This window comes from Phyllostomus discolor, chromosome 14 (assembly GCF_004126475.2).
Source record: "Phyllostomus discolor isolate MPI-MPIP mPhyDis1 chromosome 14, mPhyDis1.pri.v3, whole genome shotgun sequence".
NCBI classification, from domain to species: domain Eukaryota; kingdom Metazoa; phylum Chordata; class Mammalia; order Chiroptera; family Phyllostomidae; genus Phyllostomus; species Phyllostomus discolor.
The window spans coordinates 24191225-24470806 of record NC_040916.2 but is presented as its reverse complement, the minus strand read 5'-3'; the positions used below and the strand labels follow the sequence as shown (position 1 = coordinate 24470806).

At 56.6% G+C, this 279582-nt stretch overlaps 5 protein-coding genes across 7 annotated transcripts; 2 read left to right on the top strand and 3 right to left on the bottom strand.

Annotated features, from left to right (window-relative positions):
- The first annotated feature begins 123526 nt into the window (after positions 1 to 123526).
- ATP1B1 (ATPase Na+/K+ transporting subunit beta 1) lies at positions 123527 to 141302 on the top strand. The gene is made up of 6 exons (XM_028530816.2): positions 123527 to 124124; positions 128129 to 128257; positions 135940 to 136095; positions 137523 to 137707; positions 139386 to 139466; positions 139869 to 141302. The coding sequence occupies exons 1-6, from the start codon at positions 124028 to 124030 to the stop codon at positions 140130 to 140132; spliced, it is 912 nt and encodes a 303-aa protein (XP_028386617.1). The 5' UTR covers positions 123527 to 124027; the 3' UTR covers positions 140133 to 141302.
- Positions 140662 to 219963, bottom strand: NME7 (NME/NM23 family member 7). 2 transcript variants are annotated; one of them, XM_028530815.2, is made up of 12 exons: positions 219816 to 219963; positions 199938 to 200045; positions 199093 to 199259; positions 198217 to 198327; positions 195614 to 195664; positions 193923 to 194130; positions 191452 to 191557; positions 181781 to 181845; positions 178937 to 179005; positions 176552 to 176653; positions 165347 to 165454; positions 140776 to 141410 (listed from the first exon to the last, which is right to left on the bottom strand). In XM_028530815.2, exons 1-12 carry the CDS (start codon positions 219816 to 219818, stop codon positions 141378 to 141380), a joined length of 1131 nt encoding a protein of 376 aa, XP_028386616.1. In that variant the 5' UTR covers positions 219819 to 219963; the 3' UTR covers positions 140776 to 141377. The 2 variants fall into 2 exon arrangements, with proteins under 2 accessions (XP_035871394.1, XP_028386616.1); XM_036015501.1 differs by lacking the exon at positions 165347 to 165454 and having other exon boundaries at positions 140662 to 141410; positions 219816 to 219883.
- Positions 219964 to 220084: 121 nt separating this feature from the next.
- Positions 220085 to 233858, top strand: BLZF1 (basic leucine zipper nuclear factor 1). The gene is made up of 7 exons (XM_028531023.2): positions 220085 to 220454; positions 221619 to 221694; positions 225045 to 225484; positions 226750 to 226949; positions 228282 to 228410; positions 230603 to 230822; positions 233634 to 233858. Exons 2-7 carry the CDS (start codon positions 221664 to 221666, stop codon positions 233817 to 233819), a joined length of 1206 nt encoding a protein of 401 aa, XP_028386824.1. The 5' UTR covers positions 220085 to 220454; positions 221619 to 221663; the 3' UTR covers positions 233820 to 233858.
- A 4501-nt stretch (positions 233859 to 238359) lies between these two features.
- CCDC181 (coiled-coil domain containing 181) lies at positions 238360 to 254185 on the bottom strand. Of its 2 annotated transcripts, none has more exons than XM_028530971.2 (6): positions 253954 to 254185; positions 247552 to 247691; positions 245272 to 246234; positions 242400 to 242546; positions 240498 to 240652; positions 238360 to 238709 (listed from the first exon to the last, which is right to left on the bottom strand). In XM_028530971.2, the coding sequence occupies exons 2-6, from the start codon at positions 247666 to 247668 to the stop codon at positions 238547 to 238549; spliced, it is 1545 nt and encodes a 514-aa protein (XP_028386772.1). In that variant the 5' UTR covers positions 247669 to 247691; positions 253954 to 254185; the 3' UTR covers positions 238360 to 238546. The 2 variants fall into 2 exon arrangements, with proteins under 2 accessions (XP_028386772.1, XP_028386774.1); XM_028530973.2 differs by having other exon boundaries at positions 240498 to 240649.
- Positions 254186 to 256856: 2671 nt separating this feature from the next.
- On the bottom strand, positions 256857 to 275471 carry SLC19A2 (solute carrier family 19 member 2). The gene is made up of 6 exons (XM_028530848.2): positions 275092 to 275471; positions 268022 to 268642; positions 262628 to 262850; positions 261605 to 261797; positions 260891 to 261032; positions 256857 to 259011 (listed from the first exon to the last, which is right to left on the bottom strand). The coding sequence occupies exons 1-6, from the start codon at positions 275293 to 275295 to the stop codon at positions 258883 to 258885; spliced, it is 1512 nt and encodes a 503-aa protein (XP_028386649.1). The 5' UTR covers positions 275296 to 275471; the 3' UTR covers positions 256857 to 258882.
- Positions 275472 to 279582: the final 4111 nt, after the last annotated feature.

Genomic DNA, 279582 nt, shown 5'->3' with positions numbered 1-279582 from the left:
TGCAAACGGAGCTGCTCTGGCTATAGGCACATGCGAGTCACTGGGTATGAAACAATGTATCCGGTTAGGAGGCCCAGGCTGGACTCTTTATGAAACTGCCATTTTTTTTTCCAAGTGGCTGCAGCACTTCATGCTCCCATCGGCTGTGTTCCCGTTCCTCCAGTCCCTGGGAACGCGTGACGTGGGCGGCTTTTACACGCTGTAACCGTTCTAACAGATGTGCGGTGGGAGCCGGCTGCGGCTCCGGTTCATAATTCCCGCGTGACTAATGACAGGGAACATCTTTCGTGGGCTTATTGCCATCCACTCGTCTTCTGTGGTGAAATTCTGTTTGAGTCTTTTCCCCGTGCTTTTTATTTTCCTGATTATTGCGCTTTGAGATGTCTTCATATGCTCTGAATGCGAGACCGTTATCCGGTATTTTATTTGCGAATGTTTTCTCTCAGACTGTGGTTTGTCTTTTTATTGTCTTAGTAATGTCTTTTACAGAGTAAAAGTCTTTTATCTTTATGAAGTCCAAGTTATAATAATAACTTTTATGAGTTGTGTGTGTGGTAGTCTGCTCTAAGAAATCTTTGCCTAACTCAAGGTCACAAAGATTTTCTCTTATTTCCTCCTGGAGGATTTACAGATTAATTTTGCAGTTAGGCCTATAATGTATGCTGAGTTAATTTTTGTGTATGCTATGAGATGTGGACCTAAATTCATTTTTAAGCATTGGGTAACCTGTTGTTCGAGCACAATTTTTAAAAAAGACTGCCCCCTTTCCACTGAATTCCTGTTTCACTCTGATCACAAATCAGCCGACCGTGTACAGGTGGGTTTATTTCTGGGTTCTATTTCACTGGTCCCTTTGTCTTTATGTCTTTGCCACTTTGTCTCAATGATTGCAGCTTTGTCATAAGTCTTAAAATCAAGTTGTATAAGACATCTCTTCCAAAGCTGTATTGGCCACTCTCGGTCCTTTGAAATTTCATGTACATTCCAGAGTCCGTTGACAATTTCTGTAAAAGTGCCTCTGGGGTCATTGGTGTCCTATGGAATGTATACATCGACTTGAAGAGAACTGGCATTTTTTTAAATCAACTTTGTCAACCACAAAAGACTGAAAATGTTAACAAACTCTAATTTTCATAAACAATCCAGGGAAGCTTCAGGGGCTGGAAGCTTCGGGGAGGCACTGAACTTACAGCCTGAGAGGATACATAGAACGGAAGTGAAATAGAGCCCTGGCCGGGTGGCCCAGTGGGTTGGAGCACCGTCCCGTACACCAAAACGTTGTGGGTTTGATTCCTGGTCAGGGCACGCATGGGAGGCAGCTGATCAATGTTTCTCTCTCATATCTATGTTTCTCTCTCTCTCTCTGCCTTCCCCTCTCTCTAAAATCAACAAACATATCCTTGGGTGAGGATTAAAAACAAGTAAAATAGAAAAGAAATTAAGTCAGGATTGGACAGCCTGCTGGCTTCAGGTGGCAACCTACGTGAACCCTACGTGAACCACTCCCCAAAGGGACCCTCGTCTGGTGACAGCAGAAGCAGGAGAACCCCCCTCTCCTCAAAAGGCTGGATTTCTCCCTCGTCCCCACATTACAATGGAAGGCGGTGGGCGTGCAGCCCACACAGAGAGAACAGAGCGATGATGTTCGCTCCAGCTGAGAAGGAGGTGAATCTTCCCCCGGGGCCGGCAGCGTCCCCGCCGCGTGAGTGACGGTCTGCATAGAAGTTGGACCCCTAGTGGATAGAAGAGGCATAAAACCCGAGCCGTAAACTAAAAGGCAGGCTGTAAACGCCGAGGAGAGCCACCCTGGAGGACAATCAATGTCACTTTCTCTGGATTCACGAAGCCACCTGGGGCGACGCTCCGATTCTTCTGCAGCTCATGCTTCGTACTCTCTGCAAGGCCCGTGCAAAACACGCCCACTGGGGAGACCCTGCGCAGGGGTGGCCCCCCCAGAATTCTCCCCCATGCCTCTGCAAAGATCAGCGACCGTCGCCCGACTCCCCCTGAAGCACAGTGCTCGCTGCTGAGAGACCGCAGGATCGGCAGCCGCTCGGGGTCATCGGTCGCTGGTGCCGTGGCCTCCTTCGTGTCCCGCACGCCCAGCGCTGTCCTGTGCACCTCACACGTATGACCCGATGCATCGTTTCACCGGCCGATGACGTGCAGGGAGCCCATGCTCGCCGTGCAGCGGCCCTGCCCTGAAGGGAGCTGCAGGAAGGAGGCGCCGGGGACACAGAAGACGAGGAGTGGTGGTCGCCTGTGTGAACGCCGTGATTCAGGACGCGGTGGGGGGGAGCTCGGGGTTGTGGAGGAGGAGCACCTCATTCGGAGGGGGAGGGGAATGGGGGAGAAGTCGGGGAGGGAGAGCCCCCTGAAGAAGGTGTCACGTGACGGCCGAGTCTGGAACCTGAGCCAGTGGGTGGCGAGGGGCCGAGGGGGACCACGGTGCAGGCAGAGGGACAGCAGGAAGTGACGCAGGGAGACGGGAGCGGTCTCGGATGCTCGGAAGCCGTCCCCGGCTCAGACAGATGGAGCAGGAGGTGAGGCTGGGATGCAGGCAGGCCGGGCGCAGGGGCGGAGCCTCCTTCTAGACTGTGTAGATGAGGGGAGGCCCCTGAAGAATTCATGTTGGGGGAACGAGGGTCCGGTTCGCACCTTCTGTAGCTCGCCCTAGGGCGGGCATGACTGGGAATGGGCTGCCAGGTAGGACACCCGTGCGAGTAAAACCCAAGCCGGACAAGCGGCCGTGTCGTCCGTGTGATAAACGACTGAGTGACTTCCCGTGGTGCCCTTGAAGAGCCGGCCGTGGGGAATCCACGGTGCCCAGAACGGTTCCCTTTTTTAAATCCTCGTTAAGCTTCGAAGTGGCCTCCCGTGCTGTCTGCCGGGAGGGAGTCCCGGAGGCCCCTTTCTGGTTGAAGGCCAGACAGACCGGCCAGGAGTCGGACCGGGTCTCTGAGCCCCGTGTGGGCCGTGCACCAGCCGCGAGCCATGGGAACCAGCCTGCGGTCCCCCCGCCGCAGGCCAAGGGGTCAGCGCAGCCGGTGCTTCCGCGCTGTTCGAGCTCAGAGGCCCCGCGGAGCGGTTTCAGCCCTGTTCCGCGTCTCAGTCTCCAAGGGAGTCGGAGGCAGGTGTCTGAGCACCTTCGGACAACGCCCCTCTCAGGGCCCGTGGTGTGAATGCGTGTGATGATGAAGCCTCACCCACCTGCAATGCAGACTCCCTAGACTTAAGCACACACACGGTGCTCACACTCACTGGCACGTACCACACTCCTGCGTGTGCCAGGGCACCGACCTGACCACCCAGGGACCCTCGGGGCCAGCATCGCGAGTCATGTCTAACTTCTTTATTTTTTTAAGATTTTATTTATTTATTTTTAGAGAGGGAAGGGAGGGAGAAAGAGAGAGAGAAAGAAACATCAGTGTGCGGTTGCTGGGGGCCGTGGCCTGCAACCCAGGCATGTGCCCTGACTGGGAATTGAACCTGCGATGCTTTGGTTCACAGCCTACACTCAATCCACTGAGCTACGCCAGCCAGGGCTCAAGTGTAACTTCTTAAACTTAATACATTTTTAAAAACTTCTTTCCTTATCCTTGAAAGATGCTCTGATGGCATCTACAATTTGAAAAAAAAGGTAAAAACTGCCTCGAGGCTTTTGTCAAGGAAAAAATTCAAATTTTTTAAACTAAAATGTTAATACTTCCTGTGTGAGCCATGGCAGTTTCTGGAAACGCTCTGTCGGGATGGACAGCCAGTGGCCGTGCCCTTAGACTAGCCGCGTCTCCGCAGAGCACCTGACTTTCGTCGCCGCAGGCTTCGTGGCAGGTGGTGAGCCAGGACGCCCTTCGCTCTGCTGACGCCGGGGAAGGGTGCGGGGACTCACCGAAGCCAGCAGACGACCCCCCTCTGTGGCCCACCAGCCCCCGGTTCGTGGTCCGGGTGGGTCTCGCCTGGAGTCCAACCGTCCGCACTGGCTCATTTGCGCCCCTGGGTCCTTACGTCGGGGGCTCAGCTCGGCTGAGCAGACCCGTCGTCTCCCGCCCAAATCCTGCAGACGGGCGACCAAACGGCTAGCAGCGACGCTGCCCTGGGATCCGAGAGAGGATGCCGTGGCCGTAACCTGGTGTCCGCGTCCACCTTATCGAGGGGACGTCGGTCATTCTGTCACCAGCTTCCCGGGCTGTCCGTCTGTTTAAAACAAAGGCAGGGTCATTTTCTTCTCCGAGTTTCAGCCACCCCTGTAAGGAGCTTTCCTTGAGCAGCGTGAATGTATGTGGGCTCACAAGGGCGGAAACACACACAGGCACACACACACACGCACCACACACACACACACACACACACACTCTCCATGAGACAAGAGAACAGACTCTACGTGAGGAACCGCTGGCGGGAAACCAGGTCTCATGGCCCGGGCACTGCCGGTCACGAGACTGCCGGGGGCTGGCAGAGGGTCAAGGGGAAGTGTCCGTCCGTCTGTCTGGCGGAGAGACTGCCTTGCGCAAACATCAAAGCGCTGCCTCCGAGGGGGGCCGTTCCTCGGCTGTGTCCGCAGGATGGAAGCCCGTTGGCCTCATTCAAAGGCCCCACAAAAGGCCTGGCGCGTTGGGAACTTGGCAGGAGCCGCTGGGGCTGCGGCGTGCGGCCCCTTCCAGCTCTCTCAACCGGCTCGACGCCTCCCTGTCTCCAGGCTCAGACGGGCCGCTGGCGGTGGTGGCGTCAGGCCCCCGGGATGGGCACGGACAGCAGCGGCTCTAGGCTGAGGCTGGGGCTGGGGGTGGGGCGGCGAGGCAGCGGTCTGCAGCTGAAACGCAGCGGAGACCGAGGCAGACGAGCTGGCTGTAGCTGGAAAGTCCCTCCAGCTCTCAGCGCTGCGCTCGGTGGTCTCTCTCGGGGGCGGGGGGCGGGGGGGGCCTGTCCCGGACCCCGGGGTCCATATCAGCCAGTTGGGTGCAGGATGAAGCGATTAGGATGCTATTTACATTAATTTACATTTACCTTCTCTTTCGGGTGTCATTTATGATACCCAGTGTATCAGTATGCGTGCATGTATTACAAATGCAGGTGCGCACGGATCGGGGGAAACCCAAACCGTTTCTGTGTGTGGGGGTGCACAGTCAAATCAGCTCGCGGATCCCCGGGGCCGTTGCTCGGGATAACGCGTGCATGTCCCGCAGAGCGCCACGCTCTGCCTCCGGAAGAGTTCTGTGGGTTCCGGAGTCCAGGCCTTGGTTACTGTCTTCCATTGTCACCAATCATCTCTGCAGACATACCACCTCCGTCTGTAGGTGTTCCACCGTCGGCCGCCGTTTTCCTAGGGCTTAGCTCTTCAAGTATTTAATTTGTAAAAATGTAGAGGAAGAGTCTATTTCTCCAAGGCTCTTTGTTTTGACCTTCACCCCAGGATACATGCTTCCTGTGTTTTGAGAGAGAGAGGAAGGGAGAGAAGGAGGGAGGCGAGGAGGCAAGACAGAAGGGGGAGAGAGAGAGAGAGAGAGAGAGAGAGAGAGAGAGAGAGAGAGAGAAACACCAGTGTGAGAGAGGAACATCGGTCCCGTTGCCTCCCGCGTGCGCCGTGACTGGGGGCTGGACCTTTCTGGGGCACAGGACGACTCCAGACGCTGAGCCGCCTCGCCTGGCCAGGGCACCCGAGACCCTTCGCCGGTCTCAGTGCCAGGAGTCTGTAGGGAGGGGCAGTGAAGAGTGATGGGGTATCTCAAGATGCGGTGTTTCTCTCTGCAACTTGGAAGGGCTTTATCTGTCTGTGTGTGCTGTCCGTTCAACCTCAAGAAAGAGACGAGAACGCGTGTGTGTTTGTGAGGCACTCAGGCCGTCCTCGCGGTGAAAGTGTGAACAGAGTGAACAGTGCAAGACAAGCACAATACCGCCCCCCCCCCCAAAGCATAAACTCGGACGTTCCCACGAGCAGGTGCCGCGGTGGGCGGGCGTGCAGCCCAGGACAACGGGGCTTCCTCCGGTTTTGAGGATGAGTCAGGCACGTTGAGGCTTCCGTGGGATTCACTTCTGTCTACCAGAGGCCCGCGTGGCTGCGAGCGGGGTCCTGGTTCGCCCTCCCCCAGAGGCCCACCTGGGCTGCCAGTTCGGGGAGGAGAGTCCCGTGGCCGAAAGATACCCCGATCGATGCCCTTGTGTAGCATTGGAAAGGAGCGTGGAGACAAAACGCTCGGAAAAGCTACCGTGGGAATAGAGCGGTAAGACTATACGTCATGCTTCTCTCGGTGTTTTTGAATCATAGTTTACCCTAGTGGCCTCTCTAACCAAATATAAAAGGCAGGAACAGCTGAGATCTCTGGGGGTGACACGTGGCTGGTCATCAGCCGCGTGTGGACCCCCCCAGCAGAGGGAAGACGCCCCTCACAGCAGGCAGGTCGCGGCCCGCACCCTGCGTACACCTGGATTTGAAGGTGTTGTGAGTGACACTTGTGCTTTTGGGGGTCCTCGAGTCCCTCGTTCTTGCTGTTTTCTGAGGTTTCTCTGGGAGCGAAGGGAGCGGATGGTTTTAGAAGTAGGGTGAGTTCCCACCTTCCGTCTGCAGTAACTGGGCTGAGCAGCAGCAGCCAGTGGGAGGGCTGATCCACGGTCTCTGAGACCCAGGGTGCACCCTGGTTCAGCCACCGTGTGAACCCCACAGCCGGCACCGCCCCTCGGTGTGTCCCCCACCGCCTCCCCCAGTGCTTGGGGGAGGCCCTGGGAGCTCTCTGGGGCACGGGCTCCAGCTCTGGTTCGGCAGTGCACACCCCCAACTCAGCGCGTCCAAAGAGGAACTTCCGGCCTTGCCCACCCCTCCCCCAACCTGCCGCACCCGCGACCTTCGTTGTTTCAGCGTCCACCACTCGTCCTTCCGGCGGAGTGGGCCCGGGGTCCTCTCGACTCCGCTTGGTCTCTCCCACTTAAATAATCCATCGGGAGCCGCGTGGACTCAGCTGTCAAAACACCCCGACTCTGGCCGCCTCTCACCCCCGGCCCAGGCACCGCCCGTCCGAGCGGCCATCGCCGATCGGTCTCCGGGAGCTGCGGGGCTCGCGGCTCCTGCCTCTGCTGCTTCCGTGGTCCCAGCGGAGCCGCGGCCGTGACACCCAGCAAATCAGACCCTGTCTGTCACTCCCTCCTCAGCGTCTGTGCTGGCTCGCTTTTCTCTCGGGGAGGGAGGCGAGAGAACAGACCGTCTCCCCTGGGCCCTGGGTGGCCCGCTGTCCGTCGCCATGCCGACCCTTCCCGTCCTCCGCCCTCGGCTGCCCCTGCTCCAGCCGCCCTCACCTCCTGCTCTCCTCCAGAGGCAGCACACGTGCGCCCGCGTGGGCTGGGACCTTCTCTCCTGGACACCTGGGTGGCCCCCTCCTCACCGCACCTGCTCGGTAACCCCCGGCTCAGCCGCCTTAGTCCTCCGGCCCTGCACCGCCCTCACCTGCCCGGTCATTTTCCTGTGCACGGTGGCACGACCTTTCCGTGTGCGTGTGCTCACTGACTTCCTGCTTGTGTGCGTGCGTCGTGCACCGTCTGCTGGGATGATGACACTTCGCAGGACCTCCCCGGCCCGCGTGCCTCTCACGGTCCTTGATTCAGCCAGTCAGCGTTTCTTAAAAATGGAGGAAAGTTTAAATTACAGCCGACGTACCGTATTGTATTAGTTTCAGGTGTCCAACGTCGCGATCAGACGTTCACGTACCTCACAAAGTGACCGCGAGGTAAGGCCACGCCCCCCTGGCACCAGGCGCAGCTCTCACAGTGGTGCTGTGTCCCCTGTGCTGTGCCTTCCAGCCCCGTGGCTGGCCTCCTAACTGGCATTCGTGCTTCCCGATCTCTCCCCCTTTTCACCCACGCCCCACCCCCTCCCGTCTGGCAGCCGTCAGAATATCCTCTGTCTGAGAGTTAATTCTGCTTTGTTTGCACGTGCATTTTACCCTTTAGACTCCACGTGTAAGTGAAATCATACGGCATCTGCCTTCTTCTGTCGGACCCCTTCCACTGAGTGTTGTGCCGTCCGGGTGGGTCCCTTCGTGCTGCTGTGGATGGCACGATTCACTCTTTTTCACGGCTGAGTCACGTTCCGCTGAGTCATGTGTGTGCACCGCCTCTGTCCCTCACCTGGCGGCGGTGGCCACTGGGTTGTCGTCCTGTCTCGGCTGATGCACGTAACGCCGCAGGGCACACACAGGGGGGCGCCTGTCTTTTCCAGTTAGTGTTTTGGGTGTCTCCGGGTAAATACCCAGAAGTGGGATCTCTGGGTCACGTGTTGTGTTTTTAAATGCTTTTTTCCTTGGGCACTTTACGAACATGACCTGTGTCCACAGTCACTGTGCACGAGTCTCACTGGGTCACAGACGTCACTTCCCTTCCCTGAACCTAGGCGCTTGGCCACCGTGGGGCCTACTGGAAGGTCTCAGTCCTGCCGTTCCTGCCCCCACCCCCGCCCCCGTGATGCCCCGAGTCCTTGCCTGTTCCTGTGCTTCATGGACACGGGCGAAGAGCACGTGTCTCCTGCTCCCTTTGTGAAGCGACGCCCTGCGTGGTGGTGAGACAGGCAGTCTGAAGTCTGACTCCTGGGCTCCCGCAGGAATGCCTGCGGCAGGGTGGAGGTGACGGAGGCTGGGACGGCGGGAGAGGGTCACAGAGACAGGTGTGCGTGTGTGTGTGTGTGTGTGTGTGGTATCAGGTAGGTTAGGGGGTGCATTTACTCGCTCAGAGCCCGAGGGGTCCCCTGCCTGTGCATTGCTGAGAAATAAGGCATGTTGCTCAGTGAACCTGCCCGAGCACATCCTGATGAATTTTCCAAGAGGCATCGAGGTGTTTTTCTGCTAACAGCAACAGACCATGACCTTGAAACGAGGGCAGAAGAGAAGGTTATGGCTTGTTTACTTTAGGAAATGGAAATTCATCCTGGCAAAGAAAGCAAGGCTATTTGTAACAGGGGAGGGTTCTGGAGCCCTCACAGTGGCCTCTTGGCAGAAGGGAGAGGGCACCTGAACGGTCTGACCTCTTCTGTTGGCATGGCAACAGAGGAAAGTGCCCTCAGGCTGGGTGCAGAGCCGGCTGCTGGCAGCTCGGACAGGAAGCTTCCTCCCCACAGCGCCGAGCTCCGCAGGGTGGCCCCTGGAGACCCGGGCCCCTGCCCCGTGTGTCCTGGGCACAGCACACCAGCGCCAGCGGTCACCCTCAGGAGTCCGCTCCTCGTTCCCTCGTGCTCACCTTTGGCCTTCCTCGCCCAGGGCTGCCGGAACCAAGGGCCACAGACTGGGCGGCTTCGACAGCAGAAGTTCAATGTCTCCGAGTTCTGGAGTCGGCAGCCCACGAGGGCCCTCACTCAACCACGCTGGCAGCCTGGTCTGGGGCGTCCCGTCTCCGGAACTGGGGGACCTACATTCCTGCTGTTGATAAGCCCCCGGTCTGTGTCGTTTTGTTACAGCGGCCAGAACGGACCGGGACACACACTGTCTTCCTGCCTGAACGTCCGGTCCATGTCCAGCAAGGACAGGAGCCCCTGTCCCGAGGTTGGTTCATGGTCTCTTTGGGGTGTGAGCCTTCCCCTCAGAACACGAACCTAGGAACGGCAGCAATCATATAGGTGGAGTCCCCTGGCGGCGGCAATGCTTACGTACAGCTGTGGATGCATTGCCACAACCACGGTCCGGTTAACGGAGCCGGGATCCGGCTGGACTGCAGCCCCCTGCGGAAGCTCAGTGCCTCCTTGTGGGACAGACTGCCGCCCTGAGCCCCCCGGGGCCGGTCAGAGATCCCGGCAGGGCAGGCCCAGACTCTCCGGCCAGCGCAGGGGTGCAGGGGGGCTGCAGGGACGAGGTGGCAGCAAGCCCAGCCCAGGCACCTTACCCACTGGCCGGCCCGCCCCACTGTGAGGACTGCTTTGAGTCGAAGGTTGAAGATGCCGGCAAATGGGCAAACATGGTATTTGGGGGGAGTTAACATGATCGATCATCATTAACCATCAGTTCCTTGGAACACATTCATTTATTAAGCTTGTCAAGCAGTCAGCTGTTAAAGCGTGAAGGAATGAAACACGTGAGGGTCCAGAGGGGTGTTCATACGGGTGTGGCCATGGTTCTGCTGGTTTGCGAGGCAGCTGGGACGTCGGCGTTTATGTTCAGGCCGCTGCGAACGCGGGCAGCGAGGCTCGTGGTGCACGGCGCGCGGGGCGTGAGCCAGCAGCTCCAAGAAGCAGCGCTGAGGGGCCAGGGTTGGGAAGTCAGTGGTCAGTGTCACCGCGGATGGCCTGGGGGTGGTGGACAAGCCGGGGGTGTCTAGGACACCCTGCCTGCGTGCAGGTGGCTGGGATCCTTCTCAACCGAGCCAGGGGCTGAGCTCCCCATCCCTGGAAGCATCCAAGCAGGCCCCGAGTTCCCACTAAGAGCAGGAAGTTCGAGGAGATGAGAAGTAAGGCCTCTTCCAAACCTGAGACTCGAAGACACGATGAGATGTCCGACAGCGTGCTCGCGGCGTCTGCAGGCCCCAGCGGGCAGCTGAGTTTGCAGAGCTCCGGGAAGAGGGCCCACGGGGGACGGTGGGCGCGCCGTGGTGTGGGGGGACGGCAACGGAGCTCTTCTCTCACGCGGGCTGGGCTGCTCCCAAGCCCCGATCGCTCTTTGGTTTAAAGCAGCGATGACCTTCTCGGCTGGGCCAGCGCAGGCTGCAGCTGTGGGGCGCGGCTGCTGTGAGAATCAGATTACCGAAAAGGTCAGCGCTGTTAATACGCGGTCGGGAACGGGGGGAGATGCCAGGCAGACAGTCTGCGAGCCTCGGGGGCCTCGAGTCCAAAGCTTGGCGGCGGCCCCTGTGTTGGACCGTTGCTGTTATTTGCTCCAAGGTGGACAGATCCGGCTCATAAAGTCCTGCAGAAACTGACCAATAGGTGCTCACCTAACCCCCCTGGCTCTCTCTTTTTAATCCTCACCCCAGGGTGTGTTCATTGATTTTAGAGAAAGAGGAAGTTGTGGGGGAGAGAGAGCACCACATTGATTCGCTTGCCTTCTGTATGCACCCCAAATCCCACAACCTAGGTATGTGCCCCGACCAGGAATCGAACCCGCAACCTTTTGGTGCACGGGATGACGCTCCCACTGCCTGAGCCACCTGGCCAGGGCTCGCCCCCCTGCTCTTGGGTGGAGCACATTTCCGGAGACTTCCCAGCCAGATGGAAACTGCTTGGCGATAGGTCCCCTGTCTCTCTGTATGCAGATTAGTTACCTGGGGACATGTGTGGGGCCTTGAGCCAGGATCAATTTACCAGTTTCAGGCTGACACACGGGGATGTTGTTTGAGATAAGGGCCCCCCGAAGGGTGCCGGGGCTCAGGACAAAGGCGTCAAGGGGAAGGCCGGCGATCCCAGTGCGTCCCAGCCAGGCCTCTGCCCCTCTGCGCGTGACCCAGACCAGTCACGCCGCCGCTAGCTTTTCTGTTGTTTAGTGTGGAAATTGCTTTCTCTTTGATGTAACTTGAGAGAAAATGATACTGTATAATTGCTTCATAATTAATATTCAGGATTGGTTTTCATGTAGTGAAACCCATTAACCATCACGTTGACACCAGTTCTTAATGAGAGAGAGAGCTATTTTCGAACAAGAGATAAGCGATGGTTTTCAAAATTGATGCATGCGGGCTGTTACATCAAGAGACTGAATATAGTCTCAGGTCGCTTGGTGCGGGGGCTAGCCTCTGGCCGGGGGCCTGGCCTCGGAGGAGCTGCCTTTGCCTGCCGAGTGGCTTGCTAAACGCTTGCACCTCTCTAGGTCTCCGTTTTCTTGTTTCAAAACGAGGGTGTCAGGCTGGGTGACTTCCAAGGCCCTTTTCAAGGTCAGGGTTCCGTGAACCCGAAGGAGGAAGTGAGCACAGAATGTATCTCAAGGACTGGCGGGTCGTGGTGAACGAAATCCCCACCATCTGCATCACTTATGGCTGTGAGGTTTGGACCAGGCCCAGGCTGCCACCTCTAACCACGTCATACCGGAGAAAAGCAACTCATTGCAGTACGATTTCGGGGCTATTTGTTTATCAAGCAGATTAGCTGTGGATTAGCAGACAGTGGGTGCTTCAGGAACTGGCGCTCAGGACCAGCCTGTGCCCATGCAGGAATCGGGTCCCGGGTTACAATGTTGCCGGGGGAAAGCAAGCCAGTGACAAACTCCCCGGGCTCCCCAGTGTGGCCCAGAGTGGCCTTGGTTCTCAGCTTATTTGAAAATGAAAAAAAAAAAAAAAAAACAAGCAAAACCACATCAGTTATCCTGCAAATTATTGCTTTGGAAGAGAGAAGGCAACAGTGGGTCAGTAACATGGTAAGATCAAGGAACCTCACTCGGTTGGTATTAGTAACAAAGCAGAGACGGAGAGAAGAAAGTTATGAACCGTTACTATAAAGGGAAGTCCATTCCTCACCTTCACGCCTATTTGCTAGACTATTGGACTCTTTCCCGGAGATGTGGCCTCGGTCCGTTTCTCAAATCTGTACGGAGTGGCGTTTCCCGACAGGACACTCTCTCCTCTGGACTGAATGAAAGAAGCCCTAAGAGAACGCTCAGTCAGGCCCTGGAGGATCCGAGCCCACCCCCATCACTGTGTCTCCTGAAACCGTCACAGCTCTCCCTGTACGTGGCTACTTAATATCGTTTACGCGAAAGGCACGCACTGTGTTGGAGCGTCATCAGGGTACACTTGCTGGCCTGCTCTGTTGCAGGCGGCACCACCCTTGGGACGTAACAGGCGCTCAGCAAACATTTGGAGAATGAAAAATGAAGATAGTGACCACTCCCAGCTGTAGGCCATTCATCCATGAAGAGAAATGCTATCGCCTCTAAAATTATGACGCGCTTGAGTGAGAAGACGTAATTTGAACTATCGAAATTTAGCAACACAAAACCTTTAGGAATGCTCTTTGGTGCATTTGCCTCTATTACTAATGCAAATGAGTCCATTTTATCTCTTTAAAAATACACTTAGGCTAATGCAGGCGAAATGTCACCCACCGGTCCACCAGCCTTAGCCACGCACGGGCCTGTGACTGGAACATTCTCCGGACAGCTGAGGATCCGAGAGACACCGAAAACCACCGTGCAAATTCCCGGCCTCGTCTGTGCGCAGCGGAAGCTCTATAAATAGCCCTCACAGATAGAATACCTCTTTGAGGCTGGGGCCAAAGTCAGCGGGTCACCTAAACCGACTTTCTGCGTGCGGAACTGGGCAGCTGGCAGGCCCGGGCCGGGCCCCAGCACTCGGGAATGTCCCGAAGCTGCATTGTACCAGTGAGTCCCGGTCAGGAATGGGGAGGCTTCCCAGAGGGCAGGCTCCCGCCCACTGTGCCGTGGTCATGGACACGTGCCGGACGGAGAAAGGGGACCCGGCAGAGTGCATGGGAAGGCCAGGGAGGGCTCTTCAGCAAATGTAAACGGGGAGCTCGGTGTCAGCCCTTCCAAAGCGTGTGCCCGAGGACAGCGCTAAACGCCCCCCTGCCACGTGCGTGCGGATGCAGGAGCCTCGGCACTTGCTTGCGCTGGTGTCACCCCGTGGACTCGGGGGACCAGGCGGCAGTTCTGGGCTCAGGGGGCTGTGCTACTACACAAGGGAAACCTCGGGCCGAGGGGACCACGTCTTCTGTCATGTGCAGCTGGCTGTCCTGACCGTTGTCCCGGGGAGAAACCCCGTCTCCATCTCCCGGGGTGTTTGCTCTACAGATGAATGTCCTGGAAACGCGAGAGGCCCCTGAGACAATGTCCCCACAGGTGGATCCTCTGCTCCAGCGACAAAGACAAATGTACGTGTACATGGATGAGCGCGGGGAGGAGAGGAACTCGGTAGCGGTTGGCGACATGGAAGGCAAACTCGCAGCCGGGCCATGACATTGGTAGGGAGGGCTGTACCCGGCAGGTCTGCTGGGGAGGACTTTCAGGAGAAGGTCACGCTTTTAGGAGAAGGCGGGCGAGGGAAGAAGCCCGTGAGCTCCATTGTCCGCTGTCCCCCTGGGGAGGGCCGCGCAGCCGTGACACATGGCACCTGCCTGGCACAGGCCGGTGCCGTGCGAGCATTGGTGCTGTCAGTGCCCGGGCACTCACGACCATCCCCCGGGTTACCTGGGAGGGCGGGCGCAACTCTCAGGGCCCCGGGAGGCGGCGCTGCCGAGCTGCTGTCTCCTCTGTGGGCTCCAGGAGGAAAGTGTTTGTCTCATTTTGTTTGTCCCAGGCCGCGGTTGCCACGGCAACGTAGAAACCACAGAATCTGTGATGGATGACGAGGTGTCAGCAGCGTCCCATCAGAGGGCACTTCCCGATACAGACTGTGAGGCGAGGCACCGGGAGGTCAAGAGCAAGTGGCAGCTGGCTGCCGTGGACGCTCCTTTTCCCCGACGCCCCTCCCCACGGGCCCCTTGCCTCCCACGGGTGTCATCGCCTGTCCTTCGCCCATCCCCGAGACGAGCCAGTGGCTGTCAGGTTGTTCCCCTATCCCTTAGACATGCTCGAGGGCCTCGAAGGTGCCAGGGACCCTCAGGGAGCCAGCGCCTGGTGCACTGACAACTATACAAGGGTCAGCACGGCCCAACTATACTGCGGGCCTGTGACAGGAACCCTCATGGGTGCTGGAGGGGTTGGCTGTTGGGAGGGAGTCAGAAGGGCTCCACGTTCGATGTGACCCTGCGTCTTGAACGGGGGTCGTGAGGGTTGATTGCTAGGAGGAGAGGCACCAGGGCCCCTGCGGTGGGCAAGACTCGCTGGGGGGCAGCGAGCAGCGGGTGGGAGGGTGTGGAGGGTGCAGGGGCCCTCGAGGGAGGAGGCTGTGGGATTGGCGGCTGGGAAGTCGCTCTCACCGGTGCCTGCAGAGGGACCGTGTCGTCGGTTGCTGTGGAAGAACGAGCCTTTCTTGTTCGGCGACGGTGAACTCTCAAGGAGCGAGTCAGCGTCTCTGTCGGAGCGATGCACATATGTGTGTGCACATGCACAAACTATGCACATGTGTACACATGCACACGTGTGCACACGTGTATGTGCGTACCTATAAACCTGCCCACGGTCCCGCTCCCCAGACGCGGTACGGAGTCAGTAGACAGTTTTCATTGCCTCAGAAAAATAAATGGATTCCAGGGAAAAGATGTTTCATTTTTAAAGTTTGTTAGGGTTCTCTTTCTCAGTTTAAAAGTGAACTTTTTTATTATAGGAAGCTAGAAAAAGCAGAACGTTAACAGCAGAACAGAGAGAAATAAACACGTTCCCATCTTCCAAAGACGCACTGTTCGTGCTGTGATCCCTTCCTCCAGCCGCTCTTCCCTGCGTGCACGTTTTACCTGTTGGTTGGTTTCAAACCTGCGTGTGAGTCTGGGGGATCTCAGGCTGTGATCTTGGGCTGCGGAGCAGGAAGGAAACGGGTTCCCAGGACCTCAGCTCCAGGACGGCCGTGCGGCTCGCCCCACGGTGCTCGGGGCTCTGCCGGGAGCGGTCGGGTGCGGCCCTGAGTGCCCGCAGAGCAGGAGCCGCGGCACGCGGACGGCCCAGCCCTGGCAGACACCGCCACTCCCTGCCCGCCCTCCTCTGCGTGGCGCCATGGCTCCGAAGGCTCTCCTCCGAGGGGCCCTGGAGCTCTCCTGTCCAAACACTAGTGCTCGCTGGTTGGAGCCGTGAGGACGCAGTTCGGGCTGGCTTCTTCCCTCCTGGTTTCTGGGTCCTGCCTCTGGCAGCCCATGCTGCCCCAAACCCCAACCCCCCACCCCCAGCCACCCCGAGAACAGGAAACAGAGGCGGCTCCACCAGAGCCCTCCACCCCAGCAGGCTCCTTCCTGCCTGCCGCTCGGGTGGGAAGACGCGAGGGCGAGGGGAGCAGGCCCCTCCGGGCTGAACGCACCAGGTGTCGCCGCTGGTCTCAGAAAAACGCAGTCGCTGCCCCTCCTTCCCCAGCGCAGCAGCCGGCCGCCCCAGCGCGGAGAGCACGCGGGGAGCCGGGCACAGCCAGAGTGACTTCCGCGGTCGGGATCTCGGGCACCCCGCGTTCACGGCGGCGGTGGCTCCTGCTCTCTCCCGGGGCCGACCGTGAGTCACGCTTCCTTCCTTGGGCCACGCAGCGTCTCCAGGGGCATCTTTAGAGAGACGTTGCTTCGCCTTAAGGAACTGTAGACCCTGTAAACCCCGCACTGAAATGGGCTAAACGTCAGCCACACTAGATCACCTGGAAGAGTTATTAGTGAACGATCGCGCCGTGGTCTCATCGGCCGGATCCCCCTGCACCTGCTCGGTGACGTCGCCCGAGGCTGGCTGGGCGGCGTGGAGGGGCCCTCCCAGCACCTCCCGGGCAGCCCCGGCCTGTCACGGCAGGGGCTCTCAGAAGCCAGGCGCGGCCTCACGGCGTGAGGGGAAACGGTGCAAAAGCTTCCTTCTCTTACCGTCCCGTTCTGCGCCTCACACGGCCTGGGAAGTCAAGGTTATTCCCACAGTAACCGGTAGTTCCTTGGACGTCCGAATCCGTCCAGGCAGCCACATTTCTCCAGCCGCCGTCCCCGGGGCTTGGAAGCTGGGCAGTTTCTTGAACTCTGGTTAAACATTAGGGAGCACGTGCCTCTTGGAATGGGCGAGCCATGAACTGTCCAGCGGAGTTCAGGAGAAGGAACCTTGGACTTGGGGCCACAGAAGAGGAGTTCGGGCCATGTTTATTGCCTTGACCTTGAGTAAGCACCGCTGCTCCGGTTTTCTGTGTCGTTTGGAATTCTGCTTCATTGTAGTCGGCAAAATGAAGCAGGCTCTCCCTGTTTTCCCCCCTGGGGCCCGGCAATGTGGGTTCACCCCACTTCTGTGCTGTGCACAGATGCGTGTTATGGAGACGTCGGGAGACGTCATGTTTGTCTCCCTCACGAAGCTGTGATTTGATGCCCGTGGCCGGCTGGGATCCGGCTCACGGCCTGGCTCCCCCGGCCTGTCCAGCTGCCACACGGAGGCCACCAGAAACCCTCCGTGAGGGTGCCCGGGGCTCCACCTGGGTTCCCTAAACCTCGAAGCTCTGCGTGACTCTGTCTAAGGTGTGGTCCTTATTTGTGTAGCACTGTTTCGTTGGTCAGGGGGGCGCATTTCGTGGGAGTCAGGGAACCCAGGGCAAGGGAACGAGGAGCCGTCCGCAGTGACTAGCTGGGCAGAGTGGGGGGCGGTGCCGTGGGGAAGGTGGGGTGGCGGGGCCGGCAGGAGACTTCAAAGTCTTACTCCGCGTCAATGTTCAGCATTAGAAACGCAGGTGATTTTCGTGTTGATATGACTTAGTGTGTTTTTTTTTTCAAATTAGAAAAACGCGTGCATGGCGCACCTGTCAGCTCCTCGGTGCTCACCTGGGGGCCGTGGGCCCATAGCAGGTGGGGCTGAAACCAGAGCTCGTTCCGCTGTTGATTACGTTGTCACAGATTAAGAACGGTAGAACTTTTCTGCCTTTCATATTGCACCTTTATCTCTCTGTCCACTAGTTACTGCATTCCCACAACTCCCCTGGTGTTATTAGTTACTACTAACTGTATTCACTGAAAAGGGCGCCCGAGCCCCGAGAGACCCAGTGCATTGCCCGAGGTTCCACAGGCAGCAGACGAGACCTGACCTCTCAGAGAGGCCTGGCTGGAGCCCTTGGGGAGAGTGGACGCTGCAGACGCCCCCAGAACCAGCCTTCTGTGCCCGCTGTCCTTGGCGGGGCCGGGGCTCCCGGGAAAGCTGCTCCCTGCGGACAGACGGCCGCTGGTGATGCGTGCGTCCTTCACTGAGTCCCAGACCTGGCTGAGGGAACACCGAATTTGGAGTCAGACAACCTCCTGGTTTGAACCTGGGCCCTGGCTCTAACCAAGCTGTGTGACCTTGAGGAAGGTCACTTCGCCGTCCCAAAGGTCAGGAGGTGGCCGAGGCGGGAGCGGCATTCACCTCGCTTTCAGGAACCCCGTGAGTCCCCAGTGTGGGGACAGTGGCCTCGTGCGTGGCAAGACGCCCCATGAGTGGCGCGTGTGTTACTGGCTTCCAAGCTGTGGAGGGCTGGTGGGCGGAGGCAAGGCTCCCCGGGCCCCAGGGAAACCAGAAGACCTCGGAGGAAAGGGAAAAATCACTCTCGAGGGGCGGAAGGAATGTTCCCACTCCGTGGGCCGCCTTGGTCTGCGACAACAGGGCCCCAGGGAACTCTAGTATCTGTTTGTTTTTCCCTCCCGGGACAGTGACGTCTGCCCCCCGCGTGCCGCCGGCTGTGACGACGACTCGGTCTGTGCAGCCAGCGACCCAGCAGAGGAATCCCGCTCCCTGGGCCCTTTGCCTGCGGCTGCACAGCGGCCCACGACGCCCTATAAACACCTCTGTCCTTGGTCTCTGAGAGAGAATCACAAAAACATGGAGCTTTCTGTAACTTCGGTAAAACTGTTTTCACTGCAGAAAAACAATTAGCTGTTACGAATGGATGCAGGGGCCTGACATTCCTCCGTGGGTCAGGGGAAGTGTGGGCTAGCGAGCGCTTGAACTTCTGCTGTGTGTCGGTCGGCACCTCAAGATGCCTCCACCGGCCCTCGCGGCGGTCACGCCGTCCCCATGTCTGCACGGGAAGGACCGCGGGGCACCGAGTTGTGGGAGGTGCCGTGCATGGTCCCTGGAGGCGGTCCCTGGAGGCGGTCGGAGCAGAGGAAGAACGGACCGGACCGCGGAGAATGGCAGCCTGCCCAGGACCACCAGACCTCCCCCAGGCCTGTGCTCCTGCATCGGGGGTTTAAGCGTCAGCGTCCTTGGCGTGTAGCGCTGTGTTCGGTTCCGGTGCACCATTCGGTGATCCGACATTCTGTGCGTGATGGTGGGGTCGCCCCCCTGGGGCCAGTGACCATCTGTCACCGCACAGTTATCCCCGTGTGACTCGCTACAGTCCCTTCACCTTTCCCCGCCCCCCCACCCCCCCACGCCCCGCCCTTCTGGCGGCCGTCGGTTTAATCTCTGGTGCGACGAATCTGGTTTGGTTTTGTTTATTCACTTTTTTTTTTGGAGTCCGTGTAGAAGTGAGATCATAGGGTGTTTGTATTTCTCCGATTTACTTCCCTTGGCCTAACTCCCTCTCGGTCCACCCCTGTCGTTGGGAATGGCGAGATGTTGCTCCGTTGCTCACTGAGCTTTCTCACCGAGTTATGGTCGTGTGTGTGTGTGTGTGTGTGTGCGTGCGCGTGCGTGTGTGTGTCACATCCTGTTTGTTCATCGCTCAGTCACTACCTGGGCCACCTCCGTATCTCGGCTGCTGTAAGCAAGGCAGCGATGGGCACGGAGGTGCGTGCATCTTCTCAAGTGAGTGGTTTTGTCTTCTGCGGGTGAGCACCCGGAAGCGGAGCTGCTGGGCCACGTGGCAGATCTCCCTCTGATTCGGGGGCGGGGGAGATTGCACACTGCTGCCCGCAGTGGCTGCACCGGTCTGCGCTCCCACCAGCACGGCGCTGGGGGCCCCCTCTCTGCCCCCTCCTCACCAGCACGCCTTATTTGCCCACTTTCCAACACTTGTTCCTTGTCAGCCTTCTGATGGCGGCCGCCTGACAGGCGCGAGGGGCTGTCTCATTGTGGTTTTAATGTGCGTTTCCCTGACGATCTGTGACACGGAGCATCTTCTCATACGTCTGTTGGCCGTCCGCATGTCCTCTTGGCAGAAAGGCCTGTTCAGGGCCCCCGCCCACTTTTGGACTGGACTATTCTGTGGCCTCTGATGGTCACAGGCTTGGAGCCGCAGCTGGCCGGACTTGCCGACTCGCTGAAGAACCCCAAAAATCACTTCCTCTTCCGAGGGTCTGCTTCCCATCCCGACACCTATGGTCACCATCCGCTCCCTCCCCGACTCAGGGACCGCCGAGCTGTGGGAGAGGAAAGACACACACACACCCCAGGGACACACCCCCCCCCCCCGGGACACACGCACGCACACCCCAGGGATACACGCACGCACACCCCAGGGACACACACACACCCCAGGGATACACACATGTACACCCCAGGGACACCCCCCCCCCCAGGGACACACGCACGCACACCCCAGGGATACACGCACACCCCAGGGACACACACACACACACACCCCAGGGACACACACACATTGGGGACAGCAGAGGTTTCCAAAACACAGAGCACAGATGGGCTCTGTGGCACCCGGGGAGGCCAACAGCACCGTGCCCCCCACAGCACCCCGTAGCAGTGCTCCTTGGTCTGGAAATGGGGCTCCTTGGTCAGGCTGTCCATCGAGGTGTCCGCCCAATGGGCACCCCTCTCTTTACCCCCGCCCCAGGCCTGTTTCCCAGGGAGACTCTTCATTTCCTCCTCCTGTCATGCCTTGGCCTTGTCCCCGGGAGGTGTCACTTTCTGCAAGCCCAAGGCCAGAGGGGCGCTGTTGTGCTCATGAAAAAAAGGGAACCACGCGCCCCTGTAGATTTTTTCTGTTTCTAGTGTATGTGTCTCCCGGACCCCTTGTGGAGCTGTTACCTGTTCCCAGAAATGAACTAAGTCTCTACAACAGTGAAATCAGAGAAAACCAATTCACTACTTGCATTTCTTCTCTCGATTTCCTTACTGCCGGTGACTAGAGCATATCCATACTGAACTTAGCCATGAAACTGAGTGCAGCTCAGATGAGAAACCGTGGTCCCGGAGAGAAGCCACTGACCCCGGGAAGAGGAACAAGAAAGAAGCAAAGAAAAGGCTTCTCTGTGAAATTCTGTGTTGTAGGGACTAGAGTGGATTTGCACAGAACCAACCGCCTCACCTTACAGAGCAGATTTCTGCTCGGAAGGAGTGAATTAGGACAGGTGGAGAAAACCGCCTGGCACCTCGCAGGGCGGACACACGGAAGGTTCCCCCCCTCACGTCTGTCCTCATCTGTGAGGGCTCTCAGCGCTTTTGAGCATCTTGGCTGTGGTGCTTACAGGGGATCTCGGTGACTTCGAGGTTCCTTCCACAGTGAGACTACTCACCGTTGCTGCCTCCCAGCGTTTCGTGTCCCAGGACGCTGTCCTGCACGGTGGGAAAGGGACCTGGGCCCGATGAAGTCCCCCGTGCATGGGGAACCACCGTTCGTACCCGGAGATTAGGGTCTTCCGTTGTGTCCCCACAGCACGCCCCACGTTCCCTCTGGTCACACCCGTTGCTGTTGTCACGCGTCCCTTAGAGCCTGCGGTCCCCGTGAATGATAACACGCCCCAGGAGAAGTTTGGGTCTGGGGGCCCATTGGGATCTGTCTTTGTCATCCCCGTGTCCCTCACGGCCTGGACAATGCCCGACCCCCGGCGCACAGTGGTCAAACGCATCCTGGCCCGGGGAGACAAACATGGCTGATTGTCATCACCCCCCTTGGTTGTGTCCTCTGAAGTCCCCACAGACCCGAGCTACTGGCCGCTGGCCCGCAGCTGCGGAGGGAAGCAGGTTCGGGGTCGGCGTCCCTCGAGCCTCTGCTCACAGCACGGTCGCCCAGCGATCATCCTGCACCCTTGCTTTCGGGGTGCTTCCTGTTAGAGGCCCCTCTTTAAACCCGTGCTGTTGACTGGTTCCCACGGGGCTCACGGCCAACAGCGCCGTCACTCCCGTCTGCGTGAAGCCCGCCCCCACGGGCGTGCTGTCTGCGGGGCGTCACCGTCGTCTCGTGGTCGGGGACGTGGGACGGCACTTTCCCACTGTCCCAAGTGCCTGGGGAGCCATTTAAACAGGGGAGTCACCAGCAGAAACACACAAAAATGCGAAGAACTTGGCACTCTGGGGGCTGTAAAAAGGACACATTCACAGTGCGAAATCTGACACCCGTGTGTGGCCTCAGGTGACCTGAGCAGGGAATGTGCATGTCGGTGACTCGGTTTCCCTCTCTGCCCTCCATGTGCTCGGGAACGACCACAAGAGCAGCGTGAGGGTGGGCTTTGGAGTTGCGGACGCCGCTGAGCACACAGGGGAACCAGAAAACACAGACGCCGTCAGTAGTGGAGAGTCACTGTGCTTGGCAGGCCTTCGGGGTCCCGCCCCATCGCTACGCTGTGTGCGAGGCAGGTGTGGTTAAGGAGCAGAACGTTTCACCCTCCTTCCTTCCTTCATTCATTCCCACCGGACGGTGCGCGGTCCGGGACCGCTGGAGACGCGGGCTCTGAGGTCAGCCGGCCTGGCGTCAAACCCGGTCTCGGCCGTTTACACCTTCGCGCTATGTCCTCGACGTCTCTAAGCCTCGGTTTTCTTGCCTGTTAAATGGGAACATTAACAAAACCTCCCTAAAGGGCTTGCTGCGGAGACTGAGAAACTGGTAGAGGATTTAATGCCCAGTGCGGTGGCTACAGCTGAGAACACTGTGCGGCATAACTGAAATGTGCGAAGGGTGGAACCTGAGTGTTCTCACCAAGGGGGAAAAAAAGGTGATGGATATGTTAATTAGCTCAAGGGGGGCATCCTTTCATGGTGTGTATGGAAACCACACTGCTACATTCTATGCTTTACTATGTTATAACTGTGTCAATGACACCCCAGTAAAGCAGCCGGAAAAGATGGAATAATGGGGACAAAGGGGGAGACGCTTAGCGCCGTGCCAGGTACCTGCCGAGTGCTCGGCCACCGGTCCCCCACCTGCCAGGGCGTCTCCGAGCTTCTGTGCTGACCAGGCAGCCTCTTAAAGGCCGCACCAAGGAGCTGGAAGCCTCACAGAATTTGTATTCTTCCTGGGTCTCTCTGCCTCTGGATTTTGTGTTCTCCTTGGGCTAGAAACGTAGATAGGAGATTTTTTTTCTTATCTACCTTTGCCAAGAGCCGAAATGTCCCTGTCTCCACGGTCTGCCCCAAGCGGAAGCTGCTGGCGTGGCCGCTGCCCCTGTGTTACCCCCACACCTGCCCGAGCTGGGCCCGGAATCTCAAGTGTCGGGGCTGAAACTACAGGGCAGAGCCCTCCTGGGACGGCCGGAACCGGTCTGACCCAGCGCGCTCCTGCCCTGGCCGACGACGCCAGCCTTGTGAGCAGGGGGAGGGCGGGTGAGCCGGGCCCAGGGCTGAGAAGGTGGGGGTCATAGAGTGATGGTTGGACCGAGCATCACAGCAGCGTAGAGGTCGGCTTCTGGAACCTTCCTTAGACACCGTCAAGTTCAACGTCCCCAGCCTGCTGGACAGGTCGCCTGTAAGGCCTTGTCTTGGTTTGTCTGCCTGGTTTCCTCAGCTGGGTCCCCCTGGGACCGATGTCTGGCGTTAACTGGGCCGCACGACAGGGAGGACCAGGTTTTGCCTCATGGAGTTTGACGGGACAAAGAAGCACAGAGTCGGACTACGCAGAGCGGGCCCTGTGAAGGGGAGGGGAGTGAGTGGGGGGGGGTCGTGTTGCTTCTCACGTCCGAGTGTCAGCCTGGGCCGTGTCCGTGCCGGGAGAGGGTGTCCCCTCCGTCGCTCCACTGAGCACCTGCTGGGAACCTGCTCCGGAGCCTGTGTCCACCTGTCCCCGCTCCCTCTGGCCTGTTTACGGAGCATTTAAGGAAGCCGTGTTGAGTTGGACACGCCTTTTCCAGGTTATGTGACGAGTTAAGGTGAAGAGTTGAGGCCTTTGCTGGAACGCAGCACGATTTGGGACTCGACCTCTCGGAGCCCGAGTTCACCTGCAAAATGAACCGAGGACTAAGATGACCTCCAAACCTGCGTCAGCACGGGTGTTTCACCAACAGGCCCGTGGCTCCACGGTTGGCTGGACGTCAGAAACGCGAGATGGGCCGCCCGCTCCGTCCCTGTGGCGTTCCCCAGGCCCGTCTCCCTGCTGCTGCCCGGCGCACCCAGCCCCACCCCCAGCCCGCACATGGCCGCCAGGACCCTCCCCCTTAAACTCGGCTCGGAGCGTCCGACCCGCTCGAACACACACCTGCAGACGCCCCGCTGCCCGCAGGACACACTCTGACCCCCGAGGCCCAGCCTTCCGCAGGCCGGTGTCCCACCGTGCGGCCTCACCCCCCCACCCACCCAGGGCCTTGCCCAGACCGTGGCCTTCGCCCTTTTGCGCTGGCTGGGCCCCGGTTCACGTTTCGGCTCCCACACAAACCGTACCCCCCCTCCCCCCCTCGCTAATCCCCTCCCCTCCTGATCGGTCAGACTGCCCCGGGTCCTGCAGGACCCACTCCAGCCTCGGGGCTTTCAGGCTTCTCGTGTCTGCAGAGAAAGAACCTCTCCTTTCTCCCGTGACGGGTGTTTGTAAACAAACGTTCAGCACTCCTCCCAGAGTCGCACCGAAGTGACTTGGACGTGTTTATTCAGTTCAGCCGGCTCGTGAGATCTTGAAGTCAGCAACCGTGTCCTTTTTTTTTCATCCTGACCCGAGGGTGTGTTTGTTGGTTTTAGAGAGATGGGAAGGGAGGGCGAGAGGGAGGGAGAGACACCTCCATGTGAAAGGGAGACCTTGAACGGTTGCCTCTCGTACGTGCCCTGACTGGGGCCCGAACCTGCCATCCCGAGACCACGGACCTTCCCTCCCTGCGTCGCCAGCAGCTCCAGAATGAAGCTGTGTCCATCGGTGAGCGGTAGCTGCTTTTCAAAGGTGGATTCCGCTGATTTTCTCTGAGTCCCTTCAGGGCCGAAACGAGGCAGTGGGAGGCAGAGGTCCTGCAAACTGGGCGCCGTCCCCGCTCAGGCCAGCGGAGCCCCTGCCCCCCACCCCCAGAGCTGAGGGGGCCAGGACGCCGGGCCAGGGCCTCCCCACGCTCAGGACAGGCACGGAGTGGGTGGCAGGCCGTGGCAACCAGGCCTGTCCCGGTCAAGCGTGAAGCCCCAGAGGCCTCGCCAGCCTCCCCGAAAATTCCTGCTGGACCGGTTCTCGCGGCCGCACCTGGTCCCCTCCCCGAGGGAGGAATGAGCTCGGGGATTAAGGCCGGCTCTTCGAAACCTCCTCCCTCCGGCCTGACTGGGGACCGTTTGTGCCACGGGGTTTCTGGCCATGAGCTTGGCCTTCGGCGTCTGGCGGCCCCGGCCCGCAGTGCGCCTGCTGGTGGGGAAGGGGGACTCCCCTGGGAAGACTCCGCCAGAGCCCCCCCGGGAAGCAGCAGCCGAATGCCTCTTGTCCGACCCCCACAGCTGTGACCGGGTCAGGGAGCACGAGACACTGTGCCCTCCGACTGTGTTTCTGCCCTTGTCAGGACGACGGGGAGATGGGGTATCTGGGGAGGTGGCGAAGGAGGTTAGGGACAAGATCAGTGGGAGATTCGGGAGGATGGCTGCAGGGGTCCTACAGCGGTGCCTCTGGGTCGGTGGGAAATCACCCCCGAAACACTCCCGCACACAGGCACGCTGGTGACACAACTCCCACTAAAGCCATCACACCCTCGGGCATGGCCTGTGGGATTAGTCTCAGCTTTCCAGCTGGCAGTTACCTGAGCTGCAGAGAAAATGCCAGCGCACTCTCCTTCCAGAACCCCCAGCCCGGGCCCCGACGGGTGCTGCTCACGGCCTCACTCACTCCCCGGTGCCCGTGAGCCACCAGGGAGCCGGGCTCCCCGAGCCGCTGGGATCTGGGGGCCTTTGTGAACGTGAAAGCCGAGTCCCGGAGAGGACGAGTGTGAGTCCCCAGGGGCCCCGGGCCAGTGCTAGAGAGCTCAGATATCCCAGCCCAGCCGAACCTGCCCTTTCTCCACCACACCTCCGTCCCACCGGTGTGCTGGGCCCCGTCGGGGACTCTGTGCTCTCCCTCCCCGCCCCCCCCCCCCCATGCCACAGCAGTTTTCCAGGGGCTGGCCACCTGAAATCTGTCCCCCCCCCCCCCCCCGAGTCCCTGCTCGGGCGGTCGTGGGCTCGGTGGCAACCGTGAGAGGCAGGCGCAGAGCGCGGAAAGCAGGGGAGGAGCAGAGCTGGGCGTCTGGCGGCAGCGGGCAGGCGCGTGAGTGAGCGGGGGGGGAACCCCGGGAGGAAGTGGTGGGCACCGCTGGGCAGCTCCCAGGCGTCCTCCTTCCAGTCCCGCCCCCCGGGTGTTGCAGCCTCAAACAGCATCAGGGACAGCTCCCCGCAGGCCCCGGAGCTTCCCGATTTCTGGAGAACCCACGGCCGCCTTCCCTGACCTTTGCCCCCCAGCCCCAGCCTCCAGTCCCTGCGTTCGGTCCCGCCCACCTTCACGCACGCGGAACGCAGGGCGCCGTCTGACTCCCGAGTCCGCCGGAGGGGGCTGCGCTCGCTCCGCAGGTCGCTCCTCCGCGGTCGGTGACCCCTGTGGCCTTCCGAGGCGCTGCGCGAGAGGGCGGGGCCTGCTCCAGGTGAGGCTGGATCCGCCCCGTCGCTCCACCTGCTGCTCTCAGAAAGGGCCGGGCTTCTCTGCCAAGGTCAGAGTCATGTCTCCCCGAAGCTCGGCTCGACGCTGAAGCGATTTGCACAGAGAAAGGGAAGGCCCCGGGTGCAGCTGCGAGTCACGGGTGCAGAGACCGGGGCGCCGGAGCACGGCCGTGTCGGGCAGGCGCTGGCCGACTCTCGTGGGCCGTGGGCGCCTTGGCGATCTGGAAAACCTTCCGCCTCTCTTCTCAGAATAATGTTTTAAAGGCACGAAATAAAATGTAATTTATTGCAAAGGAAAGCAACCCAGATATTACCAAGAAAAGCAACTCAAAACACTAAAAATCGAATGGCGTTGAGTGAGTATTGTAGATTGTGTACTAAATTAAGAAGTCACAACTTTGGGCTGTACATCAGCAACTTACATCAGTAAGGGCCACAGTTTCAGAGTGGTGATGCGTCTGCACACGGTTTTGATATAACTCTTCAACCGATGTGACGGGGTGGGTGGGCTTTCTGGTGGTGCCTTGCGCCGTGCTTCCTGTGATTGTGACAGAACAAAGCGCTAATCTCGGGGAGAAGTTGGCAACAATAATGATGTCATTGTTTTCCCATTCAAGTGCGTGGACCAAGGTTAAGAACTCCTCATCTAGATGAGTGGGAGGCCCGTTCTCACCCTCCAGTGTGCGTGGGAGGCAGGAATCTGGAGGCTGAGATAAGCCTCAGAACCCCCGACCCTAAAATAGAGGCACGCTGGCAGCCCGAGATCTGTAATAGGTGTGAGCCGTGCTCGTGAGGGAAAAAACACTCAGGCGTAGTACACGCGATGGCTGCAGTTTCTCTCATGGAGGGGGCAGCCCAAGGACTGAACAGAGGCCACATTGCGGTGCCGGCGCTGTCGGGGGTGGGTGGGTCTGGGGCGGGACGGCCCCTCTTTACCGAAAGGTGGGAGGAGAGCCCCCCACACGTCTTCCTGCGAAAGGGGGGAGGATGAGAACTCCCCATCATCGTCGTCCGGCGCATTCGTGGGCAAAGTCTTCCGAAACAATGATGGGAGGAGTGAAACGTGACACAATGATTCTTCAGTCTTCCCTCGGGAAGACGTGCCCCTGTTCACTGTGGCCATTCTTGGTGACCTCCGTCCCCCCCCCCCCCCCCGGCACGGTGTGAGCCCCCGGGGGAACGGGCCCTCCAGGTGAGGGAGGGAAAACGCAGTGTCTCCCGCGTGGTCCGGAGGGTGTGCTTGTGAAACCTCAGTTCCTCTGAACCACAGAAAATAGCTTGAATATTTAAACGTGGCATTTGTTCTCGGGAAACAGAATGTTCAGCTCCCGTGGTTGCCACAGCAACTGCCTGGCCTAAAAATACGGCATCTGCTGGGAGGAGACAAAGCGTGTGCCCCGCGGGCACAGGAGAGCGGAGGGGGCCGGCTGGCGGGGGCTGGCCGCCAGCACGAGGGCGGGGGGTTCATCCTGCGGAACAGTGCACCCGGGAGGACACCTGTGCCCTCTGCCCCCCACCCACCCCAGCGGTCCCTCCCCTCGCTCCTGCCTCGCTGCACGGCCCCCCCTAAAACGTCAGAGCCACACTGAGCAGAGGCACGCTGAGGGCCCTCCTGGTGAAGTCAGAGAGAGAGAGAGAGAGAGAGGGAGAGAGGGAGAGAGGGGGGAGAGAGAGAAAGAGAGAGGAAGAGACAGAGAGAGAGAGAGGGAGAGACACAGAGTCGGGGGGAGAGCTTGGAGTCCCTGCTGAGCCTTCGCCAGAGCCAGGCCTCTTCTCATTGCTCCTGTCCCCCATCGCGGCCTGGCCCTCAGGGTTTTTCCTTCTACGTGAGTGGGCTGCCCCCCTGCTCCCCATGCCTCGGCTGGGACGGCCCCTTCACTGCCTCCAGCACGCCCCCGAGCCCTGCCGGCCTCTGAGTGGGACTCACGCTGGCCCTGCACTTGGAGCTGTGGGCCTCCCCCGCCGGTGGCCGTGAAGGACACCCCTCCTGCGGCGCCTGCAGCCACGTGCCCCCACTGGCCACCTCTCCCTTCTCCGCAGCGCTGATTCAGGGCAGGCTGGCGGTGCGCACAGTTTTGGGGTGCGTTTGTTTCATCCAGATTTTAGGCTCTGGGGAGCCAGGATCTTAGCAGGTGTCTCCTCTGTCCCCCAGGGGTGCCCAAGGCCCAGCTGGAGACAAAGTCTGCTCCAGCGAGGGGGCCGGGTTGGGTGACAGGCAGCCTCTGCCTCCGAGGAGAGGCTGGGCCCGGGGCCCGCGGGTGCACCTGCAGCCACACTCCCTCCACCCGGTGCAGTCCCAGGAGTGGCTCCAGGCGACTTTGCACAAGGCTCGGGGGCAAGTGCCCAAGCCCCTCGCGTCTGCAGGTTGTCCCCAACCGCCCCCGGCTCCCCTGCCTGTCCGGAGGGCAACACGCAGAAAGAAGGGGGGCTCGTCAGAGGATCGCGCTCCAAGTACAGGGGCATTTCAGAGCGCCGTCACCCCCCGTGGCAGCAGGAAGACGAGGGACTGGGAGCCACAAGAGCAGATCTCAGGCCCCAGCCTCGCCCGGACTCCCCGGGGCGCACGCCGAGAGCCCTTCGTTCTGGGAGAGGCTGTGTGAGCCGAAACTGCGTCGTGTGCTACTGCCGCTTCAGGGCCGAGCCTTCCGTGGCCGTGGAATGACCGTGGCTGCTCGGAAGGACGCCGGTGACAAAATGAACCTCCCCGTGGATGAGGGACCGACGCTTGGACACCTGTGTCCTCGTTTGGATCACCCCGTTTCCTCCCCATGGGGATCAATCCCAGTGACAGACGAGTTACGGCGCCCTCAGAAAGTCAGCCCGTGGTACGGATTGTGGGTGGCAGCCGGTGTGAACCCCATCCAGCCACCACGCACCCAGCTGCATCCCTCCCAGCCCCCAAACCTAGGTAGGCGCAGTCCCACTTCCTCCAGGCGCGGTCTCATTTTCTGTGTTTTCTGAAACCCTGTGACATTCACAGGGCTGTTTGCACGGGTCAGTGGTGGCCCCGGGCGGCCACAGGTCACTGCTTTGCCATCCAGCCCTCCCCCCTCGGGGGGTAACACGCATGCAGTGACGCTTTCTGTTTGCGTAGCCTCTCCCGGAGGTGCACGTGGCCCCCTGACACCCTTCACGCCTCCCTGCAGGGCCCCCCCACCCCCACAGCTCCCACCCCTCCTCCCCCTGCAGCTCGGTGAGTTTCCCATGGAGCCGGGCGAAGGCCTCGCCTCGGAAAGGCCTCCCAGGGGCAGCGTCAGGGGCCCCGCTGAGCCACAAAAGCCTGTCACGTGTGAGCCTGCCAGCGAGGGCGACCCCGCCCCCAGCGCAAACTCTACGCCCGCAATGCCGCCCTGGGGTCACCGTCTTGTGGGTGCTCTGCACCCTGGTTGCACGTCGAGCTCCTTGGAACGTTCCTGAGCTGCGCCGGGCCAGGTGGGCTGGGGCCCACGTGCCCCTTCGGGAAAAGGGGTGCCACCGCGCTCCTCTCCCGGCTGTCTTGCAGCTCCAGGAGACGAGGGATTCGCTTCGAACTCCCTACCCGTGCGGCCGAGAATAGCCCGGGTTCCGTCCCCCAGAGCCTGGTTCACACGTGGATCTCCAGGAGAATTTGAATGAACATTTCTCTGTGTTAGTTCTCATAACACCCCAGGGATATGGGCCGACTGGAAGAAGCCTGCTAAATCCAGACGCGGTGAACATTTTATTCTCCCGTTTACCTTCTAGTGGCTCGATAAGCATTCCGTGCAAGGTGTCCATGCCCCGGAACCGGCCTGGTACCGCTGACAGCATAGTAACTAGCACTGACATCCAGGGAGTGCGGGTGAGGCTGGGCAGGGGCGGTGCCGTCCAGCTCGGCCATGTGAGGGTCCCCCAGAGCGCGCGAGCTTGGGGACAAGGCTTGTGTTCCCCGCTCACGCCCAGCCTTGGGTGGCAACTCGGCTCTGTCGTCTACCGCCTGTGCGCTTTTGAACCGGATGTACAACCCCCCTGGGCCTCAGTGTCTCCCCCTGTAAAATGGGGTGATCACAGTCCCTCTCTCACAGGGCTGCAGCTACAAGGCATCCTGGGCACGCAGCGCACTTGCCCGGTGCCCGGGCGCCGGAAGTTCTCGGTAAATGTTGCGAATCAGCGGTGATGCATCGGAGCCTAGTTATTTTGGCTCTGTCTGACTCATCCCACAAACACTTGTTCGCATTGTGACTGGCCCCGCGGGCTCGGCACCGGGCGGTATGAGATAGGAGATGAGTAACCCGTGGCTGTAGCTTCTGAGCAGATCCGTGTCTTGCGTGGTCGGCGAGGGGGCTGGTACTCCCGGAGGCAGCTGCGGCACCCAGCCCGAAAGCCGAGACAGGGGTGGTGCGGGGCGCTCCGGGGACAGTCCGGGCTGGGGCCTCAGAAGAGCCGCCTGGAAGAGTCGGTGTCCAGGATACACCGTGCAGGGTGGACCAGGGTCAGCTGGACGCAGAGGCGTGGGGGTGCCGAGAGGGACGAGGGGAGGCGTGCTTGCATGGAGAGACTAGCGAAGCAGAGGCGGAGAGGCGTGCGAGCTGGGGAGGGGTTTCTGTGCTTTTCCCTCTGCAGGGGTCCCGGGGCGGGGCCGGGAGGGAGCGGGAGAGGAGGACGCAGGTGTAGGTGGAGTGGGGGCCAGGGCCAGACCCCTGGGGAGGAGCCCGGGCTGCGTCCTCCATGCGTCTGGAAGGTCTGAGAGGCGATCACTTGGTTAAATGTGCGTTTTGGGCCAACGATCTGCTCACAAACCGGAGGATCCGCTCCAGGGGAGGAGACTAGAAAGCCACTTCCCGACCGGCCATGAAGGCTCACCCCTTCAGGAGCCGCTTCAGGACCCAAGAGGACACACACGCTCGCACACACACACACACACACACACGCACAGACCCACCGCCCACGAAGCCCGCCGCACACCAGCCGCTATCTCATCAAGGCAGCCAGAGAGCACAGACAATGCTCTGTGAGAAGCACAATTACCCTGACAGTTGGCTTTCCACAACAATAACGGGGCCGGTCGTATTTCAAGCCTGAGAGCAACGGCTCATCTGGGACCCGGTGCCCAGGGAGCAAGCACGCCCCCAGTACTGGCTCATCTGGGACCCGGTGCCCAGGGAGCAAGCAGGCCCCAGCACTGGCTCATCTGGGACCCGGTGCCCAGGGAGCAAGCACGCCCCCAGCACTGGCTCATCTGGGACCCGGTGCCCAGGGAGCAAGCACGCCCCCCAGCACTGGCTCATCTGGGACCCGGTGCCCAGGGAGCAAGCACGCCCCCAGCACTGGCTCATCTGGGACCCGGTGCCCAGGGCGCAACCAGGCCCCCCAGCACTGAGGGCGGAGCAAAGCCTCGGCCTCCCTCCGCCTCCTCGCCTCCTGGTCTCAGATTATCCCCCACCGGGCGTACATACGCGTGAAAATATAGGCTAACAAGTTCTTCAGGATAAAGAGATACTTTATCTCTCAGAAGTGTAGGAGGTACCTAAGTGTAGGAAACACACGAGGGAATAAAGAGGAATGCAAAAGGGAAATATGTGGGTGGCTGTAATAAGCGTTGGCTACATGAAATGTGTATGATGGATGCGTATAACTAAGGGCCGTGTCTTATGAAACGTATGTAACTAAAACAACATCAATAACATCGAGGGGAAAAGGTTAGAGATAAAGCATTCTAAGGTCTTTGAATTCTCAGAGAACTGGTAAAATGGCTAATTTATATTCGTATAAATATATATTGTAGTCTCTATGGTAACCACCAAAAGAATAGCAAAAAAAAATTGTGTAACTAGCAACATTGAGGAGAGAAAATTAGAATAAAAATGTTTGATTAATCCAGATGAAAGCAAAAAACTCATAAAGCAGGAAGTGAATAATTAAACATAGAAATGCATATTAAAGAAAGAAATTTTACCCTAGATGATACTAAACGTACACAGATTTTTTAAATTGAGGTTTAATTGACAGATAACATTATATTAGTTGCAGGTGTATAACCAAGATTTGATATTTGAACACATTGCAAAATAATCACCCCAGCAAGTGTGTTAACATCCGTCACCATTGCTACAACATCTTTTCTTGTGTGAGACTTTGAAGATCTACTCTCCTCACAACCTTCACACAGGCAGCACGGCACCGTGAACCACGGCTCGAGTGTGCAGTAGTGCATCCTCCCGGCGTGTTTATCTGATCGCTGACCGCTCCCCCGGGTCACTGGCTCCCAGAGACACTGCGACCCACTCACAGGACGGCGCCTCCCCTCCCGCGCAGCGCTCCCCAGCCCATCACCACAGGCTGTCCGCCCAGTTCCTTTGACCCCGTGCCCCATATCCAGCTCCCAACAAAACGTTACAAGCCAAAGCAAACACCAATAAACAGTCTGAAGAACTGAATAACCATCCGAGTCAGATATGGTAGGAATGTTGGAATCGTCAGACCAGCAATTTTAAAGAACTATGACTGAAATGCTAAAGGCATCTGTGGAAAAAGTCAACAACGTGCAAAAGCGGTAAGCACCAGGATGGAAATTCTAAGAAAGAATAAAAAATATTAGTGATCAAAAACACTGTAACAGAAATGATTGATTCCTTTGATGGGCTCACGAGCAGACCAGACACGGCTAAGAATCACTGAGCTTAAGGATATGACCGTAGAAATTTCCAAAACTGAAAAGCGAAGAGACCAAAAGACTGGAAAACACAACAGAACATCCAAGAACTGAGACGACCACACGAGGCATAATAGACATATGGTGGGAATACCAGCTGGAGGAGAAAGAGACGAAGGAGCAAGGTTTGCAACACAATGACGGAGAGTTTCCCCCAAGTTCATGGCAGACGCCACAGCGCAGACCCGGAGAGCGCACAGGGCATCAGGCACGGTAAACGCCAAGACAACTTCCCCTTGGTACCTCACGTATAGACTCCAGAAAGCCAAAGACAACAAACAAAACAGCATTCTGAAAGAAGCAAGGTGAAAGGGAAATGCACCCCCCTAAGGAAGAAGCGGGGCTCCTTCGTCCTCCGGGAGAGCAGACAGGGGCAGAGAGAGGCGCGGAGACACGCACGCCATTTGAAATCAAGAGCAAGAAGAACGCTCCTAGGACGTGGCCTGAAAAGGTTAGATGAAAAGCAGAGTGGGGTCCATAATTGTCTCTCAGTAAACATGCATGGGAGTAACGGGTGAGTCATTCACATGACTTCTATATGGACACATTCCAGTCTCCTGCAATGACTTCGGACATGGGGACAGCGGCGGGTGAAGGAGACACCCCAGCAAACTGCCAACCCGAGGTGCCCAGCAGGCTGTCGGTCGGAGGCAAGAGGAGGGGTCGCTCAGCATCTGGGGCCCTGGCCGGGGGTCAGGGGAGAGGGTATTTAAAGAGGGCAGTTAGCCCGTGCACTTGACTTCATTTTGCAGCGCCCACCAGCTTAGGAGTCGAAGTGGGGTGCAGGCGTGCTGATGCCGTTGACCCAGATGTGGAGGCGTTTGAGGCGGGAAACTCAGTAGCTCTGGGTGGGGCTCCTCGAGGGTCGGGAGAAGAGTAGTGGACGCGACTGATTGCTGGGGCCGGGCCTGGCAGGGGGGCAGGTGGAGAGATAACGAGAGAGAGAGAGAGAGAGAGAGAGAGAGAGAGAGAGAGAGAGGCAGGCGGGGAGAGGGGGAGAGGGACAGTGAGATGGAGGGGGACCCCGGGGGCCTGGAGCCCGACCGGGGCGCAGACGGCGGTGCTGGGGAAGAAGGGGGGATCGAGGAATGAGCAACGGTTGTCAGGAGGAGGAGCGAGAGCCTGCGTCTCGGAGGAGAGCAGCAGGCAGTAGCTGCTGCTGCAGCCGGGCGCGTCCGGCAGAGAGTAACCCTGAGAGGGGGCCTGTCTTGTCAGAGTCACCATGGACACACGAGACTCCAAGGGCCCGGGAACAGACGCTGCCCGAGTGGGCCAGGTCGGAGAGTGGCCCTGTGGTGGGGGGGCATCACGGAGGGGCCCCAGGGAGGGGAGGGGTGCTCCTGGTGACATCCAGGGAGGAGGGAGATGGGGTCGGGGTGAAAGAACGGGGAAGCGAGGTTGTGGGGGGTTGCACGAGGGACTTTGTGTTTAGGGGGCTAGGGCGGTAGCATCCCGTGATCACGGGCGTCCATGGCTTTTCCTCCTGAGCCCGTGCTCTACCACCTACGGCCCCCACATCCTGTCCCCCCAACCCACCTCCCCTGCCCTTGGGTGCGGCCCTCTGACTGAGTTCTAGCCGGAGGGACCCAGTGGGAGCAATGCCTGCACTTCCCGATCTGACCGGCGAAAATCTCCCACGGGGTCCTCCAGGTCTCCCCGTCCTCACTCCACCACCCGAAGCAGAGGATCCACCTGAGGATCCTAGGGCCCTGGGGGCGGGGGTGGGGGGTCACAGACACCGTCTTAAAGGGCAAGAGAGTGAGTACTTCAGGCTCTGCGGGCCAAGAAACGACACCAAGAGCACTGTGTGTGTGCAGTTTCTTTAGAACTATTTAAAGCACAGCCACTGCACCCCGGCCCTGACCCAGGGAGTCGGGGAGGGCCCGGGTTGGGGGGGGGGCCTGGGTCTCCGAGGGGCGCTGTGGGGCAGAGTGCTCGGACTTCCCCTGAGTGGGGAATGAGCTCGCGTGACGCCGAGCCCCGGGAACGCAGGTGCTGCTCCTGGGGGCGGTTCCACCCCACTGGGGGGCAGGGGGGCGGGAGGAGAGGCGTGGGCGGGGCCAGAGGAAGGTGCGCAGGGAAATGAGGCTGAATCCGCGCTGCGAGCCAGACACCACGCCGAGCGCAGTCCGTGCACCGTCACATTTACTGGCACAAGGTAAGAGGAAGGCACTGCTATCCACGCGTTTTACACATGAGGAGGAAAGCAGAGGCGAAGGGAGCCGTCCCAGTCGGGGCGTCACGGGGCGGACTCGGACTCGCACCCCTCGGTGGTGGCTCGGGCGTGGCGCCGGCTCTCTCTCACGCTCACACCGCGCGGCCTCCCGGGACGCCGCGGGCTGTGGGCGAATGCGCTGCGTTGGACCGAGCTCTGCTTACTTAATTATTCATGCACTCATTCGTAACTCACGCCTCGTCCAGACCCACGAATGACGCAGATGTTTGCTCTTTGGAAGAGCGTGGAGAGACCGACCCCACGCTCCGGCTAGGGAACTGATGTGTGGCGGTGAGCCCCGGGGAAACGCCTCCCGCACCTCGTTACTGCCAGAGCCCATCGGAGAGCCCTCCGAGCGGGGCAGTCCCACGCACTAGGGCTCGCAGGCCTCTCTCCGCGTCCTCTCGCCCTCGTCCTGGGCGCCGTTACAGCCATCCGGTCCTCTGGTTTCACACCCAAAGCAGCATGTTCGAGCTGAGGGAGGGGCTCCTACAAACTGTCCTGCTAGGACCTCATAGGCGACGGACCGTTAACACAAGGACCACGAAAATACAAACGTGCACTGTGTCCCTCCCCCCGAACACCGGGACCAGCGGCCCCGGGAGCTCCGGCCGCTCCTGCGGCGGTCGCTGCACGGTGAAGACGGTGCAACGATGGATGTTCACAGTGAAACCTGATCGGGAAGAAGGTGTGAGAACATCTATACCTACTCTGGGGCTGGACAAAGACATATCTTCTCAAATAGCCCATCGTATAGTATCAATTTAAAACGAGCACCGTGCTTTTTATAAAGATGCTGATTGCCTGGAAAACTCATGTGTGTGGTAGTTTTCACCCCTTCAGCCACGGAGGGAATAAGATCTTACTGGGAGGAGCAGATGGTTACTTGCCGGCCAGTGACCACTGCTGAACTATGGGACGTGTCCTTCGTGTCTGAGGACTATCGTCAGCACCAGACCAGGGCCGAGGGAGGAGGGATTTTAATGTCATACATAAACTTCGCAAACCCAACAATTCTGATTATTCCTTCTTCCAAAATAAACGTGGCCTCCGGCTCCTCGCCACCTTCGATAAACACAGTCTTTGGGAAATTGTGGCAAGAAAGTGCTTTTCAGGCTTGCTGACTTAGGCCGTTATTACACGTGGGACCACGGCATGGGGGAAAGACGAGAATTCATGACTCCACACAAAGCAGCCCTTCAAGTCCCCCTGCTCTGTGTGCAAACCCCCGGGACACATGGACTGTGTATCCGTGACCACCCCGTCCCTTGGCTTACGGTGACAGTGCCAATGGGGAAGAGAAGGAATGGCCTAATGGGTATGCTTTCAACAGGGAACTTTTAAAAACTGAAATTATGGAGACCACGGCGCCGACCACCTTTATTATGCGAACATCCGCAGGGAGCAGCATGAAGAGTCGAGGTTGTGTAGAGTAGAATCACCGAAAAGACGGTCCAGGGTGGCTTTTCTCAGCCAGGGGTTGGGGAGCCGCTGCTCGCTCCGTGCCTCAGTCTCCTCATCTGTACAAGGGGCGGAGGAGGCACAAACGCCAGCTCCGACGTGCTCCAGGTCCCCCACTGCTCCCCAGCACCCTCACATCCTGATTACTGTAGAAACAGGGACCCCTTCTCATTAACCGCCTAGGAACTCGTGAGTTCTAAAAGAAATTCAGTATCTATCTGTGATTTATTTATGGTCCTGGGTTTGCACTCAGCTCCTGTCAATCAAATCGTGAAACCCTGGAGTCTCAGAAGCCCCTCATAGTATTTAATCCCCTGTCTGGTGAGACGAGGGGCCTGGGGTTCTGGAACTTGCCCGAGGTCACGCCTGGTGGCCCCTTTGGGGCACGGAGCCTGGTTCCCCCACCCCCAGTCCTCTGCCCCCACCACCCCCCGTTCTGTGGTGCGGCTCACTCACGACATGTTTGCGTCCAAAGGGTAGGAAACGCCGGAAGTCCACGAGCTTCAGGAGTCAGCCTGGGAGGCAGGGAAGCCAGCTGGTTTGTGACAAGCAGAAGTTCCTTGAGGAACAAAGTAATCAGGCATTGTTTCAGAGATTAAGTGCCTGTGCGGATAAGGATCTGGCCTCCTCTGCCAGCCCAGAGCTCCGTGAAATCTAAGTCTCATGTGTAAATGTGTTTTTGTTGAGGTTTTTCCGTTGAGACGGAGGGAGCGCCAGCTGATTTAGACGGAACGGGAACTGACCTCGGCTGACCCCGAGCTTCTGCCCAGGGCACAGAACAAAGCCGCAATCCAACTCCAGTCTCGGTTCAGAAAGGGCGGCGGGGAGGGCCGGAGGGGAGGGTGGCGGCCGAGAAAGAGGAACAGCCGGAGCACACTCCTGTTCCTGACCCTGGCCGGGGGTCAGGCTGCCCCGGGCCGGGCCAGGGGAGAGGTGTTCTTGCAGACGGCCCAGCCCGGCTGCCGCTGGCTGCGGAGACGCAAGCGTCTGCTCGCCCTCTAGTCCGCTCGCCGGGGTCCGACTTGAGGAAGAGCAGCTCAGTGACGCTTCTGACCCCTTCTCTGGCTTCAAGGTCAACAGCCTTCTTGCTCGTGAGGAAAGGACGCCTTGAGTCGGAAAGTCTGTGGCTCTTTCCCAAGGAGGCAGGTTCTGCCAAAGCGGTTTCGTGTCCAAGGGGCCCGAAGGTCACACGCAGAGGTCACCTAGAGCCGAGGACAGCCACTGTGTGGACAGGGGCCGGAGGGGGCAGCCTCCGCGAGACCGTGGCAACAACACAAGCCGGATGCCAAGCCTGGGGACACCCTGATTATCCGACAGGAACTCGGCTGGCGTTGGGACGGACCCATGATGCTGCGTCCACGAAGGGTCAGGAAGGGCTGTTTTACGTTCTGACTGTGTACCGCAAAACTCTAGGCTCTGCCCTCGCCCTTCCCTGGGGACAGCAGCAGGGACAGAGGGTCGGCTGAATGGATCAAGGCTTCGACCTAATGTGTCATAACATCCCCTGTTTCATGTGGGATTCAGACTATCATGTGAAGGGCAAACACAAGCAATCCGGGCCAGGCTCCCTGAGGGGCTGCCGCCATCGGGCTCTGAGGTTAGTCGATCCGCTGAAAGCACCACTTGTCCGCCCCCACCCCCCGCGCCCCCACGCTGCACAGGGAGCTGAAAGGTGGCCCCTGCAGGAAGCAGGAAGTGGGCGGTGCAGACCTTGAGGCCCCCCTGCCCACGGGTGGGGGGTGGCTGCAGAGGAGAAGGAAACCTCGGAAGTTCTGCCCGGGGAGCAGAGGAAGCAGCTTCTGCAGACGCAGGGAATAGTCGTCTCCTCCCCCAGCCTCCAAGCCAGCACCTGTGTGCGCTTGAACTTGTCACATAGTGATAATATCAATAGCTCGTGTGACTGAGCCCTTCCTGTGGGCACAGTGCTTACAGAAAGGCGCGGAGGCAAGTGGTTCAGTTACAGATGTGTGCTGAGCGCAGGTGTGGAGCCAGGAATTGTGCCCTGCGGGGGCCGGGGCGGCCCTGCCCGGGGGAAGCTCGCCGTCCAGTGACCAGGTGTGCAGGCGGGAGCGAGGCCTGAGCCGGGGCCTCCGCAGACCCGCTCTCTGCCGGGACAGACTCCGCAGGGGCAGACCGCGTCTGCAGGGCGCCTGCCGCCTCCCAGGCAAGGGGCGTCGGGGGGAGGACGGACCTTTGATGAGCTCTCCGCAGTCACGGCCCCGTTTAACCTCGATGATGAGCCTCAGAGGCAGGCCCAGCTGTGTCACTGGGACTGCGTCTCGGGGAGCTCCAGCCGTGTGCCTAAGGCCTCCCCGCTGCCCGTCCCCCGGCCAGAGCTGAGGCGTCACACCGCGTGTGTGTGGCAGTGGGGGCAGGAGAGACGGTGGGAAGACCCTCCGACGCCAGCGAGGTCTGCCCTGGGGATTCACGTCGCCGGAAGGTCACCCAGTCCTTCCCACCCAGGCGGTGCCGCATGAGAGTCACACACACACACGAGTTTGGAAGCGTGTTTGCAACCAACCACAGTGGTGACCATTGTGACAACGGTTCACACCGAGTGTCTTTATGCGCCAGCGGGCGTTCCGGCGGAGGGACGCTGTAATGGGTAGGACGCTCATAACTGAGGGGGACGGACAGACAGACGAAGTGTAACTCGGTGGTGTCATTGCTGACTTACGATCGAAGTGCTGATGGAGTCTGGTGCCTCAGTAGTCTGATCTATACAATGGGGGGGGGGGGTCAGAATTCATGCCCGTCCTGAGTGGCAGCTCTGACTCAACTAGAGAATTAGATGAGACAAGGCCGGAGGAGCGGGGAGTTCTGGCCTCCCCAGAAAACCACAGCGGTCGCTCTGAGCCGTGGAAGGAAGGCTCTGCGGGGGAGCCCCTGGAGGCTGGGGAGCCCCTGGAGGTTGGGCATGTGTCTCGTATCTTTGCATCTCCCCCACACCTAACACGCGGCGAAGGCTCCGACCAAGGTCTGTGGGTCCCAGTGGAGGGAACGCAGTGGCCCCGCCTCCGGGGTGAGTCAGCAGCAGTGGCCCCGCCCCCGGGGTGAGTCAGCAGCAGTGGCCCCGCCCCCAGGACGAGTCGGCAGCGCATTCAAACCGTGCGGGCAGGGCTCCTCCCCCCGGGGTGACACTCTGTCGGGGAGCATTGCTTTGGGTGCAGCAGGGCTGTGGCTCTGCGTCCCCCTTTCAAAGGGAAATACGACAACACGACACAGACGGAACTAAGCCCGTGCAGACCCTCTTAGCTGCTTCTCCCACTGCGGAAAGGACGGGCCACGGGAATTACGGTGGGCCCCAAGTGAGGGAGGGATAGCGGGCCTGGAGGGGCAGGGAGCTCTCGGTGTGCGTCACAGCTTTCTTTTTTTATTTTTCCTAGCAGCACAAAGAGGCCGGGTGACTTGGTGGCTTGCTTCAGCTCGGCCATCACATCTGACTCTAACATTTTGATAGAGGACTTAATAGAATCTAGATAACGGCCATGTTTACTTATCTGAAGCGACTCAGGGTTAGGACCTGGGGGAGGCAGGATTCTGAGACAGCGCCCAGGGACCCTCGTCCTCCTGCTGTCCCCTCCTGTGAGTGCGGCGGGGACCTGTGACTACGATGAGAGACCCCTGTCCCGATCACATTGCATTGTAGGGGCAAGGGATCTTGGCGGTTGTGACCCAGGTTGCCATTGGGTTGACCTGGGAGGGGTGACCTTCTCGGGCGAGCCTTTCAAAGCAGAGCGTGGCCTCTGGGTGGCGTTGAGAGCAGACAGGAACCATACCGTGCGCTGCGGGCAGAGCAGGGCAGGGGTCCCTGGCCGATGACCGAGGTCCCTGGCTGACGGGCGGCAAGGAAACGTGGGCCTCCGGCTCTGCCCGGCACAGCGTCCGTTTCGAACCGATGGACAGATGAGGAGCCGCCCAGACGAGACGAAGCCGGAGGACGCCATCACCACCGAATGGGAGGAAACGTTCACGGGTCTTCTTCTGTAAGAAGAAGGATTAAAAAGGTAAAAATACGAATAACAAAGTGGCAGTCAATACATATCTGTCAGCAATTACCTGAAACGCAAGTGGATTAGATGCTTCCGTCAAAAGTCACTCGGGGGCTGACCGGATGACAAGGCAAGACCCCCCCGTGTGCGGGCTGCAGGAGACTCGCCTCCGATGGGAACACGTACCGACTGGAAGCGAAGGGAGGGAAACCATTCATAGAACCGGAAACAAAGGGAAAACAGAAACTGGGGAAGCACCCCCTGCACCAGACAAAATAGACTTCAAGACGAAAGCTGTGACAGGAGACAAAGACGGGCCTGGCAGCTGCCCTTCTCTGCATTTACCCAAAGAAACCCAAAGCACTAAAGCGAAAAGACACAGGTTGGTCCACACGGTCCCTGCAGCGTCAGGTGCAGCAGCCACGATGCGGACGGTGTGTCCTAACTGTCCACTGGAGGCCGGCCGGCAAGGAAGTGGCGCTCGCTCCTACGCAGTGGAGCGGGACTCGGCCACGAAAGGAAGGTGCTCCTGCCGTTGGGATGGAGGGTGCTGTGCTGAGTGAAATGAGTCAGACAGAGAGAGACCAACATCAGCTGATGTCACTTGTGTGTGGACTCTAAAACAACAACATAAACAAATATGCAGACCAGAAACAGACTTCATAGATACAGAGAACATTTTGATGGTTGCCAGGTGGGCATGGGGTTGGAAAATGCTCAAAAATGGGGAAAGGGAAAAGGGAAAAAAAAGAAAGAAAAGAAAACGTGGGCCTCGGTTACGGAATCACGTGGAACTCAGTTCTGCCAGCCACCTGCGTGACCGTGGAGGAGGGTGGCCCAGGTCTCCGAGGTGAGAGCCGGCCTCCGCCCACGCCGGCATCGCAGCCCGCGGCGCCCAGAGCAGAGGATGCGGCCCAGTGGTGCCCGAGCTTCCCGCCCGCCGAGTCGGGGAGGCAGTGAAGGAGGTGGTAATTGTTACGTGGCAGGAGGAATCTGAAGCGGGAGCGACACTGTCGGAGCCTGCGGAGGGCTGCTATTTGCCGAGAAGAACTACAAGCTTGCCATTAGAACTCTCCGCGAGAAGACAGCTTTTAATTATCTGGGGACCCAACGCGTCAAAGTACTTAAACTTCTCTTTCTTTCTTTTCTTTTTTTATTTTTTAGCAGCAATTAAACTTGAATTTTCTTCCTCTGAAAACTCCAAAAGAGCTGAACACATTTTCTTTAGAACTTTCCAAAAATAGAGGTTTTCTTCAGAGCTGCAGCTGGTCTGGGCCGTGTTAACCTGGGAGGAAGAGGAAGCCGGAGGAGAGTTCATAGATCAGAACGGGCTGCGCGCTGCTGAGCCGGGGGGTCCAGAGACATGTGCTCCTTGTTCGGGAGAGCGGGGACATGTGATCCCTGTGGGCAAAGGCAAGGCAGCGGAAGGGGCCCCGTGCCTGGGGACACCCTCCAGGTCATTCCCAAGGGCAGCTGGAGCCGTGCCTGAGAAGTCATCCTTCGTCCCCACCGACTGCAATTCCAACGCACACTCGCACCCTGGACGCACCCCGGACGGTGTTCGTGAGGGTGCACGGCCCCCCTCCGCAGCTTTAAACATGATGGGGGTGAAATCGGGACGATGAGAAGATCCTTTTTCAAACTCGTCCAAGCGTCAGTCAGTTCACCCACCGGGGACCACGTGTCCTCATCTCTAAAGCGAACGGTCGTCCGGTCTCCAAGGTTCTTCTCGTCCCGTGGCTCTGCCCCAGGAGCCCTCCCTCCTGCCATCTGCCCTGTTTGTCACTGTTGTCACACGAGGCTGAGCAGCCGAAGGATTGTCAACGACTGACAGGTGCGAATTCTTTGCAGTATCCCCCAGTCTTGGCCATCGCTGTAAAACCACCCCGGATAAGCTTGGTTTTCCAAGCCTTTTCTTCTCCCCTTCCCAGAGCATTGTCATCATGGACGCGTCTTTAGTTGAGGAGCAACGAAAGGCAACACCACTCCTCTAACAGGGGCTAGCGCTCATAGGAGAGTTCCCGAAACGGTCTTCACCTTGACCTCCGCTTACACGCTCCTTTCACGGTGACTCACAAGTGCGGGCACTGGACCAGTCCCTGTGCCTCGCCTGCGGGCCGCGCTCAGCTCACCCACAACTGAGCGTGTCGTTTTCCGTACCAGCCGGCCCGTCCCCGCCAGGTCTCTGTCTGTGTGTGTCACTCCCTCAGTCACTCAGTCTGTTCCCACTGACACTGGAATCCTCGTTTACTCTTCCTTCTCCCTCACGTCTCTTATCTACACGCACGGAATCCTCCCTACTTGTGTTTTTATTTAAGATCGATAATATTTTATGTCTGCAGACGTGCATCGAAACCATAGCTTTCCAAGTCCCGGGTAGGGGGAGTGGTTCATGCCTTTGTTTCTCATCCTCGCTGCTCCCACTCAGCCTCTCCTGGACCCCTCACTGCACGGCCCCTCTCCCTGCCTCCTTGTCCCCTCTTTCCCCTCTGCAGTTCATCCCACAAAACCCTGCCCGGCCTGGCCCCCTGGAACTTCCCTGCACACTCCACCCCCCACTTTGAACCACCAGTATGCGCCGGTATCATCACCCTCCCGGTAGAACCCAGATTCCTTCCGCTTGTTTTCCCGGGTCCTGGCCGATCGGACTGTGGCTTGGGGCGGAGCTCAGAGACTGGGTTGCTCTCTCGACTCGGAACCCGGGCCGGGGTCTGGCCTCCCTGTGGCCCAGCCCTCTCTGCCGTGAGGGTGGCGTGGTTCCCCCTGGGCCTCGCGGAGACAGCGTGCTGGACCTCTCCCGTGAGACCCCTCAGGGGCTGGCGAGAGGCTGCGCTCCCACCGGTCTTCTGCTCCGTTTCACAAGGTGTCACTTCCCTGCTGGCTCCGCAGGTGCGCCCTGAGCACTCCTTCCTCTGCCCATTGGCTCACTCCGATCCCTCTGCACTCAGAGGGGCACTCCTTTCCTTCTTTTCATATTTCAGTTTGGCTTTCCCATTACAGCCCTGATCTGAGGTCGTTGCCCCTCTATTCTGTGACCCCTTGAATTCCTGCAGTTCAGCACCACTGCCCCCCCCCCCCCCCCGAGTTTAGCGCTGACGACCTGGACCGCTCAGGCTCTCCAGGGCACCTCCACCGCCCAGGGAAGCGGCGGACCTTTGGCGGCAGGGCGCACGCGGCTGGCTCAGGGCCCTGCTCAGGCAGGCCTTCTGCAAACATCGGTGGCTCTCGGCGACAATGACAAGGGTCTCTCAATTATGAAGCATAGTGATTATTAGGTAAATTGGAGACTCTCGCTGTCGACTTGTTGGTGCTCTTGGTGAATGCTTCATTAGCATGTTGGCACCGGCGCCTCCCAGCTGTCTTCACGAGGCCGTTCGGGTTGCTGGCCAGTTTTGGTCGCGGTGTTCTCAGCAGGGGAGCGGGGAGGATCCTTCGGTGCCATTTTTCCCCTGAACTGAGAGAAGCAGAGCCCTTTATGAGGTTTATGGAGAACATGCAGTATAAGAATTGACAGGAAAAAGCAAAACAAATTCCTTTTCTTGGCCCCTATGCCCATGGCGATGCCTCTGTAGTGTGGAGTTTTTTTTCCCTATAGAAAAGCAAATAGTGACCGATCCGCTTTAACCGGACTGCTGGTTGCCCTTGGAGACCAGGAGAGTCTCCACCTTCTATTCAGATGGAGCCTTTTCCCTGGGACATCTAAAAAGAGATCATTTTAGTGTGCTTTGGATGCCGTGTCTGTTTTCTGTTTATTGACTTTTCTCTTCTGATTGAAATAATGCAAAATAAACCTAGAGTAAGTTGATGAAATGGAATAATAAATGGAAAAATGATAAAAATAGGAAAATAGATAAAACAATAAAACTGATGAACCTCTAGCCAAACGGGTCAGGAACCCGAGAGAGAAACCCCCAGACAAGGCCAGCAGTGAGAAAGGAAACGCCACTGTTGTTCCACAGATGTTAGAATGGGGATAGGAAAATATAAACAGGTCTCTGTCAGCAATTCAATAACTTAGATAAAATAGGGGGAAAAGTCTTGAAAAAAGCAAACCTCCCTAGCTCACTCCAGGAAAAAAAAGAGAGAACATGAATAGCTTTTTATCTGTGAAGGAAATGACTTTATAACTAAAAATCCTGCCCCAAAGAGAACTCCAGGCTCAGACAATTTCATGGCATAAATCTACCAAATGTTTATTGAAGAAGTAATGTCCATCTTACACCAACTGTTCCAAACAGTAAGAGGAAACATGCCTCGACTCATTTAAAGTGGCCTGTATTGCCCTACAACCCAAACCAGAAAAACCCACTATGAGAAAACCCCCCCACAGTTTGCCACCCTTCAGAGCACAGACGGAAGCATCCTGTCACCCTTTCTTTCTGACCCCCTCGCCGCCCCCCCCCCAGGGACTCGGTCCCCCACGATCTCCTCTGCCTTGGCCCTCCAGGGGCGGCTCGACAGCTTCCTGCCGGCGTGTTCCGGGGGCGCCTGGCTTGTCCTGCCGTTCTGCGAGTCCCGCTTGGGTGCAGCTGCGGGGCCACTAGGGCTGTGAGCTCCAGGGGACCAGGGAGGGGCCCTTCCTTATTCCCCCACCCCGACTTCTGCAGTCGTCTGTCTCTTCACGGGGCGGCCGTGGTGATCTGTGCAGAACGTCATCAGCCTCTCTCTCTCATTTACCGATTTTCAGAGTCAGGGGCTGGTATCCCCCTTTCCCGCGGTGGCTACCTACCGATGGATTTGCTTTTGCTTTAGCTGATGGCTTTGTGGTTTCCCCCGGGGTTTTATTTATGGTCCGTATCACTGTTAATTCACAAGCTTTAAAAATACAGTCCGAGTGAGTCGATCGGTTGCAATGCTGCTGGCCTGACGCTCGGATGGCCCATCGTGCACGGTGAAAGAGGGACTCAGCTCACCGCTGGGGGATCTTTCTGTCCCAGCCCCATTTTTAATTTGATTGTATTTGTTTGTTTTTGCTTGTTTGTATCTTGAGAGAGAGAGAGCCTTTGCTTCCTGGCAATGCGGGGTTTGTCGCCGTCCTGCTCACGCCCAGCCTCAGACTTGGAGTCAGCCCTTTGTCCCCGACACCCTGGCTCCCTTCAGGGTGGACTGTGACATAGAGGCCACTGTCTGAGCACTGCTGACATCCCCGGCCCTGGGTTTGCCATCGCTTCTAGGGCCGTGGAGTAGACAAAACTGGGGACTGTGCATTTGTCTCGTGTGTTCTGTGTGGCTGTCTGTTTCCGAACGATCGGGAGAAGCTGTAGCTGAGGAGGGACGTGACCCCGCGGAGCAGAGCTGTAGTCGGTGAGCGCAGAAGGACTCATCAGACCGGAAGGTCACCGTTCACAGCCGCTCATGAAATCACTGGTTCTGGCCACGATCGTCTGCAGACGCTAAAGCCTTTGCTGAAGGGGGGGTCAGGGCCCCGGGCAAGGGAAAGATCAGGCCCCGCCCCGCAAACCCGCTGGTGCGCTGCAGCGCGTCTCGGAGGGAGACAGCCAGACCGGACGCACCTGGCTCGCCTGACGTAATGCCGTAAGGAACGCCCCGCCCCACTCAGGACGTACTCTTGCCGAAAGGACGTTAGGCCTGAATTTAATCAAGATTTAGGTCTCGCCTGCAGTCTGCAGGGCAGGAGGAGAACACACAGACACACTCAGGATTTGGTACGGTTTACAGGACGACTAACCGAGCTTATTCAACGTGCAAGGACCCGAGAAACGGAGGGAGGGGCAGGCTCTGCTGCAACTGGGGACAGTCTGGAAGAGCTTGACAGTCAAATGCAACGATTGGACCCCACTTGGGTCCGAGGGAGGAAGGAAGGAAGGAAGGAAGGAAGGAACGAGAGGGAGAAGAAAGAAAGGGAAGGAAGCACGGAGAGAAGATGGAGGGAGGCAGGAAGAATGCTGATGAACCGGGAGGGACGAAAAGGTTAAAACGCCGACACGGCGGCAGAGCTCCCTGTACTTGTCCACTCTGCAGACACTTATCAGACATTACAGTGAGCCGGGCACTTGGCAGAGAGAAGGGAATCTAATGAGGAATATGCGGTGGTGCCACGGTCCTTCCCTTTAAACCATCAGTCTGGTGACACAGACAGACAGACAGATAAGTTCCAAGCATTAGCAATGTCAGTCCCCCCAGAGCAGGCTATGGGGACGTGACATGGGGGTGGGGGGGACTGTTGAGACATGGAAACGGCATGTGCAAAGGCCCTGAGGTGTGAGTGTGCACGGACTGAAAGGAAGATGTTATTGTATAGCTTTTTTTAAAAAAAAAAAAAAAAAAAAGGAAAGCCCTGGCTGGCGTAGCTCAGTGGATTGAGTGTGGGCTGCAAACCAAAGTGTCGCAGGTTTGATTCCCAGTCAGGGTACATGCCTGGGTTGCAGGCCACGGCCCCCAGCAACCGCACATTGATGTTTCTTTCTCTCTCTGTCTCCCTCCCTTCCCTCTCTAAAAATAAATAAATAAAATCTTTAAAGAAAAAGGAAAAAAAAACATAGACCGAAACCTGGGGTGTGGGGAGAGACGGAAATGGCTACGGAAGCGGGAGGCTCAACGTGCCCTGGGCGCCGGGTTTCTCATTTCCAAAACAGAAACCGCCGACGGCAGAAGAAGGGCCTCCCAGCTTCAGCGGACACTTCCCTTCCCTCGCAGTCGCCAACAGGTGCCCCCGGCGCTCGCCCCCCTGTCCGTGAGGGCGGCTGCGTTTCCGACCATCGGGGCCTCCATCGGCAGCGGCCACGCCGTCTGATTCCTCGCTTCTGCTGTAAGGCTTTCTCTGCAAACAGATTTCTCCCCCAACAAGATGTGTAAGTCCCACACAAAGAAATGGATCCCAGTTCCTTGAGGAGAGAGAGGCCTCCCCTGGAAAAAGACCGAGGTGCCCAGAGGGAGGAGTGAGGCTCAGTCTGCCCCCGGCTGGGTCCCGCCCCGTGTGCCAGCGAGGACGCGGTGGGACGGGGGCGGAGCAAGGGAGGCGCCCACGCGCAGTCACTGGACACGCCCACTTCACCCAGAGCCTTCGGCCCCGCAGCGGTCAGCGCTACGGATCCAGAGAACGGAGGGCCGGGCCCACACTGGCCTCCGCCAGCGCACCTCGGCCGGTGGTCAGGGAATGAAGGGCCCTCTGTGGCCTCCCACGCGTCCGCCACGGGAGCCAATCACACGCACAGGAGCAGCGGCGCTTGATCTAAAGCATTCCGTGGGCTGGGCAGCGGCTCCCTGCGCATCGTCCTGCGCAGGCCTCGTGAGGGCCCAGCGAGCTGAGTTAAGATCCCTTCTCCCCGGTCCAGCGGGAAACCGGTTCGGAGCAGGAAGGCGACTCCCGTCAGCCCCTGGCCGGGCAGCGATCCGTCCAGAATGCGGCATCTTCAGATCCCTGCTGGGGCCGGAGAACACTCCACCTGCTGCCGGCAGGGGCAGTTCTTGCCAGCAGGTTTGGGATGCAGATGAAACGTGAGCAGTCCCGGCTCGCTTTTCCCACTCGTCCCGCGTACGTTTACCGTGGTGTTTACCCAGCGGACCCCGCCGCCTCCGCCGGCAGAACGCGAGCCTTCCTGCAGATGCCGGCTGAATATTTCATGAGCCCGGCTCCGGCACCGAAAGGTCACCTGATAAATTATTTCGTCGCCCCGTCTCATTTTCCCTTCCCCAGGACAGAAACGAACATCGCTGTCATCATTTACATTTATTTGCGTGTGTATTATTTATAAGGCCCGGCCGAGTGCTTTTACAGGGATTATCTTGTCTTGCCCTTAACACAGGCTTCTGAGGCAGGCCTGAGACTCTAGATAAGGACGATGAGGCCTCAAGAAAGTTTGGAGACTTGCCCAAGGTTGCAGCGCTGACGAAGAAAGAGGTGGGGCCAGAATTCAAACCTAGACCTTCCGGAGGCCAAACAGTGCTTGGGTTCTTCCCGTCCAAAGTCCCCTCCCCGCACGGACTGCCCCCAGGTGGCAGGGTTCCATGAATAACAAAGGCAGCCGTGAGCCCCACGCAATGTCAAGGTTGCGTCTGAAATTCCTGACTCAGGGCCGTGGGCACAGGACATCATGTACCTTATGTTTCAGCTCAAATGACACCCCAGGGCCCTCCCCGAGGTCCAGGGCAGTGGTGAGCCGCTTCTGAAGGCGTGTGCCCTTCGTCCTCAGAAAGCAGCCACCCGGGGTGCTGCTGCAGCAGTGAGCAAGGGCCCGGCGGGTGCCCCCCACGAGGCTGTCAGCTGGCCCGCCTGGCGATCAGTCGTGAGACCCAGGAAGGGAAAGAGTGAGCCCATGAAAAAGAAAGCCAAGTGGCCCACGGAGGAATCGGGTTCACAAATCGGGCTTTGTTCGCACGCACCGTGCAGCAGTCCGGCACACCTGCCAAGACCGCGTGGGCCTCACGTTTGTGTGCCCGAGAGAAAACAGTTGCCCGGCAACTCTCATGAGGGAGAAGAGAGCGCTGCTCATTTGCACATTCTATCGTGCTGCTTGCCAAGTAGCAGATCGCATTGCCCCAGGACTCAAAGACGGTCCCCGCTCACTGCTGGCCGCGAGGGAGGGAGCCCTGCGGGGGCTGCTTTCACACCCCGACCTCGGCCCCTCTGGCACCCACCTCGGGGACATGGCCCACAGCTCACCAGGTCCTGGAGATTCTGAAAGAGAGAAAGGACGAGATGTCGACATGCTTGTACTATTTCTGGCTGGGTAGATGTTCAGTTCAGTTAAACGTGGGCCCCAGTATTAGACAATCCTATTAAATGTGTTCTTTTCAAAAAATAAAAGTTAAAAATAAACCTTTTTAGCAATCCCACCATCATTTACACAAATAGCTTATTTCAATTTGGCTACTGTTTTTCTCCGCCAAAGGGCACAGAGCAATTACTCAGAGGGATAATTGTGGGGCTCAGAGGGATGGGGGGCCTGAGCTGCGGCAAAGCCTTCCGCCCCCAAATTCGTTCTCTGCTGGAGTCCCAGCCGCCCCCTAATTCCACACTCAGACGCCGAGCCCGACAGGCCTGGCGTCAGGGCAGAGGTAAAGGCTGTATTGGTCAGGCGGCCTCCAGCCTGCGGGCACAGGAGTGTTCTCTGAGGGTCCCGTGAGCCAGTCACTGACTTGCTTCGAGATAAATAAGAAGAGACACGTGTATTGGGAAACTGGGAAGAGGCCCTGGTGTGATGGAGAGCACCTTCTTGGTGCAAGTTGGGAGATCTCAGTTGGAACCTCGGCGGCCAGTGTCACCTTGTGCCAGGCACTGCCCTTCTCTGAGCCCACGGTTCCCGTCTGCCAGGTCGCACTGGTAAAATAGGGATGGCGTGAGGCTGGGGTGAGGGAACATAAGGAGAAGCACATAGTAGGGCTCCATGATCATCCATTGGACCCAAATCTGAGTAGGTCGGTGGCCCAGTTACAGAGATGGAATCCAGGCAACTGACTCATAGAATTACAGTGTCGTACGCAGACCCTTAATGGGGTAGAACTTACGTCCCACTATTATAACCATGACAAGGCATTTATTTGTTTAAAGAAGAGAAATAAGAAGCATATTGCGATTGCTACAAGATACAGATAGATTACTCTGGCAAGCCAAACTATGGAATATACAAAGGAAACCTAGAAGAATGTCAGGATGATTTAGCTGAATTATCACAAAAAAGCAAAACATTGCATGTAAAAGGAGCAAGAATTTCAAGATGGCTTCGGGATACACATCTCATGAAACTGGGTCTTTGGCCAGTACTAACACCCAGGCATGTTTTGCTTTATGTGCTTTTATTAAAAGAAAAGTATGTGATGTGAATCTTGACAACCATTGATCTTTTGTATCTTACTGGAGAGCGTCCTCCTTAAAGGAACAGTGTTGCATCTTGGTGTGCAAATGATAATCCTGATTGAATCTTTTGTGTAAATATGGGTCTTCTAGTCTCCCGCCTGTCCCTCGGCACTCGATGCCACCCCCGTTACTGGCTCTGACAGGCACCAGCCGTCTGCTCGGACAGGCTGCAGAACCAGTGCATCTCAGCCTCTTCGCCTGGAGATCACCATCCTTCAGATCTGAGAGTTCCCAACTGAGATGAGAGAGTGCCAGTAAAGCGCTGAGGACAGCAGTGCCCATAAACGTCAGCGGCTGTCATTGTCCTCCTTGTGGCTGTCACAGAGACCAGGAGGAAGCTGCTCACGCCAGCTGTCAGTCCCTGGAACCCTTGCATGTTGCTCTTCACCCAACTTCCCATGTTTGCAGTCCCCGTCAGGCCCACGGGGGACCGCGGCTTCCTGACTCAGTGGCGTGACACCCCTCCCTTGGAGGGAAACAGGAAAAACACAGAAATCCGAACGCCTTCCTCTTCCTTCCCTCGTGACGTCGGCAAGCTTCCGTACAAGACCGGGTGTTCAGAGGGAACAGATCCACGCCGATTGGGAAGGTCCTTTCTCTGTGTCCTTGCATCTCACCGTCACCGATTGCTACGAATCCAGAAATAAAGAAGCCGCGTGTTTGCTGTAGGGTTTCCATCCGTAAATGTCGCGGGCACCAGGGAAAAGCAGAGAGCAGGGGGGTTCATCAGCCCCGGTTCAGCACCAATGGGATCCTGGCATTAACTACTTACCTAATAGGCTGGGGCTGAGTCCCAATTACTGGCCACTGGTGTGGACAACGGTTTTCGGATTTCACAGAGTCCACCCAGGCTGGCCAAGACTGTGGACACTCACGACAGGCAGTGGGGAAGGACAGAAGGACGTATGGACAGGCAACTCCTAGTGGTTTCCAAGTAGGGAACTAACACAGGAAAGCTCCGGAGGCGCTGAAATCCTGCCTGACCCGGGACTGAGTGGGCACCAGGGACTCCGTCTGCTCTCCCGGCCCCTCGAGAAGTCCTCGCAGCTCCCAGACGCCCCTGAGCAGGGCGACGGAGGGACGCTGGGAGGGGACCCCAAATCCGCTAGTGAACTCTGGGTGGTGGGCAGAGGGGGACCTTGGCCTAGGGGCTTTCTGGACTCTTGGCTGCTCTCAGTGTGGGTTTAGGAAAATCCACTCAGTCTCGGGAACCCCCTCCGGCGACCAGGGCAGGAGGGAGCAGAGAGAAAGAGGGGAGGCGGGGGCTCCACAGAGAAAAGAGAAGGAGGCCTTCGGGGTTGGTGCCCCCCTTCGGAGCCCAGGACCAGGCGGGAGGGTGGCAGAGGAGGCCAGGGTGTTGCTCCTTCCGTCACGGCTCCAAGGAGCTTTCACCAACTGTCTCTGAAGCGGTCTTAGGACCCCTAGGGAAGCAGAGAGGCATCATAGCTGGTCCTCATCCTGAAGGTGAGCGTGACGGATCATGACCTCTGGGGGAACAGACAAAACACACACACGCCCGCCCCCCCCCCACTTTTATACGATGGATTCCAGGGGAGGGGGCTGACGGTGGGGGATGAGCCACGCCCGGTGGGGTGCAGAGGGTGGCGTTGGGTCTGTCTGGGAGAGCGTCCCGAGGAAGGTCATGTTTTGGTCGAGTGTCTCAAGAAGGGAGCGAGAATTCCCAAAAGGACCAGTTGGTTGCAACTGAGAGTAGGAGAAGAAGGGGAACACGTTCAAGTTCAAGGTGGATGCATCTGCCTGCACTAAGGGCGGGGCATGAGAGAACCCTGAGCAGTTCAGTGTCACTGAATAATAAACGGGGGGATCTATGAGATGGGCAATGGCTGGGCGCCATCTGCAGATGCCAGCACCCCACCGCCAGCAGTGAGTGCGCCTTCTCAAGTGCCGGTAGTTAGGACGGAATTTCTCCCGGAGAAGGGGTGGTCTGCGTCTGGCCGGAGTGCCCCAGGTGCCCCCTATGGCCCTCAGGAACATGAGAATGGGGACGGGCCAGAGGCGGAGGGGGGCCCAGGAAGCACGATTTCAGTCAGGTCACGTTTGTCCTCAGTCAGAAACCGAAGGAGAGTTTGTGGTATTGTTCTTTCTCCGCCTGGTATGAGCTGACTTTGGTCTTAAGTCTTGACACTGCCGTAATGAATACTGTGCCCTCTAATTTTCTAAAATTGCAAGGTTAATGTTTACAAAAGACAGATAAACACAGGGATTTAGTCTCTTGTTTTGCTTTTTTATTTTTTCTTCCCTGGGCTTAACCTTTAGGGTGAATAGAAAATTCTTTCTTCGTGCTTCCACCCCCACACGGAAGAGAGCCCTGCGCGGGCGGGTCATCGGGGCTGCGCACCTCTGCCAGCTGCCTGCGCCGCGGCGCTGCACGGTAACCGGCGGGTAACTTCACACGCCGGGTCACGTTTCCCAGTGGCTCCTGGAGACGGAGGATAAAGGAGGCTCAGAGTCCCGAGCAGGGTCTCCAGTTACTGGGAATGAGCAGAGCTGGCGGGGAGAGGGGCGGCCGGAGAAGCGTGGGTCCCGTCCCAACGCAGTGCCGCGGTCCGGGGTCCCGCCTGGACCCTCTCCTCCTCCCCCTTCACCGCCTCCTGCCCCGCCGTCCCCTGCGGTCTCAGCCTCCCGCACCCCCAGCTCCCGGCGCGAACAGACGCGCTGGGCGCCCTGGAGAGGGCGCTGCGGGGCGCAGTGCTGGGCAGCCACGTTGGAGCGCTCCCTCGTGGGTATAAAATGTTCGCCGGTTGAAGCGGTAGCTACAGAATAGGAACAAATTCTCGTGGAATTACCCGTCATTTGAACATGTGACACCCACGGCGGGGCTCCGAGCACAGTCCCTCGTGCTGCACACTCGGTGTCTTCACAGAGCCGCCTCTCCTGGCCCAGACTCCCAGCGGGACCTCGGCTCGGAGGAGAGAACAGGCTCGGAGAGGCGGCTCTCCCCTCCCGCCTCAGGGCTAGGAAGGGGCGGAGCCCGCCGTAAACCCTGGGCGGCTGCCCCCAGGACTGCGCCCCCACCCGGCTCCCCCCACTCAGCACGGCACTGTGAAGCCTCCTAGCAGAAGCCCCTCTGTGAAGTCTCCTCTGTGCTGAAAACGCACCAAATGCTGAAAACGCACCAGATTTCACCAAATGCAAATTATTCAAATGCAAGTCATTCAAGTGGATAAACCCCAGGGTTTGCCGAGCCTTCCAGGACTCTCAGCGAAACCCACCCTCGTGTTTATAACGTGTTCAGGACACACGTGAGAGCTGAGGACATGCAGTCCCGCGTGCGAGGCAGTTACCGTTCCGGTACATACCAGGACTCGGCCCTGAATGCCCGAACTCCTGGACCGCCGTCTACCTGGACCTTGACCTTCCAGCCACTGGTGTTCCCTGAGCCACCGAACCCCTCGTGCTGGCCTCGCACAGTGACTCTGTTCACATGCACGCGGGTGTGCGACGTCACCACAGACATCAACTATTCTCTGCACCCGTTTTTTTGGCAAACAGGAGGAGTATTGGCGCAAGGCCTGCGAGGCCGTGAGGAGCTGGGGGACGGGGTGACAAGGCCAGCGCCCCAGAATCCTCCCTCAGCGCCCTGTGCCCGGTGCCCAGCACGCCCTTCGCCCCACAGAGCCGAGGGTGCAGAGACGAAGGCCACCAGCGTGGCTTCCCCCCGGAAGGGGACTGAACGAACGTTGCCCTGGAAACAGAGCCCAACTCCCCCGTTAAATTCGCTCTCTGCTGATGCATCGCACCTCCCCCGCCTGCGTGCGTGAAACACAGTACAGGGAGAAAACCTCAGGCCTTTGCCCCAAACCTCCTAGGGCACGTAGGAGGGGCGGATTTGGACGGATAGCGTCCTAAGTGATTCGGCGCCCAGATGTGAGTATCTGGTGGGAACACCCCGAGGAATGCTAGTGCGCTCCCCGAGTTTCTCCCTGTAACTGTGGGGGCCCATGGCCCAGGGATGTCTCTCGTCACCCTGCCCAGCGGGGACCTGGGAGCCTCAGAAGGTGTGTGAAAGCCAACGGCAGAGGGGAGAGGAGTGGTGGGGGTGAGGGTGACAAAGGCGGGGGGCTGGGGACATGGGGAGGAGGACAGCGGGTGGTGGGAGCAGCTCAGGGGTCCGGGAGGAAGCAAGAGGCCTAAGAGAAGCTGGCCGGCCAGCTGACAGGATCCGAGGGATTGGCCGCTGGCTGAGCCGAGCCGAGCCGGGTGTCTGGGGTGGGGGGGACCTGCAGAGACGGAGTGGGTGCCTCTGGGTTGAGGCTGCGTCTGCACAGGCAGGGCTGCTCCTCCTTGCTTCGCCGGAGCGTGCTGCAGTCTCCAGAGCAAGACCCAGGCAGGCTGCTGGCTGCGTGTTCTCATGGGGGGCGGGGGGCCTGTCCCAGCCTGGCCTGCAGGCAGTCTCCATGTGGGGGGCGGGGGTGGGGGAGGTGCAGGGGCTGTGAAGCCGCCCGTTCTCTCACAGCGGTGCCCGGGGCGGCCTGCCCCCCCCCCCCAGCTGCATGCTCTCAAAACCAGGTCCTTTCCCCCAGATCGCTCGCGGGCAGAAATGATGCAGTTCTGAGATGCTCGTTCTCCTTAACAGATGAACTGTTAGGATCAGGGAGCGGAAGAGTGTGTGTGTTTCTGCTTTGCACTGTGTTCGCCGCCCCTGCCCCGAGCCCAGCACACAGTAGGTGCTCATCTTCCATTGCTCAGTCAATGCGTGACTGTATCCTAAACGGGTAAGATCGGAAGGCCCGGAAGTCACTCCGCGGGGAAGAAAGGTGCAAGCCTGCGGGGCCGGCGGCACCCACAGCTCCGCCTCACCTGCTGGCGAACGCCTGGCCCGGCACAGCCCACGCCCCGCGCCGGCGCAGCTCAGAGGGTGGACCAGACCTCACCGGGGCGCACAGCGAGGCCTTTTACACCAGCCTCGCCTTCCTTCCTCACACAGCGTCCACGCTTGGCTGCGCTCGTGCGACCGTGGGGACCTTCGGAAGGAGAGTCCGAATAATTTCTCAGGACTTTCTGGTGCACAGACACGTCAGCCAGGGATCACCTGTACTTCCTGAGGCCGGCAAGGTCTGCACCCCGGGCGTCAACAGCCTCTCGCCTCGGGCACAGAAATCGTCTCCACGGCACCCGGCAGCTTCCTGGCAGCTTCCTGGCAGTGCACCGAGTGCTGACCCTGCCAACGCAGGCGCTGGGACGCCGGCACGTGCCCTCCCCGGCGACAGCAGGCGGCCAGAGGCAGGGCAGAGTGACTTCTCCCGTGTCTGCAGGGCAATTAAGAGTCTTATCAGCGCCAGCCAGGAAGCAGCAGACCCTGCCCTCAAGGCCAATTACATAAGCTGCTTGAGTCACATTAGTTTTCACAAAAAGATGGTTTTATCCATGTGTGCTATTCCATGTGTAATATTAAAGTGCCGGAGGAGGGGACGTGTCAAGGAAGGAAGCTTCTAAAGGCTTCCAGAGCATGACCGGGAGTCAGTGCAGGTGGCTGCGTGGAAGCTGTGCCTTCGGCGGTCTCGGGGCGTGGGGCGCGGGGCGTGGGGAGAGGGCTGGCCACGGGGGGTGCAGAAGCACGTGGCTGTTTCCAACCCAGAGCCTCCTTCTAAGGAGACACAGGAAGAAGGCTCTAAACCCAGATGTAAACATCGGTCTGGCCACCGAGCAGTGTGACCTTGGGCACATTCCTTCACCTTCGATAGTCTTGGTTTCCTTACTTTGGAAATGGAGGTAATGACACCGGCCCCCCAGCGCCCGTTCGGGGGAGAACTAAGACTCGGGGAGATGCCAGGCTGGTGCCTGGCTCCTCGGAGGGTCGGGGGTTTGCTGTGCCGGGCACCCTCGGCGAACGGCCCTCCTTCCTGCTCCCTTTGCTCTTCCCGGATCCCGCCCTGTGTTCTCGGCTGCTGGTTTTCACGCAGCTTGCCGGGTCTCACGGGGCCGTGTTCATGGCTGTGGCATCTGTGACGGTAACGAAGGACTCGAGTGGCGTATGGGTTGTATTTCTGTGGCCTGGTCAAAGGGGAGCGCGCAGAGGGGAAAGGGAGAGCACCAGCGAGAGCACCCGGTCCGGAGACAGAAACGGAAACCATGTCTGATGGCGGGCATTTGTCCAGGGCCCTGTCCCGGCTGGGAGCCCCTGGCTGTGGGGACAGGCAGGTGTGGGGATGAGGAAGGACGGCAACTGCAGGGGCACCTGGAGATCTGCTGTCCCTGAGCCCCTGTCCGCGGCCTCTCTCACTTCTGTGCTGCCCCCCACTCTCCCTGCAGACCCCGTCTTCCTCCTGTGGGCCCAGCCTCCTGCCGCCCCAGCCCTGCCTCCCCCACCCCGGCCTGGAGAGCCCTGGGCCCTGGCGAGCCCTGGGCCCTGGCTCCCTGGCCGTTGCGGGTGCTCAGTCTCGTCAGGAGCGACACCCCTCTCCCGGGTCCTCCGGCGCCATTGCAGCCCGAGGTCCCCTCTGCAGACTCCTCTGTCTTGGCTTCTTCCCTCTGCACCCCCTCCAAGGGCTCCCGGTCCAGGTCCCACCCAGCCTCTGCATGCCCGGCTCTCGTTCTGCCTGCCGACCAGTGCGAGCTTCCTGCAACCTCTTTGAACCAAGAAGGCCAGGGAAATCTCCTGTGAGTGACGTTTTGCACACCACGCGGCTCACTCCACCCGCCCCAAAGACTGAAAGCGAACCTTGAACCAGACTCCGTGTGGCTCACCCGGGTATCACACCTGGGCCCCCGCCATCAAGGGGCTTACAAATAATTGTCCGAGAACGCAGGCTCGTCGATGATGTAAAGAAAGCTGGCTACACAAAAGCCCCAGATTGAATGTGGAAATGTTGTAGAACTGTGTTTAGTTGGGAGTAAGAGCACCAGAAGTATTTGACAACAGCACAGTTCCCAACGGGTCATTTTTATGATCAGCCTCTCTCCAAGTGGTGCCGGTGTGACGACGAGTAAGCGGGATTTACTGCCGTGTGGCGTGGCGAGCAGGACAACCAGACGGCCGAGCGAAGAGGGGCCGGCCGGCGGCTCGCCCAGGGCCACCGAACAGGCTGGAGGATGCGGAGAACCGAGGGTCTGAGTCCGGGGGCGGCACAGACATCTCGTCGATGATCGATGGGTCCATAGTTCTTTACTGTCTGTGTGTTTCAATAACAGCGAGTGTTCTGACACACTGAATTGCAGGTAGATCACACACACACACACACACACACACACAACACACGAAAGCATCTTTCTTTAGCCTTTGCACTTTTTTCAATGTACATATTTAAAGTTCAGAATGAGTAGAAACAAACCAAACCGTTAATATTTGGATAATGGCATTTTCTTCTTCTTTTTCTTTCCTGGTTAATCATGTTTTGCAAAATTTTTATTTTTTTCTTATTTTTTATTGTGGACACTGTTAGAGATGCCCCTGTCTCTCCCCCTTTGCCTGCCCGTGCTCGACCCCACCCCCGTCCCCGGGGCCATCAGCACCCGGCTGCCCGCGTCCGCGGGGCCTGCGTGCATGTTCCTCGGCTGATCCCCCTGCCTCCCTCCGTCCAGGCCCCTCCCCTTTGACGGCTGCCAGTCTGTTCCCTGTGTCCGTGCCTCTCCTTCCATTTTGTCCATCAGTTTATTGTGTTATTAGATTCCGCACAGGAGTGAGACCATATGGTATGTGTCTTTCTGCGACTGGCTAATTTCACCTGGCATCATAACGGCACGGGCTGTGATGCAGACCCACGAGGACTCTTGGTGAAGGACCAAAGGAAGCCGGATTGTCCAAAGGCCTGAGCCGGCCGATGAGGAGAGCACGCCGACCTTTCGCACAGGGGACCTTCGGGGACACCCCATCCGTGGGGCCCCTGGCGTCGGGGGGCGGAGTTCCAAAGGGGAAAGGATGCTTCCTCAGGAGAACGGGGACCTCACTGAACCCCTGGCTTGGACGGCTCCGGGTTCCTCCCCTCATGTCCCAGCGCGAAGCCACCGAGATGATGAAAAATAAAGCCAGGCGGCCTCCAGCGCCGTTGCCTCCCTTTCTTCCTTCGTTAAAGCGTCCAGGCTCGCTGACACATCCCCCCACGCTGCGTGCTTATTTTTTTCAGATTCGTAAGGAAGAGCCTAGATCCACTCTGGGTTTTCCTTGGTACTAGTCATAGCCATCCCTGTGATCGCAGTACAAATAAGCACAAAATGCATTGTCTCTCTCTCATGTGTGAGATGGAATCACACGATTAATTGGATTTTCATGCACAAAGGCACGCAGTGTGGGAGGACACGCTCGACTGGGAGGGGCCCTTCGGGGCCGTCGGGTATTTGGAATGACGCAGCGTCCTCTGGGAAGGCTTCACGGCCAGACGATGATGTCGGCGATGCACGGGGTCCAAATACTTGGTTCAAACTCACGTGGCATCAAGTCAAACCTCAGAGAGAAGAGCAAAACAGGGAACAGCTCAGAGCAGAGAGAGGAGAGCTCGGAGGGCTCAGGCCCCAGGCTTCCTCATCTCCCCTCCCCCGCAGCCCTCAGGGCCCCCAAACACAGTCTGAAAAAGCCCGAGGGGTGGATGGGGTCAGTCGATAAACGAACTGGATGAGTTTAAAGGGACAGAAGGGAATGGGAGATGTTCCGGGCCCACAGGGGTGCTTTCCGTGAACAGTGCAGCGTCCTGCCGGGTGACGCCGAACTTCAGGATGCGGGAACATGGGCGACATGGGGCGTCGAGAGGCCTTTCGGGTGTTTGTGAAAGGGGCTTTGAGACGCCCGTGAACCCCTGTGGCACCCACCTCCCGCCCCGAGGCAGGATGCTGGAGGGACCGTGATGCAGGACGGAGTCTGGGGGGTGGGGGGACAACCCAGAGGACTGCTAGGACCTTGACCGCTCAGTCCCTGCTCCTAACGCGATGCCCCGTCCGCTCGGAAATCTGTCGGTCGAAACGGGAGAACAGGTCTTCTTTCAGCCCCCACCTCACCGGGGGACAACCGTCTTCCGATTCACCCCTCCCGGCCCCGCCATTTCCCTAACGATCTTCCCGGTGGCAAATCAGGAGTTCCAGACGGGGGTGGGGGGCGGTTCCCAGGCTGGGTTTAGACGTCGGTAGTGTCCTGTTTGGTGGGCAAAGAATTAAGTCTCTCTTCTGATATCAAAAACCCAGATATCCAGCCTTTGCCCGAGTGTTCCTGAGAGCAAGGCAGAAATCTAAGCGTTGGCCTCACATTGTCGTTGTTAGGAAGGGTCAGCGGGTGAAGAGCAGCAGGCACCCCAGGCCCCCCCCCCCACTGCACCTCAGTCCTGCCAGCTCTGCCTCCTCACCTGAGTGCATGGCCCCTCTCACCCTTGAGGGGCGGGGGCGGCCGGGAATGAGCTCCCATTTGCATAGGTTCCTTTTCTGCTCAAGTCAGACAGAACCAAGGCCTGCCCTGCCACCCGGGACCCCAGCACAGAGTCACGGGCGGGAGTTATCGAAGTTGAAAGAGCTTTGGTGAAACGAGGGAGGGGTGGGTCCCCTGAAATTCGGGGTTTGTCCTGTCACCTGTTTGTTGATGAAGGCAATGAAAATAGAGGTCACATTAACAGGTGGGGGCTGGGTGCTCTTGGCCCCCCCTCCCCGATGACGTGGCTGATTAAAGCGCGACCCGTGATTGGCTGGTGTTGGGGAATTCAAGTTAAATTTCTAGGCGGCATTGTGCTCTTGTAAGAAAATATCGTTTTGTTAAATAGGCGTGGTTCTGTATTTAGGGGGAGAAGCCATTGTGTCTGTTTGCACTTAGAAACGGATTCGACAATTTATTCATAAATATTAAATCTAACTGATGTATATATATATGTGTTTTCTCTAATGTTCTGTGTGGCCAAAAAGTGTTTAAAATGAAGAGTCTAAAAGTGACCACTCGTGGCCGCCTGAGGAGAAACCACGGGCCAGGTGTGGGAAAGGGGACGCCGTGTCCACCGCCACCGAGCAGCACGGGGTCTCGGGCTCCAGCAAACACCAGTCCCTGGAGCTGCCTCCGGCCAAGCCCAGGGGGCGAGTGGGCGGCGGAGTGACCTGTCGTGTTGGAGCCCTGGCTGCAGTCTCCGTGGGTCTCCGTGGGGAGCCGTGGGGACAGTCACCCGGACAGCGCTTCCTGGGCTTCCTTCTCTTTGAGGTGTCTGGGTAGCTGGTAACTCCCCGGGGACGAGGACCCTTCCCTTCACCGCGAGGACGGCACGGTGAGTGGCCAGGACGGCCCACAGGTCCGCCTCCCTCGTGTGCTCCGTGCGTGAGCTCAGACGCAGCCCCTAAACGCTGCGCCTCGTCTTCCTCGGGGGCTGCAAGCGGGTAAGTCTGGTGCTCTGGGCAACGCTGCCTCAGTTTCCCCCACTGCAAAGAGGAGGGAAAATTCCTATGACGGGGCTGACCCCATGGGGTGACGGCGAAGTGAAATGGGGTGACGGCGAAGTGAAACTGAGTTGGTGCGGGTGACATGCTGAGCGCCAAGCCTGGCACCTAGGAAGCGGTCCTGAATATTGTCACAGCTTTACCGAGATGCAGCTCACCTGCCGTACAGGTCGCCTGTTTGAAGTGTACAGTTCAAATGCTGTAATGAGGGCGCATGGAGTCAGGTGGGCACTAGACCTGCTGGGGGCATCGCTTTGTGTGTTATCGAAATCCCTAACCACCGTCCTGTCCACCTGAGGCGGATGTGAAATCATATTGACTGTCAACTGAAGTCGAAAACAAAAAACTAAAAGATGAACTGGTTCCTAGTTCCCCTCCCTGCCTCCTGCCGACGCACCTCGGTCGCCCGGAAGGACCTCCGCGTCCCTGCGGCCAGGCTCTCCCCGTCTCCGTCTCCGTCTCCGGGGCTTTCTCCCCACCCCCTGCACGTACCCACTCCACAGCCATGCCGGGACCTGCGGCCACGTGTCCCTGTGGTTGTGACGCCATGGTTCAGACGCAAGCTCTCTTCCTCCTGGTTCTGTCCTTCAGCTACTCTCACTTTGCCTACTCTTCTCCTTTATCATTGACTTCAGAGAGAGAGGGAAGGAGGGAGGGGGAGAGAGACAAGAAGGGGAGGGGGGCATCTATGTTGTTGTTCCGCTGGCTGACGCATCATCAGTGATTCTTGTGTGCCCCGACCCGGGATCAAACCCACAACCTTGGCGTTTCGGGAAGGCCCTCTAACCGGCAGAGCTACCCGGCCAGGGCTTGCTCCGCCCTCCTCACAGCCCCCACCCCCCGCCCAGTCCTTCTCTCCCTTTCAAAGACCACTCCCGTCTTCCCGACTTATCCGACCCGGACTCCCCATCCCAGCACTCGAGTGGCTGTCTTGCCGAAGCTTCTGCTACCTCGCCTCACTATTTTCCAGTGTTCTCACGTGACAATTACCTAACATTGCATCAACCTGTATCAGTTTGATGTAACCTTCTGCGGCCCACCAGATTTGCCACTTTTCTGTAAATTATTAACAGTGAGAAGTTAAGCATGATTGGGTATCATATGTCAACTACAGCCGGGGGGGGGAAATGCCCAGCTCTCCGGGAATACAGGAAAGGCACCGGAAGGCTGGTGTAACAGGTCCGTGCACCGGGCTGAACAGCGATACCCTGGAAGTTTCCAGCTGGCTCGGGACAGAGGCTGCCGCGCTTCCCACGACAGGTGATGCCATCAGGGAAAAAGCCAGGACGGAGCTCAGTCCAACAGGAAGGGCTAATGACGCCGGTGCCCTGCATCACGCCTCAAATAACTCCGTCACCGAAATGACCAGCAGGCGCTGTAAATAGCAGCAAATCACCGTGATGGCACATGTATGACCGGTGGCCAGGGGGTGCCACTGGATTTAAATTTAAGCCAAAAAAATTGTAGCTGAGCTTGGGGCCAATCCAGGTCATACGGGTCCCTAGATTTATGGGATGGCAGAACCCCCTCTAGGAAAAAGAATGCAAAATTATAACAAAAAGTTAGGCATACTGGTGCATATTTATTGAGAGACAAAATTGTGACAAACTATACATTTTTAAAAGCTGACAAATAGGACAATCCAAAAAAGGGAGTGTTTCTGTTCGTTCGATGCTTGGCCGGCGTTTTCATACGTCTCCATGCGCAGTCCTGGGTCGCCTGCTCTCGTGACCGGGTCCCGTGATGTCATCGTCTGCACAGGAAAAGCGAGCGGCTCATGCCAGCGGGGAGCCCCGAACACCGAGCCTCCTGAGCGACAAGTGCCACCCCCGTCTGCCCGAAGGTGACCCGTCTTTTGGGATGGCGCCGTGCCGAGGACACTGAGGGGGTGGTCTCCGGCTGACGACGTCCTGGAGGCCCACCTCGCCAACCACTCCGGCTGACCCTGAAAACACTGGGTGGACGTGCACCTGGACACCGGTCCAAAATAAGCTTTTGCAACGTGATGGGACTTGGGTGTTAAGTCCAAACAAAAATTCAAAGAGGGAGGAAAGAATGAAGCCGTGTTCGCGTGGCCACCCTTTTCTGTGGCACGTGAGTTATCAGTGCATCTCACCGTCAAGCACCTGGGAGCCACTGACAGCAGGAAGTTCACCGAGTCCCCTTGCTAATGAGGAGACAGCCCAGCTTGGAAGCTGAGGTGAGGGCACTGGGGTCGGGCCTGAGCAGGGTTCCCGCGGCAGGATGTCACCAAAGCCGGCAGGAGCGGAAAGAGCCAGAGAACGGACTTGAGCTGAAGCCCTAGGAGAGGCACAGAGTGAGAAAGCTAATTCCAGAGCAGGTGCGAGAAGGTCAAGAGGAAATCAAGTAGAACTTGGAGGACTGCCCGGAACGGGGCAGGAGCCCCAGGGTGACCTTGGTTCAAGTGCGTTCCAGGAACGCAGCCCCGAGTCACCCTCCACGTCGGGAGCAGCTGGAGGAGCCGCGCCTGTTCCCTCTGAAAACGCAAGCTCAGCAGTGGGGCCCAGCCTCACCGGGGGCGGGGGTGGGGGCTGCCGCCGTGCAGACACGGGAGCAGGTTCCTCCCGCACCGTCGCACGTGGCAAACCGGACCCACGTGTGCCACGTACGAGGAGACAAATTCTGAGCGCTGGAAGCACAGACTTTGCGGGGACTGACTGCCTTTGTCCACCTAAGACAGTTCTTAATTATCAGTACTGTCAGAGAGGAAGCACGCGCCTCTGCAGCCCGGGGAACGCAGGGGGGACCGGCGCTCAGGCTACGGGCAGCCGGAGTCCAGCTCACGGAAGGAATCGACTCAGAACGGGGAGTTGTATGGGGAGACGGGAGGGTCCTTGTTCATGGAGATGCCGCCCCCTCGGGAAAACACGCACGCACACGCATGCACACTGAGCCGAGTTGCCGTCACCATGGTGCCGTGAGGACACAGTGTAATCCCCAGCGTCTCCCAGCTTTCCCTATGGGAGCGGGGCTGCCGTGTTGGCTCTGTGCTCTGAAGTCCGTCCGTCCTGACTTTCTCTGCTTGGGGGAAGCCTCCTTGCTGTCCCCAGCGACTGCCTCGGCTTGCATCACTCGCCCTGCTTGGAAGTGTCCTTGCTCCCAGATGCATCCCTCCACGGTCCTTTGCCTTTGTGAGCGGGTCAGTGCTCACCGTCATGCGACCCACGAGGCTGGCGGGGCTCTGGAACACGGGGGGAGGGGAAGATGCAGGGATCCAAAGCCAGAGGAGGGGCCGTTACGAAGGGTCCTCCTCCACGTTGTTCTGTGGACCCGGCATCCCCTCCACGTCTTCACCGGCTCACCCCCAGTCTCGGGGAACGCTCCCCTTTGCCTTTGGATCCGCGTGAGCTCACCGCCTTCACGCGCTCAGGCTAGCTCGCCTGGCCTCCAGCGCCGTCCCTGGCGGGTGAGTTTTGTTGTGTTACCACCTTCGTATGCAAGGGAGCGTGGAACTGGAGCGCTGGGAGAGCTCCCAGAAATCCTCAGTGATGGGCGGGAAGCCAACGCTTCCAGGGGAGACCTGACTGGCCCCAGGGCCCGGGCTTTGGGGCGCAGCGGAAGCACTCTCGTAGTGGCGTCAACCCGGCTTCCCGGTCACAGGGAACGTGTCCACCCTCAGGTGAGGATGGCCAATGACCGCCGGCCTCCCTGACACCTGCCATTCTGACCCTTCTTCACTGAGGCCCCACGCGGCCCGGCTCCGGCTAGTTCATCCCTCGGAAATGTAGCCGGACACAGTTACACAGGCTTAGCCCTGGCTGGCGTAGCTCAGTGGATTGAGCGCGGGCTGCGAACCAAAGTGTCGCAGGTTCGATTCCCAGTCAGGCCACATGCCTGGGTTTCAGGCCATGACCCCCAGCAACCACACACTGATGTTTCTCTCTCTCTCTTTCTCCCTCCCTTCCCTCTCTGAAAAGAAAGAAAGAAAGAAAATTTTAAAAAAAGAAAATCTTAAAAAAAAAAGTTACACAGGCTTCTCTCCATCAATGACAATCCCTCCTCTGGTTTAGAGACCCTTGTAGGGAGGCACCCATCCAGCGGGGAACCAGTTGGTTCTGCTTTTGATAGTATACTAAGGTCTGTGTGTGTGTGTGCATGTGTGTGTGTGAGATGTGAAGAAGGGAGAGATTTGAACAAAAGATTCCCGTGCACCAAGGCCAAAGTGAAATAAAGCAACAGTCATTCTAATAAGAAGGCATCTTTTCCCCCTCTGCCACCATGTAAATTCAAGATTGGAACAAAACCTCTTTATTTTTAAATCTGAAACAGAACAAAACGGGGGGGGGGGTATCAGAAACATCTCACACCAAATCTGTGCCACACGTGTGTGCCTCTCGTTCTGAGTTCCCAGTCAGCCCTGAATCACCACAGACGGCACAGCTGTCGTCCCACAAACACCGAGTCATCAAGGGACCCAGCGGCCCACCGCCCAGCTGCTGGAGGACGAGGGACCCGCAGCACCGAGCACCGACTGACTGTGTGTTGAACTCCGCCACGTGCACTGCGCCCCTCCTGGGGGCGGGGGGGGGGGGGGGGGGGAGGTGCCGCTGCTGCGCCCTCCTCCGGTGGGCGAGGGAACTGATCACGTGGCTCACAGGGGGCGGGGCCCGCACGGGGCGGCCCTCCTCTGTTCCCTGCAGCGCGCTGCCTGTCCTCAGGGGGCTGTCCATCACCATGTGCACACCGTTGGGTGCTCACTGAGCAGGAGCGCGTGCACCATGAGAGAAGGGGACAAAGGAGGAAAGGACTCTGGCCCCGGGGGAGAGTGTCCCAGCGGCTCAGCGGACGACGCTGGTCCCACGGCGCAGAGGAGAGCGGTCAGGCGGCCTGCGCGGGTCAGCACGGAGACGGGCTGGGCAGGGCGCTCTCCCCCGTCCTCACCTGGAGCCCGGGCAGAACGCTGATGTCATCACGCCTGTGCTTCCACCTTGCACTTGGAAGTGGCTCGTCCCAGCGGTAAACACAGGGGAAGGAGGCAGGAGCCCTGGGTCTGGGTTTCCATCTCTCACTCCCTGCTGGTCGCTGTCGGCCACAGATGCCCTCTCCGTGTCGGGGAAGGGGACGAGACGAGATGACCGGTGCCTGGGTTATTGATGCAGGCAGCGCAGACTTTAGACGGTAGGTGTGAGTGTGTGTGCAAACGTGCACGTGTCCGCGAAAGAGGAGAAGAATGAGAATCCGAAAGGCTTGAAGAGGAAGACAATGACAAGGAGGAAGTGCTTAACAACCTTCGTATCCTGAACTTGAGACGCCGGCTCTTACGTAATCCACGTTTCCAATGCTCAGAGAAAATGGGCCTGCGGACAGCTATTTTCATATTGTAACTCAAGTCCATAAACATCATCCGAATTTTCTTAAGCCCTGGCTGGGCTGCTGAGAGGCAGGTAACGCAACACCTGGGCTTGGACACTTCAGACGGGGGGATCTTGTCTCCAGCCTTGTGGGAACGGAGAGGACTTAAGAATCAGCCACGAGGAATCTGCTTCTCACATCGCGTGCAAAGCTTTCCCATAGGAGGAGGCGGCTCACGGAGACAGCCTAGGTGAAGGGGATTATCCCTCGATCCTGCCGAGAACAGTCCGGAAAGAGGTTCCAGGGCGCCAAGGGTGGAGACGTCAGAGAAGCAGCACGTGTGTTCTCCTTACCCGTCGCCCCCAGAACATTTGTTCATGAGCACCCCTTTGCCTGCCCTGGGAGGGATCGAGTTATTTTACGTGCAATAATAGATGAGAAATAGTGGGCTGAGAAACTTCCGAGTCAGTGACGATATTGGTGAGAACCTTGCAAGGTTCTGAGGGTGCCCCTCACTGCCCCCCCCCCCGCTCCTTCCCCTCCTTTCCCCTCTCTCCTTCTCTCCTTCCGTCCTCCCACCCCATCCCTGACCTGCTCATTCACTGCTGATCCATCATTTTTGGAGGGCGCCGGGCGGGGCCCCAGGCCCTGTGTGGGGCACTGTGGGTGTGAGCCCTGCCTTCCAGGACCCCCCATCCTCATCCTTGACCTCCACTCGGTCCTCGTTGGGTTATGGTTTTTTGTCTTGGCTTCTCTCTTCCCTTCTCCCCACCTGCTGTCTCTTCCTCACACCTGAGCTGTAACAGGTACGGGCACCGGTTCACTGCTGTCTCGTGTAGACAGGCTCCCCCTGCTCCGCAGTTTCACTTACCCGCGAGACACCCCAGGCCCGAAAATATTAAATACAAAACTGCAGCAATAAACCACTGACACGTGGGGATGTCCTCTGTGGCAACTCGTGGGTGAAATCTCGTGAGGATGAGACTCCTCTGTCCACCTCCAACTCCGGACGCCCCGCCCCGTGGTCACTGAGGAGCTTCTGGCACAGGCTGGACGGCGGCCACCTCGTGGGGCTTGGGCACATGTCACAGGGGCTCCAGAGCAGTGATGCGTGCAGTTTCCGTGCGCCCAAGAAAAGCCGGATGGTGTGTGCCTCTTGTCCCAGCCGGTCCCAGCAGCCTGACGTCACCACAGCAGTCTCACATCACTCCCCTCCCCTCATGATGTCACCAGGGCCTGGTGTCATCTTGGAGCTGCACACGGAGGAGGTGATTGCAGTGCAGTCACGTGTTAGAGAGACCCTGTCCTCTGGTGTTTGTCATAGTCTGTGGTTCTAGTTCTGGTTTATTTTTTAAATTTCATTACTTTGATTTTTAAATATATTTTATTGACTATGCTATCACAGTTGTCCCATTTTCCCCCCTTTACTCCCCTCCACTGTGCACCCCCTCCCACCCACATTCTCCCCTCTTTAGGTCATGTCCATGAGTCATACATATAAGTTCTTTGGCTTCTACATTTCCCATACTGTACTTACCCTCCCCCTATTTCCTACCTACCATCTATGCTACTTATTCTCTGTACTTTTTCCCCCTCTCTCCTCCTCCCACTCCCCTGTGATACCCTCCATGTGATCTCCATTTCTGTGGTTCTGTTCCTGTTCTAGTGGTTTGCTTAGTTTACTTTCTTTTTTAGGTGTAGTTATTAATAATTGTGAGTTTGCTGTCATTTTACTGTTCATATTTTTTATCTTCTTTTTCTTAGATGAATCCATTTAACATTTCATATAATAAGGGCTTGGTGATGATGGACTCTTTTAACTTGACCTTATCTGAGAAGCACTTCATCTGCCCTTCCATTCTAAATGAAAGCTTTGCTGGGTAAAGCAGTCTGGGATGTAGGTCCCTGCCTTTCATGACTTGGAATACTTCTTTCTAGCCCCTTCTTGCCTGTAAGGTCTTTTTTGAGAAATCAGCTGACAGTCTTATGGGAACTCCTTTGTAGGTACCTGTCTCCTTTTCTCTTGCTGCTTCTAGGATTCTCTCCTTATCTTTAATCTTGGTTAACTTGATGATGATGTGCCTTGGTGTGTTCCTCCTTGGGCCCAACTTCTTTGGGACTCTCTGAGCTTCCTGGACTTCCCGGAAGTCTCTTTCCTTTGCCAGGTTGGGGAAGTTCTCCTTAATTATCTGTTCAAATAACTTTTCCACTTGTTGCTCTTTCTCTTCTCCTTCTGGTACCCCTATGATTCGGATGTTGGAATGTTTAAAGATGTCCTGGAGGTTCCTAAGCCTCTCCTCCTTTTTTTGAATTCTTATTTCTTCATTCTTTTCTGATTGGATGTTTCTTTCTTCCTTCTGGTCCACACCGTTGATTTGAGTCCCAGTTTCCTTCCCATCACTATTGGTTCCCTGTATATTTTCCTTTATTTCATTTAGTGTAGCCTTCATTTTTTTTCATCTAATTTGCAACCAAATTCAGCCAATTCTGTGAGCATCCTGATTACCAGTGTTTTGAACTGTGCATCTGATAGGTTGGCTATCTCTTCATCGCTTAGTTGTATTTTTTCTGGACCTTTGATCTGTTCTTTCATTTGGGCCAGGTTTTTTTGTTTTTGTTTTTTGTTTTTGTCTTGACGTACCTGTTACGTACGAGGGGCGGAGCCTTAGGTATTCCCCAGGGTGGGGCAACCCAGTTGCGTGATGTGACGCTGTATGTGGGGGAGGGGTCCGAGAGGGAACAATGGTGCTTGCTCCGCTCTCTGCGGGATTTCAGTCACTTCCCCCGCTTCCCACAAGCAAACTGGGCCCTTCTGGTGTTGGTTCCCAGGTGGGTGGCTTGTGTGCATTCTAGGTCCCTGTGGGTCTCTCCAACAGACTCTCCTGTGAGGCTGGGAGTCTCTCCTGCTGCCGCCTCAACCCCCACAGGTGTTTTCAATAAGTGGTTTGAGGCTTTATTTCCCTGAGCTGGGGCCCTGAGCTATGCAGCCCGTCCAGCTCCCCAGTTGTTCCTCCCGGTTTATCTGTGAGCAAATGTGGGACCGCCAGGTCCTCCAGCTGCCGCCTGGCCACAAGTCCTCTCTGCCCGGCTGCCCATCTCCGCCCCTCCTACCAGTCTGGATAAATGTGTCTTCTTTAACTCCTTGTTGTCGGACTTCCATACAGTTCGATTTTCTGTCAGTTCTGGTCATTCTTTGTTTCTAAATTGTTGTTGTCCTCCTTTTGGTTGTGCGAGGAGGCACAGTGTGTCTCCCTGTGCCTCCATCTTGGCCGGAAGTCCTGTAGTTCTGGTTTATAACTCGGTATCATTGGCCTCTTACAGCACCTCACTGATAAGTTAAACTTTATCACAGGAATTTATGTGTTGGAAACAATGAGTATACCCAGGGTTCGGTACTTCCCCCGGTTTCAGGCACCCATGGGGGCCTTGGCCCGTATCCCCCTCGGGTGGGTGGCAGGGGGGGCTGTGGCGTTAGTTTCCCATTGCTGTGGTAACAAACAGCCACCCCCTTAGCGGCCTCAAACAATACGGATGTGCCGTCCACAGTTCTGCAGTCGGAGGTCCGGGGCAGGCCTCCCTGGGCTAGATCGGGGTCGGAGGGAGTGTTCCCTCGCCACGGCTCCCGGAGAATCCATGGCCCTGAGGTTCCCAGCACGTGCTGGGTGCTCATCCTCCCTGACGGCCCCCCGACGGGCACACCATTCAGGAGGCGGGGCTCTGCAGGCTGGGGAGAAACAGGGTGGTCTCACAGGAGGGGCAGGGCTTGCACAGGGCTTGCAGAAAGAAGGGCTGGGTGCAGGCAGCCTGGAGGGTCAGAGGGTGGTCGTCTATTCTGGGCAAACCCTTAAGATCCTCCCCCCGGTGACCTTCGGAGTCCTCGTCCTCTCCGGGGGCCGTGTGACCTTCAGAGTCCTCATCCTCTCCGGGGGCCCATGTTCAGCTCAAGACGGGGTGAGTCAGCCACAGGAGCCTCACCAGCCTCCCTCCCGGCTGCCTCCCCGTCCCCTCCTCCCGCCGGCTCGCAGAGCGTGACACAAAACAGCCTTTCTTTTGTTGGAGCTTGTTTAGAAGCTGTCCCCCCTAATTACAGTAATCTTATCTCCTTTGAATTCGCCCAAATTACCCCTTTCCTTTGTGTCGGTGCCGCTGCTCCGGGACAGGCCTTGTCGGAACGGTTTCTGTGGCCGTGCCGTGTTGTTTTTCCCAAGTGGCATCTGCCCGGGAGACGCGTGTTCCTGCGTGACTGACTCACGCGGTGGGAACGCGGCCACATGCCAGCGTGAACGGGTGGCGGTGGGGGACGCAGGACGGGGGAGGCGTCGGGGAGGACGGGTCTCGGCGTTCCAGGAGCAGCGGGTGGCGGCTTCGTTGCCTCCCGAGGAGCGGAGCCCAGCAGCTGCAGAGGCAGCCACGCCGGACGGTCCCCAGGGTCTGCCACGCGCCGCGTCTCAGGGTGGGTGAGGCCGGCCGGCCGTGTTTCTCAAAGGTGCTTCGGTTGCCTTGGTGATTCTCATCCACGCTCCTTGTCCGCCACACCTGGGAGCCGCCTGGGGTCCTCTCTGCTGTGGCCGTGCCCTCCTCCGGCGAACACGGTGAGCCGGCCCTGACATCTGTGCACCCCCTGCCTTCCGGCTCCGCCGTCTCTCGTGCCCGGCGGCCCCCTCTCCTTCGGGTGTCTCCGGGTGGCGCTGAGGGGTCGGGTGCATTTACGCATTACTCAGTCCAGCCCCTGACAGCCCCCTGTGTGCCCGGCCCTGGGGCCACGAGGCAGAGGAAGTCAGAGCAGCTGGTCCTCAGAGAGCTGACAGTCTTGCAGGGTCGCAGGGTCGTGGTGGGGGGAGCCCAGGACACCATAGCACTGCCACCAGAAGCAAGCGTCAGGGGCCGGGTAAGGCTTCTCCGAGGTGACATGGAGGAGGACACTGCATTTTCATCTTCCTTACAAACTTCCAAAATCTCTGCCTGGCTGGCGTAGCTCAGCGGATTGAGCGCTGCCCTGTGAATCAAAGTGTCACAGGTTCGATTCCCAGTCAGAGTACATGCCTGGGTTGCAGGCCATGACCCCCAGCAACCGCACATTGATGTTTCTCTCTCTCTCCCTCCCTTCCCTCTCTAAAAATAAATAAATAAAATCTTAAAAAAAAACCTTCCAAAATCTCTCAGTGGCTGCTTTGTGATACCCCGACTCCGCTGCCTGGACCCTGAAGCCCTGCATCCCCCCTGGCCCCTCGTGGCATTCCCACCCCAGCCCCTTCCTGCCATCACGAGTCCCCGGTCCTGTGGGGTTGGCTCAGTCCCGTGCTTCCCCTGCACGGCCGGCCCCTCACTCTCGACCCGGCCTTTGCTCCTGTTCTCCGCTCAGAGTGCGCCGTCCCCTGCCATCCCCCACCAGCAACACCCCCAGTGCCCCTGAGACCCGAGTCACCTTCGGGGGCCGGATCCCCCTAACTCTTTAGGAAGCGTTCTCCAGCCACACCGAACACTGTACGGCTTCTCTGAACTCCCATAGCGCTGGTGTTAAAGAAAAAAACCCCCACAAATACTTAAAACCTTGGAAAGCACAGTGCAAACACCAGGCATTGCTGTGTTCTCTCACTGGTGGAAACACTCTGGATGCTCTCACGGACACGCGCTGTGTATTTCTGTAGGCAAGTTCCGTGGTGGCTGTTGAGTACAAGCGGCAACATCTCAGGGTCGTAGAAATGATCCGGATATTGACGGGGGTACAAGTGAAATGTCTGGCTCGTGGCAGGCGGATCTCGATGGAACGATGGTAGTTGGAGGGGTGTTGTTTCTTCTCAGAGAGGACTCCTGTTTTTCCGTGCTCTTGATTGTCCAGGAGACGGGGACGGGCGTGCGTTTCAGGGGTGACAACCGCAGACAAGTTATCTTACGGAGGAGGATCATGAAGGATAAAGCTGGACCTCCCTCAGGGCCCTGCAACCTCCGTCTCAACAACCCGAGGAGAATTACCGTATTGTAATGGGCGGATGACAGCCCGTTTCCTGGGCCACCGTGTCTTGGCGAGAGGGCGGTCGTTTGGCTCGGACATTCCCGTAGAGACTGAGGGGTCATTGTTCACCCCTAGACAATGTGTATCAGAAAGGGAGGCAGCTCGCCGGCCAGGGGAGGCGGCGGTGGAGGCGGCGGCTGCCTTCTCCGGACGGTGGTGACTCTCTGACCTCGGGAGCGTCCTGCGGAGCAGGCTCGGGGGCTGAGCCGCCGCCCCAGGAGGAACACAGGACCGGGGGCACCCAGGGCCACGGGTCACAGCTGCTTCTCGCACTGGGCCCCTCAGCCTCAACTCTGTGTGGGGCCAAGGAATTGTTAGCTGGGCGCTGCCTGGTGAAGGGCAGGATGGTCAGCTGCGTCCTTGGCCTCTACCCATGCGATGCCAAGAATGCCCCCGTCCTGCCCAAGAGACGACAACCACAGTTGTCTCCAGACGTCATGGTGGAGACATGCCCCTCTGTGGGGTGGAGGGCGGGACTGTGGGTAAACTGTCTCCAGTCAGTAATAAACAGTAGGGAAAGGGGAAAAAAACCACAAAGTAACAAACGGAGTCCCAGGGAATACCGTTTCTCAAACCTTAGGGTGGCAACAAAGTGGCCTAGAAACCTTGTTAAAAGACACAGCTGCCTGCACCCCAGACCCAGAGATTCTGATCCCGCATGTTTGGGTGGGCCAAGGCGTTGCATTTCTGACGAGCACCCAGCAACGCCGAGGCTGCCGGTCCAGCGGCCACGCTCCCTGGAGCTTCACTGTAGGAAGTGAAGGATGTGACACTAGAAGGATGGAGGAAGTCGATGACAACTGTCCATTGTCTTCAGCACAATGTGGATGTCGGTAACATCCGGTTAGGGGCCTGTAACATCACCTAAGTGACGTGTGTTGTAAACAGCTAAGGTTATCCACGTTTCTGTGGTGGGAAGATGGCTGAAGAGCCAGGGAGAAGACAGAAATTAAGGCCGTGGTTCGAACAGGGGCCCCGGGGCGACTAGGTGAGCAGGGATGCCGAGCCCCCAAGGATCCCGGGAGCGCTGGGGGCGAGGGTGCCAGCCCGCTGTCAGCGTACCCCTGGGTCCTGTCGGCCAGCCCGGCCAAGGCTGCCAGGGGCGCTGTCACAGCCGGACAGTGGCAGGGTCCCTGCGGAGACCCCAGAGGCTTTTGACCCCTTTCCAGCCCAGCGCAGAACAGCACGCTGTCTCAGTTAAACATGTACGTTTGCCTTCAAGCACAATTCCAACGCAAGCTCCTAGCCTACCGTCCTGTCCCAGCCAAGTCTCTACTACCCGGGGCACTTCCTCCAGGAAATACGGGCACCGCCCCTGCCCCGGAGCAGGGGCTGAACTCTGCCGCCCCACCCCCCGTCATCCAGCCGACCCTTCTATGGCACATGTGTGTGTGTGTGTGTGTGTGAGAGAGAGAGAGAGAGAGAGAGAGAGATTTCACACACACAGACAGCAGGGCAGAATCAGTGATTTCACTGGTCTGGGAATAAATTACTGGCTGTCTACACACAGACACCAAATTCAGATGTGATAGAGCTTAACATAAAACTTCCTTCCTCCTCCTTGCACTGCCTTTATTCTCTTTTTCTTTATGTCTCCCTCGCCCACCCCCACCCCCGCCCTGCCTCTGTGGACCAGCCGCAGGCTCTGGGGCAGATTTTCCCTTCGTCCGGACACCCCTCGCCCCACTGTGCTGACCCGGCGGAGCCCAGAGGTGGGCTCGGTGCCCTTGGGTGTAAGGGCGAGTCCACTAGGCTGCTGCTGGGCCTCGGCGACCCAGCCCGGGGACTCAGACCCGGCGCTGGCCTCTCTCTCCGCCTGCTTACTTCATGCTGGGCCTGCTTGCTGGGGACCTTCCCATCAGGCCAGAGGTGGAGGCTGCGTGGCCATGACCTTGCACGTTGTGGGTGAAGACTGGTCGTCCTCCACCACCCCGGAGGGAGGCTTGGGAAACGGTTTATCTCGAGAGCCTGGGCCTTATCTCCACTTCCCTCAAAAACAAAGTCTGTCATGGAAAATCTTACCCCTTACTCGGGACTTTGGAATCCTGAGGTCACATTTCTAAAAGCTCTCTCTCTCTCTCTGTCTCTCTGTCTCTCTCGTCATAAAATCCATCTGCCAAACATGGTGTCACGCTTCTGGGCCCCGAGTTCTGTCGCAGTTTCGCCTTTGGCCTCCTCCCCCTTGGCGCTGGGAGCTGCAGGAGCGGCACTGCCCTGGGGACACCAGCAGGTCACGTTGGGGCAGGGGGATACAGCCCTCCCCTGCAGGAGGACTGAGCAGGGACTGATGTAATTAAATACCAGCTTCGTGAGACACTCAGCCTGGATCGCTCGCTCGGGCCGCTCCCGTTCCTCGGGGTCAGGCAACTTGAGATTCGTTGGAACCACCTTAAGGTTCACGCGTGTCTGCTTGCGTTCAGAGTTAGGTTCTCTCCCCCTTCGCATCCTTGTTGATTCAATTATTTACATTCTAGATATACACAGAGCCTGGACGGGCTTCCGAAGGCAACGATATCCAGGCAGATCCCGGTATTCTCGAAGGACGACTCTAGGCCCCTCCCTCCCCTAGGCCCCTCCCTCCCCTAGGCTACTCCCTCCCCAGGCCACTCCCCCCACGGCCTGCTGCCCCGCCCCTCTCCGACCCCGTGTGGAATGCAGCCTCACTGTGGTCTCCTGGCTTCTTCCTGCTTCTTTTTTGTAAAGATAAGCCCATCTGTGGGTATTTACATTTTTTCCCTCTTCTTTTTCAGACAAAGGGTAACATACTATATTTATATGCTGTTTGGTACCTTGCTTTTTCCCCCTTAACAATATCTCTTGGTAACCACTCCATATCGGTTCGTAGAGACCTTTCTTACACGTTTTTCCCCAGCTATACAGCATTCCATCGTGGGAACGTACCAGAGCTTACTCAGTTGGCCTAGATTTGGGCATTTAGGCAGTTCCAAAGTTGTGCAATATAAAGAATGCGGCAATACATAGCCTTTTGTGCATATATATGCAGCCATAGACACACACATATATTTAGAGGTACACACTATCTCACAGTGACCCACGTAAGATGTTAACAGCTATATATATATATATATAAAATACACACACGCACACACGCATTCTCTCCATTAAGGGTCGTAACAATTCCGTGCCGTGAAGAATATCTTTTCTCTCATCCGGCTCCAGGAAGCTTAGCAATGGACCCGAAGGCACAGAGCTCAGACAGACGGAGCTCAAGCCCCCCGTCCGACTCCCGTCGACCCCTCACTGCCGTGTTCCCAGCATTCCCAGGTCTCAGTTCGACCCTAGACCCGTCCCTAATGCTCTCAGGGACCAGAGGAAGTGGGGGAGCTTTGACAACCATATGAGGACATTATTCGTGAACAAATATCAAAGTCCTGGTTTAATAATACATTGAGGGTTGCTTGTTGGCTGCAAAAATTATTCGAAATAATGTTATGCATCAAAAACTCCCTGAGTATGTCTACAGTATCCTTCGGTTTACCTGAAATCAAATCACATCAAATTCTTCAAGCTTCTTGCTTGTAAACAATGGACTGGGCTTCAGGATTAGCCTACCTTATTTCGGAGATGCGAGCCCCAAGGGGACCACTTCGGGGCGTCCCTCAGTGGGCCCTGCTTCCTGGCGTTGCCCTCTGTGTGCCCCGCCCCCCACACTCTGTGCCAGAGGCGGCCGGGGGCGCCTGCGGGCTGTGGCGGCAGGGAGAGCAGCCTCCGCTGAGAGATGTGGTTGCAGTGGGTGTCGCAGCTTCCCTGCGCGCCGCACCTTCTCTCTCTCTCGGCCGCGCACTCTGGGAGACCACCCAGCTCCCGTGCTGAGCAGCCGGCTGAGCAGGGCCCCTCCGTGGCGAGGGCCTGAGGCTTCCCGGGGAGCCCGCAGCCGGCGAGGGCCGGGCTCCCCCCAGACCCACGGGGGACGCGCTTGCCCGTTCGTTCGACAGTTACGTGTGGCGTGTGCACGCGGCCCCTCCGGCTGGGCTGTCAAGGACCTAAGACCGGGGTTGGGAAGAAAATACAGACAACTGTGATGGAACAACAATAAAATAATTTAAATAAAAAAAAACGTGTTTGCAGATGGGAATAATACTAAGGAAATAAAATTCTTAAGTCTAAAAACAGAACCTGAGACCAAGGCCAGGAAGGAGGTCAGTGAACTTCCTGCCCCCGCAGAGTTCCCGTTCTAGTGGGGGGGGGGGGGTCGTGTGTAGTTCTTCGAGAGTTCATCCCGTCTCCCTGACGAGATAACAGCATTCCTGAGGCAAGAACACTTGTTTTTAATATTCTGATACGGTTTGGCAGGGTAAGGCTAGTTATCATGTTGCATTTTCCTGTTTTTCCGAATATCTGTGATTTGTACCCACAAGAGATGTCAAGATTCCCAGATGCAGAGTGTGTGTGGGGGGGGGGGGCATGAAATAGTGTGTGGACGGGGCGGGGGGATCTCTGTAGGACCCCCACAGAGACATCCCCTGGGCTGGGCCCATTCCCACTTACCTTGGCCCCTCCCCCTACCAGCAACCGAACCAATAGGATTATGGTGAGAATTCTGGGATGGACTTTTCTTAGGATCCCAGCTCCGCCTCCCTTCTCGTGGTTCCCACCAAGACACCCAGTCTCAGCCTTCCTACAGGCATCTCCCGCCCCCGGTCTGGTCAAGGCCTCAGCGAATCTTGGCCAAGAAGGGCGGGACCCCTGGGCTGGACGCTGCCTGTGGACCAGGGAAATAAGCCAAGTCAATAATACTTAATCTTATCTGTATGACTACGTGTGTTACTTATTTATCCGCGTGTTGCTTCGTCTTACCTGCAAAGTTGGGATAACGTGTCCCAAAAGTTGTTTGAATGACTAAATATTTATGATGCATGAAACGCCCGGAACAGTGCCTGGCAGAGGGAGAGTCCGCGTCGGTGAGCCGTTGCCACTACGGGTAAAAGGCCACCGCCGTGTGCCCGCGCTTTACCGGCGCCGCAGTCGGCTGGCCCGCTGAGCTGCAGTTACGTGGGTTCTCGCGGGTGGACGCCAGCCGCCGAGGGAGGCTTCCCGCACGTTCAGTGGATCCTCTGCCGTGTCTGCGCTCCCCGCACCTCGGATCAGGAGGAGGGGAAAGGCTAAGGCTCAGCTCTGCTTCTTTCAGCACAAGGTTTGGGGGTCTGGACCCTGTGCTCAGCGTCACGGTCAACACCCGGGCCGTCACGGCGACGTCTGTTTCGCTTCTGATCCGGCACCCGCATCCCTCGCATCCTGTTCCCCTCCCCGAGCAGCATTGTGCGGCGCCCGAGCCGATGCTGTGTGTGCGGCTTCGCCTCACCACGCCCGAGCTGAGGGCTTCAGGCTGGAGATGAAAGTACACACGAGGGTGGCAGGTGGCAGGCGGCAGGGAGGCGCAGGGGCGGGGACAGAGGCAGGGAGAGGCTCTGAGGGGACAGGGCGTGACAGGGGCTCTGGGACTCGAAGTGCTGAACAGAACGTCGCAAACCCGGCGGCTCGCAGATGCCAGCCCCCAAGAGCCCTTTCTCGGGAACACGGGGAGCCGATGGGGCGGGAGCAGAAGGGATCCCAGGAAGCACAGATCCGGGGCTCCTGGCCCAGGCAGCTGAAGCCGCCCACGTCCCCCCAAACCCCACCCCCGAACAAATGGAGCCGATCCGTCCTCAGCTGTGCCAGTCGCCTCGGCGTTCCAGACAAGCCCGGGAGCTGGCTGGTGGCCCCTGCTCTCCGAAGGGGGCCCGGAAAGAAGGGGCTTGGGCTGCTCACAGCCCGGCCGTGGGACGAGCTTGGCTTCCAGCCCCACCTGCCTGCCCCCCGCCCCACCTGAGACCCCGCCCGCCTCTGCGGTGGCCTCGAGCCGAGGTGCTGCTTCCCTGGCTCCTCGTGGAGCGGGCCATGGCAGCGGGACTCACGGGGAGGCCTGTGAGGTTCTGGGGAGGGAATAGCACCGACCAGCCATGTGGCTCCCGGGGTCTGGGGGTGGCTTTCAGAGTGTGGCGCCCACTGGAGGGCGTGGCGGGGAGCAAATGGGAGTTTGCTCCGGTGAAGGACAGTGCATCAACGTGACAAAATATTATGTAGCCATTAGGAAGTGTGTTGTCGGAGAGGACTCAGTTTTGTGGGGAAACTTCAAGGAGAAAGTGTTAAGTGGAAAAAAAGCACGATTCCAAGTAGAATGTCCCCAGTAAAGTAAAAATACGTGTGTGCAGAAGGAAAAATACCGAAATGTTCACTGTGGCTACCTCCGGGTGATACCGGCAGTCCTTGCTCCCTTCCAGGCCTGGCCCTTCCTTCAGATTTTCCGTGAGGACCGCACTGAGTCTCGATCAGGGAAGGGCGCTAATGTCGAAGGAAGCGCGGGCGGTAAAAGCCGCGTCGGGGGGTGCCTCCTGCTCCCTCGTGCTCGCCGTCTCCCTCCTCTCCTCCAGCACTCGCCGACTCGCCCCCCGAGTCACCGTCCCCTCGCACGTGGTCTCGGGCCCCGTGGCTTCCTGGATGCTCGTGCTGTTTCCCCAGGATGGGCTCCTGCTGTTTCTCCCGCGCGCACGCAGCCCTGCCCGCACCCCGAAGCTCAGAGCTGGACACACACCAAGTAAACGGCTGCAGGCCGGTCCAGCCGGGCCAGGGTCGGCGTGAGGACAGAGGGCGCAGGAAGGGGCGCTGGGATTGGGGTGCGTCGGGTGCCCCCAGAGGAGGAGAGAGGGATAGATGCACGACTTCTGTGCATTCCGGGCTTGTGTTCCCTGGGAGAGAAGGGAGGGGGTCCTCCGAACCACAGTTTAATTGGAAAGGACTCTCTCTCTCTCTCTCTCTCTCTCACATGCACACACACACACAGTCTGTTTCCCACCGGGGTCCCTAGCACCTAGTGTAGAACTCGGTAGTGCTCAATGAATACCCCTTGGATGAACCAAAAATAAAACCCACCCCCAGTGTCTGGCGTCATCACAGACCCCGGCTCCGGCCAGAGAACCCGGGCAGCCTGGCAGCCGAGTGCCGTCCTTCGTGCTGGGCTGGGAGCACCTGGCCGGCGGGGCTAGCGAGAGGGAGTCGGAACCAGCCCCGGCGACCCGGAGTCCATTAGGCGTGTTTTTTGTTTGGCTTTGGCTGGACTTGGAGTGCCTGGTGTTTTAGAACACTCGGTCCCCCACGCCTCCTGTGGGACGGGCCATGCAGGTGTGCCGCCGAGTCCTCTTCCCCGGGCTCTCCCCTCCCCGAGGCCCCGCCAGCTCACACGGGCGGACTGGCGGGGAGCACCTGCACCTGTGACCTCAGCGGGGGCGGAAGCCATGGGAACGGTGACTCATGTGGTGGAGAAGGGGAGACAGACGCCAGTTACAGTGGCAGACACCTCGTGTGCACGCCCTCTGCACGCCCCCTGGACCATATTCCACCCCGGGGGCTTTACACACGCGTCAGCTAGCTCCCAGGCAGGCCGAGGCCGACACTGCTGGGCCTGTCCGGATCCCCGTGCACACGCTTCTTGGTGCTGCTTCTGCCTTTCCCTCCCCGGCTCCGCTGGGAGCGAGAGCGAGACCGGGCACTCACGCCTCCCGTTCAGAGGTCCCGCATCCGGGCCACGGAGGCTGGTGACTCCCGTTCTCTGTCCCCGCCCCCGGCAATGACTAATCACCCCAGGGGTACTCGTGCCCCCAGCTCCGGTGCAGCCGCAGGCTGGGGCCTCGCCTGGAGCTCAGCTTTGCCGGGCCCCCTCCCCACAGTCCCTGCCGCAGCCGACAGTCTCCTGTTGCCTGTGGAGAAGCCGCAGGGCAGAGCGGCCCGCCCTGGAGCGCACACGGCAAGCTGTAGAACCTGGGTCTGCCATTCAGGTGAGGAGCAAGGTGTCTTCAGTTTGTAAAGCGGCCGGCACGGCGTTGCCGGAAGCCCGTGGTGAGAGACGCACTGTCCTGGGCAGCCTACACGGCCCAACGTGGCCCATCTGCATGACTCCGTGCTGACAGGCACAGCCCTGCGCGGCTTAGCTAGCCGTGTGGGGGTTGTTTCAACGTAGCCGGACCGAATAATCCCATAACCGCTGAGTCAGACACTCACACACACAATACACATTTATGGAGACCTGCTCCCTTCGGGGACACGTTAGGAACAAGACAGGCTTTGCAAAGCGATGCCAAGGAGAGGTTAATGCCTGAGGTGGTGGTGACAAGGACAGCGGTCACCCTTCCACAGGCGCAGGAGTCACCGCTGTGGCGGTGCAAGGGGAGGGTCTCTGCGGGCTGTACGGCAGGTCCGCCCTTCAGGTCCATCGGTCCCCAGGCTTCGATGTCATGCTCTGAGCAAGCCCACCGCCCCCTCCCCTGTGTCCCCCTTAAGGGAGTTGCTTGTTTTCTGTGCCTGGACCCTTATCATCGTGGTGGACACACATGTGTGTTAAATGATGGCCAACGTCCCCAGTGACAAAGGTCCCTTTGGAAGTCACAGCAAGACGGAAAAAACAATGGTTCCTCTGTGTTGACAATTTACTACAGGTGCCTTGAGTAGGGTTTATTTTTCCCCCTAAGAACAATGACACACTTGGGTCCTGCATAGCTGCCTTGTCACTGATGTGTTAAAAAAGAAAACACAATGCCATCTATAATACTAACCCTTTCAAAACCCTGCCCCTGTTTTCTTTCTTGTTTTAAAAGATTCTATTTATTCATTTTTAGACAGAGGGGAAGGGGGTGGCAGAAAGAAAGGGAAACATCACTGTATGGTTGCCTCTTGCACGCCCTCTACTGGGGACCTGGTCCACAACCCAGGCATGTGCCCTGACTGGGAATTGAACCAGCGACCCTTTGGTTCACAGACCGGCGCTCAGTCCACTGAGCCACACCAGCCAGGGCCCTGCCCTTGTTTTCCAGGTGTTTTACTATGACGTATGTATTCTTATTTAAATAGCAATTACTTATAAAGACACACAGTATAATTTCATTTTTAAATGTGTGCTTTCCAATACGGTCAGGTGGATGTCGTCATTTCACAGGTGAGGACACTGGAAGCTCGGCGTCTGGAAGCTGCTTGTCTAAAGCCACACGGTTCTGTGTGCTCACCCTGCGCGAAGCCGGTGGCCGACGGTTCTGTTTGAGGAGATCTGGTTTTTGCATCCACCTTTCTTCCTTTTACGTGTATCCCGGTGGGCACTTTCTCCTGTTGTTCAGTTTCCATTTTATTCTGCCTCAATTAAGAGAAAAATCAAAGAAAACCCACTTTGTTATTACTTTCATTCTCTTAGCATATAATGTCATCTTGAAACTGGGTCAGGAGGACCATAACGTTTTACTGTTTCCAACTCTGTTTCCATCGCTGGACACTTACAGGAAATGGCCCCCTGTTTCTGTCTCGCTGGTCAGTAAGTTATTTTAATAATTATGTTGGCTCTTTTAGCTGAAATAGTTCAAATACGAGGTTGCATCAATACCATGGCCAAAATCTCGGGTCAGCAGTTTAGGCCAATCTCTTTAGTGTCAGTAATGATAATATAACCAATGCCTGCGTATCGCCAGTTGAATACCCCGTTGGAAAGGAGGGCGTGTTTGGAAGCATCCGTCTGTAAGCCCCGTGGGCGCAGCACGCGTGTCTGCCTGTCCTCGGGAGTCTGAGAGCAGTGCCCGGCCCCAGGGGGGCGCCACCTGGAGGGAGCGCAGACCCGGAGCGGGGTCAGACCCGTCACCAGCGCGGTGAGAGCGGGAGGCTGGCCCAGAAAACCGCGGAGCAGCGAGGCAGGCGAGCGGAGGGGACTCGGGCGAGGAAAAGGTTAAGTGCGCTGACCCTCGGAGAGAAGTTCTGCAGCCCGAGGTCACCGCGACACAGCCCTGCCCTTTCCCATGCCTCCCTCCGCCCCCGGCGTCCCCAGAGGCCCTGCTCCGGGATCCTTCCGCGGGACGACGACCGGGAAGGCCCAGCGGAGAGTGGCTCTCTGGTCCGCCCCAGCGTCGGAGCGGCCCTTCCCTGGGGGCCCCGAGGGTCAGTGGTAACCGGACTCTTGTCAGGAGGGAAATGCAAGCTGCTGGCGGAGGTGGGAGTCTAGGTGGCCTGTCTGTCGCAGCCACACCGCGGGCTGTCCCTGGCTGTTTGCAGGGATGGCCAGCCAAGCGTGGAGGGGGCCTGGGGCTTCTCAGTCCTTTCCGGGGTAGATCCTCGAGGGTCATATGGAAACATACGCACTAGCGCTCAAGAAGCCGGGCAAGCTCCCACACGCGCCCACCTGGAGGGACCCGTGAACTTGACCCAGGCGGGAGCTCCCGGTCTAGATCGCCTGCACGGCCCCTTCCAGGTGTGGCCTTCTGTCCGTCTGTGCGCCCACGTGCTGCGTTCAGATCGCAGTGCGCCTCGGCTGGCAGCTGCATTCTTCTTCAAAGTTTTCCCATTGTTTATTGTTCTTGGCACATCCGTTTCTTGGGGCCTTTCCTGCTCATCTGTAGGAGGTTTTCACATTCTCAGTATCTGGGGGGACTTTTCATTTCCCGGCCTCACGTTAGGATGCAGGGACTCCCCTGAGAGAGTTCTTCCCCTGCGGCCGCTGGGCCTGGGGCACACGGGGCATGCGGGGTGGGGGGTGTGGGGAGAGCTACATCTCTGTTCTCCTAAACCTTCACTTGAAATTAGGGTTCCTCCCGCTCTGGAGGGAGGTGACCAGCCTCGTTAAGGTTAGCTGCACCTGTCGGAGCTCAGTGCGGCGGCCGCCTATCCCGGCCCCGCGCCCCCGCAGCGCCCAGCGCCCCGCTCTCGCTGCAGACACGGGGCCTCCCACGAGCCCTGCCGCCGGGGCCTCTGCCTTGGGGGGCCGCACACCCTGAGAACAGCCACCACGTGGGCCACCCCAGCTCTGCCCACGCCCCAGCTCAGCCCTGTCCCACCGCTGTCCTGCACCCAGGCCTGTTCTCCACGCCCCGCCCCCTCCCTGGGCACAGCGCCAGCCCGGCCATCGGAGCGCATGACCCCTTTGTGCTCTGTGCCAGTCAAGTGACCGCCAATGGGCCCGGCCAGCTTCCTCCCGTCTCCTGCTCGGTCTTCCTGTTTGCATTTTGCCTCCGTCACCTCGTTTTGGTCTTTGGGGGTCCTCGTGGTGCTGTCTGGGAGCTGCAGCAGACCTCCGGGTCGGGGAACACAGCGCTCACTGCACACAGCCCTGAGAACAGCCCCGGCAGCAGCCGGATCGTCCAGGAGGGGCCCCAGATGGAGGAGGAGGCCAGCACTGCGCTCTGGCTGTAGCTGGACGTCCAGCAGGCCGCCCTCGGCCCAGACCACCTGATGGACGCTGGGAGGCGGGGAAGGCCTCTCTGGAAGCACTTCTTGACTGGGTTGGCCTTTACCAGGCCTGGGCAGCTCTGGGAGTGTTTGTGCGTCTACCATCGGTACCAGGGGAGGGACGGAGCTGCACCCTTGTCCTCCACCCCCCGACCTTCAGCGCTGGCCACCCGGCACCTCTCCACACTGTCTGCGCGTCACCCTGTGTCCCCGGCCAGTGGAGACACACAGCTCCCGGCAGGGCTGCACCTGCAGCCCAAGGGCGAGAATCCCCAGGCTCAGCGCTCTCGGCCCGATTCAGAAACCAGCACGGGGTCCCCCGGCTTTGACGCTCGGCCACTTCCCTTCACTCCCAGCTTCCTCAGTCCCTGGCAGTGACCACGGAGCCCCACTGGGGCAGACCACTTATCCCTTCATCCACGCCATGCCTGCCGGCCCACCTCAGCCTGGAAGGACCGCCCAGAGGGAGACTCTCCTGTGTCCAAGCCAGGGGTCTGAGGAAGGCCCGAGGTCACTGCTGTGGCGACACGCATGCGGAGGGCTTCAGGGCAGGGTTCCGGGGGGACGCACGTCCTGTCCCCCAGTGCTGTAGAGAGCGGGTCTGCCCCCTACCCCCCCAAGTCCTCAGCCCTTGGCACCGCCCAGCGTTCAGAAGGCTCTGAAATGCAACCAGGAGTCCTCCCTGTGACCTTGACCTTCTTAGAACCGCAGCACCTTCCTGGGCGCTCTGCGGAGGAAGCCACACGGCGAACCAGAAGTCCGAAAAGAGAGATCGGAGGCAGGACGGCCAGCAGCTCCGTGACAGGAGGGACCGTCGTCCAGGGGCAGCACCGGGCAGCCCAGCTGGGGAAGAGAGAGCATCGAGAGGAGCATGACGGCAGTTTTCAAAAGCTCGAGGGCGGCCAGAGGGAGGCGGTCAGGCTTATTCCAGACAGTGTCCAGTCTGGGGGACGGGGACAGCGAGGAATGAGAGCGGCGGGTGCCAGTCACAGCGAGGCTGTGTCCGGCCGGGCCTGGAGGCGCACTTTGCTGGCGACCCGAGAGGCCGTAAACCACGCCGGCCAACGAACCAGTGCCCGTCCCACTGCGGGAGATGTTCAAAGAGACGATCAAGCCTGCCCTGTGGAGAATGTCTCTCTTTTTTTAACGTTTAAAACACTCGTATGGGCCCTGGCTGGCATAGCTCAGTGGATTGAGCACGGGCTGGGAACCAAAGTGTCCCAGGTTCGATTCCCAGCCAGGGTACATTCCTGGGTTGCAGGCCATAACCCCCAGCAACCACACATTGATGTTTCTCTCTCTCTCTCTCTCTCTCTCTCTCTCCCTCCCTTCCCTCTCTAAAAAAATAAATAAATAAAATCTTTAAAAAAAAAAACACTCGTATGGAACATGCTGGGGTGACAGTGGGTAACACAATCATGCAGGTGTCAGGGGCGCGATTCTAGAACACACCATCCGTGCACCGTGCTGTGCGTTCACCGCCCGAGACTCCTCCGTCACCGTCTGTCCCCTTTGCCCTCTCCTACCCCCGCCCCCTCTCCTCTGATAACCTCCATCCTGCTTCTGTGTCTCGGAGGAGGTTTTTCCCTCGGCCTAATCCCTTCAACTTTCCGCCCATCCCCCACCCCCGCCCTCCCCTCTGACAGCTGCCAGTCTGTTCTCTGAGTCTCAGAGTCTGTTTCTTCTCGTCGGTTCATTTATTTTGTTCATCAGAGTCCACGTGTACGACAGATCATAAGCTCTTGTCGTTCTCTGACTGGCTCCTCTCGCCAGCGTAACGTGTGACTTCCGCGTGGAGCAGGGAGCGTAACGGAGAGGACGCCGTCGGAAGTCCCCGCTAACGCTAGCGTCTTATGGTCGTCATGTGACGCTATGGCTGTCGGGCCAGGCCCTGCGAGGAGTTCTGGAGCTACGCAGATGAGCGAGATTTCTGGATCCCTGCATCCGGGCTTCCATCCTTGCCACAAAGAACGGAATTGTGTGCAAGACAGGGCGGAGGAGACCGTTGGGGACAGCGGTTCTGCCCCGGTAGGTCGGCGAGGACCTCACAGCCGAGATGACGCCAGGGTGTTTTCAGGAGCTGTGGTAGAGAGAGGGGGTCCCCATGCACAGCCCCCCCGCCCCCGGGGAGACCGGGAAGGCCCACGTGTGGGCACGTCCACCCACGTGTGCGAAACGCCAGCGTGACAAAAGTCCACCCCCATCACTGGCAAGCTGGGTCCAGCAACAAGACGACCCAAAGAGCAAAAATGGGCAGAGGCGGCATGAAGAGATGTGACCCTGCCGATGACCGAAGAGGACTTTTGTCCCCGTACCTCCCTGTGCGATGGTAACAAGGCCTGTGTCGGGGGCCTGCCTGCTGGCCTGGCCTGGTCTGTTCCATGAAGGCCAAGCCTCCTTTGGGCACAGGCGACATTTTGTCCCTATTTCTCCCACGACCCTTGGGATTCCTAGCACCACCCCCCCCCAGACTTCTGACACCCCCACGGCAGCCCCCTGCCGGGGTTCAGAGAGACAGGGGCCCCCGACCCTGGATGCCCATCTCTTCGGCGCCGTAGTGATGGTCACAGCCGCCTAACGAGCACCCTGCGGTGGCCTTTGCTGTTCCGAGGGATTAGCCAGTCTGTTAGCCTTTGGGAGGACTTGGGGTGTGGGGGGGGGGCCCACAGGTGACTGTTTTCTGCGTGGGCGAGGAGGGGCCCTGCACAGCAAACTAAGAAATTGTATTTATTTATTCATTTTATTTTAATTATTGCTCAAGTACAGTTTTCTGTCTTTTACTCCCATCCCAGCCCACCCCCCCAGCCCTCCCCACCTCCCTCCCACTTCCAACCCCACCCCCACCCCCACAAATTAAGAAATGTAATATGACCACTTAAAGACCTGTGCAAACATTTCACGCTGCAGGAGGAGGGCACTAACAGGGCGAGGGCAGGGCACACAGAGCCGGGGAGGGGCGGGGGCCGCAGGGGAGCCTCCTGGGAGCTATCGGAGTGGGGATGGTTGGCAGGTCACCAGAGGGGGGCAGCGAGCTGGGTGTTTCAGCCAAGAAGAAAGCTCGAGAAAAGGCAGGCGAGGACGGGAGCCCCGGGTGACCGGGAGTGACCAGGAGTGACCAGCACGTGGCGCCGTGGTGGCGGAAGGCCGAAGACAGGTGCCCGGGGCTGACTGGACGTGGAGGGCTCACCCTGTCATTCTAGAAGGAAGCTCGCAAAGGACTCAGAAAACTCGGATACAGCCCCCGGAGGAAATCCCCAGTACACCTGCCTGCCCTGGGGGCGGGTGGGGGCAGGGAGGGAGCCGGCCACACCTCGGGCAGCAGGTGCAGGGACAGCCGGACCCGCCTCGGAGGAGCCCAGCCCACACCCAGGGGCCGCACCTGCGCTCCCCGGGGAGGGAGGGAGGGAGGGAGGGGCTGCCTCCGGTTGCCCTTGCAGGTGCTCCGGCACAAAGGCCTCCTTGTGCGAGGCCCCCAAGGGCCCGCGGCCACCCGCCCTGCTGGGAAATCCAGGCACCCGTGGCCGACGTAGGACCGTTTCCTCACAGCCAGTGCAGTGACAGCCCGCACGCAGAGCGCACGCGCACGGGCGATCACACGCAGGGACACGCGCCTAGACAGCGGCCCGTGGGATCATCTCGGACAAACCCGACGCACTCCCGGCTGGAATCCTGCGTGCGCGCCTGCGGTGCGTGCGTGCGTGCGTGCGTGAAGCGCCCCCGGGGACAGCCTCCGCTCCCGCGCGCTCCCGGCCCCTCACCTGCAAGGGCGTTCGCTGCTTTCCCGAGAAATCTGCCAAAGGGGCGCAAGCCCCTCGGGGCAGGCAGAGTGAGCGCGTGAGAACAGGTCTGGAGAGGGCCTGCGTGGCAGTGCACCCCGATTCTCAGCTGTCCCGAGCCAGCCCGCACAGGGGCCCCCCAGAGCGCGGAGGCAGGAGCGCAGGCAGGGCCCTCAGCCCCGCCCCGCCCACCCACCTGGCCTCGGGCCCCTTGATGGACTTCCTCCTGGAGGCCCCGGTGCCATAACCTGCGCGCCACCCCTCCCACCCCGCTTACCCATCCCGGTCCTCGCGCCCGGCCCAGAAGCTGTCCCAGGCCTCCCCAGGTGCGGCCTGCACAGCTGGCTCTCATCAGGACTCCGCTCCCCAGACCCTGGAGCTCAGCAGCCCCGCCGCTCTGCCTCTGGCTGCCGGCAGCGTGCCCAGGCCACGGAGCCGTGGGCTCGTGGGGCAGAGCGGAGTGCGGGCAGAGGCAGTGGGGGCGGGGAGGAAATGCGCACGGGGGCACGTGCGAGGACGGCGCGGGGGAAGGGAAGGTCATAAAGAGAGTAGGTCTTCAAAGTGCTCATCCCAGCAAGGAAAAATTTTTGTGGCTATTTTTATCTAGACAAAACTAATATTTTTTCATTAAAAACATCAAGATGATGAGAGAATGTGTTTTTCAAGGCTCGGGGACTATTCTAGATTTTTAAAAGACGGCGAATGGAATGAGTAATTCTTGATTCTGTTATGGACTAGAAAAAATTTAAAAATATTATTGGGATGATGGGGGACATTTGAATTTGGTCTGTGCGTCAGATAATATTATGTTTTCAATGTTCGGTTTCCTGAATGAGATTTTTACGTCGTTGTCAACGTAGGACAGTTCCTTGTTCTTAGAAGACACGAGCTAGGTCTGTATGGCGAGTACCTGTTGAGTTCTCTGTGGAAAGAGCTCTTGAAACGTCACCCAGAAATACGTGTGTGAGTGTGCACGCGTGTGGTTGGATAAAACGGCGGGGGCAAATGGTAACAATTGCTGTGTCCAGACACAAAGTTCAGCTCACCAGTGTTCGTTGTGCTGGGCTCACGACTTTTCTGGTGGTTTGCATTGTTACAAACATTAAAACTTGGGGAAAAGACTGACCACTCCAAAGAATAAGCAGAGCGCCCCACGCTGAGTCTTCGCACCCACGTGCCCATGTGTAGGGGGTGCCCCTCCCTGCAGTCCGAAGCCCAGCTTGTAAGTGCCGGCTTCAGACACAGCACAGGGTGGTGAGGCCCCCTTCCCCAAGGCCACGGAGAGTGACACATGATACATAAAGGTCCATGAGGGTCGGATAAGCAGAAACCAGAGAGCCGAAGGTTCAGACACGCGTCTGCAAATGTCCAGACCTCGGTTACTCCCGTGAAAGTATCTCCTTCCAGCCCTGGCTGGCGTAGCTTAGTAGATTGAGCGCGGGCTGTGAACCAAAGTGTCGCAGGTTCGATTCCCAGTCAGGGTACATGCCTGGGTTGCAGGCCATAACCCCCAGCAACTGCATATTGATGTTTCTCTCTCTCTTTCTCCCTCCCTTCCCTCTCTAAAAAAAATGAATAAAGTCTTTAAAAATATATTTAAAAAAAAAGAAAGTATCCCCTTCCCCTTGACCGGCCGGGAAACTTCCAGTGGAGGGTCTGCTCCTGTTTATGCGTTGAGTCAGTCCCCTGCGCTGCGGAGGGAAAGGCGAGTTCAGGAACAGAGCGCCCAGACAAAACGAGAGGCTGTGCGTGCACCGGGGCGGCAGGTTCCAGGTCGACACGCTCCGGCGTCTTCCTCTCGCTCCCCTCTGGTGTCGGGTCAGGAGAGAGCAGAGGAGAGATCAGTGCTGCCGTGAACAGCTGCCCTGGGCGGCCAGGCGGGGGTCCCTGGGGCAGAGCCCGGTGTGGGCTCCCAGGCTCTCCATCCCCCCCTTTCCCACCCGAGTGCCGCCGTCCCCTGCACGTCCCAGCAGCCTGTACACGTGGTCCGCTGTGAGTGCCCACGCATCTCCCTGCGCCTTGAACGCGCTGGGGAGAGCAGAGTGGGGAGGTGGTCCCAGCCAGACCCCAGCGGGGCCGGAGGAGCAGCTGCTCTGTAGATGTGTTGATATTAAAAAAAAAAAATCTGTCCTTGCATGGCCTTGAGGACACAGGGCTGTTGGAGACGTCAGGTTAGCGCCGCCTCCGGCTCACAGGTGAGCCAAACGCAACCCCATTCGGGCTCCCAGGTGTGACCCCTGCTCTCCCTGCTCAGTCACCGCCGGCCGCCTCAGGTTCTTCTTGGGCCGCACAGCTCCCGCTACGGCGCCCCTGCTGACGTCGGCAGAGGAGTTGCAAGAAGTGCAGCCGAACAAGGACTAGGCTCCTCTTCCGAGCAGCCTGCCCGGAAGCACGTGTGGACCCAGCTCCTGAGGAGACGAGTGACCTAGAGACTTCGGTACATCCCCTTTTGTCCATCCCCGGCCGGGAGCTGTGCCCGAGTTGAGCCCACAGTGATCTTCCCAACACGGGTGACTGCATTTCATCTTCGAACATCGAGAAGCGTGTAGGGCAGACCCAGGAGAAGGCCCCATTCTCTCTGATCTCCCCCAGGGACGACGGAGGTGGCCCCGGGGCAGCGGGTCGAGCGTGACTCCGGAGTGACATGGACACACGTTCGTGTGTCCGCTCGGCGTCTTCCTGGTGGCACCTCGCCCGCATGTCCCCAGTCAGCTCACCCTTAGTTTCTCTATTTGTAAAACCGAAGTAATAATGCCCCTCATGCAGAGTCGTTCGTTGATGAGGCATGTTTATTGTGTACGACACACATGACAAGTCAGGGAAATGCAGTGGCTTCGAACAGCAATCGTGGTTCTGGGGGTCAGGAGCGGGACAGCCGCTGAGCCGGGCTACTCTGGCCTGGGGTCCCTGGGGAGGTCGCAGTCCCTGGGTGGCTCGAGCGGGGTCACTTTGAAGGTTTCCTCACTCACCTGGTCGAGGCCTGGGCTGGGAGGACAGGTGGTGGGGGCTGGGGCCACGGGGGTCCCTGGTGTCTCTCTCCGTCCCCAGGGGGTCTTGCCACATGGCCCTCTGGCACGGCCCCTCCTGGATCACTGGATTTCTCACCTGCTGGGTCAGGGCTCCACAGACACGGGTCCTGAGAGACAGGGACAGGTGCCACCGTGTCACCTTTTCCAGTCCTTTCCCCTTCCTTCCTTGGGGCTGTAGCTGAGGGTGGGGTGTCTGGCGGGGCCGATGGCACAGAACCCCGCAGGGCAAGGGATTTCTGAGTCCCCAGAGAGAAGGGCCAGGTGGCTGCGGCCAGAGAGACAGCTCGGGGAGAAGAGGCCTCACGCAGACAGTCGGGGCTGGCACCGGGAGCCTGGGAACAGCATCTAACACAGGCACCTCCTACCACCTCGCTGAGAATAATTCCAGGGCTTCCCCACCACTGTCCCTCCAGGATCTGGAAACCACCCTGGATGTTTGCTGGGTCACTGAGCAGGGACGGAGGACAATCTTGTCACCAGATTCAGTCCTGGCCAGGCCACGGGTGGAGCACTGAGGGGACAGGGCACAGTTCTGTCCTGGGCCCACAGAGCTGTGCGTGGCCTGGACCCTGGGCCCAGGCCGGCAGAGGTGCCCACAGGGTGAAGACCGGCCATGTCCTCCCACACGGTCCGTGAGAACCTGAGTGGGGCCCCCTGCCCCACCCCCCAGCAGCTCCCCACTGCCGCCCGCTGAGACCCGCCCGCGGTTTCCAGGGCCCTGCCTGCATTCAATGCCCACTGTGCCCATCGTCTTGGAGACCAGACGAGCACAGAGCACTTGCCTCCTCTGTCCTACTGCTGTGTGGCCTTCAGTGTCCCTCTGAGTCAGCCTCTTCACGGTCAGTCATTCCAAAATGCCCAGCACACAGGCCACAGGCCCGGGCACTGGGAAGCCAGCAGGGACCCGGACGGGCAAGGTCCCTGGCTTCCCCGAGCTGACCTTCTTGGGGCTCTCATGCAAGGAAAGTTGAGCCCTCACCCCAAAGGGACCTGTCTGGGGGGGGGGGGGATACAGGAAAAGTCAGGTCGTTAATGTGCCCTTTCGCACCTTGTTGACCTGCCAGGGTTCCTGACTCGGGCCGGGTGGGTGGAAGGGAGGTGCTGTCCCCGGTGTTGAGCGATGGCCGGGGTGAGTCGCTGGGGCTGCAAAGCTGGCCCTCCCTGCACCCTGAGAGCTCACCCACATTAGTTATATGTGACGGGAAAAAATTGTTAGGAAACAGAATAAAAATATCCCTCGAATTTCAAAGCTGAAGACGCGGGCAGTGCTGGCTGGTGTAGCTCAGTGGATCAAACACTGGCCTGCGAACCAAAGGGTCACCAGTTCAATTCCCAGTCAGGGCACATGCCTGGGTTGCAGGCCAGGTCCCCAGTAGGGGGCATATGAGAGGCAACTACACACTGATGTTTCTCTCCCTCTCCCCCTGTCTCTCTAAACACAAATAAATAAAATCTTAAAAAAAAAAAAAAAAAAAAACAACCCTGCTGGGGAAAGAAAAGGAAAGAAAGAAGGAAGGAAGGAAGGAAGGAAGGAAGGAAGGAAGGAAGGAAGGAGGGAAGGGAGGAAGGGAGGGAAAGAAAGAAAGGAAGGAAGGAAGGAAGGAAGGAAGGAAGGAAGGAATGAAGAAAGAAAAAGAAAGAGAAAGGAAGAAAGAGGAAGGAAGGAAGAGAGAGAGAGAGAAAGAGAAAGAAAGAAGGAAAGAAGGAAAGAAGGAAGGAAGAAAGGAAGAACGAAAGAAAAAAGAAAGAAGAAAGAAGAAAGAAAGAAAGAAAGAAAGAAAGAAAGAAAGAAAGAAAGAAAGAACGAAAGAAAGAAAGAAAGAAAGAAGGAAGAAAGAAAGAAAGAAAGAAAGAAAGAAGAAGAAAGAAGAAAGAAAGAAAGATAGAAATAATAAAGCAAGAAAGAAAGAAAGAAAGAAAGCAAAGAAAGAATAAGAAATAAAGAAAAAAGAAAGAAAGAAAGAAAGAAAGAAAGAAAGAAGAAAGAAAGAAAGAAAGAAAGAAAGAAAGAAACACAGGCAGTCGGAGGCACAGCCTGAGTGCACTGGGTCCCGGTCAACTGTCCGGGGCACACGGCACGCGTCTCGCCGCACGGAGGACACGGAGGACACGGAGGACACGGAAGGGGCTGGCCAGAGGTCCCACAGCGCAGCCGCAGACAGGCCCGGCCTGCTGTCTATGGCAGCTCAGCCCGGCTGGCCGGAGACCTTCTCACGGGGCCTGCGAAGGCAGCGCGGAGGGAGACGGGCGGGGCAGGACTCGAACGTGGACGTGGCGCCGGACGAGTCACTGACGCGCCACCCAGCGGTGGGAGTGAGTCTGCGCTGCAGGTGGCCAGCGGGGATGAACACTGTTGATACCTTCGCTTAAATACTAACTTCCTCTCGTCGGCAGTGTGGCTTTCGCTCCGTGTTTGGGGCTGGCGTTTGTCCCCACGTCTCGCGTAGCTGGAGGGGGCCTGGAAGGGGCACAGCCCGAGGCCCGGTGCCGACAGCCTCTGGTGGCCAAAGTGAGACGCTGGGGGTCTGGGGGACCCCGTGACCCCGCCCCGAGGGAGTGCGTGAGTGGAGTGGAGGAAGGCGGCCCTGTGCCCGCCACCTGCCTGCGGGGGCGTCTGCTGGGGCCACTTCACATCCCCGCAGCGCTTCGTGGGGCTCCTTCCCGTGCAGGTGGCCCCTCACTCACGATGGCTCCACTTCGGGTTTTTTGACCCACGATGCTGTGGGAGTGACGTGCCTTTCAGTAGGGACCGCACTCAGAATGCCGAGTTCTGGGCCCTCTCCGGGCTGGCGGGTGAGGCTCTGTCCCAAGGTGGGTGGCGGGTGGCGGGTGGCGGGTGGCGGGTGGGCCCCACCCTCGGTCTCCCGTGTCCGGTGGGCCAAGTTCCCTGCGCCTTCTGGGTGCTGTGCGTTTGCATTCCATGGTGTTTACCACACGCCCGTCTGCGTCTCTGCCTCCGGGGAGCAGAGGAGGGAGGCACTTGTCCCAGAGAGGGACCTGGAGGGAGCCGCCGGCTGCCGGGGAACGGGACAGTGTCCCGGTTCGCTCAGGGTCTGGTGACGCTCGGAAGTGAGGGGCGTTGGGTCCAGTTCTGACTTCCTCCGTTGTCACCGTGGGGCGGGTTTGCCAAGGGGCGTCCGTATTTTGTTTCATTCGTGAGGCTCTTTAACATCCTTGCATATAGACACTCAGTCTGTTTTATCGAAAAGGAAACTTTGATTCTAATTGGCTAACGCATGTAACCTCACACCAGTAGTGCGTGAAGGGGCCCAGGTTCAGAGGTCTTCCACTCCGATGACGGTGCACCGGGGGTCACACCTTGGGGTCCGTGCGGACAGCCACCTCCTGAGTTTCCCACGTCACAGGCGGGAGAGGGAAGAGCCCGAGGACACCACCTCTGGGAGCCAGGGGCCCCGCTCCTCCAGCGGACGGCCGTTGTGTCCAGTAGAAAAGAGCCTGCCCGGCAGGCCCGGTTGTCCCGTGGGTGGACCGTGCGGGGTCAGCCGTGCCTTCACTGAGAGAGAGAAGCCCCGCGGTGTGCTCCGGGACGGGGCTGTCCTACAGATTCGGCCCCGGTACCCGCCACGCACGGCACCTCCGCTTACATTTTCTTGGGTCTGGTTTTTGCTCAGACGAGCCCCGACGTGGCTGGCATCGTAGGCACGGTCGGAAGGGCGCAGCCCCCTGGCCGGGCCGCACGGCGGTGGGGATCCTAAGGGACAGCAGGTGTCACACTTCCCGGGACACACAGCGCTTCCGTCAGGGAGAAGAACTACCACCCCATCGCAGACCCTGCTGGGGGTTTCGTGACGGTTCTTTTAGAAAAACTGAAACTCTTCTAATTCCTTGTGAAGAAAGACGCAGAGTTTGCACACGGAGCCACAGGCCGGGAATCCACGGAGTCCCCGAGGCCTGACCAGGAGTTTCCCTCTGCGAGGTTTCTGCTGAGTGAGCCGTTTGGTGGCCAGGTTCTTTCCCACGGGTCGCTCATCATTTATTCACGGAACGTGCTGTTGGCCGGCCGTCTCTCCCGGATTCCTGCTCCCAGGACCTGGCGGGGGCTGGAGCCAGGTGTCCGCCCTGCTGCTCCCGGAAGGGCCGGGAGCCTCCTCCAGGAAGTCTTCCGGTCGGGTGCCTGCTGCTCCCACAGAGGGCCTTCCCCCCACCCACGGGCGATGCAAAGCAGCGCTCGGGTTCCTCATTAGGAAATCGCTTCCTTCGCCCACTCCGGGTCTCTGCAGAGAGGGCGGGGCCGTGTCCTGGCCCCGGCCACAGAAGCTGGTTTCTTCCGGAACATTCCGGGAAATGACCGAGTCACGCAACTACAGAGTTGAGTTCCACAGACGCCCCCCGGTCCCCGAGGAAGCAGCCAGGTGCTTTCGGAGGGTGGCTGGTTCACGGAAACTCGGTCTCCTCTGCCACTCCTCATCTGCGAGACTGAGCCCCCCCCCCCCCACTGGGCGAGTTTTTGCTGTCCCCGCTGGACAGAAGCGGGGTCCTCCGGCAGGTGTCCTCCTGCAGCCATGGCGTCGGCCCTTTTTCAGGGAAGAGAAGTGGAAACCCTGACCCAGGCAGAGCTAGGAGCTGGAGAGGAAGCGGTGAGAGGAGAGGCGTGTCACCCAGGGTTGCAACCCCAAAGCCGGCCGTGGTACCGTTCCTGCTGCCCCGCCTCCAGCTCCAGGACCCCTGTCCCCTCGCCTCTGAGACAGGAGGAGCAGCAGCTGCCCCCGCCCCCCACCTGCTGGTGGCACTTGGCAGGTCAGACAGGAAGCTAGGCTGTGGGCGCAGAGGGAGCTGGGTGGTGGTGGCGGCAGCAGCCCTGGCAGCGGCGGTGTGGGTGGTTGTCAATGCGGCGGGTGACCAGCCAGAAGAGTCCAGCGTTGTGAGGCCGCGGCCCGGGGTGGGGCTCCGCGTCTCTGTGGGATATCGGGAAACCTAGGGATGTGGAGGAGGGCACCTGGGGCAGGTTGGGGGGCCCCCTGGGGTGAAGGCATTGTGCAGGGACAGGACCCCGCCGTGGAGGGGATGTTGCAAAGAAGCAGTCCTGGCACCAGAGTTTCCCAGTCTGGCTGAGCTAAGTCCGTTGGTGAAAGTGAGTAGCGTTACCCCCACAAGCTCACTGCACCCCCCCCCCCCCCAGGCAACAGAACCACCGCACGCACCACCCAGGCGGCAGCCCAAGGCGCACGGCTCTGCAGGTGCAGGGGACGGCCCGCTGCAGTGCAAAGAAGACTGAAAAACTGGAACCCCTCTGAGTTAGGCCCGCGGCCAGGCCCAGGGTTGGGCCCTCCCGGTGGGAGACACCTTCCGGAAGGTCTCCGGCAGCCAGCCCGGCGCCGGGGGCGCTTGGCGTGTTTTACAGACAGAGAAGCAGACCTGACCCGGAGGCTCCACTGCTCTCGGGGAGAAGAGGGCGTGGGGAAGTCGAGAGACCGCCGAGGGTGGTTCTCCTCCACCAACGAAGCAGTCCCACGGGCCCCGGCGCCGACACACGGTAGCAGCCCGCAGAACAGAGGTGGCTATTCCAGCAATGTTGCGGTGGAATCATTTACTGGGGGGACTACTCAGACTTGAACCTCATTATTAGTCAGTGTACACGCATTTTGTAGGCGGAAGAAGGATCTAACGTTCATAAGAAGAAAGAGAAGGAAGCAGCAGCAGCAGCAGCAGCGACCAGCCAGGTGGAGGTGTGAGGAGCCTTTCCCTGCTCTCGGGGCTGCGTGGCCGTGTGGAGATGGGGCCCCACACTCTGGGCCGTGTCTCCCGGGGGGCCGGCAGCTCCAAACGGCTTCAACCCACAGAGCAGTTGGCGTGCAAGGCTGCGTCACGAAGGACGTGACGGCGTCACTGTTTTCCGCTGGGACACTCACTTTCAGAGCCCTGAGGCTGCCCCAAAGCCTCCACGCCTGACAGTCCACATGGACGTGCCCAGTGGACGGTCCTTGCTGAGCGTGGCCCTCCAGCCGTCCCCACAGGTCAGCGACGTCCTCCCGGACCCGTGACACCCTAACTGACACCAGGTGAAGCAGAAAACCCCCCTGAATCCCCCAATCCCCTGACCCACAGAAGTTACAGAACATACCAACAGGATTGGTGTTTTAAGCCGTTAAATGTGGGGGGTCGTTTGTTACTTGGCCAAAGATAAACACAACAGGTGAGAAGGGACTCCTAAGCCCCGGCCCCGGGCCGGCCTCAGAACAGGAGCGGAGCAGGTGTGGAGCTGCGGACCGCCCTCTAGGTGGTCGTGGCACCCGTGGAAAGGCAAAGGCGACCTGGGAAGTTTCCTGGTCACACCTGCAATGGCCCACCATCCGGAAGAAGATACGAGAAAAAAAGCAAAACAAGAAAAAGCCATTATCAGAGAAAATTATAAAAGCAAACAAAGATGTTGAGGACTACTAGATATGAAACAAATGCAGATCAGGTGACAAAGTGGTACCTCTCTCCCTTCAAATTTGCAAAGATTTTAAAAATGGCACTGGTCCCCGGCCTGAAGGCACTCAGGTGGCCTTTCTGGAGAACTTGTCTGTGACCTCAAAGTCCTCAGTGCCCCTCCCTGGAGGCTCCCGGCTTCCAGGAATGCACCAGACGACAAGGGCTCGGCACTCTCGTCTCAGCACCATCCTCATCATCACAATGAGAAATTGTAGACAGGAAAACACTCAGCAGTAGGGTCGTTGCTAATTTTCCAATAATCAGAAGCGAGGGAGTTATCAGATCACAGTTTCCGAGTTTTCCAGTGACCCGGGAATGCGTTTATGATGGAATTAAAGCGGGGGGGGGGGGGGAGTAAGCGTGCACAGGAAGCACAGCCCGACTCTGCCAGGTGGAAGGGTGGGCACACGGACGCCAAGGCGGGACAGGAGCCCACCGAACGGGGCCCGGGGTTCTCTGGGCGAAGGGTTTAGGGAAGTGTCGTTTCCTTCTTTCTCCTTGTCTGAGTTTTTCGAATTTTCCAGCACAAAACCGTATTTATTTTAGAATCAGAAGAACACTCTTCTTTCAAGTAGGTAATTTTTAAAAAATTCCAAAGCAGTACCTCCGGCACAGCGGAACACGGGGACTTTTGGGGGCCCAGAGGCCATGTAGGGGCCAGGGCTGGCCCTCCGGGGGGGGGGGGGGGCTGCAGGCTGAGTTTCATGGGCGCCTCCTGCCTTCTAGGCCGGGCCCGTGGTCCCCCGAGCTCCCGGCTCAGGCCTCTGCCCTGACTGACGGGAATCAAACCGGCGATTCTGTGGTTCGCAGGCCAGGGCTCAACCTGCTGAGCTACACTGGCCTGTCCGTATTATTGCTTAGAATTGCATGTGGGTCTACAATTATTTCAGAATAAAAAGGGGAATTAACAACATTTTAATGTCATCTCACATAAAAAAACTAAATATTTTTATTTAGGGGGAAAAGATCGCAAGATCTGGCCCAGGTGCGGCTGAACAGGCTGGGGCACAGCAGCAGTTGTAGCTCCGGTTTGGGGCGCCCTGGCCAGTTCGCCCCAGTCTTCACCGCTCCCCATTGTCCCCCAGTCACCCGGGCTCTGGATTTTCCAGCGTGCCCCGCTCATCGCCCTACATCCGTGAGAGCCCCCCGCCGCCCGGCCCCTGCAGGCAGGTGAAGTTTCCGCTTGCTTCTGTGGACTTGGACGTGGGCACCGGGGGAGCAGGGGGGCGGCGGGGCACAGTCAGGCTGAACGGTCCGCTCCCAGAGGCATCTCATCTCCTTAAGTCTGGCGTCTGAAAACTGTGCACCTGAGACACGATGCCCCTCGGTGTAAACCCTCGAAAGTCACACAGGCCCGAGTGAGAACCACAGTTTTCCACTTGACCTTGAGCGAATGCCTTGACTTTTCGCACCAGGGACAGTAGGAACACACGACTTACCTGTGATTCAAACACCTGCCACCACGGCACCACCGCCATGTCCCCATCCCCCCAAACACCAGGACGCCTGGTGTTCTCTCTCTCTCTCTCTCTCTCTCTCTCTCTCTCTCTCTCTCTCTCTCCCCCTCCCCCCTCCCTCCCTGCCCTCGGCTCCTCCACAGCAGCCAACCGCTCGGGCTAATAAAAGGGGGCTGGTTCCCACTGGGGACTTTGACACGGATTCACCGTTCGCTGGGTGCTTGTCCACGAGGCTCATCCCCTTTCCGGCCCGTCTCGCCGCCGTCCTCACGAAAACCCTGCAGACAGGCACTCCGCTGTTCTGTGCCCGTCCCTCAGGGGCCGGTGTTGAGGCGCACGGTTGTTCGGTTATCTTTGCTGCCCCGGGTTCTCAGGGCTCCGCGCTGAACCAGGGGTTCCAGCACCTCCGGCTGCCGCAGGCCCGGCAGAGCTCGGAAGAGGCGCTCCTCCCAGACCCTCCCCGGGGGCTTGCCCACACCTTTCGAGTGGTCCTTGCAAAGGTGAGGCCGAGAGGGATGGCAGGTCAACTCGGTTTACAGCCCTGGGCGGGGCCGTGCGCCCTCCGCCTCCGAGTCGCCCTCCTCCCTGACGCGAGGCATCTCCCGGGCGAGCTGCCTGCCTGCGTGGCGCCTGGAGGTTTGCAGGTGCCGAGCCCCGAGGGCAGAGGGGCTGTTTCCCCGTCGCAGCCTCCCTGGCGGCTCTTGCGCAACGCCACAATCTTTCGTTGGCACCGACCGATATTGGCAACGAGAGGGGGACAGAAAACACACCAAACAGGCTGAGCGAAAGATTAGCTCTCCCCCTGAGGCCGGGCGGGGCTGGCTGTGGCCGGAGGCGAGGAGACGCAGGGACAACAGGACACTCCCAGCTCCCGACGGGGCCTGGGAGCTTCCCGGGGTGTGAAACCAGAGCCCGGCTCCGGCTGCCTTCTCCGTGGCCCGGACTCCCCAGCGCGGCCAGGCGGGCTCGATGCCTGGCTCCCCACGCCGCCGCTGCGTGAACTTGGATAAAGTCCTCCCCTCTCTCGCTGAGCCTGTTTTCTCGTTCAGTCAAATGCAGGCGGGAACCACTGTGCTGCCTTCCCTACAGGGTCCCTGAAGGGGGAATCACGGAGGCGGCACCAACAACAGGGCCTCACACAGAGGAAGCGCTCATGAGTGTCCACAGAATTGTACGAGACTTGAGATAGGCCAGGACAAAATAATAGCCACTGGAATTAGTATAAATGGGGAGGTTTGTAGTGTGCCTGGACAACAGTGTGGGGGTGACAGCTTGGCTATTATCGGCAAAGGAGTGGAGGGAAAGAGGGTCAGCCTTTTTTTAAAAAAAGATTTTATTTATTTATTTTTAGAGAGGGAAGGGAGGGAGAAAGAGAGAGAGAGAGAAACATCAATGTGCGGTTGCTGGAGGCCGTGGCCTAAAACCCAGGCATGTGCCCTGACCGGAAATCAAACCTGAGACACTTTGGTTCCCAGCCTGCGCTCAATCCACTGAGCTATGACAGCCAGGGCCTTATTTTTTTATTTTTAGAGAGGGAAGGGAGGGAGATAGAGAGAGAGAGAGAAACATCAATGTGCAGTTGCTGGGGGCCGTGGCCTGCAACCTAGGCATGTGCCCTGACTGGGAATCGAACCTGCGATGCTTTGGTTCATAGCCCGAGCTCAATCCACTGAGCTATGCCAGCCAGGGATAGGGTCAGGCCTTCAAAGAGTGTTCTGGGGTGGGGGGGGGGGGCTCCCTGCCCACAAAACTGTATTTTTTTAAGAGATTTCCTTTTGATACTGAAAAATGAAACCCTGTCTTCCTTTTCTATTATAATTGCAGTAATGTTCTTTGTTCAATTTTGATACGTTTAACTGTTTTCTTTACATAATAATATCCTGACTTTTCCGCTTTCTGCCTTTGTGACTCCGGCCAACCTCATTTACCTCCATAAGTATGAGTTTTCTCCTCCAGTCAGCTCTAGAATCACCTGCGATGACGGACAATAAGCGTCATACTGTGTGCGATTCCACCTATATAACATTCTAGAAAAGGTAAAATTACGGAGACAAAGAAGTTCAGGGATTGCCAGGGTTTGGGGTGAAGGAGAGCAAAGTAGGGGTGAACAGGCGGAGCACGGAGGATTTGTAGGGCAGTCAGAATGCTCTGGGGTACTGTGTGATGAGTGCCTGCCGTTACACAGGTGTCCAACCTAGGGAACGTGCTAACCAAGAGTGAGCCCTAGTGTAAACTGTGGACTTTTGGTTATTACCGAATTCAGGGTTTGCCCCTTGGGGTGTTCTATTAAAAAATGAGACTTGGTTATCACCAAAGGTAGTTTCATCCACTTTCGGCAAGTGAAGGAGACAGAGGTTTCACACCCAAAGCTCCCTCTGGGAAGGGAGGCTCAGCCATTGCTTGGATACATTCTCTGGTCAATTACATGCTCATTTCTTCTGTGCACAATTGGCTACTTTCCTCTAGTTGCTTCCGCTCAGCTCCTCCCGTTCCAGCTGCGTCTGCAAAGTACTGGGCTACTTTTTAACATTTAGCAAGAACTGCCCAGGCCTTGAGACCCTTGTCCTATCTAAGGAGGAGGTCATTTTGGTGTGTCAACTCAGGTTCATCCACTGTAACAAATGTTGCCCTGGTTGGGGGGGGGGGGGGGTTGGTGGTGGGGGAAGCTGTGCCAAGTGTGTACGGTGGGGGCCGTTGGAGATCACTGTACCGTCCTCTGAATTTTGCTGTGAACATCCAAGTGCTCTAATAAAAAAATGTGTTTTTAGAAAACTCATGCTCTTGGCTGTTGGGGTGCAGAGAAAAACAGCCACTCACAGATTTCTGGGCACGACTTTTCTTCCCCACCGTGTGATGGTGTCCTTATATCCAGAGCCTTAGAGTGAGAACGCCCTCGGGCCAGGCAGCTCCACTTTAGAAATCTCCTGTAAGGAAATAATGGAGAGCATACACAGACACTGCGTTGCAAAGGTGTCCGCGGCGTCAACACATCATTTGTAACAGATAAAAGTCCGGAGCAACTCCGAGTCTACTGCAGTGCGTTAGCGGAATAATAAAGGTGCGTGAGTGTGTGTTCGAACGGCAGCTGTCAGAACAGCGTTGTCATTAGTGTTTGTCCACAGAGAAAGCTGTTCACAGCGTATTATTGGGAGAGAGCAGGTTAGAGAAAATATGCAGGAGCCCACATAACTAGTGTTATTACCTAGTGCTTTTAATATTATTATTTAATATTTTAATATTTAGCGTTATTATGCAGACAGCCTTGTGCGGACATGGGGCGGGGGCAAGGCAATGCTGTAACTCTCTCCGGTGGTGGGGTAACGGGTAACTTTTTAAACTTCATGATAGTCACATGCGCCTTTTACAAAAGATACACATTATTTTTATTTTCAAGGTCTTTACAATGAGTCGGTAATGGGAGAGGAGCGAGGTCAGTAGGGCTCTGATGAGGGTGGGGTGCCCGTGGGTTCTGAGGGGCTCCTCACAGCTGTGCGTTTCCCAGCGTGCTGGCGGGGGGGCGCTCTGCAGGGGGAGTGAAGACCCGGGAGTCGCTGTGGGCTTGTGTTCCTGGTTTGGAAGTTCGCGTTGGTTTAACTTTCGGATGTGCCCGCAGCAGAAGACACCCAAATCGTCACGGTCTCGTCCTCCCCTGGTCCGGTCGGTGGTCTCGGCCGTGTGCCCGAAGCGCTCCGTCTGTGCTGTGTCCCCGCTTTCCCGGTTCACGGGGTGCAGCCACTTACATTCCTGCCGCCCTGGGGAGGGCCCTGAGGGGGAGCCCACGTGCTTAGAGGATTGGGCTGGTTCCGAGGAACGAACACGAGCAGTCAGGTTCCGTCTGCCTCCACAGGCTCTGATCGGGGCCCAGAGCGACCTTGGCGTCCACGGGAATCCCGTGAGCGAAAACACCTGGAGGAGCGCGCCGTTCTGCAGAGCGCGGCCTCACGTGAGCTCCAGCGGCGGGGCCCCGTGGCCGGGCGCTGTCCCCGCCCGCGGAGGGTGAAAGTGCAGCTCAGAGAGGGTGCTGCCCGGATCATGCCGGGCTTCAGTGGCGAGGCTGGGATTAGAACCCCTGTCTCCCCGAGGTGCCCAGACGGTCTAGTAAGCAGAGCAGACAGGCAGACAGGGGCGTGTGACGAAAAGACCACCACAGTAGGAGCCAGGAAACAGCCTTCTTCAGAGTTGGCCTTGTCACACTTAGTCAGTCACATGGCCCTGGGCAGGCCCCCACCCTTTCGGGGACTCTGCCTCTTGCCAGTAAGGCGAGGAGGCTCCCCCGGAAAGCGCCTGAGGTTCCTGCAGGTGAAACACCCTACGGCATCTGCGACGCTCTCAAGCTCCCCCTCCCCGTCCTTGCAGGCTTGGGCCTGGCAGGCGTGCCTGCTCCACTGTGCAGCCCCTGTCCACGCTTCCCTTTGCGCACCGTCCTGGGAGCTCCGAGTGTGCAAGGTCAGGTGTCCCTGGAGCGGGCCACGCCGGGGCTGCAGCATTCCCCTGGGGCTGCCTCTCGTCTGTGCGTTTGCTTGCGTCTGCCTGGCTGGGCTGGCCGGCACCCGCGTGTTGTGCACGGAACACCGCTGAACACGCTTCACAGAGCGAATAGTTCAGTCTTCTCACACACACGCCTGTGGACGTGCGAAGCCAGGAAGAGGGATCTCCTCCGGCAGCCCGGGGAAGGGGCCGCCGGGTCCTGACCCAGCCGGGAGTGGGGAGAGGGTTCTGCTACGTTCGGCCACCCCCGGTGCGGCCCGAGAGACAGGCGGACCCAGAGACCCGGGCGGTGTTGCCGGCCCATCCTCAGCGCCAGCCCACGTCATTGGCCTAACGGGCGGCCTCCTCACCGAAGTCAGTACAGCAGACGTGTGTACGTGTGAGTCTGAGCAGGCCCTGGTTCCTGCAGGGCTCGGCCTCCGGGAGCCCACGGTCCCGGGGTTGAGTGTCGGGCCCTCACACCAAACTGAGTTCAGGGTGAGGGTCTTCTCTCCCAAAACCCTTCTATGTTATGGAAAACCCTCGTGGACTTACACTCTTACTTTAATCATATAGCACGCAAAAAAATAAAAATAAGCAGTTCTTTTCAGATAGGATATCGTTAGAATAGTTCACTTCCTAGGTGGGTTTTTAAAGTAAAAGATGTTACTAAGAAAAAAACCAGGCCCTGGCTGGCGTAGCTCAGTGGATTGAGCTCGGGCTGCGAACCAAAGTGTCGCAGGTTTGATTCCCAGTCAGGGCACAGGCCTGGGTTGCAGGCCACGGCCCCCAGCAACCGCACATTGATGTTTCTCTCTCTCTCTCTCTCTTTCTCCCTCCATTCCCTCTCTAAAAATAAATAAATAAAATCTTAAAAAAAAAAAGAAAATGACCTAAAATTTCCTTACCCAGAAATCTCACTATAAGGTTTACATTTCCAGTAATCACCTAACGAAGCGGGGATCTTGAACTCTTTTTTTTTTTTTAGATTTTATTTATTTATTTTTAGAAAGGAGAAGGGAGAGGGGGAGAGAAACATCAGTGTGTGGTTGCCTCTTGCGCGCCCCCCTACTGGGGACCCTGACCGCAACCCAGGCATGTGCCCAGACAGGGAATCAAACTGGCGACCCTTTGGTTTGCGGACTGGCGCTCAATCCACTGAGCCACACCAGCCAGGGCTTGAACTCTCCTCTGGTTGGCTGAGGCTGGAGCTCAGGACCGCCGCGGTACGGGCAAGCCCCATGTTGTTGTGACCAGGGGTCCAGCCCTGGCTGAGAAGCCGAGAGGCATGTGTACGCAACAGATAAGATCAGCTCCTGGGCAGATTGTGACTCTGGCTGGCAAGTATGCAACAATGACTGAGCTTAATGTTTAAACAAATATTTGCTTTAAAGGAGGTGAAAGGCGGGAGTGTGTGTGCATTTCTGCTACAGCGCAGGTATGGAGCGAGCCCACCTTGGAGCACCTGACCTACAGACAAAGCATGTCCTTCGCGCCGGGGCAATGTGCGCTAATAATTATTCAGGTGTTTTTTGGGTGAGCTTCCTGTACTACGTGGCTGACTAAATGTACTTGTACCTACAAAATCCGGAACATTTAAGCTGCAGGGAATCCACCGAGTCAGCTAGTATCATTCCTCTCATTCTGTAAAAACCGAGGTCCAGATATTTTTGTGTCCGTGTCCTGCTCAAGGTCAACAACATCGGACACCCGAGGTGCTGCTGGAATCCAGGGCTCCTGGCTCTCAGGACAGTTAATGCTCCACTACCCCAGGGTCCTGCTCGGAGTCCGCACTTTGCCCTTGAGATGTTCACGTGAGAGTTAGAGCCCAAGTCTGTGAAGGCCAATGTCCACAAACAATACATCGACCGGCCAGTCTCACCTCCTTTTCCGCTTTTCCTCACCGTTTACTTTGCTTCTTCTGACAGCCCTTTTCAGGGAAGGGGCAGGCGGGCGGGCAGGCTGGTCGGTGGGGTTGTTGGTTAAAGAGCCGCTGCACCTGAATTCGAAAACCAGGGAGTAACCGGAGCCGTCTTTGTCCTGGAGGTTGAAAAAGCATTTCCAGTGTCGCAGGTTCGACTCCCAGTCAGGGTACATGCCTGGGTTGCAGGCCATGACCCCCAGCAGCCGCACATGGATGTTTCTCTCTCTTTCTCTTTCTCCCTTCCTTCCCTCTCTAAAGATAAATAAATAAAATCTTAAAAAAAAAAAAAAAAGAAAAGAAAAAGCATTCCCAAAGAAGGGCGGCATTATTACTGACTCAGTCGAAACACCAGTTATGTGGGAAAGAGGGGTGCATGTATCATTATACACACACGTATAGAGTTATAGATGCATGCAAAGAAAAAGTAAATACATAATCAGATGTACATACACACGCAAGTTCCGGCAGAAGTTAAGGCCTGCGGGAGTGTGGTTGGTCGGGTAATAACATGGGTGTAATAATTTATAGTTTTAATTTGAACAGTTTACCTAAAATGCCACGCGGTGTGCTTGAGTGTGATAGTGTTCTGTTGCAGAGTGACATGCTTCTGACTTTGTCATAAAAGACTTTGTAATAAAAAAGGGAAGTTATTTGTGCCAGACCCCTCCCCTACCCCCGTATAGAATCCCTTCTTGCCTTCTGCATATTTGAGTATTGCTTCAAAAGGTGCGTTTTTCAAGTGGCTGCGTGGCTGGTGAGAGTTGACGAGACAGACGTACTTGTTGGAGAGAAACAGCACACACCCCCCGGCCCTGAGCTGCCCTCCCCCACCCCCACCGCCCTCCCCCGCAGTCCAGGGCCTCGGGAAAGGAACGCATTCCCTGAGTCAGAAGCTTCAGTGTTTCCATTCCCACACCAGGGGTTCTTACTATTGTTTGTTTGGGGTCCTTACTATTTTTCTCTTTCTTTTTTAATCCTCACCCAAGCATACATTTATTGGTTTTCTTTAGAGAGTTTGGTGCAGGGTGCGACACCGCAGCCCGCCGAGCCGCCGGGCCAGGGCGCTGGCTGGCTTTCCCTGTGCGCCTTAAGGGCCTGGGGTGGAACCCGGGACTGGGGTTACTCCGTCAGCATCTCATTCCCAAAGCAGCGGGGGCCGTTACCCAGAGGGCACATCGTGCGTGGAAATAGAGTCTCCCGAGGTGCTCCGTTTGTAAGACATTTTCCACGCTGGATTCCAGGGGCAGACATATTTTTGGCGAGTGCACAGCGGGGGGCTGAGAGCCGGGGCTGTGCCAGCTCTTTGGACTCCAGCAGCCTGGGGTGGAGGTGGGGGTGGGGGTGGAATCGGCTGGAAGGAGAGACGCAAGAGCAGGCAGCCCTGAGCCCACACGAGGCCGGGCAGACACCCCCTAGGCAGCTGGGCACCCAGCCCCCAGCCTGCCCGCCCCCCACTCCAAGGCACAGAGCGCTGCATCCAGGGTTCACGCTGCAGACACCTGCTGGGGCAGGGGCAGCGAGGACTCAGGTACGGAGTCACCGAGTTCCCCCACAAGCAACTCCCCGAGGCCCAGGGAACCTGAAGGGGGCGGCCCTGGGGGCATGACCCAGGGACGCTGGAGCCAGCCGGGTCCCACTGCTTGGCCTCGGGGGGTGGGGGGGCTGCGAGCCACCCAGCACGCGAGCCACCCAGCACGCAAGCCCAGGTGTCGCCGTGCAGTTGAACAGGATCGCCGTCACATGCACGCGTCTACCGGAGACGCCGGTGACCGGGATGAAACCAGACCGAAACCAGAGCGCCCTGGGCTTCAGGATGACTCAGCGTCCCCATCACAGCGCTGCTGCCTCTGCTCCCCGCAGCCTGCAGCCTCCGACGCAGGCAGGGCACAGGCGCCCAGGCACCCATCCCCCATCCCCCATCCCCCAGCACACCCCAGCCGAACTGCCCGAGGGCCACCGGCTCCCTCACCGCCTCCAGCCGCGAGCCCAGCCTGTCCAGCCGCAGGCGTGCTGCCCCGGTTTGCAGCTGCAGGGCCAAGGGACAGTAAGTAGCGTCTGCTCAGGGCCGGCGGGGTGCTGCCCCTGGGCTCACCGTGCTGAACAGGACAGCTTGTGCCGGGTTGGGAAGCTCGCCGTCTAAGGGAGGAGACGCAGGAGCAGCAGGGTGCGGGGAGGACCTCAAGGGTCCTGCCACCCGACAGAGCTCAGCGGAGGCTCCGGTTCAGCGGCCCCGGGAGGGGCAGTGTGACCCCGAGGACGGGGAAGAGCGGAGAGCCGCATGGAGGGCAGATGCAAGACCGTGTCTGCAAACTCCACCTCCTTCGAGGGCCTGGCACACCAGTTCACAAATCTCAGGGTGCCCGGGAAGTGCCGAGTGCAGTCATGGGGTCACGGAGGAGCATGGCAGACCTCCTGAAGGGAGCAAAGACTGAGGCGCCGTGGGAGGGACCCCGGGGGAGAGCCCCTGCGTGTGCACTGGCTGCTCATGCCCGTGACACGGGAAGCAGGGCCCGTGCAGTCCGAGCCGCCGGCCAGCCCCGTCCGGGCCCGGACGCTGGTTGTGAGGGACGGGAATGGAAGACGGTTTTCCTTCTGGGAAACGGAGGGGGAGGTGTGTCTCAGGGCCGGGAAGACTGAGGAGGGAGTTTGCAAAGATTTGAGGGAGCTATGCCGTCGTATGAATACTTCCGGAGTAAGAAGAAAATGGTGTTTTGTGTCTTTTTCATTGGAAGATACGCGGGCCAACTAGAGTGGTAGCCTTGACATGCTGCTTTAAGGTGCAGTGTAGCCCTGGCCCGTGGCTCAGTTGGTTGGGGCATTGTCCCGTACACTGAAAGGTTGCAGGTTCGATCCCCAGTTGGGATGCATATGGGAGGCAACCATTTGATATCTGTCTCTCTCTCTCTCAATAAGCATATCTTTGGGTGAGGACTTTTTTTAATAAAATAGAGTTGAGTAATTGATGTGAAGCTGTGTGGTTTTGAGGTAAATTTTTCCTGAGTTTATAGGAACGTGTAAGAGAATTTTAGGGCCGCACATAAATGAAAGGGCTTTAATGTGTGTACGTACTGAAGTCCAGAAAGCTTCAATATACGTGTGTGTGTGTTGTGTGTGTGTTGTGTCTGTGCATATGTGTATGTACATAACATTTAAAATCAACCGCAGCTTAAAGTGTTTGGAGGCCATGGACTGAGTTTGCCCCCAGGCAAACCCCTTTGGAAGGGATCGCTGAGCTCCGCTCGACTAACGCAGCACAATCCCACCTGCAGGCCGGGCTGACACTGCCCTTCCAGGCTTAGCTTTAACAGGTAGAATGTCACTCTTTGACCCAAAAGGTAAAACCCTGAACAACGTTTTCTACACGCAGAGCCACCCCCCGTGACACCCAGAAAGCGCCGTGAACATCAGCAGGAGCCCCCGTGCGGCCTGCGCGCTGTGACCGGCGGGGAACCTGCCGGGTGGGGACAGGCAGGAGGCCTGTGGGCGTGGGGACCGGGACCTCGGGGGGGGTGGGCAGGGAAACCGAGAGAACCGTCCTCGGGCCAGGGCGCCGGGGGCGAGCACAGCCGGGGTCCTTCTTCCTGGGGCCCACGGACGGGGGGTAAGAGGGGCCGTGCCTCTGGGGGGAGATGGGACGCCCACCGTCAGGCGGATAGAGGGGTCCTGGGGTGCAGAGTCTGGGGGGCTGGCGAGCCGCAGGGACACACGTGAGGCGCCTGATGCGGAGCTGGGGACGCGAAGGCCCCCAGGGAACCGTTTCCCTCCTCCACGCTGCGCTTCACGCACCTTCGTTGTGCCCTGGGGGTCGGAGGCCTGTCTGTACATCAGCCTGTAAACTTTCCCTGCACTCAACCACCCCGACTGCTGAGCCCTCAACCCCAGGGTGGGGCGGGGGGACGGGGGGGCGGGCACCACCTCGATGGCTGGAGGCAGGTCAGAAGCTCGTCCTTCCTGGCTGGAGCTGGAGGTCCTTCGTTTGCTCCTAAAGACCCCTGAGGACCTGCGGCCCTGGGCGCCTTGTCCCCCAGGTTGCCATGGGGACGGGCGGCTGGGTGACCTGGTGACCTGGGTGCCCTGCAGACGTTGGCCCTTCTTAAACAGAGAGACTAGATCCTGTTTCCCAGAGGCCACAAGGGAAGTGAGGCGGCGGCGAGAGGGCGCAGAAGGTCTGTGGGCGTGAGGCGTGGGGCGCTGGGTTCGCGACCTCTCGTTCAGAAAAGGAGGAGACACAAGTGGCTGCCGGGCCCTCGGGCCCCGTCCGGTGCTGGCGTCACTCACAGGACGGACTTTACACCGCGACCGGTGGGTCTGGGACTCACCCACTTTGTGGTCCCAGGCCACAGCCTTGGAGTGACCCTGAGTCACGTCGCACGTCTCACGGAGCAGATGCGGGTCTCGGGGGGACCGGTCAACGGGCATTCCCTCCCGCGGCCCCAGGGACACTCGGGCGGGCTCTGCGGGCGGACCCCCTGCGCGCAGGCGGGCCTCTCCTCCGCCTGAGGCTCTCAGCACAGCCAAGCCCCCCCCCCCCCCAGTGCCGCCTGGGATGGCCCGGTGGTTCTCCGCTGCGAGGACTTCGGACATTGCCCCGGCGTCTCCGTGCAAGAACGGCCTGTGTTTCGTGTCAGCAGTTGTCGAGCCAAACTGCCCTTGACGTCCCTGCCGTCACCGGCCGGCCCTGGTGACACTGAGCAGAGCCAGGTGACCGGGCGACGCAGCCCAGCCCTGACCCGCAGCTCGGGTTCCAGGAGGCCGAGCAGCCACCGGCCCGTCCAGTCTGCCATCTGTCACCGGTGTGCTGCGCCGCCGCCGCGGGTCACTGACTTCCTCACTCCGGGCCACCTGCGACCTGTGCCCGGCGGGACAGCCCGTCCTTCCCGCCCTCCTCCCCGCCCTGCCCCTGCCCCTGCCCTACCGTCCTTCTCCTCCTCCTCTTCCCCCCCCCCCCCCCCCCCCCCCCCCCCCCCCCCCCCCCGCTCTCTTCCAGGGAAGACGAGGAGTCTGCAAAGTGCTTTGGGCTCCTTAGAGATAGAGGGCCTATAAATAGAAGCTGTTATCACTGTTACCATGGAAACACTCGTGGAGACCGGTGCCTCATTCCTGCCTTTGCGGGCGCTGCCGACTGGAGGCCCTGCAGCCCCCAGCGGCTCCCCGCGGCACTGCAGCCCAGCGGGTGGGGGGCGGGGCGGGGGGCGCCGGGCAGAGCTGCTCCGCGCTCCCCTCGTCTTCGTGTCGGTTTTCCAACACTGCGCCTCCGTGGGCTGAGGCAGAAGGCGGGATGAGACTGGCCAGGGTCCAGGGTTCCTTGGAGGATGCAAATTGTGACCTGGAGGGTGTGCCGCCCCCCACCCCGTCCAGGGCCAGTCGGATGTCACCAGGCCCAGGCCCTGGAGAGGTCCACCCTCCCCGAGACAATCGCCCCCCTCCGTTGGCTCCGGTCCCGACTCCTCGGCTCCGGAACCAGGGGCGGAGGAGAGTTGGGCTGAGGAGGACCAGCGTCTGCCCCTTTCTGCCGCCCGTGGCCTTCTGGGAAGCAGGGGTTTGGTTTGGTTTGTTTGTCCCGATGGTCTCTGCAGGGCCTAGGACGGTGCCTGGCGCAGGGCACAGGCTGGACAGAGGCCTGTGCAAAAAAAAAAAAAAAAAAGCAAATGGCAGCCACTTTTGGTGACACAGCAAAACGTGGTGCTGAGTAAGGCACATGCTGCTGTCCAGCGCTGGCTGGGACTCAGGCCCCTCCCCCGCCCCTGGCAGGCTTGCCTGCCTCTCCCTGCAACCCCCCCCCCCCAAGGCCATGTTGCCACTTCACAACTAGCTTCACGGGTGGGCTGGGGGACCTGGCTCCGTGCCCGAACGCCTGGGCGTCCTACCTGCTGGGGGATCCTCTCTCCAAGGGGCTGGGAGAGGCGCTGTGGGGAGGGAGGGTGTGGGAGCAGCGGGCAGCCCTCCCCCTGTGCTTTCGGGCGACAGTGCTAGGGTCTCAGGGGCGAGTTGCCCAGGCCTCAGGTGAGCGCGCCCGCCGGGGAGGCGGGAGTGGCTGTCGGAGTCGCAGCTCCAAGGTCCACGTGGGTGCCCTGACATGTGCTCCTGGAGCCTCGTCCCCCAGGACAGCGCTGTCCCCCAGGTTTGGGGCGACGGTTAAATAAGTACACGAAGCCCTCGTAAGGGGGCTCAGGCCAGTCCGTGAGTCACGTGTCTCTCCGTCCCAGCTGCTGACAGTCGGCACGAAGAGACAGTCCGTTGGGGACAGCACACTTACTAGCTTATCCCGAGGGCCTGGGGGGAGTTCAGTGGCCCTGCCTTTGCGCAGGGGGCGGGGCCCGAGGGGAGAGAGGGGCTCAGGCCTGCACAGCGACCCCGGCGGGCCCGGCTCCGGGATTGGCAGGGTCCGGTGCAGAATGAACACGTCGGGCCACGTGTTAAGGAACGATTAAAAATTCCAGAGGGGGGTTAGGGTTAGGGGGGCAGAGGGGAACGGGGCTCACGATTCCCAGGCTTGTGGAGGGGTTCCCACCGGCGATGTAGGGGGACCGGCCGTTCCAGTGTCACCGAAACGCTGCCTGTGTCATCACCTCGGGTTTAAGACAATCGGGGGACGCGGGAACGTTCTCTACGAAAGGCTTGAACACCCGGAGCTCCAGTTCCGGCCCAGCCAGCCCCGAGCCTCGGTGGAGGTCACCCCAGGGGGAGACAGGGTCAGGAACAAGCCCGCCCTCACCGGGGTGAGCACTGATTGCACAGGATCGGCCCGAGGTTCAGCTTGTCCTGGGTCCTTGCTCACAGGGGTGAGGGGTGAGGTCCCATGACAAAGCATATCAGGAACGTTGGCTGTTTATCCAACTGCTTCTTAATGAACCTCCACTGCAGTGAGGCGGGGCACCCGGGCACGTCCGGGAGGCAGAAAAGACACGTTCTCCAGCCAGAAACGGGGCTGGACTGGATGAGGCTAAAAGCCCCTTCCGGTTCTCGTGCTTTAGGATTCCTTGGCAAGGGCGGCGCCTACTTTAAGCAGCCTCCATCTAGTGCACCAGCAGAACTGAGCTCCGGCCTCGCATCTGCTGGGGCTGTGATGTGGTCTCCACCTCGATACTTACTGAGCCCTTCAGACACCGGAAATATTGTCTTTTTTAAAAAAAAATCTGGTAGTAAAACTAAGTCACAGAGAAGACAGTAGGTTTTCCTGGAGTGGAACGGCAAGGCTGTGGCAGAGCCCTGCCCCCCTGGGTAATTCTGGCTCCATTCTCTGTGCCCCCCCCCGCTGCCTCCCCACTCAGTCCCCTGGCACAGAGCGCAGCTGACGGGAGTCACCCGCCCCCGCTGGTTGCCGGGGTGGAACCGAAGACTCTTCACGTCGGTGCGCGGAGGCCGGTTTTGACACACAAACTTCCAAAACCAGCCCAACCTCGTTCCGGTTCCGGCTCCACCACTCACTAGTTGTGAGTGATCCAAGCCAATCGCTTAGTCTTTTGAAACCTTCGCTTGCTCGAAAGTTGGGATACTAATTCCCATTCAGGGGGTTCAGGGTCGGGAGCGTCTAGCCAGCGCGTCACGGTCCCTCCCCGCGTGTCGCACCCAGGCTGTCCCCTCCCTCTTCCTTCCGTGCCTTCTGCGGAGCCTGCCGTGGATGCAGCGCGTGGCTGCCCAGAAGACCGTGGCCCGAGGGAGGGTGCACCCCCGCAGGCAGAGCGGGGGACCCCAGGAGGGGCGCCCCGAAGACAGGCAGTGAGCTGGTTGAGTCTAAACATTGACTTCCTTTTCGATGCTTTCAACTTCGAATGTGCAAAACCCCAACGAGGGTCTCCTCCGGCTGCCCTCGGTGTGTCAGAGCCGTCACTGGGCCGTGCGCCCTGCAGCTTTGTCTGACCCAGGCCTTGGAACCCCAGGGTCAAGCAGGAGAGGGAAATGGGGTTTGTCCCAGCCTCCCCCGAGGTCCGAGGGGTTTAGGGCACACTCTTCTGACCCGCAGCATTCCGTACCAGAGAACGGTTTCCCACTCAGGCTAATTCAAGGAAAGGGGGTTTCGTCCACACACACGGGAACCCCACAGAACCCCGGGTCAGGGCTGGGCCCCTGAGAGGGGGACGAGCAGCCACTGGAATGGTGGCAGAGGCCACCCCGGCTCACTCCCGGGGTCCGTGCCAGGCCCCCCTCCTCCCAGAGAACCCCGTGCTTTCCCTGCGGGGCCCCGCCCACCTCGCCACCGGGCTGGCTGGCCGTGTGAGCGAGGCGGGGGCTGTGGATGGAAGGGAGGTGCAGAAATCTGGCACCATCTTCTTCCAGGTGAAGCCACCTCCCTGGGTGTTCCCCCTCCGGTAGGATGGACTGGCGCCTCGGGGTGGGCTGGCCTGGGGCGTGCAGAGGAGGCTGGGGGGACCTCGGGGGTGAGCACCCACGGAGGGCGCGCCGGGCCCCGAGGGAGCTAGACAGCCTCACACACGCAAGGGGACCGCTCGCTGCTCGGGCCCCGGCCAGGCTGACCCGGAGGCAAAAGGAACTGCTCTTCTTGAGCCCCGTTATCTCGGGGTCTCCGGGGCATCTGGACGAACCGGGAACTGAGGGCGAGCCCACAGATGGACCCTCCTCGCATCTGCACGGGGCGGGCCCAGTCTGCCAGCGCTGGGCAGGAGGGGCACTGGCTTAACCAGCCCGGCTGCTCTGACAAAATACCGGAGACTGGGTGGGGTGGGGGGCTTCACGACCGGACATGGGCTTCCTCACAGTTCCAGCGTCTGGAGGTCCGTGACTGGGGTGCCAGCGCAGTCGGGCAGCGGGTGGGGCCCCCTTCCTGGCGGGCAGGACGCAGCTGAGACCGAGCTCCTTCTAGGAAGGGCGCTGACCCCACCAGGGGCCCCACCCACATGCCCTCATCCTCCCAGCAGCATCTCGCTGGGGGTGCGACGTCCATACACGGATGTGGGGGGTGCAAGCGTTCAGGCTCTGATCGGCCCCGGGGCAAGGGCAGAGCGGTCCGGGCAGGACCCGCAGCCCACCCCCACAGACCACGCGTGGGGTCAGTCAGCCGAACACACATTTGAGCTCGATGTGCCACTCGGTTTGGGGTCCCGAAGGTCCTCTACCCGGACGACGTCAGTTCTGAAGCATCACGTGTGACACCTCCAGTGGACTGTGTTTTCTGGGGGCAGGGCACCTGCCCCCCGGGCACCGAGTGTTCAGATCTGTTCTGTGAGCAGAACCCGGGAGCGTCCGGTGCACGCCGGCGGCTCCGGGCCCCAGACTGCGGTATGTAACGGAGCCCCCCCCCTCCCCCGAGGGCTGTGAGACCGATTGCTTGCTGGTCCCACGGCCCACGCTCCTGAGCCGGGGGGTCTGGAGTGGGGCCCCAGAACTCACAGTTCTAACAAGTTCCCAGGCGGTGCTGGAGACCACCCTCCAGGACCCGCGGATACAAAGTATCCACCTGCTGCCGCAGGGTCCGAGGGCGACACACAGCTGTCGCTGGCGGAGGACACCCAGTCATAACTGAAACACTGAACAACGGACTATCTCATTTTATTTCATTTTGTTTTACTTTATGTCCTTACCCGAGGATGTGCTTGTTGATTTCTTTTAGCGAGAGAGAGAGAAACATCGATATGAGAGAGAAACATCGATGTGAGAGAGAAACGTCGATCGGTTGCCTCCCACAGGTGCCCCGACCGGGGATGGAACCTGCTGCCTCTCGGTGTCTGGGTGCCTGGGACGGCGCGCCGACTCACCGAGCCACCGGCCAGGGCGGCCGTGTGCTGTGTGTGTAGAGCCAAAGTGCGAGGGTGCACTTCCAGCCTGTGACTCTCTAAAGAAACACACACATCCTTTATTTAACAAATGCTGATACGTGTTCTGTGCCAGGCCCTGGGAGCGAACAGGGACGAAGCAGGCGAAAGCGCCGGCCCCACGGGGCCTCAGCGCGAGCGGGAAGGATGCCACCTCGCTGCGTTTCCGTTACGTGCTGAGCCCTGTGCCTCAATTCCCTCGGCCTCCCGCCAGGACAGTAAATTCCAGGTGTCGTGGTTCCCACCTTCAAGACGGGAAAGGTGAGCCCAGTGCAGCCCCGTCACCCACGGCGCCGGGTGGCTGCGTCTCCCACCCCACGCACGCACCGCCGCGACCTATGCAGGCTGACCTGCTGGGGACTCTTCTCAGAAATGCCCTGACCTTTGTCAGCCAGGGAGTTCTCTGTCCCAGTCATGAGCTGGGAACCTCCCTCAAGGATGGGGGACCTTCGAGGATGAGCCCCCGAGGGGGCAGGGGAGGATCAGGGGGGACAGCGGTCACAGCTCTTGACCACGGCCCATGGGCCTGACCCTCTGGCTGGGGAAGTTACTCCTTCTTGGAGTCCAGAAGTTTATTCTGGACTCCACCAGCCCCTGGTTAAAACTTTAGTCCTTTATGGGATAGATAATTCTCAGAACCACAGTGTGCCAGGCCCTGGGCTAGGTAGGAGCCGTGAGAATTCCAGGTCAGAATTCTGTTCTCTGTGAGACCCATTCACCACCAAACGTGAGCTGCCCCTGCAGGTCGTTGTGGGCCAGCGCGCCGCCACTGGCCAGGCAGCCGGCCGGCTGGGCGGGGGCAGCTGACTGGCCCTGTGCCGCGCCACCGCACTGAGCCGGGGCAATGGCGAAGTCCCACAAGCCCCCGAGAGGCTGGTGGATGCCGAACCCTCCAGACGGTGGGAAGTAGCAGGAGGAAGTGGTGGTGGGCCCCGGGGGTGTGAGCCCACCCGGCTCTGGTAGCCGGGTCCGATGGTGCCCGGGATTGGCTGCGTCTGGTCCCCCCACCCTCCCACCCCCACCGTGAGGTCCCCTCCGGCCCCGCCCTTTCCGGGCCCGACCTGCGCGCACCCCAGGGGCCTGGACTCTGCTGATGAATTCCTCTTCTAGCGGCTTGTCCTTCTCCCCACAAATGGAAGAGATTTGAGGGTCTCATCCAACAACCAAATGTCAGATTATGGAACCCCCTTTTGGGACTTGTGTTTTGAAAAAGGCCTGGATGATACTAACTTGAAAAACAAATCGTGGAGTGTCAGATTTCCCTGCGCTGTTGTGGCAGGGACAGGGACAGACCCCCTAAGTTTCACCCGGCCCGTGGCGCCCCAGACAAAGACTGGGTTTGTCAGCTTCTCTTTCAGCCAGTTGCTGCCCTGAGACAAGTCCCAGCTTCTGTCGTCCTCTCTGTCCTCTCCCCGCCTGGCCGTGGGGACTGCGGTCCAAGTGCTCGCCTGGCGCTTGGGCCAGGGGAGCAGGGGCCACGTAGGGGCCTGGCTCCCTGAGGACATGACAGAGTGATGCCCTCGCCCGCTCCTGGGCCGCCCCCCACCCCCACCCCCAGGGGCTTCTGCAGGGAGTGCAGATGGAGCGAACCCTGGGCTGTTGAGGCCATTGTTACATTGTTATTTGGGGCCTCTCTCACCCACAGCCAGCTCTAGCAGATAAAACTATTGGGGGGGGGGTTCTTTGTTTTTCCTTGTCACGGAGGGTGACAGTGAAGTCTCTCCTTGGGGCCCCTCAGAGGTGGACAACAACGTTCTCCAACTTCGTGTGTGGCTGCGGCTCAGGCCAACCCAAAGGGAGTTGCGGACAACGGGAATGAACTTGGACAAGGGGGCGTTTCCCCTCCCCGAGCTGCCCCCTCCTCATTGGACAAACGGCCTCTGGGTTCCCTTAGGAACCCAAGTCCTGCCTGGGCCCTGCTTCCCCACGAGGGGCACCCCTCTTCTCCAAGCTCCTCTCGTTTCCTGTGTCCGCGGCGTCCACTGTGGGATGTCACCAGGTCCGGACCGTGGCGCCTGGGTCTTGTGTGACCCTCCCTCGGTTTCTAAGGCAACACTGCGCACACACAGAAGGGGGTGGATGGGGGCAACGGGTGAGCACGTGGGCCGAGATGTGGTCCTTGAGCCTGCGACCCAGCGGAGACTCATGTGCTCTGGAGGAGCCGCGGCAGGACCGAGCCCGCGCGGCGCCCGGAGCCACGCACGGCCTCTCTGCCGGCCCGTCTTCCTCCCGAAGACGCGGTGGGGCCTGGGGGTGTGAGTGTGGCCTCCTCCTGCTCGTCGTCGTCGGGGTGGATCTGGGGGCCGCTCGGCAGCTTCATTTGCACAGTGAGGACAGTGCTGGTCAGGGTCCGCCGGAGAAACGGGGCCAACAGGAGATCTGTCCACCCATCTGTCGTCTGCCCATCACCTACCTACCTGCCCACCTACATCAGAGGGTGCTCCTCCGCGGCTGTGGAGGCAGGGAAGTCCCGCCAGCCGCCAGCGGCAAGCTGGAGGGGCAGGGAAGCCAGCGCTGTAATTCAGCCCCAGCCCGACGTCCTGAGAATCCGGCGGCTGAGGGCGTAAGGCCCAGCCGGAGTCTGCGAGACCCGGGAGCGCCGGGGTCCGAGGGCAGGGGGCAGGTGGCTGGGCCTGAGCCTTGACAGAGAACGTGCCCTCCCACTGCCTTTCTGTTCTGTTCAGGCCTCGGCAGATTGGCTGACGCCCGCCGCCGACCCCCAAGGGCCACCTTCTTGACTCAGCCTACGGTTTCAAATGCTGATCTCTTCCAGACACACCCCCGCAGACAGACCGCGCCAGCCGTCTGGGCACTGCTCAGCCCGGTGCGGGCCACACGCAGAGTGAACCAGCAGGAGGACTGACCTCTCATTACGTTGTTAAAAAGGTAACACGAAATAGAAAACAGAAAAAAAAAAAAAAAGAAAAACCTACTGATGTGCACCTGGCACAGCATTTGCTTGGAGTGCTTGAGCGACGCCGGCGTCCTCCACGGCGCGGACTCTGATGTGACGGCGGGGAAGCCAGGGTGCGGTGACCCTGGTCTCCTTGTCCTTCTCACCGACGTGGGCTTTGACCTTGGTGTGTCCCTGTGAGGAGCCGCGCGGCCCAGGGCTTGTGGAGCCAGGAAGCTGAGGACCCGGCAGCAAGCGCCAGGCTGCGGGACCAGACGGAAGGCCGCGGCGGACTCAGGGTGCGCTCCCTCCATTTCAGCGGAGGGGCCGCCGTGCAGCGGGCTGGTGGGTGCGGTGCGACGCCGCGCTGAGCGCGGGAGGTGGGAAACGGGACGTTGCGGGGGAACTAATGCGGAAACGGGGCCGTCAGCGGGCGAGGCTGCACGTGGGGCAGAGACGGGCAGGTGGACAGCCAGTTCACCTGCAGGACTGGCTCTGTCAGAGCGCCACGTCCCGCTCTTCACGCACCGAGATGAGCATGAATTAAGTTGCAATCGAGTTTATGCAAAAAAAAATTTTTGTTTTGCATTTCTCTGCTTCCCAGCTCCTCCCCAAAGTAAAATAAATGCAAAGCAGTCTTTTCTTCATTCCTTCCCTTCACGTTGGCTCCTGCAGACCGGCTACACTAAAACGCAGTGTTTCTAGAATGACATGGGGACGGAAGGGAGCTCAGCCAGAGGAGAGGCTGGCCGGCGTCACAGCGTGGGCGGGGTTCTTCGTCCCGGCTGTCGGTTCTGCCTGCCTGGGTGACTGAGCATCGCCTGTCCTGTGCGCGCCCACAGCTCAGCAGCCACGGGCCGGCGTGGCTCCCTCCTCCCTGGCCCGGCCCCGTCCAGGCCAGCTCAGGGGATGCCATGCGCAATGCGAAGGGTTCCCAACCCACCGTCCTGTGGAGGAGGGGCCTGGCCCCGCCTGACTCCTCCCCCTGGATCCAGATGAAAAGCGGGGGCAGCCTGGGCCAGTTAGCAAGGGGCTGGGGCGGCAGGCCGTGAGATTTGCGGGGCCCCTAGGAGCCTTGGCCCTCTGACCTGCTTTTAGGCCCGCGGGGCCTTGGGGGACAGCGGAGGAGGTCAGGGGGCGGACCCAGAGCAGCCACCCCAGGCCAGCAGCACCCCCGGCACAGCCCCTTGCGGGCCGCTATCTATTTGCAGCACTTGGTCCAAGATCCCAGGGACAAGCGTCCCCGCGCTGATTGCTTCCTGCGTATCCATCCGCCGTCCCCGAGCTGGACCTCAGCGGGAGCGGCCGGCTCTACTTCATTCATCAGACTTCAGCCTCCAGGAGGCCCCGAGAACGCCACGAAGGCGTGGCGTTGGGAGGGCAGCGATGGGCAGAAATGAGTGTCCGGCTCATCCATAAAAGCGAGCTCCCCTGGACTCCGCCCTCCTGGGAACCAGGGTTCCCGCATCAGCGAGTGGGAGACGGCGCTGCGCAAAGGGGCGGAGCGAGCTGGGGAGGGTTGGAAGCCATCTCGCCTGAGGGCTGAAGACAGTGGGAATGTTTTACGTTGGAAGGTGAGAATTAGGGCGGCAGGAGAGATGGGAGAGCTAAGCCCGCAGGAGCCTTGAGCCGTGTTCTCCCGAGCAGAGGAGGAAGACTGAGCCGTGGTCCCGAGGAGCTAGCTTCTGGCTCGGTTTCCCCACGGTGGGCTGCTCCCCAGCAAGGCAGGGGGTGCGCAGCCGCTGGAGACAGGCGGCTGGAAGCTGGCTGACCCTGACCCAGCCGGTGGACACTCCTGTCAGCACTGCCCCCCCGTGAATTCGTCCACAGCGCCTGCCCCCCACCTGGGGGCCTCGGCAAAGGGCTGGAGGGAGTTACAGACCAGCAGTACACCAACCTCTGGGAAGCTTAAGTGATCTTTCCAGCAAGAAAGGGATCATAAAATGCCCCAGAATGTCATCTACATCTGCCCCCAAGGCCGGTGACACCTCTCGGAGGGGCTCCCACACTGGGCTCAGCCGCTCAGAGGGTGGCCGCTTGTCACCTGTTACACAGAAAGTTCCCAAAAGGAACTTTATTTTTAAACCCCAGCAGGGAAGAAGAAGAGTTGTCTTGGGCCACCCATTGCAACACGTAATCACTCACACAAAAAGACTCATCATGTTTTAAGTAAACGTGCGGTTTTGTGTTGGGCCACATTCACAGCCGTCCTGAGCTACCTGCGGCCCGCGGGCCGTGGGTTGGACACCCCTGGCTGGAGGCCACGCCGGTCGGCACCAGACACTTTTCCAGGGGACGAGCAAACCGCACCTCTCACCCTCGCGGAGGATGCGCAGAGGAGGGGTGGGCTGGCTGGGACGGTCTAATGCCCTGAGGCTACTCCTGCCCTTCATTTCTACCACCTGTGAGTCACAGGGCCAACCCCGGCACAGCCTGTGCCCCTCCGTGTGCCCCCCCCCCCCACTGCGGTCACCTCCCCCAGGCACCCGCCTCGTGTAACAAACTGGCGAAGGCCAGGGGCTGAGGAGAGAAAGCCCAGCCCGTGTCCCCTCGCCACACATGCTTTCCGGACCCGCAGTCTCCCGACCGACAGGCTAGGAGGGAGGTCAGTGGGAAGCTGCTTCCGGAAGGCTGCCAGTCGGGGCCTGGTGACCCGGGTGACAGGCCAGAAGGAGACCTGTCCCTTCCGGAGGGCGGGAATAGTCCACTGTACCAAGGGGCCTTGTAAAGCAGCGCCCACCTCCTTTTCTGACGGCCAGGCTGCGTTCTCCCCAGGCCCAGCGAACCGGGAAAGTGCCAGAATGGCGTGACCAAGGGGGCTTTCTATGTGCCCCCTGCAGGGCCGCTGGTCTCCAGAGAACGATGCTTTCCCGTCACATGCGGGGGGGGGGGGGTGGCCCCTGTGGACACAGAGAGGCGCCGCCCCCCAGGCCTCGACCCGCCAGGGGACCGGGGCTCCCTGCCGCCAGCCCTCACCATTTATTGTGGAGCGGCTGCTCGCTCCCCACCGCCGGCACACAGACCCGCCGGGGAGCCCTGCTCCCCAGCACCGCACACACTTCCTGCTGCTGAGATGAGTCACCCTGCCACAGGCGCCCGCCCCCGCTCTGCTCCCCTCCAAGCGCGAGCCCGCTGCTACCCTGCGCGGGGCTGGGCCTGCGGCGAGGCCGCTGCGGTACAGGCTGCAGACCGACCGACCGCCTTGTGTTTGGGCAAGGGGTTCTGAGAGCCTTCCAGGCCGACACAAGGCCTTGTGTTTGGGGGCGGGGGGTCAGTGGGAGGGTCTGATTTTCACACCTGCGTCTCCCGCCTGCAGCCTGCCAAAGCCTCCCCCTCTTCTGCAGGCCGGCTAAGCTCCGTCTCAGACCCCTTCCTGGATGAGGACCTGCCGTCCCCACCTGGACAGAGGTCCCTAACCTGCCATCCCTCCTGCTCTCGGCTCCCCTCCCTCCAGGGATCCAGCCTCAACCCCACAGACCCAGTCCTCCCCCCGCCCCCCCCGCTCCTGCAGAGGGAGAGAGATGCAAAAACTGTTCTCTCCACCCCGAGCCTCCAAGCTCCTGCCTCCTCCTTTCCACAGAGAGACGCTGGGTCTCCGTAGGCGGCTCTCCGGGGCCCCGCGGCCCGCACCTCCCCCACCTGCCCCAGCCGCACGCTCCACCTGCCAGAGGCCCCCTCCCGCCGGAGAACCTTGCACTTTCCGCTCTCAGCCCGCTGCTAGAGCACCCTTCGCCCAACAGCCCGGCCCGGCCCGGCCCCAAGGAACACGGTGTGCCAGGGTTATTCATTACTAGAGTTAGAGGAGGTCACGGAGCAGGGAGCACGCTGCGAGGCCAGGGAGAAGGCGGCAGAGAGGGTGGGGAATGAGTCAGGGTGAGCTTCTAAGGGAGCCCGAGTCCCGGGAGGGGGGCAGGTGGCAAAGTCACAGTGACAGCCCCGAGGCGCGGTAAGGTCAAATGGAAAGAGCTCGTTATAATTAAGCTAGCTACTTAATAGCTCTTGCTATGCACAGGCACTCCCCCCCTCCCCCCCAAACATCTCCCATTTGACCCTGCAGCACGCTAGCACTCCGCTTTTACAACTAGGGGAGCGAGCCGGCCGGGGAGAGAAGCAGTGACTCGCCCAAGGTCACACGGCTCGTGCTGACTCTGGGAGCGTGAATACGGGCCCGTCCTGCTCTCCACCGGGGGCTCTCTGTGGGGATGCGGTTAGGGGGGCGTGACACCGTTTCAGAGTGGTCTAGAGGGCTGGGAAGTCCGCCACTGGTTCCCACAGGCCTGCGGTCACACTCACCAGCGGCAACACGGGGCCTGGGGGGCCAGCGGGGCGGTTCTGGGAAGCCTGGCGGGGTGCTGGTGGAGAACGAGAGGCTGCCCCCTGCGAAGGCAGCAGCACCCTGAGGCCTCGTCAGAGTTCACACGCAGGGGAGGGAGCGTGAGCGAGTGAGGGTGGGGGGTGAAATTCAATGCGGGGCGGGGGAGAAGTGTCCCCCAGAGGAACACAGTAGGTCAAGGTCGAGAGAGAAAGCTCGCCCTGGCCAGACCTGGCCAACTCGGTGTTGGCTACAGCCCTAGAGAGCGAAGGTGGGAGGACTGTTTTACAGGCAAAATGGGGTTCTCGTTACAAATCGGTCTCTCTGGGCCTGTCCCCACATACTTTGTCTTAGCACACGTCGACTGGAGAAGAGAGAAGGAGAGGGAGAGAGACAGGCAGAAGTCGCGGGTGGGGGTGGAAGGGTGCACAGGAGAGCGTGCACAGGTCCGACCCCACACCCCTCCCTACCCGCTCCACCCACTCATCTTTTTCTGCTGATCCTGCCCACCCACCTGCTTTCTCTCCTCTTACAGGTAGTTGGTGCCCAGTAAACACGAGCCCTTGCAAGTGACCTGTCCTGCTGGAAACTCCTCCCTGAGGTAACCTCTGCTGGGAGGGGACCGGCCTCCCGTGGGCAGGTGCAGCCTCTTCCTGCATTTCTTCAGCGGGCGGGGGGGGGGGCTTTGCCAACATAAACACTGCAGGGGACAGCCAGGTGGCTTCCTGTCTTCACACACGGGCTCTCAAGGTTGCCCTTGAGGGAGCCCTGGGAGCAGCAGCCCCTCCGGGGCTGGGGGGCTGGGGTAAATTTCAGGTATTCTCACGGGTGCCCCAGTCTTGCAGGTGGGCGTGGAGGAGGATTAGTGGGAAAGAGGGCCCGCGACTCAGCCCAGGCTTGTCCTTAGATCTGCAGGGTTGACCTTGGGCACAGAGAGGCGGCCCAGACAAGCATCCCTTTACTGGGAGATCCCTGCACACGGGGCGGGAAATCTGCTCTTCCCAGGTGGGCTGTGCTGCCCCCTGGGATGGGGCTTCTCCGCAGTGACCGCGCAGGCGTCCTGCCTTTTTCTGCTGTGTCACTGCCCTGGGAGGCGCGCGTGAAGCCGCTCAGGGGTTCCGTGGAGCGGCGAGGGAGATGAAACCGAGGAGTTCGGCTTCCCAGCATCAGGGGAAGGGATGGGAGGGGGGCGCATGCCCAGCACTGCCCCGGGACGTCTAGTCCTTTGAGCCGCGTCTCCTCCGCAATCCCTCTAGTCCCAGGGTATTCACAGCCCAACCAAGGGGTCGGTACCCCCCCTTCAGGGGGCGTAAAAGCACGTCAGTGAGAACAACAACCGCTGCCCGGGTACCAGGGAGAGTCCTTGGTAGCTGGGTCACGTGCAGACGTGGCTGCCGGGGGTCTAGACCAGCGTGAACCGCCTGGCAGCGCGACTGGTTTCCAGGGGAAGAGTGGCCGGGGTGGGTGGGTCTCCTCCGCCTCCCAAGCCCCGGGGCCCGGCTGCCGCCCTGGGTGGGTTTGGCAAGTGTCCTGTTTGAGGTGGTTCAGGCCGCCCGCGCGGAGCACAGCCGGTCGGTCAGAAGAGGGCCGGGCCGGAACTTCCACGGCGGCGGCGGGGAGCGCCGAGGGGCCGGCAGGTGCAGGAGCGGGGCGGGGGAGGGGGGGGGGGGGGGGGGGGGGGCGGGGCGGAGCTGGGCAGAGTCCCCGACTCGCGGGCGTCCCGGAGTGACCTTCCCCCACTCTGCCCCGGCCTCGGACTGGGGGAACCTGCGGGCGAGGAAGGCCGGGAGCGCTCGGGGAAAACGGGAGCGCGGGGTGCGGCGGGGCTGTCTCAAGAGAGCCGGGCCGGGGTCCCAGGGCGTCTGCGGGGCGCCGGGCGACACAGGTGTAGGGCGCCCTGTGACAGAAGGAGCCGGTGGGCGCACGGCCGGGAGCGAGGAGCCAGCCGTGCGGTGCCGCCTGCGCGTTCCCCGCGTCCCCGCCGCCCCTCTCCGCGCCCCCGCGCGCCAGCCCGCCGCCGCGGCTCCTTTGTGCCGGCCTGTGCCCGCCCCCCTCGGGCCCGAGGCCCCGCCCCTCCGTGCCCGCGATTGGCCGTCCGGGCCGCTAGTGGGCGGGGCCTCGTGCCTCCGCGGCGCGGTATAAAGTAAAGGTAGAGCGTGCGCCCTCCGCCAATTCCTCGGCGTGTGGCGGGCTGCTGCGTGCTAGGCCCGCGGCCCGCTCGTCCGTCCTTCCCTCTGACTTTCTCCTCCCCGGGCCTGTCTCTGCAGAGGTCACAGGAGGCGGGGGCCGCGCGCGCGCGTCCCCAGTGGCAGCGGGAGTGGCGGCTGCGGGCTTGCGGAGCCCCGGAACCCCAAGGGCGAGAGGAGCGCGTGGTGGACCAAAGAGAGCCCGCGAGCGGCCGCGTGCCCACCAATAGGTGCGGGGCTCGGAGCCGCCCAGCCCGCGCGGTCCCTCTCTCCGCCCTCCGCCCCCGCCGCCGCCTCCCCCTCCTCCCCCTCCCGCTCCTGCTCCCGCTCCGCCGCGCGTCCGGCACTCGGAGCGCCGCAGCGGCAGCGGCGGGTGCAGCCTGCGCAGAGCCGGGCCGGGAGCCGGAGAGGACCCAGCGCGCACGCCGCAGTCACCATCCGCAGCCCCCTCGGCAGCTGCTGACCCACCACCATGGCTCGCGGAAAAGCCAAGGAGGAGGGCAGCTGGAAGAAATTCATCTGGAACTCAGAGAAGAAGGAATTTTTGGGCAGGACCGGTGGCAGTTGGTGTAAGTACGGGGTCCGCAGCGCGCTCCCCGGCGCCTCGCCTCTCCCGGGCGGCGCATCCCCTGCACCAGGGCTGCGGACCGCTCCGCACCCACGCGCTGGCGAGGCTCATCTTCCTGTGCGGACTGCAGAGTCCCCGGGACGCGCGCAGGGTGGGGGCCCGAACGCGCCAGCACAGGGCTCTGTATTGCAGGGCTCTTGTCTCGGTGCTTTGCAGTCCCCCGAGCATCGCTTGAGCCTTTCCCTCCTGGGAATGGTTAGCCACTGGGGAACAGATGTGCCTCTCCCGAGGGTCATGCCCCAAGTCCTTAGAAAAAAAAAAGGGCAGAAAACAAAACGAGATTTGAGGATGAGAGAACTTCGTGGGGGTAGTCACATCTAATGCAGGCGAGGCTGCGTGCTGTAAGCCCCTTCTAGTCTCAGTAGGCACCTCCGGGCTCGGGGCGGGGGAGTCCACCCAGACTGCGGTATGTCTGTCCGAGCCGCGCCGAGACCCCGGGGACCTCCCCTGGAGTGGTCAAAGCCCCGTGAAGCTCCAAGGCAGGGCTGCGTTTCTGAGCCCTGGCCCCGGCACCTGGCACAGCCTGGTGGATTTCCACGTCTCTGCTGACAGATGCGGAATCGGTAGCTGGGGTTGGTCATGGTGAAGGGTTCGTCTGAGACAGAAGCTGGTCACCCTGAGATTTGGGGCAGCCTGTTGCTTGGCTGGATATGTTCCCCCTCTCCACCCCCCACCTGTATTGAGAATTAGATACCTCGTTTTCTGCGCCCTACACCTGAAGGCTGACTTTTTTTTTTTTAAGGTCATTTTGAAGGGCAGAGTTGTAGGCAAATCTGAGTCGTGACTGGCGCCTGCAGCCCAGAGGGAGGGAACTCCCCCCTCCTGCATCACTGCCCCCCCCCAATATCTTCATCACCATCATCAGGGACACCACCTGCACCGCCACTGCAGCCACCGGGGGGGGGGGGGGCCCTGCAGAGGGGCAGGGGCGGGCTGCTGCCTGGGGGAGTCTGTGGGCATCAGCAGAATGAGTCAGGGAAATGGTGCTTGGCTGACATTTTGAAATGGAAGAAGCCGGAATATATGATTTTTGTTGGCGGGGGGGGGGGATGCCGCCTCTCGTGTGGGGCCCTCTTGATGGAAGAGGGAAGGGTTAATAATGCATCACCCTCAAGGTTAGTCAAGGTGAAACCTCAGTCCGAGGCAGCGTAGGTGTGCCCGAGCCCTGGTACGTGCGGGGCTCCACAGGGATGGCTCTGAGCTGCTGTTCCGTGTTTCATTTTACGGAAAGGACGCTCTTCTCGGGTGGGATTGCTGCCCTCGCACAAGGACAGCTCCCGGCATTTTCTCAGCGTGGAAGGGAGAGCCGGCAGGTCCGGGTGTGGGCAGGATGAACAGCTCCCGGCCAGAGCCAGGGCTGTCTTCGGGCAGCTGCTGCAGACTCCCAGGAGGCCTGGGGTGGGGGGCACTGCGGAACGGACCCCTGTCCCCAGCCCATCGGCCCTCCCTGCCCAGGTGGTCGGCCCCACCTCGGCCCACGGACTCCAGGCCCGTTGTGAAATCTGCCCTCTCGTGTTTACCCCCCTCGTAAAATGTATCTCTTTCCTCATTCTGGTTCCAGCACAGTGTTTGCTTTAGAGGGTAAGGCTGTGTGGGACGACTTGTTCTGTAAGCCGGCATGTAGTGGGGCGGCACCTCCACGGGAGAGGGGGGGGGAAGACGTGTTAATATCTGTGTCTCGGCCCCCCCCACCCCCGCCACACGCCCTGTGGCTGCGGACCTCATGCCGGTGAGCCCGCCTCCCCTCTCCTTCCATTTTCCGAGGGGCCGACAGTCCAGGCCCCGTCCGGTGCTGATATGCCTGCCCTTCCCTGGCAGTGGAAGAGAGGACAGAGCCTCTGGCAGGCGCGGGAGGCGGCGGCTGTCGCTCCTCCGACGGGGGAAGGCGCCGCCTTCCCAGCCCCCGGCCCAGCTCCGTGCCCTTGGGCCCAGGCAGGTCGCCCTTGGCGCGTTTCCGCCTGTCGGTCCATTTTCACCAAGATGGACGCGGGCGCCTGGCCTCTCACCTGCCCAAGAAATCACAGGGCCCAGCTCACCTGTGCAGCCCACCTTTTTGAGTGAATGCAGGCCACCTGAGCCGCCCACCTTTTTGAGTGAACGCAGGCCACCTGTGCGGCCCACCGCTGTTGTGGTAGCAGGTGTTGGTAGGTGTCGTGTTCACTGCTGGGCCCAGGGCCCTGCTTTCCTTCTGGCCCTTTTGAGGGTCCTCTCCCCACCCCCACCCCCCTCCACCAGTTAGAAAACCTCTCTACATTGTATTTTTTTTAAAGGGAAAGCTTTGCCTCTCACGCTTGCCCTCTGAGCCCCCTGGCCGGCCGGTACCATTTGTCCGGCGTTCCCCTTGGAGCAGCCCTGGTGGCCTGTGCGCTCCCCGCCACCCAAGTGGCCTCGCCTCAGTAGCTGGGCCCAGTTTTCAGAGCAAAAGGGGAAGCCTCACTTATCTTGGGGCCCGGCACTGGGCAGACCGGCAAGGATATACCTTCCTATATGTCACCAGCGTGCTTGGCAGGCGACGAGTTTTTCCGTGGCCGTGTGTGTGTGTGTGTGTTCCGCGGTGGCCTCCGTTAGGTTAGGGACCTTCCCGTGCCGCTCGCCTTAGGTGTCTGGGTCTGGGGAGGAGCACAGACATGCCCTGGACGCGGCCGGAGGTGCCAGTGTGGTCAAGCTGAGCGCGCCAGATGGGTGGGGGCATCAGAAAAAAAGGAAAAAAGCGCTCCAGCCGCTCTCTCTGGCCGCGCTGCACCAGCCCTTGCACCTCTTAGGAGCAGTGGCTGGAAAAATTTTCCAGATCTCTTGTTGACGTCACAGCCGTGCCATTTGCCTGCCGCTGCCTGGATACCAGAGGCAGCAGGCACTTAACCCTTGCCCTGCTGGGCGGCGGCGGCGGCTGGGCTGGGAGGCTGGGGTTCCGGGACGTGCAGCCTCTTTGCTTCTTTCTTTGCCTTTCCCCTTCTTTTGGAAGGGTTAGAACCCACCTTTTTGGTGCAGTTTTAGGTCTGTGTAGCTTTTTTAAACAGCCCTCGAGCATTATGATTATTTGCTAATGGGCGAGTTGGGCTGATGCCCCGCACCACGGACCCCCTCCCTCCCCAGGCCCCTCCCACCACCCTCGTCCACTTCTTGTCAATGACACTTTTGTTCTGGAGCTTTCCCCCCAAGGACCCCAGCAACTCGGGCACGGGGCCTGACGTTGGGGCCTGGGTGGCACCAAAGGCCTCTCTGTGCAGGCGTGTGGGACTGGCTACCCTCAGGGCTGTTCTTCCCCTCTGCATTCCCGTGGACGTGTCTGGCTGGCCTGGGGCCGCGGCCCTGCCTGGCACAGCCCGGTACGGTGCAGCCGAGCAGGAGAGAACCCTCGCAGACCAGGAACTGACCCGGCCCCAGGGCCCCCCGGGTGTTTGGGCGTGCTGCTCTCTCGGCCTGTGCCGCCCCAGGAAACGGGATCTGCAGTCCCTCACGGCAGCCACCATCCAGGAGACGCAGTAAATGTGTGCCAGCCGTTTCCACTAGAGCAGCCCGCACCCCCCGGCCCCCGTTTGGTGCACCCGAATGGAAAGACTGGGTGCTTCGTGAAGAGCACCAACGGGGCGGGGGGGGGGGGGAGACAGTGCCAAGTGGGAGAGCCTCCCTGGTGCCGGCACGCCTGGCCCGTCCCAGCGTCTGTGCACCCAGAGAGGCAGCGGAGGGGCCGTGGGCAGCACCCTGCCGGAGCTCGCAGACACGGCCCTTGAGTTCCCTGGCGACCTCCCGGAGCTTCTTTTTTAACGCAGGGAGTGAGATTCTTTCCCATAAAGGCTCTTAGTTCTAGCGGAACGTGCCCCTGCCCTTTGCCACCCTGACATGGCACACCTGCACAGAGGGTGCAGGAGGGAGCGGAGGGTGCGGGAGCAGCGAGCCCAGCCTGCCGCGGCTCACGGCCTTGTGCTGTGTCTGCTCTCCTTGCAGTTAAGATCCTCCTGTTCTACGTGATCTTCTACGGCTGCCTGGCCGGCATCTTCATCGGAACCATCCAGGTGATGCTGCTCACCATCAGTGAGTTTAAGCCCACCTATCAGGACCGCGTGGCCCCGCCAGGTAAGGTGGATGCGGACGCGCATGCGCTCGGTTCTTCCCTAGGGGGGAGGATGGGTGGAGCCTGCTGACAGCTGTGGGTGACGCAGGACACAGGCCCCGGAGGAAAGGCAGCGGCTCCTCTCTGCTGGCAGAGCCCTGGGGCCACAGACATGGTGTCTCTCGGCTCTGGGGTTGGGGGGCGGGGGAGTGAGGGTGCGCCCGCCCGCCCCCCAGTGACGGCCCACCTTGGTCCCCTGTCCCTGACGCCCACGGGGGCAAGACTGGGACCAGTCCAGGGCCTCGCCAGCTCGCACACACTGTCTCACTCTCTCCCGGGGGCCGTGACTCAGAAAACCCTTTCAAACGCCGCTTCGGCTCCTGCTCTTGAGGACGGACTGCTTCCGCCCACGAAGAGTCGACTTCACGGTCCGCTCTCCCAACTGCTCTTGACTTGCAGTTTGACCTTGAACGAAAGCACTCCCTCCAGCCCTCGGTATTTATGGCTGTTTATTCAGAGTCTGATTCACTGGCTGTCGGGACCCGCGCCGCAGTGTAACTGCCTCCTTTCGCTCTGAGAGCCGGGCTGGCAAAGGTTCCAGGAGACGCCGGGCGCCACGCGAGTGCCCTGCTGGGGCGGGCGGGCCGCCAGCTCGGTGCCGGCCTCTCGGCGGTGCCTGCCCAGCGGTGCGTGTCCACACCGGCCCGGACGGCGGAGCAGCCGCCAGTGCGGCCGCCTCTCAAAAGTCACGGTCGGAGGCCCGAGGGGGCGGGGGGGAGGTTGCGTAACGTCCGGGCTCTCTCCTTAGAAACGACCTTCGGGGGGTGGCAATGACGCACCCCCTCTCCGGTTTCCCCGGGCAGCTGCTGAGCAACAGCTGTATGGAGGTGACAATCCCGAGGCCGCCTCCCTGGCACGGAGCGGCTGCGATCACGCCGCGGACGCATCACGTCCGCCTCCCTGGGTGTGGGGAGGACTCTTGGGAGAGAGTGTTCCGAGCGTGGAGGTGGGGAAGGCCGCCGCCTCGCCCCGCGTTAGGCGGTCTCTGACGTGAGGAGGGCCCCCGGTATTTCCAGAGACCTTGGGGTGGGGGGGCTGGTGGGGCGGGAGGCTGGGAGTGGAGAGAGAAGGCGTGGATGTGTAGAAAGGGGTACACCTGCGTTTGAGAGCCCGTCGTCTCGGCCACCGTTCCCCGAAGATGGGCGGGGGGGGCTGGGAGCGGGTGTCTCGGGCGCCGAGAAGCCTGGGAAATGCTGCCACTGGCCCTGGTGGCCGCATGGCCGGAGGCTCCTCACGTCCTCTTCTGCCAGGGCTCTTCGGGGCCGTGGAGACTCAGGTTTGCACGGGCCCCCCGTGTGCTTTGCCGTCTACACGCTGGTTTTCAATTGCGATGCTGTTTCCCAATAATTCTTAACTGAAAGCCGCAGTTGGCCAGAAAGCCAAGCCTTTCGTTTCCATTTCCCATGTTTAAAAAATGGTCCCGGGCCGCACAGACTCTGGGGAGCCGGCCTCTCGTGGGAGGTGAACGTCACTCCGTGGCCGTGGCAGAAATGGACGCGGGCTTCCAATGGGCAGCGGCCGGAGCGCCTGCCTCTTCAGTGGGGACCTTGCAGGTGACCTTGCTGGGAAGCCCATGGAGGTGGCGGTGGTGCTGGGTCCCCCCCCCCCCCCGCCCCGACCCTCCAGCCCCTTCCTAAAAGACACTCTCTCAGCCCCTATATTTAGTGTCCTTGCGGCTGTTGGAGTCGCTCGTCCAAAGCAACACCCGTGGCTCATCCTGGAAATATGCGTCCCTGTCCCCTGGTCTGAGTCACAGGCCCCGTCACCTGCGTTGTCCTTTCTCTTTCCCCTCCCTCATCTCCACAGCCTCCCTGTGCCGGGGCGCACAGGCCAACCCCCCTTTACCTGTCACGTTGCCAAAGGACACCGCAGTGTGCAGACCACGGCGGCTGCTACGCAGGGAGGCGGCCAGGGGGGTGGAGGGCCGGCCGCCGGCCGTGCGGCCTGGGGACCATTCCTGAGCGGCGGTCCCTCCCCCTGGCCCCCTTCAGAGCGAATGTCCAGGGTTCGCGTCTTGGACGGGCAGGACTGCCCTCCGGCCTGCAGACTGCACCGGCGGGTAGAGGAGGAGTCTGGCCCCGTGTGGGCTCCCACTCAGTGCCGCTTAGTGTCTCTGAGCCTCTACTTGGACGATAAAGGGGAAAATTGTACTTTTGTGTCAGGCGCCCCTGGTGAGGGCGGCGCGCTGGGCACGGGGCGGGAGACTGAAAGGCTGGCTGGAGCCGTCGCTGCGGGGACGTGGGGGGGGGATGGGGGGCTCGCATAGGCCGTTCCGTGCACACCTGCGGTCCGCTCTCCGCTGGGAGCGGTGTGAGTGGGGAACCCGAGGGTCCACCGCGTGTCTCTCGAGCCGACCGGCCGAATAGGAGCGGGTCGAGGCCGAATGACAAAATGAAAGTGGAGTTTAAGAAAAAAGGGACGACGGGTCCGGTTTCCAGAGCGAGGTGCCGGGACACTCCTCACACAGCCCTGGGGCGGTGGGGGATCGGGACACACCTGCCCCCCCCCCCTCCCCCCGCTGGGCCTGGGTCCAGGATGGAGTCCAGGCTGGAGCCCTGGTGGAGAGGTCAGCGGGAGACTCATTCATCCGCCGTTCTCTCTCGGGTCAGCATGGCCGCCCGCTGGCAGGCCGGTCCCCGCCACCCAACCTAGATCTGGACGCGGGCCTCGGCCCCCAGCCGTCGCCCCTGAGCTGGCAGGGACGTGGGCCTGAGGGGGAAGGGGGCCTGGGCGTCGGGCACAAGCCCCAGCATCCCATGCACCGCTCGCCTCCCCGCGCCACAGGCTCCTCGTCTGTAAAGTGGGACCGGTGCCCGGGGAGGACCGAAGAGCCGAGCACGTGGAAGACGAGCCGAGCGGCGTGAAAAGGCGGCTGTGAACAGCCACGCTCTCCTCCGCCCGTGCACGCCGGCTCCAGCCCCACTGTCCTCTGGTCTGTGCACACCGGCTTCGGCGGCCCTGGGCTGGGCACCGGGGGCTGTGGCGGACGCTGTCGTGAAGGTGATGGACCCTTGGCTTCCTGCGAAGAGTTTCTGGGAGCGCTTGCTCAAGCGGCAGGCCGTGGTGGGGGTTGGGGGGTGGGGGCTGGCACAGGTTTCCGGAAGCGGCTGCCCAGACCCCGATGGGGGACGGGCTTTAGGCCGGCAGACCCTGGCTCTCGTCCCTCAGTGTCCCCAGCCTCCACGGCTTCCTCACCGCCCCACAGTGACGTTCCTCCTTCCTGAGGACAAGGGTGCAGCTAGTGAGTCTGCCGGGGGCACGGGAGGCCCGGTGGCCGACTCTGAAATGTCCTTGCAGCCGCGGGGAAGCGGGCCTCACTCTGGGGGCCCCTTGGGGCGACAGGAGTGGAGCGGCGAGCTCTGCGGATGGGGCTGGGCAACCCCCCACGGGGGCAGGAGGGGCCTGTGTCTGCGAAGCTTCATTCAGGCTTTTCTGCCGCGCTCAGGAGGGACGGGCTCAGGCCCCGGGGCCTCTGTCTCCAGGTGGTGCAATGCGGTGGGGGTGGCTGCTTTGCACTTTGGGGTTCAGTGCCCTCATCCCAGAAGCCCTGTGGCCCGAGGGCCCATCTGATGCTGAGAGACGAAGGGGACCAGGGGAGCAGCATGTGGCGGCCCCCAACCCGAAAAGCCACCTTTTCCCACGTGCACACCTGACCAGGTGTCGGGTTCCAGGTCTGAAGTGCGGTGTCTTGTTGCCGGGTGCCGGCCACTCAGCAGATGTCACGTTTCATGTCTGGGCAGGACAGGCGCGCCGTCTGTGCTGGTCCCTCAGGCCGGCCTCGAACGGAACCGCGTGATCAAGGTCCAATGCGAGGACTGGCCTCTTGTGTGTCTGTTCTCTGGTTACGAGAGCCGTGCTTCCCCGGGAGAGCCTGTGTGAGCGCCACGCAGTGCACAGCCGTGTCTCTGTCAGAGGACATGCACACGCGTGTGAGACAGGCCCCATGCAGGGCTCTCCGGGAGTGAAGGTGCGGGCCCAGGGAACGGCCAGCGATGGGAAGGGCCGGGCTGTCCTCCGACCAGGGTGGGCGGCATTTAGCTGAGTGAGGAGAAGGGGTGCTGTCTGCCGAGGGTCCCGAACACCCAGGGGTGCGCAGAGAGGGTCTGGCAGCTCCCCTTCTGAGGTCTTCTCAGAGGGAGCGGGTTCTCCTGGGCCCAGAGGGGCAGCCGCCACGTCTGGCCGACCCCTGGGCGCTGTCCAAGCCGAGCTTGAGGCGGGAGGTGCGGGGGGGGGGGGGGGTTGCGGCTGGTGTCCAGAAAGCACAGGGGTGCCTTTCCCCGCACCCTCCCTGTTACTCAGTATTAATAAGTAAATTGATACTGAACTTGTGGAGGCAGAGCAAAAGTTAAAACCCAATTAAAATCTGTAAATATCTGAATGTCATTCGAAGGGAGAAACTGTGTGTGTGGGGGGGGAGGACATGGCACATGTGTGTACACACATGTATCAGTGTATGTACGTGTGTGTTTAGGTGTGTGTCTGTGTGTATACAACACCCCCCTGGACTTGTACGGGAAACCACCGCTCGACTCGCAGTGTCCAGTGTGTGGCCCCCACACCAGTCAGAGCGCCCCTGTGCCTCCTGTGCCCTTGGTGGTCACGTGGGCGCCCCCCGAGGCTCCTGTGGAAGTGAGGCTCATCTGCAGTGCGGCGGCACCTGGGACACTGTGGGCGTTAGGGGTGCGGGCTCCCCCGTGCAACCGGAAATCCACACACAACTGTCGACTCCCCGGACTGAGCTGCCGCCGGCCTGCCGCGGACCGGGAGGAGGCCCCACTGGCCACAGGACCGCGCTGGCGTGTCTTGTGCGCGTTACGTGGGGTGTGTGACGTGCTCTTACAGTGAAGTAGCTGGAGAAAAGGCGTTAGTAAAAAAAAACCAGAATGAGAAAATCTGTACTTAAATTTTATGCATTCACGACATACCTTTTCCTTCTTTTTTTCTTCTTTTTGATAGTTCTAGGCTACACAGTTCCTCTGAATTTTTTCAAATTACCAGCCTCCGAAAAAGTCCCCAGTGCACTGGAAAAGCACGCATACACGCGGACCCACGCGGTTCCAGCCGTGTCCCTCAGGGTCAGGGCGTTCGTTGGGTCTCGGGGGTCTCCAGAGAGACTGCCTGCCGGGGACACCTCCCCGAGTTCGGGCTTCGTGGACTCTCGGTCACGGTCACGAGGCTGGAGGGGCTGGTCTCTCTAAATGCTTCCGACTCACGAGCAGACTGAGACACTGTCAACCTGCCACATTTTGTAAGCGTCACTGGAAACAAAATACTTTCTTCAGGAGAAGCCTCCTCTCTCCTTCCTTTGCCTTCCCCTCTCACTGAGGGGGGGTTCCCCTCCTCCTACAAACACCCACTGAAGCCACGGACGGAGGGTTTTCCTCGGTTCTCGGGAGGTGGGGACCGAGAGAAAGGCACGTGTGTCAGTCTAGGAGGCCACGCGGAGGCAGAGGGTTCCAAACCTCACGCACAGCTGACGTGGCCAAATGCCAGCGTGTCCGTACCCTAGTCATCCCAGGTTTCTAGGGGCTTCATCAGCGTACGAGCGGCGTGTAATTCCAGGCAAACCATCGTCCTCGCGGAGCCCCGTGGAGCTCGGCGTGGCTCACGTCAGCGGGAGCTCAGGGGCGGGGAGGGGCTGCGCGGCAGCCCGGTTCCCGGAGTGGGGCCTGAAGCCACAAGCCCGCGATGGGCGCTCTGCCGGCCTTGGCCCCCACCCCCCCGGGGGCTGCCACTGCAGACTGAGCTCGTCCGTGTGCACAGTTGCAGCCGACCCCTCAGGGGTGGGCAGTGTGGAGGGGGACGTGCTGCCAGTGTCCGGCCCGGGGGGACGCGTGAAGGAGAGCCCCAGGCTCGAGGGGCTGTCTCTGTTGCCCCCCCCCCCCCCGGAGAGCACCACGTCGGGGACAGCAGGTTCCAGGGGTTCCAGACCCCGTTCCCTCCCTGTTCCCCCTCCCGTCCTCTGTCCGGAGCGTAAGTGGACGACTCGGAGGAGGCAGACACCAGGTGGTGGGCCCTTCAGCTGCCTCTCGTGAGCGTTTATTCAGTGACGTCAGAGAAACCACTCGGGGAGGAGGTCTGGAGGAGACGTCCTCCCGGTTGGGGCAGCCCGGCACCCGGCTGCGGAGGCTGGCGGGTCTTGGGGAGCCTGTAGTGGGCGGGGGTGGGGGGGGAGGGCCCTGGCCCAGGTCTCACCCAGGCGAGCAGGGCACAGGGTCCCCAGCCCCAGTGGCTGGCCGCCCACGTCACCTCTTGCATTCCCGGCCTCGCCAGGCTCAGGTGCCTCTCTGCACCGAACCAAGTCCAGATCCTTCCACTCTCTTCCTGCTGCATTTCCCCCCCCCCCACCCCGGGGTGGTGGCTCAGCGGGGCCGGACGTGGGCCTGCTCCCCGAGGGAGGGAGTCGGGCGCCCAGGTGGGAATCGAGCGGCGTGGCTCCATTGCTTCGCTCTCGTTACCTCCTCACCGCCTGCGTAGAGACACGAGGCCTGTTGCCTTTTCTGGGCCGGTAGTGCTGTCCTGCACGTAATAGCACCTACAATCTGCGTAAGTCAGGTCGTCCATGAGTAACAGCAGAGGCACGTGCCGATCAGAAAGGCTGAGTAAGTCTGGGGAGCGTGGACTTGGCCTTGACCAAGCCCCGGCCTGGGCGTCTGGAGGACGCACTCACCGGTCCTCTCTGGGTGGTGAAGGCGCAGATGCTGCGTGGGAGCCGCTGACACTGCGGGCTGTCACAGGGGCCACCTGGTCTCTCAGTGGAGACCCTGGGCCCGGCCTCGTGGGGGCAGGTGAAGTGCTCTGTGGCCCTGCTCTGCCCTCCTCGTTTGGGAGAGCCTGAGGGACAGGGGGGCCTCCGGGAGGGGGGCCTCGAGCAGCCAGAAAGTGAGAGGCAGGTGCTGGCCCCAGGCCAGCCGGAGGTGACAAGGACCGGGGGTCACTCACCGTGCACTTTGGGGCCTCGTTGGGCGAGGCTCCCCACCTCCCACGCCGGGCTCGGGGACGTGGTGTCAGCGTTTGCTTTCCGTCACGCCGTTTTCTGTGGTTGGGGAGCATCTGAAAAGCTTTAATTGTAGTAACCTTTGTTTATGTTCATTGGAAGACTTTTTTTTTTTATGGGTGAGCTCTGCCGACTTCCCTTGCGACTCTGTGTGTAGCTGGTGACAGCGCTGTCCCCAGAACTGCTCAGGTTCCGCATCATCCTTTTGAAATGACTCTTAATGTCACCCCTAACGACGTCTGTCTCGGGCCACCCCGGGCCTGGCCCCAGACCCCCAAGTCCCTCTGCGGAGCTGCGGCCGTGGGCCGAGCGGCCCATCACTCCCCCGCGTCTGAGGCTGAGCGCCCCCTCGGGCGCTTGGAAATGGACCGGCCAGTTAGCCTGGCCCCACTGGTGCGCGCCCTCAGACCCCGCAGGTGGGGCTGCAAGGCGGTTGCCGTGGGCTCGAGGCCACGGCCACTGTAACTGTGTTCTTGTCACTCTGCCTTCTGGGGGCCCTGAAGAGTGTGAGGACGGGCCGTCTTTTAGCCAGAAGGGAGGAGCAGGGTTCGGTTCAGATACGGCGGAGAGCCCGTGGTGGAGGTCTGGGGGCTGACCCCCCCCACCCCCACCCGCTGACCACTCCGTCCCCGCCTCTGCCTGGCCCAGGGCTGACGCAGATCCCCCAGATCCAGAAGACCGAGATCTCCTTCCGCCCCAGCGACCCCAAGAGCTACGAGGCCTACGTGACCAACATCATCCGCTTCCTGGAGAAGTACAAGGAGGGCGCCCAGCGGGACGAAATGGTGTTTGAGGACTGTGGCAGTGAGTGCACGCGTGGGGCGGGGCGGTCGGTGGGGTCTCCCTTCCCGCTCCTGTCCGGTGTCTCGTCACCGAACTGTAGATGCGCCCGAAATGACAGAGAGGTTGAACTCTGGCCGTGCCAAGAGGACACTGTGGGTTTTTAAAAAATTTTTTTAAGCAGGAAGACTCGATGGCTCAGGCCTGGATGCCAGGGAAGAAACAATGTAGCCACAAAAGCCAGGCGGGTCTGCCTTTTCCTGCGCAGACTCGGTTCCCAGTTCCGTTCTGGCTGCTGGCGCCCACTGCTTGTGAGCGGCATGGTGGCTCGTTGCCCCAGACCCCTGCCTGCAGGCCCGCCTCCCGGGGGTGTGGGGCCTTCCCCCGGGCACGGCCCCTGGGCCGGAGGGTCTGGGCCGCCCTGCACCTCCCACCAGGACGAGTGCCCCCCCCCCGACCCCCCGGGGTCACTCGGTGGTGCCAGGCCTCCTGAGTGTGTTGGGGCACTCCCCGGTCCCAGATCTTCACGTGGCAGCTTGTCCGTTCCCCGGTCACAGTGTGGGCCGAAGCCCCTTTTTAAGTCTCGTTGAAAAACAGACTGGCGTATTTACAAGGAACAGCTCACCCAGGTTTTCCATTAGGATTGAGAGGAGGTTTCCGTCTGCCTGGGCAGTGACCGGAAGGCCCGGTGGAGAACTGAGGCGCTGCTCCCCCACTGGAGGGGAAAAGGGCTGATTTGTGAATGGAAATTGTGCAGAAAGCATGTTTACACCAGTGTTCCACAGGGTGTTTGGTGGTAACGCTGAATCCTCCCTTTCTCTCATTCTTTCTCCGGGATTATCATGAAGAATAGAAAAACGCTACAGTAAAATTTCTCAGTTGAACAAATGCTCATAAGAACTCACTGCTTTGGAAGGCAAAAACTCAAATCTGAAAGAAAATTAAAAAAAAAAAAAACCCACCACCCTTGAATGGTAGTGGAAAGGAAAAAAAATTCTTCTCCTCTTTACAGTTCAACCTGCTCCTGAGAGGTGGAGCCCAGGAAACTCTGACCAGCACGGGTCAGACCAGCACGTGCTAACTATCCAGTGCGATGACACTCCAGTGCGGGTTTGGGGACTGGTGGTTGCTTTTGGCGAAACACCTTCTTAACGTCGGCGAAGAGCCAAGGGCTGGCTCGCCGGGCCCGACAGTGCCGCCCAGCACGGGTGGCCGGGGGGTGGGGGGGCGGGCAAAGCTCCTGTCCTTGCTGCGCAGGGCGCTACGCGGGGGTGTCCAACCTTTTGTGTCTCCGGGCCACACCTGAAGGAGGAGAGCTGTCGGGTCACGTGTTAAAAACATTGTGACACAAAAAAATTCACGACGTTTTCAGTGAATTTAGGGTTGTGTGCTGGGCCTCGGGGCGGACACCCCTGCCGATGAGAGCGCGCACACGGTCTCCCCTTTTGCAGGCGTGCCCAGCGAGGTCAAAGACCGAGGCGGCTACGACAGCGACGCGGGCCAGCGGAAGGTGTGCAGGTTCCGGCTCGAGTGGCTGGGCAACTGCTCCGGGCTACAAGACGAGACCTACGGCTACCGGGAGGGCAAGCCCTGCATCCTCATCAAGCTCAACCGCGTGCTGGGCTTCAAGCCTAAGGCGAGTGCAGGGCCCTGGGAGGGGGTGTGGTGGGGGGCCGCCGCGGGCAGATGTGGGGCTTCACCGGTGCGAGCAGAGGGCCTGGGGAGGGTCTCAAGAGCTTCAGCAGGGCTGTTGCAGCCCGGTGAGGGGCGGCACCGCAGACCCCCATGCACCCTTGCAGCCCTCGGGGCTGGGCGCTCCTCAGGGTCCCACAGCCGGGGGTCTGAGCGGCAGGGCCTGGCCCCGCCACCTGCGCTCGGCCCCCAGGGAGCAGCTTTCGTGGCGTGAGCCCTCCCAGCTGGTCGGCAGGGTCGCTGCCCTCGGCCTTCGCCGAAAGGCCAAGGAGCCACGTTTGTAACACGAGCTCTTTAAAAGTAACACTAGAAGGAGATACTTTGAACTTTATAAACCACCCGCACATGCCCCCGCACTCCGGTTTCGGGGCTCTCGGGGCGGGGCGGTGCTTTTAAATTAGCTGGTGAGCGAGCGAGGCCGCCGGCCCTGCAGACCTGGAGGTGGGAGCTAAGTCGCGCTCCGATGGCCGCCCTGTGGGCCTCACGGCCGCTCACGCCGGGCACCGCAGGACGGCAGAGGCACCGTTCGGTGAGACGGTAGCAATTCTGTGGAAAAGGGAACACTTAGGGGCCGTGTCTGTGCTTTCGTGAAACTAGTTACGTTTCCTCTCCTGGAGATCGTGAGTAGCTAATGCCGGCCTTTTCCCAAGTGGGGATTCTTCCGGCAGGTCCGTTCCCCCCCCCCCCACCCCCCCGGCTGCCCACGTGGGCACTGTCACCTCGAGTGTGGTGTCTGTCCTGAGAGGAACCGGCCCGTGGGCCGAGCTGCAGGAACACACCTCGCTGTCCCTGGAATCTGGCTCTTTGGTCCCCCGGTCTCGTCTTCCCGTGTGTAAAGACGCATGGGTTTCTGGCAGCGAGTCCCCAGAGAGTCCCATCTGGACCATTGTCTGCTGCTGTGCCGAGGCAGAGCGGCACTGGGAGTGTGTGTTCGGTGGGTGCCGAGACGGAGAGCTGCCCGTTTTGTCCGACTTCGGTGGCCTCCCCCCTGGCCAGGCGCTCCTTCCTCTGGGGGAGGTCGAGTCGGCCCCCGGGCGCAGGAAGGCGGGGCCTGGCTGCCTCGCTGCAGCAGTCCTTTCCGAAGTGCACTTCATTTAGGTTAGCGCCCCCTTATCTCTGCAGACAGGGCCTCCCCGACAGTCAGGAATGCTCCCCAAATCTCAGGGCCCCGCTGGACGCCACAGGAAGGGGTCTGGTTGAAGGCGGCGCTGGAGGGAAAGCGAGGGAGCCTCACTCACTCAGTTACTCGTGGCTCGGGAGGCAGGCTGAGTTTCACAGACACGGCGGTGTCCACCTCCCATTCCGTTACAATCTCTGTGCACGAGGAACGTTACGGCTCTGGGCCCTGGACGGCTCTCGTTTCCCAGGGCCCTCGGTGGCGCTGACACCGGGCCCCCAGCGGGGGCACCGTCCAGGCACGTGGGGGTTCAGCAGCATCGCCATGCGGCCTCTCCTCTGCTGGCCAGGACCCTTGCCCGTCTGCCGCCCGCAGCCGTGTCGTGGCTTCAAGGCGACGGATCCTGACCAGTGTGTGTGCTTGCGTGGGCTGCCGGCTCCTTCTGGCTCCCAGAAACTTAAACACTGTCTACAAACTCACTGACCCAGGCCGGTTTCCTTTCTAGCCCCCCAAGAACGAGTCCTTGGAGAACTCCCTCGTGGCCAAGTACAACCCCTACGTGCTGCCCGTCCAGTGCACCGGCAAGGTGAGGCAGGCTGGGGGTGTGAGGGGGTGCAGTGAGGGGGGCTGGGCGGGCTGTTTCAAGTTGGGGGTAAAGTTTTGATGGGGAAACAAGAAACCCTGCTTCCAGGAAGCAGCCTCCGTCGGCTGAGCCGCAGCCTATGGTACACCTGCTCAAAACAGGAAGGTGGCGGGGGGAGGGGCGGCTTGCAGAAGTCCTCGGGGGGGGCCCCAGTCTGTGCAGTCGGCACAGCCTCCGTTCACGGCCACGGCCATCTCCCCAGGCTGCTTCTCAAGCCCGTGTCGGGTCCCCCGGCGCCCCCCAGGGGGACCGGTGGAGCAAGGCAGGTCTGCGGGGGGCGGGGGGAGGTGTCCCCTGCCGCGGGCCCCGGGGCTGACGCCTCGTCTCCCCTCCGCCCGCCCACAGCGGGACGAGGACAAGGAGCGCGTGGGCGCCGTGGAGTACTACGGCCTGGGCGGCTACCCGGGCTTCCCGCTGCAGTACTACCCCTACTACGGCAAGCTCCTGCAGCCCAAGTACCTGCAGCCGCTGCTGGCCGTGCAGTTCACCAACCTCACCCTGGACACGGAGGTGCGTATCGAGTGCCGGGCGTTCGGCGAGAACATCCAGTACAGCGAGAAGGACCGCTTTCAGGGGCGCTTCGACGTGAAGATCGAGGTCCGGAGCTGATCGCCAGCGCGGCGCGCCCCCCACTAGCCATTTAGGAAGTTAAAAGAGATACCGAAACCTACTAGTCTTGAACAAACTGTCATACGTATGGGACCTACACGTCATCTATCTGCTTTACACTAGCTTTCCGCATCTCATAGGTTAGAATGTAAATTTAAAGTGTAGCAATAGCAACAAAATATTTATTCTACTGTAAATGACAACAGAGAAACACAAATCGAGCCTCGGGACGTGCCCTTTTTACTGTAAATTATGATTCCGTGACGGCGCGCAGCGCGCAGTGTCTCCGGCCCCTAGGTGTTGCCGCGTGTGTGTGTGTGTGCTCGGTGTGGTCCGCAGGTGCGCGCTCTGGCCCTGTTCCAAGCCGTGTTTCCCGTCTCTGTTTTCTACTTCCCGTGCGCGCGGCTCGCTGCCCGCGGTGTACATACGCGAGGGGAGGCACTGGCATGGTACTTCTCGGGGGGGGGGGGGGGGGCGGGTGGTCGGGGGGGCTCTTTCCACGGTAACGACCCATCGACGGGCATTGTGAACACACTCCATACATAGTCTTTCCTGTGGTGTTAGGTCTTTCTTTTTTCTCTTCCCCGCCCTGGGGCTGGGGGTGCGGGGAGGTCACGGGGGAGCTGCCCTTTGCGTTTTCGGGGACACTGCGGAGAAACGCAGGACGGTGAGGGGTCGTGTTGTGCTTTGTCCCGGACGCGGTCCGGACGCCGCTTACCTTGTCGTCCGGCACATCCGAGGCCCTCGGGGAGCCGGCCCCCGGCCGGGGCCGGCGCGCTTGCCCAGTTGATTGGCTGTGTGCGTTTCCTTTCCTTTCCTTTCCTTTCCTTTCTTCCTTTCTCGGGAGGCATCACGTGCTGGTGCTGTGTCTTCATGAATGTTTTAACCATTTTCATGGTGGAAGAATTTTATATTTATGCAGTTGTACAATTTTATTTTTTTCTGCAAGAAAAAGTGTAATGTATGAAATAAACCAAAGTCACTTGTTTGAAAAATAAATCTTTATTTTGGACTTTATAAAAAGCGATGCAGTGCCCCACAGACCGGTGTTAAATGTTGTCTGCCGTGCAAACTCCGTGTCCCGACATGTGTAACAGCCGCCAGGAGTGCCGTGCTCGTGTTGACCTTGTATCCAGTCAGGTGAAAACAACGGACAATAAAAGAATGAACACATTTCCTCACGTGCGTGGTTCGCTCGCGTCCAAACGCCCCGACCCGCGGCCGCCTCCCGGGCTCCCCGCGCTGCTAGTTGTCCAGGATCTTGAAGAAATACTGAACCTGCAAGACAAGCAGGACTTCGCTGCAGCTCGGGCGCCAGGCCGGGTGCTGGGGCTCTGACGCCGGGGCATGCCTTGAGGCGGGGAGGGAGGCGGGGGGAGGGAGGCCGGTGGGGGGTGAAGGGGGTGGAGGCAGAGACCCAACCCGTGAAGATCTCAGACTCAGAAATACTTTGTGGTGTGCTGCTCTACCTTGTTTAGAAAACAAGCTTTTAATTCTGGCCGGTGCTTCAGGCCTGTTTAAAAAAAGTCCAAGTTGTTAGTAGTTCACTTAAAAAAAAAATGAGGTTAGGTTTGAGGTTTGGTAAGTTAAGGAGGTTCATACCTTGCTTTTTTTGGTTCATGGTTTGGCCTAAGGCCCTATTTAAAAATTAGCCCGAGAAAGAAGACAGGAAAAGAGCTTTTGAAAAACATTTATCAGGTACAACGGAGCTGAAGATTCGGTATCGCTTTAGTCTTTGGTTGGGGAGATGCCCAAACAGCAGCTGTGGCACTCGGTGTGGAAGGGGGACCCCCTGGCACGGCCGAACCAACCCTCCCGGTGCCCTTGGGGGTCCCGAGAGGCCCCTGAGGGGTGAGGCCGCGCCGCGCCAGGGAGGAGACTGAGTCTCCCCCAGAGAGGCCAGGAACCGCAGGGGCAGCTGGAGTCCCCGCCTGCTGCCCTCGGGTACAGCCCCGCTGGCCTGCTGCTGCTGTTCACTCTTCACAAATACCACCCGAGACCTTGCGTATCTGGAGCGGCAATCGTGAGGGCAGATTAATGCCCGAGGGACAATGGCTCCATTCAACAAAGCAGCGAAGGGGACGGCGGGCAGGCATGGCCCCTGCGCTGCTGAGGTTCCCGGAGCCTCCCCCACACTGAATGCAGCCAGCAGACCCACACGCACGCTGACGGCACGGCCGTGAGAGGTGGCCAGGAGTGGCCTGTGCCAGGGGAAATGACGACGGAAGGCGTCCTTCCTGGAACAAGGTGTTTGTGTCGCTGCAACAGCTCGCTCCGGCTCTGCAGCGTCTGGAAGGTGGGGTGCCCGTGACTAGGAAGGGGGCGGCTTTGGGCCTGGGGAAGAGGCAGCGCTGACTCAAAGTGAAGGTGGTTTGCACTCCGGAGGCTTGCAGGGGTCATGACCCGGTGGTCAGAACAGGCCTGACTCCCTCTCGGCTCCTCCGACCTGAGTGGCTCGGCGCGCACGTGCTGTCTGCTGGCCACTTCCCCAGGACCCGGGCCGGACTCCTTCCCCGCACCCTCTTCACGCTGCTGGGCCGGCCTGTGCCCTGCCTGCGACCCCGAGGGCGGCAGTCCCAGCTGGGGGTTGGGGGTGGGTGGGTCCTCCTGGAACGGGTGGGCTCTGCCGGCTGCCTGCTCTGGGCCAAGTGTGCTCAAACAGTGAGGGAGGGGTCCACGGGGTTGGGGGGCAGAGCTCACCCGTCTGTCTCCCTCCCTCCCCAAGGGCGGGGACTGGCATGTTTCTGGACCGCTCGCTGCTGCTCCCTGACACCCCTGCACCGGCTGGACACACACCACGTGACCCCCTCGGGACAACGACGAAGCCACAAAAGACGGGGCCCTGAAGCGTCACTGGGAGGAAAGCCACCTCCTAACTTGCTTCAGCCGAGTGACCCTGAATGAGAAATAATCTCCTCTTAGGGTTAAACCAGTGAAATCCTGGGGCTTATCTGATAATGCAGTTAGCACTTTTTTTAAGCCAAAAAAGTAAAAAATCTGTACTCAGAAAACTATAAGATTCTGAAGAAAGAAAGAGTAAGATACAAATAAATGGAAGGCTATACCTTGCTCATGGATTGGAAGGATCAACACTGTTAAAATGCCCACACTACCTAAAGTAATATGCACATGCAATGCAACCCCTGTTAAAATAGCAATGGCATGCTTCTCAGAGTTATAAAAACTAATCCTAAAATTTATATGGAACCACAGAAGACCCTGAATGGCCAGAGAAGTCTTGAGAAAGAACAGAGCGGGAGGTATCATGGTCCCTGATAACAAACTATACTACAAAGCTACAATAATCAGAACAGTATGGCACTAGCAATAACAACAGATATAAATCAGTGGAATAGAATACAGAGCCCAGACATAAATCCTCACTTACATGGTCAATTAACGCATGACACAGGAGGCAAGGATAGACAAGGGGGTCAAGACGGTCTCTTCAGTAAGTGGTGTTGGGAAAACCGGACAGATGCATACATGCGAGAAATAAAACCACCCCTTTCTCACACCATATGCAAGGATACATTTAAAACGGGTTAAAGGCTTCAAGGTTAGACCTGAACCATAAAACCCGAAGGAAACACAGGCAGTGAACTCTGACATCACACGTGGCAGGTACCTCATTACATGTCTCTGTGGGGAGGGAAATAAGAAAAATAAACGACCACATCAGAGGAGAAAGGTTTTGCACAGCGAAGGAAACCAACAAACAAAAAGATAGATGACCTACTGCGTGGGAGAAGGTGTTCACAGATGACATTACTGTCTAAAATATGTAAAGAACTCATAAAAGTGAACCTCCCCATTGGACTCCCCCCCAAAACCAACTCAATTTAAAAATAGATGGGGAAACAGACCAGACACTTCTGCCCGGAGGACATAGCGGTGGCCAGCACGCACATGGAAAGCTGCCCAGCCTCACTGAGCAGGGAAATGCCAATTAAAGCCACAACGAGCCATCACTTCGTACCTGTCAGCGACCATCATCGGTCGATCAACAAACAGCGTGCTGGCGAGGACGCGGAGCAAAGGCAGGCCTTGTGTACTGCTGGTGGGACTGTAAGCTGGCGCAGCCACAATGGAAAGCAGCATGGAAGCCCCTCAACGATTTAAAATAGCGTATATGATCCAATGCAGGAAACCGTTCTGCGTGGTGTGGGCCCAACTCCCACTCAGAGATGCACAGGACCCACGGATAGGTTCTCCCGAGGGGAATCGGCCTGCAATGTGCCTAGGCTGCTTTGAGTCTTGCTCTTGATAAAAAACTCCCTCACCCTGAATTAAGGACATTTACTGCAAAATAACTTCCTAAAACCCATGCTAAACCCTCCAAGCATGAGTATAACCGGTTCAACCACTTTTGCCTTTTCATCTGCAAATATCCCTCTCCTGTGGTGTGATTAGCGGCATTGGCTCCTTTGTTCTCTGTAAAAGGTGACCACCTAAAGCGAACCTGTGCATAGTTAATGAGGACCATCATGCAATGGGTGGACAAACCCAGTAACGGCAGGTCATGGCAAGGGCCAGGGCTTTTGCTCCCCTGGAGAGAAAAAGCCATGCCGTCCCTTGTCCTCCACCGGACTCGGTGGTCCGTGTGAATGTCTCATTTCATCCATAATGACGCGGACACTGTGGGCCGGTGTCTGCATCGATCCAACAATTTCACCTCTGGGTGTTGATCTGAAGAAAGCAGAAACACTAATTCAGAAAGGCACACGTACCCCCCCGCCCCCGGTCCCTGCAGCACCAGCAGTGACAGCCAGACATGGAAGCGACCGAGGTGTCCGTCAGTGGACGAGTGGACAGAGACAGCTGGTGCATGCGCACAGCGGAATATTACTCGGCCATGAAGGAGAAGTCTTGCTGTTTGCAATAGCACGGATGGACCTAGAGCACGTTCTGCCAGGTGACGTCAGTCAGACAGAGACAGACAGACAGATACACACAGTCTCACTGACACGTGGGATCTGAAGAAACGCACAAACGAAACAGAAACAGGCCCGCAGGTATGACAAGTGGAAGGCGGCCAAAGTGGAGGGAGTTGGAGATGAAATATAAATACGTGGGATTCCTGCTTCTGCACTTTTTAAAAAGTTTTCACCCGAAGACATGTTTTTTGATTAGAGAGAGAGAGAGAGAGAGAGAGAGAGAGACACACACATCTGTGGGTTGCCTCCTATGCGGGCCGCAACATCAGACCCACAGCCGAGGTACGTGCCCTGAAGGGGGGATCGAACCCGCAACCTTCTCGTGCAGCCCTGACGGACGCTCCGACTGAGCCGGCCGGCCAGGGCCTGCTCCTGTGCCTTTATCACGCTCCCTCTCCGCGTGGGTGCACTGGCCCCGCAGCAGGTCACCCGTTTTGTGGGGGCGGGGACAGCGTCCTCCACCTCCTGCATGGGGCTCCCAGCACATCCTGGGGGGAGTCTGCACGCAGGTCCGGTCAACCAAGCCCCACGCCCCTGACAGAACAGAACGAGGGGAAGGCACTCTCCCAGGGACCTGGTCTGCAGAGGCGGGCCGAGCCCCACCCGGACACCCGGGCACCAGAGCGGCTACGCTGGGAGAGAGGAGATGGCTGGGGTGGGCTCAGCACCTCGGGCAAGCAGTGGCGCCCCGGTGGGATTCCGTGCCTTGTTTACATTGTGTTCATTCTGTCCCAACGAAGGGCAAGTGATACCAGTTTTCCACGTATGGCAGCAAAACGGATTTAAGTACAATAACAGAGGAACTTCAAAGAAGGGCAGTAAGTAAATGACGTCACGCTGGCGCTCAGACGGGGTGCAACGCAGGGGAGTGCGGCCTGGCTGACCGGGACGCAGGAGCCGCTGCTCCGAGTGCGGCGCCAGGAGACGCTGCCGTTTTCGGTTCTCCGGCTGCCCGGTTCTCCGGCTGCCCTGGTGCTGGAACAACAGCGGCCCTCATTGCCGGGGAACCGCTCCAAGTGCAAATTAAAAGCCTTATCGGTGATCTGAGACAGAAACCCCGTTATCAGAGGCTTTCAGAGTCTACTGATGGCCCAGAGTCCCGGCTTCTCAGAGGATTAGTAACGCTCCAGCATCCCTGCACTTGGCCCGAGGGGGGCTGAGCCGTTCTCTTTGAAAACCCGGGACCTCGGACCTTAGAGGCACAGAGCGAGACGATGAAGGAGCAGGCAAGGACAGTTTCAGTGGAGCGAGTAAAGTGATCGTGGTGTCGAATTCCAGAGAGAACGTGCCCCCCGCCGTTCTTTCAGGGGGGCCAGTGCCAGCCAGACCTGACGCCCGCCAGCCCCTGTGCTCGGCGCTGGGAGGCAGAGAGGCGGAGGCCTGCCATGGTCCCACGGGCACCCACGTCCGACCAGACGCCCTGGTGCACGTTCTAACTGTGTGTGGTTCCCTCGGCGACGGCCAGCCTCAGCGCGCCGAGAGACGAAGCGTCTCACGCAGGCGCCGACTCTCACCCAGCAGACGCTGCTGTGTTGTGCAGCCACAGAGCCCCACACCAAGGGGAAGGCCCCCAGAGCAACAACACCGGGACGCATGCCCCCCAGCTTGCTGCCCCCACAAAGCCTTAACCAGCCCCCTTGTCACCGATTCGGGGCTCCGACGGCCATTCCCGGGGAAACGCGGATTTCCCTCCAGGGCAGGCCCTGTGCAGACCGGCTGGGAGGGGCCGGCTCCGGTGCCCAGCACCGTCAGTGCCGGACCAGCCCCAGGGTCAAGTGCTCCAGCGGGCGCAGGGCCCCGGCTCTCCAGACCAGGGCTGAGGGAAGGCATCGGGCCTCGGCAGAGGGGGGTGGGCATGCCGCCCCGCCCACCACCACAGCCACGGAGCCCTGCCGTCCCCGGGCAGGGGCTCTCCCTCGAGTGGCTTACAGACGGCGAAACCCGGCCCCAAGCCCTACGAACAGCTCCGTCCAGCTTGCCTTCCCCATCGGTACGACGCCGTACCTGCCGCATTCTCAGGCTGAACAAAAACTTCCCGTTCAAGTTAAAACGACCGTGCCTCCGGCAGTCCTACAAGCCCCACGCCCTCCAGGGGCGCCCGGGGAGACTGTGCCCTCCCTGAAGCGGGAGGTACCCGCTCCGGGACCCAAACAGTGGTGCTGACCTGTCCCCACACGGGCAGGCTCCCCCGTGGCTGAGGTAACCGACGCAGGGACCCTCGCCAGGGCGTCCTTCCGAAGCTGTGCTTCCCGACTCCTCCTCATCCGGCCGCGTCTGCCTGGAAGGCGGCTCAGGCTGTCTGCGGCTGGACCCCGCCCAGCCCCCTCCGAAGTCTAAGCCCATGGACAGACATCTGCAGCCTCTGCCCCTTCCCTTCCCGCTCCCAAAGGCGACACAAGTGCCCTCTGGGAGCTACAGTGTCTCAGTGTGAGTCACGCCGGTTCCTCAATGTTTACATTTTAAACTTCACTGGCTCTCGCTCCACATTAAGTGCTTTAACAGATTATCATGTACAATTCTTACGAATTAACAAAGGACGTATCATCAGTCCCAGTTTCCGTAGAGGAAACAGAGGCTTTTACAGCCGATGACTCGCCTGAGGGCGGAGAGCTGTGAGTGCCCGGGCTCTGTCTTTGCCGGTTACAAGCTCCCAGGACCACGGGGGCTGGCCTTGCCTCTTCCCGGCCATGTGACCTTGGGCAGGTCATTTCTGCTTCTCAGGTTTCACGTCCACACGGCAGCAACACCCCTCGCCCAGGGCTGCTGCGAAGGCCAAAGGAGCCAGACTGTGCCGAGAATTACAGCAGCGCCCCGGAGCAGCCAGCACCCCGGAGGGGCCTCCTCGGAGGGCAGCCCACACGAGTCAGCAGACCACAAACGACCACGGCCGACTGAGGACCTGGACAAAGATGCTCAAGAACCACGCAAGAACCACGGGGTCCTGGAACGGATCCTGGCCTAGAGGCACTGTTTTCCTTCCGTTACAAGAGGCGCTCGTGGGGGAGGCTGCGGTCCCTGCCCGCAGTGGTGCCGGCTGACCTCCGGTGTCTGACCGCGGCTCCGGCTCCGTGGCGCCGGCGGAGAGAACCTGAGTCCCGGGGAGTCGGGGCCGAAGCACCGCACAGGGACGTGCAGACCTCGGGAACCCCGCTCACCGCTCGGCGCTCCGTGCGCTCGCCGGGGCGGCGAACGGCTGCTGCCCTCCGGGACGAGCACAGGTAGGTGCCCGCGCACAGGGCTGGGGGCAGCCTGTCGGCAGGAGGGGAGGCCACTGCTCAGTCCCTGCGCCTCGGTGGCCGCTCAGGGTTCCAGGCAGGCCCGGTGCCAGGGGGTGGGGGGCCCCCACACCGTGAGACGGGGACGTGGGCACAGAGCAGGGGACGGCCGGGTGAGCGCAGGAAGGAAGTCAGGGTGGGCTCACGGGAGGGGCACTGTGAGCAGTGAGCGGTGAGTCAGCAAAGGCCTCTGGGGGAGCAGCCGGGGGTGGGGGGAGAGGCCCTGAAGACAGGGGCTGCGGAGGCCGCGGCGTCCCAGCGGCCATCACCCCCGGCCATCACCGCCAGCTGGCCTCACGGGGGACACTGCAGGTGGACCAGGAGGGGTCACGGCGCCCTCCCGGGAAAGCACCACAGGGGACCAGCTTCTGGGGCAGCTCTGGTCGCTGCCCTTCACACGTGAACGCCAGCTCACGAAGCCCCAGGAGGAAGACAGTCGCATTAAAGGGTGACCAAAATAATTTAGAAGCTAGGACATCACTTTGATAAAGCAGCATCAGAAATGTGAAGAGAAGCTGTTAGGTCAGATCCAAGCCGACGGGGTGTAGAATCAGAATTCAAGTTACTGACGCGGGAGCAGCTGGGACGAACTTTTTCCTTAAACCCCAAAAGAAACCGGGGGAGCAAATGTTAACGTAACGTAAGATTCAAGAAAGGAAGAAAAAGGCTTTCTCGCAAGCGAAGAAGGCAGGTCAGAACGGTGAGAATCACGGCTGCTGGTGTCTTCGCAGGGCACGTGGGTGGTGTGGAGGGGGCGGCCTCCATCTCTGGCAGCCACAGGCAGTTGCCACGTTTTTCTGTGAACCGCCCCCCGTGGGCCGAACACCAGTGAGCGAGACGTCAAGCTTCTCGTCACGCTCCGCCGTCCCTGGGGCGAGTCACCGGGACGCACCCATCCTGTGCCGTGGGGCCGTCTCAGGCACTGGGGGATGTTTAGCAGCGCCCTGGCCTCTGCCCACTAGAAGCCGATAGCGGGAGAGAGCCCACATACTCCACACACCCAGGTCAATGACGTTATTGGTGGAAGTGAAAAGTGTGTCTTTTATTTCACGGAAAAAGCCCGCACGAACTTTTTGGCCTCTTTTTCCTCCCGGAGGAAGCGCAGCATCGCCCACCAAGCCGCTCGCGCTGGGGCCCAGCCTCTCCCCCTTGGCTGGCGCTCAGGGGCGGGGAAAGGCCTTCGCCACAGGAGCCTCCTTCCTGCAGCAGCCGTGACCCCGGCAGGGCAAGGGGGTCCCCTCTCCGGCTCCCCCACCCCCGCACCCGAGCCCTGCACACACAGTGGGCAGCGGACTCTTGAGGCCACGGCCCCGCCTGTGCTCTGCAGCCCTCGCGCCCTGGCACCCGCGCCCCCTCCGTGCGGCTCCCCATCCCCAGCAGCGTCTCTCGCACCCTCTGCTGCCCGGCGTGCTGCTGCAGCCACACACACACACACACACACACACACACACGGACGTCGGTGGACAGACCGGACGGGACTCGGTCTGCCCCTCGGCCGGCAAACACCAGGGCGGGCCTGCGATGAGCAGCCCGGGGTCGGGGCGGGGGGAGGGCAGGCAGTGAGTGGCTGCATTCCTGTCTGAAGAGGAGAGGAGACAAGGTTTCCGGAAAGAACCAAGTACGACACATACTTGTTCTATCACAAGGGAATCTTAATTTATTTTCGAACAAGAACACCAGTGGCCCATAAAGATTCCGGGAGTTCCCTGAGTTTCTGGAATAGCAGAGAACAGTGAATTATTCAAAGCCTTATCGGGTTTCACGGGGAGCAGCTGGGCTCCCACAGTACAACTCCGCCCCGGCCCCATCGCGGGCCAGATAAGTCGTCTCATCAGCGTCTCCCGCTCTCGGCCCCCACGCGGAACACAACGGCCACGTGAGGCTAAAACGGGGCCCGGACAATCACAACACGGGCCGCTCCCCTGGGGGCTAGGCCTCTGGTGCCATTTTCAAGGGTGATGCTGACTGACTCCAGAAGTGTCTGTTGTTGTTGTTGCTGTTGTTGTTTATCCTCGCCCCGGGGTACGCTGACGGACTTGAGAGACAGAGGGAGGAAGAAGGGGGGAGGGAGGAAGAAGGGGGGAGGGAGGGAGGTGGGCTGAGAGCGGGGCAGAGCCGTCCATTCGCTGCCCCCCCCATATCTGCCCCAACTGGGGAGTGAAGCCCCAGCCCAGGTACATGCCCTGACTGGGAATCGAACCCACAACCTTTTGGTGCGTGGGATGACACCCCAACCAACCGAGCCCCCCGGCCAGGGCCAAAAAGTGTTTTCAAACCGGGAGGGGCTCTCCTTCTGGGGATTCTGTCTTCGGGGACTTTGCAGGAGAGAAAGCCAGCAGGGTTCCGAGAGAGGAACCAGAACGGCGGCAACGAAGACTTCGAAAATGAGGAGCCTACCCCCCACACCCCCGCCCCAGGGCCTCTTTCTCGTGCGTAGAGAGACCTCTGATTCGCTGGGGCAGCCAGAGCACGGCTGCCGTTGCTCGGGGGAAGGGGAGCACTGTGACTAGTTTCTCACCCCCGTCACATGCGAGGATGTGGTGGAGTGGGGCTTCCCGGGAAAGCAGGTGCACTCCGCTGGTGGCACGCCTTTGCCCTCGGACCTTCAGTTCCCTCTGCCCGGAATGGGCACGTGACGCAGGAGACAGAGCAGCCGCCTTGGACCTGAGGGTCCCTCGAGGGAAAGGCCCCCGCACCACGGAGCTCTCCGGGCTGGCTCCCAGGGCCGCTGCACCAGAGCCCGCGGGGTCCGCCTCCTCGCCTCTTCTTGCACGGTGGGGGCATCAGTGACCGTAGCAACCACAATGGCAATGGTGACGACCCGCTCTCCGCCTCGCTCCACCCGCACCGCGGTGCTCACGGACCTGTGCGCCTGTGCGTGCCGCGTCTGTCCGGCCGTGGAGGACACTGAGGCTCAGGGCCCACACCTAGCTCAGAGGCAGACTTGGGATGTGAGTCCCGGGCATCAGGTGTCCGTTGTGTGTCTGCTCTCTACCACCTGCGGGGCCAGGTGGGACCGACGCAGGGAGCTCGGTCCCGTGTGCTGCTCTCGTCCCTCTCCTCCCTTGCGCCAGACACACCCTCCCACTCACGCCCCTCCCACTCACGCCCCTCCCACTCACGCCCCTCCCACTCACGCCCCTCCAGGGCAGGCTCCCGAGACATCTGCTTGGTCCGAGCACCCACTGAACGACACCTGGGTGGTCTCCCTGTCTCGGCTCTTGTGCACAACGCTACGATGGACCTCGGGGCACATACATCATTGTGAATGTGCCTTCAAATATTTTCGGGCAGAAACCCCCAGAAGGGGGATTACTGGCTTGTATGGCAGCACCATTCCAGATTTCCCGAGGAACCTCCACGCTGTCTCCATGGTGGCTGCACCAACCTGCGTTCCCCCCAGCAGTGTCCCGGGATGAAGGTGTGGTACACACGGGCAATGGCGTCCTTACTAGTCGGCCGCATGAAAAGATACAATGTTGCTCTTTGTGCCCTGGCCAGTGGGGCTCAGCTGGCTGGAGTGTCTTCTGTAACCCGGAGGGTTTCGGGTTCGATTCCAGGTTGGGGCACACGCCCTGGTTGTGGGTTCTGTCCCTGGCTGGGGTGTGCGTGAGAGGCCAGCGATGGGTGTTTCTCTCTCTCCCGCTCCATTGCCCTCTCTTTAAACTCAATAACAATACTTAAAAGTTCACCCTCTGCAACATCACTGGGCATCTTGGGAGTATATCGTGCGGAGTGAAGCGAGTCGGATGGACGGGACAAGGACAAGACTGCACGGCCTCACTCATCTGTGGGACAGAAAAGGAAAAGCAGCGAACAACAGACCAGCCAGCTCCCAGGTACGGAGGATAGGACGGCGGTTACCGAGGGGGCGGGGCCAGGGGGTCAAGTGCACGGTGACGGGAGGAGACTGGACTCCGAGTGGCGAGCACGTGAGGAGGTACAGAGGCCGAGGTCCAAGCCTGAAACTCACGTCGTCGTCAACCGTGTCCCCCAGTACACTGAATGTAAAAAGCGCCTGAAACACACAGAATCAGTGCTCAATAAAGAGGGCGTCAGACCGAACCGCCCCAGGAGGAAAGGCTCCCTGCGGGGATTCGGGGCCTCCTGCCGTGGCCTGACACGCCGCCCCGCCAGGCACTGCAGAGTGAGCCGGCCCTCCCCCGGCACAGCAGCCGGTCCCCAGGGAGCTCGTTAGTGCGGCTCCGGTGTGTTTGCCTCCGTGCGGGCGCTGCACCCGCAGCACCCTTGGCACTCGCCGCGCCCACCGCTCCCGCCCCCTGGGACCCGGGGCTCCCCTGACGTGGGCGGACTCGCTCCCGCAGGGACGCGCTCGGGACGAGACAACACACAAACGAAAACAGAACCGACCGACCGCTGGAAGCCGCCTGCGGTGACCCCGAGAGGACGCCCCGGGGCCCTTTGCCAAGTGTGACACAGCCTTTCTGGCACGGCCTCCCCTCGGGCCCACCGTGACGCGGCCACCGTGCAGCTGACCGAGCAGCGGGAAACCCAGAGTCACGGACACGCAGGCCCGAAGCACTGAAGGAGGCCGGCGAGAAGCGGCACAGCCCCTTCGGTGACCTCACTGAAGGTTCTCTCTCCCGTGCGGTCCCCACTCCCTAAAGATGGGTGACGGGGAGGTGACGGTTCCCACTGCCAGGTCCCGCCCGGGGCGTGTGAAACGAGAGGCTCGTGACACGTGCCTTTCCCATGGGAGGCCCTGTCCTCGCTGCCTCGACCTCCCTCCAGCGCGTCCTCCGTGCTGCCCCCGTGTCCGACGTCAGTCCTCACTCAGGGCCCGAGACGCCAGCCATCGCGACCTGGACCTCAAGCAGGACTGCAGACTCGACCACGACCACCGGTTCCCTCGGACTTGAGACTGCAGACACTCCAACTCTGAACAATCACCCCCACACTCCTCCTGCTGTGTCTCTGGGTCTCGAGACTCACTGTCCCCCCCCACAATGTTCCCCTGAGCCTTCCCCCTCCCACCCCTGCCTCTGTCCCCCGCCTCTGCACCCCGGGGCCTCGCAGCTCTGCGATGGGCCTCCAGGCAACCAGCAAACAGAAGGCGGAGAAAACTTCTCGTGGAATTTACAAAACTGATGAACAGACAGACTGGTCATTTAAATCGGGGGTCGCGTTCCTGTTACGGGACAGGGCAGTAATATTGTAGACGCCAACACCCCCCCATCGTGACCACTCCCCTCTGCAGGCGTGGCTGGAGGGAGAGCGGCCACGGACACTGTGCAAATGAACACGTGCGGCTGCGTTCTAATAAAACTTTATTTACAAAACCAGGGAGCGGGCCCGATGTGCCCAGGGAGCCGTGGTTTGACGCCCCCTCGTCTAAACCCTGCAAGTCTGAATAGCACGCGCCGCTCTTGCTGGCCACGTGCAGCCTTCCCCTGGCGTCTGTTACAGATCAGTGCACAGCCAAGCCTCACTGAGCGTGCCCCAGAGGAGCCCTTCTGTCAGAAGCTGTGTCCGCCCTGTGTATGTGGGGGGGTCTTCATGCGTCTTACCGAAAATCTAATTAAAAATAACTTAAAAACACATAAAAGCTGGTATTTTAGGGTAAGGACTACTCATCACACTTGAGTAAATGATAGTAATGTGTATTATAGCATTTAACAGTTCTTGGTGCTTAACATCTAGACTAAAGGCTAAAGATGTCACTAGTTGAACCCAAGTGGAATACAAACGAACCCTGTTTTTGGAAACTGTGTGAGGTCTTTGTTTTGTTTTCCTGTAGCTTCCATCCCTCCCTTCCCTCCCTCCCTCCAAACTGTCTGGTTTAGAGAAGGCGCTGAAACCCACCTGACCTCGCTCAGTGACAAAACCCCGTCAGTTGCGGCCGGGGAGAGCAAGGACAGAGCCCGGCACCAGTGACGCGGGTGCCCCACCCCGTCCTCAGCGGATGCCCGAGGCCATTCGGGCTCTCGTCGCAGCGGGGGCCCGGTGGGGTGAGGGTCCGCCCTGTCTCGGGCACCTCGCTTCCTACGAGGATTAAACAGGCCCATTCGTTCACGTTCTTTCCGTGGTGTTACTTACAGGGTGTTTTCTGAAAAACACTCCTTGTTTTGGGGAAAAAGCACTAATAACGTGCTTCAAAGCCATTTCTCTACTTAGTTCTGCACTGAGGAATCGCTGACACTGAGTAACACACTGCTGGTGCCCCCCAGCCCCCACTTCTCTCGTCAGCCACCTCTGTGCACTCGCCGGCCTCTAAGGGTGACCTCAGGAGCCGCGACCCCAGCGTCCGTGGCCCTGGGTGTCCCCCTGTACGCGGAACAGGGGCTGGCCCGGCACGCACTCCGGCCGAGCGAGTGTGGCGGGAGGCGACACCCAGCCCCGGCCCACACACGGCTCCGGTGCCGCCTCCCTCCGCGTGGGCTCGGGAGAGGAACGCCGACTGCACGCGGAATAAACCCCCCCCCACCCCCCCCACCCCGGAGTCATCTGTCACGGCGTCACGGAGAATTTTCCGGCCCTCCCCAGCAGGAGCGCCAGGCCCTGGGACAGCGACTCATGAACGGCCTGGCTCCGCAGAGAGTCAGGGCGACTCAAATACTCGGCATAAACGCTTCCCCGTTTATGCTGCTGGGCCGGACCCACGCGCTGTTCGGCCGTCCGCGCCGGCAGCGCTGTTCCAGAGCCTCGCTGTCCGCACCGCCGGTGGCCCCGGTGCTTGACTTGTCGGCTTGACCTGCTGCCGTTCCCCAGGGACTGCCGGAAACCCCTACACGTCCCTTCGAATCGAAGAAAAGAATTCTTTGCTTCATTTCCTTTAGCTTATAAATGTATTGTTTGTATCTTTCTTTTGAAAACTGTGTTTTTTTTTTTTTTGGATGGCACTAGAAGGCATGGGCTAACAATGAACATCTCTTGGCCACAGGTTTAATTTACAATGATGTTTGGACCGGGGGTCACAATGCTGGTGCTGCGCCCAGGGGTGCTTTGTGGGCGGCCCTCGGGCGACTCCACCACCCGGGCCCATCACCGCACCGTCTGTGCCGCTGGGGTGTCACCCGCTGAGGCTCGCAGGGAACTCGGCACCCCAATGCGGCCCACCGAGTGACCTGTAGGGGACATCCTGTTTTCAGTTCACTCCCAATCGGCTGCTGACACGTCGTTAGTGCAGCAGTGGGCTCAGGGTTCCCGGGGCTCAGCTGAAAGTGGCTGGGGCGGAGGGCCTGACCTCTGACCCAGACAGCGCCGGACAAGGACAAGTCCATGCAAATCCTCGCCGTTCCCCCTGAGCCCGTGGCGTGACTCCTACGGCGCTTCCTGCCGGTGTCGGTGATCGGAGAGCACGTGGTTTGGTGAACGAGGTCTTGGGTGAGAGACGTCCCTCCACAAAGGCTCCCGACTTTCCGTGGCCTTTTGCTGCCAGGAGAGGCCGGTCCTGTGCCGACCACGCCGCTGGGCAGGGACAGCTGCCCCCTGAAGAGGCCCTGAAGCAGACGACCTTACAGACCTGCACGGAGGTGTTCGGCACGGAGTGACTGTTCTGTTCAGAGAGCACCAGGCTCGGATGCGTGAATTCTGCCAAACGTTTAAGGAATTACGCCAAATCTCTGCAATCTTTTTCAGAAGACAGGAGCCTTATCCGATGAGCCAGCACCATTCTGATACCACGCCCAGAGGGCCACGGCGAGGAGAGAAGATCACGCAGCAGCGTCGCTCACGGGAAGACTCGCAAACCCCCTCAGCGGGTGTCAGCAGCGAGGACCGCCCGACTGCCCACACCCTGTTGCTGCCGAAGCCCACCCGGCACCAGGCGGTGGACTGAGGTGAGGTCTGTGATTCTAGTTCGGCTCCTGTGCTAGCTCAGTCAGACAATACACGAACTTGGCTTCATTATTCACCACCTTCATGATGGGGAGAAGCGGGGTCTTATAATCCATGTGTTCGCCACACAGAGAGTTCTGTTTAATCGGTGTACTCTCTAAGAAGGGCAGCAAAGGAACCCTCAAGGCTAATGCCAGTTTAAGCACTGAGTTACGTGCTGGCATTAAATGACGCCCGCACTCACTCCTGCTGCTGATACACCGACAGTGGCAGAACCAACGACACCCACCGTTGATTGGGCGCCGGCTGCACGCCACACCGCGGGCCACGTGCCCCCCCCCCCCCCCCCCCCGGCAGGAACTCAGATTGGGCACCTCGACTCCCGTTCCGGCCGCCTTCCGCTCGGCAGCTGGGAAGCTACAAACCACGTCTCCCAGGCTCCCTGGCCGCTCTGCTCTGGTCGCGAGTCAGGCTCCGCCCCTTAGCTGCCCTCCCGGGGGCCTGGAACCAGGGGCCCCTTCCACAGCTGTGACTGTGTCTGCGGTGGCTGGGCTCGGCCTCCCCGCGTGTTGTCGCCAGGCTCGCGGCGGTGGGAGGCGGGCGTGCCAGCGCCCGTGGCCGAGGTGGCACCCACAGCCGCCGCCGCCGGGCCGGCCCTCTGGATGCCAACGACCGTCCTGTGGTGTGAGGTCAGGGCGCCGCGGGCCCCGCCCTTCCGCTGACCTCCCCTGGAGGACACCCCTTCCTTGCTGCGACCCCGAGCATGGTCTCCTGCGTTTCTGACTGAACTCTGCAGATCTGGTCTCTTCCACGGGTGGCCTCACTTAACCTCAGTGTGAGACGCCACCCTGTCTATCCTGCAAGCAGGGAACGTGAGTCCGAGAAAGGTCCTCCTTCCTCGGCCACCAAGTGGCCGGCGGGGGTGGGGGGAGGATGCGGACTCGGGCGACCTGGCCAGAGCCGGGGCGTGGGCCTGCCCCGGGCTTCAGGTTCCAGGGAAGGCCGAGATGCAAATTCAGCTGCAAACTCTGGATTTACCTTTGAACTCAAGTTCAAACCGAGGATGCGTCATGAAAAGCTCAGCTAATTCCTCCTCCTCTTCACCCCTCCGTGAGCTCACGGACTTCGGACTGGCGGGAGGAGGAACCCCGGACTGGCAGTGCTGTCGGCTCAGTCAGGCTGCAGTAAGACGTCCGGCGTCCCCAGAGAGCCGCACCTGGAGGCTCCCCAGCTGCAGGTCTCAGTCAAGGGATGTTTGAGTCTCCACGCAGCACACTTTTGTCCTCGGACAAGAAGAAACGGTGCCCCTGACGGCAACTGACGGGAAGGGAAATCAGCGCCTGCGACCCCGTCGTTCTGACAACGACCCGCTGCCTGACTCCGCGGGATACACGGGCAGCACCCGCCTGCGAGGACCCGCACCGCCGGGGTGTGGGGGGGCCCTGTTTAGCACACACACGGTGTCATCCCAGGCCAGCCCGTCTTCCTGGGGAGAACGAGGGGGTCACACACGAGTCGGAGCTCCTCAAAACCTGGAACCACAGTGCTGGCCCAGGGAAGGGAACGGGATTCCCGCAGGGCACGCAGTGAATGAATACTGGGAAAGCGGGGCATGCCGGAGGAGCGGCCCCAGTGCCGGAGGAGCGGCCCCGGTCCCGGAGCGCCCAGTCCTCAGCGAGGCGGGCGGGCGGGGCATCCAAGCCCGGAGACCCACGGCAGGTGTATGGTGCCCACACCCGGACACCTGGGCAGGGCGGGGCCCCGCTGTCTGTGGCTGCCACACTCGCACGCCCTTCGACTTCTCCTTCCCAGCTCGTCCCCTCCCCTCGAGTCCACTTTCCACACTGCAGCCGGGGAGCTCTCGGAGAGGGCTCAGCCTGACCACCGCGGTGCCCGGGGTGCAGTCCGTGCTCGCCGTGGGCGGAAACGGCCCCGCGGGCCCTGCTCGGCCCCTCCTCTGCCTCCCGGGGCCTCCCCGCGGCACCTGGTAGCCCTCCTTCTGTCCCCACGGCGCGCCAAGCACTTCCCTGCCTCGGGGCTTCGGGGTCTGGGGCCTCCTGCCTCCTTCCCCAGGTGACACCCAACTCACTTCTTCAGGTCTCAGCTGAAACGCCATTTCCTCCAGAAAAGCTCCCCTGGCCCCTCTGGGCCAGGCTCCCCGGCCACCTCTGGTCCTTCCCTTACTGTGCTCATCTAAACCGTCTGTTCAGATCCCAGTCTCCCCCGAGAACACGAAGCCCGCTGAGCCCCTCTGGGGTTCGGCGCAGCCAACGGCACAGAGCCCCCCTGCAGGCGCATGCCCGCCCAGGCCGCCGAAGGACCACAGCTGACGACGGTGGGGGGCTGAGAGAACTTGGGGGTGCTACCCCCAAGCGAGAAGACGGGCTGGAACACCAGCCGATGCACGGAACACCCTCAGTCAAGGAGCGCCAACACGGAAGACACGCAGACTTGTTTCACCCTATGAAAAGTCTAGCCGAAGGCATCGGTGCCAGCACGAGTGTCCGTTACGGAAGACTGTCTCTCGTGCAGCCCGCGGGACAACGGGCTCTTTGTTCAGAGGGGGGCGAGGCTGCCCCCAGGAAACGCAGCCTGCCACCACGCCCCGCTGCGGGCCAGCCCCCACCCCGCTGCACGACGACGCTTTACAGCTCTCGTCGCCCCGTGAAGAGTAAGCCGCAGGCTTTAGCTCTCAGATGGTGACGGCACAGTCACCCAAAGCCGATGTGTAACGAGAGGGGGACTTTGCACGGAGAGTTACGTTCGCTGACATTCCAGGCAAAGGCACCGTTCTCGCCATCTCAAACCTGCGGTGGTCGCTCATTGACCCGACCGAGTGGACTGGGCTGTGTGTGACTCTACAGCTGGTGCCAAAGGCGAGCGTGGCTGTCCTGTGGGCAGGGGTGTGGGTGCGGGGGTGGGTGGGGGGAGGGAGCGGATCACCCTGCACTGAACAATCTGCAATCAGCACAATGCACGCGGCCCGGGGCCTCGCTGGGAGGGGCCCAGCGAGTCGGCCCCGGCACCGTCTCTGCTCTGCAGGCTCCGGAACCCCTCCCTCCTACGCCAGGCTCCTCTGCCCTCCCCAGGTCGCTCACAGGGGCACAGTGGGGGTGGCGACAGTGGAGGCTGGGCCCGGGAGCCCTCACAGGAGCTTCCCTGGAAGAGCAGCAGGCGGCCCGGCCCGCCTCGCCTCGAGTCCCTGCCGCCCACCCACACCGCTGCGGCCACCAGAGGGGCCTCGGGCGGAGGGGCTGTGGGGACAACGGGCGGAGAAGGGGACTGAAACCCCCGACCGAGGCCATGCTCCCACGGAGGCGGAAGTGCCGTCTCGGCCAGTGGAGGCTTGTTTTCATTGGGTCGGTGGTGGGGGAGCTGGGGGAGCTGGGGGATGGGGAGCCCTCGGGAACAGAACTGGGGCCCAGCGGAGCTGCGGGGTGCATAGCGCACGGGAGCCCCGTGCGAGCTGACTTGTGGGGGGACATGGGGGACAGAGACCGGGAGAAGAGGGAGCAGCGGTGGGGACACCCGCTGGGTGGTGCCAAGAGCAAAAACCCGGGGCTGCACGCACGCTCGTCCCAAACGATAACGAGTCTGTGGCGCTTCCAGGAGTCGGCCGCAGCCTCCCGGGCAGACCCCCGGCCTGTCTGTCTGTGCGTCTAGGGCAGGGCTGGGGGCGAGGCCCTGCTCGGCGGGGGGGGGGGGGGGGGGGGGGGGGGGGGGGTTGTCTGCCCTGGGCGTCCGTACCCAGTGAGCAAACGAGCGTGCCCATCAGTAACCAGCCAGACGACAGCCGCGGCCCTGCTGCCTGAGAGATTTCTGAATAATTTTATGTATTCACCTAAACTGAGGGGCACAGGTCCGTGCAAAAACTACAAGTTAGTAAGGACAAAGTACGAGTAAACGCCCAATCATCCCAATGACTCCTGAGAGAGGCCAAGCGCTCTGGCCCGGCACTCTGCAGGGTCCCCCGAGCCTGGCCCTGCCCTCGCTCACCGCCCTGCCACACGCCCTGGGGACCACGGTCGCAGGGGTTCAGACCAGACTACAAAGGAGGTGCGGTTGGCGAGTGCGAACGCCGGACGCAGGCCCCGGCCCACTGGGTCCGGCTGCGTGAAGTCGGGAGGGAGGTGCTCACCCACGAGGAGGGGGACGGCACCCGCTTCGCCGAGGGCCGCAGATGCGACAGCACGCGACACACCGGCGGCGATGCCTGGAGTGCGGTAAGTGCCCCGAAGGCTCGTCAACCCTCCCCCAGACACACACAGGACAACGCGAGGCCACAGGCAGGCCACGCGAGGAGCTGATAGGGGCCCGTCTCACAGCGCGGCTGCCTCGTAGACTTGGCCGCAAACGCAGCTGCGCCGGGCCCCTCCCCGCGGGACGCAAACGCCTGTCCCGCAGAAGGTCGGAGGGCGGCGCCCGCAGCAGTCCGGGTCCCACTGACCCGGCACCCAGCAAGGGCGTGTGCACTTCGTGGATGCGACACGTGCAAGGCCCATACGCCCAGCGGCTGCCTGTCTGGCTAAAGCTACGCTCAACTTACAGAGGAGCAGGAAACAGCGACTGTTACCACGACTGTTCACAACGGTCTCACAGACAAGTGCTCGCACAACCTTGTGTGGCAGTGGCCGTGTCTGACGCGTGAGGACTCAAGTCCTATCGAGTTTCTTTAAGGCTTCGCCTAACCTGCAAGACCTCCTCAGTGCGTTTGTCCCGAAAACGCTGGGCCTGCTCCTTCCCTTCCGGTGGCCACTGCGCTGCCTTCCCTGCTGGCACCCCCACCAGGCTAGTGGGCACAGCACAGCGGTGGGCTCAGCAGCCTCGACTCCGGTAACAGAGTGGGTACGGCGGCAGCAGAGTTTTGTGAACGGAGAAGAGGATGCCTTGGACCAGGTGCGGGAAGGCTCCTCCCGTGCCCTCCTGAGGACTCCGGTCACTGAGAGTCACTGATTAACTCGGGGCGTGCTCAGCCACCGGCGGAAAATGAAGCAGCGTGCAGGCCACAGACAAGGGTTCGTGGTCGAACTGCAGGGAGCAGAGGGCAGCACCCTCGCTTTTTCAGAGTCAGGGAAACGAAGGGACCCGCCGGCCCTGGGAGGCCGGGGCGTGGACGTGTTATCGGTCGTGCGTGCTGGGCGAAGAGCCCCAGGTTCCCAAGGTAGAGAGGGCACCTGGCTCCTTTCCCGAGGACACCCCCACCCCCCCACCCCGTGCTGGGCGTGGCCCCCTGCTCCCTTCACAGGACGCCTGTGTGCGCGGCAGACAGCACACCAGTGCCGTCCTGGAAGTTCCCCGGAAACTCCAGGATCACTGGGAATGAGAGCCCCGGCGAGCAAGTTTACTTATTACTCTTAAATAATACAGTTCTGGGGTGAGTCAGTCTTGACTTCTTTCTAGTTTGGGACTCTGGGTGCCTTCATGATTCTTACCCGTGTTCGTTCAATCATCACATAGTTACTTTAAAGCCTACAGAAAACACTTTTGTGCTCCACGAGAGGGTGGCTGAGAGAGCCAACTCAGGAGTGGAAGAGCAAGTCAGATGTCCACTGGGCAGCTACGACCCCAAAGTAGCTGGTGGTTGGTGACAAGGCTGGAATTAGCGGACAGACGCTGGCTGCTGGCACCTGCCCCCTGTGAGTCCTGCCACCCTCCTCCTCCTCTCCAGTGAGAGTCCGGGAGGTAGATTCTGGGACAAATCGTACGGAACAGCCCACGGCTTCCAGTACCTGGCGCCACGTAGCGGCACCAGCCCCTGAGGGCACCTGTTCCACTGAGGCCTTACCCACGTGGGCACTGAGACTTTACAATGTGGCCATTAGTAGAAAACCAGCACTCCTTTTACTACCAGGTAAGCTGAACATGTTTCCACTAATGTGTCCTTTGAGTAGAAATTTAAGATCGTAACAGTAACCACCCACACAGCATCGGGGACACCCCCAGTGAAGTGACCACCCAGAGGGCATCAGGGACACCCCCGTGAAGTGACCGCCCAGAGAGCATTACCGGTGAAGTGACCACCCAGAGGGCATCAGGGACACCCCCGTGAAGTGACCACCCAGAGGGCATCAGGGACACCCCCGTGAAGTGACCGCCCAGAGAGCATTACCGGTGAAGTGACCACCCAGAGGGCATCAGGGAACACCCCCGTGAAGTGACCGCCCAGACAGCACCCCCAGTGAAGTGACCACCCAGAGGGCATCAGGGACACCCCCGTGAAGTGACCGCCCAGAGAGCATTACCGGTGAAGTGACCACCCAGAGAGCATCGGGGAACACCCCCGTGAAGTGACCACCCAGAGGGCATCAGGGAACACCCCTGTGAAGTGACCACCCAGAGGGCACCCCTGGTGAAGTAACACCCTGGAACCCTGGAACGTCTCATGCCACAGTTGCTGCCACTTGTCCCCATCCCCACAAAAGGTCCCACAGTTGGAGACATCCCAAGAAATCACGCTTCTGGATTGCTGCTAAGACCCCTCACCCCTAAAGCTCCGTCTGAGCTCAGGGAGAGTGGGGCAAATGTTTGGTTGATTCTGAAACCCGTCGCAGTGTCGGTGAGGAAGGCACCCTCTGTATGGCTGTTACACGCACACTGGAAACACGCACTGGAAACACGCACTGGAAACACGCACGGATGGGACAAGGCAGACACGGAAGCACAAGCCGTGCTTCTGAGCACCTGATGTGAGCCTAGCTCAGCGGGCATCACAAGGGGGAACGCGCCAGGAGAAGCAACTCCTCCCCCTCCCTCCTTGCAGTGCCCAGCACAGCTCCAGCCTCGGCCCTTGGTCCCGCCTTCCAGGAAGGTCCTGGATGGGGCAGCGGAACGCACGGTCCCCTGCCCCTCAGGCATGTTCCCGGGAGGACCAGCAGAGCGGAGCACGAAGCGCTTCCTGACCAGGGAGCGTGTCTCGGCGTCCCTCTGACTTCCACTTTGCAGACCTTTGAGCAAGTAACTCTTCTGGCCTCTAAGTGTTTTCATAATGCTTGACTGTTCAAGCCCAGCGATCCGCAAATCGTTAATCATTAACTAAGAGAACATTTCTTGGTTCTAGCAGATGAGGATTCTCGGTGCCAGTCTATTGATAAGAGGGGTGAGGCGTGGAAGGAAAAAGCGACTCAGGCAAGGTCACGTCGAGTGTAAATCATCGGCCACAGGAGAGGAGGCTGTCAGAACACCAACTTCTGTTTTTTTTTTAATTAATTCTGTAACCCACTCAGCCATTACTTTGCAATTAGATCTCCTGTGCAGTTAGGCTAGAAAGATTTTAATCATTCGATAAATGGCTTTGAAGCTGCAGGCAGTAGTAATGTATTTTAAATTGCGTGAGCAAACTCACGGGCATACCTTGGGTCTCATTTTGCAATGGGCGCAAGCTTCCCGACGGACAGTATTTCAGTTTTGCTGAGCCCCGCTCACCCCCCGAGTCCAAACCCGGCCGGCAGGTCCTGGGCCATCGGAAGGTGAAGGGGGTATTTATGAAACAGGTGAAAATTTTAAATGAACATTTGGCCCTTCAGGTAATCAAACAGTAGAGTGTGTGACATAGTTAACTTCACAAGGAGTGAAGGACAGCCTTTCACACCAGGGCACACAGTCGAGACACGATTCTAGCAAGGTCACGCTGTGGGTTTTAGGAGAAAGTCAAAATGCAGCGGGCGGAGTCCTTCTCCACAGCAACACGCGCAGAAACTGGCGGGACAGACTCTGCAGGCCGCGCCCCAGACCCACACGAGGACGGAGACCCTACGGGCGGGAAAGGCGAAGCGCACCGTTCACGCCGGTGAGGAGCCCGCTACAGGATGGACATGCCACTGCCACGTTAACTCACAGACACAGACCCAGCGCGGCGTCAGGGTCCCGTCTGCATGGGAGGGGGGGTCGGGGTGGGCAGAGAACCTGACAAACCCACGTCAAGTCCCCGTGCAGGGACACATGCAGGAGGACAACCCAAGAAGCTTCCCTACAGGACGAACGAGCCACAGCCGTGAAGGTGGCGCTCTCCTGGCACCGCCCGGCGGAACAGACCGGAGGTTCGGGGGTGGGCACGGGCCAGCCCAAGCCCCCTGCACCCCGAGGAGAGGTGCAGAGGGCAGAAAGCGGGGGGTTCCCCAACAAGGCCTGGGGCTGGCGGGGGCCCGCACCACACACGCGTCACACACACGTCACACACACGTCACACACGCATCACAACCAAGTCCAGGTGTGCGAGCACGTCAGGGTGGGGCAGCGAGAACACAGTGGGAACGGCTTTGCCCCACACGGTTCAGAGGCAGAACTAAAACAAAAGACTGATACATTTGATAAAACAAATAATACCAAAGTACGGATGTATTATGGGTATCGATTGTTTTTTTGTTCTTTGTACTATAATCTCTTAAATTTGTCTTTTCATCCCATTAGTTCCTTCTGACACAGAAAAATTTTAAAAACTGTAAGAAAAAGAAAATCAATCCTTCCTCTAAAGCTTCTTTGCTGTGGCCTAGAAATGACTTTCTTAACCCCAAACCAGATCAATTTTCACTTAGACTTTCTCATAATTCTTTCATTGTTTCTTATTTTACGTTAATTAAACAGGTGAGAGGGGTCAAAACACGGCTGTGTGCTACAGGAACTGTTCGATTCGAGGGTGTCACTTAGCCTCTGGGCGTCCCAATTCCGGTTCCCTGGTAAAACAGGTGCAGTAACACCGACCCATGAGAGCGGCCGAGGGCTCACACGGAGCACTTTACACGGGGCAGCCGTCACGGTAGAGCCCGGTGCAGAGAGAGTCAATAATGGTGGTATGGCTTTTCACCTATTACACTGCCTATCAGTTAGACTTCTGAGTTTCACTGATACCTTTTCTGATGATACATTTGTCTGATACATTTGCATGACTAGCAACTTGCGGCAATGACACTTTTTTTATCTGACTTTAAAACAAATTTCACATTATTTAATGAATGCTATAGTCCTTCACTTTGTAAGTTGCTTTTAAACCACGACATATGCCAATCAGAAAAAATGCCTGACTTCTGTGGAGACCGTCTTGTTATAAGCAGCAGCCTGCCATTTGGTCTTTCAAAGCCGCCACCTGAGGTCGTCAGACGGCCGGGGAGCAGGGTCTCCCGACGGCGGGAAGAAGGCGCCCCCCCCCCCCCCCAAACCGCTGAGACCACCCACGAACCCGACACGCAGGCACAGGACGCTCACGCCTCACCTCTAGCAGCCCGTCCTCGGGGAGGTCGGTGCAGTGAACGGCGTTCTGGACCTTGGTCTTCCCGAAGGTCGCTCGGAGGGTCCCGGGACGCAGGTGCCGGGCGATCTCCTGCGAGAGACACAAGCGCAGAGAGACTCGCGTCAGCCGCACGGCGTGGACCAGGGCACGGCCCGCGACATGGCACGCTGGAGCACCTTATTCACGGAATACACGTGTGCAGTGGCCGACACGCCCACATGCACACGCGCCACCGGGCCTCTTGGTCGCCACGTCCGGGGCCCTTCGGCCACGCCACCTCCTTCAGATGCGCCCGCACGTGACGCGCCCTGCACCTGGACGGAGGACACCACCGCTGCAGCATCACAGACACGGGCCACCGCGGGGAGGAGACGGGGCGGCAGGGCAGCGACCTGCGAGGGGCCCCAGACTCCCACGCCGGTGCCTGTGGATGAGAACCGAGAGGCACCCGCGCCCCGGGAAGACCTGCCGAACGGCCTGGTGACCACCCGCAGTGCAGGACCGGCGGACCGGCGCTGGACGGCAGCAGGCACGTGAGGGTCTTCGTGCTGAGTTTCTTTACTTCCTATTTCCAAAACACGTCCTTCTCGGTCCCTCTATGGTGCAGTCACTCACATTCTCACCTACGATGTACAACCTCGAGGCAGGAGCCTCATTTATAACGGGAAAAATAAACTCTGTGCGCCACAGCGCAGTGTCAGGCGTATTTTCTTGGAGACAGAGACACGACGTGTGTGCATGTACGCATGCAGACACACCTTAAGGCACTCCTCTGTGCGGAGAACACACCGAATCGCTCCACTAGTGGGGGCATTTGCTAAGTGAGAAGACCCCACGGCCTCGGTAATTCAGGTTCAAGTTGCTGCCTTCAAAAGCATCTCATTTTCCTTCCCCGAGTTTTTATCGTAAGAAGCTATTTTCTTTCTCGGCTTCCATCCCTATGGGTGACAGCCCTTTTAAGAAAGAAAACGTCCTTCCCTGCAGGAGTTACATTCTACAAGGTCACTCTGCCCGCCCCCCACACACCCACTTCCCTGCCTAGCAGAGCGGTCAACGATGACTGTCGTCGGGAACAGGCCCCGAGTCACCGGAACACGCTCCGTCTCCGCGGCCCTGCTCTCCAGGCTCGCTGTCCCCGCTGGTGCCCGCCGGTCCGCGCCGGCCCTGCCAGGGCCCCGTCCAGAACGTATTACCGAGATTCCGCGTTCTCTCACACTGTTGGGCCGCAGCCATTGGTAAAACTAATGAGAACTCCGGACTTCAACTAGCCTGTATGATTAAGCGCTTTAGGAAACCCCAGGAAAAGTAATTTCAAACCTGGCACGCGGCAGCGGTTGGAACGGGCGCAGGCCACCCCCAGCCGTGGCCCTTCTGCCAGGGCCTCAGACCCCAGTCCCCTGCCCTCCCCTTCCCCCCCCCGCCCCGGCCCTCTGCCGTTTCCCTCCCGCCATCTAGTCCACTTCTCACCACACTGCATGTTTTTATGAGCTGCCTTACATTTTACCGGGAAAAGGAAATTTAAAATAAATAAGTGGATCTATTAAAGGCACTGTGGTAGGCGTTTAGGAGATACACAGAGTGAAGTTACAACACAGTCACACGCACGTCAACAGGTATCTCACCATCACAGTGACACGCAGCTGAGCACAGTCTTCAACGATGAGTTTTTACAAATCACGGAATCGCCAGTCCGTGTGCTATACACCTCACTCTGTGCAAGGTTTGGCTGCTTTGATAAAAGCATTTAAACCCACGCAGCACATGCCCACTGGCTCTACTGAACCCACGAGCTGCACGGGAAGGACCCCGAGCGTCGGAGCGCTGCGGACGCGGGCTGACGCAGTCCGGCCGCTTTCCTGATAGAACCACACGGTTACCTCTGCTTCCGAGACGCGACAGAGAGCTGGTTTCCGAACACAACGAGCGGATAGTCGCCGAGCTCCTCTAGCCCAAGCGCCCGCGGAGGAGCAGGAGCAGGCACCCAGCGCCCCTTTTCTCGTGGGTGCCGCTGCTGCCGTGACTCCGGGCGCAGCCCGTTTACCAGACAACGTCTCTATGCATGGAAATGGGACCTAGCAGAGGAATCGCTGCTTTGGCAAGCGGCCTTCCGTCCTTGGGCACGGCTCATGCGTGCTCAGGTGTGAGTGCTTCGGGTGCTGTGCGTGTGGCACGGCGTGCCGCGTGTGAGGAGCCTGCGCCCGGGCTGCGCGGTGGGTGCTGGTGGGCCAGCCCGTGAGCACGGCTCCTGCAGTGCCTGCTGCTTACTGTGTCCCAGATGCGACGAAACCCGTGTGTGCTGATGCGCTTCAGGAACGGGCCGAGGTCTGGCTATGCAGAGAAAATACTTCTCAGAGGAAACCGTGTCATTGATGAGGTCAAAGACTAGTAAACCCCGTCTTGTAGTTTGAGGAAGAAAATGACAAAACAGATTATAAATGAATAAACCTCATTTGTCTTCTGACCCAGCAATTTCGCCTGTAGGCACTTACTCTCAGATGGTACTAAAAACCTTGTGCGAACTTGTATTGTTCAAATCCGGTTTCTGCGATGTCCTCGTACACAGAATTTTTAAAAAATCGACAGCAGAGGAGCAATTAACCAGCCCATATCCTGGAATACTGTGCAGCTTTTAATAACCATGTTACAGAAGTATATGCAATACATGAGAAAGAGCACAACATATTTTTAGTTAAATAGGGATACTGCAAAAATAAACATTTCATGATCTCGTTTTTATAAGATGCATAAAAAACATGTTGGTTTGAGGCCGAAATGTCAGTTAGCAGTGCTCATTTCTGGGGAGTAGAGAAACATGTTTGTTTTGTTGGGTCTTGGTTCTCCTCCGTAATTTTCCTTATTTTCGGTTTGTTTGCCTTTTGGGGGCGTGAGGGTGGGGGTGACACGTGAACTGTTTCAGCGACTAGAAAGAAAACAGTGACCACCAGGTTAGGACGCTCGTCTCCCCACTGCAGCACAGAGACGCCTGCAGGGCCGGCTCCCCGCCCTTGCCCGCGAGGGCCGGACGGCGGCAGGCTTGGGGCTATGGGGAGGGGCTGGTGACGGGGGACAGCTCCCACCAGAACACCCGGAAAACAAGCCCCACCGGGATGACACTTTGGTGGTGGCAGTCCAAGTGAGGAGTGTGCTCAGTCTCCCGGGCGGCCTCCAGTGCCGTCGCTCCCCGGGGGGACAAGGGGGATCGCAGTGTGCTGGGTCCCGAGGCGCACGGGCGTCTGCTGCCACGGGAGCCTGGGAGCTCGGGTTCACTGCTGATCGGTCGTTCTGAAGGGCCCGCCTTCCAGCTCCATCACAAAGGGGGAGGGGAGACTGCACAGGGTTCCCAGTGAGTGCGTGCATGGTTCTTGTCCCTCAGGTGGGACACCCACCCGTGGAATCTGAGTTTCCTTAAAGCCCGGTGTGTCCCAAAGCAGGGCAGACGTCAGGGAAAGACGGGGTAACTCGGCAGACTGAAACGTGCTCTGAGGACTAACGCTTTGCAGCCCAAACCTAGCGGGGCCAAACGTAGACTCATTCACACAGAACCTCGCCGAGCCTCACAACTACTCAGATGAATAAGCGAAAGTCCGTTGATCAGAAAGAGAAGCGAGAAAAAACAGAAACGACACCCCACGCCTCCCATCGTTCACAGAAATTGACTTAAATCTGTGCTCCCTTCTCAGTGCTGTTTCCACACTGCAGACAGACGAGGCATTTAGTACAGTTTACACCCTTCGTCCCGTTTTGTTGCTGCTGTTGGGGTTGCCCAGACCAACAGCACCACGAAGAGACAGCCGCCGCCGTCTGCCGGAGACGTGGCCCCGGACGTGCGGCCTGCAGGCCGGCCGCACCGCACCGCCCGAGCTTGTCACAGACACAGAATTCCAGCCCCCCATCCCCCCCCCCCGGAAATATCATGGAGATTCAGCAAGACTCCAGGGGTTCCCGTGTTCACGGAAGCCGAAGAAGGTCTGTGCTAGAGTGTCTTCCCCGCACTGGAGACACCCGAAAGGGTGACCCCGAGTCAGTGACTAGACGGGGGAGTGGGGGACCAGTCATGAAGGATGAATTGTGTGCAAGGGGCACACGCCAGCCGCGGGTGCAGACAACCACGGGTGGGTGTGGGGCCTGAAGGAAGGCACAGTCGCTCCGGGGCGGGGGGGGGGGGGGGGCAGCGAGTGCCGTCCTCAGGACGGAGCGTGGAGAAGAAGACAGACCGGAGGGTGGCACACTCGCCCTCCCCCGCGTGAGTTTACTCTCCAGCAGGTCTGCATGCCTGACGCACCTGAGCTCGGAGGGGAGGGTGGGGTCAGGAGAGGTCAGGAGAGGGGCCGCCAAGCAGTGCCCGTGCGGGAGCCTGGGCAGAGCGCACCGGTCAGGGGCAGAGCTGGAGGCCACGGGGGGTGGGGTGGGGCGGGAGGAGTCCCGAGGGAGCGAGAGCGAGAGCGAGCGCACTGGTTTATTCTGGATGGGCCGCCTGCTCTGAGGGAGGGCGGCTGCTTGCCCCACCTCTGTGCACTCAACTCGACTCCTTACGTTACACATTACACTTGGGCTTCGCCTAAAATGCAGGGAAACCTGTTTTGGGGGCACCGCTGAAAGGAAATCCACTGGCAAGAACAGATGTTTTTAAAGTACCATATAAAAAATCAACTACTGTGAGATAATGTTTTTGTTACATTTTAAGTGCTTTCAAAAGACCGGGCCTGTCCTTACTCCAGAGGCACGGTGACAATCGTCCTGCTGTCTTCTGCCACCAACCGAAACTCAACAAACAGCGATGGCAGAGCAGCACCGGACTGCACGGTGACATTTAAGGGCCCCTGAAATCCCTTCCTTTGGCCTTGGCAGGGCAGGACGGCCTCACTGAGATATAAATAAAAGGTCTTACTAACTAACGGCCTCCCGGGAACGCCGTGGCTCGGCGCTCCCCGCGCCAGCTGTAACTGATCCCGGGCCGAACCTGGCACCGGGGCCCGGGGCCTCCACCTAGTGACCGACTGGTCAGGTGGCAGGCCCTTTCATGTCCCAAAACGGCAACTTCTCAGGGCCTCACAAAGGCCTGGGAGTATTCTCCTCCGAGCGGAGCACGAAGCCTCCTGCCACCTCCAGGAGCTGCGGCGGGGCTGCCGCTGGGGCTGCCAGGCAGCGCGTGTGCACGGGGAGGCGAGGCTGGCGCTGCGGCTGCTGCAGCCTCCAGGGACTTTCCAACGCTGCCCGTCCCTGAGCCCCCCCTTCTGACTGGGATGGGCACGTCTGATGGGCAGCGAGTGATCTTCGCCGTGAACCCGGAGCAAACAGAGAGGGAAACGAGGGTGCAACATCACGCGGAGAGACCTTGAGGAAACTGTGTCGCCTGGGGGAACACAGTTCATGCAGCCACGGGCGGGGAAGGAATCACTAGGGAGGACTATTTTTTGGGTAAAATGGGAAACACAGGAGAGGGAAACGGGGCTCTCCAGGGGAACACCTTCTGTGAGGACCACTCGGGCACAGGCACCGGAAACGGGGGGAGCTGGTGGAAGTGGGGGGCTGGTTCCGGAAGCCAGCTCCAGGTGCTCTCCGTTCAGAGCCAGCAGCTGGGCCACTGACTGCCCCAGGCCCTTGAAGTAGAACTGACCCTGAGCGAAGTTTAAGCCCCTTGCAGCTGAAACGGGGTGTGAAAACCTGGAGGAGCAGTGTTCACATTCACGGGATGCTGATCTTCAGCCAGAGGTCAGTGAGAGCAGCGTGTGGTCTCCCCCCTAAGTGCCACTCCCCCGGCTGCTGGGGTCCGCAGGCGCCAGGGCAGGAAGGAATCCCCACTCTAGGCTGGTCCCAGGCTGTTCCCAAGGGGAGGGGGGGAGAGTCTCCAAACCAAGTGCCCCCCCCCATTCCCTCAGCACCAGGAGGGGGGAGAGAAAACCACCCAACGAGAACAGGACTGTTTTTCCGAACGCCTCTAACGGCGGACGATCGCTCTGGCGCCGTCGTTACCGATGGCCTGAGAGCAGCCCCTGTGCTGGACGGCAGGGCAAGCGCCCCCAGTGTCAGGACAGACGCTCACTCCCCACACGGAGGAGCGGCAGCGAGCACAGGGGTCCTGGGGAGCATGCGAAGGTCCGGGAGGGCGTGTGCCGCCGCCGGAGCAGGCTGGGACCCGGGGGAACGGTGTGAAATGTAGGATCATCTTCCCCCCCTTGTTGAAAAGTCAAAGCTCCGTTTCAGAGGTCTTTACGGTCTCCTCACGCTCCCCACGGCCCGGGCCGCTCAGCGAGAATCACGGTTGGGAACCTCTTCTTACCCCGACTGCCGTCTCTACTTCTGGCTTCAACAAAGTTGGGAGGTACTCCCCCTCAGAAGCCCTCTCTGGGGGCGCTCGCACTGCCCGCAAGGCCCAGGGCGCCGGGCACAGGAACTGGGTGGACCTGAGTTAACCCTCGGTGTCCCCATCTTCTTTGACCGTAGGTTTTTGTTTTTTTTTTTTGCCCACCTGATACATACGTTCGTCACAGCAATTACAGGACCTCCCTGGGATTACCGGTTCCCTTCCGCCGGGAACGCAGCCCCTCGGGCTCAGGGAAGGTGGGTCCCGCCCCCCTCTCACTGCCCACACCTAAGAGGACGGGGCACCTGGACGGCCTGTCACTGTTCTGTGGCTCGGTGGGCTGGCTGGTGGCTCGGTGGGTTGAATGTTTGAAGGCCAACCTGGTGCGATCCCACGCAGCTTCCAAAGATGACCTTGAACGGGTCGCACCGCATTTGTAGGAGACGGCGAGCAGCAGAAAGATACCACCCGCAGGGTTACAGACTCGGGGGAAAAACAGTATTAGCTGGATTTCAACTCAGTCAGTGAGGTTTTAAAGAATGTTTTTTTCAGAGACCATCTGTTTCAGGGTCCTAATCAACTAATTCCACCCACTCCCTCACCCCCCGAGCCGCACTGACGAGGAACAGCACCTGCCGAGGCCAGCAGGGAGGGCGGCACACGGCTTTCTGCTCTCACCAAGCCCGGGTTCAGAGAGTCCCCAAGTGACGGCGACCCCCGAAGGACCCGTGGGCGGGCCCGCTGGGGCCCGACGGCTTTCTCCCAGAACAAGCAGGACGACACGCTCAAGGGCTCGAGGACTTCCCGCCGAAGACCGAGCTGCCGAACTTCCTGAAAGCTGACCGGTGCTAAGCAACACAGTTTAAGCTCAAGATTGAATTATTTTTTTTCTCTGTTTCTAACTTCTAGTTCTGGGAATAAAAGCAATGTCTCTGTGCCCACCGTTTAAGTCGCCAGCTCAGGAAGAGCAGTGGGACAATGCCTGCAATTAGAGAGGCTTTGGTATTTTAATCACTGTCGCTGTATTCCTTCCACGGTGTAACAGTCTGTTCCTCCACGGATCTGTTTATCTGCAGTGGCTGAGCCGCGCGGCTGCTCACGCCCACACCCGAGTCACGAGCTCTGCTGGCTCGCTCGGCTTCCAGAATCCATCAACCTGCCTGCCACTGCGTGCCCAGTGACGGCCGTCAGCTCGGGGCTCGGCGTCCGCAGTCGGACTCGCCGCCCTCAGGTCCATGTGGTTCTGCGCACGGAAGAGACCACACCGTGGTCTTCCGAAACAAACCTAGTCCCGTCAGTCCCTCGGGTCCACTCTCCCACGGAGCCCCCACCGCACTCGCGTCTCACTCGCTGGTAGAGGGATGCGGCCCTCACCGCCTGCCCCAAACCCTCTCTCCCGCCGCCCTGCAGGCCGCCCTCCTCTGTGCGCGGGGCAGTGAGGCCCGTCTGGACCTCTCCACAGTCCCGGAACGTGCTGGGCTCCTCCCGCCCAACCCCCCCCCCACCCCCCCGCCGCCGGCCGTGAGGCTGCCCGTGTGGCTGCCCCGTCCCTCGGATCTGAGCACGGACGAGAATCCCAGGCCTCCCCGCACGTCTGCCAACCCCGGGCCGCCAGTTCTAAGCTCTGGCCCAGCCACGAGATGCTCTGCCGGCCCCCGCCGTGGCTGAAACACACACGGACTCGTGGGATCGCCGGCTCCACTGCCCCACCCCCACCAGACTTCCAGCTCTGCAGGCAGAGCCCCTGTCCGTCCTCAAGGGCTCGGCGCCCGCGCCCACAGAGCAGGCGACCGTTTCGGCAGAACGGAACGAAATCAGCCCCATCCAACGGGAATGGAGGTGGAGGGCAAGGATCTGTTCAGGTCCAACTTACTTGTAGGAAACCCTAAGCCTACCCATGGCAAACCTCGGAACTTTTGTTCACAAAGGAGACCTCTCTGTATTCTCCGTGACACTGGAACAAATATATAAACCATATACACTTATAACCCACATCGGCAATACACACACATCCTCATTCTGGAAGTGCACGGCCCAACCCAGAGAACGTCCCGAACTCTGCTCCCGAGGGGGGTGGGAGAGCACCCGGCGAGAGAGAACAGTCTGGCGCCGGCAGCTCTGCCTCCCGCGAGGCCGGCGCACCGGGGCCGAGTGCGGAAAGCCGTGTTCACGGTCGGCTGTTCAGGTGCTCTCTCGGTGGGGGGTCCAGATCCTCCAGAAAAGTCAGTCTTTTTTTTTCTTCTTCTCCCTTGGAGGGTTAATAAGTGCTGGCTCTGTAAGTGCATGGCCTGATGAAATTGTCACAGATCCAAGTTACTGTTTAAACCAGCTGTAATCGTTCTCGTGTGTGTGTGTGTGTGTGTGTGTGTGAGAGAGAGAGAGAGAGAGAGAGAGAGAGAGAGGCAGGGAGGGAGAGAGAAATGCGTGTTCCGTGTCTCGTCTTCCCCCTTCCACTGATAATCTTGTGTTTGTCTGAAGCCAGCTGTGCTCACTTCTCTTTTTTACACTGAGGTACAACTGACATAAGGCGTTATGTGAGTTTCAGGTGATTTGATACAGTGATCACCATGGTGAGTCTAGTTAACATTCATCGCCACGCAGTTACATTTTTGTGTGTGTGTGTGTGATGAAAGCTTTTCAAATCCAATCTCCTAGCAACTTTCAAAGACACAATAGCGTATTATTAACCAGTCACCCCGCTGCGGTGACACCCCCGGGACCTGGGCATTTTATAACGAAGAGTTTGTGCCTTTCGACCGTCTTCACCCACTCACCAGCTCCCTCCCCCCTCCCTCTGGACACTCCCAATCCACTCTCTGTGTCCACAGCTCGTTCGGTTTTGTTTGTTTCCTTTTCGGACCCCGCACGTCAGTGAGGTCACACGGCACTTGTCTTTCTGCCTGACTGAGCACGGTGGCCTCCGGCGCCGACCATGCCGTCACAAGCGGCACAATTTCCCCCTTTTTCATGGCGAAGTAACAACCGGCCGCACTGGTCTGCCATCCCACCCTCAGTGCTCGAGGGGCCCTTGCTCACGTCATCGCCAGTGCCTGCGGTTTCCCGTCCTTTTGGGGATGGCCTTCCGACAGGCGTGAGGTTTTCTTAGGTTCTGGCCAATCCATCCACAACACAAGTAACTACGACATACGCGATACGAAGCAGAGACTCGTTTACACTGTGGCTTTGGGGTCAGCACGGCTAAGTCACCCAGAGAAAGGTCACACAACGTCCAGTTTTAAACTGTGTAAAGAGAAAAGTGCTGTTGTATCTACTTTTCGAAAGTCATTTGGTTTGTACATGCCTTATGCCCCGGTATTACTGGCGCAGGGTCACACAGAAATGTAATAGGACAGTATTCCGTGATGATCAGAGGCATGAATTTAGGAACAACAATATACAGGTTCGAATCCCAGTTCTGAGACTCAGTGACTGGAACTACCACAGAGAGAGAGAGAAAGAGAGAAATATTTTCATCGTAAATTAATGTAGTTGAAAAATGTATGTACTACCCAAAGAGGATACATAAAATTCCAAACATCTTACTCGTAAACTTGAATTACGTCTCCTACCTTTCTGGGAAAATATTACTGTTGAACCGGTGCTGTTATATCTGAGTAAAGCTTTGTTTGACTTGTCACGGAACAATATAATAAAATACTGTTTTATTCAGCAGTTCAATGTCAACTGCCTCTCTGTTACTCTTCTCAGGTCACATTGTTTTATCTTTTATAATCGCAGAGCGAGCTATTATCTTTGTCAAGTTGTGGGGTTTGATGTTACTTAACACCATAGCAAAAGAAATCTAAGACAAACAGCTACTCTGAAAGGCAAGCATTTTCTAGTATGTTCTTCGTGCTTTTTCAAGCTAACTGCATCAAGCCTTTACAGCCATCTACTCCTTAAGATAAATTATTTTCTTTGGCCAGGATATTTTATCAGGCAGGCACTGCTAATTCTTTTTAAAACTTATTTGTCGTGTATAAATGCCATTCCAGCCTGGGAGAAGACGCAGAAGACTCGGTCGCCGCTCAGCACTCGGGAGGCCACATCTGCGAACCCGCGCACTCACTGAAAGTCACACGGAACCCTCACGCTCGCTGGCACCCGTGGGCGGCGAGCCCGACCACCCAGCAGGGCCGTGAGCACGGCAACAAGACCCCCCCCCCCCCCCCCCCGTTCCAGCTTTCGCTCTATAAGCAGCGTCCTGTTTGCAGCCTGCTCGGGGCCGCGTTTCTCTCGTGTCTGTTTACGAGCGACAGTGAAATGCAGGGCGGAGGACCCTTAGACTTCAGTTGGCACTTAAACGTCAGCCGCGCCTCTCTCGGTCCCGCCCAGCTGGCAACGTCCGCGTGGGGATTTCTCTCGGGTGTTCTAACGCGACTCCTGCTTCTCAGCCCCTCTCTGGGCCTCGCCACTGCATGGCCACGTGGAGACAGCCCAGGGCGACCGAACGGTATCCTAGAGATTACCAAGTGTCACCGAGCGCCACTGCTCGGTGGGTCTGGAGTCGGCCACCGTGTCAACTGTCCTCACGCTGACAGCTTCGTGACGGCCTCCTCGTGTCAAAGGATAACCAATACCTTAGACGGTTGCTGTCACGGAGCTGGATACATCTACTCACCCAGACGGTTCAGCAAGAAGAAACAACAAAAGAAAACACCCCAGTAAATGCTTCTGCCCAGTCTAATAAAAATTCACTTTTTCCCAGAGTTTACTACACAAAAAACTAAATGATTTCGAAATGCTATTTTGAATAAAAAGTTTTGTCTATTATGTTCATATTTGTATTATTTCTTTTAAAGAGTAAAGTAACACTATCAAACCGATGAAGATATTTAATGAATAAAACAAACTTGATTAATGTTTAAACATATATAACTCACAGGATCGGCAGGTCCACAGAATTCTCGAAATGTCTTTGTAGGGTTGGTTTGTTGAATCTCCATTGCTACGCAAGGGCCGGAATACATTTCTGTCACCATCTCCTGCAATATGCAACACGAAGTATTAAAAGTTAATATAATTTAATAATGGTTTACTCCTCTTTTAATTGCACCACGATTCCACCAGCCTCCAAATGTTCAAGTGACCTCTGACTCCTTCCCCACCTGCACCCCACATGCCAAGCAGTTGCCAAACGCTGTCCATGTTTCCTGCGAAAACGTCTGTGCTCCCCGCTCCTGTGCCCACGGCGGCCACCCTCCGGGTGCACCGCTCTCCCCCTGGGCCCGTGCAGCCCCGGAAACGACCTTCTAGCACCGCTTCCTGTCGGACACCAGTCCAGCTGGACTGTCCAGTGCTGCTGTCCGACACCCGCTTCTCAGGACGTAAACCCCACAGTGCTCCTTCCAAGGACACGTTCGAAAATCGTGACGATGTCCCACAGCGAGCAGTACCAGGGGCCAGGCCTACTCTCTCCCGTTAGACATCTAGAAGCCAGGCGGTCGACACGAAACCCAAGTCTTCGGACCCTGGTGACAGGGAGTGGGGGACCTCGGTCCGAGAGGAGGGGATGGAGCGAGGGGAGCCACACTGCCCGCCCCGGCTCACCGCCCACGGGCGCTTTCCGGATGGTGGGGCGGGGGAGGAAGCGCAGGGGACAGAGGCCAGGCTCGTGGAGGCTGGTGCGGCCGGACTCGGCAGGGCGGGACGCTGCAGGGCCTGGGGGCCGTGGGAGAGGGGCCCACGGGGATCTGCGGGGGGCGGGGGGGGGGGCTCACTCGAGTCCGTGGCTGAGAGTCTGTGTATGTGCAGGGGGTACAACCACGGCCGAGAGAAAGCACCACGAGAGTCGGGCGTGGAAGGACTCAGGGACTGCACAGGGCTGGGAAGGCGCGTGCCCCCCAGCTGTGCGGTCGGCCCTCAGACAGCGTCCGGGGCATCAGCAGCGTGGGTGACTTGCAGGCAGAGGTTCCTCGGGGGAGGGGGAGGCGCACCCGGGGCCAGGGCGTCAGGAGCTGAGTGGGGCCAGACCACGTGGGGCCGAGGAAGCCATGGTAACGACTTTGCAGGGTTTAGGACACACGGTGCCAAAGCGAAATAAAGGTTACTTATTGCAGACAATACTGAAGTATTGATCTGGCCTTGGTCATCGTACCCGACAGAAATGTCAGGAGTTAAAAGCCGAGGGAGAGGATGTCATGGCATGTCCCCAGAACGCTGCTCATGAAGGCCCCCAGCTGCATCCCCTGAAGTCACTCTGCGGTCTCACAAAGGTCACGAGTAATTGTTTTATGGATAATTGTGCGGAGTCTGGTTTTCTGCCGCATGCTGCTGAAGTACTGCCCGCACTTAGATGTCAACAGCCCACTTCTCAGCAGGGGAAGGAGCAGGCGTGGACCCGAGACCCGTGATCCAGAGACCCAGGAGTCAACGCGGTCGTGCTGATGCCTTCTCTGTCAGGGCTGACGCCAAATGGGGTTCAGAACGCACGCACAGAGGGCCGCACCGGAGGCAAAGAAAAAAATGTGGAAAACAGGACCCCGTGAAAAGCACTACACGCTCCTTAAAAAGTGGGCCGTGGTCACCCCGGGAGACAGGAACGACCACCTTTATGAGACTGCGCATGCTGACGCAGCCAGTGTGGCTGCACGTGATAAACAGCAGCTGTACTGCAAAGAACTGTGTTGGGCAGAATAATAGTAATAATAATAATAGTGGCAGTCATAATATCAACAAAATAGCTGAGTTTACTTAGTATTCTCAGTGTGTCAGCCTGCTTTCCTTCATCTATTATTATAACACTCTCGTGGACTAAGGAACAGCATTGTGTCCATTTTGCAGACGGGCAGACGGAGGCTCAGAGAAGGGAAAGCAAGGGTCTGTGGCCACACACTGGCCAGTTAGGATGTGGACCTGGCATCTGGAGTCTCCACAAGAGGGGGGAAAGGAACGCATCCAGGGTTTTGAGAAACACGAGTCTGCGGTTTGAAACCGGGACCTGGAGCCCAGCCGTGAGGTGGCGTCTGCACGACAGACAGTGTCAAACTGTGTCAATATCCCAGTAAGTTTCTTCCCAGCAAGTTTTTTCCCTTGCATTCCTGTGGATTTCTGTTTCGGAAACGAAACAGTATCATATTTTTAAAGCCAAGCCAGTGGCTGTCAGGGGTCAGAATGCCTCGGTCACTGGGGGTCATTGGCTGGCAACGAGCAGAGCCCTGCGTGCTTCAAGGAAAACTTCCAGGACTAAAGACGCCGCCGAGGTCCCCGAGGTGAGAGACATACACACTGCCCTCAGCGCCAAAGCTCCCCCTGACCCGGATACTCACGTTGTACTCAGACACCACCCCTTTGTACACCTCGTAGAACTCTTCGACGTTAGCGCGGTCCATGCTGAACTGCATTAAAAACAAAAAGCCAACCAAGCACAGGAAATGAGTCACACTTAGCACTCAACACTTACGATCTCTTGGACATATTTTTTTTTACTTTCAAATATAAACTTTGCGCCCTGGCCACAACCTGGGTTGCAGGTCCCCAGCAGGGGGCGTGCAAGAGGCAACCACACACTGATGTTTCTCTCCCTCTCTTTCTCCTTCCCTTTCTCTCTAAAAAGAAATAAAATAAAACCTTTTTTAAAAAGTACACCTTGCATAAATTACTACATACTCTTCGAAGAAGAAAGTGTTGTCAAAGATTAGCTCACCCATCACGAAAATGTGTAACAATGACAGAGCATTTAATGTATGGAGCCCTGTCCTTGGTCCTGCACCGGCGGCCTCTCATGAGCCGGCCAGCCGCTCAGCAGTGTCACGGCCGAGGTCACAGAGGAGGCCGAGACGCAGAGGGTCGGGGACCTCGACCAGCCTGTGCTCCTCCGTCTCAGTCTGCTCTCACTGTGCGCCTCTCCCGGGATAAGGGCCCGTCCCCAGTACCACGACAAAGGCACACCCAGCGCGTGCTGTTCGCTCGCTGATGAGGCAGTGGCACGGGAAGGAAACGTCACGAAGGAGAAGTGCTTCAGATTTGTCGAGAGGGCGGACCATGACCCCCTGCTCTCCCAAGCACTCAGAAAAGTGTTCCTCGCTCGTCTGGCTCACGGCACAGCTCCTCCACGCGCCCCCTGGAGCTCCCGCGACTCTTCGGGAAGAGTGGTAAGACAGGCTTACACGATGAGCCTAGGAAGACTCATTCCAGTCCAAGCCAGATTCAAACTAAGTTACAAGGAAGAGTTCACTAGGTTCCAATGTCTCAAAAACTGAGACCTTAAGTGTTTTCAAAATCGCCTCCAATTTGTGCAAAAGAATGCAAAAGAATTTCCAATTTGATTTTCCATTCCACCCAACGCACTGCCTGTGGTTGCCTGGACTGACAATCATGGAGAAACTTCTGCCCACTCGGACAAGAATTCCAATTAGGAGGATTTACTTTTCATAAGCAACATGACTACACAGGGAGGGGGTTTTGTTTGATTCCAGTTTTCTCATCCTGTGTTCACACAACCTGCATTACTAACGTAACAAAGCAGGGACAGAAAATACAACCCCTTAAGTGCCTAGTAATTTGCATTGGAAATGCCGCCATCCTTGTAATGGGAATTCTTCCACTAGGTAGGGGTGTTTCATTGGATCTACTGAAGCAAACAATGGCCCTCTCATGGCTTGGCTGATAACGCTGCAGATAAGACTGCTTGAAATTTGGCCAAGGTCCCACACCCAGAAAGCAGCTGACCCTCGATCCAGAAATAGATCTTTCTGACCCCCCCAAAATCAAGGACCGTGACTGTCACTAAATCGCCATGCCTCCCCCACAGGTTCAATGAATCTTTTTCAAAATTATGCTTGTTGCCCCTGAGCACCTGCCGTGACCAATGGCTGAGCTAGGCCGTAGGTTAATCTAGCCGGACCCAGATGAATGTCTACAGCTAAAGTTTCCACCGTGATGTTTTTCCCAGCAGGCTTAGGACCGTTGCCAAGCTGCCACTTTCAGCAAGTCTCGTCTCACAGTTTCTTTCCAGTCCCAGGTAAGATTCCTCAAATATCAGCGTTCTCATCTGTCTCCGAGTTTCACCTGAAGACTCTGCAAATCTCCCCAAATGCTGACCGTTTCTGGCCCATGGGCCTTCGCACCACTCTGGGACACGAAGCAGGCGGAACTCCGCTCAGCACCTGACCTGGGCTCTTAGGCGACCCTGAGCCTCCAGAAAAAGTCAGACACCCCTTCTCAGAAGAAGAGGGTCGGGTTAAATGGGCGAGGAAGTCCCTAGCCCTAAAGTGGGCACTGCGCTGCCCTGACAGCACGAGCTTGCCGGCCCTAGAGCACTGGAAAGCCCGCATCAGGCATCTGACTCCTCTGCCGATTGGCGCCCGACTTCCTGTCACACGCCCCGTAAGTGGGGCGCAAAGGCACGAGCCCCACAGAAGTGGGTGCTGTTTCTTCAACGGGCGCTTCCCGAGGACCGCGCGGGGCGATTCACCCACGTCGGCTGAAGTGTCGGAACTCCAAAGAGGGTGCTGGAGGGAGAACCCGGGAGCCAGAAAAAGGCCCCGGTCAGGGAAAAGGCTGAAGCGATTCTCTTCTTAGTCACAAATCTAGGCGACAGAAAATGCCTTATAACCACTTAGTTTAATTCTCCTGTCTTTCTATTTATTTATTTTTAGAGGGAGGGGATGGTAGGGAGGAAGACAAACATCGGTTGGTTGCCTCTCACACGCCCCCTACTGGGGACCTGGCCTGTAACCTAGGCATGTGCCCCAACTGGGAATCAAACAGCAACCCTTTGGTTTGCAGGCTGGTGCTCGGTCCACTAAGCCATACCAACCAGGCTAGCTTAATTCTATTTTTCATTTGTAAAAACTAAATATATTGTATTAGCCCATATTTGCAAGCAAAGTTCCAAGAATCTCATAAACCTACCCTATAAGCTTAAATTGGGCGTACTATTTGAATATTAGTTCCCTCAGTGAAAGACTACATGGGTCAAATAATTTCAAAAACATTTTTTGATTGTAAGACTTTCAAGTTCAGTAACTGCATTTGTGTGTGTGTGTGTGTGTGTGTGTGTGTGTGTATTTTGATGCACTGAGTGAGCAGAGAACATGCAACGTCAAGCATTTTTAAAGCCCGTGCGGAAGAACCTCCCCGCAGGTCGCGACCCACCGCGCCCTACGCACCATCTGCATGGCCGAGACCTCGAAGCCGGCATCCCGGATGGCCATCAGGATCTTCCCCAGCAGCCCTGAGAACGCAGAACGAGTGGGTGAGAGACACACCGCTCCCAAGGCCTTCCGGTTGCTTAGCAACACCAGTTCGCTACATCCACTTACCTTGCTTTGCTTCGCTTCTCTCTCTATGGAGAGATAATATACTTCTGCAAGCAAAACTACATCCCTAATATTGAGCGTTATGCTGTCATTTGATTTACTTTGGTTAAAGTGCTTCAGGAATTCCAATGATGATCCTGCAGGTCAAGAAACATTTAAGATACCATTTTGCCTATAGGGCTCTGAGGTTCAGCGACGTAGAGAGCATGAAAATCAAACAATTAAAATTAATATCACAAAAAAACTAAATTCCAAAGTACTAAATACAAAAAAATGCAAAGGAAGAGTTTGAAGGAGAAATCATCAAACTATAATGGAAGAGGGAGGCACAAACTCCACACAAATCTGGGGGAAAGCGAGCATGTTCTCACAGAAATAAGAAGTCAAAAAAGAAAAAAAAAGCTGAAAAGGAGGAGACACGTAACCCAGCCGGATGGAGACCCTGGAGAGTGGCGCGAGGGATTGGGTCTCGGGGTCTATGACTCCGCAAGTCAGGGACTGATTCTGAGGTGCTGTTCACTTTCTGTAAAAACATTCTAAGTCTCTCTATTTTTTAAGTCGACTAAAATTCTCTCTGCCTCACACACACACACACACACACACACCATTTTCCGGGTCATCGGACGCTCACCTAACACCCCGGTAGGTGTCAGTGCCCGCGTGCGCCTTTTTATTTAGCGCTGCTGCAGCTGCAGCTGCAGCCAAGCACGGCTGTCCTTGCTGCAGCCGGCGGAGGGATGACAACAAATGCAGGCCCGTTTCTCAAATGATGCACTTGTAACCAAGTGAGGGCAGAGTAACATCACAGCCCCGTCAACACGAGGCGCATCTTTCCTCCAAAGGGAAACCCTGCACCAGCGTGCCAGGGCGCCAGGGGGTGGAGACTCGCTGAAGTGGTCCCGCCACGCCCACAGGCTGCGAGCGGTTCCTGGAGCCCCCTCTCTCCCGGGGTCCGGGGGTTCATCAAAAACTATGGACGTTCCCATCATTTCACATAACAATGCCATTTCTTGAATTATTCTAAGGGTAAATGTTTGCAATGATTTATATAGGAAAATGCTAACCACAAAATCATAAAAATTAAACAAATTCTCATGAAATAAGAAAAGTTTAGATAAAAAGGAGAACATTCTTACAGCTGTTATTCAGACTTCGAAATTTTGTTTTAAAAAATTAATTGCACAGAAAAAATCAAACTACAATGTTAGAAAAGGTGGATATAAACTTACATAGGTAAGATAATTCCAATTCCAATTAATTTTATGAAACTAGTATTACTATTACTGGTATTACTCTAATACAAAAAGTAAAAATACAAATAAATAATCCTCATGAATACAGAGGCAAAAATCCTTAACAGAATATTAGCAAATGGATTTCAGCAAAATATGACAAGAACCACACACCCTGACAAAGTGAGGTGCATTTCCAGGGGTGCGAACCTGGTTCATTGCTTTAAAAAAATCAGTCAGTATAACCTGCTACATGAAAAGGCTAAGATAAATCAAAATAGCCCCGATGCAGAAACAATTTGGGAAAATTCAACACTTGTTCATGATCAAAACACATCTAAAATATTTAAAGGAATAGAAGAGAACTTCCTGACCTTCACAAAGGCCATCTACCAATAATAATGATGATGATGATGATGATGATGATTACAGCCAACATTGTGCCTGATGCTGGGAGGCAAACTGCCCACTGTCGTGCTCTCCTTCCATTTGGTGCCGGAAGCCAAAGCCAGGGCAGTCAGGGCAGAAGGAGGGGCGGGGCAGGAGAAGACACGGAAAAGAATAGGCGCGCAGATCAGAAAGGAAGAAATGTAACCATCTCTATGTGCGTACGGCATGATGGTCTATGCGGAAGATCCTTAGAAACTGCACAAGCATTCTGGAAGTAACAACTGACTTCAGTGAGCTGCAGAATACAAGGTCGACATCTAAAAATCAACCGCACACCCGCATATGAGCGATGCATGTGTGAGCACTGAAGCTGAAACCACACCACCACCTACCATCACCCAAAGAGAAAACACCGCCAGGTGTAAACCTGACGACACACTCCTGGGACCTGGGTGTGAAGACTACAGGAGGGCGGCGGTGAGAAGTCCCGGACGGACGGACGGAGAGTCGGACGGCGCGCACGGCCTGGAGGACTCAGCGAGGTAAGGGTGTCAGTCCTCCTGAAGCGGACGATGTGGCTAGCATAATGCCTGTCAAAACCTTCGCATGATATTTTGTGGATATAGATGAGATTATTTTAAAATTATATGGAAAGTAACTAGAATGTCTAAAACAATTCCAAGCCAATTTCTAAAAAAACAAATTTCAAAAAAAAAAACCCAAACCAACTTCAAAAACAAGTAGGAGGAATCAATCTACCCATTTCCCGACTTAGCTACAGCAATCACGACCGTTTCAATGTTAAACTGAATAAATTCAATGTTAAAAATGAGTAGTTGTAATTTCCCCCCAAGTCTCCATGTCAAAAAATAGTCCCTGTGGAAATAAGTCATCCTAACGTTAAGTGAGGTGTGTCCTGGAGTCGTCGTAACATCTCTAACACCTGCACAGGGAGGGACCCGAACGCCCGAATGCAGCCGCACGGCCCAGGAACCCAGCCTCGTCCGTCCGCCGGAGACACTAAAACAGAGTGAAACAAACGAACAGACGAGAGTCTCCTTTACTGTGGATGCTACACTCACTCCTTGCGGGAGTCAGACACAAACAGTTGGAAACAAAGCCCCGCTCACAGAAACCGGAGCCCGTGAGAAGAGCGCTTTGGTGGGCAAAGCAGTGAGACAAGGCAGCTCTGGAGAAGCAGCAGTGGCCTGGAGGCCGCGCTCCACCACACAGGTGCCAGACAGGGGCGGCGAGAAACGAGGCCGAGAAACGGAAAAGTGTCAGCCGAGAAGCCTTGTGTGTGCCCTGTTTGGTGAGAACCTGCACGGAAGTTTCCCCCGATACAGTGCAGAGTGCACGGAGCAACACAACTGATACATGGGAGGACGATATGTTTAGTATTAATCACCCATTTAAATCAAGTTGGAGAAATTGCATTTCTTTTAAAGTGTAAATCTAGTGAAAAAGAAGTACAAGGTATTTTAGGTAAAAAAAAAAATAGGGCTGGGTGTCTTTAAAATGTGTTCATGTCAAGGCAAATCAAAGCCAGAGATTACAGGCGTTTAGATTAATTTTCAACGCCAAAATACAAAAGAAATCACAGGCATTGCTAAATTCAACAGGAGGAATTTAATACTAATCCTGGCAAAATGCAGAACCGATAACCTTAAGCGTCAAAACCGGGTGGGCGAGCTGGTTCGTCCAGACGGCCGTCTGCACCCGGGCAGTTCCACTCCACAGATGATCATCCAGTGATTTTACAGGTGGGGAGGTAAGCCCACAGATCATGAGGTCGGCTGCAGAGGCCTGCGCTTTTCTGCCTTCTAGTGAGCAAACCGTTGTCCAATCACACCGAACCACCTGCCGACGAGGGTTCTGGAGTCAGCAGAACCGTTCAACGGAGGTCTCCAGGATCTCTGGCTCACCCATCGGCTGACCACAGAATCCATCCCAGCGGCGAGCAGGCAGGCTGACAGCAGACAGCCCCGGTTCGTCCAGGGGCACCTCTGATCCTGCACGTACGCTGCCCCCCGGGACCTGAAACCTGCCTCCTTCCTTACCGACATCCTCACAGGCATAGCTTCCATAAATCCCTCAAAAGGCAATTACGAGTAACCAACACAGCTTTACCGGTGAGCCCACACGGTAGCCCCATATATCAACGTTCACCGTGACGTCGTTACGTGAGCAGCAAACAGTGGAGGCAGCCCCCACGCCGCGCAGGGCGGCAGAGGAGGCCCCCAGGATCCGGACCCCCGGGGGGGGGGGGAGTGCAGGCGAGAACCTCCTCCTCACTGGGAAGAGGAGGACGGGCTCAGCAGAGCCCAGGAAGCCAAGAGCAGCTAGGGCGGTGGAAATCAGATCACAATCTGAAAACAAAGGCAGTCCACCAGAAACAGAAACAAAGTAGAGGGTGGGGTAGACCGGCCAGAGACGGAACATTCTGTAATGTCAGGTGCACAGGTTGTCAGAAGTCCCAAGTCACTGCCGGCTTGTCACAGAGAACCGGGCTCCACACAATCAGGGGAAGTGGTGAGTTCCCGCAGCGCGGGGCCCTGGGAGGGTGAGACCGTCGGATCTTACAGGAGGCCAGCGGAGGGCAGCGCAAGCCAAGTCCCACCAGAAGCAGACCTGACGTCTCTGGGGTTTCATGAGTGTAATTACGTAAGTGCTCTGCGTGTTAGAACCCATCCGTGGAGGTCTGCTGGTTTTATAAGCAAACACAGAAATAAAAGAAGACTGAAAAAGTAATTCAAAACCGTAGATCCGTGACCTCCAACATCAGCAAAACAAAGAAAATAAATCTTTTCCCTTTCTTAAAATTATTTTTGCTTTTTAAAGAAAAAACATATAAAGGAAGAGATTCTCAAAGCTGGTGTGTTGCAATTTTTTTTTCTTTTTAGATTTTATTTATTTATTTTTAGAGAGGGAAGGGAGGGAGATAGAGAGAGAGAGAAAGAGAGAGAGAAACATCAATGTGCGGTTGCTGGGGGTTCTGGCCTGCAACCCAGGAATGTACCCTGGCTGGGAATCGAACCTGGGACACTGTGGTTCCCAGCCCGCGCTCAATCCACTGAGCTATGCCAGCCAGGGTGCAATTTTTCTTTAGTAGGCACCTTGATTTTTGTTTATTCCAGCCGTGCAAAGTCACGGTCACCCACGAACGGCAGCCTCTGGTGTCACGGACCCTGTTTCTTCTCACGGTGTGAACGGCTCTGGTTCCCCCAGCCGACGGGACCTACGCTGCCCTTCCGGGACGGGCTTCAGAACAGACGTGATCTCACCCCTGCTCCCCGCCGGCTGGAAGCTGGCCCTGGGACGCCACCCCAGCCCGGTCCTGCGCGGGGCGCTCTGCTGTCCGGTTGCCCTCGTCCTCGGGCTGTGGGCCCTGCCCGGGCAGCCCCAGCACGGCCTGGGCACTCGCTGGAGACGCAGCTCATGGACGGACTCAGACGCTCTGCAGGCGGGGCCAGGTCCCCGGGACGCACACTGGCACACTGACGCTTGAGAACTATGACAGCCAGCGAGCGGGGTCTGAGGACAGCAGGGCAAGGGCCACGCCCCAGCCACGAGGAAGGCTAACGCCACCTGAGAAGCCCACGATTTCCATTTCCTGTCCTGTAGCTCCTTACTCTTGCTGCTCCAAACGAGAGACGAGCGTTAAGTAATGTGCCTCTTAATCAATGAGATGCAAACAGACAGCCCCAAACTGTCTCTATTATACGTCTCTTCAAAAATACAATCTACCATGGCTTTCAAACAGACTCCATGAAAAAAAAATTTTTACAACCAAAACACAATGCTGAGATGCAGAATACAATTTTCTTTTATAAGAATTTTCTACGCAATTTTAGAGAGTAACAGAATATCTAAGTTTAAAAGCCAAGAGGAAACTTTTAACCATCTTGATTCGTTTTCCTGAGGAAGAAGCTCAGTTTCAGAAAGGACAGCGTTATGAGCGATGCCGTCAAACTGTTTATGCAGGAATCTGCTACAAGGAGAAATGCTGGACCACACTCCCGCCCTCCAACACTTAAGAAGGCGGACCTTTGGGGCCACGAGGAGGGCAGAGGCCGCTCTCCCAGATCTGGCTGCCTCCTCCTGCCCAGGGCCCACCTGAGGGGCAGGCGGGGCAGGTAACGGAGGACGGCCGCCGAGTGCCCACGGGGCAGGCGACACCCCGCTCCGTGGACCTCCACTGGACCCCGGCTGTAGCCGAGGAAAGCAATGTGGGTGCTTTGTTCCTTAACCAATGACAGGGAGTTCCTTTCTTTCTGCGGATGACAGATGCGAATACTGGGTTCTGCTGGCATTTTAAGCTATTGCTTTGTTACTAAGGAGCCATTCAACTGTATTTAAAAATTGAAAGACAATGAAGTGCTGGTAGTCAAGGTAATAGCTGAAGCAGCGCAACCACAGTAACAATCATGTCCAGCACCTACAGCCCTTAGCCGGGCACTGGGGACTGGGGACCGGGCACAGGACTTCGGTCCCTGTGTTTCGTTGACCGTGCAGTCACTCCGCCATCACCCTCGATAGACTTAACCCTCACAGTGACCCCGGGAGGAAGGTGTCCCCTTGCTGTCGTGTCCCAGACGAGGAAACAAGGCAGGAAGGGACCAGCTCACTCACCTGCGCCCACGCCCCACGGCTGGTGGGTGGGTGGGCAGCGGGGCCAGAACTCGCGCCCGTGCAGCCTGCTCTCAGGGTGAGACGCGCTTGTCAGTGGAGCTGGACTAACGACACAAAGAACACCGGGGCCCTCAAAACGGACACACGGCACAGTCTCGAAATTAAAAGAGGAACAAGAACACAGACAGTCCCCTCGGTTCCCTTCCCTTCTCAAACCGAGTCCCCAAATGACAGAGTGTGCAGGGCCTGCCAGGGGCCAGGCCCGCCTGAGTGTGGTCGGCAGGGTGGTACACCGGGTGTAATAACGGACAGTCTTAACGTGAACATTTCACCTACAGTGTCATATGGTGCACTTGCGTGTGAGAGTTGTGTGGCAGAAGGACATGCTTATGACTTGGTAATAAAAGATTTTGTAACAACAAAGGGGCGTGGCTTGTGCCGGACCCCGAGTTTCAGTCCACACGTCCAACAAGACCGCACGCGCCCAGCCTGCCCCAGGGCTCTCTCCACCCCCCCCCCCCCCCCCCCCCCCGCTCTGAACCCTCTCGCGTGCTCTCGGAAGCGAGGCGAGGGCCACTGCGCCCATCACAGATGAGCCCCGGGACTAAGAACTGAGGCGGCTCCATCCACGTGACTTTGTTACTTGTGCCAAGAAGCTCTCGGGCACAGAGGCAAGGCTGAGAATCGGTAAATAGCTTCACTGCGCGTGTCAGGAACGCCCCAAAGCGCACTCACCCCACAGCAGACCGCTCAGACAACGCCCTTCTCACCACGTTCCCTCCACTGGATCCGCAGCTCACTGCCCAGACAGCGGTGCCCTCACAAGACTTGGCTGAGACCCCTGCCTCGCCGTCCCCGCTGACCCTGAACTCGGGCATCAGGAACCTCGCCCAGTTTCAATCAGCTCACCGCACCGGCAGGCCCACCTGCCGACTCTCAGGGCCTACCCGAAACCCCATGAAATCTGCCTGCGACCCCTCCCTCGTCAAGCCTGCTGCCGCTCCCCCAGGCTGTGCTCTGCTGACGGTGATGGTGATGAGCCATGACCAGGATTTTGTGCCCCCGGCCTCCTCCGGGCAGCTGGTGGTCCCATGGCCCGGTCCCCTTCCGGCTGCTCTCTCACCGGCAATGTCTCCTGCGGTCTCGTGCTCACTTGTGCTCACTCGCGCCCGCGCTGGACCGCAGGGGAAGCGGGACGTGCCAGGAGGGGGCCGTCACAGAACAGGATGAGCACTAACCAGCCACTGAGAGGGGCTGAGGGGCTCGAGTAATCAATTCACTGTGAGACGTCAAACTACGTTCTATTGTGGCCACGGGTTACCGCCAAGCTCATGGGTTAATTACATGCTTCAGAATGGTCTTACAGTGTCCCTAAACCAGAGGTTTAGAAATAAAAGAAAAAAAAAAGCCTTCAAATGACAAAGTTTATTCTGCCATCTGATTAAATTTTACAAAGATTTCTTTTACTTTAATTCATTTGCCTCCAATGTTATATATCAAATATAAATACGTAAAATCTAGTTATCTTTAAAGAATAGCTCTAGAAGTGAGTCAAACCTGTGTCAATGTGCAATCAGTCACCCTGAGATCACCTTTCACCTATACGATCATTCTAAACAGACTCGGATACTTGTCTCTGCAATTACTAAGGTCCGTATCTAGTATTCTGGGTTTTTCGTCTATCTCCATGCAGCGCATTTTTTCTTGGAAAAAATTAAATCAGTTAAGATCACAGTGAATGTAATAAGATGCCAAACTTAAGCTTTTTATCCAGCTGAGGCCTTTAACAAGAGCTTGTCTCGTCAGATGAAAACGTGTGTATCTGTCTAGTGTGTGTGTGTGTGTGTGTGTGTGTGTGCGTGTGCGTGAGCGTATGTGTGTGTAAGTAACCTCCACCTGTCTGGCACGAGCGCTGAGAGTAAGAGAGGTAATGTACAGGCACTCGGTCCACTGCCTGGCACACAGCGGCGAGTTCTCCATAAATGTTTGTTACCCATCGTGCATATTGTTTTCTTGTAATTATGGTCCCAAAGATCGAAAAGATATTCAAGTACTTCCTAAATAATTAAAGGAGTATTAATTATGCAACAAGAGCTTTTCCTTTCAACCAATAGTTCTACTACTAGGTAACTAGCCAGAGGAAAGGATAGGAAATAGTGTCAAATATTATGGAGTATAAAAATATTCTTCAAAGCTTTCTTTTTAACATCAAACAACTTGTAACTTTCTAAGTATCCAACTATTATGTTACATCTGTACAGTCACACAGTGTACAACTACTCGAATATTCATGAAGAATAAGAGCAGCCAAACATGCTCCCCAAATTAAGTTACACCCACAGTCTGGAGTCCCGCATCTTGACCATGTGAACAACTACATCCGTGTGTGTCTGTTACATGCACATGCACACACGTGCAGAATGAAATAATCTACAGGAAATACCAAAATATTCAAACGACTACCTCGGGATGATGAAAAACAGGTAACTTTCATTGCTTGCTTCATTTCTGCTGTTTCCACTGTATGCCTGAATTACTTTAATACTTAGAAAAGAATGTTTAATCCATTCAATTATGCGCATGATTTAGTATATTCTAATGTTTTAAGGATGAGTTTTAAACTATACCCTGTCTCACTCCCAGCTATCTGGGATAGCTGACAAAAATACATGCAACAGACTAAAATAGTCAAAGAAAGAAATATGAAAACCTTGCAGACTCTCAGTATACATTCACACACACACACACACGCAACTATCTATCTAGCTGTCGTACACATACGTGCATATATATTTACTATCACACATGTATTAGCTAACAAACTTTGCTGCGGACACTGAGGGCGGAAGGAAGTTTCCCCGGCTTGCCCAGAAGGGGCGGACTGCAGACACGGCACACGCTGCGCCGGGCTGTGCGTCGGCAGCGCTGCCTGAGTGAGCGCAGCGAACCACGGCCACGTGGCTGGGAGGACAGGAGGCGGGGCTGCGAGGGCAGGAGCCCAGGCCTGCGCAGGGGGAGCATGGCTGAGATTGGCAACCCGAGGAGCACCTTCCAAAAACGCACAGACGCAAAGATAGAGGTAAATGTCGATTTGGACAGATTCGGCCCTCCTGATGTCACCTTCGTGTGCCTTTGAAAACGGTAAATGCAGTATCACAGTTACACTGCAATGTCTACATACAAAACACACCAAGAAAACAGACGTTGACCCAAGAGGTTCTGACGCATAAAATGAGTCGCACGCGTCGTGCCCGACAGGGCGCTCACCTTCGCTGATGGCGTGGGGCTTGACGACGCAGCAGGTGCAGTTGGTGAACTTGGCCGTGCTCGCCGGCCCGCAGACCCCGCTGGAGGGGAAGAACAGCTCCATTTCCTAGAAACAGAGAGGCATGGCGTCAGCACACACGGTCTCTTCTCCGGAACTCCTAGCACGTGTCTGTGAAGACGAAGAACTGTGTGTTTACTTCTGGAGTTCGGTGCTACAAGCTCTTGGCTTCCCATTTTCTGAAAATGGTTTTAACTGATTAAGACTAATGAACTGGACCCCGTTGAAAGTCTTAGAGTCAAAAGAACATACAAAGAAGCATCCCTTGGAGCAACGAGAACACGTATCGCTCCAACCCATGATTAAATGTCGTAACGTGTTTTGAATATTGGAAGTAATCAATATAAGGTTCTTACTTTCCCCAAAGCATGAAGTCATGAAACCCAAGTCCAGTTTTCACCGTTGTATCGAAATATGTAAAACCAAACCCAAAACTGAGAAGCCTTACAGAATCAGAGATCAGTCAGTACTCGAGAAGCAGAACCACGGCTGGCTGACCCTGACTGGCTCGCCGCGGTCCTGAGCTAGAGCCACAGGGACTGAACTGTTCCCCTCTCAGTGCCCTGAACCGACAGCCCAGCAACGAGAGTGAGTCACAGGGACGGCCACCCTCCTCGGTTCTCTTCCTCATTCAAACAGACACTTCCCCGTCTCTAAGCTTTTAGTACTATTGTTTCTACTCTTCCTTATAACGCCCTCGGCCCCGAGCTCCAAAGGACCGCTTCAAACATCACCTCCTCCCGGAGGCCTTTCCCGACGGCCCCAGAGGGCACCCAGCGCCCCTGGGTGCTGCCGCGGTGATCTGGGTGAACGTCTCCCGCAAATCACAGATCTGAGGCCAGGGACCGACTCGCACAGGTTTGCGGGCCCTTTAGACCCACACCGAATGGCTCCAAGTAACCGCTTATCCCCCACGGGGCCTGAAGGTTTACTTCGGAGTAATCCTTGACCTCTCTCTCTCTCTCATCGCTCCCTATTCTGGCTGGACAGAAATCTCGACCACTTGACCGTCACCCACTAAAACGTATTTAAAACTGTATCTGTATGTTCCTCTTGCTGCGACCGCCCCGGTCCACGCCAGCACCTGCCTGGACTTTTGCCGCGGCCTGTCCCCCGGGCCCCCCGTTGCTGGCCTCGCCCTCTGCAGTCTTTCCTCAGCGCAGCAGACGGGGTGCTTTCTCTGAACGGCGGCGAGCCAAGCACGCCCGCCTTCCGACCGAAACCCCGCGCTGGCTCCCCACCTTCCTCAGAGACACGGCCAGCCGCCTTGCTCGCACTGCCGGGGCCTGCAGGACCACACGGCCACTCCCACGGCCTCCCCCCTCTCCCGTCCAACCACGCGGCCGCCTTGGCTGTCCGCTGAGTGAGTGGGTGAGGCAGAAGCGCGCTCCTCTGGGAGCAGAAGGCGGTCAGCACGCCCGGAGCCCGATGGGGTCTGGGAGAGACGCGGGAGCTGACGCTGGAGAGAGGGCAGGGGCCCACCGGACGGAGCTCTGCAGGCTGCTCCACGAGGTACGGCAATTCCCCGAAGGGCTTTCGGTGGTCGACTCGTTAATACAATTTGTTTTAGAATGACCGTTCTGGGCACAGTTAATTTTGCTAGGGTGAGGTAGAATTTTCATAAATGGAGTGCAAGCGGACGAGAGAAAAGACGAAACAGGCGGCTTCTGAGGCTGTCCGTACAGACATGACGGTGATGGGGACCACAGTAATCAGATTCAGGTCTAATTGGAAAGGCGAGCTGAAGAAATTTTTTAATAGAGTTGTAAGGGAAAGAGAAATCAATTACTATAAAACTGTCTAATGCGATTTCACTGCAAACACGACCAGACTGAGAAGGACACTGCGTGGGCTGAGAAACCTCTCATGATGCCCCACACACACCTGTGCCGTGTGAACTCCACGTCAGTGTGAACCCCGTGCGACGCCTTATTTGTACGGATTTAGAATAAGAGGCAACTGTAGAAAAACGTTTTCGTAAACACCAGGTACACATATATATGAAAATAAAAGGATGTTGAGCTTGACAATAGCGTGTTAGGAGTCAAGGAAAAACTATATCAAGTAATGCCTTTTTTTTTACTATTCACAGTCCATAGACCGGTATTTGTCCACAAATTCAATAATCCAAACACCGAGGAGCCTCAGTAATGTCGGTCTTTGGAGGAAGAAGCAGCGGGACACGTATTTCAACGGAAGACCGTGGCTGTGACCAGCTCACCAGCTCACCGGGGGGGGGGGGGGGGACAGGCCCTGAAACACTGTGTCACCCCAGGCACAAGGCCCCAGGCGGCTTCTCCTACGAGATTAGCTGTACGAGTCCACCCGAGTCTGCAGCGACAGAGACACAACACTGGGGCGTCCGACATTTCACGCGCGCGAGCGGAATCCCGGCCCCTGTGACACCCCTTACTCTGGCAGCGCAAGCGAAGGAGTCGGGGCCGTGCGCCGCGTTCCTGATGCCGTCGGCTCCGAAGAGGGCGCGGATGCTGCCGGGCGCGTCCGCCCGTGCCACCGTGGAGTTGGCGGTCCCCAGGAGTCTCTTCCACTCACATATGGCGTCGTCTCTTAGGATCTCCATGGCGATAATAGGACCGCTTGTGATAAACTGGATCAGCTCACTAGGAGACAGGTAAAAAAGATGGATTTGCTTCGCATCTCGGTCAGCCAGGGTGTCTGTCTCCCTTCACAATGAGGACACAGTGCAGTCTGAGTATGTCAGCACACGCGTGGGTGTTCTGATCCCAGAACTACTGGGCGGAGCAAATTCAACAGGGACAAGACACAGTTTTCATACACTGAGTGACTTGCAGCAGCCCGACCCACTACGAATGGCTAGTGTTGTCCAAGGTATCTGACAACAAATACCAACAAAGATACTTCTGCTGGCAGAAACACCACTTCCACTGAACGGAGACCATTTCATGACGTAAGTGCACACAGGTGGTCTCTGCCCTTCCTGCTGCTCCGAAAGGTGCAGGAGAACCCTGCTATTTTCATGTGCCTTGTTACTACAGTCAGGTAAAATTTCATAAGATGAGAGTGATGTTTTATTGCATATTTGTAGTATTTACTTTGTGTAAAACTATAAGAATTCAAAGAATGACAATCAACATTCAAGCAGGAAGCATTCCGTTGGTCTAGTTATACGAAATGGAAATCAACAGGCTTTCAAGAAACACGCTTTCACGGGTACGAACGCCTCTGTGACTCGTTCCTGCCGTGAGCTGTCGGAGCCGGCACACAGGTTCCTGAGGAAAAGCCCCGCACTGCATCACACAGTGCCCCCGGGAGTGCAGAACAAAGCCTCTTCCTGTACTTCTGTGTGTGCGTGTGTGTGTGTGTGTGTGTGTGTGTGTGTGTGACAGGCAGCCACGGAAAGTCTCCCCGTGAGCAGCAGTCGGTGTTTCTCTCCCTCTCTTTCTCCCTCCCTTTCCCTCTCTCTAGAAATAAGTAAATAAAATCTTAATTAAAAAAAAAAAACACTACTCTGTGCAGGATGCCAAGGAGCATGTCTCCTTTAGCAGCTCCGCTGGCGTCCCTCTGTGTTAGAAAGGCAAGTGCCCCTCTGTGAGCAGCGATATGACGCACACACGTGCGGTTCTCAAATTTAAAAACCACCCAAATGTGGAGAACACAGATCAGTTTCTAAGATGTATCTTTTACTATAGTTCAAGGAACAAAATGTATGTAACATTATGTAAAATAGAAGGGTTCGATGAGCACTGATTTATAGACATGAGAATGCTAGAAATAGCTTTAAAGTATAGCAAAAAAATATTCAGCATGAAATATAATAACCACTCCACTTTAAATCTACTGCAATCTAAAAAGAAATCTATGTTCCCTATAATTTAAAAATCATCCTATCTGCTTCCGATTATACTTCCAAGATATTTAACGATGAGATAAGAATTCTTATCTAACAAAAGGACAGCCAAACAGATTCCCAGAAAAAACTCCTCTGCAGTTGCAAGATGTTGCTGTGGTCCTTTTGGCAGATTGTTCTCGTGTAGCGAAACTTTCAATTGGGAAATTATGACTCTTTGGTTTTCTAAGATTTTCTTCATTATACACCATTAGCCCCCAAAATTCAGTACCTACTTTAAAAAGGGCCTTGACTGATGATCTATAAGAAAATCTGATGCTTCTTTCCTATAAAATAATCAAAATGACAATAGTTAGCAATTACATAAGAAAATTGTTTTAGCTTGCATTAATGAAATAAAATGAAATCCTCTATTTGATCTATATTTGAATTATTGATTTTTTACCAAATATGATGCTCAACTCTCTCCTTTTTTCAATTTTTTCCCTTATGCCCTTTCTACCACCAACCTCAGAAAGTAAAGCTCTAGAGGGCCAGGTGAAGAAGTCACAAAGACGAAATGGATGAGTTGCATTACAGCCTAAAACGAAGGGAAACTGCGGGCCTGACCACGCCCGCGGGCGCGCTTCCGGGGAGCCGGCAGCAAGACTGCAGAATGCCCGACTCGCCGTCTTCAGCACAGCCGAACCACGGAGAGAGAAAAGCTGTCCTCTTTACTCTCAGTGACAAAATCCCAGTAAACCACGGAAACCCTTCAGCCTTCCCTTCTCACGTGCCACTGGCCCCACAGGTACCTCCGTGCCAAATCCAGAGCTGAGCCCGGGACGAGAGGACACGAGTTTTTCCCATCATTCCTCTCTAGTTCCACCTTTAAAGGTTTAGATGGAAAGAGGTACTGAGAAGTGCATCGCCATTTAGAGAAGTCTTGTTGTTTTTACAAAGAAACGCACCATTCCCTCACAGAGGTCTAACCATTTCTTTCATGAAATATTATCTCGGTGCCTACCTCCACTAAAGAGTCGATCCAAGACCTAGAACCACAAAGTCGGTGAAACTCAGAGACTGCCTTTGGCGCCCTGTAGTAACGGGGGACCTGACCTCGGGGCAGAGAAGACGTGAGCCTTGGGAGGCGCCACACGAGGGTGTCTGGGGCTCCCGGCACGTCCCACCGCACACAGCTAACCCTGCCCAGGCGGCCCTGTCTCCCGCACTCCTCCGAGTTCTGTTTACGGAGGTTAACCTGGAGAGGTGAGGTCAGGCCTCTCTCTGGTATGACGAGCAGGCTCGTTTGCTCATGAAACGGGGGGTAGCCCGGGTTCAGTGCTCCTCAGCTGGGATGCAATCAATGGCGTACACAACACCCGCCAGGGCCCACAGGCACTTATGTCCAGGGGACGTGGAGGAGGCCGGGGAACCACGTGCTGCGTGCTGGGACACAGCAGTCCCCCGCCTCCCACCCAGAGGTTGCGCGTCTCCTGCTCGCGTCCGTGAAAGAGTGACAAGCCAGCTCTTTAGCCTTTAAGTTGGGTGAGACCCAAGCCTCGACAGTGATGCTAATAGAGACGCGTGAGGTGGTATGGACAATTAAAGACGAAGTTTTCTTGGGCATCTCTAGCATGGCAAGTCTGATGCCAAACTATCAGGCCGTGGAGGTGCAGGGACATAAAAAATGTTCCATCTCACCAAAACCACTCAACATCATCTCTCCAGCATTCAGTGCCATTGCCTGCTCTAAGAGCAAGCATTCTCAATACACACAGCCACGGGGCCAAGGTAACCACTTACAAAGGTCATGGCCTTGGTTTCCACCGAGTAACAATGGTTAGTAGTAGCACCACCACCACTAACAGTGACAACGAGGCACACTCGCTGCGAGCCAGGCGTTCTCAAAGCACCTCACACGTACTCAACTGCTGTCACACTCACAAGTTTCTGCCCAGGCGCCATCATGACCAGCCTTTGACAGGTGGAGGCCAAAGCACAGAGGTGACCCATTCATGGTCACGTGCCTCGTAAGGGGCACGGTTACAACCAAACCAGCTCCGGACTCTGTGCTCTGGGATATAAGCCTCCTGCCTTCCCCGGAAATATAAAGCTGGGAGATCTCACAGAGGGGGGAAACCCAAATTAAATGTATGTCATTGTTGGGGTTACATGGAGGGTGCTTTGTCAGTGAGGTTTCTGGGGATCGAACTCATCGAAGCGACATCGACCATCGCGTCCCAGCACTCACAGGGAGAGAGAGAGGGGCAGCTGTCCCGTGGGCCGGAGATCCAGGGGCAGCAGTGAGAAGACGCCTGACCACACACACACACACAGACGCCAGCCCCACCTCGCTGCCGCGGGAAGGTCCCTGCCCTGGGCAAGTCTTGCTCTCACCGAGCAACTCAGAAAACACCTGAGCAGATGGGACAGGCTGCATCCCAGAGCAGCAAACAGGAACATTTCCCAGTTATATATGTCGGGAGGAGCTAAACCCGAACATTTCTGAATGCATCCCTTTTGAAAACCTCGACAATAACACTCCCATGTCAGATGGAAATAAGGCAACGTCCATTTCTTCCTCTACCGTTTTTACGCAGCATTACACTGACATACTAAGCGGTTACCATGACCACACACTGGAGCTACAAGGGAAGCAGATGGGCTATGGGAGATAATACACAGGTAATGAGGCATGTATGATCTGACAACTAATTGGTCAGAGTTCAAGCACTGATTACCAGTTGTCTTATATTTTCTCACTCTAATTAGATTACTATTCTACTTTTTTTTTTTGCCTTTTTAAATGGCGAACAATGACATGACTGAGAAAAGATGATTTTTTTTTTAAAAAGGGAGTCGGACATGCATGAGTCAGCCACCAGCCACTAGCCACCTGGACAGCAGCGCCATTCTGAGCTTGGTGATGGTGAATCCGGCTTTGTTTATCATTTCAATGATTTCTCCGGCTTTGGAAACCGCATCTGGTTTAATCAGGGCTAATGTTCTGTAAAGAAACACAGAATAAGTTTGAAAATAAGAGTAACCCGGCAGATTTTACTCTTAACTCTCTAGCACTGTTCCGTTTCCTTAATTATCCTGCACCACCAAACAGCACGATCAATTACAGAGACACGTGCACTGACGGGCTCTTAGAAACTTCTACAAACTAAGTCAACTTCATATTTTTCCCAAGAAAATCAAAACAAGGTACCCAACCTAACAATAATAATAAAGCTTAGGGAAAAAACATATTCAAGTCATCATTTTGATACGCCAGAGTTAGAAAACACCCACACATCAACTAACCAAAAAAGAAAAAAAAAGCAGCAAAGCAGTAAAATGGTAGAAATATGTACAAAAACACCAATAACAACATAAATAAATGTACCATACTAATCTCACCAGGGAAAGTTTACAGCTTAAGGTACTACTTTTTTCCCATAAGCCATGTGTATCCCACACACCAAGACTTTTCTACTCCAACAGCCTTGGTTTCCAGTTGGGTGCATGTTACTGTGACTGCTGAGAGGGTACAGAAACCTTGTATTTTTTCCCTCTAGAGAAGAATCGCTGCCTAAGACTTCACCACCGCGGAAGCCAGGAGAAGAGCAAGTCACAGAGCCTGGTCCACAAAACGCTACAAATGTCCTAACACTGAACTGGGTCACTGAAAAGTATCTAAAGGTAGAAACGAAAAAATTAGGATTTGGACCCAAGACATAATGTTTTCAGAATTTTTTTTTAAAAAAAGGCATGATTGTTTTCTTACTTTTCTTTCCGACTGCCCAACTGGCGGGCTGTGTACTGATCCCCGTAGTCGATCAGCACCAGCTGTCGGGAGAAGATGTTCACTTTGTTGCCGATGAATAAATCCTCCAGGTGCAGACCCTCGTACTTGGTGCGCTTCAAGAAGGTGCGGTGATTCTTCATGTCGTGCTGGAACCACAACACCGGCGCCGCGAAACGCGCGGTTACAGGCGGGGGAAGTCAATCTGATCATAAACTACGAAAGGTTCTTAGTTCTGCTTTAGTAAAGTTAGGCTGCATTTGTTTCGTTTTTGCTGTAAATGCAACTCATAATTTCTTTCATAACTTCTATAGTTCCTAGGCTACTCCAGGAATAATATAAACAATTCTTACAAATGCGATACGTTTTTCAAATTCCTGAACATAAAGATTCATGTGCTGCCAAATCATTTCAGCAAATCAGCGCCTCTGAAATCCCAGGGGTGTGCCCGGTTTCCGCTTTCCTGTCTACACAGACCTCCCCCCCAGCTCCACACAGATGCACCCGTGAACCGGGTCACCAGTGAAGGGACACGGGAATAAGCGGGACCTCAGCTCAATCCTCTTCCAAGTGGCTTTGTGAAGAGCCAGCAGCTTTCAATAATGGTGACATATTTAAAGACCAGGATAACCTTTATCTATAACCACATATTGACTATTGTTTAATCCAAAACTTGAACAACCCCACTTCAGTTAAAGAATTCCCGTTAAAAAATACACATGTGAAAGTATTTTTAAGCACGGGTCTAAAATGCAGCCCGGCTCCTCTCCCCGCCCCAGGTTCGCTCCCTCGCCAGCGGTCCCGCAAAGACAGACTCCATCATTTACCATCTCCACGGACCCATCCCCCGGGTAATACAGGAGCTCATAACGCCGAAAAAGCGAAGCGTTGGGATCAAACCACTCTGTAATGAAGACGTATCTTTCACTGTGATTCTGCAAGAAAAAGAAGGACCTTTAACACTAACGTGAAATACGAGCTGGTAGAAATCGTATGAATTGACAGCAAGGTTTACCCGGTAGGTACAAGCCATCTGTACAATTACTAGTTGAATTCTTCTCCTTTTCTAAAGATATCAGCTATCAACACACTCTGAGAAGTACGTCCTTCTAATTTCTTCCTAAATATCTTTCAATGTTGCAAACATGACTGAGGAACTGCTTAACACTTCCAGTCCTCCTGAGCAATGTCACCACTTGTGGGGACTCGAGCTCCAGGTCTGACCAGTGTAGCGTCCGTCCTGCCGAGAGCGAGTGCCCGCGTCCACAGATGGTCGACCAGGCGCCTGGGAAAACGGCCGAGCGGCCAGCTCTCCCTGACACACACCTTCACCTTTCCTAAAGTTAAGCACCCAACAGAGTCCACGGAATTCCGTTGTCATTAAAATCACAGCAAACACCCTTTCTCTCCTGAGTGACTTCGCAGGATGGTGTCTTTTTACGGAACTCGTAGGTGACTGCGTAAGTCTAGGTCTCCTGAGTGGCAGCCGAGATGCCCACACAGGAGTGAGCAGGGACAATTCTATTCCTGCGAGAGAAATTCCGGGAGGGGAGCCCCTGCCCAGCCGAGGGGCGGGGTGGGGCAGCTGACGACCTCAGCACTTACAAACAGGATCCCCATGACGGACAGAGGGCAGGAGGCTGGGGGGCAGGGACGGGGCCTCCTGGGCTGTTGTGCGGTCTGAGTCCGGCTCAGTGCGACCACACATGGACAGTGCTCCGGCCCTCAGCCCTCCAGGGGTCCCACCTCCAGGGCAGCCCCGCCCCGCTCGTCCGCTCCTCTGAAGCCCTGGCTTGGAGCTGCAGTGGGAGACGCCCCGCTCCTCCCCACCTGCAAAAGCAGCCCTGGACTCCAGAGCAGGGGACAAGGGCCCTCGGTCATTCAAGTTACCTGTCGTTGGAGGTGAATGAGGTGCATTCTTACGGCTAACACAGAGGAGAAAATGAGAAAAATAAGTCCAAGTTTGGCCCTCTCCCCCTGACGATTAAGTAGGATTTCCCATTATATATATCATTAAATACATCTTAGCCCCCAGAAGCCTTCCATTACACTAGCAAAAAGATGGAGGGAAAAAGGAATCCGGGAGTCTTATTGCTAATTCTGGGTTTAGCACCTGATTCTCTGGTTAAGGTGTACGGATGCTAATAATTCACTTGTAAATTCTTACAGTAGAAGTTGTATGCCTAATTGTGTTTATGATTATACTCAAACTATAATGTAGGTAGATTTTTTTTTAAGACTTAATTTTCTTAGAGGGGAAGGGAGGGAGAAAGAGAGGGAGAGAAACATCAGTGTGTGGTTGCCTTTCACGTGCCCTCTACTGGGGACCTGGCCCGCAACCCAGGCCTGTGCCCTGACTGGGAATCGAACCAGCAATGCTTTGGTTTGCAGGCCTGCATTCAATCCACTCAGCTACACCAGCCGGGGCCACAGAGCCAGTTTTTAACACATTATCTTATTTTTCCCCACAATCGTCCATAAAAGACATGTTTAAACAATGCTTATTAGTCAAGACAAAATAAAAGTAAAATATGAAACATACCATGACATTTGTAACAGCTTTTTTCCCCATACTTTTTTCTTATTGATTCTTATCAATACAGCTTTTTTTTAAGCTTAGGTTTCACTGTGTTTTCTAGTATCGTACTCCCCTTTTAATATAAAATCTGAATATTGGTAGATTATTAAATTTTTCACTATCTGTATCAAAATATCCATTCACTCAAAGACTTGCTCGAACTACTGCCTTCAGTACAAGAAACACATAACGTTCCAAAGTGGGAGCAACGGGGCACGTGTACCGGAGGGTCAGAGGGCAGGGTCGTCAGGCAGATGAAAAGCTCAGGAACCCTGGCACCCCCACCTGACCCACAAAACTGCCCCTTACCCGCTAACTCTGAGGCAGGTGGTTGAATTTTTGCACAAATATACTATCCAGAACACAGTTTCAGCACAAAGAAAATAAACCACTGTTTCTGGCTGACAAAGTAGCTTATAGCAAACCAGTGGTATCTTCCGAGAACAACTAGAATAGAGGATACAACACACACACACACCCACACACACACCCAAACCACAGGAAATCCAGCGTCCTGGCCTGGCCAGGCCAGAGCGCACCAGGGCCGGGAGACAGTGGGGGGTCCCTGGCCACAGGGATCAGAGCACAGAGGCAGACCCCAGTCCTGGGAAGTCGGGGAGGAGCCCACTCTCCGGGGAAGCGCAGGACCCGTCCTGAGACTGTGGGGGGCCCCCGGGCCCTGTCGCAGGTCGCTGGCAGCTGTACCCGAGCTGGGCTGTAAGAGGTCCGGGAGGAAGGGCTCCTGGGAGTCGGCGCACGACCCCTAGAGAAGGGAAAGCGGCTCGTGGGACAGGAGGGCGCCACCCACGGGCGAGAAGGGAGGCAGAGGCCGCGGGGCCGTGACGTGGCGGCTGGGTTCGGAGGCACGTTTGTCTGGGAGTGCCTTTATCTCGCCTCCACTAACGTGCAGGGTCTTCCTGCTGGGTACAGAATTCCACAGGCTAGAACTAATAGTTACCTGGGGAACACATCTTGAAGAAAAGTCCCTTGGATTCGTCTGCCCCAAAATAGTGACTGAGGAGAAGGCTACCCCAATGACTTCAGTTTTCCAAAGAAACGCACGTTTAACACGCAATGGCGTCCTCCGCCGTGCGTGTGCAACACACCACCATGCTCCAGACCCCGAGACCGTGGGCAGCGAGACCTTCGGGACCGCAGGACCGCGCAGTGAGGCTGCGACCAGGCGACCAGGTGACCCGGTGACCGCGGACGGGGGGCCCTCGAAGGGCCGAGGGTGCAGCACACAGAGAACTGGGGCGGGGACGTTTGCGGGGCTGAACGGATGAGGCTGTGGAGGGGGTTTACACCCCGGCTGAGAACAGACTCCTGGCTGTTAAGGTGGTTTTTAAGAACCGCGGGAAGCACGTACAATTTACAGATTCTCCTTACTGTCATGCCCTTTCCGGAGGTGTAAGAGCCCACGGGCACGGTGGCTTTCGGACTTCTGATTGGTGCTCACAGTGATCGCGCCACGCCGTGCCCACGACACACGCGTCAGTGGGTTACTGAGGAAACCACGCGGCGGCGTTTGCTCTCACTGTGTGCTGTGGAGCGAGACATTTTCCATCCTGCCTTTTCTAACCGCGCTGACGGAACCCACTGCACTGATTTCATCACCTGCAGAAGGGCACAACCTTTGGGGAACACGGCATTTCCACCCACGCACCCCCTTCCTCTGAGGCCGCCACCCTCCAGATGCCTCCCAGTTGGAGCCAAGCATCATACCGGCAACGGAAATAAATGTGCCGGATTTATTTGAATTGTATCTCAAAGAGCCGGAGGACTTCCTTTCCAGGGGACGTGTTCGTTCCCGAGGTGGCTGGCCCGCCTCCCGCAGACGGAGCAGGGGCTGGGGGGCGGGGCAAGGCACAGCCCTGCAGGTCGTGAGCAGACAGACGGACACCTGAGCTCTTCAATGACATCGACGTGGTTGTGAGGACACAGCCCAGGGCGCTCCACGGTCTGGACTGTGTGGACCCAAGAGTCCCACGGCTTAAAATTCCCATAAAAAAAAGCACTAGTTAGAAAGAAGCACACTTCTGAAATCCCCGTGCTAAAACAGCACAGTCAAAGAGCCCACACCGCCCTCCGCGGGGACGAAGGGACCGTCCCCTCGGCAGCCAGGACCACCGCTTCCGCAGAGCAGGGTGAGAGCTGCGCATCTAGTTCCAGGTGGATGTTGTCTGAGTGTTTATTTGTAAACATGTTTTGAACCTGTTGGATCATAACTCAGTGACCCTTGGAGGCCCTGTCACTGCCCTCCACCAGTGAAGCACTTGGTGACTTCAAGTCAGGACAAGTTCAGCAAAGTATCCTCTTCCCTGTTTAAACAGATGAAATAGTGGGCTGTAAGGGATTGGCAAAGTTTTGCAAAAGCTCTAAACCCCTACTTCTCCCCGGGACTGGACGGCAGTGAGCGGCCTCCCGGCCCTGGGCTGTCCACGCAAGCCGAGCCGAGGTTTGTGGTTCCGGTGATGTAACCACCCACGCCTTCCACCTTACTCCAACCCACCGCCCCCCCCTTCTCTTCTGTACCTCAAAGGATTTCAGTCTGAGGCAAAATAAAAGGCCTTTAATCGAATCCCCTGTGTATTGAGCAAAAGCTATATTGTTTTTTTAAAGAGAAGAAAACCTATCTCACAGAGATTTGCCAGAATGAAAGCCCACCCACCCAGGAAAGCGGTGGGCCTTCCAAGCAGCTACACTTTGCCACGTTTCGCCTCTTCCGGGCGAGGCAGCCGTGACTCCCGTGCAAGGATGGGCCGGAGACAGGCCAGGCACAGCCGCTCACTGTCTGGGCAAGAACCGGCTGGCTCTTCCTGGGCCACCGGCACCGACCAAGGAGTGCGGCCGACTCCCACAGGACCGTGCGTCAGGGGCTGGGTGACCTGGGTTCTCCAGGAGCAAAGCAAAGGTGGACAGTATTTCAGTTCTGGATGCTGCTGAGTGAGTAGACCTGCAAACGCTCTGCAGACCCGGTCAGCCTGGCGCACCGCCGGTCGTGGTATCCACGGGGCTCCTGCTGCACTGCCGAGTGCCGTCTCTCAGTTCCTTCAGAAGCTTCGCACACACTCTATTCTTGTCAAAACACCCCTCAAATTCCACCCGCCCGATAACATTCTCCACGAGCCTCCTGGATGACAGACAGCTCTCAGCAGCCTGAAGACGTCTCACACTGCACCCGAGCCTCCGGAGTATATTTATAGCTGTTCAGATGCACGTTGTATCTTTCCACTACAACGCACCCTCCCGAGGACAGGGTCGAGGCTGTCACTCGTTTTTAGGTTCCCCACAGTGCCCACCCAGCGTCTGCCGCAAGCTGGCGCTGGTCAACACCACAGTCTTGGACCCACACAGAACCGGTTCTTTCCATTTGCAGGCCCGTGTCAACCCACTGAGCCACACCAGCCAGGGCGAGAGAACCAACTCTCACTGAAAACTGTGGGCACGACACTTAGGACAGCATGCATGAGCCGGTTTGTTACACGCCTATTTTACCTTTCGTTGCAAGATGACAAAACATTTCGTTGTTCATGTATTTCTATATGTTACGACTTTACATCTAACTTATAAATACTTTGTATACCTACTAATTAAGGTGATTAGCCATGGCTTATCATTAACATATTTATAAGTTTAAGGCACACCAGTCAAATCATACATATATACACACACACACACACATTTGCATTCAAACAAGCATAAGTTGAACTAGTCAATGAACAGACAAAATAGTCCTCTCCAAGCTCCCACCTGGCCCCTCCCCTCCAGGTGGTACCCACCCCCAACCCCTACAGACATCCTCGGTGGGGTGGGGGGAAGACGTGCTCCACAGGGCACCACGCCGTACCCCCTATACTTAGTGACATGACAGGAGGTCTCTAAACTATGCTGCCAGCGTGGGCCCCGTCACCTGGGATGCCCTGCAGCAGGCTCTGCTCAGACTGAACTCACAGGGGGCAGAAGCAGCGCCTTCCGGCCTGGCCCCGGGTCCTGAGCAGGAGGAAGGAGCACGCACCGAGGTCAAAGCAACAATCCTGCCCCTCGGGTCCTTGGCAACAACCCTACACTGACGAATAAAGGCCGGCGTGCAGGGAACGACAGGAAAGATACAGCGTTTCACGTACTCACAACTGTCACCCTACTTTGCCCCACTCTGTGGTGGCCAGAGAATACTTAGGTAATAATTATACAATACACTATTCACTTAGTATTCAGTTAGAAAGCTGACTTTATTATTGGCTGGAAGTCATTCTCGTAATGCAGAAAATGACAATATACGAGGTATCTGTAAGTTTTATTTTTTAACCCAAAAGATGCTGTCGAGGTCCCGGTTCCCTCGGAACCGCTCTCGCCGAGCCTCACCCCGCAGCCACCGCGAGAGCCGTTTCCCACCCGTCCCCGCCGACCTTCCCTCTGCCTGTCTGCCTGCTTGAGTCGTCTGCCTGCTCCAGTTGGACCCACCAGCAGGGGCTGCAGCGAGGCCCCTCTCGCCCACGGACCCGCCCACGGGTCTGGCCAATGGGCAGCGGTGGCTCACGAGAGTTTCCCCCAACTCTGGCCTTCAGGACCATGGTGGTCAGCCTCTCCCTTCCTCCCACGGAGACCACGGCTCCAGGCCAGTGCTCTCTGCTGCCCCCCTGCACCCCCCCCCAGCCCCTCGCAGCTCCGCCCACGCCCCTGCACACAGTCTCCTGGGTCAGCGTCTCAAGGATCCCAGTGGCGTAGGCTGCATCCCGTTCCTGCGAGGCCCGGAAGACTTGGGGATACAGACAGATGCCTGCTGTCTCGCACTGCCTTCCCAGATCGCTTTCATCGGGGTGCACGCGCGGTGGGGGGTTGGGGGGTGGCCTTCAGTCGCTGGGGCTTTGGTTGTCATATCTGAGGAGGTTTTGCCTGAGCCCAGGTCACAAAAGTTCATGTCTGTATTTTTTTCTAGGGGCTCCATAGCTTTGGCTCTCACATTCAGGTCTGCAATCCATTTTGAGTCACTTTTCACCTTAGGGTCTAGATTTTTGGTTTTTTGCACACAGGCATCCGTCCACTTGTCCCAGCACCACTTCTAGGGGCGCCCCTGTCCCCTCGCGAGGCCCTGGCGTTTCTGTGGGAGACCAACTTTCCACACGAGGGTCACTCTGGGCTCTCGGGTCCGTTCCACCGATCCTCATACCCAGCCGCCCGCTGCCACCACGCCGCCCGGACTGCTGTTCCCTCGGCGTGAGTCTTGAAGTCAGGGAGTGGAAGTTCTCCCGTTCTGTTCCTCTTCAGAGCCGTCTCGTGCAGGGGCCGGTTCGATCTGGCCTGGCACATGCGACTCAGCTCCGGGTGGAGAATCGACAGAAGCGAGGTAGGTGGTGGGCAGGAGCCCGACCTCCACACGGAGTTTCCCCGTGGGAGCCAGGCCTAGAAAACGCACACAGACCGTTACGGCTTGCTCTTGCCAAACCCCCTCACCCTGGTCCGAAACAGTGGACGTGTGTTGTCCGTCAGCAAGGTGATTTCCAAAGCCCGAGGGAGCTTTCCCACGGACGGAGCCATCAGCTCGCCGCCCTTCCCTTCGGCGTGTGCTGTGCTCATTTCCTTGATCGTGCCTGGCAGGTGGACAACAATATTCCGTGTGACAGATAATAATAAGCCCTTCTGAGATGTAAGACCCGAGAGAAACAGTAAAAGCCTGTCTAGGCAAGGGTCGGGGCCTCCTCCTCTCGAGACAGTGGCCGTGCCGTCCCCCCTTTTCCCCACAGGCCGGCTGCCACCTGAGTGTTTGTTCTCGCCCTCAGTCACAGCGGGTGGACTCTGCCGGCCGGAGTCCGCCACGGTCGTGGCCACTCTGGGTCCCTCACATTCCCATTCCAGCTTTAGGGTCCACTTCTCGCTTCCTGCAAACACGTCTTCTGGGATTCTCACAGGGATTCTCACCGGGGCTGCACTAACCCTACTTATTACCACTCAGGAGAAAACGGCCCCCTCCACAGGACAGACGCTGCCGACCATGAACACAAAGTGCTGCCATGTGTTGAGATCTTAAACTTGACCCCGCAATGCTCTCTGGCTTCCAGTGCGAGTCTTGCACTTCTGCTGAGAATATCCCTAAGCATTCGGTCTTTTCACGTTGCTGTGAATGGAACTGATTTGTTAATAACTTCCTTTCCAGATTGTTCATTGTAGTGTACAGAAATATAACTGATCTTTCTATATTGATCTTATATCCCGCAATCTTGCTGAACAATCTTGCTGAAACTAAGGTCTAGTTTTTTGGGGTTTTTGTTTTTGTTTTTGTTTTTTTTTAAGATTTTATTTATTTATTTTTAGAGAGGGAAGGGAGGGAGAGAGAGACAGAGACAGAGAGAGAGAGAGAGAGAGAAACATCAATGTGCGGTTGCTGGGGGTTCTGGCCTGCAACCCAGGCATGTACCCTGGCTGGGAATCGAACCTGGGACACTTTGGTTCCCAGCCCGCGCTCAATCCACTGAGCTACGCCAGCCAGGGCTGTTTTTTTTTTAGATTCCCTAGAATTTTCTACATATCACCTGTGAGTAGAGAGAGTCTTACTCCTTCCTGTCCAGTCTGGAGGGCTTCTCTTTCCCCTTGCCTAACCAACATGGCTAGAACCTGCATTACAACCCTGTACACAGCTTCAGTGAGGGAAGGCGTCAGAGCATCTCAGAGTACCAGCCGGGGGTGCAGACCCCGGGGGCTCCGAATGCGCCTCTGCCCCGTGTTGGGGGGAGCGCTGGCCGCCAGCCAGCGTCCGGGGGGCTCCAAACCAGGGCGACCTTTCCCGCCTTTCGGAGTACTTTTGCCGTGTGATTCGTGGGCTAGTCTAGTTTATAGTCCACTGTTTGGAGTTTTCTTTAAATAAGATAAAGGATATTTGGGGGGGTGAGTAAAAGAGTCTAAAAAAAACATTTTCAAGTTTAATCCCAAAGGAGGTTTTTTTTTTTTATCATTTAGGCTTCCGTTTTCTAATTTGTGAAGGGGAAGTCTGTGTCTTTGGCCTTATGGGAGACACAATCTGTGACACTGTGCTTTCTCGGTAAAAGGTACTCGTGTGCCCCATGGATGCAAGGAACTGCCTAAGCAACTAGTCAAATCCAGAAAGGACCTTTCTCCTGAAAGAAATGCGTCCCACAGTGAAGGGCTGCCACCTAGTGTTCAATGAGAATTCCAACACATCCGGGCCTCCGCTGTCATACAAACACCCTGCGATTTAGCCCTGTACTTATATATTAAATCCCAATAATTTTGCAGAAGTCCTCATTGAGTATCAAAATACTAACTACAGTTTCTGAATAGAATTCGTATTACTCATATGCTTTAGAAACTCCATTTGCAAAAAGGAAGTCAAGCCTTCACTTCTCTCTATAGCCACAAAAAGTGCAGAAAAAATTGACTCCTAAAAAAAAAAAAAAGCATCAGGCCCCCAGGTGCAGTAGATTGAAAGAAACATGGGCCAGGCTCCACAGGTTCAAATCTAGGCTCCGTCACATATTAGCAGCACAAGTCTTGGTGTTTCATCTGTGTGTTTACGCTGAGGCCGTTTCCTTCTATGAGAAGCACTTAATGCAAAGCAGGTACTCAGTAAATGATAAACACTAGCTGTTACGAAAAACAGATCCCCCATCCTTATTTATAAGTCAGTGTTTCTTTTGGTTTTTAATCTAATGCTCTGTAGTCGCCAATCAACAATTTCATTTCCCTCTGATTCTTTGCATAAAAAGGACACTAATCTGAGTTTTTTCATCCTTCCCCCAATTAAAAAAAAAAAAAAGCCCCACATACACTCAAAGCGTGTTTTAGCCACCAGAGAAGTTACCAGGCTCAATCAGCTGCTCCGTGGAAGACAAGGGCTCCTCTCCTGCTTTCTAGCGTTTGACAAATTGCTCAGCCAGGGTTTAAACGTTACAAACTAGTCTTTTTAATCCTGTTAGCCTATTTCAAGAATAATAGCCCTGACTAGTATGGCTCAGCGGGCTGGGCACTGTTCCCCAACTGAAAAGTCACTGGTTCGATTCCTGGTCTGGGCACACGCCTGGGCTGGAGGCCAGGCTCTTGGTCAGGGCGTGAGAGAGGCAGCCGATTGATGTTTCTCTCCCTCCCTTCCCCTCTCTCTAAAAATAAATACAATCTTTTAGAAAAACGATTTCAGAAATATGTTCTTCATGACATAAATGGATTAATCTGTGTGTGTGTGTGTGTGAGAGAGAGAGAGAGAGAGAGAAAAACTTTTGTCATCCCTTAGATTAATCTTACTGCTGCAAATTCTCCAACTTGGATCTGTCTGGAGCCCAATCTGTCTTTAAGGCACAGATGCACCATGTGTACGAGCGAGGCCCTATCTGCAACCCGCAGGAACAGTCTCTTCTCCACGGCTCTCTGCATCAGCCCAGATGGTCTTCTGAGCGTCTGTCCCCGAGGGCCTCCGTGGGCAGGCCGGGGAACACCGAGGCCCGGCAGAAACCAGCCCCGCGCTCCTGGGGCCCCTGTCCTCTGCCGCCTGCTGAGGGGCTGGGGGAAAGCCGGACGGCCGGCAGGCGGTGGATGTCCAGTGTGCTGCGTGTGTGTGACAGTGGACAGATCCGGTCTCCGCCAGCACTGCCTTCCCCAGGGACTGAGCGGGCCCTGGGGAAGGGGCCGAGGGGACGTGGGGACAGCAGGAAGGAGAGGCAGGAGCTGAGATAGATGTCCCCAGTTCTTTCCCTCGCTCGGCCTCGGGTGTGTCTCCCTTTCCCCGCCTGGATTTCGGATGTCTGTCTGTCCCTCTCTGTCTTGGTCCTGGAGATGCCTCTCTCCCTCCCCCCCTCCCCCTTCACTTCAGATAGCTTTCCTTCCTAGAGGAACAAAAGGGTACCTAAGAAAGTAGAGGAAGGAAGGAGAGCAGACAGCGTAGAAGAGGATCATGGAACTGGAATGGGGGAAAGGCACTGGTCAGGCACCTCCTGGTGCAAAGCGCTGCGAGCTGCACAGTGAACCTCGGACACTGTTTCCCAACCTGCTTTCAAACGTCTTCCGGAAGATTGAAGGAATCCATGTTAACGTTAGCAGGCATAAGTTTGATTTTTGCTTATATATACATTTTTTTACAAGTTAAAGAAAACCTGAAACTCGGCGAATGAAAAATTACACAAAAAAGCTTGCAAGTTGACTAATGCCGTTGTTTTTGATGACCACCCCTCCGTGGGGTCAGTCCCTCCTCTGCGGGTCTCCGCCCCAGCGCCCCCGCGCCCCAGCGCCCCGGCCCGGTCCGGAACAGCAGCAGCGGGAACAGCGGGAGCAGCCAGCGTGGCCGTATCAATGCGCTTCCGATGTACAGCGTTACACCGAGCATTTGCTCTCACTTAACCACGGCGCCATCCCCACCACGGAGCTGGTCCTACCAGCACGTTCATTTTAGGAATAAGGACGCTGAATCTCTGCAAGGGCCTACAAAGTATACCACGTTTCTCCCTTCCTCTCGTCCCCCAAATCGTGCGCTCCTCAGGGGAGAGATCCCGCCTTATTCCTGCTGGTGTCCGGAGTCAGAGCAGGCAGCAAGGCCCGGTCAGCAGGACGGACGGGTGACTGAAAAGGCCCCGCCCACGCCTGTGCCCGCGCTCAGCATTTTCACGTTGTTCTGACCACGTTCCAGCGAGGTGCGCCTCGACCTCTGGGTGTCCTGAGAGACCACAGAAAAGCGTGAGGCCCTTACTGGATTTTAAATGGGCGTGCTGGGGGGAAAGTGTGATGATACTATGACAGGGCCCATTCTTCCTTTGGATATGACATTGAAAAGTTTTTGACTATGAAAACGATCCCAATACCTAAGATACACAAATATCCACCTTCCAGAGATCTGGGCACTGTGAGATTCCAGAAACTTAAAGGGCAAGATAATTGAACAAAAATGATAGGTCCGTGCTTGCCACTGGATGGAGGGATTTTCCTTCTTCCCAAACCCATTCTCGGAGCCTGTGTGGCGAGAGCCAGATAAGCCCGAATGGGCTCTTTGTACTTTTACAATCACATCATCGAATAATAACATTTCAAGACTCACAGCTAATCCATTTAAGCTGAGTAGAAATGCATTAATCTCAGATCTAATACTTGCTAAATACATTATCAGACGTGCTTGGGTCTCAAGAACCGTCCCGCCATCTCCCCCCTCCTCCGCCCGTTCCCTGACCTTCAGTGTTTCCGTCAGGAGAACGAGCCATTACAGCAACTGAGAGAGGAGGGACTCAACAGATAAAAGCAAATTCAAATAGCCACACAACTGGGCAGTAACACCACTAACCTCCGATACTCATTTCTAAAACTTGTTTCAGATTTTAATATCCTTCCATTTCCCCCAGCCGCCTGCCCGTTAGGCAGCGTTCTGGGGAATCCGCAGGTCGTGCATTTCACGTGTGGAGTGCGCTGCGGGTTATACACTTCTTTCACAGACATTAACTGTCTCAGGTGACCCTCACGAAAATGCTTTCAGGCATTCTGAACACAAATTACTATTCTGGTTTTAGGAATGAGAAGACAATCGCCCCAAACGATTACCCGTCACACAGTAAATCCCCGCGGAAGCCGAGACCGGAGTGAGGACTGGGACGCTCAGCTTCCCAGCCCCGCGCCAGGCCTTCGGGGCACGGTGCAGGGCGGGCGGGCGGCAGGGCTGTCCGGGACGTGCACAGCCTCCCACCCAATTACCCCATTTCCAGTTTAGCCCAGGAAACAATTATGGATCTGTGTAAAAATGTGTCTGCAAAAATGTGTTACCTACAGTGCTAAAGACAAAATTAATAAATGGAAGGGTTAAATGAGAGCAAGTGAAAAAATAAAATATAGTTCTTAAAACTTAGCTGGAACAACGTATGAGATACATGAAGTGGAAAAAAACAGATATGTAAGTAGTGTATGCAATAGAAACATTTTAAAAGACACATACACATCTGTCTGTATATATATAAATACATGTAGGTATGTGTGACTGGATATTATACAAAAATATTGCCAGTGATTATACATACTCAGTGACATTTCAGATGAATGTAATTATATTTTTACTTCTATATTTTCAAGTCTCCAAAAATGACTATATTTCTGTAACAGAATAAGTTAGATACTTGATGTAGATGTGAATACATGCATGCCATGTGTGTTTTATATATAATACACATATATTTTGTAGTATAATTAATGTATGTGCTATATAAAATGCATATAGCACATATATGTTTAGCTTGTATGAGAGCCAGGGAAAGCAGAGGATGGAATCAAATTCACATGCATCGAAGCCCACAGCCTCTCTGCGTGCACGTGGAAACACATCTTCAGGAACACAGCGATCTGGGAGCGGCACCACACGCACCGAGGACGCACCAGGAGAGAAAACGCCAGCAGCGTCACTGGACAAAGCGCCTGGTGTCAAAACAAATGTGGATGGAGCAGTGTGCTTTAGCAGCTACACTTTCTCACATCTGATTGACAGGAAGTCTTTGAACGTCAACGGCTTTTGAAAGTGAAGTAGTTTGGACAGTTTTTGCAGGGAAATGAGCGTGAGGTCCACAGGAAGCACTGGAGATAGTTCTGGACAACAAGATGCGCCAGTCTCCGGCTGCAGCGCTGTCCTCAAAGGTCGTAGGTGAAATCACGGCCAAACACACGCGACCCGTGTGGAAACCAGGATGCGCCACCACCTGGAGGCGTAGCCTTGCCCACCAGGCCTCAGAGAAGTTGTTATGGGAACCGAAGGCCCAGAAGGGGGCAACTGAATTGTGAAAAGGCAACTTAAGGAAGAAATCGGGAACCGCTGATCTTCAAAGACAAGAGAACAGAAAACACCTCCGGAGTTTGTAGGATCACAAATGCAACGGGCAGAAGGAACACAAGCACTGAAAGGACACCCACCGTGGCTGGGGTTTCAGTAAGGCGGACGCAAGGAAAACAAAACGTCTCGGTGGAACAGGAAAGCTGTGTGAGATACGCTATCCCACTGATTTGGATAAAATCCCAAATCCCTCCCAAGTTCCATAAACCTCTCAGACCTGCTCTCCTCTTGTCCCTGCCCCCCGGAAGGTCCCCACTGCCTTCCCCGGGCCTGCCACTCTGGCCGCCCCCACCCCTGCTCCCCCTCCCTCTGCCAAGCCGGGGCCCTTGCCGCAGCCCCCGCGTGAGGCTCCGCTCCTGGACCTCTGCCGGCCAGCTGCTGTCTGACAACTCAGGTCTCAAGTCGCCTCTTCAAAAAACACTGTCACCTCCTCACAAGGTCCTTCCCTGACTGTCCCACGTAAGACCGCCTGCTCCTGGAGGCCCCCGTGAGCACAGGGGCCACAGTTCCACCGTCCTCCCGGCACTTGGCAACATCCGAGGGGGCCGAGTCCACTTACCTGCTTACACGTGCTGCACGTCTTCCCGAGTACGGGAGAAAGAAGAACCAACGTGTTCCGGCACCGAGCAGGCTTTGCCTGGCCGCCCAGGCAAGGCCAGGTCACTCTGTTTTCTCACACATCTCTACCTCACCGTGTAATTTTTCTTTTGTAGCCCAAATTACACTTGTAATTCTGTCCTAATATCTGTTTCTCTCAAGAAGTTCTACGGGGCGGGAGCTACCGTGTGCTCACTTGTCAGTCAGTGGACAGCCAGGGCAAGGCAGACAGAAGACCCTAAACACTTGTTTGAATGAATGAGTAACTGGTGAACAAGGCAGGGAGGGTGATGAAACCAAACCTCAATCTTACCTCACTCCCCAAAAATAACTCCGAATGGATTCAAGACTGAACTCACACCTTCCTGAAACCAAAAACTCCTAGAAACCACAGGGGGAAGCTCCTTAACATCGACCGGTCTTGGCAACGGTTTTTCACATAAATGGCAAACCACAAATATCCTGCAACCACACTCATTTACAGTCTCACCTGTCTGGGCTGGTACACGGAGATCTACAGCAATCTCTGTAAACGCCACGTGCCATGCCAGCGTGGCTGCTCACGGCTTACCCAGCCATCTCCCTACTGACAGGCATTTGGGTCATCTGTCATCTGTCCCATTATAAACATTGCGTTTCTGTCACTGGCTTGAGCGTCCCCAACCAGGTCCATCCTGGTCCTGTGTTCCTACCCCTTGTGGGCAACATTTAGCATTTACACTGTTTTAAGAGTACAGAATAGCAAAAGTGTCCTTAGGAGCATTTCATCACGAATTTGTAGAGTTGGGGTTTTTGTTTTTTTTTTTCAAAAATTTTGGATCCCACTAAGATGATTTCTTGTGTTTGTTTCTGGAGTGTCTTTGGAGATGTGACTGACATGTAACATTATATTCGCTTCAGGCCTACAACAGACGGATTCAGTATTTCTATGTGTTGCAAAGTGATCTCCACAGTAAGTCTAGTCGACATCCATCACCACATACAGTTTTAAAGAATATTTTTCTTGTAAAGAGAACTGTTCAGGTCCACTCACTTGGCAACTTTTAAACACGCAACGCAGTGTTCTTAGCTGCACCACTGCCCCTCACATCCCCAGGACTGACTTACTTCATAACCGGAAGCCTGTACCTTCGGACCCCTCCGCCCCAGACCACCGTCCGTCTGTCTAAGACAGCAGACCTTCAGTGTTCCTCTCACACTCACACACACACACACACACACGCACACACACACGCGGCAGTCTGCGGACATGCCGGAGGGCCGAGCCAACGCTGCAGTGGCGATCATTCTGCGATACAGACGTGTGTCAAACCACGCACATCTTAAAGCTGCACAACGTCAGATGCAAATTACATCTCAAAAGCTGGGTAACGAAAAGAAAGTAAAAAAGGGTGGGGGATAAAAAGGCAGAAAAAAGACGAAGAGCTCCACATGAAGAAAATTAGGGCACTATATTAACCGGTTGCTGTTTAGGTTTGCAACTGTGACTGGCCCCTGCCAGAGACGAATATCACAGAATACATGTAAAAATATTGTTCAAGTTTCTGCTTTCTAGTTGCAGTCACAGCAAATGATATCCTGCCCGGGGCTGTGGATCTGCAAGTTTTCAGGTCAAGTAACAAAAGGACTTCTGGATGGGTAAGAAGTATTTGTACCCCCCCCCCAAAAAAAAAACAGTAAACCTGTTGAGAAGAAACACAATAAAGCTGGGACCTAAAAACGTCTGATGGCACAAAATCCTGGTCTCTGCTGAGCAACCATGAAACTCTTTTTGAAGGTTCTCTTGAGACAATGACTTGGAGACATTTGTTTAGTCTAATTCTTGTGGAACAGCTGACACTCGTCACAGACCGCAGACTGGCCACCCGTCTTGGCCAACAGGATTCAGGTGGGTCCTCTGTTTGGAGGATGGATAATATTCACTTCACTTTATCAGTCACAAGAGTCTTAGCATTATCTTCTCTTTTCTCTTTACGCATAAAGGTACATCAACTGACGACTCTAGCACACTCTTTCTCTTTAATGCCATGTGTGTGAGATGAACCAGATTTCAGGTGAAGGTGGTTCTAGAATGTGCAGGCAGACCCTAACTCTGTGGCTGAAGGCTCCGACTGTAACGAGCCAGACGCAGGGGGAAGCCGACCAGATAATCCGACCGTCACAGTCAAGAAGCCAGGCCGGCAGAGCAGAAGGAACCCCACGTGCAGCTGCCTGTGGAGAGACCACCGGCCTCTCACCCACCCGCGCCCACGGCCAGACTGAACACGGGGAAGGAGGCCACTTTCCTCTTGTTTCCCAAAGGCCCGTCCTCTCTCACGAAGGACTGACCGCACCTGCCATGGAAGAGGGGTCCGGATGCAGACAGAAGCTTGAAAACTCCCCTCCAGCCAACTCCAGGTTCTCACTGGTTTCAGAGCTCTCCCTGCCACACACACAAAGTCGCCTCTGGGTCAAAGGAGGAATAAGAAATAGGCAAGCCTTGAGAATGCAACTACTTTGCCTTCTAAACTATGTATTATTCAAAGAACACTAAGTCCTGAACTTCATGTGCATCGGGACGCACAGCATGAAATCTGTTTTACATTAGAACCCAGCAGGCATGACATATATATGAGCTAAAATAAAAGGTTAGTCAAAGTTTCCCTCACTACATGCAGTGAATGCTGAGTCTGTTTTAGCTCTTTTTTTTTTTAATGCTGGTCGCACACCACAAACTGATGTCACAAAGGAGCAAGGGCTTACGATCTGCAGGACATCACATGGTCTGGCCTGGGCCGCCTCTCTGGTCCCACCTCAGGCTCTTCTCTGCCCGGCCTCCCACTGCTGCCGGCACCCAATTTCCATTCGTCTTCACACTAACTCGCAGGCCAGTTCCTGACACGTGCTGCCCTGGGCCTTTGCTCGTGCTGTTAGCGCTGCCCGGAGCCTCCCCCGGGCCCTTGCACCCCACCACGCAGACCTCAAAGCCAAAGTCACTTCCTCGAAGGGGCCTTTGCTGACCACCCAACCTGAAGGACACATACAACTCCGGCCACGGCAGAGGGTAGGGGAGAAGTTCACTGCTCTGTGGGATGCTGGGAGGTCTGAATGACAAAATGTAAGGCAGGCACAGGTGCACGCACGCACACACTCTGCAACTGTCACTCTCCACCTCCCTGTGCCATCGCACAGGCCACTGACTTCCAGTGATGACAGCCAGGTTCCACTGGCTTCTGGATGGCTTTTCTGACTCCGAAGAGTGAGGGCCGTCCCCCAATACGCCCCACGCACGCTGCACCATCTCAGAGCACCGACATTCTTTCACACTGTTTGTATTCGTTCAGCACGTATCTGAGTGCCTGCTATGGTCCAAGCAACAGCAGCAAACAAAATGAAGACCCACCCCTCTAGCAGTTCACAGTGTACTGAGGGCAACAAATCCACACACAGATAAGTCCAAGTGCACGTGGTAAGTACAGTAACAGAGATGTGTAGAATGTGAGGTGGTAACAAAAAAGAATAAAGTGTCACTTTTCTTCAAGGAGAGAAGAAAGGCATCACAAGAGAAGAGACACCTCAACGGGGTCTGGGAGCATCAGTGGAAGCCTGGCAGGCAAAGAAGGGGGAGGGCACTCTGGGTGCAGGAATCACGCGTGCAAAGGACAGGGAACGAGCTTACCGCCAGCCCGCAGTGACTCGGTATGTCCCGTGAGAGACAAGTACCAGCTCAAACACAAGGCACTAAGAGGAACGTCTAGGGAGGGGAGGAGCATGAGAGGAGGCCAGCAGGTGAGTGCTGGGTCATGGAGGGCCTGAATGCCGGTCCTCTGGAGACTTTGCATTTTATACAAAAGGAAATGGAGAGCCTCGAGTTTTACAGAGGTGAGTAAGATCAACAGAATTCAGTTCTAGAAAATTCCTTCTCATAGCAGAGAAAATAGTGGTTTGGGGAATTGTCGGACCAGACTGTTAAAGACACTATTGCAATAGTCCAGGCAAGAAATGAGATCATAAAGGAAACAGGATTTACTAACCGATTGGATATTGGAGGCCGGAGAGACAGGAATGCAGGATAACTCCGGTTGCTGGTTTAGCTTATAATATAGCGGTGTCGTTCATTAGCGTGGGGAAATAAGAGAGACCAGGTAGGAAGAGAGCAAGTTCTGTTTGGGTCCTATTGAGTTTGAGGGGCCTTTGTGGTAACCAGGTAGAGATGTCCAGGAAACGGCCAGGCGTTGGCAGGTCTTGGAGGAAACCTCAAACTGACCGAAAGCTTAGGCACTAGGAGAACTCTGTGTACTTGGAATCACCCAAGGAAAATGTATAGACTAGAAAGTGAAATTAATTAAGGAACGAGTCTCAGAGGATAGCATTTACGAAGCAGGCAAAGCCGGGGGAGGCGCAACGGATGCCCTTGAATTTGTTGTTAAAGGGAGCCTGAGTAAGTTCTGAGAATTACTGGATTTAGCACTTAAAAGGCCACTAGAAACTTCAGCAAGAGGAACTTCCCTGAAGCCATTAGAGGAGAAGTCAGACGACAGAATATTGAGAATGAAAGTGAGGAGGCAGAAGTTGAAGCGAGTGAAAACACTATGCTTTCTAGAGATTTATGAGTAGGTAGACGGAAGAACTGTGTAGAAACGCCAGGCGGAGGATGTGTTTTTGTTTTATTTCATTTTCTTAAGATGTATGATTTTAACAGTGAGGGAAGGAAGCGGAGAGAAAAAGGCTAAAATCACACACGAAAAGAGAAAAGTATTGTCATGAATGGCAAGGAATGAGACCCGAGGAAATAGTGGGTGTGTCACCCTTCAGCACCTCTTCCTCCAAACTAGAAACGCAGCACTGAGTGGAGGATAAAGCTGCAGATCAATGTGCAGGCCGGGGGCAGGAGGTTGAAGAAACGGACTGTTAGACTCTGTCACCTGCTTAGAATGGAGGGAGGAGGAGGGGCAGGGTTTGCGGGGTGAAGGCTTGAATGGGGCTCTGGGGGAACAGGCAGGGCAGGCTGGGTAACAAAAACCACGAAAGAGGGGGTGCTGAGTGAGGCTCTGTTGCTAAATTCACAGCTATACCCACCTGACAACAGTCAACTGTCTCCAGTCCATTATTCACAAATGTTTAAAATTTTGCTAATGATGTGAATGAAGTAGAACTCTGGTGTCCGCAAACAGGTGAGTGAATTGAAATCACCTGCAAGCCTCTAAAAAAAAATGCAAATCCCCAGCCCTATTCCAATTAGCTCAGAATTTCTGGGGCCGTAGCTCAAGCAAGTGATATTGGATAGCTCCCCAAGTTACCTAGATGGGGCATTCCCGTTAAAAAAAAGTACGGACCCAGAAGGAATGAACTGGCTCCTACTAGGTGGCCCTCAGACGGGGTGCGGGACCGGGTCCTGCCACCTGGCGGACCAAAGACTAAAATCCAGGGGGACCCGCAGCCGGGCTGAAACAGTCACGTACCACCACTACACACTCTTACATGAAGCACGCTAAGGTGAAGCCGAGCTTGAAAAATGCAATGATGAAAATGCAAACATTTAAAAAGTTGGTTCGGAATGATGTTTCACCTCCGGCTGTTAGACTCAGTGTTTTACCCCCAAACTTTCCGTTACATTACTCGAGGGGCTCAGCAGTACTAAAGAGACAATGGGGCGAACGTGCAAGGCCCGGGCACGCTCCGAGCGCCCATTAGCCCCAGGCCCAGGACTGGGGACGCTGCGACACCAGGACCCCGGAGCCGTCTGGAACTCACCATAGTCTCGGGAGGTCACCAGAGGGAAAGAGGTTTCGAGCCGACGGGACGACTCCAGCACCGACAACGACGCCTAGTTACTCCGGCAACACAGCCCCTCCTACTGCTGCAGGTTGCGCGGAAGTCACTGCCCCGCTCCCTTGTATCTATTGGCTGAAAGTAACCAAAGCTCCGCCCTCCACGTCGACAGACACGCCCCTTGACGCCGTGGCCCGGGGGGACTGTACTCTGCCTACCTCTTTCCAGCGTCATCACTTCCGTTTGGTTGACAGGTGACCCGGAAGTTCAAGCCACCGGCCGGTGATTAGAGTCCGAACATTCTATAATTTATTTTTAAATAGGCACTTGTCCAGTTTTCAGTCACTGAAGCCTTACACCGTGTGGCCTGTGTTGCTTGAATTTAAACGCACTAAGAATGCGTTTACCTATTTCTTTTGGAAACGTGTTCCGGAAACGAAACCCTGACTGACTAATCGGAAGTGACTAGTGTAGAGCGAGAAGTGGAGGTCAGGGAGACCGGGGCGGGGCGGGGCGGCTCGGGATGGGAAGGGACTGTCCCGCGGAGGCAGCCCGGTGATTGCGAGCCGCGGACCCGGGACGGGGCAGCCCCCTGGACCAGGAAGAGTGAGGATCTCCGAGGTGAGTCCGAGCGAGAGCCGGCCGGTGGAGCCAGGGGATGCCGACAGGGGCGGAGGTCTAGGTGGGAGCCCGGTGTCCACGCCTTTGGATCCGGGGCTTGTTCAGACCGGGCTAGAACTTCGAATAGGACTTCCCGGGACGGCAGAAGTTGACCGGCGTGTCGCTCCCTCACCTGCCTCCTGGGACCCACTCACCCCACACCCTCTGCCGAGCCTTTCACCCCGTATTTGCCGGCCCACGCCCGCGATGTTTGTCCGTTTCGCCTGCATCTCCCCAGCGCGGTTTCAGGGCTCACGGCTCGGTCGAAGGGACTTTGGAGACCCGCTCCAAGGGCAACGCAAATGACCTATGGAGACGGACAACAGGGTTGGGGTTGACCGTGGGAACGGGGGACGGGGCAGGGGAGAGCAACAGGGGACAATTCGGACAACTGTAACAGAAAAACAAGAATAAAAAATTAAAAATTTTTTTTAAGAAAGGAGGATTTGTGACTGTTGAGGACGGTAGTCCCGGAAGACCCGGGGCCAGGCTCTGGCGAGTACTCAGAGTGATCATTTTTGTGGAGACCCCCGTGGCCATCTACTGTACAGTTCATCATTTATTAACACGGCATTAGTATCACCTTTCTTCTCGTGTCCTCCCGCGAATCTCTGTCCTGTAAGGCCGTGCATACATTTTTGAAAGCACATGCCATGCCATTTTAATCTTATTGTCAAGAAGATGCAAACTGAGGCATCACGAATGTTTTTATTGTTCGTTAGACATCTGAACAGAAGCTCCTCTCTGATTACATGCTGAATAAATTAGTATCAATATTGTCTCCTGAGAAAGTAATTACCCTAATTACTTTAAAATTCCTGTTGTCATATTAATAATGCAGAAGTCACCATGGTAGCTTAAGTGCTATTTCTGAACTAAAATTCCAGACACACCTCCAATGATTTTGAGTTACAGCTGAGGACGGGGAAGCAGAAATACCACCCCTGATTTTTTTTGAGACACTGGGTAGGTGTAACAATATCACCTATTAAAGGATATGGAACACTGTCTGTCCAAATTCATGTTACTAAATACAGAAGCAAGTAGAATTTCCTATTTAAATTAGAGGGACTTAGTGAATGTGTTTATACAGTCTTTTAATTCTTTCATTTTATGCTTTTTTAGGTTTTGCAGTAGAAGTCTTGGGGTGCATTTTTGTTAGTTGAAAAAATGACTACTCTTGAGAGTTTAGAAACTAAAGGTAAGTCTTTTTGTTTTAGCGACAATTGTTTTTAGAACATGACATTTATGATGATAGGACAGAGGAATGTTTGAGCCAGGTCAGTCAGCCTCACGGAGCCCTCGGGAATCGCCTGGGTTTCAGATCTCCTCATGTTTGTTTTGTACGGCAGTGTTTGCATTTCAGGATTGCAGAGGTAAAGATGAATGCTCACAGCATTCTGTAGTATTTATTAGGCAACGACTACTATTAAACATTTAGTGTAAAAGCAGAGCTTTACAGCCATGGTTTCTCTCCACTGCAAGATTAGGGCAAACAGTGAGTAGGTATGAAAGACGTCTCTCTTGTTGCATTGGTTTGCTAGGGCTGCTGTGAGAAAGTACCACAAGCTGGTGGCGTAAACTATAGAAATTTATTGTCTCGCAGTTCTGAGACTAGGAGTCCCAGATGGGCTCCTTGTCCATGTTGGCAGGGCCTTGCTCCCTTTAAGGGCACCGGGGAAGGGTCTGTTCCAAGCTTCTCCCCTAGGTGCTGGAGGTTTGCTGGCAAGTTTTTATTCCTTGACCTGATCACCCTGATAGCTTACTTTACGTGCCCATGGCATTCTCCCTGTGTGCGTTTCTGTGCCCACATTTTTCCTTTTTATAAGGACATCAACCATGTTGGATTAGGGCCCCATCCTACTCCAGTATGATCTCAACTAATTAATCTTCAGTGACCCCGTTTCCAAATAAGGTCGCATTCCGAGGTGTAGAGTCAGACTCCCGCACACGAATATTCAGGGAGACAGGATTCAAGTCATAGCACTTGCGAGCTGCAGGAGTGACGTTGCAGTCCCGCCCCCCGTTCTCTCTGCAGCTCTGCACCCCGTTTGTCATTCCCACACTTTGAAACACTTTCTGTCCTCCACCTGCACGACATCTCTCTCAGTTTCCGCCTTCTCCGCAGCCCTCCACTGTCCAATGCACTAGCAGCTGTGGTATTTGAGTCTAAGTTAATATTTTTAAAAGTTAAAAATTTAGTTTTTCAGTCACACCAGCCACATCACGGGTTCTCAGCAGCCACACGTGGCCAGTGGTGGTTGTATCAGAAAGTGCGGAGTTAGGGTATCTCCCTCACTGCGGAGAGTTCTGTGGGACACCGCGGCTCTGGCTGTGTTCCCTGTCTCTGTCCTGTCCTCCTCCTCTGGTTTATCTTTTAAATGTTGCTTTCTCGGGGGCTTTCTCCTCTACTCTCAAGGCTTCAGTAATTATCTGTAAGAATGACTTCCAGATTTATCTTTAGCTCCGGCCTCTTCCCTTGTGATTCAGACCCTTATAACATACTGCCTACCGCCCATCCTCACGTAAATGTCGGTAACAGTCTTACCGTGTCCCAGGCGAACTCCTCCCGATGCACGTTACTCTTGTGGGGCATGAGCTCTGGACGGAGGGGCTTTCGGTGTGAGCTGGGAAGCCATGTTCTGGACGCCAACTTTGTAGCCAGCTGACCTCGACAGCACACTCTTTAAAGGGGGTTTAAATACGTTTAGGAAGCAAGGGAGAGCTGATCATGCCAATGAATATTGACTGAATTTAATTCAGCTGCATGCAACAGTGTTTCAGAACCACCTTTTATATTATTCGGATATGCAAATCAGAGACTACAGTGAAGGTAATGCTGGGAATTAATGGGAAATAAGATCAATTAATTGGTAACTAATGAGAGAGCAACTGGCATGGAGCTTGTAAAAAACAGAAACTAAATACAGTGTTACCATACGCAAGGCGTCTGTGAAACTAAATTATTGTCATTGTTATTGCTTGTTTGTGATAAGGATTAGAGCTTTAAAGCACTTTCACTTACTTCGTCTCATTTGATTTTGATTTTACAGTATGCTAGGTAATTCAGTGTTGGTCCTGTTCCTCCTGGGTTTGCGTTAACTGGTGTTAGGGAGCAAAAGGCGCTCTGATCGCAGAGCCTGAGACGAGTGTGCCAGCTGTCTGCGCGTCCTCGAACGCCCCGGAGAGCAGCAAGGCCGGTGCGCGGTGCCAGGCCTCTGCGCGGAGGTCTGAGCAGCACCGTCGCCAGGAGGGCGCGTGCCGGGGCCAGGGCTGGCTCTGAAGGGGGGACATGTGCTAAGTAGGAGCAGTTCACATCCAGAACTTCCGTGAGGGAACAGGTTAAAATTGAAACGAAAGGTGCTGAAGTCAGACGGTTCGGTGAACGTAAACCCGGCAGCGAAGTCTGAGGCGTTTACCCGTGGACGTTCCTCTGACGCCGTGTGCCTTCCGCGTGCCCCCTCTCTGAGGGTGCCGGGCCACTCTGAGTTGCTGGGCAGGCTCGCTGGGGCGGCGAGGTCAGCGCACACAGAGCCCTTACGGTGACAACTGTGCTTCATGGTTAAGCTCCGGGCCGAGCGTCTGAGACAGCGAGTGCCACGGGCCTCTCAGAGAGTGGGCCGGAGCAGACGGGGGGACTGGACACAAAGAGTGGCGTGGAGGCTGGCTTCGTGGGTAACTGAGGACCACAGCGGGCGGCTAAAGGAGCTGTGGAAGAGAAGCCACGGCAGGAACAGAGGCCTGAGTGAGGCCCGGGAGGGAGAGGGCACTGAACAGTCAGCTGGGTGGTCTGTGCAGAGCATCCTTTGCCTAGAGTTCAGAAGGACAGACAAGTTGGTCTTGAAGTGGGCGGTTTCAGCTGTGCGTGGATGCGGCTGACATTCAGTTCACGCGGTTCTTGAGCGTCGGGTGTCGGGGGAGAGCCAGGCTCTTGGCCTCACTGTGTTCTGTCCTGCCACCACCCTCTGGCACAGCTGCCGCCAGTGTGTCCGTTTGCAGGCGAGGAAGCTGAGATTCATGGAGGGTTAGATTGCTCCCCTAGCGTCACTCTGGGTCGTGGAAGCCAGAGCCGAGCGCCCCGGTTCCAAGTCCCCGGCACTTTCCATGGAGAGAGAGAGAGGGAGAGAGAGAGAGGGAGGGAGGGAGAGGGAGGGAGAGAGAGAGAGGGAGAGAGAGAGAGGGAGGGAGGGAGAGGGAGGGAGGGAGAGGGAGGGAGGGAGAGGAGAGAGAGAGGGAGGAGAGAGAGAGAGAGACAGAAAGAGAGGGAGAGAGGGAGAGAGAAAGGGGGGGGAGAGGGAGAGAGAGAGACAGAAAGAGAGGGAGAGAGAGAGGGAGAGAGAGAGAGAGAAACTACCCCCCGCGCAAGGGGAGCACCAGCCCGTGGGACGTTATTCATCTTTTCTGGGCACGTGGTTGTCTTGACAGTTACTTGTTACTCTGAACTTTCCATTCTTCTGAATGCCGGTAATGCTGAGTGTGGGGGAGTGTGCCCTGGCCTTCTCCTGGTACGGCCGCTCAGTAAGTCGTTTCCGTGTTGGTGTCCCTCTTCAGCCGCCCTGGCTCCGGCCCCGGTCCGAGGAGCGGGAGATGGCATGGAAACCGAGGAGCCCCCTCCCTCTGTGGAGGCCCCCGCGGGAGCCCCACCGGCACAACCTCCCACCCTCCGGAGTCCGCGGAAGAAAGCCCTCCTGAGCCCACAGAAGAAAGCGGCCGAGAGCCCAGGCGTCCTTCAGCTGGGCAAGGTGCTGGCCGACAGGGCGGTGGAGGTGGAGGCCGTGAGGATAGTGGTCCCCAAGGCCGCCATCACCCACGCCGTGCCCCGCAGCGGCCCCAAGGCCCAGGGGCGTCGGAAGGGGGAGCGCCTGGGCCGGTCGGACGGGGGCGCAGAGCCCAGCGAGGGGCTCGCGGAGCTGAAGAAGCTCAGGAGCTCGGAGCGGAGGCTGCTCCAGGACAAGGAAGGCCTTTCCAACCAGCTGCGGGTGCAGACGGAGGTAAGGCCGGCCGCCGCCCCGGTCCCCAGGAGCGCCCTGATGCCCCCCCCCTCAGCCCGCTCAGCCCGCGGCCTCTTCCTCCTGGAGGGGAGACCTCACTCGCCGTGGCTCGTCACCTCTCACGGTGGCTTCCCCTCAGATGCCACGTTCTCTCTCCGGGCCGCCAGTAGCGCTAGTGTGTGCCGGGAACTTACACGCCGTGACCCACGCCGAGGGCGGGGGTGTGCTGGGCGCTTCGGGCCAGGCGGCCCGTAAGCTGTGAAGCAGGTTCCAGCTCTGAACTTCCAGCCGCAGGCTGCCCAGGCCGGCTTTGGGGCCGCCGGGCGAGCCAGCCCCGTTTTACGGGTCCCCAAATCCCCAGTATCTCTGCCCGTGCGTGCACAAGGCGCGGACTAGAGACCGGCGGGGCGGGTGCCGGTGCCCTCGTCGTCCCCGGAGGCCGTGTCAGTGTTGGTGTGTTCCCTCCACCCCTGCCTCGCGGCCGGCGGCGCCCTGCCTCCCCGTTCGCCCTGTGAGACCGCGCGCCGCGTGGCTCACAGACGCCAGTCCCTGTGACTCCGTGGCTGGTGGCCCCTTCCCAAACACGTCGCTAATTCTAAAATCAGAATTTGTAAGCGGTTTGGAAACCAGAGAGACACAGTGAAGACGGCACCACCTTGGTCGTCACCGTGGTCTCGTGTCGCGGGACAGTCCCCCGCAGGCGGCACCGGCGCCCTTCCGTGGCCGCGCCTCACACCGGCGCCCCTCAGGCCGGTGCCCGTTGCTGGGCGTCGGTGCCTCAGCGTCTGCGCTTCAGCCACAACGGAAAGAGTGCGCTCGTGGAGAGCCCCGAACTGCCTCCTCCGCTTACGTTCGTAAAAGTCACAGTCCCAGGGCACCAAGAAATTATTTTTTAAATGTTGAATAAGGTCCAAAAAACAGCTAAAACATTCTGTCGTATTTTTAACAAAACTTAGTGGTTAGTGTTCTAATTTTTCTTCTTTAAGTGTTGACTGTAGCAGTTTGTTATTTTTACGGTAGTGATTTGTGCTCTTAGTGTAAGAGGCTCAGTTTATAACCACGTGGACTGTAAGTATAGATACAAAAAGATAGAGGGAGATACAGCTAAAATATGTATATTACAAAGCTTAAGTATTTAGTATCACCCTTTGATCCGTTTTTTAAGTAACAGAGGTCCAAGTGAAACAGTTTCTCGTTTGTTCATTTTGCGACACTATAGTCACTGACACTACCTTGCTTGTCACCTTGGTCACGCGCTCCTGCAGGTCAATCGCGAGCTCAAGAAGCTGCTGGTGGCCTCCGTCGGGGATGACCTCCAGTACCACTTCGAGCGTCTGGCCCGCGAGAAGAACCAGCTCACCTTAGAGAACGAGGCCCTGGCTCAGAACGCGGCCCAGCTGGCGGAGCAGCTGGAGCGCATGTCCATCCAGTGCGACGTGTGGCGGAGCAAGTTCCTCGCCAGCAGGTACCTCCGGTCTGAAGCGGCGCTTCACGCCCTGGTCTTGGTCTGCCGGCTTTTGGCCCGCAGCACGAGAGGTCGACCGGTCGACCGTAGTGTGAACATTTGGAGTCGGTGGTTGAAGTACTTCGTGTGTTGTTTAAGACGCGGACACTCGCTCCTGTGGGTGGAAACTCGGCCTCCCTAAGTGGGGAGGGACATCCTGTGGACCCCCCCCCCCGGGAATTCGAGGTCACTGCTCTGTAGGGGAGTCGCCCGCAGTGCGGTGTTTCATGGCAGACAGAACCGTCAACTCAGACATCTAGTAAATGCCGAAACCACAAAAAGCGGGCTGCGTTATCCTTCTGGAGAACTCAGGTGTCGTCGCCACTCTGTAAGGTAGCACGGTTTGTCCTCCATGCCCTGTGCTCGTCGTATTTAACCACAGAAAGAGCCTCCCAGCCGCCCTCCCCGTGCACAGAGGGAAGGGGTGACATCTGTGTGCACACGGGGCGGGGCTGCTCCCCCGCATCCTCCAGCACCGAGCTGCGGGAGACCGGGCTATGGGCGTCACCCCGCCCCCCCCCCCCCCCCCCCCGCCCTGTGCTTAGCCGCGTGTCCCACACACAACACGCTGAGGGGCCGCTGACTTCACTCCGGTCCCCCGGTGACCTCTCACAGAACCCCGGAGGCTCCCGGGCTGCGCTGTAAGGACCGCTGGGTGTCAGGAGTGGATTTTCGGGAAGGTGTTTCTGCACATCCTCCTACCTGTGGCAGCTTTTAGTGGTTGGCTACTCTCCTCAAGTCCGTAGTTTGGTTTCTGACTGTGCTAGTACAGGATGCTGTTTGGAGAAGCGAACTTTGGTCTTTGAGTGGAAGTCAATTAGTCCTCTTTGAACAGTTTAAGGGGCATATTGTAATGCATATTGAAGCATTTTATAGAAGCCTTTCTACATTATTTTAATATTTTTCTAAAGACAAGGAGGTAAGTTGGATGGTAGGAAAATCATGCATTTTTGTTTTCCTTTAAAATGTTTATTTAAAATATTTGGTTAATGTAATTTTTTTTTCAAAATTTGATCAATCTGGGGTAATATTGAGGTAATCCTGAAGGTCACTATAAGAAAAGTCCATTTCCTTTGTCATTTTGTAAACGTTTTAATTGAATCCCTTCAGTGAGTTCTCAGCTTATAAACATTTTAAATACTTTTTAGTGAAAATTTAAAAACAGAATTAATTTGACTGTGTTAACTCTTCTTGGTTAAGCTTTTGAAAATGACGGTCACCCACGTCATACGTGAACTTCTCTGCCGCGGGCTGTCACCCGAGAACTCACAGGGGCTGTGTTACTCTCTCCAGGGTCATGGCCGACGAGCTGACCGGCGCCAGAGCAGCCCTGCAGCGCCAGCAGCGCGAGGCCCAGGGCGCTGTGCGCGACCTCCTGAGCGAGCGGGAGCAGTTCCGCCAGGAAATGAGAGCCACCCAGAGGTGCGGCCCCGGTCGAACATTGGGAACCTCTCAGCTGCCCCTGCGGGGTCTGTCACTGGGCAGTCCTGTGGCGCTGCTGCACCGAGTCACGTGCTGAGCACGGACTGTGCGTGGCGCTTCAGAACAGATGCCCGGGAGAGGGGGGGAGACTGAAAACACAGAAGGTTCGCTTCCTGGTACACGCACAGTAGCGGAGATCTCCGGGTCCAGAAGTCAGCTTTGATTATACTTGCAGCACTTTTGTAAGGCTTTTGGTGGAAGCCAGGGAGTGCGCCTGCCCTTCCTGTGGAAGGGTCCTTTCGAGGACCCTTCGACGGTGCGAGAGCTCCCCTCCGGTCCACGTGCACCACAGCTGCCAGAGTCGGCGGTCTTCCTCCGGAGTGCGCACACCCCCGTGCAGCTGACGCACCGCAGGTCAGGTCCGTGCAGGTCACAGGGGCAGACGGGGAGCGTGGAACCCGATGCATCCAAGTGCCGGACTTCGCAGGAGGCAACTGAAGCGGTGTTTAGAGGGAAGATCGTAACTAAATGCTTAGCTTAGGAAAGAAAAAAGGTCTCAGCAGCGTAAGCTTCCCCCTTAAGAAATACAAGGAGCAAATTAAGCAGAAAGAAGAGAACAATAAGGATGAGAGCAGAATAAATGAAACAGGAAGCCAAACGCTGCTCCTTTGAAAAGGTAAGTTAAGAGCCCCAGCGCACTCCAGAGAGAAAGATGCGCACGACGAGCGGCAGGACTGAGGAGGGCTGCAGTGCAGAGTCCGCTGACGTAAGGAAGGTAACGGGTGTGTGTGTGTGTGTGTGTGTGTGCGCGCGCGGAACAGCTCTCTGCCTGTACATCCGACAGCCGAAAGGAAACGGGCAGACTCCCTGAAAGACACAGACCACCACCCAAGGGGACTCAAGAACAGATGACCTGAATAGCGTCACCTAGTAAACCAATCGTATTTATAGTTAAGAAACCTTCCAGGAAATGAAACTCCAGGCCTAGACTTACTCACCCGTGAACACTAGCAAACATCTACGGGGGAATAAAGCCAAATTTACACACGCGCTCCTGGGAAGTAGAGAAGTAGGGGACAGTCTCCACTCATTGTGTGGGGGCCAGATTGTCTCGATACCAAAACCAGGCAGAGGTCGCAAGAAAACTACGGACCCATACCCCTCGTGAGCACAGATGCAAAGACCCCTCACCGAGTGTTCACGAGTCAGATCCGCCCGTGTCCAGTCACGCGCTGCACAAGGACCTCATGGTCGACAGTGGACCCACAGTGGCCCGTGAGGTCACGGCGGAGCTGGGAAAGTCCCGCCCCTGGGTGTGGCAGCCAGCACGGGCGGGCTGGCGGGTCCGTGGTGATGCCGGGGAGAACAGACTGACGCGCTGCCAGTCGTGTAAAAGCGGAGCGCGTGCAACACGTCCAGTCCACGTACTTGACAGTGGTCATGCGTGACAACGTGGTGGTTTATGTGTGTCCCATGCTATACTTTTTATCGTTATTTTAGAGTGTGCTCTTTCCACTTACGGAAAAATCAGCGTGCTGCCCGGCAGCAGCCTCACCCAGCGACTGTCTCCAAGTCATGCATTTTCTCAGTCGCTGTACTCTCATGTTGTACGCCGACCTGCCGTACCGGTTTGGCCCCCGGGAGCAGTAGGCGGTGCCATGCAGCGCAGGTGTGCCAGAGACCGCACCGTGTAGGTGTGTGCACTCGCTCCGTGACAGTCACCCCATGACACAGTTGTCAGCGACGCATCGCTCAGAAGCTAGCCTGTCATAGGTGCAGCATGACTGTCTAGAAAGGCTATTTACACATCATGTCCAAGTAAACTTTAGCCCAGGAACTGTAGGCTGGTGTGTCATTCAGAAATCGGTGCAACTCCCAGAAAAGAAATACGTATGAGTATCTCGACAGATGCACAACTGAGTGTACTAGTATATTCCACCCGTCTGAAAACACGAGAACACAACAGTAGTTGGGTGGGTGATTTCCTGAGACCCACCTGCTGAACTGACGAGCGCTCTCTGTAATCGGACTGACTGTGCCAGCCTTGCCGGTTGGTTGACCTCTGCAGGAAGGGTATGGAGAAAGGTGTTACACCACTTCGGGAGTGTTTCTCATTCTCTGCGCATCCGCCCTGGCCCACTTCGCCCCCTTTGCTCACGGCCCGTGTGCGTGTGTGTGCGTGTTCTCCGCAGGCTGCTGGAGGAGCTGCTGGTCTCCCTGCAGTGGGGGCGGGAGCAGACCTACTACCCCAGCGCGCAGCCTCACAGCACGGCGGAACTGGCACTCGCGAACCACAAGCTGGCCAAAGCGGTGAATTCTCATCTCCTGGGAAATGTCGGAACGAACACTCAGAAAAAGGCTCCGCCGACAGTTGAATTCTGCAGCAGCCCGGCAGAAAAAATGGCTGAAAAGGTGAACTCTTTCTCCCGCGATCCGAGGAGCTTCTAGCGCTGCCCTCCTCCCGAGGGCGGCCTGCTCTGGGGGAAGGTGCGACATGCGGGCTCTAAGCGTGGTTCTCACGCAGACGAGCCCGTCATCTTGGAGGAAACGAAGTCTTCCTCTGAGCTTGAAGGTGCTCAGATAGGATTGTTCTGTTCTTAAGGGGAAAAATGTAATGGTTTACAAAGAGGGCCTATTATTTAGGCTCTTCTTGAGCTCCTTTTGATACAGACTGTGTAGAATTTCTAACTTAATAATCAAGAGCAGATCCTAGATTGTCTCTGACCTTGGGAACTGTTGACTCCCACACACTGATGTGCATGTGCCTCCTGCTGCGGAATCACCCAGCGCAGACCTGGCACGCACAGCCCTGGTGGGGTCAAGGTCATGTCGATTGGCTGCTGCACACCGTGGCCTCGGTTCTGACCACGGACCAGGTGCACTCCCAGGCCTCCCCAGTGCCCCGCCCTCAGGTGCCCATCGCAGGCGGTCGCTGACTGGAGCTGGCCCGCTGGTGCCGTCTCGGCCCAGCACCTCTGCGGAGACCTGTGGTCCCGGTGTCTCCTCCCAGCTCCGACTCCTTTGTCCCGACTCCCCTGTTCCTGGGTCATCACTTTTATCCATTGACCCCTACATTCTTTCCTCTTGTCAGCCACTGTCCTAGCTCTCTCCCTGCCTCGGTTGGCCTGGACTCCATTCTGAAGTGCCTTTGTCTCTTCCCTCGTCTCGGAGCCCTGGACACTGCAGGCCTGGGTCCGTCCAGCTGTTTGTCGTCCTTGTTCCTACCCCCGTCGCACTCGCCAGCAGGCGTCTCGCTCCGCACGTGCAGGAGGGGAGGAGGCAGGGGCACAGCGCCCCCTCAGTGTCCCACTTGACATCCAGACGCCCGTCTCTCTGGCGACCAGCCTCCCGTACATGCCCACGGGATATCTCCATGCAGTTGTCCCCCAGACAGCTAAAAATAGAACAGCCTCTTTTCTCCTTGCTTCACCATTCGTACTTTTCCCCACCCAGGAAAAAAACAAAAAAACCCACAACAGCAGAAAAGCAGCCTGCTGCTTCTCCACTACTCCCTATGTTAGTGGACTAGACGTGCTATATGGGGATGTTTTGAGGATTCCATAAGATAATGCACATAGAGCCACAGCGGATCCCAATCCAGTATAATTCCTCCCCCAATGGTAGCTACCATTTTAGCATTTCCTTCATCCCCCAAATCCTGTTGATTCCACAAGTCCTATCAGTTTCTCCTCATCTGTCCTGTCTCTCAGCTTCAACCACCGGCCTCCTGCCTGGACTGCTGCCGTGGCCGCCACCTCACGCATAGCCCCCACCGTGCTTTTCACCGCAGAGCGGTTTCCCAGTGCCGCCCCCCAAGAGTGCCAGTGCATTCACCTCGGAGCTCCTGTTGAAACAGCTCCCGGTCTCCCTTACTGAGTTTGAATCCTGTGTATTGTGTAAAAGGATTGTCGTAATCTTTACTCCATTTTCCCTTCTCAGTGATCATTTCCCAGGTGTACCTCCCCACCCTTCCCCCCCCACACACAATTCACATTCCAGCAGTCAACCACTCTTTATCCCACTGTCACTGTGCCCCTGTGTCTCCACGTCTGTCCCTGCTACTCCTTCTGCCCCCGCCGCCCTTCCAGCACCGCTCCACCTTGAAGAGTCGGCCCCAGAGTCTCACCGGCACACCTAGATGTGCCTTCTTCAAGGCTCCCGTTGCAGTCTGCATGTATTTGTTACAGCTCTTGAACATGGAGAATTGCAGTTTGACTCCCCATCACCCAAGCGATAAGGTTTTCTAAGGACGGGGCTGTGTCTTATGTGTCCTCAAGATCTGGTATAATCCTTTGCACATAGTAGGTACTCAGCTGTTTAGTAAATGGATCAGCACCTAAAATTAAACCCATCATTTTGTCCTTCCTGTTGTCCTTCTCCGTTCTCTCTGGGAAGTTGTGTCACCGCCGGTGGCGTTTGACCGCTCCTTTCTGGAAGCACTCGCGACCCTGGCCTTGCAGAGCCGGGGCTTTCTGTAGTCCCTTCCCAGTCGCGCCGCCTGCCTCCTCTGCACCGTGCCCGCCCCCTCACGTGCTGACCGCGGGAGAATGTGAACACGAGAAGCAGGAGCGAGGAGCCAGCGCTTTCACGTTGTCTCTGCCCGAGAGCTCCTCCTGTCTCGGGCCTCGGCAAAGGCGGAGGGACTGAGAGAATCGGAGCGGGAGAAGCAGGGAAGGGAGCAGGGTGCCCGCGAGACCCCAGACAGGCGCACAGAGGCTAGCGCGTTCAGTGCTGCGCATAAATCAGGAAGAGAAGGGAAACGCCCCTGGCTTTTGTGAGTGACCAGAGACCTGGAGGTAGGCTCTCAGCCCCAGAATCGGGCAGAATGCCGACTCCGACTCCGTGCAGCCGAGGGGGAGACTGAAGGGGAGGACAGCGAGCGGGTGCTCTTGGTAGAAGGGCACGCCTCTTCCTGTAGAACTGACACAGCCTCACCTCCTGTGTTTGCATGCTCTTTCCTCAGCGTCCGCAGGAAACAGTAACTGCTTCATTTTTAAGAAGTAGGTGGCCGGGGAGTGTAGTAACTGAACATCGCTGTGACACTCAGAGCTTTCCGAGAGAAGGGGTGAGCCCCTCGCCAGTCAGGGCCGTCGTTCACATGGGATGTCCCAGGTAGTCACATACACACGCGTGAGATGGACTTTGTGGCAGTTACAGCTCAACAAAGCCCAGAGCGTTACGGTCCCCGCTGGATCCGCTGACGTTACCGCTTGTTTTCCGTAGGTTCTGCGCAATCTGGACCCCGTTGCCTGCCCAGAAAGCCCACCTGATCATCCATTTTCTGAGTCTTCACCCGCCACCTTACTCACCGCAAAGAAAAATATCGGGCGGTTTCACCCCTACACTCGGTACGAAAACATCACCTTCAACTGCTGCAACCGCTGCCAGGGGGAGCTGCTCGTCCTGTAGGGGCGCGGGCGGGCGGCGGCCTGCTGCGAGCACCGCCTGCCGCGGGCACCGCCTGCCGCCCCGCAGCCGCGGTTGCTGGGGAGCGGGGCTCCTGCCACACTGGAAGAGCTCTCGCTTCCCACTGAAGTGCCGGACGCCCCCAAGACGCCCGCGGGCCAGACTGCAGGCCACCCTCTCCTACCAGCGGTCTCAGGGTCAGGAAGAGTGAAGCTGCTGATACGCCTGGACTGCAGAACGCTGCCCAGGCGTGACACGGCGCTTTCCCTACGTCTGGAAGGGAAGGAGCTGCATGCCTTCTTTCGGGCTCTGAGTCACTGTTTATCCTGCTCCGCGTTTCATTTGAGCGGACCGTGTCTTGGTCTCTGAGACACAGACGGGCAAGGGCAGCCCCGGTCACGTGCAGCCACGCCCACCGCTCACTGCGTCTGCGCGGCCTTTGCAGCGCTGCCGCGGACCCGGAATACCGACTGTCCGCTCCTCCCAGTTTTCCTATCCTGGCTCTGAAGCAGCACTTGGCAGGGAATGTTGGGGGGAAGGTGTTCTTTTCCTTTTCGGTGATTTGGGGGTGCTACAAAGGAGGCTTAGGAAATGCTCTAGGTGAAGGTTTTAGAAGAAGGGCTGAGTGTTAGGGAAATTAACACCATCGGACAGCCCCACGAGCGAGTGCCCCTGCGAACACGGTCTCACGGCAGCGCGGCGCGGGGCCCACGGTGTGAGTGGCACAACTCGCCGTGTGGAAGACACAGGCCCTGGCCACGCAGCTCACTCTGACCAGCGCACCCAGAACGTCCAGCTCGGTGTCTACAGGACACGGTGGGGCAAGCGGGGCTTTGTAGGATACTGGACAAACGCAGACATGCAGTCCATCAGTTAATTTACATTATGTCATACCTATTACTGTTTATTCATGATGGACAGTCACAAAACACTCTTTCATAGGCCTTTAAAACTGTCCATAAAACGTTTGCACCGAATTATACTATTTAGTTACAGCAGTGCGCATTGGCAGAGAAATCCTCGAAAAACAAGTCTGGTCCAAGGACAGTATATTTTAGTGTCAACCTAATGGTTTTGGTGTTTTTGGTCTCCTTCATCTGAATTATATTTATAATTTCAAGTGGCAATAAATTTCTCTATATTCTCTATTCAGCATTGTCTCCCCCCCCCCCCCCCCCCCAGAATGATGTATGTCAGTCCGAGTTTCCATCTGGCTTATACTGTGTACAGCTGCTCCTCAGCCCCTCCCCAAGTTTTCCGTGGTATAAAACCGAGGATGACGCGGAGAGGAAAGTTTTGTGACAGTGGACTGGGCGGTGATTTCTTAGTGGTAAAATCCAGAAGCACGGGCAACAAAAACAGACACAAAAAAGATAAACTGAACATCAAAATGAAAAACTTCTGTACATCAAAGGACACCATCAACAGAATAAAAAGGCACCCGCAGAGTGGGTGAAAATATTTGCAAACCTCATCTCTAATAAGGGTCCGGTGTCCAGAATAAATAAAGAACTACAACTCAACAACCAAAAAAAAAAAACACAACCCAATCTAAAAAATGGGCAAGGACATGAACAGCCATTTCTCCTAAAAAGATACACCAATGGCCAATAAGCACATCAAAAGATGCTCAACTTCACCAATAATTACGGAAATGCAAATTGAGCACTTTATGCCTGTTAGAATGACTATTTCAAAACACTAAAATAACAAGGCAAGGATGTGAAAAAACTGGAACCCTTCTGCCCTGCTGGTAGGGATGTAAAATGGTGCAGCCACTATGGAAGGCAGGATGGCGGTCCCTCAAAAAGTTCACGAAGTTACCTTATGGCCCAGCAATTCCACGTGTAGGGAGGTACCCGAGTGGCTGGGAGCAAGGGCTCAAACAGGTACCTGTACGCCAGGGTTCGTAGCAGCATCATTCACATCAGCCAGAAGGCGGAAGTAATACAGGGGCCGCTGGATGGGCGGGCAAAATGTGTGTGTGTGTGTGTGTGTGTGTGTGTGTAATGGAATATTCAGCCTTAACAAAGAATGAAAATCTGATCTATGCTAGGGCATAGAAGAACCTCTAAAACATTACACTATGTGAAATAAGTCAGAAACAAAGGGGCAGATAGTGTAAGATTCCACTCACAGGAGGCACCCGAAATAATCTAACCAGAGGCAGAGGCAGAGCAGCGGCTGCCAGGCGACAGGGGAAGGCAGAGTGGGGAGCTTTTGACTGGCGGGCACGGAGCTCCACTTGGGGTGACGAGGAGTCTCAGAGATGGAAAACAGCGGTGGCCGTGCAACAGCGCAAATGTGCTTAATGCCACTGAGCTGCACGTTTAAAAATGGTCAACTTTATACACATTTATGTACATTTTACCATAATAAAAAAATAAATTGTACCCTCTTATAACCTCAAAGTGGCAGCACACTTCTGCGATGGTTGATGTAAGAGTGTCAGTAATAACAGCAATAAAGTTAACACTTAACTGAGCTAAACAGAATAAAAGAAAGATCTCAAATCAACAACCTGACCTTACACATTAAAGAACTAGAAAAAGAAGGCAAACTAAACTAAAGAAGGTAGCACAAGGAAGGAAACTGAAGTTAGAGCAGAAATAAAATAGAGAATAAAAAAGCAAGAGAGTATGGAGAAACCAAAAGTTGGCTCTCCGGAAAGACTCATGAAATTGTCAAGCCTGTAGCCAGGGGGACTAAGAAAGGAAGGAGATACAAATAACTAAAATCAGAAATGAAAGTGGGGACATTATTACCAATCTCATATAGATATATAAAAAAAAAGCCCTGGCTGGTGTAGCTCAGTGGATTGAGTGTGGGTTGCAAACCAAAGGGTCACCAGTTCGATGCCCAGTCAGGGCACATGCCTGGGTTGTGGGCCAGGTTCCCAGTAGGGGGCGCTAAAGAGGCAACCACGCACTGATGTTTCTCCCCTCTCTTTTTCCTTCCCTTCCCGTTTGTCTAAAAATAAATAAATAAAATCTTTCTTTTTAAAAGAAACAATTGTGCACTGACAACCTGGATAAAATGGACAAATTCCTAGAAATACAAAAATTACCAAAACTGACACAAAAAGAAACAAAAATACGAACAGACCTATAAGAACCAAAGCAGTTACATGAGTAACCGAACACCTCCTGTCGCCAGGAGCGACCCTGATGTAAGCCACGGACACTGGGCGACAGTGACGCACCGACGCGGGTGCCACTTTGGTCAGGGATGCTGGCGGGGGGGGGAGGGGCAACACGGGAACTCTGCGCTTTCGGCTCAGTCTCGCCGTGAACCGAACAGCGCTCTGGCAAACAGTCTGCTGAAGAAGCACAGCCTTCCCACGGAAGTCCAGGACCAGAAGGTTCCACTGACGAATTCTACCAGCTATTTAAAGAATTAATATCCATCCTTCTCAGTACCCTCAAACAAACAAACACACACACACACACACACACACACACACACAAGGGGAGGGAACAGCGACCGCTCTCTAACCCGTTCTCTGAGGCCAGCACCACTGGCGCCAACGCTGCTGCACAGACACCCTGGGAAGAGACCCCAACAGACCAAGGTCTCCCGAGCGTAGACCAAACGGTCCTCGGCAAAGCGCCGGCAGACTGAACTCGGCCGCACGGTGAGGGGTCACACACCGCGACCGTCACCATCCATCAGGAGCCGGTGCAGTACAGCGCACTCACGGAACAAAGGGCACGACCACGTGACCGTTTCAGTGGCTGCGGAGAGGGCTTCGGAGAGGGCCGCAGGCGGTCGGGACGGGAGGTAAGTGCCCGGCGCTGTCCGACTCGGGGCCCAGTGACTGGGGCACGAGTCAGCGGGGGACCGGGGCCTCGTCTTCCGGAGCTTCACCGGACCGCCTGCAGTCACGCCCCCCCTCCCCCGCACTTGGATGTGCCCCGTGGTCCTCCGCCTCGTGAAAGCTCTCACACGTGCCAGGGGCACCAGCCCCCACACGCCCGGTTCAGTGTAGCCCCCGACACTTCCCAAACGTCCACCGGAGCCCGTCAGCTTTGTGACTCAGCGAAAGGTGTCTGCAGTCGTGCGGGTCAGAGTCTGCGAGCGGCCCACTCACCCCTCTCACTTCCACATTGTCCAAACGGGACTAACAGGGTTTTTACGGGAATTACACCAAGTGATTTACGTAAAGTGTTTACAGCAATGCCAGGTGCGTGATAAACTGAGAGCGGGCTAATTTTGTAACGTACCTAAAATAGCATCATGCATAATTTTTACCTTTTTTTTAAGGAGTAGGCCTACCCCACCAGTCCCCTTGCCACCGGTGCTCCAATGTGCAGCCGATGGAGACAGAACTCTGAGAAAGGCCTGTTTGTCTAAGGGGTCCCCCCGCCTGCCTCATGGGATGTTCTACTGCAAGTCTGTTCATGATAACAGAAATCTGCGCCTTTCTTGTGGTTCTTTCCAGCTAGAAATGTTCGAGTCATCTAGAAGTTAAGGGGATAAAGAATTCAGAGTTCATTCACAGCTCAATTTGTTGCATGGACTAAGAGATGGTATAACACATTTCAACACCTCAAGAAAAGAAAATATTTATTTTCTATTTTTTTTTAAAAAAGGCAAATCACTATCAACATCACCAAAAGTACGCACCATTTCCATCATTTAGAGTACAACCAGAGCACGCGGGCTGTAAAAGAGTGATACCCGAAATTCTGAGGCTCGTGGCTTCCAAGCGAAGCGTTTAATAGGCACCTTCAGCTGTAATAGTCAGCGAAGCGGAAAGATGGGGCGTCGGCCGCGCTGCACAGCTGGTTCTGCAGCTGCCTGGAGCGCCTGGCCTCCAGCCGCAGCTGCCTGGCCCTCTCCTTCATAGCCTGCTGCTCCACGAGCTTCTCTATCCGCTTCCTTCTCAGCCACCTGCGGAGACACCGTCCGATCTGGTGCCGGCCAGGCTGTGCCTTTCCCGCCACCGAGTTACCACCGCAGACAGTGAGCAGGACCTGCGTTTCTTTACGAGGAAGTGCTGCGGGCACAAGGCCAGTGAGGGCACTGACTGGAAAATTCCAGGCTCCTCCCCTCGGCTCACGCAAGGAAGCAAAGTTACATCTGATACTGAATGTTTGAAGTTAGGTTTGTCTTACAACGAAACTGCCAATGAAAACGTGTTTTTTTAGTGATAAACACTATTTTATTTGTGATACAGGTCCTAACCTTTTTTAAAATGTTTTTTTTTAAGCAAATAAGTATGTGATGTGTCCCAAATAGCTTCTTCTTTGCAACCAGCTGCGTGCTGACGTGGGGGCAGGCCAACAACACACAGGCACCGGTGTCGCCCGGCCCCCCGCCCCCCGGGGGGGGGAGGTCACGGAGCCCTTGCCCCCCGGCAGCGCGCAGCACAGTCTTCCCCAGAGCGGGGAACGGGCCTGAGCACAGACCCACTGACTCCGCTCCGGGGAGAGGCCACGGGCCGGCCTGCTCTAGTCTACAAATGCTGCTCGGGTTAGATGCCGTCAGAAATCACTGTGCACACACATGCCCGGTATGTGAGTGTGTGTGGGGGGGGGTGTGTACGGATATGTGTATGCCTGTGTGTATATGTGTGTACACACACACGTTAAATTATATATATACATGAAGTTTTTAGAGAAATAAACAACCAGACAGTTGTATTAGAATAAGAGACTTAAGAAGCATCATCACCCAAGGTTGTGTGGTCCTGAACTGGATACTAATTTGAGTAAATTAACTGTAGCCATTTTGGGGGCCAATGGGAAAAAAATGGTGACAAGCTAGATATAGATGAGATTATCACTGAAAATAAGCCGATTGCAGAAGAGTTTATAAGTACGATCTCAATTTCTAGTTTTAAATGATAAATATGAGAACTGTCTAGAAAATATGCACCAAGGTCCTAACACTAGTGATTCTGTGTGACGGAAATGTGGTTTCTCCCCTCCATTTCCACAATACACACTCACGGCCTCTGTGATAAAGGGCTGTATGTTTTAAAAAAAGGAAACAAGGAAGGAAGAAAGGAAGGAAGGGAGCAAGGAAAGCAGGAAGAGGCAGAGAAACAAAGAGAAACACAGCAAAAAGAAGAAGAAGAAAAACCTCCAACAGCAGGACTGCCGTGAGGCCCTCTGGCGAAACCCCCGAACCAGGAGTGTCTCCTGGGCACCAGCCGGGCGAGCGGGTCTCCCCAGGTAATGGAGCGGGATCAGGGCCACCTTCACCCCCGCGCTGCGCCCCCATCTCCTTGCATGTGGCCTGCACAGACCTTCCTCCGCATCTGAGTGCAGTTCCTTACAGGAAAGCATGTCCAGGACGGGCAGCTCTCCATTCGGGTTTTCTGAGGGCTCTGCAGGAGAGGCTGTGACCAGCCTCCAGCCCATTTCTCGAATAAACAAATGAACAAACGAACAAATGAATGAATGAATGGCTGGCAGGCTGTCATGGGGTGCCATGAGAAACAACAGGAGTACGGACACTGCCTTGCAAGAACGGTACCGACCCTGTGCAGACAGTGGGGTTGAGGACTACCACTCTCACACCTTTCCTGACGTGCGGGTCTAAACCTGAACTGGTGTGCAGTGTCCAAGGGCAAGTATTTGGGTACTTTTTCCAAGCTGTACTGATTGTCCCACTGTCTAAAATGCCCTTGAGGAGGACGGGGAGGGACGGGGGGGCGCTCGGCCTCCGACTTACTGCTTGAAGGCCCTGTCGCGGCCCGCGGCGCCCTTGAGGAAGAACAGGAATTCCTCCTGCTTCCGGAGCTCCTCCGTCTTCCTCTCTCTCAGCTGCTCCTCGTGCTTCTTCTTCAGCCACAGCCGAAAGGCCTGCTGCGGGTCTCGGTTTTCCTGCTGACCACAAAGACAAGCTTTGCTTCACCTGAGGGAGCCCAGAGGATGCCGGGGGGGGGGGGGGGGGGCCCTGGCGAGCAAGAACGTGTCCCACTCGCTGGCGCCGACCTCGTCACCGGCGCTCCTCGGTCCAAACCAGACACATTGCCTTTGCACCTGCACGCTGACCACCCTTGCCGGAAAATTCAACACCGAACTCACTGCCATCTGGCTTCCTGCAAAGTCCTACTGGACACAGCGCCCCTCTGCTCCCTGCGGCATCACGCACAACAGCCAGGACGTGGGAGCAGCCCGAGAGTGCGGTGGCGGATGACTGGATAAGGAAGACGTGGCATCTATGCACGACAGCATATTACTCAGCCATGAAAAAGGGACCAGTGCCATTTGCAACACCACGGAAGGGTCTCAACGGTGTTGTGATGCGTGAAATAAGTCACGTGGAAAAGGACACAAACTGTGATTTCTCTCGTTTATATGTGGAATGTGAAACAAAAACGAGACAAGTGAACAGACAAAACAAAATTTAGACAGTGTCTTGGAGACAGGAAACAGACAGGTGGGTGCCAGAGGGGAGGGGAGGGGAGTGGGGACAGGGCAGAAGGAGGGAACGGACGGCATGGTGACGTGTGGGGAGCAGGGCACGGCGCACACAGGCGTGGAACTACACTGTGCGCCCCTGAGACTGCCTAATGTGATCAGCCAGTGCCACCTCAGTAAAAAATGCGTGCGTGCGTACGCACACAGAAGAGGCGGAAGAAAACGATACAGTACAACAGCTACATACACATCACTTACATTGGATTAGGTATCACAGGTGATCTAGAGACGGCTTAAAGAAGATGGGAGGACTGGGCAGGTCGTACGCAAATACTACACCACCTACATAAGACGCTCGAGCATCCAGGGACTCTGGTACCCGCGGAGGGAGCCTGGGATCAATCTCACACCGATACATCACCAATAAATGGAGACGGTCTAAATGCAGTGGTCTGCAAGCTTTGCAAAGCTGAGCCCTCTGACAAAGAAAACAACTTTGCACAACAACACACATGAACTGGCTGGAGAAAGGCACTGTGGGCAGAGTGGAGGGCTTTGCGGCAAGCTGAAGGCGCTCCATGACATACAGTTTGGAAACCAACAATCCAGCACTTATGTCGGGCAGCCTTTCTCTTGGATTCTAGCTTCAGAGCATCGGACGGCCCGGCACGTCCCGGACTGTGATTGCTGCCACGTGGTTAATGCACGAAGAGCTCCCCTAGATCAGAAAGAAAGAACCACTATTCCTAACAGAAAAGTGAATCGACAGAGAACGTTTCTATGGAAAGACGCCGCAAACAGCTCACAGGTGTTCGGCCTCCCGGAAAACAGCGCTGCAGCCCGACAGCACTCCCCACCTGCCACGCTGGCACAGAGGAAGCCACCCGAACGCCCGCTGCTTCACGCAGGCGCAGGGCGTTCTGGGTGTGCGTGCTCTCTCTGTCCTGTTTCGGTATCAGAGTTGCGCTCCCTCAAACACACCGGCAGCCTCCCGCTCCCCGGCACCACAACAGCCTGCGTGAGCGTGGAACCACTTGACTTTTGCAAGGCTCCCCAGAACGTCATGGCAGAGCCATCTGCACGGCACGTCTTTGGGGGGGGGGGGCGCTCCCAGACACTGCCTCCGGCCCCCGGTCGGTCGGCGTCCCCGTGAGCGCGCTCAGCTCGCCGCTCTGGCGGGGACCGTCCCCCACGGAGCAGCCCCACTTACTCTGCTGTTCATGTCCTCCAGCTGCTTGGCGCGCTGGACCCTCCGCATCTCCGCGACCTGCTCCCTTTTCTTCTGCAGCCACGCCCTGAACACCGTGTCGTTCTCCCTTTTCTTCTCTCTCTCTTCCTCCATTTTCCGCTGCTCCTCCTGGCGGGGACAGCGTCAAAGGCCTTAACGGAAGACTTGAACACCGTGCGTGAGTGACTAGAGAGATATGTTCTGAGTTCTGAAAGTACAATTCCCTCCCCCAAAACCGTCCATCTAAATATTGGGCTTTCTTAAAAAAAAAAATAGGGCCTCTAATTTGCTTAGGAAGAAAACGAAGGTTTTTCAGGCTAAGTTAACTGTAGAGAGAAAGTCGGCAGCCACGGGGAGTGCGGTGCACGCGCACCGTCCAGGAATCCCCCGACTCTGCCCTCCTCTCCTCGTTTCCTTTCCGTCTGGAACTCCTCAAGCCGCAGCCACGCAAAGGAAGCACTCTGCGGTCTTTATAAAGGCACTAACGGCGTTGTGAATGTTTTTACATTATTGGCACATTTGTTCATTGTGATACATGGCACTGTGGTTGCGAAAGAGAATGCTATAGTCACTTAAAGCTGCATTTTTTTTTTTTTTGAGAAACAAAAAGCCAGGTTTGTCTGTTCATTTCTTGCACTTGAAGTCCTCCTCGACGACATCCTTTGCCTGGGACTCTGCCATCGTCCTTCACCACCACACAGCTGCCCCCAACCACTTCACGGGGTCTCCCCTCCCTGCGGGTCCCACGGAGGCCCGCCCTAGGGCTGTGTGTTGAAGCACGCTGTCTAGGACTCGCTGTAAAAACACTCCCACCCAGAAAGGAGGGGATGAAGCAAAAACAGGACAAAATCTCAGTGGCTTTGGAGTCGGGGTGATGGGAACACAGGGGTTAGTTGTACTTTTACCTGCGTTCAAAACTTTGTATCATGTTTGAAACTATTTTCAATCAGTGTGTAGTGTGTATTCGCAAGTTAACATTTTTGCTACCAGAAGAAACATCTAGACGATTGGTTAGCTGCAAGAACAACATGTTTCTTTTCATCTGCCTTATCCGGCCAGTGTTAGAAAGGGAGCTGCCTGGCCTTAGGGCCCAGCTCCTCGCCATGAGGCAGTCCCTGGAGGGAGGCAGCGTGGCCTCGGGGATACCTCCCTGTGCTGGGCACCCCGAGTAACCACCACACCGTCACCGCACTGTCACCGCACCGTGGTGTCAGTTCGGGCAGCTTCAGTCTCTCCCACCATTCAGGTGTCGTCACCAGAACGAACTGGATGACAGAACCCATGCGCCAATTCTCCTCAAAGAACGGGATTCAATTCAGAGTGCTTCCCTCACAGTCTCCTAGCACAGCGACTCCTTCTCATTTCTTTTGGTTGAAAAACTGTAGGAAGGAAAGGAGAAATCCCATCCTCCTGACAGCACAGACTACCTTCTAAATGCCCGTTTTCTGAGCTGCAGCAGAGCTTACAAAGACCGTGTCGCCCAGAACACAGTTCCGTCAAGACGAAAAGGGAGCTCCCCACCGGCCACCCCAGTCCAGCCTCCACCAGGTCCCTGGTGGGGAGACACTGACATTACACGAAACCTCCTGTGTAACTTCCATGGCTGCACACACACACACACACACACGGATGTGCGTGCACAGCCACGGCTCAGTGCCTCCCAACAAGCCACTCTGCGTTGTCGTCACCCGGCTGAGCGGACAGGGCCTCTCCAGGACCGAGACGTGTCTGAGCTGTGCGCGCTGAGTCGGGCTGCTCCCGTCCAGGCGTCCGAGGCCGCGCAAGTCACATTTTCAGGGCGCACCCCTTCAGACTCCAGCCTGAGCTGCCACAGCTTACCTGTTCTCGCTGGCTTTGTTTTTCATCCTTTCTGCTCACGTGAGTTCCTGATAAATGCCAGAAATCCCCCCTCCCCCATAATTTCCTACATAAACACAAAATACACCATTTGACAATGAATGCCAAGAAAACTGGGAACGTTGACTCCAGCTTTGCTGCAAACAAGTTGAAAGACTTTGGTAAAGTTACTTAAACTCTCTATACTATGGTTTGCTTACAAGTAACACGAGCTGCCAGCCACCCTGGAACCGTACAATTCCCCTTGCCCGTGACTCCACGGAGGCCGGGCCCGTGTTTGCGGTTAGACGTTGCGTGCGGTTCAGCCCAGTACCCTCAGGCGGCAGGGAGACAGAGGATCGGGCACCGAGTTAAGTAATTCAGGAAAAACTCACCAGTTTTGCTACCTGGACTTTTCAATGATAAATTACTTTTATTTTAAAAACAGAAAAAATACCTCCAAAAAATAATTCGAGATTCCATTAGATTAGACATTCTGGGAAAAATTTCATGAGGTTTATTAGATTCTATCCTTCGTCGAGACTAAAATTCCTGAAACCGAGGAAGCGTGGGCACGGAAGACACGTGAAGACTCACACGTCACGGACCGATCATCCAGCTCCGCCCGCCGCCTCCTGGGCCCCAGCACACTTCGCCTGCGTTCTCCCACCTGACTCCGCCTCCCAGCCCTCTCCTCGCCTCCCGCAGCCACTGAGCCGCCCCAGCCTTACCCTCAAAGTGAAAGGACCGGGTGACAGCCCCGAGACCTGCTCCAGCCCTAACCGGAGTCCCTCGTCACTGGGCCTCGTGGGCCGTGCCGAGAGCACCAGGGGGTCGGGGCGTGCGTTCCACCCACACACACTCACACACTCGTCACGCTCGGCCGCCAGACCCCGCGCTAGGGAAGCGCACCGAGCACCCAGCACAAGCAGGCCCCGGAGAGCCGTCTCACCCCCACCGAGCCTGTGAGACACACAGATGTCCTCCCCTCCCGGCCCATGACCCCTCGGGCTCTCACCTCTCTCCTCAGCTTCTCCCTCTTCTGTTCCAGCCGCTTCTGCAGCTCCTTCTGTCGAGGGGAAAGGCAGTATGTGGAGGTCACTGGTGACACGTTTGCGGACCGGGCCCTGTGACCGGGCTTCCCGCCGCCCTTGTTCGAGTCCGAGCTGGCGGTGGGGCTCGGACCGGTCCTGGGGTGGGGTGGGGGCTGGGGGCTGCAGGCCCAGGGCTGCTCCGCCGCCGACGGGCCACCGTGGGGCTTTGCCACGGGCTCCTCCTTCTTCACGCCACCGACGGGCGGGCCGGACGATGATCCGGGTGACGACTGCGGGGGGCCGTTTTCCGCGCCGCTGATCTTGTGGGCGGGGGACAGACACCCCTGACTCTCGATGTCCTGGAAATTCAGGAGCTCAAACTTCCCGTCTCGCTCCACGAGGACCTTGCGGTCCTTGCCCTCCTCGCGGCTCGCGCCCGGGACTGCCAGGAGCACGCCGTCCCGGCCCGGCCCGCCGGAAATGCGCAGCTGCGCCAGCTTCCCAGACACGTGGCTCTCGCTCTCGAAATAGTATCTGTAGTGGTCGGTGTCCTCCAGCGGAGGGACTTCGAGGTCCACTAGCTTGTCCTTGAACTTGAGTTTGCGCTCCCGCTTGCTGTTCACGGGCTCTTGGTTCTGGAGCAGCTCGTTGGCTTGCACGATCTTCTCCATGATGTACCTCTTGACTTCCTCATCCTCGTCCTCCTCCAGGTCCCTCTGGCCGTCCAGCCTGGACTCCTGGAGAGAGCTCTCGCTGTCCGAGTCGGACACGGGGTCCGAAGGCTGGCTGCTCGGTACGGAGATGAAGTCGCCCCTGGGGGCCACCTCGTCCCGCGGGGCTCTGCCAGGGTCCGAGGGCCGTTTGGCGCTGCGCTCCGCCCCGGGTTCGGGTTCGCTGTCCCCGAGTTCCGGGCTGACGCTCCCTTCGTCCCCGGCCCCGCACGCCATCTAGAGAAAAGACAGGAGGTTCCCTCTTCAGTGAGAATTGAGACGCTCTGTCTGCTTATATGTAAAAAAAAAAATCTGAAGTGGTTTTTCAGGTCCATGCAACTCATTTTAGAAGCAGGAAGATGTACGAACGTACGTACTTCCCGCTCATTCTTTGCTCGTGACACTCTAACGTGTCTGTGAGCCCCTCGGGGTAAGGCAGGGAGCACCAACGCTCAGGGAAGGCTGGACTCCAGATCTGTATTTGATGTGATGGAGGGCGGTGTTGATGTTTGAAAGTCTTATGCTAACACATGAGAGGATGACTATAAATACTACAATGTTACTTTAATATTCCACCCTCTATAAAATTTCCCTCTCTTTACGTTTTCAGAAGAATATTTTAAAAAATGTTTTCTCTTGCCCTGGCTCGCGTAGCTCAGTGGATTGAGTGCGAGTTTCGAACCAAAGCATCGCAGGTTCGATTCCCAGTCAGGGCACATGCCTGGGTTGCGGGCCGGGTCCCCGGTGGGGGGCCATGTGGGAGGCAACCACATACTGATTCTCTCTCTCTCTTTCTCCCTCCCTTCCTCTCTCTAAAAATAAATAAATTAAAAATCTTAAAAAAAAATAAATAAAAACGTTTTCTCTTGGTAATACTTGTATTCTTCAAAACAGCACCTTTACCCCCAAGACCATTAAAGTTACTGTCATTGATCAAGTCCTAATTGTTTTGAGGTTCTTAGAATCTCTTGAGATTATTATTGCCATTTTCTGCAGGAGCCAAGTGCAAATTCCAGATCAATTTTTACCTCTAGATCTTCTAGAGGAAAGCAAAAGCCCTTTGCTTTCTTCCCCATACTCGTTCTCCTGAAGAGCTCATTCACTCCTCAAGGCTTCAGTTACTAACTGAAAGGCCATGTTTTTAGAGGGTGTGCTTTATTTTTCGTTTCTATTAAGAGTATAACCCCACTATTTTACCCAAGTTTATATAAAGTAGAAATAAACTGTATTCATTTTTTACTTTTGGTGCAATTAATTATATTACTTACATTATATAAATTAAATACAATTTTAAAATGATCATTCTAGGTTTACTAAGTAAGGGCTGACTTAACCCCTGTTGGCCCGGTAAGCAGCCCCGTGCTCAGGACACAGCACGGGGGCCCTGCGAGGCTCGGTCTCCTCGCCCACGGGACGGTAACGCCGCCTGTTCTGTGCGCGTGGAGGAAACTGTGAGGGGCTGAGATGAGACAGCACGAAACCTCCCAAGAACCGCCCAGCACTTCGTTAGCATCATTACCACGAGGGCCGTAGGCAGTTTATGTATATACATACCTCCAGGATGCCGGCGTCGCTCTTTTCCTTTTCATTCATCAGCCACTCCAGGTCCTTTTCGAAGTCGTCTTCATACTCTTCCGTTTCTCTGGAGTCGGCGCCTTCGAGCTCCTCCATCGCCCGCGTGCGGAAGAGTGATGCTGCGAGGTGGAAAGAGGAGATGTCCACCCCACGCCCGACTCGGGGGCGGTGTGAGGGCTGAAGACGAACGCGGGAGGTCAGCTGGTTCACACCCACACACAGCGCACCCGGGGCGCTCAGAACCAGCCCGCACCTGCAGCCCCAGAGGAGACCGACGATGGCCAGACGTGTCCTCAGCGTCTGACTCCAACCGCCACCCCACTCCCCGCCCGGTTCCTGAAGCCCAAACTGGTCAGGAGACTAGAGGAGGCAGGTGGGAAGACCACCCGAGGCCTCGGCGGGGGGTGGGGGGGGATCTTCCACGCTCCCTGCACGTCACGAAAACGCCCTGTCCGGGCCAGGGGGCGCGACTCGTCTTCTTGGTCTCGCTCACTCGCGTTTTCTCACGTTTGAACGGAGACAAGCACGCCGCTTCCCAGCCTCAGCTTCCCAGTCCTTCCTGCAGAAGGAGCCCGTCACCTGCCTGGTGCAACTGTAATGTGGGGTCTGAGAGCCTTTTAACTGGCTCTCACGCACGGGAAACGTTGCCTTCCCCAAGGGCAGGCCACTGCCGGCTCTAAATAAAACACTTTTTCATTGGGAAAACGAACTCTGACGCCTAATACTGGAAAACAGTAACGATGGATAGGGGTGCCAGGTGAAAGTTAGTAACGGTGTGTGGACATAAACAAAATGTAAACAGATGTACTAAGTGTCTGCGTCAAGGGCTGCGGCAGGAGGAAGAAGACAAGCAGTTAACACAGTCTAAAACGGGAAGGGCCCCGGGGGACTGAGGAGGGTTTCGGACCCCGGGCCGGAGCGTCCGGGGGCCCCCCCAGACTCGCAGAGCAGCGGGAGGGAGAGCGGGCACGCGCGGCCGGCCCCGGAACTGAACAAACGTGTGCCCCTGAAGAAAGGTCTGGAAGGGTGAGGAGGGGCCAGTCTGATGGCACGCCCCCTTCCCTGAAAGAGAAGGGCTGAGGGGGATGGTTTATGTGGATTAATGGTCACCAAACGGCCCACGGCGGAACCACGGGGCAATGCTCCACACACCCGCCCTACCCGGCCGGAACGGACACGGACGGGCAGGAAGGGGCCGCGGTCCCTAACCGTGCGCAGGGTATCAGGCCCGCCTTCAGGAGAACCGTAGGGCCCTGACCTCGGGGGGCTCCCGGCACCTGCGGGCCTGTTCCCCTCCCTGCCTGCCTTCGCTGGCTCCTGCGCGGAGAACGAGTCGCCCGAGACCCTCTCGGGAAGGAGAACTCACGGACGCCAAGAGCTCGAGGGACCCAGGCCCGTGTTTAACGAGGTCAGATGAGAGCTATTTTGCCTGAATTCACAAATGGCCCACACACTTTGTTCTGGCCTTCGCTTCACGCCTCTCCCCGCCCACACACACTGGACCAGACCGCCTGGCCTGGTGCCCCTTTTACACGGTGAGACTTATCGTGCTCCTCCCACTGTTCGCCCACAGACGACAGTGGGGGCGTGAGGGTGGACACCCGGCTGCACCGTGCCGGCCCAGTGACAGGGCTTTTCAGTCCTACATGTATAAAGCACGTTAACAGGTTTTAGTGGACTCTGGGTCCAAAAATAATAATGCAGACACCCCACACGTGAATGAGCTCCAGGGCTGAGACGGTGGGCGACACCCAGGCCACGTGCGAAGTCGGCACCCGCTTCCCGTCCTGCTGTAGTTCCGGGAGCAGCAGGCGAGCCGGGACGCGCTCGGACGCCAGCGGACCCGGAGGGGTGGACAGAAGGGACGGAGGCGAGAAGGCGGCAGGCTGGGAGGGCAAAGTGCCTCACAGCCAGACGCTGAGGAGCCCTGACCTCCTGGCAGTGGCAGCCGGAAGAAAATGCAGGACAGTGGTGACGACCGCTGTGAACATTTAAATTACGGCCTTCACGGGACAGAGAGCTGGACTTGTCTCACTTTGGGTGATAAAACTGGTATCGGGGCACACCTGGATACAGTGAAAAACAGAACATCCACGTTAAAACTTGCGCTGGAGCGAGGTGCGGAGGCCGCCGAAGTGCCCAGAAGACGGGCAGGCAGGAGTGTTTTCAAGGACATCGTAGCTTTGGAAAGAGTAAGCCAGATGATGCTTAAGATTGCGTTTAACCTTTTCTGGAAGATGCAAATTAGCCAATAACTGCCAACTCATGGAAAGCAAGAGAATGTAAAAGCAAATCCGTAGTACCATGGTGAAGCATCTTCAAAATAAATAATAATCAGCGTCGGAATAACCGAGCCCAAGGTTTAAAGACACTGTAGCTAGAGAGCAGGCTGTGGGCTACCGGGGCAGGCTGGGGAGACAGGGGAGGAGGGATGGAGCAGACAGGAAAGCGAAGAGACGGGAAAACAGTGCATGGACCCAGACAGCACCGTGGTGACTGCGGGGCAGTGGAGGGGGGTGTGGGCGGGGTGAATGGTGAGGGGCAGACACCTGACTTGCAGCAGCGACCACACGACACAGTGCGTAGATGATGAGGTATAGAATGTGCACCTGAAACATGTAATTCCTTCTTGATATTTATTTCTCTTAAACTAAGATCATAAAATGGACTTTCTCAAAAAGCTCAAGGTAAAGCTGCAACAATTTTTGAATCAGAGGTTGAGAGCAATAATGCCTGGAGGTGACCTGAACAAACCAAATCAATTAGTTCAGAGTGAGTTTGCCACTGCCTACCTGCCAAGGAGGTGAAATCACGTTAGCGGTTAAGTCTGCTTACCTGCCAACTGAAATAAGGGTGCCACGAATCTGCTGAACAAAGTACAATTCACTGTGATCCAAGACACGGAAGTAATCCTATTTTTCAGTCACTAATGCCTTAGGATAATCAGCTTTCTTTTCAGACCAGAGACATACTGTTGAAGTGTACTATTTTGAGATGTTTAAGTAACATAACCGTTAGAATACAATTTCTATGGAGCTCTTTAGTGCTTTTCCTCAAATTTAATAAACATAGTTGAACTTGTAAATAAATGGCTGCCTGAAGACTTTAATAGATATGCGTTAGTATTTACGATGAATTGCAACCACATGAAAACTCAAATTTAAAACCAAAACAGACTTCCAGCCAAGATGGAGGTGTAGGTAGACACACTGTGCCTCCTCGCACAACCAAAAGGAGGACAACAACAATTTAAAAACAAAAAACAACCAGAACTGACAGAAAATCGACCTGTATGGAAGTCTGACAACCAAGGAGTTAAAGAAGACACATTCGTCCAGATAGGTAGCAGGGGCGGAGTTGGGCCTGGGAGAGGACGTGCGGCCAGGCGGCAGCTGGCGGACCCAGCGAGGCAGCGGACTGTGCAGGGGCGTGGCACACAAGGCGGCTGGTGGGCCAGACCGTCGCACCTTCGTGCGCAGATAAACCCGGCGAAACCGGGGACCGGGACGGACCGCACAACCCAGGGCCCCAGCTCAGGAAAATAAGGCCTCAAAACACCGATTGAAAACACCTGTGGGGATTGAGGTGTCGGGAGAGACTCCCAGCCTCACAGGAGAGTCCGTTGGAGAGACCCACGGGGTCCTGGAATGTACACAAGCCCACCCACCCGGGAATCAGCACCAGAAGGGCCCAGTTTCCTGGTGGGCAGCAGGGGAAGTGACTGAAATCTGGCAGAGAACAGAGCAAGCGCCATTGTTCCCTCTTGGACCCCTGCCCCAAGTACACTGACACAACCCAGCGATGGGTTGCCCCACCCCGGGGAACACCTAAGGCTCCGCCCTTCATACCTAACAGGCACATCAAGACAAAAAAATGGCCTAAACAAAAGGACAGATCAAAGTTCCAGAAAAAATACAACTAAGCAACGAAGAGATAGCCAACCTATCAGTTCAAAACACTGGTGATCAGGATGCTCACAGAATTGGTTGAATTTGGTCACAAATAAGATGAAAAAATGAAGGCCACGCTAAGTAAAATAAAGGAAAATGTACAGGGAACCAATAATGATCGGAAGGAAACTGGGACTCATATCAATGGTGTGGACCAGAAGGAAGAAAGAAACATCCAATCGGAAAAGAATGAAGAAACAAGAATTCAAAAAAGGAGAAGAGGCTTAGGAACCTCCGGAACATCTTTAAATGTTCCAACATCCGAATTATAGGGATACCAGAAAAAGAAGAGGAGAACAACAAGTGGAAAAGTTATTTGAACAGATAATAAAGGAGAAATTCCCTAATCTGGCAAAGGAAATAGACTTCCAGGAAGCTCAGAGAGTCCCAAAGAAGTTGGACCCGAGGAGGGGCACACCAAGGCACATCATAATCACATTAGCCAAGGTAAAAATGAAGGAGAAAATCCTAGAAGCAGCAAGAGAAAAGGAGACAGTTACCTACAAAGGAGTTCCCATCAGACTGTCAACTGATTTTTCAAAAGAGACCTTGCAGGCAAGAAGCGGCTAGGAAGAAGTATTCCAAGTCATGAAAGGCCAGGACCTACATCCAAGATTGCTCTATCCAGCAAAGCTTTCATTTAGAACGGAAGGGCAGAAAAAGTGCTTCTCAGATAAGGTCAAGTTAAAGGAGTTCATCATCACCAAGCCCTTATTATATGAAATGTTAAAGGGATTTAAGAAATCCCTTCTTCTTCTAAGAAAAAGAAGATAAAAAATATGTACAGTAAAATGACAGCAAACTCACAATTATTAACAACCACACTTAAAACAAAAACAAACTAAGCAAACAACTAGAACAGAACCACAGAAATGGAGATCACATGGAGGGTTATCAACAAGGGAGTGGGAGGAGGAGAGAGGGGGAAAAGGTACAGAGAATAAGTAGCATAGATGGCAGGTAGAAAATAGACAGGGGGAGGGTAAGAATAGTGTGGGAAATGTAGAAGGTAAAGAACTTATATATACGACCCATGGACGTGAACTACAGGGGGGGATGTGGGTGGGAGGTGGTGTGCGGGGCAGAGGGGAGTGAAGGGGGGAAAATGGGGCAACTGTAATCCCATAATCAATACAATATATTAAAAATAAAAAATAAAACCAAAACAGAGTGTAAGCAAAAGAAAGAAAAATAAAACGATTACACATTAAACACGGTAGGTGTTATTAAATCACACCAATATGCCTTACTTAAAAAGGCATAGTTGAAGCGACTCAGAAGCAAATGAAAAGAGGCATCAAGTTTGAAGGACCATTATTTTCCTATGATTCCAAAAAGCTCATGGCTGCTCCCCGAGCAAACAGAGAACACGAACCATAAACTCTTGTTACCAAGTCCGCTAAGCCTTTTCCAAATGCGTCACAGGATATTCAATCCCCTCCGGTTCTTTTAATCCTCATCCCAGGGAACTGGCTTTACGGTACACAGTCGGCACGCTTGAACAGAAACACACCTCACACGACAGAATCGCCTGGCACTGACTTCTTGTGAGTTTTCACACATTCAAATTTCCACGTTTATCCCTGGTAAAAATCCATTCAACTCGCTTGGACCAGAGCCACCTTCTTCCTGGAGACCTGTAGTGACAGAAATCAGTTCCTCCCCCCTAAGTGTCTGCTAACTCTTACCTGGGGACGTGAGTGTCTGCTAATTCCTCCCTGAGTACGTGACTGCCTATCTTTTAGCGCTGAGTCTAAGCCGAGTCCCGAGATGTACACAACTTGCGATAACTTTCTGGATTCAGAAATTTCAAATAGAGTTTCATCCAATTCATTGACTCTAGTCTTACCACCTTTTAAACATACGCTTATCCAAAAGCTAAGAAAAGTGAAAAAATGTCAAAGGAAACACCTTTTAATATAAAACAAGCCCTAAAACAAAATCGAACCCATCGTCCGCTCCTGAGACCACCTGGCCCACTCCTTCGGCTGCGGCCCGCCACGACTGCGGTTCCTGGGGGTACATGTTTTTGAAAAACTCGTGTGTCTGTCACCAGGCATGACGATAAGTAAATAACACACATCAGGGGATCTTTCCACTTGCACCCAAGGCACCACCGATTCCACGAAGACCGCGGTTCTTGGGAGCTAACGGCTTAGGAGTGAGTTTTCTGTCCCAGGCGGGAGACCGTGGGGACGGGAAAGGATACGGCAACAGGGAGGACAGACGCGCGAATCCAAGGCAGCCGCTGCCGGGCTCCGTGGACCCGGCCGTGGGAAGGGTGTGGACCCACCAGGGAGGCTCTTCCCTGGCATCTTGACCCACCTTTCCTTCCACCTGTCCCCGATGGTTCCCCCTCTCCCCTCGGTCCCCACCCCCCATGAGTGAGTCCGCACCATCCTTCCCTCTGTCCCTCTACAGCCCCTCCTGCCTGTGTGAGCTGCGGCGGTTGAGGTCACAGAGATGCCAGGGGACCAATCCTCTCCTCCTCTTTCTACGCTCTGACGGGCCAGGGAGAGAGAACCCAGCACCTGCTACCAGGGCGGCCAGGACCCGGCTGCCATGGCAACGGCGCGACTCGGCGTCCTCCATCCGGGCGTCTCTTACGACGCCGGCCGGTGCGCCGCGGGCGCGCGCAGGCGCAGACGGCAGCCAGGGGGCACCTGCAGGGGCTCCCAGAAGCTCCAGCTTCTGCTCGTCCACAGAGGACCTGCCAGTCCGCGGTTTCCACGGAGACGACCGCGGACTTCCGGCGGCACCGCGGGTTGCCTGAGCTGTTTCGGTGCAGGCTGAGGGCTGCTCTCCTCTCCTGGCTGTTTTTCCGCGGGTACCTGTCCCTCTCGCCAGTGTTTGGGAATTGTTGGAACATCTACGACTATGTTCCTGTATTTTATTTTCTCGCTGTTAACGTCAAAAACTATTAATATTTTGCTTTCCCCTAGTACATAGGCCAACCGCTAGCTAATTCGTTACCAGATTTGGGGCCCGGATTTAGATTGCATTCACAAATGACAAAATATTAGTATGGTACACTCCCCACCATAAATAAATAAAAACGAGAAATGAAAATACTCAGAACAATCCACTTTTCAGATTATTTTAAAACATTTTTTAGAATTTCTAGCATTTGATGCAGTAGAGCACTGTTTCTCCAAAAGAGGGGCAATATAAAATTGGATTTTTAAGTATCACCCAGACTGTAAACCAAGTTTAATAAAAACAGGATTTAAGGTGAAAATGAATGGCAGTAATGAGTGCGCCCCCTAGCGGCCATGTGGAACTTTAGGTTGGAACGTCCTAATGTTTGTTCTGCTGCAGGGCTTATTTTGAGGCCACAACTCGAAAAAGACAAAAATTAAAAAAAAAAATACTTTTTTTTTTTTTACTTTGAAAGGGCAAAGGGATTTTAGGCAAATTTCCTTCATTGAACGTGGAATTACTACTAAAGACCAAGTAGACCTTCGGTTTCAGAACTCCTAGCTTAAAAGGTTTCCCACTGTACAATCTGCCGTGATACACCCGAGCCACTAAAAAAGGTTTATTGAACCATCATTCATTTAAGAAGGCAGAGAAACATCAGGATGCATTCCTAATCTCTGCATGAAGGAGCTCACTTTAAAAGGAGAGAACACAGGGTGATGATGCACACCGATGCATTTAGCTCCAAAAAATAAAAAAGAGGGACCAATTAGAAAAAAGGGACAATACTGACTTCCGAAGAATGACTTACTGAAGAGGGCAGGTAGGGTGTTGTGTGTAGAGACAGGTGATAGCGTTGTGACGGCATGGAGGCGTGGAGTTTACCCTAAACTCTTTAGGCGATTCACAATTGCTGGTCTAAAACATGGAAAGGGGGGCGGGGAGGTGTGGCCTAAAATGCAATCTATCCCTGACTGCCTGCAGCAGCCTCTGAGATATCTGAAAAATCACAGCACGTTGTGAAAACCACTGCAGTACGACCTGTGAACAGGCATTTCCATGAAAATTAGGACCATCTTTGGGCCAGTTAAGTGTATCATCTATTTCTTCCAACCTGTACAGACAGATACAGTATTTTCATATCTTTGTGTTTGCTGAGACATTTTGCAGACCCGCTCCATTGACTGAGGTTTATTTCAGGGGGTCAGCCAGACACTAGGGAGACATCCAAAGCGTACAGTGAAAGGAGGCATCAGATGTGTCCTGTGAGCCAAACACGTTTGTCAGGGGCCCAGCCGTTTCCGGCCTGCGGTCTGAGCAAGGAAGGCAGAAGGACTGTAGAAATCTTGATCAAAATTACCAGGAAGTGGGCAATGATTTACTTTTTTAAGATTGACTCCTTTGAAAACCTAGCATTTTGAATTCCTTCCCATCCACACTAATGAAAACAACAGGGGAATTAGGACTACTACAAGATCATTTTGCAGACACAGGAGACAATGTCCAGAAATGCCTTTTCCAAACTAAATCGTCTTAAACCAATGTTAGGGGTTAACTGTGAGGATGCCATGATTAAGTGAAACGGTTTCTATCATTGCAGCACAGGGCCTTGGGTACATCACCCAGTGGACTGGAGATTATTGGTGGGCATTTTAATCTTAGTGTTTTATGTTTTAAAAAATAATAGGCATTTAGCTATTGCACTGGCAGGTGGCTATATTGAGCCCATTACATATTCCCGTAACTCAGTAATCATATAGATTGGTTTGCAACAAAAGACAAAAAAAAAAGACACGGTCCCTAGGCAGAAGGCATACAGCCTGAAAGGCATTAAGGTACAGGGGATAAAACTACAGGAACAGAAAATTTTATCTTAAAAAACTTCTTTTGGTATTAAAAGTGTCCACGTCTTTGGTGATAATCAATGCAATGCCTCAGTGAAGCAGGTTTTGGAAGGGGGTATTAAAGGAAAGGTGCTCATCTGATTTGGCATCCGGGATACGATGAACCAGTGATTCTCGCCGGTGGCACGAAGATGCTTCCCTGGGTAGCAGAATACTTGGGGCTGGAACAAAAACAAGATGGTAGCTGCTGCCCTCGATTTGGTTTAATTTACTTTATTTTTAAAATCCAGTTAACATGAAAGGGAATGTGGGTCTTTGCCATTTCTAAAAGGGAGAATGCTTTAAAAACAGAAATGGGAAGTGTCAAAATCAAGAAAAATAAACAGAGCCACGTTGTTCTAGAAAGAACCAGGGGAACAGCAGAAATCAGGAGGAGAGTCAAAGGCAATGATCACAGAGCGACGGAAGAATCGACAGGATACAAGGTTAACTACGAGGGGAAGGCTTAATAGGAAATTTGTCTTAAGAGAAATCATTAACTTAAAATAATTCTGATGAAAAAGGGGAAAGATACTGCAAAATATTTATTTAATAAAAATAATTTTATCATCTATACAGAACTGAATAAAAGTACAATAAATTATTTCCACTCATTTGCAAGACCACACACAGTACCACTTGCAAACCGGGCACAGCCCCCTACAAACACGGCTGCACCCCGAGACACGAGCGTGTCAGTGTCGTGCATAGAGGCTCTGTTTGCGTGCCGCAGACTTGGATTTCAGTTCCAGCCAAGTGACGCTTTGGTGATGTGAACAATTTGATTGCACCACAGTCCATTTTATGTTGGAAAATTAAATAAAACCCTTCGAATACCACTTTTCCATTTGTTACTGAGTAAACCAACAATTCCCCATGTTGCAAAATAAAATGAAAGATAAAATATAATTTGGAGTCTGCCACTCCCACCTTATGTCCCCTTCCCACCCTTAATGTTTTCCCCTTCCCTGTACCTGCAAAGAGGTGAACAGAAAATGGCCGATTCTTATCCTATTCATTTGCTTCTAGAGCTTCCGCTTAAACCAAATAAATACATCACTTTTGTAGTCTTGACACTATTACACTCTTTAGCTGTGTTATTCTAAAAAAGTTAACCCCCGTCCCCCAGCTGAAAACGGCTACCTAGATTCTTTTCAAGATAAGGCAACAAAGTCGGCTTTAAAACAGTGTTAAAATAGAGGGACTGAGCAGAGAGGGAGAAGGACGCACGGGCGTGGACAGCAGTGTGGTGATCGCAGCGGGGAGAGGAGTGTAAGGGGACTAACCGGTAATGGAAAAAAACACAATAAATATTAAATTAAAAAAAGTGTTTATGTCTCCCATACTCTAGCAGCCACCTGGTAGACTGATTTGAGGATTAAATGTATACGGAATAGTATTTGTTCAAGTACCTTGGGAATGGAATCATTAGCAGTTGTTGCTTTAAGCAAACATTCAAGATGATCCACTCTTCGAAGCAAAGGCAGATTGAATGTACAAAATGCAGGGATCACACCTATCCTGGTTCCTGTCCCACTGAAATAATCAAAAAGAGGCTGAGTTTGTGGAAAAGGCCTTGGAATAATCCAACTACCAATGACACCCTTATCTTGGATGTGAAGGACAAATATAAAAGCTCTAAATGGAGATGAAGTTATTTTTTAAAAAAGACTTTTTTGTTTTATTTCGGAAATAAAAGAGAATGAAAATACAGAGTGGGCTAGTTGCGTCTTTAGCCCATACTCTAACTTTTCTCCAAGGAATTAACAGCCCTTCATACTGAAGAATAAAAGACGAGGAAACCTACGTTACTTTTTCGGATTAGGTCTCTTCGTTCGGATTATTAGCAGGCTTCAAAACTTGCCTTATTTTCTAACTGAATGAGCTTCTCTGGGAAGCATATGAATGATGCAAACATGTACTTCTAACAAAAATCTACATAAATACACAACTGTCAAGATGGGAACTGAGAACATTCATACAATGAATTTTTTAAAAATAACTTATTAGAAATGACACACTCCTTATAGGACAGGACACCTAACCAGAGCAAATATTGCTTGTGAGAAGAACCGCTTTCATCTGCAGAAACACAAGTGCACACGAGTAACACAAAACAAGAACTGAGTTGAACGGAGGCAGGTGCTGTCACAACACACTTCTACCTTAAGCTGTAACATCTCGTGGTCCCTGCGAAGCCCCGGTCCCCACCGGGCTAACCTGGCTCGTCAGACACAGAAGCACGTGACCTGGGACACACCCAACTCCCTTGCTCTCAAGTGCACAGCAGCATGTGCTGCCTGACTGCGGTAACCTGGTTTTCAAAATCAAGTTCCCTTTTGAATCCAAAAAAAGTCATCTTTAAATAATCCACGAAATAAACTTCTGCTTCTCTGAACACTGTTATGTTACTCTTGGAACACACGTGTGGTCAGCCGGCTGCTTTGAAGCCGTGAAATGCACATTCACAAGTGCATGTCTACACCGTGAGAATTAAGTCCGTCCCGAGACCGTGGCTGTGCGGAGCCCCTCTGTGAGCAGCAGCCGGGCGGCGGTGCCTACGCACTGGTTACTTCCGAACTTGACTCTGGGTCTTCCTGCCTCCTGTACTTCTTCATAACCGTGGCTGTACCGTTGGCCAGGAAAACCACAGCAATAAGTGCAAAATAGCCGGCGTAGATCAGGAACTAAAGTGGGGGGAAGAAGGCGTTCATAGAATTATCAGTAAGAACGTGAGCTGTTTTATTACACGTACGTAAACACACATACTTCAAACTGAAAACTCATTCAGTTCCGCCACAAAACTTCAAAACGCAGTGTGCTTCCCCGAACACACAAACGGGCAGCGCGCGCGGCGGTCCGGAGCCTGAGCACAAACCCCGACTACACCCTGGCTGGCCGTGCGACCTCCACTGAGACACTGCGTCTGCGGGCCTTGACTCCGCTGACAAAGTGGAGTGCACACCGCTGTGTTCTGCCTCACAGGGTGCGGGAAGGGGTGAGCGCACGTTGTGTGCGTGTTTGTTAGCATAATGCCGATGCTGTTAACGCTCCTGTCTGTCTTTGTTGTTTGGCTGTTGTCAGAGTCGTGGTCCCTGGCCTCAGGCTGACAGACACAATATCTGGGTGTGACTGACAGGCCAAGTTCTGAAGGTCAGGAACTTGGAATCTTCCCTAGAAAGGGGCGCAACTACGAGGTGGGGCCAAAACAGGTTTACAGTTGTGTGTGTGGAAAAATACAGTAATCAATAATACAAAAATAAACTGTGCTTCGAGTACGCACAACCATAAGTCCACTTGCGCCCCGCCCGGTGTGCTCCCTGGCAGGGCTCCTTTTCATCTGGGTCTCCTCTAAGCCAGCTTTTTAATGCGACTACATAGTGTATCAACAACAGCACCGCCGTACCCTCCTTAAAATAACTTACTGCATACTTATAAGCTGGTCCATGGGTTCGATAAGAGAGTGGCTCTAAGTCTTTGAGCCAGTTTTCAAAAATCTGGGTACACTTTCCTGTAGGGAACCTGTTAGTCAGTCACGGCAGCTAGAGTGCCGGCACAGCCCACCACGGTCTGCCGTCCCAAGGTCACACCTGTGGTTCCTACAGCAGGGAACCGGCACTGCGCTTCTGCCCCGCCCTCCACCCCCAGTGTGCGCACCCAGCCCCCGAGAGGTCTTCTCGAAACTTTCAGTGCTGGCAGCAATTGGGGCGCTACTGGCACTGAAAGCAGTAAGCTCCCACCCCCACCCACTCCCGCTCCTCCCCCTCCCCCTCCCTGAGGCAGCAGGACGCCGTGGGAGACGAGGAGGCCTCAGGGTTAGATGCTGGTTGAGCCCGAGCCCTGCCGCCCTGTCGCTGACCCTGTGACCTCACCAGTGCCCACCTCTCAGGTTCATCTCACGCCTAACCCTGACGGCGCTACGAGATTCCACACGGGCAACCCGGTGCACAGAAAGCACTCCATGCCCTTTACCTGCATTCTTTTCTCCGTTAGGGCTCATCAGTAAAAACAGCTAATTCCTACTGCCGTGTCGGCTCTTTGTGTCCTGAGAGAACCAAGAGCTACGTGCGGCGGGAACAACGGAGGAGCGGCCGCCTGGCCTGGGCCGGGGGTCCGGCGGGCACTTGTTCGACCGCCCGTTCTGTCGGAGCCCAGCGTGAACCGCACCTGTCAGCACGGTGCGGGAAGGCTCACGCAACCACACGGTTCCCCAACGGGAAGCAGCGTGCGCAGAGCCCCGGGTGTCTGTGCAGGGGCTCTCTCAACAGGTCAAGAGTTGTAATGCTGTTCGTCACAGCGAGTCACCGCCTCGGCGTCTGCGTGAGGGGTGTTGCATAAGGGAGGCGGCAGGCCTGGCTGAGAGGGAAGCAGGGCCTCAGCAGAAGAGGACCGCCCCAGCTTGCTCCGGGCAGCCAAGAAGCCACGGACGGCAGGTGGCTGACGGGGGGCGACACTCACTTCTCACTCTGCATCCGTCTACACTGTCTGAGTTTGTTTCCGTTAGGCACGCCCCGCTCTGCCGCCCCGATCAAACCCCGACGCCTGCAGGGCCGGAACAGACCTCACCTGAGTGGTGATGTCCAGGCCAAGGCCGCTGGCGTCCACCACAATGAGCGTGAGCAGCGTCTGCAGGGCCAGAGCGATGAAGGTGTTCACCCCGAACACCAGGGCGTAGCGCTCCATGCTGAGGTTGCTGGCGATCTGGAAACTTAACCAAGGAAGGAAGAGGGAGGAATAAACAAGAATTTCTTCCTGGGTAGTTACAACTTCTCCTGTAACTCGGAAGGGTACCCCCCTCTTGCTACTGTCAATTCCTTTCCCAACCAAGTGAAAAGTATTTTGTTGCTAAATGATGTTGTAAATCTCACCCTGGCTGGCGCAGTCAGTGGATTGAGTGCCAGCCTGCTAACCAAAGGGTCACTGGTTCAATTCCCAGTCAGGGCACATGCTTGGGTTGTGGGCCACGTCCCCAGTAGGGGGCATATGAAAAGCCATCACACACTGATGCTTCTCTCCCTCTCTTTCTCCGTCCCTTCCCCTCTCTCTGAAAATAAACACCACCTTTAAATGATGTAAATCTCATGCAAACATCTGGAAACAGCAGGAACACGCGCACAGGGAAATAAATGAACCTTGCCTACGTGCTCGCTCAGGAGAACACGGCACACTGCTTCCTCCCGCTGGCCTCCTTCCACTAGGCATTTTAGTTTCTTTGCAAAGAAACCAAAGGGTCTGTGCTATCACAGAGTTCCCTGATAATTCCCTGAGGAAAACACCTACGTCGCTATGGTGATGAGCAGCATGTAGATGATTCTGAAGACGACGTAGGACGCGTAGCACACCCAGATGCTGCCGGCGGTGTCCATGGTGTACACCGCGGCGGCGATCAGGAGCGAGAACAGGGACAGCGTCATCTCTCCCCAGGTGGACCAGGGTATCTTTATGTAGCCCACCGCAAAAACGGCAACAGCGCCTACAAAACAAAACGAGGAAAATAATCCAGTTATTTTGCTAAATAAATACTTTTCTTTAAATTTAAAAATCAGCTTATTCCATTTTAAAAGCTGTGGATTTATAAAGAGGGCAGCTCAGGATCACTGTGGGCCTTGGAAATCAGAAAGAGAACTTGGCCTCGACGGCATAAATGCTGTGGAGTCGGTGTGAGGGGGAGACTGAGGCAGGGCAGTCGGCAGCGAGGCGGTCAAGGAGGCCACGGACCCCGGGATGCTGCCGAGGAAACTTGGCCCAGGCAGGAGCAACGTCCAGCAGAACCTCTGTTCCCAGCGGGGCACCGCGGCGGGACGGGGCACCGCCCCTCCTCACTGAGGAGCCGTCGAGGACGTGGCAAGGGGGCCCCTCTGCCCTCTGGTGAAGGGGGGTAGTGACGGTGACAGCTGAAGTCTGCAGGGGGCTTTCTCAGTGCCAGGCACAGGTCTGCGTGTTCACAGAAGTCTCGTAAGGCCTTCCAAACGCCTTCCAGAAACCTTACGAGACGTGTCAACAAAGTAGAACGGTCAATGGCATGGGCTCTGAGTTCAAATCTGGGCCTTAGGACTCACCATCTCTAGGGCCTTGGGCAAGTTACTCACAAAACTGTCTGCGATTTCGTCACCTCTGACACGGGAACGGTAACTGCACCTACCTCGGGGATTCAGTGAGGGCCGAGTTAACGCACACAAACCATACAACCAGAGCTGAGAATACACGAGTCCCTCTCCGCTGTGCCCCCCGATGGGGGAGGGGGGAAGCCCGCCGCCAGCTGCCAGAGGAGGCCCCGCCCGCCCCGCCCGCAGCACTGCTCACCCAGCAGGGTGGACACGGCCTCCACGCCCCCGTTGTAGACAGCCGCGTGGCGGGAGGGCATCACCTGCTCCCACAGGCCCTGCGCGTAGTTGATGACCTGGAAGTAGCCGCAGGTGGACAGGGCCCACCACACTGACCAGCAGAGCAGCGGGCGCGAGGAGTAGCACACCAGGAAGTCGCTCCACAGCACCTTCAGCACCAGCAGCCGGTCCGCCGGGGGCCCCTGCGCCGCGAGGGGGGGAGGAAGAGGCTCAGCACCACGAGGCGCCCGGGCAGGACGCAGCTGCACAGACCCCCTCTTCTGTCGGGCAGACACCACTCCTCTCCCTTGTGAAAACGCATTCACGGGAGGGGGAGGCAAGAGTGGCTCTACAGTTGTTCGCTCGGGAAATTACACAATGACAAACACTACGAAAATAAGCCCTGTGTTTTGCATGCTCACAACTGGAAATCTGCTTTTGCCCTCCCTACCCTGTACTATATGTGTCTTAGCGATTATATTTATCTTCTCGGGGAAAAAACACATTTCCATACAATTTTTGCTCGAACTGCTCCATGAACGTCACCACGGCTGCATGCCATCAGCCCAGAAGGGACGCACTGTTCACGAGATGAAGTGGAAAGGAGGTCAGAAGTGACCACTTCAGCCCGAAGGCGCCGACAGTGCACACGCCCCGCAGAGCGGCAAGCCACAGGGAGAATCAGTAACTGCTCAGTCGCTCTCCAGTTCGAGCCCCGCCCGAGAGCCTGCGGTCCTCACTGCTGCCGGACTCGCTGAGCGGTAACGGCCGAGGCAGAAACCTTAGAACCAGGCCGAAATGTCAGCAGCCGTCCGTCCTCTGGGGAGTGGGGCAATTTGTGACTTTTAATTTTCTTCCTTGTACACTGCATATCACCCAATATTTACAGGAAATATGACTATGATATCGAGGTAATGAAGCTACTGTGCTTATAACTGTGTAAATCAAGACACTCCTGAACTACGCACCGTCCCCAGACTACGCCAAGAAGTCGTCACGCAATTCCAGACGCCCCGCGAGGCTCCTCCGCCTGCAGCTGTGCTGAGAGCCTCCCCCAGCTAAGTGCGGCATGGTGACTGGGCTTCGGTCAGAGCACGGGAGTTCTACTTCTGTGGTGAGCATGGAAGGGCAACATGACAGAAGCCAAAGGGACCAAAGGGAAGCTGCCACAGCACGGCATGCAGGAGCCAGGAAGTGTCACAGGAGCCATGTGACAGGGTGATGACAGCCATGGCGGCAGCCTGACCCAACCCTCCCATCCAACCCTCCCGTTGGTGGGTGGCCACTTGCCTTGCATCAGAGCCTCCAGACGTTAAAAGATTACTTCTTCCTGCCGTCAGCCCCTTTACACCTTTATTTATCCTTTTTTAAACTGAGGTATAATTTACCTAAAGTATATCAGTTTCAGGTATACATGATTCAGTATTTGTATACATTACACAATGATCACCACAGTAAGTCTAGTTAACTTCTGTAACCATACACAGTTACAAGCTTTTTTAAGATCTGTTCTCTTAGCAGCCTTCAAATATGCAACGTAGTATTTTTAACTGTCCCCGCCGTGTTGTACATTTCATCCTCAGGACTGACTTATTTAACAACTGGAAGTCTGCACCTCTTGACACCCTTTACACATTTCTCCTGTCACCCAATCCCTGCCTCTGGCAACTACCACTGTTCTTTGCATCCATGAGCTTGTGGTTTTGTGTTTTGTTTTTCTATTCCAAACATAAGTGAAATCCTATGGTAGTTGTCTTCTTCTTTCTGACGTATTTCACTTTGCATAATACCCTCGAAGGGCACCCATGTTGTTGCAGATGGCAAGAATTCACTCTTTCCTACGGCTGCGTGATATCCCCCTGTACGTGCACACACCACATTTTCTTTACTCATCCGTCCACGTGTGGGCACCGAGGATGCTTCCAGGCCTCGGCTATCGTAAATGGTGCTGAATTGAATGCGCAGGGAAGATGCTTCTCAGTTCGTGTTTTTGTTTTCTTCGGATAAATACCCAGCAGTGGGATTGCTGGGCCATACGGTGGTTCTGTGGAGCCTCCCCACCGTTTTCCACGGCAGCCGCACCAACTCCCATTTCTATCAACAGTGCCGGAGGCTCTCCTTTTCCCCACATCTGTGCCAGCCTGGTGACCTCCTCCTTTTCCCCACATCTGTGCCATCCCTGTGACCTCCTCCTTTTCCCCACATCTGTGCCAGCCTGGTGACTTCCTACCTGTTTGAGAACAGCCATTCCAACAGGTGTGAGGTGGTATGATTTGATTTGCATTTCCTTGGCTATGAGAAATGTTGAACGTCTCTTCATGTATCTGATGTCCACCTGTATGCCTTCTTTGGAAAAGTGTCTACTCAGATCCTTCCCCTATTTTATTTTATTTTATTTTTAATTCTCCCATTTTTAACTGGACTTTTTTGCTGTTGTGTTCTATTAGTTCTTTATATCTTTTGAATACTAACCCGCTGTCGGATACATGGTTTGCAAACATTCCCTCCCGCTCCGTAGACTGCCTTTTCATTGTGTGGATGGTTTCCCTTGCTGTGCGGCTTTTCAGTTCCATGTAGCTCCACTTATTTTTGCTGTTGCGGCTTCTGCGTTTGGTGTCAGGTTCAAAAATATCACTGCCAAGACCAGTGTCGGGATCTTACTAACTGCGTTTTCTTCTAAGAGTGTATGGTTTTAGTTCTTACGTTCAAGTCCCAATCCAGTCTGAGTTAATGGGCAGCGTCTTCTTTAAACAGAACCTTTACAAGGCACAGTTAGGTGTCCACAACACCAAGTTCAAGGCCACTCTTTGCTTAGCTTAGTTGGTGCACAGGGAGATTTGTCTACAGTCAAACCAATGGCTACGATGGAAATTTTTGAGAGTAAGTTTGAAAGACTTACTATTCGTCAAAATACGGTCCTACCAGTCAGGACTGTGCTTTATTCTGATTTTCACGGCCGGCTCCTTATTGTCCCTCAGGCCTCAACTCAGACATCAGCTTTTCAGAAAGCCATTCGGTCCCCTTAGGCGATCACAGCTTCTCCCTACCACAGCCACTCGCCAGCCCATTACGCTGTTTATTTTGGCTCCCGCTGTTCATTTCCCCTTTCTATAAAATCACGATCAAACCACCTGCCCGCCTACACACTCTCCTTTACCGTAATCACTACAGTGATGGTTTGCGGTTCAATCACGGGCTTTGTCAACAGCAAACGGCACTGCAGTTTCCGGGCCCCACGTTCTGACTCTCCTTCCAGCGTGCCAAGGGGGGACGTCAGTGCCGTCGGGCGGCACGGCGGCCAAGCAGCACTGCCTGCCTGTTACGGTGTCTGCAGCAGAGCCAAGGACACGCCGGAGTTGACCCGGGCCCTGACTTTTACCGCACTGTAGCCAACAGGATGGTTCTGACCGTGTCAGCCCCCACCCAGTGAAAGACTTCACAGAGCAAAACAGAGATTGAAGTGAATCTCACATACACTCTTACATTACATGTAGGAGGAGAACTGTGTGATTCTGCACAAGTCACTGTCCCTGGCCCCAATCCTTATCGCTAAAGTGAGACGGTGGGGGATCTCAAGTCCGCTGTAACTTTAAGATGCTGTGATTGTTCTACGACCTGTGCCTAGAATCACTTCTAGCTCTAAAATTTTATAATTATCCAGCATGTCAAGTACTGGCATTTTGCATATCTATGAGCAACACACAAAATTTCTCCACGATGATGGATTTCAAATCATTAGCTGACTTTAGGTTTCACCTCAGTGGGTAATAAAAATCGATTTAGTGGGTGATGATCACATTATAAAAAATTGACTGGGATGTGTCAAGATAAAATACTGTGTTGTAAAAAGTTTTGTTTCAGTTATACCTGTAATACACACACACCCCTGAGCACTGGCTGCTGTATAAAATGTTTCTTACTGAGTAGTTTTCTATTCGTGTTCAAAAAGTTTAAAACTCACTGGTCTGCAAAATCTTTAGAACTACGGCCTATATGTCAATATTTAAAAATACATATTTTTATAGGTATGTATAGACATACCAATCTTAGCTAAAGCCATTTTAACACATTTAAAACAGGTTTTTAGAAACAGTTCTTATTCCGATTTTTCCACATGAGACCCATCAAATGATTATTTGTACTTCCCTCCCTCATCAACCCTTTGTCGCCGCTCCGGCGTCGCCGAGCGAGCTGCCAGGGAACCAGCATTTCATCTCGGCTTCGTCTCTGGTAACCCTGACTGAGCTGCCCACACGTGCCCTAATTATCGGGGCGTGTTTTATGGTGTCACCCGGGCTCCCCAGTGTGACCCAAGCTCTGGGGTCATGACCTGAATTTCAACTAGTCCCCAGAAGCGAAGAACGAGGGCAGGCAAAGCAGCGCAGTTTTCCGTAAGGACGTCAGACGCCACGTCGAAACGACGCGGGTTACCCCAGGTGAAGGAGAGCGGGACTGGACGCCCGTGGGTCCTGCCCTCCCGGCCAGCCCACGGAGCTTGCGGGGCTTCTCGTCGGCCAGAGCCGTCTACAAGGCTGGAATGGGAACAGTCCTACGTCCGAGCGTGTCCCGGGACGGCTGAGACTAATTCGGTGTGTTTGGAACGAACCTTGCCCCTCACAGCTTATAACCTCATAGGAAAGTAACAAGCTTTTATTAAAAAAAAAAAAAAAAAAAAAAAAAAGGCAGGGAGGCAGGGACTCTTCCCGGCTGGAGAGAATGGATGGATGAATTCTTTTGATGCCATACCTCTCTTCTAAGAGACAATCTCATCGTCACACTTCTAACACTTATTTCACCTTCTTACATATTCCTTTAAATATTCCTTTAGAGCCTCTTCTCCTGTATTATGCATTGCTGTGCCACTTCAGTGAAGTATTCGAATTAAAATCAAGACATCTCTAGCACAGAAGAGGAAGGTAACGCCGCCTGTCCTTAAGTACTCTGGGCTTCCATTCAGAAACTGGAAGCAGATACTCATCATTTGTCGGAATCGCTTCCTCTGTTCATTTAGCAAAAATGTCCTGAGTGCTTCCCTTCTGTGCCAGGCTCTGGGGATGGGAAGATGAAGGAGAGGCAGCCCTTGCTGTGGCTCCTGAGACGCCCCTGACGCGCACACAGTGGCGTGGCGTGCTGCGCCAGTCTGACCTGGCGGGTCACTCACTCTGGGGAAACACACCTGCCGCCCCTAATTTAAGTCAGCCCTGTTTTGAATCAGTGAATGAATGAAATAACCAACCAACCAACGGAGGTTAAAACCTGAGTCCACATGAAGACCAGGTCCTGCAAGAGGGCGTTTCCTGTCTGTCCTGTTTTTCCACTGTGAGTCTAGCCCCCCGAGGAGAAACCGTAAGACTTAATTAAAGGCCGAACTTACCGGCTCCTCCGTGGGCGGCTCTTCTGCACGCAGGGGGATTTTTGACTCGGCGTCCTCCCAGCCAGGGAGGTGGTGGGAAGCCACGGTATCATTGACAATACCGCCGTTCTGTGTGACGCCACCGTTCTGCACCTTGATACCGTTCACCCCCTGGCGGGTGGGATGCACGTGGTGGAAGAAGAGGCTCTTCTGCGGCATGGGCAGGAACCAGGCCACAGCAAAAGCCACGGAAACACAGGTGAGAGAGATGACATTCAGGCTGAACAGCGACCAGCCCGCCACGGAGACGAGGATCTGCCCCAGGACCGAGCCCACCGTGAAGCCCACCAGGGTGGCGGTCCGGCTGTAGCTCGTGACCTTCTGGTACCTGCTCAGGTCGACCACACTGTAGATGTAGGAGTAGTAGGCGATCTCGGTGGCCGTGGCGGTGCCGTAGGAGAACTCCAAGAACTGCACGGCCAGCAGCCCCTGGGCGTAGAGCAGCATGAACCAGGTGACGATAAGGCTGAGGCCCTGCAGCAGGATGACGGGCTTGTAGCGGAGGTAGTCCGTGGCGAGGAACACGGGGAACAGCAGCACCAGGTACGAGTAAGTCCACACTGGGTAGATTTCATTGAAGACCTGGCGCGAAAAGGAGGAGAAAACCCGTCAGTGGTTTCCAAGGACCCGGAACATTCGTAACCATCTGTCCTCATGAAACCACCTACCGACACCTCACAACCACCACCTTACCAGCCAAAGAAACCAGGGCCACAGTTCTGACGCTTGTTTGGAGTATACTTCCGCATTTCCACTCTGTCACACCTTTGTCCTAAGGTCCCCCCCAATTCATCAAGGTCTAGTTCACAGGCTCCCTCATCCCGAAAGACTGCCAGAGCTTACAGTCTTTGTGCCACAGCATTCAAAGCTCTCTTTTCTTTTTTAGTGTATTTTTATTTTTTAATAGTTTATTTTTATTGTATTTTTTCCACTACTTTTTATCCCCCACCCCCCCGTAATCACCACTCTGTTATCTGTATCCGTGAGTTAAGTTTTTTTGACTCGATCCCTCCACGGCCACAGCCTCCCCCCTGCAGAGCTGTCCGCCTGCAACGTGGACATTGCTTTGTGTACGTCACCTCCCCAGTGGCCCCACAGCACTGGTGCTCGGCCATGGCTGCACATTTCCCAAGGAACCCTAAAACTTTGGAATGCCTAGCCATGGGCGTTTTTTAACAACCTCCCAGGAAATTGTAACATGACCCAGAGCTGAGCACCATGGCCTTGTAACTCCTTTGAGGGTGACTCATCGGCACAACCTAATAGCCAGCGTACTGTTGAGGAGACACTGGGCTCAATAAACGTCTTGGGAACAAATGTTTTGGAATCCTCGTCAATTCTTTCTTCTAGCCACAGGGTAGGGAGCCTTGATCTCACTGCTGGATTGATTAGGGCTGATTTGATTTCTCTTTGTTTTGTTTCTCTGGGAACCCAGGAAAGAAATGGTAAACCTGTTTACAATCTTGACAGAATAATCTGTGGATGGCGGGATTATGGGCAACTTCTATGTCCTCCTTTTTGCTTGAAAAAAATAGTAGTGTTGGCTGTTTTCTTTTTAATGTATTTTTAAAATTGGGATATAATAAAAATAATCTTTAAGCTTTAAACCATTAAGACCTCAGCTAGAATTTCATTTTCATCACTTGCCGTGTGATCCTGTTTCCTTGAGCGCCCCGCGCCTTAGACTTGGTCTGCATTATCGGTGAGAGCGGAACAGGACCTGACCCAGGGCGCGGGCTGTCGTATGGGTCAAATGAGAGAACGAACGTGTGCAACTCGCTCCACGCTACTCGTCGGTCTGACGGGGACACACGGACCCCTGGGAGCAGTGTGAATCAGCTACATGAACTGAACGGTCACCCCCATGTGTGCAATGACAGTCCTTGCAGGGGACTTTCCCTCCTCTTACACATGCCCAGTGACTAGCAAGGTCTAGACCAGTCAGTTTGTAAAGATCACTTTGAATTCTGCACCAGCGGCCCCAATTCTTAAGGGCTTTCTGAAAGGTTATCTTGGTGCCAAGCTCAATACTTTGCAGTGGGGCACTGTGACCCCCTCCTTGTCCGAGGGTGACTTTCTTTCCACCTCCTGTGTATCCCTCAGTTCACCCAGGCACAAAATGGATGTTTTAAGGTTTTTTAGAGGAACGACTAAGTAAACAGTTAGTATAAAATCTTCTGCCAGTGCCTACCGCAACTAGAAAGGTAAAATGTGATCTGAAGCACATTCCAGACTTGACGTGTTTCTGACTGGCCGCACAGCGAAAGTGACTTGTCTGATGGCCTCACCTTCGTGAAGCTGGATCTAATTTGTGCTTGTAAGTCACTTACAACCTCCACTGGACCAGGGAATGCTCTTGCACCTGAACACGGGCACGGGGGAGTACTCAAGAACTGTAAAAATGGTTCTTCCTCGAAGGTGTGGAAACCGCGGCGCATGAGAAACAGAGCACGCTGTGACGGGTGAACCTCGGGGTACGGCGGCCCCCTAGAGGAGGCCAAGGAGGCCCCGAGCGCACCAAGATGAACGCTGGGTGCAGTGGGGGCTTCCCTCCAGGCTCTCCGTAGCTGCGTCCCATCGACAACTTCCCACCCCACCTCCTGCCTGCCTCCTCCTGCATAGACACTACCCACCCCCCCGCCCAGCTTTCTTAGGTCTGGGAGGGCCTCCTTGGTCTGACTCAGCATGCCCACCCCCCGACGTGTCTTCCCAGCACAGCAGCAGAGCGCTGCATGAGCCCTCTCGCCTTCCTTCTGAAACACCCTCCGTGACGCCCCTTGGCACCCCGTCTTCCCGGTTCCGGCCCGTGCCTTTGGTCTCTGACCCCTTCACTCCAGTACAGCCGTGTGCCGAGACACGCCACAGACCTCTCAGCAAGAGCTGGCCCCAGGTGGTTAACTGCCAAGGTCTCATCACATACATCTCATCCTTTCAATCGCCAATTTAAAGTGTTGATACTTGCAGGTCTGTTTCTACTCCTAATACAACTCCACAGTGTAGACAATGAAGACGGGGCAAAGCCACATTGCCAGGCCTGCAAGGCCAAGCGCAAACAAAAACAAAAGGCCGGTGGGCGGAGGTGGGGAGGCTGGGGAAGAAACCAGACGGCTTCTCCCTCACTCGCTCCAAGCGCCTCACTCCAAGCAAGGGACGGCCCCAAGGGGAGCGTCCCTCTCCCAGGACTACCAGCAGCTGCCGAGGGGCTGTGTACTGGGTGACTTACCTTGCCAACACGACCCCATGAACCCCAACAACCCTAAGGGGGGAGTGCCTGCCATCCCCATTTTACAACCGAGAAACTCGGCCCGGGAGCAGGTTCAGGAAACCGTCCCACGTCACCGCAGCCACGGCCTGGCAGGGGAGAACGGAACCCAGGTATGCTGACTCCACGGCACTCAGATGCCCCACCTCTCTGATCGATCGGCTGTTACGGATCACTCTCGGTGTTCCGGGGCTACTTCTGATGCCTGCGGCAGCTTTCTGGACCTGCCCATGGGGGTGGGGGGTTGCAGGGCAGTCACGGAGAGAGAAAGACCAAGTCGCCGGAGGGCATCCGCTGGGTTTCCAGAAGAGCAGCATTCTCTCCCAGTGCCTCCAAGGAGATGCTGTCACACCAGAAAAGGCTTCTTTGGCGGATAACTTTTAATCTTGGAGGGAAACTTCCTACTTGCCAAAATGCAGATTCCAGACGCCACTGTCCAGACCCTGGGCCACAGCTTATCTCAGGTAAAATCTACCGGTGAGCAAAAGGAACTGACTTCCCCCTAGGGAACCTTTCACAGCTCTTTGGGTCAGAGCTCGTTTGTGCTTTTCTCGGAGACAGAAACATCAAGGGGGCCCGTGTGGTTTGAATGTCTAATTCAGATTCAGGCTTTGCTTTTGAATCACGTTTCAATTAGACAAGCAGTTAATAAGCAATGATTCCCATAACACTGCTTTCAAGCTGTACGGAGAGCAGAGGAGGAGGAGTAAAAGGTGGAGGAGGAGGAGGAGGAGACAACAAGGACAACAAAGAGGAAGAAGAAAATGAAGCCTGCTCTCCGAGGGTTCGGAACCCGGCGAGGGACAGACACACACACACACACACACACACACGCACACACACACACACACTCTTGCATCGCTGACCAGGGAGGCAGGAACACGCAGCTGCTGCTGAGATGGGCCTCAAAAGCGAGGCCGTGGGGACTAACCGACAGCCACCAGCAGATCCGTGTGGGAGGGTCACTCCCGGCTGAGACTTCATCTTCGAGTCCGGGCCAGTGGACGAGCCCGTGAACACGCTGGACTTAGGACCGTGAGATGAGTGTGGGGGAGCCTGGGCGTGCGGGAGGAGGAGGCAGGCAGAGGGAGGGAAGGCTGCGGAGGAAGTAAGAGCCAAGTTCTGTAAAGCTCTGAGTATCAAGGCACAGCGGGCGGAATGTTTTTTTAAGAAAATCAGAGAAAAGTACTGAATGCCTGTCAAATCCCTTGCTAAAAAGGACAAAAAGATAAATGACCTTGGGGAGAAAGAGCTCTTTTATTAAATGTTTGGCTTTCTGCTAGTGGGATCCAGTCACACTTTAACCTGTTTAAAACTTAAAAAGTAGCACCTAGAAGAGGTTAATATTTTTCCTGGAACCTAAGAAAGAAATCCTTTGTGAGTCTGTCTGTCCTTTTTCTCCTTTCGTCTTTGGGCATGGTGAACAACAGCTCTATTCAAGGCGATCCAACTTGACACTTCCGAAGTCTTCTAGAGGGAGAGGTACCGGCTTCAACACAAACATCACTGACCGTGACTAAACATTCACTTTGCCTAAAAATCTTGTCGGATTTTTTATTTCACTGTCCACTGGCGAAAGCATGCACTCGGCCAGGAAGGAGAGCAAAGTGTTCTGTTTATTTCAATTATTAGATTTAAAAAAAACACACAACCCAGAGGGTTCCAGAGAGGGCGAGCAGAGCCACACGGCCCAGAGCCCACAGACTCAGCCCTGACTCCCGGGCCCACAGAGACGGAGGGCACACCTTCCCCAGGTACTCCCTCCTCTAACCCTGCCCTCTTCCTCATCTAATTTGCATAACAGGAGCACTGCTATGTTTTTGTTACAGAATCAGCAAGGGTTTCCTGGGCCTGGCACCTGTGCTTTATTCCTCCGTCCCCTGCACACACCTCACTCACTCTGGAAAGCTTTCTGGTAAGACAGGGCGCGTGACATCCCACGGCAGCTCTGCCCGGGGCACGTGACCAAACAGATCGGCTTTCAAACGTCAACACTGGGAGAAGGTCCGCCCCCCCCCGCGCTTCTCCGCCAGGCAAGGTGCACACACTGATCACATGGCAGTTCGCATGAAACTTTCATTGTCAGCAGCTCCCCTGGGTGTCAGTTCAGCCCCAGCGGCCACACCTCTGACCCGCGGTCGGGTTGGGCATCCGGGATCATTCTCATATTCACTAGGGTCACTTTCTTCTTGTAAAAAGAGAGTGCCGTGCACAAGAGTCAGCCCTTTCCACTTAATTACCAATACTAAGATTCAAATGTGTAATAACTGCGGCAGTCTTTGGTGGAGTCTTTGGCAAGAGACTGAGAAACAGAAGATCCGGAGTTGAGTAAAAGTCCCTGGTATACTCCCTGGAGGTGGGACAACCAGAAACTCAAATGAAACCCTCCACCCAGGACTGAACACCCAACTTTCAGCTCCCTGTTCAACGACCTTGAACACGGAGGAGCAAAGTAACTACCAAGTGGGGCCGTGAGTCACTACAACCTGCTCTGACCTGTTATTCAGGGACACCAAGCCACTGCTCGAAATCAGTGACGAATCACAGGGAGAGGAATGAGGTTTAGACAGGAGTACCTCCCAGCAGGTGGGAGGAACAGGGAGCGTGAGGAAACAGGGCCGGCCAACAAGTGCCCACTCCGCCTTTGCCCTTTGCAGTGTTCCAGAAAAGATCACCAGACCCGAGCGTTCGTTCAGGCTTTGCAGTGTTCCAGGAAGAAGAGCACATTGACCTTGCTGTATTTTGGTTTTGTGGTGGGGGCACCTTGAGTGTAGTTCCTTTTTCAGTTAACATGTCTTTCTTCTTTGAAAGCAAAGCGTTGCAGCTGACCATAAGCTTTAATTAAGAGTTAAACACGTTTTGAAAGTACACAGTGCACTTCTGAAGTCCTCATAAACCCTCATCTAAGGAAAACCAACCAGCAAGGAGTTCTTCAGCCTAGGGGCTCTCAATGACTCTGAACATCACAGAGGGACAGAAGCTTTGCAAGATCTCACCACGTGATTGAGCAAAGCTAACATCTGTGAAGCAACTATCCACGGGCAAGAAAAACTGTAATTAAACGCCAACTCTGTGATACCATCTGAGTATCTGCTTTTGTCCCAGGAGGTGGGGTTGGGGGGCCGCACATCCTTGGACACAGCCTCCTCCAACTAGGATTCGAGCCAAATTGAGATGACGGGCTCTCGTCCCGTGCTGTCCTTATCGGAGCACATCCATCTCGCCAAAGGTAAACAGAGTAAAGTGTGAGAAGGAAGGGGGCGCCGCAGCGGGGGAGGGGCGGACCCTGGCAGAAAAGCAGGTGTTACACAGCATCTGGTTCTCTGCTTTCAATCAGTAAATATTTACTACACCTTTACCATGTCCCAACTACAGCTTGCTGTTTTCAGTTTTGGGGTTGTTTTTTTTAATCCCAACACACACCCCCCCACGGTGTCCCCCTGCCCGCCCCCGGCCCCTAGCAGGAACTGCGGGACGGGCCTGAGCACAGTGGGGCTGCGCTCCATGACGGCATCGCCACCCCGAAGCCCGGGAGCACCGGGGCTCCGGACCCGCGTTCGAGTCCTTGGCAGAAAGCGCGCCCCGTAAACGCAACGCACAGAAACACGGCCTGAATTCGTTTGGCGCACGGCCAGGGGACGCCCTCCCACTGGGGAAAGCCACCCAAGTGCCCAGGAAGGCGCCGGCGCGGCCCCCGCCCTCCCCCCGTCCTCAGCCGCAGCCCCGCCGCACGCCGGCCGCCGCTCCCGCCACGCCGGGCCGCGCGTACCTCCCTCTCCGTCAGGTTCTTGTCGGGCCCCAGCAGGTAGGGGGTCAGGAAGGGCTCGGACGGCCTGAGGTTGGCGAAGAAGCCATAGGAGCAGAGCAGCGAGGTGGGCAGGAACCAGCCTTCGCGGGGAACCCGAGCCGTGCGCAGGAGCACGGTGGCCGCCGCCGCCGCCGCCCGCCGGGACCCCGGGCCGGGAACATCCATCCGGGGCGCGAGGGCCGGGGACCCGGCCCGGTACCTTCCTCCTCCGCCACTGGAGCGAGGTTCAAAGGCTGCCCCAGCGCCCGCACCTGTCGCCACGCGGGGCGCCTCCCCTCGGCGGGGCCCGACCCTTCCGCGAGGCTCGCTGGCCTTTCCAGCGCCGCGCGCCTCACGTGCGGAGGGGCTGCGCGCGGCCAAAGAAGACAAAAAAGAGGGGGGGCGTGCCCTGATGCTGACGCTCCGCAACGCCTCCAGGCTGAGAGCCAATCACAGAAGACGTCTGGATGCCGCTTCTCTCCCATTGGTCGGTGGCGGCACCGCCCAGGGTGTAGGACTGGGACGGAAAGCCCTTGCGGCGGCGGCGGCGGCACCCGCTAGGGGAGTGGGGGCGGGGGGCTCGCACAAGGTCTCTGCTACCGCTCGCCTATGAGGGAGGGTCCGTGCGGGTCGAATCCCCGCCGGAAGAGGGGGTCCCTGTCCCTCATTCTCTGTCACCGTCCCTCGGGACGCCCATTCGGATTCTCTTTTCTCGGAGACTTAGTGGGCAAGGCCTGACAGTCCCTCTGGGGCAGGGCTGCGGCAGCTCCAGCGGTTTAGGCTGTGTTTAGCTGCCACTGAAAGGTTCTAGAAGCCCTGGAACGTTTACCGAGAGCCCTAACCGGAGGAAAGTACATAAAACATTGTGAGAAGCAGCAGCCAGCTAGTCCCTGAACACAAAGACCTTCCTGGAGGGCCAGTTAAAGAGATGTAGCTCTGTGTTGTCACTTTTGCAAGCAGGATACGAAGAGAATGCTATATAGCCTGTTTTTAAAAGGAAATTTTGAATCAGTAAAGCAATTGTGAAATACCGCCTATCTGTTCTTAAAAAAAAATCTTCTCATGGTTTTCAAGGGCAAAGCATGACGAGAAGCCCCGGTTCTTCCTTTCATTTCTCTGTAAGCCTCCTTCTGCCTGCCGCACAGCCTGACTCCTTCCCAATCTGCCCGTTGCAGACCAAGCTGCAGCAGTGGAAGCAATTTTCTCAGCGCAGTGTTTGCAGAGTAACGAGCCCACACAGAACGCTTTCGAACTCTGTTTTGCTTCAGTGTATGCTACAACCCATCCAGCTCAATTTTTCTCCTTCATAAGCAAATGGCACTTTTTGCAGAAAGGATACTTTTTGAAATCAATCCCAAAAAAAGAAATCTCCCAGAGGGAGCAGTGCCAGTAAAAGATGATTTGTTTCTAAGGCTGTATAAGTGAATGCACCAAAATACATGAATTGATTACTCTCTAAAGAAATGCAGTGGTTGGTGGAGCAATGAGTCTCAAAGTGTGGTCTAGGAAGCCCAAGGGGTTCTTTGGGACTTTTTCAGAGTTCCTCAAGGTCCAGCTCCTTTCATAATCATTCTCAGACTTTCCTTGTCCACTCTAGAGACCACGTGATGTGTGATGGCATCAACACTGAAGGCTCAGAGAATGTTGCTTGTATATTTTTGCATTTAAAAACTTCCCAGACTTAATTTCTAATAGGGCATTTATCAGTAGATATAACTCACAAAAACCAAGTCCTCAAAACTAGGAGTCTTAAGACTAAAGAAGGAGAACTTCTAACATACATAATACCATCATATGGTCCGTTCATCCTGACTACAGAGAGAACACCGCCGGTCCTCTTGGCAAGCGCTTTGCACAAACATTCGGTGCTTTAGGAAAAGACAAGAAAGAGAAAGGAAACCCGGACAGGCCTCAGAAAGAGAAGGCCGCCTACTGTCCCTTGCCCCAGGCTCGTAGACCTGAACTGTGTTCATCACTGGCTGTCAACCTTTTCCTTGGTACAAATCACCTAGGCGCCTGGAATCTCCTTTGCAATGTTGGGCATTAATAAATACCTGATCTTGAATTGGGTAGAAACTGTTTTTTTACTATTTTCCTCTAAGAGGACAAGGTAGGCAGAATTCTAAGAATGACTCTTGCTCTTGTACAATGCCCCTTTGTGTGTGTGGCGGGGGGGGGATGAACCCAATCTGATGAGATAGTGCCACTGTGATTGTTACATTATATGGCAAAATTGAGAATACCCAGGTGCGCTATCGAATCACACCAGCCCTTTCGAAGCGGTGAACTGTCTTCTGCTGGTAGCAGAAGTAGAAGGCAGAGAGGTGTTTGAAGAAAGACTGGGGGTGCTGGTGCTGGAGGGGGCTATGTGCCAGGGGTGTGGGCACCCTGTAGCAGTGGAGACTGACTCTTGGCTGACAGGCAGCAAGGAATCGGGGACTTCGGTCCTACGGTCACAAGGAATTGAATTCTGCTAACAGCCGAAGGGAGTTTGGAAGTAGACTGTTCCTCAGAGCTTCCAGAGGAGCCCAACACCTTAATTTCTGCCTGTGAAGTTCTAAGTAGAGAAGCCCCCCAAACCCACCTGGACTTCTGATCTACAGAACCATTAGTAAAACTGTCGTTATACATTTTTTTATGACGTTGAGTTTGTGGTAACTCGTGCAGCAGCAGGAGACTAACAGAGGTACGCAGAATGTATCTCACACACAGAGGTGATGTTTACATAGGATGAGATTACTCGTTAAATGTGTGTAAGTGAACCAGCTGGGTGGCAGTAGTTCATCCCCAATGTTGGAGCCTCTACTTCTAAGACATGTTGCCGCCCCAGAAGGAGACTTGTACCCACTGAGCACTCACTCCCTACCCCCCCTTTCCCTGGCCCCCGGCACACACTAATGTGCTCTCTGTCCCTATGGATGTACCCATTTGGGGTACTCCCTATAAATGGAATCATACTGTCATGGGAAAAATTCCCAGAAACTTGGTCCTTTGCCGATGCCAGCAGAGAACTACAGGTCAGCAAGCCTGCTAGCAGGCAAGCGGAGTTTGTTAGTGCTGAGTTGTAATGGGGAAGCACAAGAAAGGGAGGCCAAAGCAAGGTGGTCAGAGGCCAGGTGGTCAGCACCTGGGTAGCTAGAGGAACCCCAGCCAGAGGCCGGGTGGCCAGGGCCCGCCCCCCCCCCCCCCCCCCCCCGCCGTGTGGCAAAAAGAACCAAGAGAACGAGTCCTTTATTCCGTGGACTTACATAGTTGGCGGGACGGGGGTGAGGGGGTTACATACTCACTGGCGGGGAAAGGTGGTGCCATCTTCCCCCCAGTGGGTACGTGACGACCCAAACGTAGGTATATGTGGGGGCTGCCAGCTCGAACCCTTACGTTGCTCCAGACTCTGTTTCTTTTGCATCCGTGACAGGGGACAGGCAGTTACCCAAGGGTGCTGATGAGTTTTCTTTGGGCACTGTGGTTCCCCTCCCCTTCCAGGCCTTGGGACGAATACACAGTCTCAAGGTTTTCCTTTCCCCCCCAGCAGAGAGGACACGCACAGACTTTCCGGGGCTCCCCCGCCGCCCCAGCATTGTTTGTTGTATTGTTCAGGGCGTCTGACGGCCTTGTCAGACCAGGCTCAGAATCCCTGAGTCAACATGGTCGAGCCTCCGGTATTAAGTTCTCGGTTAGACGGCAAAGGTGAGGGCCCTGCCTTTGCTTCCCCTCTGGCCCCTCATTCTACCGTAACAATACAATATGTGACCTTTCGTGGCTGGCTTCTTCAATCAGCATAACATTTTCAAGGTTGGTTGACATTGTAGTATGTATCAGCACTTCCCTGCTTTTTATGACGGGAAAATATTCCATTCTAGCTGTATAACACACCTTGTTTATTCTTTCATCCACTGATGGACGTTTCGGTTGTTTCTGCTTTTTGACCGTTGGCAAGAGTGCCGCTGCGAACCTCTGTGCGCACGTGTTTCTCGGGACACCTGTCGTCGATTCTTCGTGGCGTGCAGGAGCGGAATCACCGGATCACTTCCTAGTTCTGTGTTGAAATATTTGAGGGGCCGCCAAACTGTCTCCCACAGACCCTGCACGTGTTACCATCCCGCCAGCACTGTGTGAGGGTTCCGGTTTCTCCACCTCCTTGCCAATACTTGTCATTTTCCTTTTTAAAAAAAAATCCACACTAAGGGATGTAAAGTGGTGTCTCATTGTGGTTTGTATCTGTATTTACCTAATGACTAATGATGTCGAGCATCTTTTCACGCCTTTGTTATCCATTTTCATATCTTCTTGGGAGAAACTATTTAAGTCCTCGGCCGACCATTTAATGGAATTATATGGCAATTCTACCTTTGATTAAAAAAATGCCTTTTGATGGTAGAGACAGAGGAAGAGGGGTAGAGAGAGAGAGAGAGAGAGAGAAACATCAATTGGTTGCCTCCCATACACACCGGGGAAGCAAACCTGCAGCCTTCT

Coding starts and splice junctions, on each gene's coding strand:
- ATP1B1 (XM_028530816.2), top strand. CDS start 124,028: ATGGCTCGCGGAAAAGCCAAGGAGGAGGGCAGCTGGAAGAAATTCATC. Junction 136,096..137,522: donor GGTGTTTGAGGACTGTGGCA/GTGAGTGCACGC, acceptor CCCCTTTTGCAG/GCGTGCCCAGCGAGGTCAAA. Junction 137,708..139,385: donor TGCTGGGCTTCAAGCCTAAG/GCGAGTGCAGGG, acceptor TTTCCTTTCTAG/CCCCCCAAGAACGAGTCCTT.
- NME7 (XM_028530815.2), bottom strand. Junction 191,558..193,922: donor CCTTCGCTTGCGCTGCCAGA/GTAAGGGGTGTC, acceptor CTCTGTTTCTAG/GAAATGGAGCTGTTCTTCCC. Junction 179,006..181,780: donor AGGTCTCGGCCATGCAGATG/GTGCGTAGGGCG, acceptor TTTTTAATGCAG/TTCAGCATGGACCGCGCTAA.
- BLZF1 (XM_028531023.2), top strand. CDS start 221,664: ATGACTACTCTTGAGAGTTTAGAAACTAAAG. Junction 221,695..225,044: donor TGAGAGTTTAGAAACTAAAG/GTAAGTCTTTTT, acceptor GTCCCTCTTCAG/CCGCCCTGGCTCCGGCCCCG. Junction 225,485..226,749: donor AGCTGCGGGTGCAGACGGAG/GTAAGGCCGGCC, acceptor GCGCTCCTGCAG/GTCAATCGCGAGCTCAAGAA.
- CCDC181 (XM_028530971.2), bottom strand. CDS start 247,668: ATGGAGGAGCTCGAAGGCGCCGACTCCAGAGAAACGGAAGAGTATGAA. Junction 240,653..242,399: donor TGGAGGACATGAACAGCAGA/GTAAGTGGGGCT, acceptor CTTTGTGGTCAG/CAGGAAAACCGAGACCCGCA. Junction 238,710..240,497: donor CGCGACAGGGCCTTCAAGCA/GTAAGTCGGAGG, acceptor GTGTCTCCGCAG/GTGGCTGAGAAGGAAGCGGA.
- SLC19A2 (XM_028530848.2), bottom strand. CDS start 275,295: ATGGATGTTCCCGGCCCGGGGTCCCGGCGGGCGGCGGCGGCGGCGGCC. Junction 268,643..275,091: donor AGAACCTGACGGAGAGGGAG/GTACGCGCGGCC, acceptor TTTTCGCGCCAG/GTCTTCAATGAAATCTACCC. Junction 262,851..268,021: donor AGCCGCCCACGGAGGAGCCG/GTAAGTTCGGCC, acceptor CTCGCGGCGCAG/GGGCCCCCGGCGGACCGGCT.